Consider the following 284,334-nt stretch of genomic DNA (forward strand, 5'->3'; position numbering starts at 1 on the left):
GCCGCCGCGCATTGCATCAGGCGCGTGCGCGCCGCCGTCCCCGGCTGTTCCGTCGCTCCCTCTTCCTTTACGGCGCGCGCGCTCCCGAGGCGGAGCTGGCCCTGGGAGGTGTGTGTGTGCGCGCGCGCGCGCGCGCGGCGGCGAAGGGGGGGTGCGCGCTCCCGTGCCAGTCGCGTGGTCTCCGTGCTTCTCCATATTGCTGCAGCTGGAGGGGAGGCGCGGGAGGGGGAGCCGGTGTAGGGAGCCCCCCCCCCCTTGCTCCGGGCTGCGTGCGGCTGAGCGGGGCCCCGCCCGGCGGGGGGAGCGCGGCGGCCGGCCGGGGGCGCAGATGGCTACCGAGGTGGAGGCTCTCCTGCCCGGCAACCCCCTGCTGCCCGCCGAGGAGCACGGGCTGCTCATCAAGAAACCGCAGGAAGCGGGCCGGGAGAAGGGCGAGCCCCTCATGCCCCAGGGGGAGAAGGCCACGGCCGAGGAGGGCAGTGGGGGCGCCCCGGACAGCTGCGGCAAGGGAGGCGGCGTGGCGGGGGAGCAGCCGCGGCGGAGCGCGGCAGCCAGGCCCCCCAGTATCAAGCAGCAGAAGGAGGAGAGCAACAACCAGGAGAAGGAGAACCTGCTCCAGCAACGAGGAGGGGGCGAGAACCGGCTGCTGGGCGAGGCGGGGGGGAGCGGCGAGGAAGGCGGCGAGCAGGGAGGAGGGGCCGGGCGCAAGGAATTCATCGAGGCCCCCCCGCCCAAGGTGAACCCTTGGACTAAGAACGTCCCGGTGGCCGTGGTCACAGTCAACGGACAGTCCCCCCCAGGTGGGTCCGGGGATGCCGGTGGCGGTCCGCCCTGCCCCGGGGGAGGGGGCGGGAGCGGGAGCGGGAGACCTCCGCAATACAGTGACTCTGGGTTTTTTGTTATCCCCCCTCCCCAGCTGGCCCCCTGGTTGTTGGATCTCCCCCCTGCAGCGGGGTCCTGTCCCGATCAACCCCCGTAACAGCTCAGTAGAGACGGGTAGTAAGCGAGGGTGGGGTGCGAGGGGCAGACGCGCATGTGGGGCTGGCAGCCGCCGGAGGAAACCTGGCAAGGCCTCGGTGTCACCCCCGCCCGAGCAGGGCACCTGGAGCTGACTTTTTATGAAAGGCCTTTTCCCCCCTCCCGCACACGGGAAAATGCTCAGAGAGGGTCCGTCGTCCGCGCGGGTGTTGCGCGGGTTCGGATTAGATCACTTTCCTCCCCTCCCCCCATTCAGCTGTGCCCTGTGACCGCATTGTAAATGTTTAATGAGCGCATGGGGCATGGATCAGACGAAACAGACACCCCCTACCCGCAGCCCCGCTCGCTGCCTGCATCCGAGTGCAAAGTTTGCCCGGCTGCTCAGAATCGGGGGACTCGCTGAATGTAACCCGGCGTGGGGAGAACTGTGTGTGTCATGTGGCCTCGGCCATGGGGAGGGGGTCTGGTCTGATCGCACGCGGAGCCTTAATCCGAGCCCGGCGCCCCTCCGCGGGGGAAGGCGGAGGTCGGCTGGAGCAGGCGGCTGGGTGGTTTCTGGAGCGGTCCCGGCACTGGGGCAGGGGGAGGCTTGCAGCCCGTGGGAGCCATGAGGGCGCAGAGCATGTGTGCGCCGAGCGGGGGAGGGGGAGCTGCGCCCAGCCCAGCCGGAGCGGCTCGGCCATGCGGCTTCGGGGCGGAGGGGGAGGAGGAGGAGCAGCGGCGGGCGCCGCTTTCACGCCGCTGGTTCCACGCCGCTGCTGCTGCAACGTTCTAGGCCGCGGGCGAACGTTCCGCGGCCGCGGGCCGAGCTGGTTGTGCGGGGCAGGCTGCGCCCGGCGCGTCCTCCCCTTCCCGGCATTCCACTGCAGTAAAGACAACGTGGTTTCTTCTGCTGCGAGCATGTGATTGCCCCCGCCCCCGCCGCAGTTCGCCGCTGGGCCCTCGCCTCGGATCCCTTTTCGCGGCGCTGAGCGCCCCCTCGCCCGGCGGGTGGGGTCCCAGGCAGAAGCTGCACAGCCTCCCCAGGGGCTAGCCGAGCTGCGCAGGGCGCGGCGGCGAGGGGATCTGCCCATCCCCCACGCCCTGCCCTGCCCTGCCGCTAGTGTGCGTCTGAGCTGGAGCACCGCTGATCGGAGCACGCGGACTCCTTTTGGGGGCATCCCGCTTCACCCCACGTGTTCTCCGTTCCCCCAGCGTCCCTGCCCGCGTAGGAAAGGTATTCCTCCTCCCCACGTGTGCGTATTCCTCTGTGGCGTCATGCTCCTGGGCTCTTGACTCCTGTCTCCCTTGCTTCGCTGGCACAGTGACATGTAGGCCTCAGCCTTTCGTTTCTGTGCCGTTCCGTAGCTGGAAATAAGCTCGAGCCGGTAACCCTTTCTTCCCAGCATGGAACCATTGTGGAGGATTGGAACTGAGAAGACGATTTCAGAACAAACAACGCCCCCCCCCCTCGATTAAATCCCTGGCCCGAAGGAAATTCAGAGTTGCTTTCTAGTGATTGTGCATGCTGCAATATTGCTTCTATGGTGTAACTTCAGTCCCTCAACCCCCAAAAGTTACTGGGGGGGGCGTTCAGTTGTAGTTCATTAACAGCTGTCTTTTAAATTGTACATTCTTCCTCCCCCATTCTTTTTATGCCAAGATGGGAAATACTGAACATTTTATATTTTCTTGCAAGTTTTAATAGCTATGATCTCCTTCCGGGGGCAAATATAAACCTTTAGCTTGAAGGGAACCCATACCAGGAGCAAATTCTGAGCATTTTAAATGGATATCTTATTTCTGAGGGATTTTACTTTTTTCAGCCTTCCCTTATGAATTTTAAATTATCATTCCCAGTTATGACATCTGTTTTCGTGTGTGTGTGTGTGTGCGCGCGTGTGCGCGCGCACACCAGCATTTTGCAAAAGTTGGTTCCATCTAACATGATGAATCATCATAGTTATCGATCTGTGGAAGATGGACAGCTCTGCAGTATCTGCTTGGAATACGTTTTTTTTTTTTAAGTGTGGAAAAGCCTATAGGAAAAAACTCTCAGCAAAAAATCTCCATGAAGGCAAGATGTGCTGTAGTTCATGAAACCATGGAATGGCAAAAGAATGACTTGTCTAAGCAAAATTCTGAATATTTGCCACTCGCGTTTACATCTTGTTGTATGATCTAAAATAGATCTCATCACACCATCGTGCAGCAGTGGCTAATCATAAACTTTCTCGTTGGACTGTGTTATATAATAGGCATTCTTGAGAGATAAGCCAAAGCTTTAGTGCTTGTAGTGTTTTCCAAGTGCAGTACAATCATGTGATGTCAACAGAACAGAAAACACTTGATGTATTAATTTCTGTGCATATTCGCTAGCTAGTCCTTTGTGAATTACAGTATTTATCGTAAACTGTGAAGCTATAGACCTGCATACTTGTGGTCAGAATGGGTGAAGTATATACCCAAATTCTGCAGTAAATGTCTTTTACTTGCCTTCTCTTTTTTATGCATGAATATTTCAAGTTTTAAAGGGCAGCATGTTTTCATATTGATCCTGTTGAGGGGGAAGAGACATTTATCTTTGTCTCTGGAGAAAACAGAAATTACTTTTTAAGATCTTTAAGCACTTGAATAGCCATACTACTAAGCTTTTTTTCTGGAGAGGGGAAGGGGAGGCCCACAATTTATTTATGAGAAGATTTAGTCATTGAAGGGCAATAGTATTGTAGCAACCTCAAGTCTATTCCGTGCAGAGTATTTCCTTTTAGGTGTTAAATGGTGGAAATTGACTAGTAGTGTATTTTTTGGAGCTTGGCAGCCCTGCCTGTAATTCACACAATGCAGGCCTTGTCAATATTACTCCGCTTCTTTGCCTTTGGGGCATTGTCTTCTGCTGTCCACTAACTAACAGGAGAAAGTGTTTATTAAATAAACATAACTGTCATAAATTCCCCCAATGGAAATATATTCAATATGTCCTAGCATTTATAGGGTTCAGTCACACCTAGAAAAGTTCTTTAGTGGTGGTGGAGGGTTTCTTATGCTTGCTGAAAGTTACAAAGCTTGTATGCCCATGTCAGATGCACGCTGGTTAGGTCAAGTGTTACTGTGTATGCTTTGAACTAATGCTGTTCCAAGGCTATTGATTTTTTTTTTTTCTTTTGCACGTGTATTTTGTGCACAGTATACAGAAACTCAGATATTTCAGCAAAACAAATGAGCAGTCACGTAGCACTTTAAAGACCTAACAAAATAGTTAATTAGGTGATGAGCCTAGTTCATGGGACAGAGCCACTTCTTCGATCATGTCAACACTTACATTGTTAGGTCTCTAAATTGCTACATGACTGCTGTTTTGTTAGAATACAGACTAACACTGCTACTTCTCTGGTACTATTCAAATATTTGAGGCAGTTTAAAGTTATTTTTTAAGAAACCCAGAATGATTAAGAACTTACTGTGGAATTGCTTTCAAAGCCACTCTTGAGTTCTCTGAGTATAAAGTATCTAGACCTAATTCCTACCATCTAGACAGCATGGATGAGCCCTGTAGATCTCGGTTGAGCTCTGCAGAGGTTATGAGGTGCCCTACACGTGAATTGCATTTGCAGACTGAGGCCCTTAAATAGTAATAAAATGCATTAACTCATTTGTGCACACACCACAGGACAGAAGAGATTTAGAGGCACTAAATGCTCCTTAGGCAGAGACCTGTGCTCAGGATCCATGTTCAGACTAGTTCTTAGGAAAGTGAAGGACCCACAGCATTGGTTAGGCCATGTTGAGAGCAGATGTGTAAGCTGCACACAGTTCTGTTTGGCTGGTATTTAAATCCTGACTTGCAGTACAGCTACAATTCCAGTTCTGGGCAGTTTCCACACAGAGTTGGTAGTTGTCCCGTAGTGTGCAGTGACTTTGACTTTGAAAGGTATGTGAATGGGGCCTATGGCAGGATACTGTAAGGCAGGATTAATAGCGTGATCTCTGAAGGCGAACGACTGCCACTCCTACTGAGATGGCTTTTCAGGGCCTGTGCCATGCAACAAGAGTGAGTTCCGTGGCTGACTGATTAAATCTCTTTGGACTTCTAGTTAAGGGTCTTCCCCCTCTTTCCTAGATCAGCCGTTTGGTTTGGATCAGAAAGCATGAAAGGGTTGGAGAGAGCACAGAAGAAGTTGAGTTCTCTGACTCTATTTTATTGTATGCTCAAACTCTCCTCAGCTAGAAATTTGACAAGATGTACATTCAGATATTAAGAGGCCTTGAGAAGTACTTAATCTGGTTCCAGAAAGTTAGCAGAATGGTGATGTTTGGCAAATACAGGAAGACTTTTATATTTGGATGACTTCATAACTTACAGGAATTCTGCCATGACTGGTGATGGCTCCTTTTCTTTTTCTCCTTTATTATGGTTTGTAACCAGATCTAGAAATTGTAGCCCCTTTTGAACAAAGCTTACTGTAGGTGCAGGATGTTGCTGAATCCCCATCAATCAGCATTGACAACTATACGTTAGAGGTCATCCACGAGTTCGTTTACCTGGGGTCCACCATCACTGACACCCTGTCGTTGGACACTGAGCTAAATAGGAGGATCGGAAAAGCAGCCACAACTCTGTCCAGACTCAGCAAGAGAGTGTGGAATAACAACAAGCTGTACACTCACACCAAAATGCAAGTCTACAGAGCCTGCATCCTCAGCACCCTCCTTTATGGCAGCGAGACTTGGACCCTGTATGCCCACCAGGAGAAGAGGCTGAACCTCTTCCACTTGCGCCGCCTCAGGCGCATCCTTGGAATATCATGGAAGGACAGAGTGACCAACACCGCCGTCCTCGAGCAAGCTGGAATCCCAACCATGCACACCCTCTTCAGGCAGCGTCGACTCCGCTGGCTTGGTCACGTCCACAGGATGAATGATGGAAGGATTCCACAAGACATCCTGTATGGTGAGCTAGCCTCTGGCAAAAGACCTCCCGGACGCCCCCAGTTGCGCTACAAAGATGTCTGCAAGAGAGACCTCAGAGAGGTAGACATCGAGCTGGACAACTGGGAAGAACTAGCGGACGACCACAGCAGATGGAGGCAGGGGTTACACAAGGGCCTTCAGAAGGGCGAGATGAAGATCAGACAGCTAGCAGAGGAGAAGCGAGCGGACAGAAAGCACAATAAGGACTTGCCAGACACCCACTACATCTGCAAGAGATGCAACAAGGACTGTCACTCTCGTTGGGTCTTCATGGTCACAATAGACGCTGTAAATGAAGTCCTCAATTGAAACTTTAAAGGGCGCGATCCATAGTCTATGCAGACTGAAGGATGCCTACTACTACTGTAGGTGCACCTTTTTGGCTAAATAAAGCTAGTAGCATCTTTCACATAGGCAAGCCTACAATAATAGGGTGTATACAGAAAAAAGGAAAAAAATCTTCAGGAAAAAAGTTATACGTCACTTCTGGAAATACGTGGAATTGGTTTTTTTACTTGTTTGGTTTTTATTTTCTTCAAGTTTCTGTAATAAAAGCTTGATGTGCTGTATTTCCAGAGTATTTTTGCTTGGAGAAAAGGAATTATTTTACAGCCTCGCTTCAACATAGTTTTTCTGGTGGTGCCAAAAATGGCAGAGCTCTGTCTACACTAGCTCTTACGCGATTACTTGCACTGGTAGAAGCATGCTTTTGCTGGAAAGCCTGTGCTTGTGTGTAGCCTGCAGTGGTTTTTATTTTTTTTGCTTCAAATTTCTTATCTAATGTGGTTTCCAGCTCACTGTGTGGCATGTGCTCTTTTCTAGCTGATCTGGAAGGCTAAGTATAGCTTTCCAAAAGATAGTTCTGGGTTTTTTGTAGCAAGCTGCACGTTAACTGAGTCCTTGCTGGAAAGGGAATAAAATAATGTGTAGGTAAGCACCATTGAGGTTAACTTGCCTCAACTTTCTAGGGTGGGGGAAGAGTTAGGATGAACATACACTGTAATTATACTCCCTTTCATCCCTTCCTGACTGTCCATGGTGATGCGTCCCACAAATGTTTGGGGATAAGCCCTTGAAACTAGTCGCCACCAGAGAGATGAGAGACAAATGAGGAAAGTGCTTTGCCATTGGCACGGTTTTATTTAGATAGCTTTTTATTAGACTCAAGAAAGTTAGTCACTGTTGTGCCGAGTAGCCAGCACTTGGTAATCCAGCACACGCTGATGTCCCAAGTGTTGGGCAACTCTTCTGTCTTGGCATGTAGCTGTGTGTTACTATTGGCTTTATTGCAACAAAGTCCTAACATCACAGCAAGAGCTCTGTTCCCTTGATTTCAGCAATTCTGAAATGTCCTTTAGCCGTGATCCCACAACTCGGGTTTGAGTAACTTTTTTTTACATAAGGGGGCTGGAACTTACTGGCCTGAAAGGTTAAAGGGCATTTTCTCCTCCCCCTCCTATTCTGGACCTTTGCTCTGTTTTGTGATGTTTGTTTCAGGGAAGGTTGGGGAATGCTTTGTATTTAGTGAGGGGCGATTCATACTCCCTGGTTCTGGGAGTCATGAACTCTGATGAAACTTCAGATTTCCAGTGCTAAGGAAAGAATTCATGTGCTGCTTTTTAGCCTTTGCTGCAGACCCTTCCAGCTGTTTTTTGGCTTCACACCTGTGGTAGGTACGGCTTGTGAAACTGGTGATCATTAAGGCTGAGATTTGCAGTGGACACCTTAAATCCCACCCATCTTTATTTCTGTTAGCCGCATGTGAAAACTAATAGAGCTCAGACACACATGGAATGCTAAATGGGCAGAGAGATTGTTGGGTTACAGGGTTCTGCTGCCCCTTCTTTTTTTTAAGATATCTCATCTTTTTGGCATTCTGATGAGTAATGTGAAATTGTAGTTGAGGCCCGTAAAATGCACCCCTCCCTCCCCCGATAGGATGCAGTTTTAATGCCAAGTAGCTGAAATGCAAGGCAGCCTTTATTCAGTCTTTTTTTTGTTCATCATTCCATGTCTTTCTCTCTTCTCCAGCTCTGCCAGAACTTGCTAAGGGCCAATCAGACGTTTATACTTTTACAGCAAAAGATTTTTTTTTAAGGTCACGGGCAAGATATTTCTAGGTGTACATGACCCCCAGCCCACAGGGTGGTCAAACAGTGAAATAAATTGCCAAGGAAGTTTGTAGAATCTCCATCGCTGGAGATATTTAAGAAGAGGTTAGATAGATGTCTGCCGGGATGGTTTAAGACAGTACTTGGTCCTGCCATGAGGGCAGGGGCTGGACTTGATGGCCTCTCAAGGTCCCTTTGAATCCTAGTATTCTTTGATTCTGTGATCCACCCTGTTTGCAGACGTGGACTTTAGAAGGCCTGAACTTCAGTGGAAAAATTAAATCGGGTATTTGCATAGCTGCATTCAAGGATGGAAGATCTTACTGTGCTTTACAAACACGAACTGGAACATCGCAGCATCCCTATGGGACACGTATTAGTCCCATTTTACTGACAGGCAAACCGAGGCACAGCTACTATTTTGCTGAAGGCCATGCATTTAACCTCTGGGAGAAAAAGGTCTCCCAAATCTGTGCTTCTGTTGGTTTTTAACCTCCAGGCCTTAGTGAATCAGGATACCTGGGTTCTGATCCATTCCCAGCCCTGGCAGAGACTTCCTTTTGTGGCATTCATTTTAATATCATGGGCTTTCATGGCCCAGATGATTATGGCCTCTTGATGAGTACTTAATGATTACCCTGATTGCTCACGTATATGTTGGTTTCACTGTCAGCAGATCTAATTTAGTCTGGTAGGCACATGAGGATTTCTTGGATATGGAAAGTGTGCCATAAAATCATATTAGGTGAATCCACTGGGCAGGGTGAATGGTTTTTATAGATCTTCTGTAGCGAAAGTGTTGGGACATCTCATTGTCATGGTGAGATGTTGGATCCTGAAGCTACCAGGACCTTTCCTGTAATGTTAGCTGGCCTAAGGTAGAGCTGTGGGTGCCTTGTTGTATGTGTGGTCTTCTGCTCTGTCATGTATGCATCTGCATTTGCTACAGGTATCACTTCAGATCAGTGTTTTAGTCCCAATTTTGTGTTCTCAGAATCCAAGGATGTTAACTCCTGCAAAAGAACTGTGTAGAGCTTTGTGCCTGGTAAGCCTGTTTTCAACCGTAAATCCGGGACAGTTATCAAAATAATTGTGACTGACTAAAACTTGTGAGTCAGTGACTGCACAGCAGGTGAGCAACAGAAGCAGACAAGCAGGGTCCATAACAAGTTAGTGAGAGTCCACAAAGGTTTACTTAAAACAGCTGGTTGCATGCTTATCTCTAGTCAGAACACATAGAATCATAGAACACTAGGACCGGAAAGGGCCTTGAGAGGCCATTGAGTCCAGTTCCCTGCCCCGACGGCAGGATCGACCACTATCTACACCATCCCTGATAGACATCTATCTAATCTGTTCTTAAATATCTCCAGCGAGGGAGATTCCACAACCTCCCTTGGCAACTTATTCCAGTACTTGACCACCCTGACGGTTAGGAACTTTTTCCTAATGTCCAACCTAAACTTCCCTTGCTGCAGCTTTAGTCCATTGCCTCTTGTTCTCTCCTCAGAGGCCAAGAAGAACACGTTTTCTCCCTCCTCGTTATGACACCCTTTAAGATATCTGAAAACCGCTATCATGTCCCCCCTCAATCCTCTTTTCCAAGCTAAACAAGCCCAATTCTTTCAGCCTTTCTTCATAAGTCATGTTCTCCAGACCTTTTATCATTCTAGTTGCTCTTCTCTGGACCTTCTGTAATTTCTCCACATCTTTCTTGAATTGGGGTGCCCAGAACTGGACACAATATTCCAGCTGAGGCCTAACCAGCGCAGAGTAGAGCGGAAGAATGATTTCTCGTGTCTTGTTCACAACACACCTGCTAATGCATCCCAGAATCATGTTTGCTTTTTTTGCAACAGCATCACACTGTTGACTCATATTTAACTTGTGATCTACTAGAACCACTAGATCCCTTTCTGCTGTACTCCTTCCTAGACAGTCTTTTCCCAAATCGTATGTGTGAAACAGATTATTCCTTCCTAAGTGCAGCACCTTACATTGATCTTTATTAAACTTCATCCTGTTTACTTCAGACCATTTCTCCAATTTATCTAGATCATTCTGAATTATGACCCTATCCTCCAAGGTAGTTGCAACCCCTCCCAGCTTGGTATCATCTGCAAACTTAATAAGCGTACTTTCTATGCCAATATCCAAATCATTAATGAAGATATTGAACAGAACTGGTCCCAAAACAGACCCCTGCGGAACCCCACTTGTTATGGTTTTCCAGCAGGATTGAGCACCATTAACTACTACTCTCTGGGTACGATTAGCCAGCCAGTTATGCACCCACCTTATTGCAGCCCCATTTAAGTTGGACTTGCCTAGTTTGTCGATAAGAATATTATGCGAGACCGTATCAAATGCTTTACTAAAGTCTAGGTATACCACATCCACTGCTTCTCCCTTATCTACGAGTCTCATTATCGTGTCAAAAAAAGCTATCAGGTTGGAACTTGGGAGCGGAACTTGGCTGTTGTCAGTTAGCAAGCCTCCTTGCAGAGGGAGTCTTGGCTCTCAGAAGGTTTGGGTGTGTCAGGAGCCAGGTTGAAAAGCCATCCCAGCCTAGAGCAACTGTTTGGGATTAGCCTCTTGGAGAACTGGGTCTACAAGTGTGGAGAATGCACAGGCAATATGGCTTCCTGAGACTGAGGTATGCTTTTGGAGGCTGGTTTGATGGTGGCCATCTCTAGTGTCATAATGTTTCTAAACATGCGGTAAGCTTTCAGAGAACACCACTGCCATGTTTGTCTGCCATCTTAACTGGCAGGTTCCTCTCGATTTGCAAAGAGTGCATAATTTGCATTCAGAAGGGGTGACTTGTGGAGGACTGATATGTCCATTGGACTAGGTATGTGCCCCTTCCCAAGCTGAGGAATGTCCATTCTGGAGCCTGTAAGGCTGCTGCATGTCTGTTCCAAACCAGTTCTAAGCTCTTGAGACTTGTAATCCCTTTAAACTAAAAGGATCTATGCTTATGTAGCCAGTACTTCATTGTATTTTGGTTAGCGTCCATCATGTAGGGTAAGAACTCTTCATGCAGGGCTTAAGCAATGTTTGTTGGGTTAGTGGTATTACATTCCGCAAAGAGGGAGAAGGTGGATGAAAATTGGCGACCTTGGCCTCAGATCTGCATTTTTACTGTTTCCAGATTAGTAACTGATTAATGCATCTTTCTTCCAGAAATTCACTGCAGCAGGGATTTCCCCAAAGCTGTCTTGCATTGGAGTGCTGGGTGATCAGAGCATGGCAAGCAGCTGAGTGTATTTAAAATGCAGGTGACTTTCTGATCCCTGCTTGATGGGGTTCAACACTGGAAATGGGAGCAGCCACTATTGCAAGACCTCCCAGTGGCTTTGGGAAAAGACCCATTCCTATGTTAGTTCCTGTGCACTGCGATTTACCAGGAGGCAGCGTGATCTGATGTTGATGGTATCACCAGTTGCTGTGGTTAGACTGATTCAGTTGATTTAGAAACATGGTGGGGGAGGGTCCCTGGGCTTTTTTTAAAGCCTTTGGAGTGACTGTGCTTTGTGGATTGAACGCCAGCATTGCTAACTTTACATGCCCTTTTGGGTGCACAAGTTCGGGTCTGTTGATTTGTCCGTCGAAATACTAATCACACCATCTGCCTCAGATACTCTTCGTAGTCATGTGTGCCTACTTGCATTCCCAGCTTCTTGTCCTCTGGCTGTGTTGGCAGTGGAACGCTGCTAATGCAGTGGAGGTGGAAGATTTTTCCTGGGTGGGGAAAGCTGGGTTGCGGTCACTTTCTTATTCCCATAAGGGTGGAGGACATGGGGGAGGAATGTTTTGATCTGTTGCTTGATAGCTCTGTTGCCCGACTAGCCCAATGGAGGGGTGGCTGGCTCTGAAAAGAGCCCTGTGGAGGGGGAACAGGATGCTGACTGACTGCTAGGTACAGTTCTGGGGCTGTACACACACAGAAATGTGGACTCTCATGGCATCTGTAGAGGATGACTCTCATGCCGGTTTATAGACTGTTAATATGCTGAACTTCGGTTTGCCAGACAGGTATCTTGTGGTGAAAGCATCAGGCTTAGCTTACTGGGACTTGGAAGACAAAGGCCTGGCTCAAGGGTGCATTAAGAGCACGCTTTTTCTAGCTGAGTAGGGATGTGTACATCTTAGTCACTTCACAGTCTGCAGTGCGGTAGAATGGGACCATTGCAAAGGAATTGCTTATTACTTTATAAGCCGTGGTGGGACTCCTCCTTCCTGCCAAGCAGGAGAAAAAGACCCAGCAGATTCTCTTGTCTTCCCAGCTCACCGCCTTCCCAGTTGTACTTGAGTTCCATTTGAATCCAAAACCTGACAAGTACGTGTATGAATTTAACATGGGTTTAACACTTGCTGCATTAGGCTGTCATTTAATGCTGTTGGTTAAAACTTGGAGCTATGCTAAAATATCAGGTTCTTACAGTGCTTATTCAGCATCTTAAGAAACAAGAAGGCTAAAGGAGAAGAAAGTGTAGGGTTGTTGGTGATAGGAGAGGGCTACAGTTTGAACCTCTCTAATCTGGAACTCTCTCAACTGGTAATATCTGTAATCTGTCATGATTTTTTTATTAGCTGGACAACCACTTATCATGGGTATAGCCAAGTTTCCCATGGTCTCTAAGTTTTGTCTCCAGCCATCAGTTCTGGTGCTCAGTGTTCTGTGCCATTATTTACCCCAGATATCTTTTAAGAGCCCAGTAAGCAGTGGAAGTGTTGGTAGTGTGCTAGTCAATATTGCTCTCCCGTAGTCTGGCAAATTCTCTCGTTCGGCACTAGTCAGATCTTGAGGGTGCTGGATGAGACAGGTTTGACCTCCACTAAGTAGAGTTGGCTGTCATTGGGCCTTTGAAAAGGGAGCTGGGTGGAGTTTGGGGGGGGGCACCCAAGAATTTACTTGAGTAAAAGTGCAGTTGCTGTTCCTTCTGGATAGTCAAGTACAATAAAGATGTGACAACTGTACTTGTACTCAAGTAGTTGCCCAGAGGGGGCACTGGTGACTTGTACTAGAGCGCACTCCCTAAAACAGCTGCACTTTTACTCAAGTAACTTTTGGGGTACTTTTTTCACCATGGGTAGAGTTGGATTCTGCAAGGGGGCAAAATTTGCTAACAGCTGTGGGAAGTGAGTAGGATGTATGACTGTGATTCTTCACAAAACTGGCTAGTTCACTGTTTTTTGGTATTCATTTTTCTCCAGTCTTTCCACTGTCAGAATTCATCACACAGGGGTTTCTCATTCTAACTTATAAATACGAAACCTGCTAGTCAATATTGCAGAAGCGGGGATTACTGATTACCAAACATAAATTTGTTACACTAATCAGACTCTCTGCCACAAGGTGAAGTGGAAACCAAAGAAGTGATTCAGTGGAATGAAGTAACAAAAGCTGGTTTATAGTTGAGGTAAAATGCCAGTATTAAGTAGTGAGAGGAAGAGAGTTGTGCTCATCTCAAAATGCAGGAAACTCAGTTGTCTGAGATTCTTCAAGGTCAAATGGAACCTTCATTATGGAAGTGGAAGAACAGGAATGCTGAACTTGTTCTTGCAAGCAGGACACTTTTTATGGCACCTTTCTTGAAAAGAAGCCGTGATCTTCACGTCCCTGTGCCATGTCTTGCAGTTGCTCGTAAAACTCAGCTTATTTCAGAAGCAGTGTCTGCTCGCCTTTTCCTCCCCCAACAGGAAAAATATATAGTTTAAGAACTACTGAAAAGGAAAAACCTGAACTTGATCAGAAAGTTTCATATTTCTTCTTCTGTGATAATGTTGCTGTCAGTGTAGCATAAGATGAACAGTTTCAAGAAGTGGCTGAAGCACTTTGAACTCATCTGGAGTGGTACAACCTGGGAGACTCAAGTTGTGTGCAAGTTGGTGCAAGTGAAGAAATGGTGGAAAAATCAACCAAAAGCGTAATGGATGAATTTAGTGTAAGATGGTTAGTTGAATGTGAAAAGTGACCCAGTAGTGGCCACCATCAGTGTAGGGAAAAAGTCCTGCTTAAAGCTGTTTTTTTTGAGAGGGGGAAATGGCAGGATATTGTGCCCAAGTTGCCTTTTCTGACGAAAGGCAAGGAAAAGTTAGAACAGGGGTTTCTTTGCCATTTGCTTAGACAATGGAAAATACCGGCACTCTTCTCATCTGGAGTCATTCTAAGCTTCTCAGAAGACGGTGGTCCACGTTGTGTACACATTGAGAAATAATACGTAAAAGCTCTTAAATCATGTTGTGGTGGTCCAGAAATTGATTGAGTGAAAAGAGGACTGATGTGCCAGGTTCCCAACGCCCTTTGTTACACCGCTTGGCAAGATTGTGTATGTCTTCTACATTTGCAACACACAGCAATACCTGTTTTGATCTTTGCATTGACAGAAAGGAGGAAATTGATGCAAATGTTTTAAGCAAGGGGTTAAACTTACAAAAGCAATTTAAAAGCGGTTTCTGAGGGACACAACGGATTATAGGCTGATAACACTGCAGTTGCAGTCTCAGTGGAAATCTGGGTTGAGCTAATTAACGGTAATGGAACTGGAACTGCACAAGGACATAATGGAGAAATGAATTGGGGAAGACTGCTGAACTTGGCTTAAGGGTGGACCAGACACCGCACCCAAGAGGGAGGAGCGTGAGGCCTTGTCTTGACCTGATATTTAGGTCCATCTGGCCACATAGCTTCCCACCCCTGAGGGAAGTAGCTGAACTGACCGAAGCCCTGGAATTAATACTTACTATGCCAGTGATTTGTCGTCTTTCCGGAGTGGTAGTGGGTGAGATTGGCTACAGCAATGCGGAAAGCATCTTTGGTTGCTGTAACAAGTGTCTACGTTGTGGAGCGACAGTGGTGCAGCTGCAGTGCTCCTATAGCACTTGGGGTGCTGATAAAAACAGGTGCAAGTGATGGCTGCAGGTCGAGGTTACTCAGTTGCATTGCCTGCCTCAGAGTCCCTCATCTTTCCCACCCCCTTGTTATGTTGGAGAAGTAGGGAAGTGAGCCTTGGGATTTGTGGCTCCTGGGCTAAGATGCTGGCAGAGTGCTCTCTGCCAAGACATGTTCAGAAGCATGGTCTGTTGCTCTAGGTACCTTTGGGTGTATCAGACCATAGTGGGCCATGAGATGACCGCGGTACGTTGGTTTTCCGTAACTGATGGTGCTTGTGAACCCAGTCCTAAAACTTTATCTGAATTCTGGAAATCTAGTTATGGTGGTCTAAGATGGTTTGAAAGATCCCTTTCCCCGAGCGCCATTTTGATTACCCCAAACTTTGTTGGCTGTCTGTCTCCTTCTTGGCAAGCCTTCCTTTTGGCATCGGAGCGTGGGATAAATCTCGTAGAGTTATCAGCCACTGATTGAAAGCAGTTGTATTGTCCTAAACTGTTCCTTTTTATTTGGAATATTGGTGGAGGCATCTTAATTTCTCTGCCTTTTTAATATGCAGCAGTACAAGCAACATCTGTCTTTTTTAATGCAATGTTATTTGCCCTTAAGCAACCTTCTTCCGTATAGGAACTGCTACCTGCTGATCACCTGACTAGCTGCGTTTCCACCAATATTGCTGCTGGCTTATTGGTCATTAAAGGACAGAGGCAGGGAGCTGGGGCACCAGCTGCTCCATGGAAATGCTAAGCCTGTGTTACTTTTCTCTCCCTCTTTCCTCTAAGCTGCCTTGTATTTCTCCTGCAGGTTGTCAGTTCTTGTCTTGATGGGGGCACTCCAGCTTTGTGGTCTAGGCAGCAAAGTTTTAGTTCTTTTCCAGTTTGCCAGGTCTGAACTCCTCCCCCACTCCAGGGCCGATAACTCTGGGAACATCCGTGTCGGTGCTCTCCAGGGCAAGAGCTGATAAATGGCAGAAAGAAAAAGGAATTGTATTTGTACTGTTGCTTTCTCTGGGGCATATGCAGGAGACAGAATTACCTGTTTTGGAGGCACCTTTATTTTGTCATGCAGATGGACTCAAGGCAGCCCCTAGAATTCACTGGCAAATGTTATGTCTTTGTCTTGTTAGGGCAAAAGGTTTAAGCAGAACTTTTTCCTCATTAAGACTTCGTAACTCAGGCCTCCAACGGTTGAGGTACGTATAAGTGTTGGTAAAACTTATGCTGAACCGCTTGCCAGAATCACAGCCAGCCTCTAACCGATGTCTTATAGGGTGGCTTCCTTCTGGGGGCAGTTCTGCGTAGTTGACTAGCAGGGGCAGTAAGGGACAGTCTGCTCTTGAAAGTAAGTTCAGGTTAAGGTGGAGGGAGAATTTTAAAGCATGGTCACCTTTGTAGAATCCCAGTGAGTTAAGCTAAACAGGACTCTGAATAAAAGTGTACAGGTGGAGATGCTCCAGAAAGCTATTCCTGAATAACTTCCACGTGTAGACAAGCCCCTGTATGTGAGGTGACTTCCCTGCCGAGGCGTCTACTCCTGTTTTGAGTAACTCTTCTGTTTTGGACTGTTGAGCCGTGGACTAAAGGGTAGAGGTAGTTGCTGTGTAATGCAGGACTGAAACCACAAAGTCCTTTCTGCCCTGGGTTTGATCCATTTCTCTCCTACTGCATTTTCCACAGAAAACCAGAAACGGTACCCATGCACTGGCACAAAAACTCTTCTGCTGGCATGAACGACCATATGGGGCTTGAACATGGGGCTAACAGCGAGAGAGGGAGAATTAACTCTCCTGGGAGGCCAAGGAACAGACGGGGGATCCGGCAGTCCCCCGAAAGTGCTGACAGATGCGGAAGGAAAGGGGAGGGGTTTGGGAACAGCCAGGCGTTTGCGTGATTTTAACACTACTGTAGATGCTTCTTTCTTCAATGTCATCTTGATATCTGGTTCAAAATGGCACTCCAAGTTGAACCTCTTTAATGTCGAACTCTCTCTCATCCGGTAATCTACATAATCTGGTGCAATTTTAATTAACTGAACGTACACTTATCACGGCTGTGGCCAAGTTTTCCATGTTCTATAAAGTTTTCCAGTCACCAGTCCTGGCTCTCAGCATTCTGTGCTGTTGTTTAGCTGTAATTTACTCATAAGCAGTGGAAGTGTTGGTAATACCGCTAGACAACGTTGACCTCCTGCGATATGGCAAATTCTCTCGTCTGGCACTGGTCAGGTCTGGAGGGTGCTGGATTAGAGAAATTCAGTGTAACTGCATTGTGAAGATTGTCTTCATGGCCACAGTGAGTTGGAATGAAATCCAAATTTAAATGCACTTGGTTCTGCCAAAAGTGGTATGCATCCCACCTTGGCTAACTGCTTCCCACCACACCTTAGGATGCTGTCCCAGGGTGGAAGTGCCGTTCAGCAGAGGTTGGTTTTTCTCAGTTGTCATCTTTGTCTGCAAACTGTGGACAGGCATCTAGCGAGGACAGATTAACTGGGGGTTGTGCAGTGTTGTAACAAGGTAAAAGGTGTACGTGTGAAGTACTTAAACTCTCATCCTTGTGGCAGCTGACACCGGGATTGTGTGCAGGTCTCTTCCACATTTTCTTGTGATGCAGAGGCCACCTTCCTGTGTGCCTGTGTGAGTTGTTGCTGTGCTGATGTTCTAGCAGGTACTGGGTGCCATCAGGCGCCCGTGTTCCCTACTGGGGACGCCGAGGTGACATAAGGGGTATTTAACTTTCTGTCATCTGAGGTAGAAGGGTAACAGTGTCTCAGGGAGCCTGTGTCACGTGCGTGGATCCTAGCCTGTCTCTTCCCTTAGCTTCATTTGTGGCAGTGCCGATCAGGGTGACCGTTAAAGTCATGGATTGCAGTAATAACGAGGTGGTGTGTTCCTCTTGCGTCAGGCCTAATGAGCTTCTCTCCAGCTGCTCCCATCCCCCAGTGCCTCCCTCAGAGAAGTTGCATCTGTTAGAGAGTGAACATGGATTCCAGACAGAGGGAAAAGAGGTGGACAGACACCGGCCGAGTCAAGCCAATTCTGCCGTGCTCTTGCTCTGGCTCTTAGCTCTCTGCTAATGTGGATAGAAAACAGACCTGAAACAGGGTCTGAATTCAGCACCAAGCTGCTGACAGAGGATGAAGACAGCTCTAAACAAGCCAGCTGGTCAGCTTGCTTCTGCAGTAACTTTTTGTAACTCAGATCTGCAAGCTGGGTTGTGGTCTGGACTTAACTAGCGTTTCTGGATGCTGGAGAGCAGCAGGGGCAAAGGCCCCTTTTGACTCCATTGATTTTTGTATTTCTTTTTAAATGCCGGTTGCCCTAGGCTTGTGCATAAGCTTTTTCTATTCAGGGAAAAAAAGTAAAACCCCAAAACCTGCAGGCAACAATTGGGATTCAGTGTCTTCCCCTTGTTCTCTTTTTCCCCCCAACCTTCCAAATGGAGGTCGTCTTAGATCGAGTTTTAAAGCAGTCACATCAGCCCAGTCTGGTATCTCTGGCTCTGGGATATTTGTGGTGTGATTGACACTAATGGCTATAGGAGACACACGTTTATACATCAGTCCTGTGGGTGATATGTAGGTTTCCTTCCCCCACCCAAAGCTCTTGCTAGTTAGTGCCGACTTCTTGTCCCTGATAGTTAATCCCTAGTCTTATGAACTCCTCTGCTCTCCTACGTGCTTGGAAATCATAGGGGCATGCACGTGGATCTGCATCGGTTGCCATATAAAACCCTGGATATGATATTGGTTTTCTTGGTGTCCTTGCCCAATTTGTCAAGGCTTTTGCTATTAAAAAGGACTTTGTGATGCCTGTAAATCGGTGTATCTGAAACTTTTTGAGACCATGGAACACTACAAATGATGATAATTTTATGCGGAACACCTATGGGCGGGGGGGAATTGTCTGACTCAAAACAAAAAACTCAAACAGCAACATACACAGTAAAACCAAAATGAAGTAATTGAATCGGGTATCATGGCAATGAAGAAGTAACATTGAATTTGGTTGAAATAACAAAATATAGAGCATCGCTGTTTCCCCAGAAGCCCGCAGCAGACTGCGAGTTGCTCACAGAACACCAGTGTTCCGTGCAGCACAGTTTAAGAAACGCTGCTGCAAATGAAAGCCCATGTTTGTGTCTGTGTTGAGAGCTTCCAGTTTTGAATCCTTGCTGGAAAATCCAGTGCAGATGCATATGGAAGGGAAGGAAACAGGAGTCCTCAGAGCTGAGGCTTCCTTACTTTGCAGGCTTCAGGATATTTGCCACTTACTCCTTGCTTATTTGTCCTGGAGAGATGTGGAGTGGCACAAGGGTGGTGGTTGTGATTCCAGGCTTCTAGTTGTATCAAGGCAAAAAACAGTGGGCAGGGAGCCTGTCTGGGTGAAACCTCTGCATAAGCTCCTTGCGCGATGAGATTGATGTTAGAGACAATTCCAGGTTTTCATCTTTGTTGCTTCCTAGTTTTTAATCTGGCCTGGGGCGGGGTGGGGGAGTGGCACTGGGCTGGCAAGGGACTCTGACTCTCCCGGAAACCTTGGTTGGGAAATCTGTTAAGCGATCTCCTCAGAGAGCAGCCCCTGTTTCTGTCATTAACCTAGCAGCTATCTGTGTTGCTGCCCGTTTCCCCTTGTGGCACGTGTGGAAAAAGAAAGTCCTGCCTGATTTAGAGCCCTCTGGGTGCATCAGGTACTGTTCCTAATTGGCAGGCTAATTTCTAATCTTGTCAGTAGTGGTTGGAGGGAGGAACTGGGGAAGGTGCATCCCGAAGGGTATTTCCTGGCAGGCAGCCTTTGGCTTTGTAGATCTCAAGATTGCAGATGTCCTCCAAGCAAGTTTCTGTTCAGCTTTGAAAATAAACAAGTGCTGTCGGTGGATAGTTCTGTGGCTGGTCTTCCTCCTGCCTGCCGCAGAGCTGCTGCCTGCCTGTTCGAGATGTGGCTCTTATCCTGGGAAGCAGAGTTCAGGTCTGCCTCTTAGTCGCAGGTGAAAGGAGATGGATGTTCTCAGGCTTCCGACAGGCTGCTAATCCAGGGATGTTGAGGACTGGAAAATGATAGGTTGTTGCTTTGGCACAGTTCTGCCAGGGCGAAGGCAAGCAACATTTGCCTCTGGCCATTGCAAACATCCCTCATTTCGAAGAGGCGTACGTTTTTGGGCAGTTTCTGCCCCCCCGACCTGCTCATCTAGTCCTATATCAAGTAGGACTTAAATCGAGTGTCCGAAACAATGGCTAATACAGCTGATTCCTAGCAGGAGCTTCTCTTTCCAAGAGCAGCAGTGGGTCTCTGTCAGGCAGTTGCTGCACGATAAGCCATTGAGAGTGGTGGTGAGCCTGTGGATGGCCATGTTGGCTTATCTCGTTGGTTCAGTCTGTTTGGTCCCGCAACATCTAGTTCAGGAATCAGTTTTTCAGGCAATCTAGGAATTCAACTGAGCGCCTCATTGCAATGCGAGTGGGAATTGGGTAACCTGACACATGGTCATTTCTGAGCCATTTATACTCTCAATTATCACATTTACATGAGCACAATTAGTATACTTGTGTGCGCAGATGGAGTGCATTTTATACTTCATTTTTAACATTCTCTCTTCCGGGTGTTTTCTGGCAGGGGTAGGAAAAGATGCCTCCCTTGATCCTGGTTTTGTCAGTGTAGTTGGGTCATGAGTGTTCATTTAAATTCACCATGAGCCGCTTGTCTGCTGCCATGGGTAATATCTACAAAGAGCAGTAAATAGTACTTCTTTAATTGGTCAGTTATTCTACATACTAGGTCAGGCTGTCGTTACTCCTTTCTCTATCAAGGGTTTTGGTCCACTTTGGGTTAGCAGACTGTATTTAAAGACCCTGAGAGTATGGTTTAAAAGGCAGATTGCTTGAACCAAGGAAGTATTGGAAAGTTTTCTACAGATTCTGGGCTTCGAAGGCATGGCTTGGTCTACTGCCATGAATGCATTTTCATGCACACCTGGTAGGAACTTGATTTGGTGCCTGAGTTTGTCTTCCTGTCCTTTCCTCAGTGCTGAAGTCCCTGTGTGCCCACTCTCTGGGATGCGAGGGTATCCACCAAGGATCTCTTTGGCTCTACTCAATTGTGCATTGAGAAATCAGCTGATAGCTGGACCGGCATAGACCTCACCCCAGGGAGGAGGAACCTGAGCTGCCATGCAGATTTTGCTACTCATGAGGCCGATGATCCTGCAGCAGTAGCTATGGTTGACAAGGCTTGGAGTCCCCAGCTGGAATGGGGAACCAGCATACACACCTTTATCACTTGAGCTCTGCACTCCAGTGCAGACTGGCAGGGACAATATTGTCCTGACCCACTAGCAAGGGGGTTTTTAATCGAATGGTCCCAGCCCAATAAAGAAGCGGAGGGTTCTTCTCTCAGCTGCAGTCTGTTACCCAGGGTAGTGGGTGCTTGTGCTCACCTATGGGAGCTTGACCTATGTGCTTAAATACTGAAGCAAGATGAGTTGCAGAAGACGGTAGATAAATATGTAGCGTGTGTGTTAACGCTGGTGACCTGAAAGCTCTTCAGAGGATTTGTGTGGCTGCAGACTGGCCCCAGAGGCCGTGCATTTCCAGAACTTGTGGGGGGGAAAGGGGGTCTGAGGAGGCTTCCTTCACTTGCTCCCCATGCAGGAGGAGAGAAATTGCAAGGACATTTTCCTCTTCTCACTGCTGGCAGGTACAGAAGGGGCTTGTCCTCCCTACCTGTACTGGTAGAAGCCAGTTTAAAATGTGAGAAATGACCCTGGTCTCTAACCAGTGCTGTGTGTGTGTTGCAAATGCCTTTGCTTAACGCCTCCCACACACCTGTTTTCATATGAAAAGTTATTGAACAGTTGCAGCCAGAGTTCCAGCCAGTGACACATGGCCACCAGTTTTCATGGGGTAGAGCTAAGAAACGGCTTCCTCTGTTTGGGTTTGAAGAAAACTCAAGTAAATCCAAAACCTTCTAAATATCTAGCTGTATCCTGTGTTCCTTTTTCACAACTCCCTCCCCTAGCTGTAGCTCATTCTGGTGTGTATACACGAGACCAGCAGAACTGTTTGGGGACAAAAGACACTTCTAATTGTTGATTACAGCTGTAGGATGACTCAGCAATAACTTAAGACACTGATGTAGTGAAAGCTTGTGTGGGTGTCTTTTTAAAAAGAGGGGGAGAATTCATTTTATGATGTAATCTGTGTGTATTGCTGACACGTTCAAACGTGTTTTGTATAGGCTCATAAGGCTGGGATGAGCAAACTTTTTCAACTGGCCCCAGTTTTCTTCCCTGCAGTTAACAAGCCCTCCCCCCACCTGTCTACTGTAATCCAAACTGATGGAAACTTCTTTTCTGTTCATATTTTTAAAAAAAAAAAACAAAAAAAAACCTTCTGGCATATGTAAGGAAATAAATACGTGGCGTGCAAAAACTTCATTAATTGGTATAGAAATGTGAATACACAGACACAAAACCAGTAACATTTCAACAGATAGATGGGCCTGAGGCCAGCAGCAGATCGAGCTGTGCCCCAGAATGGAATTTCATCCCCTCCACCCCACACACACTTTAGGCATTCTGTCATAGAGGCCAGGCTGCCCCCTGGAAACAACTTCAGCATGGCAAATTTCAGCATCCAGATTGCGAGAAGCTTTCCATTTGAACAGGTTCTAATTTTGAGTATAGTTCAGTACATTAAATCTAAGAAATTGCATTTAAAGAACCCTGTGTTGTGCAGTTATCCACTTGTCCAACACAAGCATTACGCAATAACTAGATGTATAAATCTGTACGTTTGAGCTTGTCACTTCTTAAAAAGAAGAAAAAAAGTGAAATTCCCTAACTGGCTTGTTTGCAGGAAAAGCTTGCAATCTCTATGTGCACAAAATAACTATGCCGCTATTAATATTTGCAGATCTTTAGACAGAGTATGTGAAAGTGGAGGTCACCTGGCCCAGACTGCACATAGAGCAGAACTAGGACAAACATGACTGAATGTGGCTCAGGTCTGAAAGAGCTGTGAGGACTTACTAGTAAGAGATCAGGATAGGGAGACTGCTGAGAAAGCAAATTTGAAGAGTGAGGGTGCTTTCCATTTTTAGAACCAAGAGGTTGTACTCCTGAGAGCAAGCGGGGTGGGGCGGGGGAGGGTGTTTAAAACAGGGACACTCTTAATTCGTGCGTCTTCATGGCTGATCCATCATGGAGGCTTTGCATTTCAAGAGCTGCTCTATGCTTCAGCAGACTCTTGCTCCATCGTGGTATCTCTGGCAAGCAAAGACTGGTCTTGTGCTGGAAATATCAAATACAGCTACTGAAATATGATGTTGGCGAGAGGCTGATGTTAGGGTGGCCTTGTGATTAAGAATCAGGAATAAGGTTTGAGAGACCTGGTCAATTCCCACTTTAGCCACTGAGTTCCTATGTAATTTTGAACTTGTCACTTAATCCTTTTAATTTATCCAGGGCCTTCATTCTTCATCTGTAAAATGGGGATAATCATACTTTCCTGCCTCCTTGGGGAGGGAGGGGATAATATCCATTAATGATTGTGCGGTGCTCTGATACAGTGATGAGGGCCATGAAAGTACCCCAGGGTATTTAAAAATAGTTATTTTTATTTAACTCTCTTCGGTCTGTATAACATTTGGGATTAGTTTTATTATTGGCCTCATCAAAAGAGGAAAAGCTGTTTTTTTTTTGTTTTTTTTTCTCTCCTAGTGGTGGTGCAGCTAGGATTAGTGGCAGGGGGTATAACAGATCACACTAACACTTTACAAAAATGGTTCTTGGCAGTGAGATTTAAATCTCAGCTTTGTAGGGTCTCCTCCATCTGCCTCTGTCCACACCTCCAGCCCACTTTGGTTTGCTTTCAGAATATTATGTTCATGTGCTTCTGGGGATGGTAATCCTGTTGTTTTGTGTGTTCCGTATGCGGGATCTCTGGTCCGGATTTGGGATGTGAGGTACCACAACGTAAAGAATAATGCACCTGATAACATTAGGAAGAAACTTTATTTCCATAGGATTCTCGTCTAGGGCAGTAGTTCCCAATCTTTTCACTAGTGTGGACCCCAAATCACCCCCCACCCATTCACAGAACCCCCAATCTCCCTCCCCAAAGCATTCATGGACCCCCATCAAAGCCAGTTCTAGCTGCTGTGTGCACTTCATTTAAATGAAACTGGAAACAACATAGTTTTTCAGACAGCAGTTAACACTACTGAAGATATATAATTTAAAAATAAAAGATAGTAACTTTGCAATTTATTTAAAAACCTATTTTCTGTTGCCCTATTTATGCATCTTTTATTTTCATGGATCCCCTGCAATCCTGGGGGTCCACAGACTGGGAGCCACTGATTTAGGTTTCTTTGAAATTGTGCTAGCCCAAATCATTGCGGGCAGACAGATTAGCAGAGCTGCTCTGCTGGATGTTGCATTTTCTGCTCTAGTAGCTTGCAACAAGCCATAAATACAGACCGTGTAGTGTGAGTGTAGGAGAAGAGTACATATTTGTGGTAAGCGCAACCCATACATGCTTCTCAATAAAAACAACTTACCTGATATGATAGCATTGCCTAAAATGCAACCTGCTGTTCAGTATTGCTTTTTAAAAATAAGTAAATGAAGGAAAAGATTCATACAACAGCCCTAAAACTCTGCTAATTTTATGTCTGGCTGGGCAGCCAGTCTGGGCCTTAGGCAGATCCTCATTCAGAGAAGTACCTGAAGGTAGCAAGCAGCTATGCTTTCTCCTGGTGTTAAGCTTATCTTGAAAGCCTGATAGTTCTGGGAGTTTTGAAGCTAAGTTCATAAGGAACCTCTGGCTATGGGGAAAGGGTCTTCTTGGAAACTGCTTGCTATGTAGCAGCTTACTATTGGTGGAGTTCTTTATTTTATGTGTGTGGGTGTGGTGGATGGAATGGAGACAATGGGAATTTGGCTCAGACTGTCCCAATCTAACTTGCATTGCGGAAGTTAGCCTAGGGCAGCGGCAGGCAAAATACAGCCCTTTTAATCCAGCCTGCAGCTGGTCCCTAAGACTTGTGGGGGGAAGAGAACTTTTGGGTGCTGTTCCCACCCCCAGCAAAATCTCTTTGCTCTGATTGGCCAGAAACCTGCCAATGGGAGCTGAGAGATTTTGCTGGAGGTTGGGGGAGCCTGGGAAGCCCTCCCTCCACCTCCCAGAGAGCCACATGGGAACAGCTTGTAGGTCAGGGCTGCTGGAAGGCAAGGAGGCCTTCCTGAGTGCTGCCAGCCAGGAGCTGCCTAGGTAAGTGCCCCTGGGCCAGAGCCTCCTTTCTGGTCCCAACATCCACCCCAGACCCCACATCCCCTCCATAGGAAAGTGTGGCCCTTGAGCACTTTCCAAAATCTTGGAGTGGCCTCCCTCCCTCATCAGCAATTATTGCCCATCCCAGGTCTGGGGGATTAATTCCATAACAGCCACTAGCCACTGTCCCTTGGCACTAAATGTCTCTCTCAGATCTCTGGGTGTCTCCCTTCAAGGATAATTCTGTGTCCAGGAGTTCCTCGGTGCATGGGATTTGCATCCTGGTTTAGGCTGAGGAGGCCAGTCTGATTTGGCTAACAAGACTTTTGAACACTTTTTTTAATCAAGACCCATCATCCACATGGGTTTGGAACATGAGCCAAAATATTAAAATCACCACTGGATAGGCACAGCAGTGTGCTATGTCCCAGCATGTGTGTGCTTTTGGTAATATATGGGTTATGGAGACGTTCTGCCCTGTAGCTGGTGTCACCAGCACAATAGAGGTGGGCGGGTGGTGGTGCTGTATCCTGGTTGTTTAATAATAATGCCTGGAAATAAAGCTGCTCTGAAGTTCCAGGGGAAAATACTACTGGTGCTGGAGTTTTTTCTCTTTTGCTCAGTTCCAGGTGGTGCTTTATCTCTAGCTTTTGTCGTTTGTGGATGGAGCCTTCTGCATACCCACTAATACCTGTGCCTGAAATGAGTAGAATCCTTGAATTGAAATGGTCCCTCCTGAAATGTGAACCTCGTAGATCTAGGTTTGGTTTTTGGTACGTCTACGCTGCAGTTTAAAACCCCTGTGGCTCTGAATCTTCAAGCTCTGGTTAGCTGATTCACAGCTCGTGGGGCTAGGAACAGCAATATCAGCACTGGGTTCTGAGCCTTTGCCTTGAAACCTACCCTCCCTCCTGCAGCCTGAGCTCGAACACCTGTGCTGTATCTTCATAGCTCCATGAGTCTGAGTCGGATGACCTAGGCCAGCTGTGGTCATGCCGCAGGCCTCTTGTAGCAGTGTAGACGTGCCCTAGATGGCTGTGCTCTGGTACTTGAGCATTAGTGCACTGGTCCCCAAACAGTGAGGCGTCCCTCCATAAGGGGATGCAGAGGAATGTTTGTTCGTGCCCATGCTAGCCCCCATTCAGAGGGGGACCCACAGGTGGCACACTTCCTGCCCTGCTGCATCCTCGTGACCTTTCTGCCCGCACGCCCCTAATGCTTCAGTGCAGTAAGGAGGTGGGAGGAGGTCTCTCAAACCTATTTGGTTAGTGGTGACATGGTGCACCATTGCCTTAGTCCATCAGACCAAGAGAGGTGGGATTTTCTTACCCCATTGAGAGCATCATCGCAATCAGTAAATTTTGTTGGCCTTGTGCTCTGAAATTTGTGGAAGATGTGGACATGGGGGTGATGCTTTTCTTACAGGAAGGTTAGTGCATTCTTACTCATCCTTTGTAAAGTTTTGTCTTTATTTCAGCTCCTCCTTCAAATTCCTGTGCTTCTGGTAATAGATTGTAGTGCATGCTTGCAAGAGAGATGGGAAATGCACCAATATTGTTAGGTTTGAGAGCATTCTGGTTTCTAGTTAAATCATGGCAGTGAAACCCGGGAGAATGCCTACCCAAGAAGGAATGTCATTAGTGTTGCTGTAGTAGACTTTTTTTTTTATTTAAAAACAAAACCCTTAAGCTGGTCCCTGGTTTAGATTGCAAAAGCTGTAACAACTCTTAGGTGCCGCAGTGGGACTTGCTCAATACATGTTGCTATATTCATCAACAGGAGAAAGTCCTGGTGCTACTGCCTGTTACGTCCTGTAACTGCTGGCCTAATAATCAGTGTTTATCTTATTTTGGGAAGAGTGCCCCAGTCACCTCAGTGGCCTGGTTCAGGAAGATGCACTAATCTTTCAGGGGGCTCTCACTAGCTAGGTGAGATGTTAGCTGTTCCCCGTTCTTTCTCTTACTTTCGCCCCAAGCGCACTGAGCTCCAGGAGATGTTGATGATCCCGGGGCCAGTAACTGATGTTGGAGGAAGAAGCCAGGGGATCTTAACTGTCTTGTCTGGGTGGCCACGTCTGAGACCCTGCATTTTAGGCTGGAAGGGCCAAAGGGAATTAAGGTGTGCTTATGAATTTGGGTGAAGGGCTCTGTACAGTGCCATAAACTAAGTGATTTGGGTGACCTGAAATGCAGTATAGATCCCTGCTACCATCTGCATTGCTGAGCTGTATTCTTTGTCCTGCTCACAGAATTCTTGCTGCAAGATAAATAGGGTTGCGAAAGTTAGTCTTTACTGACACTTCTCAATAAAAAAGTATCTTAAGTGCATAGCCCAGCAGAAAATATTTCCTCAGTCGTAAACAAAGTAAGACAAGAGATCTTACTTCAAATCCCATGTAATGTGCATAAAACGTGCTCTAATGAGTGCAGCATAAAGCACATTATAACTTTACTGAAACAGCCAGCACCTGCAGGTCTGGAACTGCAGATGATGCAGCTTTTCAGAAAGCTTTAACTTTTTGAATCTTGGCCTCTTCTCTTGTTTGACCTCCCCGCCCCCCCCCATAATTACCCATGCTGCTGACCATTTAAGGATGCTGATGTTAAGTTTAAAACTTTATTTCTATCCATGGAAATTTTTAAAAATCAAAATCTACCAAGTGTGTAAGCTGCCTCTGTGGCATACGGTGATCGAAAAAACCTATGCCAGTTTTGTGTCGGGATGGTTCTTAGCAGCAATTAATAGAAACCTGCAACAAGCTTTGAAAGGTTTTGCCTTTTAGAAGAGCCTTAAGGTAGCCTCTCTATTTTGAGTGCCAGTGGCAAGAGGCCGTTGCTATGTTCACTGTAAAGCTGTGGTGGCCTACAAGTTCTGAACCTGTGAACTAACCACGTTATTCTAAAATACAATTATTGTTCAGGCCAACCAATCCCACTCATCCAGCCAAATAGCCATCTGTGGCTCATGTGTTGAAAACTACTACTTCTAAAGCACCCTGAAAGATGAGTAGTGGGTACCTTTGAAATATGGAGGTTTAAAAGGCCTGTTTAGAGAAGCTTTTTCCTTGACGCTGCGGGATCGGACCTTGTGGTGCGTTTATTAATAAAATCCATTCATTCCCTTTCCTTCCAACACTTACTAAAGAAACTTCGTAGCTTCTTAGTATCTTACACATTCCCCCCCCCCCCCCCCATTTTGTCATCCTTGCTGGCTGCATGCCAATCACTGCACCAGCTCGGAAGTGGAGGTGTTCCTGTTCCTCTGTCTTCCTGGAAAGTGACTGATGAGTCCCTTCAGGAAGGGCTCAGAGGCAAATACACGTTGGTTGCTCAGTGCACCCTTTCCTGCACGCAAGTTAACGCATTGTGTAGTAACTTCGGCTTTCTCAGGCCCCTCCCCGCCCTTAAACCACTTCTGTCCGCTGACGGGATTTTAGAGAAGCTGGAAACCCAAAGCTGTCTGTCGGTTGGAGAGACTGGAGAATGTCCCCGCTATATTTTTAGGGTGACTGGTAATGCCTGTCGAGAAAAAAATTCTGCCCCTCAGAGCCAGGAAGCAGTTGCACAACAGTGTGCCGATGGACTAACGGCTGAAGAATGAATAACTGAAGATCCTGGCTGAATGGGGATGTAGAGTTCCTTTGGCACTGATGCAGGTCACCCTGAATGGTAGCATGTAACATACAGTAAACCCCCACTTTACGTGATTTCGACATATGCTTTAATGATATTAACACATGTTGAAAACCTGGGCTCCAGCTGCCTGCTGTCCCCCAGCTGGGGGGAGCGGTGGGGGGGGGATGACATCCCACAGCTTCTCCCAACTGGGGGAAGCCAGGAGGATGCTGCTGCTGGGAGGAAGTAGCAGCGGTATCCCCTCAGCCCCAGGGGCACCTGGTCAGTTTCCTGGTTCCTGCAAGTGGGAGTGGGGACCCAGGTGCTGCTGTGCCTGGCTCCAGGCTCCCAGGGGCTTGGAGGAGGAGGGAGGGGTCCCCCTCCACTGACTTAGGTGAAATTTGAGATACGGGGGGTTGTGAGGAACACAACCCCCACATAACTCGGGGTCTTACTGTATTGATGTCAGTGCTCCATTGAACGGATTTGATGCATCACATTGTCCAGCCAACCTACCATGAGGCAACTGGGACTTTGAGTCACATCACAACCTGTATGGAAATTTCACCAGGCCTCTTCCATGAGCTTTTTCCAAAAGAGGTTTTTGAGTTCCACTGGAGCGCTAAGGCAGTGACTGCAGCAGGGTCAGCTGGCTGGCGAAGTATGACTACAATCTCACAGATTGCACTTGAGTTACATAGGCCTGTCTTCACTTAGGAGATAGCACCAGTGTAACTAAACTGGAGCAGACACATAGCTTTTCTGAAAGTTGTGCAAAGTGCCTTTTGAAAGCTGTTTAAACCTGTATGAGAGTTTGTTCACACGTCTGCACTGCTAGGATTAAAGTAATTTTAAAATGACTTTTGGTGCAGGTTTTCCATTGTAGACAAACTCATGGCCACTCTTGGAGTAAAACCTTTAATGTGCAGGGGACAAAAGAGACTGGTTCCCCAAAATCATTGTCTAGCCGGGCAGAGATGGGCCAATAGTTCTTTCCTGCTTCAATTTAAACATGGCTTTTCGTGAGTAACATGGGTTATTTTATGCACTACAAGTTGGAAATCAGTCCTTTGGAACCCGCCAAAAAAGGGCAGGAGTTTAAAGGGGTGGAGATACGACATGTTCGTAACGTGGCTGGGTAATAGGCTTGGACCTTTTTAAAATGCTCACTGGCCCCTTGGCCTAGCTATATTTATTTCTGGACAGGCGTCAAGGCATACTGCAAGTCCTGGGCCTTGGATGGGTGTACAATTGTTCAGTTCCAGATATGAGAGCGTGTGCTATTTTTGTGTAAGTGCGTATGCTTGCTGCACAGTCCAGTTTTGTCTTCAATTAGTGAAACTAGCGTGTCTACTAGTAAGTTATGATTGCAGCTGAGTCATGAATGTAGAAGATCCGGGACATGACTTTCAGCAAGTGACCACCTTTTGGTCCTTCCCCCTAAGTATGATTAGTGCTGGAGAAATAGGAACTTACACTGCAGGAGGGAGAGTTGAGACCCCTCTAAAAATGTCTCTGCTGGGGAGAATCCCACTTTACACCTTTTTATTTTATTTTATTGGCTGGTGATTGAACGTCGCAATCGCACCATCTAATTCGGTAAGTCCAGAGCTACAGAATTGACGGTTCCAGGAGCAGTTTGAACTGGCTGTGCTGCTCACACGGGGCGTGTTCTGTTTCTGTCCGACATGGGTCGGCTGTTAAGTATTTAACAGTAACAGTAGGGTGCTTTGGAACAAAGTTTTGTCAGCTTGCAAGTCCCCTGTTGCAGTGGTGGAGGAGGCCTGACGGCCATGAAAGGTATGGAATTTGTCCAGAGCACAGGGCTTGGCTGTGATATGACGACCTCTTAGCACACAGCTCCCGGGCACTGACGGCTCTGCTGTGTCCCATCAGCTGTGGCGGAATACTGGCGGAGAATACCCTCCTTGTGGTGTAAGGAGATTAATACTGTCCAGATCTGAGTCTTTCTTTGAAGCTTGCTCCTCGAAAGAGAAGGAATAGGATGGTCCCTTTGGCAGCAGCAGAGCTGGCTTTTATTGTTGGGCACCTTGGGCATCCTTGAGGTAATTCTCTAGCATGCAAATGGCATTTGCACAGCTCCCCAGACTTGCCATCTTTCGGTACTCTTACCTACTGGGAGAAGGTGCCAAACTGGCCCATGTCCGCACTAAGCGAGGAGTCTGACCGGGTAGTGGGCATGGCCAGGGCTCTGGCAGGAGTGAATTCTCTAGTACTGAGTGCTCTGTCACTGCAAGCCCCTTGTATGCTGGCATCTGGTGACCAATGCATTTTTGCCTACAATGGGATCACAGGTGAGGGAGTGGGTCACAGTAGTAGAGACCTGGGACCTTGGGTCGGGCGCTGAACTTCCTTGCCCTTTGCTTGTCCATTAGCCTTCTGTGCTTCGAACATGACCCACTGCAGGATTTCTTGCGGCAACCCATGTACTCTGAGTGCTGGGAAACGGGGGGGCTTAGCCTTTTGTAGCAGAAACCCCACCCTGGCTCCTGTCACTCATGTGCTGAGTCTCCCCGTCACAGAACCTAGCCTGGCTTGAGCTGATTAACTGTCCTGGTGGAGCGGCAGGATCTGGATGAGATGGTAGCTAGGCTCCCCTGACTCAGTGGTGTGTTGTGGGGGTGGTCTTGTCAGGTCATTGTTTTTAGAACTAAATATAGTTGACATAAGGAAAAGATTTTCAAGTCACATGACTGATTATCCTCTCCTGGCGAGCAGTCAGTGCTGGGATCTGGTGTCTGAAAGGGTAATAATTAACTGTTAACTAGCTTCGCGTTTGAAGTTGGCAGATGCTGGGCCTATCGACTTAGAGGCAAGGAAGGCAAGGCTAGAGGAGATGGTCTCCCCTCATCCCCCAGAGCAAGGAGGCAGAGTCCAGTGGGACAGATCCCCCCTGCCAACCCTTTGTTAATTGAAAATCTTTGTCAATTGGGTGTTGCTCCTCATGGCAAGGTGCCTGGGATGGCGTGGTCTTGTGCGCATGCCCTGTCCTTGGCTGGGGGTTTTCTGGCTAGCGCTGCTTGCTTGGGCTGTGAACTGTCAGCTGGGGGAAGATTTGACCCTTAGACTTTCCAGTGACTTTGCTCTCTGTGGGGTTCGCCTGCCTCTCTCTGCATTCCCTCCACGAGCCTTGCTGGTGTGTTGAAGGAAGAACACCACCCCCATGTGGGGGGAGGAGGTGGCGGCGAGGCTGACCCTTTTCAAGGTGGGATGATCTTCTGAAATCCCCCTCCCCCCCCAGTCTTGAGCTGTGCTGTGTGACCATGTCCTCATGGTTCCTCGCCTCCCTGAGTGACAGCTGAAAAAACACTTGGCTTTTCCCAGGAGCTGTCCTGCAGCCCCAGCCCGCCTCCTGATAGATGGCCACAGGTGGGAGGGCTAACGTGGCATTGAGGCGGCAGCACAGTGCTCTTCGAGGGGTGATGAGAACCAGGCAGCTTCTGCCTCGCCACGGCCTTCACTAACTGTTTCACCTGCTGGAGAGCTTTCCCAGGTACTTTCCCGTGCATTAGGCCATGGGCACAGGGTGGGGGGTGCGTATGTGTGTCTGTGTGTTCGCCTCACTTCCTTGACTGTCAGAGGAGCCAAGGTGGCTGTTGGCTGCTGCTGGAGCTTCTGTCCTTTATGCCCTAGAATTGTCCAGTTAGGCTCGGCCAGCAAGAACCCTCTGCTGGCCCCCTTCCAAAAGCTGTTACCGGGTGTGATGGGGTTCAGGGGGTCCCCCTGCGCTGCACCCCATCTGCTGGCAGGAGTGACTCTCACTCAGCAGGTACGACAGGAGGTTTATTAGGCAACAGATGCCCAGTTTCTCACAGAAGCGACAGTACAGCAGCCAGAGACAGTCCTTCCAACCCGTCTTGGGGAGAAGCCCCCGAGGGGTGCCCCTCTGGGGTGTAGCTTTCCCTCTGCTCCGGCTGGCTGCCTTCCAGCTCTTTTTTCTCTAACTGCCGGGGGGGCCCCCCCCATTCAAAACCCAGCTCGGCTCCTCCCTCCTCTTTGTTCAGGGCAGAGGTGTTACCTGCCAGTTGTAGCCCCAGGGTCATCCTTAACCACTGGGAGCTGCTGCTTGCCTCAGACATCCAGCCTGACTCACATGCACTCCCCCCACTCCATCACACTGGGATGTAGCGGTTTTAGAGTGACTGGGGTACACGTGGCTCCCTGGTTTGATACAGCCTGTCCTGAGCCAGTGACTCCCTTGGAGAGCCAGCAACAGCGTTGTCTTCAGTCCCACCCGGTGGGAAGCTTGCAGAGGACCAGCCATTGTAGCTGGTGTGAGCTTTCCTGCAGAAGGCGTTCTTATTTAAAACCAGTCGACCAACCCCGAAACCTTCCAGCCGGTGGCGTTTCTCTGATGCATCTTGCCCTGGGTGAGGGCGGAGCCGCAGGGATTGGCGCAGGCGAGACATGCGAAGGGCGTGTGCTGTGTGCACCTTGAGAAATAAGGTTTAGTGGGAATCCTCATTAGCGAAGAGCTTAGGTGTAGAAGGGGGAGATGGAGGAAGGGGGAATTTTGCTGGTTTCCCCCCACCTAGATTGCACAGAAAAAAAATAGTCGTCCCCTTCCCCCTCTTGCATGTGCACCGTCTACTTTGTAACAGTGCTGCTGGTATCACTGCTGCGGCAGGAGCCTGTCTGCATGTCCTGCTCTCAGCCCACCTAGTTAAGGGTTATAATGGGCCTGTGGTTGGACACGATAACTTTTTTTTTTCTAATACATATTTTGGAGCATAAGCTTTTGTGGGCAAAGACCCGCTTTGTCAGATGGACCCTCCTCTGGAGCCCCCACTCATGCATCTGATGAAGCAGGTCTTTGCCCACAAAAGCTCATGCTCCAAAATATGTAAGTCTATAAGGTGCCACAGGACTTCTTGTTGTTTTTGGCGATACAGACTGACTCAGCTACCTCTCAGATACTTAAAAGCAAGTTTACTGCCTCTTCAGTAAAATTGAGGTGGGCCCCCCTGCTCTTTAGCTTCCCACTGGAAAGCAGTTAAAAAATGAAATTGCACACTGGCTCAGAGCGCATTTACTACTTTGGCATTTGGGCAAGTTTTGGCTCATAATAGGAGATCAGACCTGTCTGTATAGTTGTGCTCTAATAATTAAGCTGGTTGCCTTTTTAGAAACCTCTGAGGCAGGCACTGTTACTGGCATTGTATAACACATGCATTGCCAAGCATGACAGATCCCTTGCCCCGATGAGGATATATGGGTGCTATTAGGTAACAAGTGAGCATATGATGTGTGCTTGGGACTCTTCTTTGTGCCCTCCTTTTCTCCATCTCCCTCTGCCACAAAATGCATTTTGTGATTTTGTGCATGTGATCCTTGTGCCTTATCCATAGGATGAATAGATATTGGGTGTGTGCGCGCAGGGGTTCTCTTTTACTGATCTGTTGAACTAGCTGTTGGTATTTCTTTGGGGGCCAGTTGTATGTTGATTGGAGATATACATACAGAAATATTTAGTGCACTTCAAAGTTAACAACTCGCATATGTGGCTCTGCATTGCAGATTAGGTAGAGGAAGAATTGTGGATCTAGCTGTGCCAATTTACCTGGTACCTCTAACGTTGCTTCAGCGCAGATTGAGGTCTGTGGGTAAGTGAGGTTGAATATTGTACATCCACGCACACAGATGCAGAGAGCTTTTCTCCTAGCTGTGCCCTATGTGTCCCCTCCTATGAGAAAGGTACCAGGAATGTGTGGTGACTGGTGTGAACAAGGAGCCTTAACGAAGGAGAAATCTGTGGCCCAAAGAGCTGAGGGTATGGAGGAGTTTTTAAAATGTTTTGAACTGAAAGAATCCTCATGTTTGTGTCACTCCATTACTGGATGGAAATAGTAATTAATTATCAATAGTTCAGAAAAGTAATGAATTATCAATAGTTCAGTATTCAATAAATATTTCTGGCTTGTGTTTTGGGAGGTTATATAGTTTTAAAATCAACAAGTCCTTAACTTGCATCCAAGAGTTATAAAAGACCTGGAGTAGAACTTGCTGGACCATTACTGTTAATTTTCAAGAAAAGTCGTGTAATACTGGGGAGCTTCCAGAAGTCTGGAAGGAATCTGAAGTTGTGCCAGTACTTAAAGCTTAAATGTGGTGATTTGGGTAATTTATAGGCCTTCCAGTTTGACACTGATCATTGGCCCAGGTAATGGAGCAGCTGATGTGGGACTTGACAGAGGATTAAAGGAGAGTGAAGTAATTAATGCCAGTCAGCATGGGTTTGTGGAAAATAGATCCTGTCAGATTAATTCAACAGGATCTTTTTTTATTGGGATTACAAGAGTCATACTGTTATAATATACTTAGATTTCTATAGAGCACTTAGCTTGGTGCTGCATGACATTTTGACTAAAAAAGTGCCTTAGAAAGCTATACAGATAACATGGCACACAGTAAATCAATTAAAAGCTGTCTTAGTCTGTTAGGTCCCAAAGGCCATGTCTACACTAGCCCCAAACTTCGAAATGGCCATTTCGAAGTTTACTAATGAAGGGCTGAAATGCATATTCAGCGCTTCATTAGCATGTGGATGGCCGCAGCACTTCGAAATTGACGCGCCGCGCGGCTCGTCCCAACGGGGCTCCTTTTCGAAAGGACCCCGCCTACTTCGAGGTCCCCTTATTCCCAACAGCTCATGGGAATAAGGGGACTTCGAAGTAGGCGGGGTCCTTTCGAAAAGGAGCCCCGTTGCGACGAGGCGCATCAATTTCGAAGTGCCACGGCCGCCCGCATGCTAATGAAGTGCTGAATATGCATTTCAGCGCTTCATTAGTCAACTTCGAAATGGCCATTTGCGTGGCCATTTCGAAGTTTGGGGCTAGTGTAGACGTAGCCAAAATGTTGAATGGGGAATTAACTGCCATATGGGTGTGTTTTTTGTTTTTTTTTTTTTTGTTCAAGTGGGGTCCTATAGGGGTGTATTCTTCAGCCCTGTGTCCACTTGACATTTTTTTTGATTTACGGATTTGGAAGAAAATGTAAAATCCTAGTTTGCCAATGATCAGTAATGAGGTGGGCAGGTCGTGGACACAGAGCAATCTGGATCATGTAATAATCTGGGCTCATGCAAACAATATGTGGCTTAACATGCCTAAATGTAAACGCCTACAACTCGGAGCAAAACGTAGGCTGTGCATGCGGGAGAGGAACTCGTTCAAGGAAATCGGTGACTGTGAACAAGAGCTGATTTTCGTGGTGGGTAGTCAACTGACTGAGAGTTCCCAGGGTAATGATGGCTCAGGCTTGACTGCATAAAGGGGACTCTCAGGCAGGAGAGTGGGTGTTGCTAAAGGGAGAGCAGCCTTATCCTTGGGTCTCCTGGCTGGCTGCTGTTTTTCCTTCTCTGAAGGAAAGTTGATTTTCTTTGGTGTTTGGGAGGGAAGTTTTCCCACTGCACATTGGTGTTTTCTGTATGCTGAGCACTTCAGAGGCCACTCAGGAGAGATACAGATGCTGCCCAGTTGATTAGCAGAGTGTTCACAGCCACCCACAGGGGGCAGTGTGTGTTTCTACTGGTGGTGCACATATTCATGTGCTTTGGTGCATTTAGCAAAATTTATTCTGCACATGGATGGAAGAGATTAGAGGGGATCCTGCTGCCTGCCCCGCATGGTGCTACCTGCTAAGCAAGGTCTTGGGGAAAGCCATTTGCATCCAAACAGGGGCGCTGTCCATTCCTAGCTGGACGCCTGGAGTGCTACAGGCAGTCGGGGGATGCAGCCTGGTGATAGCTGGCACTTTTTATCCCTCCTTCTCCTTCCCCCTTTCCAAGCACTGAACCACACTTCCAGCCAAATCACTGGCGGTAGCTCTGCCCTATCAGGCTTACTAGGCTTTCTGCAGCTCAGCTTGAGCATTTGCCTCCTTGGGTTGGGCACAAGTGAGAGAGTTGCTCACAAAAGAGAGGTCAGATGCTGACTGGGGAGGGGGACGGGTCCCTCCCATCTCGGGGTAGGCTGTAGGGTGGCCTGCACCACCATGGCCTGTGCAGAACAGCAGCTGTAGTGGCTCAGAGCAGTGGTCCTCATATCTAGCACTGGCCCCTGGGATACCAGCGAGGGATAGCTCAGTGGTTTAAGTATTGGCCTGCTAAACCCAAGGTTGTGAGCTCAATCCTTGAGAGGGCTGTTTAGGGATCTGGGACAAATAGATAAATCTGTCATGATAAATCTGATAGGCCCTGCTGTGAGGGCAGAGGACTGGATTTGATGACCTCTGAAGGTCTCTTCTAGTTCTATGAGCTCGGTGTAGCTCCATGTTTTGGTTTTGGTTTTAAAAGCTTCGGAGGGAATGCCTAGAACAAGGCGATTGTGAGTGATCTTTCCAGTCTCAGCTTCTGGCAGTTGGCTTCGGGGACACCCAGAGGATTGGCTCATGTCTCTCTCTTGGCTATAAACTATTGACAGATCTTTCCTCCTCCATGAATTTACCTAGTTCCTTTTCTGCCCCAATTTTGTATTTCTGGCCTTCACACTATGCCCTGGCAAAGAGTTTTGCAGGTTGATTTGTGCGTTGGGTGAAGACCTGCCTCCTTTTGTTTTCAACCTGCTGACTGTTAATGTTCCATTGAGTGACTGACCGAGTTCTTCTGTTCTGTGAAGGGTAAGTAAGACTGTCTTGTGTGTTTTCCACACCACTCGTGATTTTATCACACTCCTCTTAAGCCCTTTAGTCACCTCTTTAAAAAGACTGGGATTGTTCAGCTTAGAAATCGCGCGTTCTTCGAGAGTCCTTGTGGGTGCTCCACCTGAGGTGTCAGGCTCACCCTGGCGCCGCAAATCGGAGATCTTGATTGCTATTTTGGTAGGACCGTGCACGTGCAGCTCTTCTGCTCCTCTTCATGCTCTTTTCATCATGTGCGCGGTGCGGTTTGATCAAGTTCCTCTCAACCGCCGGCGGTTGCAGACGGAGCTTCCAGCTGCTCTCTCCTTGGCTTCAGTTCTTTGATTTTTTTTTTTTTTTTTCCTCCTCCTATTTCTTCCACAATTTGTAAAGTTATTTTAGTTCAAGTACTTTTATTGTTTAATTGACTGTTGAGCGTTGTTTTGAATCTGTTACCGGAGCAAAGACTCCTTATCTATTGACTTGCCAATCTGTTTAACACTTGTTAATATGCCTGGATTTAAGAAGTGTGCACGTTCTATGTCTCTCTCATTTTTGGCCCTCTTGTCTGTATTTCTAATGAGCATACCATAGATTCACATCATGGGTGTCCAACCTTTTGGCTTGCCTGGGTTGCATTGAGTGAAGAGGAGTTGTCTTGGGCCGCATATAAATTACATAATATAGTTAATGTATATAAATCACATAATAATGTTAAAAGTTTACGATCTTGTGGGGCCACACTACTAGCTGTCCAGGGCCGCATGCGGCCTGTGGGCCGTGGGTTGGACACGCCTGATTTACAAAGTGTCAGTGTGGTATTTTCCATCCTATCTATTTCCTCCTGATTCCTTAGTGTTATCTTTTGCCTGCCACTGTACATGGAGCACATGGTTTCAAAGAACTATCCTGTGACACCCAAGACCTTTTATTCTTAGTGGTAACAGCGAATTTACTTCCTATCATTTTGTAGGCATAGTTGGGATTGTTTTCTCCAGCATGCGTTACCGTGTGGTTATCAGCATTGAATTGCATTTGCTGTCTTGTTGCCTGGTCACACAACTTTTTGAGATCCCTTTTGAAATTTTTCACCATTGCTTTGGTCTTAATTACCTTGAGGTTTTTGTATCACTGACAGTCTTTGTAAGATCACTGTTTACTCCCCTTTTCCAGATTAAATGTTGAGTATGTTGAGAAGTCGTGGTCCTACTGCCAGTCCATAGGGGATTCCACAGTTTATTCCCTTTTCATTCTGGTAACTGACCAGTGATATCTAACTTTGGTTCCCATATTTCAAGTGGGTACTAAAGATCTTTCCTATTATTCCGTGGCTGTCCTTGTGAGTGACCTTGTCAACAGCTTTCTGAAACTCCAAGTACGTTGTATCCACTGGGTCATCATCATCCACATATTTGGTCCCCTCAGAGAATTGTAATCTCTTGATGAAGCATGATTTCCCTTTACAATAACCATGTTGACTCCCCATCCCAACAAGTTGTGTTAATCTGTGTATTTGATAATTCTGTTCTTTATAGTATCAGATAAATTGGTTGAAACTATAGCAGAGTTAAGCTTGCCATCTTGTAATTACCAGGATCCCCTCTGCTGCCTTTTTTATAAACTGGCATTACATTACCTATCCTCCAGTCATCTGCTCCAGAGGCTGATTTAGCCACTGGGTTAGGTACCACGGTTAACTGGTTCTGTACTTCGTGCAGTACCTGTGTGAGGTGAATAGGCAGCTTCATTCCCTGGACTGTCATACTTCATTTTCTGGGGATTTCAGACAGCAGAGTGCAGTCTGCTAGTGTAGATAGGCCAACCCACAGTTTTTTGTCAATGCAGCTTGTGGTTCCCATGAAACTAAGTTATGTTGCACTGGGGCAAATACCTGAAGCTTTGTGCAGCTGTACTAAGGGATTGCACTGGTGGCTGTACAAGGGACAAATTGGCATTTTAAGGTGGGTTTCAATTCTGGCTTTATGTGCTCAAAGAATTTTGTTAAACCTTGGGGCTCTGATCTCTGTTTTTGTTTTTGAACATGCAAAGCCTGTCAGGGCTGGGTGGGCAGTGGCCCCTCAAACTTAACAGATTTTTGGGGTTGACAGACACCCCTCTCCCCATTAATCTGTTAAATGAAGGGTTTACAGTAGATAGTTCAGGAACAAGCCACCTGTTGAGGAAGCGTTTCCTTCACACTCCCTCACCTCCCCCCCCCCCAGCACTTTGTGCTGTATTATGTCGGGGTGAGGCTGTCTAACACTTCCCATTATAAAGGATCCTTCAAGGAGCTCCTGCATCTCCACTGTCTGCAGCAGGCCTGCGGCATTCACAGGGGGAAGGCTCCTTGAACTGGCCTCTTTCTCCCGTTAAATTCTGTTCAGATTTGGCAGAGACAAACTGTTAAAAATCACTGTTTCCTTCCTTGGGAGGCTACCAGAAGGCCTGACCTCCTATGGCTGGGCTAAGCTTGCCGCTGCAGCAGCACCTTACAGTGCTGGGAGTTGCCAGAGTAACTGCAGGCTTTGGGGGAGGGGGTTGAGCCCCATAGATCCCCACACTCAGCATGTGACACTGGTGGCTCATCTGCAGAAGTAGGTACAAGGTACAGTAAGCCCTGAGGGGCGAAGGCGAGGAGCCAGGAAGTGGGGTAAGTCTGTCTGGTTTTAGAAATCTCATTGCATTGGTCTCATCAGAGGAGCCAAAGGGAGTTAGGTGTGTAAGGTGCCTTAACTCTTGTTGGAGTTCAGTGGGCTGTAAGAGCACCATGTATCCTGGGGGTCCTTTCTGGAGTGCCTAGTCCCAGCAGGAACCTTGGTGGTTAAAGCCCTCTTCGGCTCTCTGCGCTTTGCAGCTCATTACAACGTGCCATTCTCTAGCTGAGCGTCACTAGGGTCTGGCTAGCCTCCAGGGCTGAGTCTGCCTGCTTCAGAAGCTGTTGTGGGTGCTTGTGGCAGGAGAGGTGAGGCTGGCTAAAGCTCCTCCCTGATTTCCCCAAGGGGGTAATAAGCAACCCTGTCTGCGAGCAAGGATGTGAAAGTGTAACCAGTAAGGTTGGTGTTGATTGGTTTCCTTAACCATTAAACTTCCACCTGGGGTACTGGCACTGGGCGGGCTGCTGGGACCCCTGGCACACCAGGATTCCTGGGCACATGGGGCTGGCAGCTGGGACTCACAGGTGCAGGGGGCTGGCAGCTCATCCCAGATTCCCAGTTAAACCTTTAACCGTATCACCAACAGAAGTGTAACTGTTTGCTCAGTTATTGCTTTTCACATTGTTTACATGCACTGTTCTAGGCCAGGGATCTGCAACCTGTGGCTCTTTAACAACTTTTGTGGGTCCCAACACTATAATTGCAAAGTAAAAAATACCCTTCATGATTATTTTTGATAAATGGTAAACGTCTAGAAGCCCAACAATGAACAACTCATCCCTACACAGCGAGCGATAGGTGATCTCGAAACATTGGATAACTCCCCTGTTAATATGTGCAGTGCATTGGGGCGTGTGATACTATATCTGTTTTTGATCGTATTGCTAATAAAGTCTTAAATTTGGAAAGGAACCTTGCAGCATTCCTGCTGGGAAGGGCAGTGTACATTTTAAGAAAACTGAAATGAAATGTGAAGTAAAATTGGCAGAACTGAAGTGGCTTCAGGGGTGAAAATCAAGAAGATGATGATGGTACAAACACACACGACAACTGTGAGGAAATAGAACATGTAAAAAGTTTGAGTGTTGTGCAGAAACCTGTATCACATTTCAAATTGGGTGCGCTGTCCTTACAAATAGGAGTTGAAGTGTGGTTTGACATTATTCATTTAGGACCATCTCGTATTCACGTGCATTGCAGCTTTTGAATTGTTGAGTTTTTACCAAACTGGGGGGGAAAAACGGGAAAAAGGCTTTTCTTGTTCTGGTTGCCGACCCCTGTCCTAGCTTGAGCCTACTACGTGACCATTCCATTGTGCAATTTCTCTCCAAAGCCTGCTGCAAATGCTAATGAGCCTCTGATGAGCTGCGTTGGTGCATTGGCCTTGGTACCTGTTCCACTGGTTGTCATTGCACATGCAGGGAAAAGGCCGTAAAAAAAAACCATTCAGGAAAGCTAAAACAGTTGTCAGGTATTGTTCCCTGTAAGCTGAACTCTTGGGTGGCCATGCAGCAGGGGCTCAGGTGCTGCCCAGCTGGTTAGCAAAGCGCCCACAGCCGACAGCCTGTTTCTCTACTAGTGGTGCACATGACAAAATTTATTCCACCCATGGGTGGAAGAAAATTCGAGGGAGCCTTGGTGTAGAGTCCTCCCCCACCCAGCCCACTGAAATATCCTGCTGGCACACAGCAAGACCCAGAAGTGGTGGCGCTGTACTCTGATTGGAAATTCCCCAGCAGCAAGACAGCAGGGGTAGTAGAGAGCACCCCAGGTTGGAACTTGAGACCTGCTGTGATCTGGGGCCGACTCGTGTTCTGTCTGACCTTCCGTGTCTCTTCCCAGCTTTTCTCTTGTCTGCTTAAGCTGTAAGCTCTGCTGGGTGGGGATCATCTCGGGTAAGTTGGTTTTTTTTATGTGCAGCTCCTAGCGCTGTGGGTCCCTAGCACCTCTCTGCCCTCTGGGAGTGCCAGTAATAAACACTATGCAGGCTTAGAGCCATCCAGACCAGCACTGCCTGTGTACGCTGGCAAAGGAGTTGTGGTGTTGAGGTCAGAAGCAGCATTGGGGTCCCATGCTGTTTGAGTCAAGTCCATTTGGTGCAAATCGTGACATATGGAAAGCCACATTTCTGCTCCATGCTCACAAAGGAGCTGTTGTCACCAGAAGCATCCTGGCTCCTTAAATCAGGTTAGCAGTCGTGTTACTTCCTCCTTGGACCCCAGTACCTGTCCGCAGTCCAGGTGGGAGACCGTCAGTGCAGGTGTTTATCTGAAGTGACCTCCCCCACAAAGAGCACATGCTCCACCTTGTTGTTAGCCTTATCAACGACTGCGGTGTACCAGGTTTGGGAGGTTTCTGCAGAGCTGGTTGGGTGGGGTCTGTGGACTTGGTGGATATAATATTCTAGATACAATTGGAGATGCACATCTCCTAGAACTGGAAGGGACCTCAGGAGGTCATCTAGTTCAGTCCCCTGCCCTCTTGGCAGGACCAAGCACCATCCCTAACATCTATTTGCCTCAATCCCTAAAGGGCCTCCTCAGGGATCGAGCTCACAGCCCTGAGTTTTGCAGGCCAATACTCAAACCACTGAGCTATCCCTCCCCCTTTGTTTTTACTGTGCTGGTTTTTCGCCCCCTGTGCATACTGTAGCACAGTGAAGCTGGACATAGTGCAATTAATGTTTCTGGGTGGTTCTAGCTGTCACTGGACGTCTGACACATGCATGGAAAGGGCCCCATGAAGGGGAGCGAATCAGCCCTGGGTTTGGTTTGGAACGGACAAGTGGTTCTGTCGACAGGTCCGTTCAGACCATTAACAAAGTGAGGAGCTTCTTGTGCTGGTGCAGGGACTGCGCACAGACAAACCAGCAGCCTCTGTTCTCAGAAGTCAGCCAGGGGTGCGCTTAGCCCACAGTGAGAGGGGCGCGAGAGCGTGGCCAGCGCTAGGTTAAACGACTGGTGCTCTCTGCAGCCCTGTGCACACTGGCACCAGAACAACCAGGTGGGCAAAGCACAAATGAAGCTTCCTTTGATTCAGGCACAGCCTGGCCAGTGATCTGCCAGGCATGGCCCATGGGGCCTTTGCGTGCCAGCGGGGCCCTTCCTGCCCACACACATCTTCAGCAAGCGTTGTGGGAGGTCGTTCTCTGTGTGTGTGGCTTACAGCAGTTCCCGGCCTTTCCCAGGCAGGGACCCCTTTTGACAATTCAGGGTGACATGGTGACCCCAGGCAATTCAAAAATGGGATGTGGGGGAGGAGCAGGGCCGTAACTGCCCTCCCTGCTCCTCCAGCTTAAGCCCCACACTCAAGGGCTGCGGGGAGTTGCACTCAAAGGTTAGAGGGACGTGGAGAGGGGGTCACACAGGCTGGTGGAGTTGGGGGACTGGGAGGGTCACACTCAGAGGCTAGAGGTGCTGGGCGAGTCACCCTTGGGCTGAGGGAAGATAAAAATGAAAATTGATATCAGCTACATAGAACAGAAGGGGGCAAAAGAGGGGAAGGGTGCAGGTGGGGCAGAAATTACTTACTGCAAGCGTCTATTAAGTGACTTGGCTGGGATGACTACAAACGTCAAAGGTGGAGAAGCTGTCTTTGTGATGTGTAATTGCTTCACTATTGATAGAGAGAGAGCTGCTGGATGTGGCAGCTTTAAGGAGCTGCAAATGGCTCCTAAGAGCCACGTGCAACTTAGAGCTGCTGGCGACCCTTAACAAATCTAAGTGTGACCCATGTTTGGGTCCCAACCCATAGGTTGGGAATCCGTGGAAACTAGTATCAGTTTCTGGTGAACCCTTTGTGATAAGCTGAGCAAGTAGCCCAGCCATGACCAGCAGCTGTACGTTCTAGTTTACTTAAATGCCCTTTCCCGGTGCCATGTAGTCATCCTGGCTATTCCTAAAGGAGCAGGGCATCTGCTTGTACTGCAGCAGTAGCTTGTCCCTGTAGTGGCTCTCTGGCATCTGCATGCATGCATCAGTCATCGATGTGCATTTGGTTGGCTGGGTCATGCTCCCTCTGTCGGGAGGGTGCTCTTGGAGATCCACTGTTTGTCTCTCCTTTAGCGTATGGGACTCATACTCAGTCCCTTTGTCCGGAGGTGAAAATTAACTCCCTCCTCTCTATCGCCGCCCTGTGTATTCTCTCCATATCGATCGTAAAGGAACAGCACTCACAGCAAGGCTGTCTGTGGCACATCCAGCTTTTAAAGCATCCCCCAAACCTTGTTCCACTCGGCACCCGTGCATTTTCAGGGGTAGCATTCCCCTCATGCAGGGGAAGACCTAACAACCGGTTGAAATGATGGCTCTCAAGGCAGCCACGCTAGCAGAGCTCTTGGTCCCCCGTGCCGTGCTCGTTCCTTTAGACCATGCCCCCTCTCCCATTGGTTGGGGAGGAGCGGCTCTCCTAGCGCTGTCATCGACTGCAGGGGCCACCGGGCACAGCGATGAAATCGGTGCTGCAGGTTTGTCCTTCAGGGTCTTGTTGAGTTTGGGACACAGGACTGCAGCCTGGGAGAGTTGAGATCCAGGAAAGGGTCAGAGGGATGCCTGCTGGTACAGTGGCAGCAAGAGGGGATGGGGGCGGTGTTCCCTGCAAGCTGAGAGGTTTGGGCAACCGCCTAGGAAAGCTTCAGTTGCTGCCCAGCTGATTAGCAGAGTGTTCACCGACACCTGCAGTGGGCAGCATGTGTTTCTATTGGTGCACAGCCGCACGCCTTCATGCAAATATATTCCACCATGGATGGGGGGAAAAAGAGGGAACCACTGGATGGGAGTCCCTTCCCCTGGCGTACACACCCAGGTGAAATTGAATTCCCCCGTGCCATAGAACTTACTGACTGCGTTTGCGGCTGGGTTTTTTTGGAAGGGTTGAAGGTTCACAGCTGCTGTTGGAAGTTGACAGAGCTCCAGGTGCTCCAACCCCAGCCCTGGGTTTTGGCTGTATCTCTAGGTGCCTTCTGAAGCTATGTTTAGCGGCTGGCGTGGAGTGGAGAATTCAGGGGCTGTTTTGGAGAGAGTTGTGCTCCCGACTCTGAAGAAGGCCGAGCCTGCTGGTGAGCATGGCTGTGTCCAATGGGCCTGGCCCCTGCTGTCCGTGGGAGGACCTTGGGTGCGTGCCAGCTTCAGAGCCAGAGCAGCGCACTCACCTTGCAGGGGAGTCCCAGCCTGGAGACCTTTGAAGGGGGATCGAGAGGGAAAATGCTGCTTTGGTGCCTGTTGCTGTCTCTTCAGTGCTCCATGCGCTGCTCGGGGCCCTGGCTCCACTTAGGTGTGACCCACTTAGGGCCAGAAAAGGGACCGTTTGGATCACCTGGTCTGAGCTTGCAAGGAGCTTCCTGGGGTAACGAGACAGGCTGTTCTGCCATAGTCTGGCTCTCGCCATGTGGTCCTGGCTGGTTCTGCAGTTGTGTGGGGTGCTAATGGGACATCTTGTGCTCTGGCAGCTCCCCTCTTACTGCCTCTCCCCCCTTTTTTTTGCAGTAAAGCCACTGAGCCAGCCTTTTGGGGGTACCAGCTCCTGCCACCCCATCCCCGCAGAACCCTGCGCAGGTCTCTGGAGTGGTTGATGCTGAGAGGGGAGAAGATGGTTCCTCCTTCCCCTCTCTTGGGAGAGGTCGCTTGTGAGGAATGCGGGCGAGAGGTCTACTGGCTGTCTCCTTGTAGAGCAGGTTCTTTATGTTCCCCATGAACTGGGACTTTCTTGGGAGGCAGTTACGGTACTCGCAGGCTGGTAAAACCGCCACGGGGGGGTAGCTACGTTTTCTCATACTTGGGGCTCTGCCCTGGGCTCTTCTGGCCTGGAAGGGGTGGGGCACATTTGGAGCTCACCTGAATCCTGTTTCGTGGCACCTTTATGGACCAACAGGTTGTTTTGGAGCACAAGCTTACGTGGGTGAAGACCGTCAGGTGGCAAAGTGGGTCTTTGCCCACGAAAGCTTATGCTCCAAAATATCTGTTATCCTGTAAGGTGCCACAGGACTTACCATGGTTTTGGCCGGTACAGGCTAACATGGCTGCCCCTCGGATACGTGGATCCTGTGTGCACATCCCACCTCTGAGCCTCCCCCCCCGCGGCAGGTGCTTAGCAACCTTTTAAAACAACATCAGTGGGAGAAGGTGGGGGGGCGGGTAAATAGCCCACTTCTCCCTGGGAAATCTGCTTCAAAATTCCAGGAGTTAAGCTATTGTCTTAAGAACCAAAGAAAACACACCTACGTGATAGGGTCTCTGCATATGTGTAATTTGGATGTAAGTCCCATACAAGGGACCCACCCGTCTTTTAAACCTTCTCTGAACGCACTGAGCAGGCTGGCCTCAAACCTTGTGAAACCATTTCTCCACCAAAATCCCAGCCAAAAGGTTACCGTGGCGGCTGTGTGCGTCTGCTGGCCCCGGTATTGCTCAGAGGTGTTGAATTGTGTTCGACCCATTTAAAAAAAAAACAACCCTTCTTCGAGTACTGGGTCACTAGCTGTCCTCCGGGCAGAACAGCTAGTGCCTGGAAGGAGGCGCAGGAACAGTCCTAGGCACTTAGTACAGGAAAATGGAGTGAAACAAGGGACAGAGCTCGAGTGGAGCTGGATTTGAGCCCAGGTGTGTATGTTTTGGAGTGGCTGTGGGAAACCAGAACAGCTGGAGCTATAGCCCTGCTGCTCTTCTCACTCTTCCCCCACCCCACCCCTCCACTCTTCTGCAGCTTTATCGGGCATAAAAATCCAGGGCATCCTCTGGATGTTGAGGAGGGACAGGGCTCTCTCGCTGCTGGGGGAGTGGGGAGAGCCAAATGGAGGTGAGAAGAAAAGCTTTCAGTTCCCCTCTAGTCGCTTCTGTTTGCCATGCTTGCTTCGGTGCAGCTATTTGTCATTGTTATGCGAGTGCCTGGTGATGGCAGGAATCCCCAGTCCCTGCCCCAAAGAGTTTTCAGTCAAAATAGACAGGGTGGGAGAAAGGAAGCTGGCTGCAGTGTCCCCTGGCTACCCCACAGAAGCTGTTGTTCTAGGCCTGGTACAAAGGGATGGGTGGCGTGTTCTCACCAGATTACAGGGGCAATGCCAGATGGGGCTCAGAGGCATAGCGAAACTAAGTGAATCTCCCAAGGTGTCACAGGAGGGCTGTGCCACACCCAGGTCTGAGTCCCAACCAAGTGCCTGCTCCACAGGCCCATCTTTCCTCCCCTGTGCAGGCCTTTTAACCAGTGGTGACCACAGTTATTCTCCCAGTGCCCTGATGTCCGTGGCAGTGCTCACCCTGTCTCCCTTGAGCGAGGCTGCGTCCCTGTGCAGGCCAGTTCTGCAAGTGTCCTGTATTTGTAATACCAGGGTGTCCCTGTGCAGCTGAGGCATCTGTGGTGTTGCCGTTCGTTCTTTCACACCGCTCAGGGCAGAGCCTAGGCCCCACGTATGCAGCGTGGAAGGGTTATCGCAGGGCTTCTCAGGTCCGGAAACATCCGAGGTCCGACAGGGTCCTGGATGTTCCTGGACCAGAGAGCTCCTGCCCCTGGGAGTCTGGCAGCTGGGGGTGGGAAGCCTGGCTAGCTGGGGGACCAGTGGCAGAAGGGCCAGAACTGATCTCCCCTTACCGGGCAAACGCCCTCACTTGGGACTGGCGGAGTCTTGAGGGTGCTGAGCCCCCAGCTTTTGTGGAGCCACTCAAGCGGCAGTCCCCCGCAGAGCCGTTTCTCGTGGCAGATGCGCTGGGCGGCTATTTCGAAGCATGCAATCTTCATCTGCCTGCCCATGGCTAGTCCGGTGAATCCCTCTGCCCACCTGTTGGGGAGGGGGATGGAAGCCAGGGGGCCGGGGTAGGGGCTAGCGGAGGCAGCTGTTTGTTTAGCAGATGGCAGAACAGCCTCAGGTGCTCCTAGGCTCTGTGTGTCCAGCTGTTGTCGGGCAGAGGGTGTTGGTGCAGCTGCTGCCTCACGCTGAGACCACAGCTGCATCAGTGCGGTGACGAGCACAGGTACAGCAGACCAGGCAGCCAGAGCCATGTGTCTCATTCTGGCCTCTGCCCTTACGGCTCTGCAGGGGAAAGTGGAGCTCAGACAGCCGGTGCGGGCCCAGCTGCGTTCGCAGCTGGTTTTACGTCTGTGTCGCGCTTTGCAGAACAGGCCGAGCTGAGCTGCTGCTGCATGTTGAGGACGAGTCTGTGGCCGTGTCTGCGTTGCAGAAGCTCTCTTGCTGGGGAAGGTAGCTGCAGCAGGAGAGGTTCCCCGGCCTGTGGCACAGCCCGTCGTGGGCCACTCTGCAGCAGAGATCAGACCATGCCACCCCGGGGACACGCCGGCTAACCCAGAGAGCAAACTCTGTCGCTGTGGCCAAAGCTGTGGGGGTTGGCACGTGAAGGACAGAACCTGGCTTAATTCAGTTTGTACTGTCTGGTGAGCCTCGTGGTCACACAGGGTCCCCGGGCTCGATTGCTCAGGCGGGGCCTGGCGTGGACGCTTCAAACTCTGCAGGTTAGAAGCTAAGCCCAGGTCTAGGCTCGTCTTCTGCTGCAGGCGTGATCCGTGACCAACGAGATGGAAGCATCTCTGGCGGCGATGCAGCTGTGCTGACCTCCCCAGCTGAGTGCACTGGTACAAAGCCAGTGCAGCTGCGTCCACACGAGGAGCGCTTTGCTGGAGCATAAAACGCTCTGATTCCTGTTCCTTTCCTTCCTGTCGGCCAGGCCGGGCTGGATGTCATTCTGCCTTGTTGCTGGCCCTGGCGTTGACTCCCCCTGGAATATCCACTGGAGGTGTCTGTGTTTACCAGCCTTTCAAGGCAGTGGGGTGGGCGTTTTGTCCCTCCGTGCGAACATGAAGAGCCTCCACCGAGCCCCCTGCAGTAAAGCTGCTGTCTGCTTTGTGCACTCGCACTTCCTACACCCCACCCCCCTGCTGGCCCCTTGCCCCCTCCCCGAATTCCCAGCTGGCCTGGTCCACCTTCTGCCTGGGAATTCAGAGACCAGAGGACATTGCAGGTGGCCGACTGCTAGTGCCCCTTGTTCCTTCTCTGCCTCTTGCTGGAGCTGAGCCAGCTGGGGCAGCACTGGCTACCCTGTGAGTGAATAAAGGTGCGCCTGTGAGACGGACCCTAGCTGGGGTGCTGCAGGGAGAGGGCCTGTGGGGTAAAGGGGTGCTCAGAGCAGAGGGGAGCACTGTGCTGGACTGTAGCTGACGATGGCTGTCAAATGAGGCCTCGCCCTCCCTGCAGGAGGGGCTGGGTGAGGAGTACCTGGGGAAGAGGCGGGTGCCAGGACCTGGCCTGCTGGGGCTGGCGATCTTTCAGACGGTGTGCAGCAGGCCCCCGGCAGTGAAACAGGGGCTCTGTGGTTCAGGTGTGGGGTTGTTGAAGTGCGTCAAAGAGAAGGTTGGGCTCAGGAGAGAGCAGGAGGAGGAGAAGCACCCCTCTGCTGAGCCAGCAGAGAGCAGGCGAGCGCCTTCTGAGATCAGTCCCCAGAGGGGGCGGTGCACACAGCTCTGGCCACGTATGGGGTGGTGGGCGCTTAGCCTGGGGCAGCGGGACCTGGTGGAGTGTGTCCTGGCACTGGGCTAACAGGTCTGTACAGCTCTATGCAGTTGCAGCAGGACTCGGGCTTCAGCCCAGCGGTTTGGTGTCTCAAATCCAACTGATTGGTGTGGGGACGGAAGGGGAACTCGGGCAATGCGGCGTACGCCTCCAGCGCCGGGGGAAGAGGTGCCCATTGGGAAGAGCTGAGAGGGACCCCCAGGTTGGGAGGGAGATTCACCAATGTGAGCGTGTGCCGTGGGCATCTCTCTGCTTCCCGTTGGGTTGATGCTTTGTATTAATGCCTCTCTTACTTTCACAGAGCATACGACTCCGGCCAAGGTGGTGAGGGCGGCAACCCCCCGGCAGCGGAAAGGAAGCAAGGTATGTCTGCTGGGCCTGGATTACCTCATGGCTGGGCTCTCCCTGCTGCTTGTTCCTATTGCAGTAGCACCTAGCAGCCCAGCCAAGAGTAGCCCCCGCCCCCCCACTGCTGTCCATCAGTGTAAGGAGACACGGCCCCTGCTCCCTAGAGCTTATCACCTGAACCAGGGAGGTAGGCAAGCCTTGTGGGGGGAGTGATGTGTCCCATGTCACCTGAGAGCTCCATGACATCTGGGATTAGAACCCATGTCTTCTGGCTCCCAGGTCATGACTCTGACCACTTGATCACGCCACGTTGTGCCACTGGGGGGGGGGGGGGCAAGCTTGGCTCTGAGTAGTTCCTGGGTTTCTACTCCCAGGCAGCCAGGGACTAGGCCTCAGCCATGTCCCCTGCAGCTCTGCCTAGCCTCCACCTACCAGTTGCCACTGGAAGCTTTAGCAATGCCCAGCTCTGCAGAGGGCACCTTTATCCCAGCCACATGGGGCAGCTCGTTAGGACATTGACAAGCCTGTGCCACTCAGGGATTGTCAGTTCAGCAAGGCTCCTGGGGTTGCACCTGTCATCAGAGCATCTCCTAGGGCTCTGCTGCAGCTGAGCTGATCAGCACCCAGAGAGGAAGGGCTTGTGTCTTAATGCCACAACTTAAATGGGTGCCTTCTGCCTCCCTGCATGTTGGGGAACTAGGAGGGTTTACTGCTGCGGTGTCCTCGCAGGTCTCTGGCTCCATTGAGGACAACCCGAACGCTGCTGGTAGATGTCCTCAATCTGGTGGGTCCATTGTCCACAGCAGACCCCTTGAAGGCCTTCAAAGACATAGACCACATAAGGATCAAAGGTCCCTGGCCAGGTTCATAGCAAAGTGCAGTAACAGTGGTCAGTAGATGCTACTGGACCACAGCACTTAGGCACCTGCCACAATGGAATGATTCAGTCAGTGAGAATTTTCCCCTGCCCCCAGGTTAGACAGAGATGGTCACCCCAAGACACCACTTCATATACGGTTACAAACAAATCACAGCTCACCACTGGTGTAGCGGGTTGCCACCCTCAGACGTTGTCGGGTTCCACCCGTCACCCTGTGCCCTTGTAGTTGGATTAGATCTTCTCTCTCCATCATGCTGTCATTTTAGACTCTCTTCTGCACCAAGGTCTTTTTGGTGGGCTGGTGGTAGCATGTGATTGCACCCTGGGGCCGGTACCAATTGTTGTTCTGCACCCGAGACGATTGCCAATTGGTGTTCTGTACTCTCAACCCTGTGTGTGCCAAGTTGTGTTATCAACTGTGTGTGGCCTGCCTCCTGCTCGCATTTTAGCTTTGTGTTCTGTTAGCCATGTTTGCCCATTTTCACTAAGCCTCAGGCCAGGCCAGGCCTGTGCTGCGTGGGCTTAGCCCTTCGCTTGACTCCAGTTGGGTGCAATGTCTGTCTGCCTCCCAGGGATGGGCATGTGCCCGCCTCCGGGAGTGGCTGGATTGATGGCAGGACAGTGCATGGACGATACCTGACTCACGCCGTGCTTTCGCTTGCAGGCTGCGGTTTCTCTAACCCTCTTCCCTCTGTGCTTCTCTGGCACGATTGATGCTCATCTCCTGGGCTTGAGCCTGGCCTGTTGTTGGCACCGGGCAGTGCAGTGGCAGCAGCTCCTGGGCTGCTGCTGTTGTGTGTGTGCTAAGGCTGCAGCAAGCACCCTGTTGGGATGCTGCATAAGACACTGCATAACTGTGCTGCACTGGTAGAGGTGCAGTAGCCTCATTGAAACCGTGTGTTCCTGGCTACCTTGCAGAGCCCAGCCAGGTGCAGCCTTCAACACAGGGCGAGGGCCTTGTAAGTAGATCTCCGCTAGTACTCTTACGGTTGGCAGGGTCCCCTGTCCTTGTGCTAGGACAAGGCAAAGGCCGTGTGATCAATGAATTCTCACCCACCAGCATCACAGGGTTGGCCTGGACTGTCGTTGGGTGAGGCTCACCTTGCTCAGCCGTACAGGTTAAACCTCTCTAGCCCAGCAACATCTGTAGTCCGGCAGGATTTTCATTAGCCAGATGTCCACTTAACGTGGTTGTGGCCAAGCGTCTCATGGTCCTCTAAAGTTTGTTGACAGCTGCCAATCCTGGCTGCCAGCGTTCTGCGCTGTTATTCAGCTGTAATTGATGCCTGAGCATTTTCTAAGAGCCCAGGGGGGTCGCCCTGTTAGTCTGTCTTCGCAAAGCAAAGCAAGCAGTCCTGTCGCACCTTAAAGATGAACCATTCAATTTATTGGGTAATGAGGTTTTGTGGGAAAGACCCACTGCTTCAGATTATGGAGCAGAACTGAGAAATCAGCAAAATATAAAGCAAGGGGGTGCGGGAGAAGCAGAGGGGAGAGAAAAATGGGGAGAAGGGGCGAGGCACTTCTCGTTCAGAGGAGCTGCTGGACAATAATGACCTTCCGTGGTCTGGCAAATTCTCTCATTTGGCACCAGTCAGGTCCTGAGGGTGCCAGACTAGGGAGGTTCAACCTGTATCGGGTGTTTGGTCATGGCTGAAATTGGGGTGCTGGCCATGGTGAACAAGGGCTGAGAGACAGCAAGTGTCTGCTTCGCTTTCCCTCTCAATTCAGGTGACCGGACAGGAAGGCTACGGTCTACACTAGGCCCCCCTTTCTGAAGGGGCATGGTAATGAGCAAGTTGGGAAGATGCTGATGAGGCGATGCCATGAATATGCAGCGTCTCCTTAGCATAACAGCATCTGCTTATGATTGGAAAGTGCCGCTTTCGAATTGCGCTCTGCCTGTGTAGACAGGAGCTTTTTGAAAGGATCCCCTGGACCTTGAAAGCTCCTTCTTCCTATTTGGCTTTGGGAAGAAGGGTCTTTCAGAGTCCGGGGGGGTCCTTTCAAAGGGCCCCCGTCTACATGGGCGGCATGCAATTCAAAAGCGGCGCTTTCCAGTCGTGCGTGGCTACCATTATGCTAATAAAGCGCTGCATATTCATGTCAGTGCCTCATTAGCATCTTCCCAACTTGCTCATTGCCCTGTTCCTTCCGAAAGGAGAGGGCTAGTGTAGACGTGTCAGAAGCGTTGAAGAATTGGGACGGGAAAGGGGAGTAATAGGAACCCATATCCTGGCAAAATCCCAAACACTGGGGCTATCCCTATAGAATAAAGGCACCAGGTTACTGTAGCATCAAGGAGAGCGGGTCTAGTGCTGGAGGAGTCTCTCGTACCTCTGATTGTAGGTGTTCCTCCTTCCTCTTGCCTGTGGCCCAGCCTGTGAAGAGCAACACCCACCTGCTTGGGAGTGGGCTGTGCTCTGCAGAAAGCAGGAACAGGCTCTTGGAGCGACTGCTGTGGTGACAGGAGATGGTCCGCACTGCTGGGTGTGGTCGTCTCATCTCACAGGAGACCTGGCCCTGGGCGCTGGAAAAGGCCCAGACAACAAAAATGATTCGGGGTTTGCACCGGCTGCCGTGTGAGGAGAGGTTAATTAGCCTGGGACTTTTTGGCTTGGAAAAAGAGGCAACGAAGCGAGGACATGACAGAGCTATAAAACCACGACTGGCGTATGGAACGTAAATAAATGTGACTTGCTCCTTCCCAGAATGGGAGAACTAAGGGTCATCAAATCAGATGAGTAGGCAACAGATTTAAAACTAACAAAAGGAAGCATTTCTTCATGCAACGTGCAGTCAGCCTGTGGAACTCCTGGCCGGAGGAGGTTGTGAAGTCCAAGACTGTAACATGATTTAACAAAGAACCTGATAAATTCACGGAGGACAGGTCCACCAATGGCCGGGATGGGTAGGAATGGCGTCCCTCGCCTCTGCTGGCCAAAAGCCAGGACTGAGCAGCACTAGACGAGTCCCTGTTCTGTTCATTCCCGCTGGGCGCTTGGCATTGGCCGCTGCTAACTGGACCTTTGGTGTGACCCAGTGAGGCACTTCTGTTTTTACGATGCTCCTTTAAAACCAGCCAACCAATCCAAATCGTCCGTTGGCCAAGAGTGCAGACAATTGCCATGCGAGTGAAACAGCTGAACCCCTGGCGTGACTCCCCCTGAGCGCTCCAGGGAATCCCACGCATCCACGGTCCGCACCTCTTCAGCGTGCGGCTGTGCTTGCGCGTTCTTCTGGTCTGCTTCCCTGAGAGTTAATCCTTTTCCTCTGCTCATCTAGGAAGCAGCATCCAGGCCCTGCTCTTCTTCCCTACCAGCCCTTCTCACCCTGAGTATCAGATTTGGTCCTAGATCAAGTGGAGACACCAATAAACTGCAGAACTGGCTTGCGCACAAAACAGCTTGGCTGCAAACTCCAGCCCCAGAGGGGAGGCACACAAGTGGTGTGCTGAGTGGCCCTGCAGGCTGCTCTGGTGGATTGCATTGAAACGAGATGCCTGCTCTTCCCATCATTTTGAGCACAGAGCTGCGTGCTGCTGCCAGTTTGGGTAGCTGGCAGTACTTGGTTGCAATTGTGCTGTTACCAGGAGCGAGCCCTGCCGTCGTCTGCCGCCAGGTGGCAGGAGCTTTTAGAATGAAAGTGAGTACTGTGCTCCAGCTGAGTTGGCAGCACGGAGAGCCCTGGTGCTTTCTCTGCTCCTGTTTAAGGGCAAACAGGGCAGTGCTGAAACCCTGCGGAGCCCTGGGCTGACCTCCCCAGACGGCATCAGGATGATAGAGGAGTTCAGTTCCCAGCAGCTGATGGCGGGAATTGAGGGGATTCAGAGGCAATGGAATTGCCTAGGGTCTGGAGAGAGCCCGCAGCAGTGAGGGATGTGAAGAGTAGGCTGAGAAGCTGCCTTTTATATTTAAGTGGCTCTGTCCCTGCCGGGGCCTGAACTCGCCCTGTGTGGCGCTGAGCATGTGACAGTCGCCTGTCCAAGCGAAAAGGTCCAGCACTGTCAGCTGGAGCAGGCTTCACAGTCTGTCGGTGGCCAGCTCGCGCACACAAGGTACAGGGACTCGCCCAGCGTGGCTTGGAGTTGTTCTCCCACGAGGCAAGAATAAGGGGCTGTGCAGCTGTTCCGAAGGCAGAGTGTTTGAAAGCACTGGCCAGTCTTGTTCTGCGGTGCGTATAACTGGTCTGTGGAACTTGCAGCCCATGAGTTCACTTAGGTCAAGTGCTTAATAGGATTGTAACGAGGGTGACACTTTCCGTGGATAATAACGATCGCCAGCTCTCAGACAGGATTATGAGGGTTAAGTCCGAAGGCTTCAGGGCATAAACCAGCCTCTGAGACACAGACAGACACCCCTGCCCACCTCAGGTAGGCAGCAGTTTCCGCGTTGGGCCTGTCCCTCTTTAGTTGTCCATGAGGATGTTTCTTGGAGCTTTCTTTGAAGAATCTGGTACTGGATGCTGTTGGGTGGGGGCGGGGGGGGCGGGGAGGGCAAGTGAGAGGCTGCGGGTCTAGTCTGATGAGCTGGGCTAGGCCCGGTGCTCTGGAAGGCAAGGAGGGTTATTGGTTGTTGGCAGTTTACTGTGCTAATGAGATCTTTTGTTTTTTGCCTCTGAATATAGGTTGGAGACTTTGGTGATGCCACAAACTGGCCAACCCCTGGAGAAATAGCCCACAAGAGCATCCAGGTAAGAAGCGCAGCCCGGAGAACAAAAGGGTCTGTTGTGCAGCCACTTCTGAGCTCTCCCTGGTGAATGAGTGGTGTCCCCTGTTCCCAACAAAGGCAGAGAGCTCTAGACAAGTTGCCTGCCCAAGACCAAGATGCACTGGGGGCTTTTCCTCGGGGAGCGAGGTCTCTGCCCCAGTACCGCCGAGCTCTTCCTCTGTCACGTTTCAGTGCCTGTTTTCCCAGTAACACCCCAGATTATTCTGTCAGGTTTGGAAAAGTTACCTGCTAGCCACACTGGGAGAAGCCAGGCTGCTGCTGCTCCCTGGAATGCAAGGGGCGAACAGCTGTGTTCCGTTTGTGTGTCTGTCTTAACTGCCCTTCTCTGGGCAGACTTTCCAAATGGGTTTGTGAGCTGCTTTCTTTGTTCTTTGCTTTCCTTGATCTCCTAACAAGTTAGCGTGTATTTCCAGGTGCTGGTGTCGGGGTCTGTTTTCCTCTTGGCTTTCTCCCTCTCTTCCTCTTCTTCCTATTTTCTGCCACATCCTTCAGTCGCTGCTCTTCAGTCTCCACTCTGTCTGAAGCCTTTGTATACTTGACTCACCTTTTAATGGCTCCCCTCTGTCTCCCTTATGTGCCTCTCTTGGGTTCACTGGTCTTCAGAGTCTCTGGGGGACCAGAGAACTCAATGGCCTAAAAGGCCCCACTGCCCCCAGGCAAGTCAGGAAGCCAAACACCACCTCTGCTGTTGCTTAGATTCCTAAGAAGGTGATGCCTCTGGACCCGGCTTAGGGGAAGGGTCTGTCATTTGTAATCTCCTGCTGGTGGGTTCCTGAGTTGGAAGCCTGCTGTGGTTGCCGGAAAGGAGCAGCAATGGTCTCTCCTGAGTTTAGCCTTTCATAAAGACCTTTTACCCAAAGGAGTGTGCCAGTGTAGCAGCTCCTTGCTTTTCCCAGTAGCAGCGTGAACTCGGCCTGGCTATTGGCAGAGAGGGTCTGAATTGTTGCCCTGAAATTGACCAAACTCTTGTTCATTTCAGGCTGCTGCTCTTGAGCAAAGCTTTGAGCAGCATCCCAGGTGCTGAGGCTGGGGCAGACTCCCCCGGGGGACGTTGCATCACCTTTATGTGATAATGCTTAAAGGTGATTTTTGCAACTGTAAGGGCAAGAAATAAAGGGCAGAATCTGCCAGATTTGTTCCCTTTTACGTTTCTAGGCAGTTTTGCATTCCTCTTCTGGAGGCTGTCTTGTTTGGATGGGCAGAGAGGGAGGTTTAAAATCTCCAATGTCAGAATTGCAAACAAGGCACGAGCTGGGGTGTGTGGGTTAGGTTGGGTCAAAGATTGGGCACTTGGCAAGGAATACACTGTACAAAGTTTCCTCTTGCTTGTGTGGGCTGGGAGCGCTTTCATTTCTCCTGGGACGACACTAGGCTGCTCACAATACCCGAAATCAGCCCAATTAGTGACCTCTGGGCTGAACGCCGCTTTCTAAATCCAACCTCCCTCTGGTGACAAACGGGCCAGGCCCCTGCAGCCATCCCAAGCCAAGGGGGGCACAGAGCCGGTCGCCCGCAGCTTGTGTGGCTGGTCTGGTATTAGGATGGCAGCTTGAGGTGGAGGTGAGATGCATGGCTCCTGCAGCACCTCTCAGCCTGCATTTGTTCCCCTCAGCCTCTCGAATTAACCCTGGAGGTGAGACTGTTTTTCTTCCCGCATTCCACTGCTCTCAGAAACAGACTGAGACCTTGACAGGATGTAAGGCTGTGGGCTGGTTGCAAAGCCGGCCTTACCCAGCCTTCCTGTGGTGTGCTGGCCCAGCTTGCCCTCCTGCTGGGAGAAGGGCCGGCCCAGAGATCCCTGCAAAGCTTGCGGCCCTGTGCCAGGAAGGCTCGTGCTCTCCAGCATGCTCCATTGACATGAGCAAACCCCCGGCTGGCTCTATCCACGTATGTTCTTCCTGTGTTAGCGAGTGTTGGGTAGTACAGCGCATGGGAGAGCCCCTCTGCGCACGCGTCCTTTGAGGCAGGAAGGCCCTGAAGAATGTGAGCCCAGAGCGTTTAGCGGTGTTTGATTAGGGTGTGTCGGGCGGTGCCGGAGTTCAGGGTGTGGCCCTGTGGGCACTGCCTCTCTGCTCTAGCGCTGGGCGCTCCTGGTTGACTCTTTGGGGTGCTGGGTGTGGGCTCAGGTGGTGCCGGGAATAGCCTGCTGTGGTCCCGGGAGAAGAGGATTTCCTTTTAGGGATTCCCAGCACATCGGGCTCCTTTGCACTATGGTGCTATTCTGGGAGCCTGGACCCCCCTCTGACTCTTGGCCGCACCAAGTAGGACAGGGAAATTCATTACGCCGGCTCCCTGGAGGCAGGGGGGTAAAGTTTCCCGCAGTAGCAAGCCCAGGGCCAGGCGCCTGTTAACGCTGGCACACGCTAGGGCCGTGGCCCGTGCTGCTGCGGCCAACACGCAGGAGCTGCCAAAGCCCTATTTTTGGACATCTTCCTTTCAGCACTGTTCTCCTGGCTATGCAATAGCTGCTGTCTGTCAATGCCCTGTTGCTACCCAGCCTCTCCTTCCCCTCCGCCCTGGCGGTGAGACCTGGCAGCTCTGAGCTATGTGCCCTCCAATTCTTTCCATGCATGGGCAGAAAAAAAATGGTGCGCCACAGGTAGAACCACACGCTGCCGGCCGTGGGCGCTCTGCCAATAGCTGGGCAGCACCACGGTGTCCGCTGGGCAGCCGTCTTAGCACTCAGCTGACAGGAACGCTGCGCCTGAGCATCCCAAATGGGCCTTCCCTGTGCTTCTGGCTCCTCTCTCCTGCCTCTTGCTCTCCCTGGGGCAGTGCTAGAGCTGGGCTCCCACGTGTGCACTAAGGGAGACAGTGCAGCATGCAGAGCTCCGGGTAACGGGTAAGTCTTAGCTGTAAGCCTCTCCCGTTAGGGTAAGTGTTACGGGCTGGAGCAGCCCCCTTCCTGCCGCGGGCCGGGGCTCTCCAGCTGGGCTGGAGTTGCACTGATCACCCATTGGTTAATTGGTCAAACCGAGCATTTAACCAGTTCAGCAGTTACACGGGAGTTTACAGCCCTCGTTCCCAGGCTGGCAGCTGTCCTTCCTGCTGCCCCGCTCTGGGACGGGTTGGACGCAGCCCATGCACTGGTTCCCCCGAGCTCTGCCTAGTCCGCCCTGAGCCCGCTCCCGCCACCTTCTGCCTCACCTGCCTGGCTCTTGTCCTCCAGCAGCTGCCCAAGGCCCCGCCCCTCCGGAAGCTGCCCCCCAAGAAGGACATGAAAGAACAGGAGAAAGGGGACGGGAGCGACGGCAAAGAGAACCTGAGAACCAAATCGGACGAGTCCGGGGAGGAGAAGAACGGGGACGACGAGAACCAGAAGCTGGCGCAGAAGAAGAAAGGTGAGAATTGGGGTGGGGGTGGGGGCGCAATTCCAGGGCAGATCAGGGGAGGAGGGTGGGAGAAGGAGGAAATCAGCTGCTGTGAGGTGTGGGCCTTTGTCCTCTGCGCTGGCTGTCTCTAGGGCTGCATCTGAAATCCGTTCCCAGGCTGGTGCAGAACAAGCGGTGGTGCGCGCTGAGCAGGGAGCTGCTGTTTCGCCGTCCGCCCTGGCTGATTTTTGGGCTTCGGGGATGGATTTAGCGGGGATTGGCTTTTGGTCTGTGAGATGCTGAACAATCTGGCACTTGCCAGACTGGGACCTCTTCCTCCCTCCCACCCCACCCCTAGTCTGAGGGTCTTCGACCAGCACCCATTACTTGCGGGGGGGTTTCCCACGAGTGGCGCCCCTCCCCTCCGCTCCAGCTCTGGGTTCCGCTTGATCCAGCCCAGCCCAGCTCTGCTGGTGTCCGGGGAGGTTCTGTTCTTTCCTGCAGCTGCTGGGGACAGGGCATTTGGATCAGCTGGCAAGGGGGCTCTGCTGCTGAATGTCCCTGGGATGTTGGAGGCAGATGGAACCTGATCTAGGCTCCCTTGTACCTCCTGGAGAGCAGCCAAAGGAAGTGAGGGTTTGTCCCTGGCTCTGAGGGTGCCTGGCCACAAACTTGCCGTCCACCCTCCAGGAGTCTTGGCGGTGCGGTTGGCTCCATCTTGGAGCGGTTGGGGCAGCAAAGGCCGGCTGCTTGGGCACCTAACCCACTAGAGCAGCAGCACCGCGCGCTCGGCATAGCTGCTGCCCGTGCCGGCATGTGGGGTTCTCCCATCGGCACAGTCAGCCCACCTTCCCGAGGGAACCCTTCCAGCCACCTGGCGGTGGGGGCGAGGTCTCCAGAGCTCCGTCTCGGCCTGGGTTTTTTGCACACCAGAGAGTGCGTTCCTGAGGCAGACCAGCCCTCAGTCGCTGGCTGCTGCAGGGACCACCCCCAGGAGACCGCAGTGAGAGGGCACATGCCTGCTTCTCTGATGGCATCAGCAGCACTAGAAGATCAAGGGCCCAACGGTGCCACCCCCTCCTCCCCCAGGTACGGGGCCCCTGGGCTCAGTGGGCTCCTTAGACCCCTGGGAAGACCTGAACCCACCTCTGGATGGATGGGTTGGTCCCATCCAGCCTCTTCCCAGGCCCGGGGCTGGCAGAGCACTGAGACAGCGGTTGCGCCTGGCCCTAGGTGCTGGCCTTCCAGGGGAAGCCGGCTTTGCTCCAGGGCGCTGCAGGAAGTCCACCCCACAGTGGCAGGAGCAGTCTTGGTCTCCTTCCTCTGTGTGCCTGGCAGTTCTCTCTGCTGGGTGTGAGCTCTGCAAGCGTCTCCAGGGCTACGGGCAAGAGCCAAGCGCATGGGGTGAAAAGCGTCCAACTTGAAGGATATCGGCAAACCCCAGCCTGGCGCTGGAGCCGTGGCGCCAGTGTTCCCCGTAAGCTGAGCACATGGGTGGCCACCCAGGGGAGCTGCAGGTGCTGCCCAGAGCTCCCACAGCTGGCAGCACGTCTGCTGGTGGCGCGCATGTGCCTGGGTGCACACAACACAATTTATTTCACCCATGGAGGGAGAAATTAGAGGGGCACTGAGCAGCACCCTGGGTTAGTCTGGCCCAGAGCTCGCAGAGCCTGTGTGGAATAGAGCAGCCCTGGTCGCCCAGAGGGGAGCCATGCTCAGCCCTCCTGCGCTGGGGTTCCCGCCTTTGGAGGCAGTGGGCCAGCGGGAGCTGTGGGAACTGGGCTGGAGGCAGAGGCACGCTGGATTCTGCCCATGCTGGTTCATGCAGCTGGACCGAGGGCTGCGGGGGGGGTGGAAGCTGGTATTTACTCTCCCTCGGGAGGCCAGGTGACATCCAAATCCTGTCCCTCGTTCAGGCAATAAGCACAAGTGGGTGCCCCTGCAAATAGACTTGAAGGCGGAGGTGCCCCGGGACAAAGCAGCCTCTCGGAACAACCGGCAGAACGAACAGCACAGGCACCCGTCCAACAACCGCAGCGACCTGAAAGGTGGGTGCGCCGGGGGGAGCTGCTGCCACTGCCGTCCCAGCCAGCCTGCCGCATCCCCACAGCCGTCCGCGGGCGGGTGGCTGAGCGGTGCCGCGAAGGGGGCGTGTGGCACTCCAGCCGGACAGCGCCTGGACGCCATGAGCCGAATCCCTTCTCTGGGGGTACCTGCTGGAGGACAGAGCAGTGGGTGTGTGGGTGGAGCGTCCCTGGGGCAGGTGCAGCCCCGATCACCCCCGCTCAGGCCTCACTTCCTTCTGGTGCTCTCCCTGGCTCCTCCGCAGGTTGGCACCCGGATAACAAGCACGAGCGGAGCTGGCCTGACCACGACGAAACCTCCAGCGTGAAGAGCGAGGGAGGAGCAGTACGGGGAGCCTTCCGGGGCAGGGGCCGGGGCCGCGGCCGGGGCCGGGGCCGTGGAAGAGGAGGCACTCGCTGTATGTATAGTCCTGGGAGTGGCCGCATGCCATCGGCTGAGCTTGTGCGCGGGGCTCTCGTAAGGGGCCAGTGGCTCTGTCTGCAGCCTGTCTGGGGCTGGTTTGCTCTGCAGGGAGCAGGGGAGGGTTTGGGGTGATGGGGTTTGAGTGCTCACGGGAGCAGTCAGGCACATCCTATTCGCACCGTCCGGTGGCTTTAGCTGCCAGCGTTCAGTGCAGGCGAAGGCACGTAGCCTGGCAAATGGTGCAGGCCCAGCCAGCAATACTGTAACGCAGTCACGTAGGAAGGTAGCTGGTCTGCTGGTGAACGACCCGTGTTCGGAACAGGGCAGTCACAGGAATGGAGCCTGCGCAGGCAGGAAGCTGGGCCCTGTGTGCTGGGTAGCTGGGTGTTCTCCTGGCCAGGTGTTGGGCCTGCCGGTTCAGGGGCCGTAGGGTGATGCAGTGCTGGGGGGCGGCACTGTCAGAGGCAGCTTTGGGGGAGGAGGTGTTGGCCAGGGAAGCAGCATGGGCTGCGGTTGAGGAGCCCGGAGGGGGATCCGTAAGCCCTGCGTGGCCATCTCCAGTGGTGGTGTGGAACTGGCCTTGGCCTGGCTCCTGTTGCTGTAACACACAAGCACTTGGCAGTGTATCCACCCCCCTGTGGGAGGGGAGCTGAGGCCCAGGGAGGCTGTGACCATTCCTACTGGGAGCCTGGCAAAATAGGGACTTGAACCCAGTACTGACGAAACCCAGGCCAGCGCGTGCCCTCCCGTCCCCTCGGCAGGATCCGCTCTGAGCATGAGCCTTGGGGCTGACTTGGTGAGATTCCTCCCGCTGTCCTGGGGCCCTGAGACATGGGTGCCTGCTGGGCCGGGGGCTGCAGCAAACGGGGTGTGAAAGGAAAACCTGGTGGTGGGCCCCAGCTTAAAGAGCCAACCGCTGCGCATTGCGCTGTGGAGAGGGACTGCCCAGAACGGCTGTGGAGAGCGCCCCCTTGGGGTGCTCTAGTGTGAGCACAGTCACACCTGGCTCAGCTTGTCTTACGATGACAAGCCCTGGTTTTCCCCACTGCTGCTGTTTGCACCCACCTCCTGTGCATCCCCCTCCCCCGCCGGGGGAGGGAGAAGGTCAGGGATGCACTTGAGTTGCAGTCCCTGACTTCAGCCTTGTGCGCCCTGGGAAGAGAGGACGCCCGCGTGATGACCCGCTGCCTTGGCTGTGCCGCTGGCCAGGGCTCGGAAGGCTCCACGTTTTAGCCGATTCCGGAGGCTGAAGCAGGACAGGCAGGGGGTTTTGCAAGCTCCCCAGCTGCCCGGGTCCGTGACCCTTGCTCCTTGAGGAGGAGGCCGGTAGCAGCAGAAGCTGGCAACATCTCCACTCGAATCGCTGCAGTGTCAGAACGAGGGCTGCCCCACGCTGCTGTGAGCTGTAGGGGCCTGCGGGGTTCGGGGCCCTGTGCTGTGCAGCACCCCAGGAAGTTCACCAAGCGCCTGGGACATTGGATGTCACACGGGCCCCCAACTAAGCAGCTGCCTTTGTCCTGCTCTCAGCGCACTTCGACTACCAGTACGGCTACCGCAAGTTCGACGGCTCGGAGGGCTCACGCACCCAGAAGTACGCCAGTAACATCACCTACTACTTCGACAACATCAGCAGCACAGAGCTGTACAGCGTGGACCAGGAGCTGCTCAAGGACTACATCAAGCGGCAGATGTAAGGGCTGCCCCTAGGAGCCGGGGGTCCTCCAGCCGGCAGAGTTGGGGACTGAGCCCTTTGGCTGGAGTGGGACCTGGGGCAGCGGAGCTCTGAGGCCCCCTGAGGTGGGGCTTGTGGGGGAGAGGGAGAGGTGCCAGCAGCTTGAAAGGCGAAGCCCCATTTACCGGGGCGGCTCTGCCCCAGAGGCAGCACAGCCACGTTGTTGCATAGCCCAGCAGTCAGCACAGCGCACCTCTTGTCTGGGGGCTTTCCAGCAGCGGGCGGGGAGCTGCCTCCAGACCAGTGTTCAGTGCCCAACTTGCAGAGGTTTCGCCCTCCCTCCTGCCCCACAGAGAGTTTCGGGGGCTGCCCAGCGGATTAGCAGAGCGCCCACAGGGGGCAGCCTGTGTTGCTACTGGTGATGCACATCCACTCATGCCTCAGTGCACGTGACAAAACTTATTCCACCCCGGAGGGAAGAGATTAGAGGAAACCCTGCTCCAGACCTGGGCTCAGTCCCCTGGTCTCCAGCCTTCCCTTGAGCAAGGCACTAGACTGTCTGTACCGCAATTCCCTGCCATTGCGCTTTGTTTAGGCTCTGTGGGCAGGGACTCAGTGCCCCACGCCTTGTCTGACAGGATCCCCCTGGAGCTGGGGCCTTCAGGCACCCCAGGTCCAAGCAAGAGCGACCAGTCTGGCTGGGAGCTGGGCAGGTTGCGGGTGCATTGCTCTGGCTGTGGGGGGCAGCACAGTGGAGGGATGATGCCTTTCCTTGGGGAGACCCTAGAAGGGATGAGCCACTGCCTTCCCTGGGAGGGAGCATGCTTGGCCTCCGCTTCACTCAGTGCCCCTAGTGAGCGACTCCTGGGCTGGCCTCGTGGCTCTGGAGCCGGTCCTGGGCTCGCGGTGCCTCTCTCCCTCACAGCAGAGGCTGGAGCACCTGCGATCCCGGAGCAATGTGGTGATTGTCTCCTCTCTCCCGCGGGGTGTCGGCGCTCGGTGCAGAGAGTACTACTTCAGCATCGACAATCTGGAGCGGGATTTCTTCCTGCGGCGCAAGATGGACGCGGACGGCTTCCTGCCCATCACCTTGATTGCCAGCTTCCACCGGGTGCAGGCCCTCACTACAGACGTCAGCCTCATCATTAAGGTGAGGGCTCCTGCTGGGCTGGCCCTGGGAGGAGGCTTGTCCATGCGGCATGGCCCCACTCACGCTGCTCCCCCTGTCCAGACTGCCTGGGGCGCTGAGTGGTGAGGCCAAGCAGTGGGACTTCCTGCCTTGCCCCGCTGGGGGAAGCTCTGGGTAGATGAGCCTGTGGGAACCGGCCTCTCCCTCGCTGGCGTAGGCACCAAAGCTCTATCTCCACACAGGCAGCCGGAGCCTCCACCGTGGGGTTCCCGGCTGCTCTTTGAGGGGCATCCGTGAACTAACCCTGCTCTGTGGGCTGGGTCCCCAGGCCCTGAAAGACAGCAAAGTGGTGGAGATCGTGGACCAGAAGATCAGGAGAAAGGAGCAGCCAGAAAAATGGCCTCTCCCTGGCCCCCCCATGGCGGACTACACCCAGACAGACTTCTCTCAGCTCATCAACTGCCCCGAGTTCGTCCCCCGGCAGAGCTTCCAGAAGGAGACAGGTGAGAGGGGACCGGTGATGTTGGGGGGCGAGGGAGGAGCATGGCCGGGTGGCACCTGGAGAAACAGCCCAGGGTGGTGTCCATTGTGGTGACAGGAAAAGCCCTGTGGGACCAGGAGTCAGTGGTCAGGTCAGACTTGGAGAGAGGCATGGCCCAGGGCAGGAGTTTGCTGCTGTGGTGGTAAGAGCAGCATGTCCCGCTGGTCCCCTCTCTCCGACGCGTCCGTCCTGCACTGCGACAGGGCCTCTGAAACCTAGGCCCCGACTCTCTCTCGGAGGAGGCAGGCTGAGCACCTGGAACGGCCCCGTCCTGGTGAGCCAGCCAGTGGCTGGCAGGTGCTTGTGCAAACCCTGGCTTATGGCTGCCCAGGAGTGTGGAGTCCTGTGGAAAGCCAGTGTGTCACTGGCCAACCCGGGGGTACTTGGGAACAGGCTTCACGTTCTGACGTGCGAGGCCTTCAGGGCTCAGGTGCAGCTCTGCTGCCCTCTCAGCCACTCGCTCTTCCTTGCGGCCCTCTGGTCCCCTCCGCTGGCCGAGGGGGGCCTTGGGAGGAGGTGGGGCTGGGGAGAGGAAGCTGCTAGGGCTGGTGGGAGTTTGGAATAGGTGGTGGATGGCTTTCAGCAGTCTGCCCCCAGAGACCTGGGCTGTCCCAGGAAAAGCCCTACTGAGGATGGGGAGCCCCAGGCATGCCCTTGGGGCTGAGCTTTCGTAGGTTGCCTAAACTCAGTGGGGAGTGTTGGCCTCCGCTGGGCGGCTTGGAGAGGCTGAGATTTGCCTCTAGACATGACAGGCTGCGGCGCGTAGGCTGGGCACAAGACGCTCTCCTGCAGTGATAAGAGCATTGCCCTCCACCGCCCTCTCCTTGCTACGCGGCCTTTCCCGTCTCTGGGCTCAGGTCTGGCGCTGCGGCAGCTTCCTCTGGGAGCTTCCTTCAGGGTTTTGAGGACCAGACCCTGGAATGCCCCACGGGCACTTCCCTGTCCTGCATGGGCGGGTGGGTGTGCACAGTCGCGTTTCCGTCCTGGGCTTAAGAGACGTGTCTGTCCTGGGACGTGTCTAGAGTCTGCCCCCGGGTCTCCGCGTGCTGCCAGCCCCGTGCCCACCAAGACCGAGGCGGTCAGCAACCTGAAGACGATGCCCAAAGGCCTGTCAGCCAGCTTACCGGACTTGGATTCGGAGACGTGGATCGAAGTGAAGAAAAGGCCTCGGCCTTCCCCAGCCAGACCCAAGGTGCTCAGCAGCATGTGGCTCTGCCCCGGCAGGCTGTGGGAGGGGAGCTGAGCCCTGCCTGGGCAAGGGCCAGTCTCTGCTGGCAGTTGTGCGGCAGGGTCGGTACTGACCTGATTCCCATGGGCGGCTTCCAGGGCAGGATGAATTTGGGCATGCGCAGTAATGTGGAGGGGGTGTGCAATATGTCACCTTTGTACCAGTGCCCATAACAAAATCCAAGGGGGTGGGGATCCGGGGTTTGGAGTGTGGAGGATGGGCCCGGGGCTGGGGCAGAGGCATGGATGGCTCTGGCTAGTGGTGCAGGCCCAGATGGGGGCTGGAAATGAGGGATTTGAGGTATGGGAGGCAGAGGTGAGAAAAGTACCGAAAACATTACTTGAGTAAAAGTGTAGCTGCATTCACCTCTGGATACTTGAGTACAGTCTAGATGTGCGTGTGTACATTGTCTCAAGTAGCAGAGAGACAGCACTAACTTCAGCACGCACCCCCTTCCAAACAACTGCACCTTTTTTGGGGTCCTTTTTCTACCTTTGATGGGAGGCGTTCAGGGTTGGGGTTCGGGGGGCATACAGGCTCTGGGCTGGGGGCGGAGGGCTGTGGGGTGCAGGGGGGCATACAGGCTCTGGGCTGGGGGCGGAGGGCTGTGGGGTGCAGGGGGGCATACAGGCTCTGGGCTGGGGGCGGAGGGCTGTGGGGTGCGGGGGGGCATACAGGCTCTGGGCTGGGGGCGGAGGGCTGTGGGGTGCGGGGGGGCATACAGGCTCTGGGCTGGGGGCGGAGGGCTGTGGGGTGCGGGGGGGCATACAGGCTCTGGGCTGCGGGGGGGTACAGGCTCTGGGCTGGGGCTGAGGGCTGGGCAATTTAGGGTGCAGGAGGAATCTCAGGACTGGGAGGAGACTTGAGGTGGGGTGGGGTTGGGGCTTGGGGTTATCTGGGCAGTTCCCTGCTGGGCCCTCCAAGTAAGGCGGCCCCTTTCCTTTGGTCATGGCAGCTTCATGGCTTGGGGAAGAGGGTCTCTCCCTACTGCAGGCCTGAGTCCCTGCATGGGACTTAACAGGAATTTAGGCGGTTTCCTGTTTCTTGCCCTCACCCCGTTCCCCTGCGCACTCACAGCCCTGAGGGCACAGGAGCCCCTGACCGCCGGGAGTCACTCCTGGCCGAACACAGTTTCCACAGGGCTGTCAGCTTTGTGCAGCCTGGAGGGAAGCTGGAGCCTCTTCTCACAGCAGCCTGAAGCCTCCAGGCCAGCAAGGGCGCAGCGCACCAGGGGCTTGCTGGGACCGGGGTTGACTGCAGAGGGCAGAAATGTAGTGTTCTCCCCGGCTCCCGGGGCTTCCTCCCCCACAGCTCCCATCCTCTCCCGGCTGGCCCCAGCGCAGTCTGTCCCGGCTGGCCCCAGCGCAGTCTGCCTTCTCTTTTGCCTTTAGAAAGCGGAGGAGCTGAAGGCGCCCCCGAAGCAGAAGGACCAAGACGAACCCGAGGAGCTGGACTTCCTGTTCGACGAGGAGATGGAGCAGATGGATGGGCGGAAGAACACCTTCACCGACTGGTCGGACGAGGATTCGGACTATGAGATCGACGACCGGGACGTGAACAAGATCCTGATAGTGACGCAGACGCCCCCTTACCTGCGCCGGCACCCCGGGGGTGATCGCACGGGCAATCACACCTCCAGGGCGAAAATGAGCTCGGAGCTGGCCAAGGTCATCAACGACGGGCTGTATTACTACGAGCAGGACCTGTGGACAGAGCAGTTTGAGCCGGAGTACTCGCAGATCAAGGTGAGAGCCAGAACCCACGGCCCAGTGTGCCCCTGGCCAACCCAGCCCCTGGCTCCGTCCACTTGAGGAGCTGGCTTGTTTCAGTTGGATTTAATCCACTTCCTAACCAGCACGTGCGACCCTGCTGTGGAGTGCACTGGTTCACAATGGGCACAGCTGTGTGCAGGTGAGCCCTGGGACAGGAGTCCCGTGGAAGGCTTCCTGCCCACCAAACGGGAGCACATGGGAGTGACCCCAAGCTTGTCCTCCAGAGCCCCCCACTTAGCACTAGAGATGGGGAGAGTCCCCAAAAAGTTACTTGAGTAAATGTGCAGCTGCTGGGGTGGGGGGGTGCCTCAGTACAAGTGGCAGGGGTGTCTCTGGAAAATTACTTGAGTAGAAGTGCACAAATGCCACATCTTGGTTGTACTCAAGTATCCAGAAGTGAAGGTAGCTGCACTTTTAGTCAACTTTTCGGGTACTTGCTCCGCGGTGGTTTAGCGCTCTGTGGCTCCCTTGCACCTGGCCGTAGCACGACCCCTTGGAGGGACATGGCTTTTGTTAGAGCGATTGGTTGTAGTTGGCCGGGACCCCTTGCTGCCAGGTGAGCTGCCTGTCTGTCCCCCAAGACTCTGCCGTTTCCTTCCTGCTTCACCTCCGTTCTCACTGTGTCCTTTGGGCTGCTCCCCTGTCTGCGTGTGCTTCTCTGTTCACTCTGCTTCCTGTGCTTGACCTTGTCTGCCCATCGCTTTACTTTCTGATCACTCCCTCTTTCCCGTCCTCTTTGATCTTCCTCCTCGTACGCCAGCGACCTGCACTGTGGAGTCTGTTTCAGGCTCTGTAGAGCCTCTTACAATCTCTGGCAGAGTGGAACAGGCCCTGGGGGCTTGCCCACCCAGGGAGCTTTCTCAGCGTAGCCACCCCCAGCGGGTGAGTCGGCCGTAGCAGCGCCACTAACTTGCTCTGTGAGCGTGCTGTTTTGGAGTGAGTAGTCACTCTGGTTCTGCAGTGGTGCATCCTCGTGGGACTTTGTACGGGTAAAGCTGTAGCACAACTGTGCGTCTGGTGGACCTGTGCTGGGACGCTGACCTGTGTGGAGCTGTACAGCTTGAGTGCTGTGTAGTCACCTTGGGGAGGGTGTGGGAGAAGCTGTCAGCAGCTGAGTGGTAGAAGAAGGCTCCTGCTTCCTGGTCATACCCTTCCTCTTGCGGCTCTTCAGGGCCTGGTCAGCATCGTAACTAACTGAATTCTGACCTCGTGGGTTTGCCAGCCAGGCCTTTGCCCATCCTCCTGGCCCCTGGAACGAGCAAGACAATCTTGGGCAGCTGGAGCCTAAAAAATAAATATATGGCAATATACCTATTTCGTAGAGCTGGAAGGGACCCCAAGCACAGAACATTTGTTTGTTTTAAAATCTATCTGCCCCAGACCCCTAAACGGCCGCCTCAAGGACGAGGCTCACAACTGGGTTTAGAAGGTCAATGCTCAAACCACTGGGCCATCCCTCCCCCACCAAAGGAGGCCTCTTCCCTGACCAGGAACACTAGGGGCCTGGGTCCCTGCCTTAACCATCTGGCCACTGGGCAGAGTCCTTGCCTGAGCTCCCCACTGTTGCCCCCTCCTGCTGCGGGGGTGAGAAGCAGCCTGCCCTGCCAACCCCAGCCTTGCTACCCAGGCTGCTGATTGGCCTGGCACCCAGGAGCTCTGGGCCCTGGGAGTCTGACAGTAAGGCCGGCAGGTGGCAAAGGGAGAGGCGGCTCAGCGCCAAGGCAGGGACTGAGGGGAACAAGGTGCCAAGTGCTTCTCCGCTGTCTGAGGCGCCGCGACCCCTCACCAGTACAGGACTGCCCCACGTCCGGCTCGCCCCACAGACTGCAGTCCCTCTTGTCGGGCTCATTCCACCCCGTGTGGGGGCTGCGCTGTTGCCTCAGGGGGTGCCGGGTTCAACTGCCCCTTGTGCCAGTGTGTTGCAGTAGCTGCGTTTTTCGGGGGCCTGTTTGTGTCTCTGGTAAGGCACCGCCAGTCATAGTTCTCTTCACTGCCCCTGCCTGTCCCCTGTGCTCTGGGCAACCGATTGAGATGTTTCTCTTCCATCCAAGAAGCAGTAGAACCATTCACAGCACGGACGCTAATTGGGCTGGGAACACAGGAGCCAGGATCGGGGTGCCTCTGATTTTAGCTGTGTGGAATAAATTTTTGTGTGTATTGAGCCATGTGCGGATGTGCACCACCCTTTTAAACATGCTGCCGGCTGTGGGCCCTGTGCTAATCGGCTATGTAGCACCTGACTCTCTCCTGGGCAGCTGCCCAAGTGCTACAGGGAGCGCTGCCTTGTGCGTGCGGTCGGCAGGTCGCTGTTAGTGAGAGTTGAGTTCGCTGCCTAGGATAGTTATGTGCTTTGCTCTGGTCAGCCAATGGGGATTAAAATAGCAGGAGACGCAGGAGCTTGGCTTTGAACTTGCTAGGCCTTGGTTGTTACGCTCCTGCACGAAGTCGGCGTGAGTTAGGTCGCCGTACAGCCGCTGTGGTGGTTTGTGTCAGTACCGCCCTTGGCTGGGGATGCCCGTTGTCACCATTAGCACTTCCTGCATGGCTCATTTGGTGAGCACTGGCAGCTGGCGCCTCCCCTCTTGGGGCTGACTGCTCACAGGCACCGTCAGTCACCCAGCTTCACCCTAGCCCCATCACTCGTGGAGGTTGAGTGGGCCAGGGCCATGGGCGGGAGCCAGGCTGGAGCGTAGCCCCTGGCAGAGGTAGGCTCAGGGGAGCTGCCTTGTGTTGTCTGAACTCTAGTGCAGACCAGGCCTCAGCAATTCAAGGTCAGCCCAGGCTCCCTGAGGAGGTACAAGCCAGGTGATCATGCCTTGCGGCGGTCCGAACTCCCCCTTGGCTCAGGTGGGGTAGGAAACGATGTTCCCGGAGGGCCTTGGTCTGCTGCGTGAGTTCCGCAGCCCCCAGAGATGACCTCAGTGGGGTACGAGGCACTGCCCCGTGAGGGGGAGGTACAGCTGAGGGATGAACTGGAGCGTGAGGAGAGGCGCAGTGGGCCAGAGGAGTAGCTGTTTGGGAAGCAGTGGGCAGATTCACGTGGCAAGCGGAGTCCAGTGAGACACCTGGGTGCTGCCTTGGGAGCACTCGAAGTCTGGGGAGGTACCTAGAGAGTTGGGAGGGCAAAGAAGCTGGAGGCCGGTGGGGGAGGGAGGCTGTTCCCTGAGGGTCCTTGGAATCTGGGGCAGCTGAGTGGGTCTGGAGGTAACCAGGGCGGGGGGCATAATGGTGCCTATGTCTCTAGCACATCTGTGTTCATCCTCCCCTGAGCCCGTTAGTGTGTTCCCCATTGTCCTGAGGTTCTGCGCCCGTTCTCGTGGTGCTTGTGTCCAGAAGAGTAGCTGGGGTGGTGGCAGTGCTGGGGCGGCCGCGCCAGCTGAGAGTGAAAGGGGCCCGCAGACGCTGGCCTCACACATGCCACAAACTGCTCCAGGAGTGTGGCAGGAGAGTGGTTCATCCCTTCCCTGGTGCGGGGGGGTGCGTGCAGGGAGTGGGCACTTTGTGGCCGGTGGGAGGCCAGGGCTGCTCCTAGCACGAGGGGGTGGGTCCCCCTTTCAGAGCAAGTCCTGGAGCAGCTCCCATTCCCTCTGCCGGGGTCTCTGGGCTCTGGTTACCCACAGGGAGAGGGCAGCGGTGGGGGCTCGCCCAGTCCAGGCTGTGCTGGAAAGGGAGAGAACCACTCAGGTTGGGTTGGGCTGCTCAGGACCAGCACACAACCCCCAGGGGAGGCTTTCAGTGGGGGTGAGCCACCTGCCGTGGGCGGCTGCTGGGCTGGCTGCTCCATCCCCTTGATCTGTCTTCAAATGCAGCAAGAAGTTGAGAACTTCAAGAAAGTCAACATGATCAGCCGGGAGCAATTTGATACGCTGACCCCGGAGCCCCCTATCGATCCAAACCAGGAAGTTCCTCCTGGGCCTCCCAGGTTCCAGCAAGGTAAGAGCCGTCCGACAGGGAAGGTTGGGTAGCGGCTGGTGAGCCGTGCAGGGGGAGGGAAGCCGGGTGCCTTGCAGGGCTAGTGGTGCTTATTAGGGCCCATCTCCTGGCGAGAGGCTGGAACAGCCACCTTGGGGTGCTGCTGGGCTGGGGGTCAGGGTAAGGCCGTGGTCTAGTGAGATGTCACTACGATGGCATGAGGTGGGAAAAGTACCCCCAAAACTTAGTAGAGTAAAAGTGCAGCTGCTTTTCCTTCTGAATGCTTGAGTAAAAAGTAGGCCCATCCCACCTTGATTGTACTCAAGTAGTTTTCCTGGAGGACACCAGTGACTTGTACTTAAGGGCACCCCTTTGAGCTGCGTTTTTTACTCAGTAAGTTCTGTGTAGTTTTCCCACCTCTGCTGTAGGGGTGACTTGCCAGCCCTGCTGCCCGCAGACATCTGAACCTGAGGGGGCTGCACACCCCTGCCCCCATGCTAGTAGGCGCACCCCAGTCTGCAGCACAGATCATCTCTGTGAGCTACTCAGTGCCCCTGGTCTCTTCTCCCTGGCCCTGATCCCAAGGGCTTACCTCCCATCGTTGCCATCGGCGGGGCTGTGGCGTGAGCTGCAGGGAACGCCCCAGGCATTTGCTGGTCAAGGCGTGACTCAGCTGACCCAGTGAAGCGCCGAGAGGAGCAGCAGCCCAAATTCAGGGCATCACCTAGTTCCCCAGGAGCGGGTGAAGCACTGGGATGTGTTGCCGAGAGGGGTGGCGGATTCTCCATCCCTCAAGGTTCTTAAGTCCCAGCTTGACAAGGTTCTGGCTGTGGGTAGGGGGCTGGACTAGATGGCCTCCTGAGCTCCCTTCCCGCCCTGGGAGTCTGTGATGTAGGAAATGGACGGACGGGCTCTGCCCTGTGGGCAATGCTGCCTCACAGGAGGGGGTTGCACGGTCAGACCTCCTGGCTGTGTCTCTCCTGCAACTGATGTGAAAGAAGCTGTGGGGGGTCGGATGGCAGTGCAGCTCCAGTGGCCCTGGTTGGGGTAGATGGGATCTCTCTTTCCCCAGGGGTGTAGGGGATGGGTCATTGAGTGGGAAGGGATTTCTCCCTGGGCCCAGTGGGTGAGAAGCAGCCGCTCTGCGGCAGGAGACTGGCGAACACCCAGCTCCCGGCTCCCAAAACAGCAGGTGGTTTGCTGCCCCCACCCCCTGTGGTGCTCGCCAGTTTGCATGTGCAGCAGCTCTGGCTTAGTGGTAGCAGCCTTGTCCCTGGCACCTGGCCACCCTTGGTGACCGGTCAGAGCTGTGGGCTGCCCCTCCTGAGCCGTGGGTCAGAGCAGCCTGGGCAGCAGCTTACATGTCCCGAACAGGCTCTGGAGGGGCAGAGCTCCACCCGCCCTGCTGGGCAGGGCCCCCTTCCCTGCCTGGGTCTGAGCCGGTGTCTCCTTCCCTCAGTCCCTACCGACGCCTTGGCCAATAAGCTCTTTGGAGTGCCGGAGCCTTCGACCATCGCCCGGTCTCTGCCGACCACCGTGCCAGAATCGCCCAACTATCGCAGTGCCCGGACACCCCGCACCCCTCGCACGCCACAGCTGAAAGACCCCACGCAGACACCCCGCTTCTACCCAGTGGTGAAGGAGGGCAGGACGATAGATGCCAAGGTGAGCTGTCCCTGGACTGGGGCAGCGGGTTGTCGGCTCCCCAGGCGTCACCTGGAACTCCTGCGTCCCGTCTGGGATGGCTGCAGTGGGAGTCTGTCCCGGGGACGAACCTCTTACACCGCTCGCTCTTGCAGACGCCCCGGAAGAGGAAGACGCGGCACAGTTCAAACCCCCCGCTGGAATGCCACGTCGGCTGGGTGATGGACTCCCGGGAGCACCGGCCTCGCACGGCCTCCATCAGGTATGCCGAGGGCTGGGAGTGGGCAGGCAGCTGTTGGTGGGGTTTGAGGGCTCTCCCCTCCCCAGCACGCTCGTCCAGCGGAGCCACCCTCACAGTGGGGTCAGCCGCAGGGCTGAGGCTCCATTTACAAGGAGGGAGAGTCGTGCCCCTTCTGGGGGATGACGCTCGAGAGCGGTTGAATGTCTGTTTGGCGCTGAACCACCCCGTGGTTGTGGCGGGGCCCGGGATCACCAGGCCTGTGACCCTGCAGCTCTGAGTTGTGTCGGAATTCTGTAATGCCCTGGGCATGTGCTGGCTGGGAGGACCCTGGCTGAAGGAGTGTGCACCAGCCCCTCCCTCTGGCAGCCTCCACGTCAGGGTTCCCTCAAATTTTTTCCGTTCCAGGGTGGAATAAATGTTACGTGCACTAAGGCATGCACACCACCAGTATAAACATGTGGGTGGCTGCGGGCGCTCTGCTAATCAGCTGGGCAGCTGCCCAAGTGCTCAGCTCGCAGGGAATACTGCTTCATGTGCTCGGGTAGCAGGGACCTGCGGGCCTTTGTGCAGGTGGATGGAGTCTGGCCTTTGTCCTCGCTCAGCGGCAACCCTGTCTCCTGCAAGCCGTGCTCGGGCACGTGCCTGGCGCTGCCCGAGGCAGGAGAGGTGGGTTGACCGGCATGTCTTGTGCTCAGCTCCAGTCCCTCGGAGGGAACCCTGGCCGTCGGGAGCTACGGCTGCACCCCCCAGTCGCTGCCCAAGTTCCAGCATCCTTCCCACGAGCTGCTCAAGGAGAACGGCTTCACGCAACACGTGTATCACAAGTACCGTCGGCGCTGCCTTAATGGTGGGTGAGGGGAGGGCCCGCTGGGGCTGCTGGAGTTCTTGCTCTGCCTGGCAGAGGGTGGGGGCCATCCCTGGTGCAGCCACACGGGTTATTGTCACGGGCCGGGGCAGACAGGTCCTGCTGCTGGTGCAGAACCAGTGCAGGGTCCAGAGGTGCCTTGACCTGTATCGTAGCCTAAGGAGGGCACCAGGTAACGGGGAGCAGAGGGGACTGGCTGTAGGGAGCTTCCACCCGCTGGCAGCAGCAACGTGCACACAGCCTGTGGGAGGAAGGAGGAGAGGGGTCCGTGGAGCACAAGTCTGTCACAGCTCTGCCATGTCCTGGGTCTCTGTTTGCCAGTGCTGGGAACGGGCCAGAGGGAAGATCACGTGATGGCCTGTTCTGTGCATTCCCTGGGGGCACCTGGCATTGGCCACTGCCCAGAGACAGGGCACTGGGCTGGTGGACTTTCGGCCTGACCCAGCGTGGCTGTCGATGCCCCGGTTAGCTGAGCCGAAGGGTTCCACTGCCTCCTGAGTGGGCTCTCCCAGGCGACGGCCACCCACATAACGGCTTTTCTCCTCCTCCTCCCTCGCAGAGCGGAAACGGCTGGGCATCGGTCAGTCCCAGGAGATGAACACGCTCTTCCGGTTCTGGTCCTTTTTCCTCCGAGATCACTTCAACAAGAAAATGTATGAGGAGTTCAAGCAGCTGGCTCTGGAAGACGGGAAGGAGGGATACAGGTAGGGCAGTGGCTGCCTGGGGTACAGGCCCCTGGGCTGGGAGTTAGGGCAGGGAGGGGTGTTAGGCGGTGCAAGAGTGCGAGTGGGGCTGGGGAGCAATGCCAGCTGGCCCTAGAGCTGGGGGGGGGCGGGGGGTGACAGTGGGGTCACCCCAGGGTGCGACTGGCCTGGGGAAGGAACAGGGAGACACTTCCACCCTGACTCTCGCAGGACTGGGGTATTGGCTGTGGTGTGTCCTTGGAGAGCGTGTCAGGCCCTGCTCCGATTGCGCTGAGCTGCGTCCGTTCACGAGCAGGGCTGCGGTGGTGTTTTGCAGGTACGGCCTGGAGTGCCTTTTCAGATACTACAGCTACGGGCTGGAGAAGAAATTCCGGCCCGACATCTTCAAGGATTTCCAGGAGGAGACCATCAAGGATTACGAAGCTGGTAGGTGGTGCCTCCAGTTGCTCCTTGACTCTGATCTGCCAGCCCAGCTCTCTGAGGCGGGCTGTCCATGGGCTTCCTGTGGGAAGCCCAGCTGTGCTCCGTGTTTAATGGCAACCGGGTCATAGAGCTGGTTGTGTGGGGCAGAGCACATGGGAACCCCCAGCAGCTCCAGGACCACGTGGACATCTGGATGTCCAGGGCACGGAGGTGGCGAGGGGCTTGATGATGTTGGGGTGGTTTATGGAAATAGGCTCAACAGATTGAACCTCTCCAGTCCAGCGTGCTCTTGTCTGGCAACACCTGTAATTCAGCATGTTTTTAGTTAGCCAGATGACCACTTATTCTGGGTGCGGCCAAGTTTCCCACAGTCCCATAAAGTTTGTTTGCAGCCACCAGTCCTGGCTCTGTGTTCTGTGCTGCTGTTTAGCTGTACCTTATCCCTTAATGGCCACGTCTACACTAGCCCCAAATACATATTCAGCGCCTTGTTGCCATGCGGGTGGCTGCGGCACTTCGAAATTGACACGGCTCATCCAGACGGGGCTCCTTTTCGAAAGGACCCCGCCTACTTCGAAGTCCCCTTATTCCTATGAGCAGATAGGAATAAGGGGACTTCGAAGTAGGCGGGGTCTTTTCAAAAAGGAGCCCTGTAGGGACGAGCCGCGCGGCGGCGAGGAGCGTCACGTTTGAAGTGCCGCGGCTGGCCGCATGCTAATGAGGCGCTGAATATGTATTCAGCGCTTCATTAGTAAACTTCGAAATGTCCATTTGCATGGCCATTTTGACGTTTGGGGCTAGTGTAGACACGGCCTTGGTCTTGTAAAAGTTCAGTAAGCAGTGGAAATGTTAGTAATGTGCGAGACAATACTGACCTCCTGTGGTCTGGCAAATTCTCTGGTTCAGCACCAATTTGGCACTCTGGGGACCTGATTAGAGAGGTCCAACCTGGAGACTGTTCTCCAGATTCATCTTTCTTGTGGGTGCAGGTCCTCCAGCGTTTCTCTAAGGGCTCACAGGGAGCCGTTCCTCCAGCTGAGCCGCTCACACTTGGCACGCAGAGCTAGTCACTGCCACGTACACCTCGTCTCCCAGAAGAGAGTGAACCCAGCAGCAAGGTGCCATTTGTTTGGCTGTGCTGGGCTCCCAGCTCTGTAGGCCTAGGGAGCGATGGGCCAAGGTAGCCGCTGTGTGCGGAAAGCAGACAACTCCTCCTCTGCCAATTAACATCAAGATGGGCTCCTGGGGCCACACGGTTGCTGTGCCAGGCCCAAAGGCTCTATTGAGGTGTGCAGTGCCCAGGGGTTACAGCCCAGTCCCCTGCAGGACCTTGACAAAGGTCCGGTGCCTCTCTGCCCTGTGAGAGGCTGGCTGTCATGGCGCTCATGCCCCGCTGGACTGGGTGGAGCACGCTGGTCAGGCTCAGGGGGCCCCGACAGACATAGCTGACTGTAGCTTTCTCTTTCCCAACAGGGCAGCTCTATGGGCTGGAAAAGTTTTGGGCCTTCTTAAAATATTCCAAAGCTAAAAACCTGGACATCAATCGCAAGCTGCAAGAGTACCTCAGCAAGTTCCGGCGCCTCGAGGACTTCCGGGTGGACGTGAGTAGGCTCTGCGGCCGAGCGCGCGCTCTCTCTCCCTCTCTTCTTCGAGCAGCTCTGCTCCCGCCCCAATGCCTGGCTGCTTCTCCCAGGGCAGGGGCAGTGGGTGGCCGTTGAGTCAGAATCTGGCCCATTTTAGAGTTTCTGAATCAGGAACTAGTGACACCCAGGTGCAGCTGAAGAAAGCCCTTCCCCTTGGTTCCCGTGTCAAAGGGCCCCTGAATGCAGGACTTTTCCTCGGCCGCTCCCTCGCCATGGGAGCGAGAGTTTGTCTCCTGCCATGAGGTGCATGGGCGTTGCTTTGGCCTGTGTGCTGGGCTGGGGGTGGGTGAGGCCAGGGGAATGCCCCCCCAGCAGACTGAACGGGTCGAGGCAGGGTGGCGTTTTGACCCTACACCTCTGCACCATGAGTCAGTGGCTGTGGGAGCAGCGGTACAGGCGTGCAAGCCTCACGGGCAGGAGAGAGCATCTCAGATGAACTTTGGATTTGGGGTGGGGGTTGGGAGGTGGGGCAGGACAGGAGAGCAGCCAGCAGATAAGCCGTGGTTGGAGAGAGGGGGCCTTGCCTGGTACGGTGGAGCTCACCCTGCCCCGGCTGTCATGTGCTCGGGTCTCTGAGAGGTTGTTTTTGGAGCCTGGTTTGTTTAACCTCTGTACATGCTGGCCTGTTCTTCCCCCCCACGCTGAGGGTTCCAAGCATGTACCCTGTGAACCCCACGCCCCTGGGGGGCAGGTGAGCAGTTCTCCTCCCCATCGTGGCCGTAAGAAAACACAACACCTAGCTTGCTGGCTTTGATAGCCAGAGCCGCTCCCCACCCTGCCCTGCGCTGCTGGCCGGTATGGCTCAGAGTGTGGGCAGAGAGGGCGCAGAGAGCCTATATGCCTGTCTCCTACCACCCCGGGCAGGTGTGGGCAGTAACAGCTGAGGGGTTGGGGGTCCACTCCAAGATTTGGTAAGTGGTCAGGGGTCGCCCTTCTCTAGGGAGAGGATGTGGGGTCTGGCATGGAAGCTGGCTGCAGACGGGAGCTCGAGGTAGGACCCTGGGGTGTGGGAGAGGTGGTGGGGTCTGTGAAGGAGTTAAGGCGACAGGGCAGGGTTCCAGCAGGGTCTCCTGCACGGTCTCTCCTGGCTGTGACGGCAAGGCTTTGCAAAGTGCCGCCAGCCCCGGCAGAATCTCTCCGCTCCCATTGGCTGGTGTAGAGCTGGCACATTTTGCGGGGGTTGGTCGGGGAGAGCAGAGAGCCACCTTTCCAGAGCAGGGGCAGGCCACTGGCCAAAGGCTTGGCTGGCTGTATTCCCACCCGCCCCCGGCCAAAGGCAGGCAACACCCGGCCTGGACTGCAGCCTGTCTCGATCTGGACCTAAGAGGCTTGGGGCTCCCCCTCCCAAGCCCTGGCATCCGGCCCACGGTGTGGGGAGCGTGCAGAGCCCCAAGCCTTGTGGGCTGGCTTAGGTGGGCCCCAGGCCCTGGATCCAGATGGTGGACTCTGCTGCAGGCTGGGGAGCAGGAAGTGGCTCTGGGCTCCCCTGTCCATTGCTGCTCTTTTCCCCACTGTGTGGGCTGGGCAGCCTGCCTGGCGGCTTCCTACTGCTGCTCTGATTGGCCAGTCGGAGCAGTGGAGGGCGGTGCCTGGTGGCAGGCGGGAGTGGGGGCGGGAGCCAAGTGTGTCCAGAAGTGCTGCAAAGGTAAGTGCATCTCTCTTGCTCAGATCCTGTGCCCCCCTGCACCCCTCTCCTGCCCAGACTCTCCACCCACACCCCAAACCTTCCTCCCCCTAGACCCACACTTCTGCCCCCTGGCCCCATACAGGCAGTGAGCTGTTCTTGCTACTCACTTGTGTGTCTGCAAGTCAGGGGTCCCCCACACCTGGCCTCACGGGTGAGCCTCCGCGATGGGGTTGGGCCCATCTGCAGATGGTCGTGACTCGGCAGGAGGCAGACAGCTTGAGACACCGCTCCTTAGCCTGAGGAATGGGGCAGCAAATCGCTTGCCTCTGGGTTAGTGGGCCTGGAGCTCATGTGCCCCTGGACGTTTCTTCCCTCTGGCGCCCTACCGCAGCCAGTATGCAGCCCTCCCCCTGCAGGAGTGGGTGGGGAGGCTGGCCTAAATCTAACCCCTTGCCCCCCTGCTCCCCTTGTTTTCCGGGGTCCCAGGAGGGTTCTCGGAGCTGACAGTTCGGCTTCCCAGGTGACAGGCACAGAACACAGAAGGGAGAGGGGGACAGAGGCACGGCAGGGCTGTTCTGATGCCAAGGCCGTTTCTCTTTCAGCCGCCCATGGGCGAGGACGGCGGTCACAAGAGATTCCCGTCCACATCGGGAGGAGACGGGCGGAAGCGCTGCCCATCACAGTCTTCCACCAAACCGGTCAGCCAGTCCCCAGGCAGTCACGCCCAGGCCTCAGCCAGCCAGCCTGCGAGAGAGGATGCCGGGCACCTGAGCCGCCAGGCCCTTGCCACAGCGCCTGTGGCATCTCAAACACTGGGGGAGTAGCGAAGCTGGAGCTTCCACTTCCTGTGGGGGAAGGGTGGGGTGCTGGGGAGTTTTGACCGAGGGGGGGATGAACGGCGGCGGGGGGGACAGACAGGGACTTGAAACGGGGGTGTCCAAGAACAGGCTGCTGGGGAGACTTGGACGCACACCATCTCTTGTGGCTGGAGAGCAAGACGATCCCAATCCGGAAAGGATCCTTTGCTTGCTGTCTGTCACTGACTGGAGCCGGACCTTTCCCCGCCGCCCCCACTGTCATGTCTTAGCTTCTTTCTGGGTGGGTTGGGAAGGGGGAGATTTTTTTTTATTATATATATATCAAGTTTTAAATTATTGATAGAAGTTGGTCTGGATTTACCAAAATCGTTGCGCTGCGCACCCCTTTGGATCAGCTATGCAGCCCGCTTGGAAAGCGGGGAACTTGGGCACAGAGGCAGCCTGCATCTCCCTGCCTGCGGCTGACCTGCCAAACTGCCCACCTCCCTCACCTGGCTGACTCTCGCCCGGCGCTGCGTTTAGAAAGCAAAAGAAACCCAACCGAGACAGAAGGACTTGATTGTATTTGCCCCACCTCCTGCCCGCTCCGTTTCCCAAGGTGGGTTCCCCCACCACCCAGCTTATCCTTTTCCACGATGGACAATTGGAAGTCAACCAAAGGACCTTGACCAGGCATCACAATGGGCTCTGTCACCCCTTCTGGGCAAGGACAGCGAGGGCGGGAGCTGTGGGCTCGTGCGGGAACGCTGGCCGCCCTAGAATGCGCTTCCTCTCCTTCTACAGACGGCTTCCCCCGGCTTTCTTCCTTGACAATAATTGTTTAGAAAAAAACACACACACACACACACAACAAAAAAGTTGCCTTATTGTAGAGTAGGAGTTCTGCGACCTGCCTGGTTTCCTCATGTGGCCTCGGGGCGCGGCGTCTGCGGCTGAGAGCCCTCGGCTGAGCAGGGGAGCCCCTCCCCAACCTCCTCTTCGAGAGACTCCTGCAGGGAACAGCGGGCGCTCTCCTGGCGACCCAGATGCATCAACACCGATACCGTAGCTGCTTCCTGCTGCCCAGAGGGTTGTATGAACTTGTCGGCCGCCCGGTTCCCTGCCTGCGCTGTCGGCTCCGCTCCGGAGAAGAAGCGGTGCTGATGCAATTTAATTGAAGACTCGATAGCCGAAGTAATGTATATACTGTTGTAGTGTCCTTCCTGCTACAGCATCTGTATGTGCTATGCCTCCCCCAGCCTTTGCAGGCGCGCTGTCATTTCCTCTCTTCCACTGGCCCAGCACGCCGGGCAGTACAAGGTGGGGTTGTCCGTCTGGCTGGGAGGGAAGGAGCCACTCTTGGTGGCCAGACTGGCTGATGGCTCCTTGGGAAGGGGAGGCGCGGAGCTGAGAGACATGGGACTGCCCCAGAGCACGTCAATGCAGCTGAGGAAGTGGCTGCCTAACAGGTGGCCTTGTGTCAGGAGGTGGCTTCTGAAACACGGCATCTGTGCCGCTTCCCTGTCAGATGGGTTACCCCTCCTTTTTCTTTCATGAGGGTTTACTGCACCCTGCTCCACTGCCCGGGCGAGGCAAGCTGGGCACCCGTTGCCATGCCATGGGCTTAGCTGGTTCGACCTCCAAGGCATTGATCAGACTCACGGGTGCAACACGAGATGGCTTTGGGGAGCGACTCATCCCTCCAGCTTGTGCGTTGGGATTTTCCAGCATGCAGGCGGCGCCCGTCTGTGCCAGGGTGGGAGCTGGGGTCACGCGGGAGCCCAGAGAGATGACGCGCTGGAAGGAATAGCGGTGTGTCTTGCTTCCCAGCAGCAAAGCAGTGCCCAATTCAGGTTTGAAAGCGAGGGGGTCAGTTCCCAGGAGTGGGAGGAGCACGTACCTGGCTGGCAGCGTGCCCTGTCTCCGTGCACTGGAGGGTGGTGCTGTGCCTTGCCTGCACGCTGGGCTGGCTAGCTGTGGAGGACCTTGCTCGCCGAGTATGGGATAAAGTGTTCGCAGACGCTGCTACCTTGGCCTGCTCCTGCTCCTGGCAGTTCCCCCCACCCTCCAGCTTACTGCTGCCGCCATCAGCTTTTTAGTGCGTCTCGGAGCATCTGGCAGGCTAGGGGCCGGACGGTGCTGCTCCTCGTTCGGGGTGGTGCAGGCTCAGGCTCAGGCTCAGGCTCAGGCTCACCTGCTGTGTGGAACTGCGCTATGCAGCTACCTGAAGTGCATCAGTTCCCAGCCAAGCACATGATGGGTGAGCAGGGTGGGTCGGCCAGTGTGCTGCCTTTGCTGCTGGATATTGGCTTGGTTAGAAGTGTGTAGTGAGAGGTCCATAAGCTGCTCCATGCCCTGTCCAGTAAAAGCAACAACCAGCTTCTTGGAGCTGCTGCGTAAAGCACACTGCTTTGGGGGTGAGGGGGCTGAGACGCTGGGGGCTTGAAACCAACTTTGGGAGACCCTACAGCTGACCTGCTGCCAGTAGCTCGTGCCAAGCCAGGAAAGGGAGTGCCTAGTACTGTGTTCCCCCAAATCAAGCTGACCTGCTGATGGGGTCCATGTAAGGGCCTGATTTGAACACAGAGTCTTTGTTTTACTCTGCTGTCTGGGGTAGCGCCACAGTCTCTATCCGATCCACACGGGATCGGGCACCGGTGCTGATTTCAGCCTTGGCCTTGAATTTTCCTAGTCTTGTGAGCTGGAGCCACGCCCTGGATGTTGCAGGTGTGCTGGGCCTGGGGCGATGCAGCCACCTCTGTTATATGGGGGACGGGGGAGCAGTTCCTCTCTGTAACCAATATTCTGTCTGCTTCTTATCAGCTCAAATGGGGAATTGGGAAAAGTGGCCTTGCCTGGAGTGGTGGCTGGGAAACCAACAGGAGCCTTTGACTGGCAGATGGACCCAGAACGTTCAGAGCCAGAGATCCACTGCCGGATGGGCCGTTCAGCCTCTTGGTTTGGGCAACACCCTCTCCATTCCAGCCCAGAGCTGTGCGCCTCCCATTTGTCCTCGGCAGTGTGAATGAGGCCTGTCTGGGAAGCCCTCTGGCCAGGAGATGCTTGCCCAGAAGAGGGGTGCCACGGTGCAGGGCTGATGTGCTGTTCAACAGTAGCACGTTACGGACGGGGTCAGTTGTGAGCTGTTGGCATACTGCAGTGTGGTGCAGGGCCAGATACCTGGGGGAAGAAGGGGAGGTGGAAACGAACTTAAACTGCTGCATTGAATCCTGCAGGTGAACCTGAAAACAGCAACAAGGTCCAGTTTCACCCTCCGCAGTTTACAGCTCCCAGTGGGCAAACAGCGTATACCCTGTTCCAAAGAGGACCAGGGACAGGGGTGTGGGTCTCTGGCCCTGTTGTTCAGATTGGGGGGCTGCCTATACAGGGTTCTTGGCATGTGCTCACAGGCTGAGCGCCGCACAGCCATGGCTGAGGACTGGTTGAATGTTCGAGGACTGACTTTGGAGATGGGCCTGCCATGCCTTGTGGTGCAGGCTAGGGGGAAGTCCCCAGGTGCACCTTCTGGAAGCTCAGTGAGACCCACTTGTGCTGCATAGAATACCTCTCTAGCTAGAAGAGGGCATGCAGCCTTTGAGGATTGGAGAAACACATTTTCCTTTTAGAGAAGAGCAGATGGTTTGATGTTTGGAGTGGCCCATCCCCACTTTTTGGGGAGGAACTTAACTTCCCTTCTAAGGGATGGGCCATCTTGACCATCCCATCCCCTTAAGAAGGGGAAAATGGCATGCTTAGGCAGGGCTCAGATTTGCAATTTGCCGTTTCCGTGTCTGCTGTTGAGTTACTCCTCAGGAGCAGGAAGCCACATTCTGTCTCCCAGCTGGCGCAAGCAGAGGGGATCAGGCAAATGATCTGCCCCACAACCACCAGGAGGGGGTTCACTTAGCCTTGCCCTTCCAGATGGAAGAAGTGTCTGTTAAATCATGTGCATCTCCTCTTTCGTGGGCTCTTGCACGTTGGATGTCCTCGTACGTACAGCTAAGCTGTGGCAGGATCCAAAACACTGTGGTTAAGGGTTTGCACAGAGTGGGTGTTTTTTTTGTCCTTTAAAAAGAAAACATGTCTAGGTGCTGCTGCCGTCTGCTCCTCTTGAATTGTTCTCCTTCCTGTTGGTTATCTGTAATCGTTGGATTCTGTCCAGGTTCTGGTTTCACTCACTCTGCTTCTGATTTGGTTGACTGTACTGTAACAAGTGACATATTAACCTCAATACTCTGCCATACTTCTGTACATGTACAATACGACAATGCAGAGGGAGCCTTGTAGCTGTCAATGCTTTTCTGATACATCTTTTGTTTTATCAAGCAAAACCACAAATCTGTAAATGTAGCAAATTGTTCGCGACGCTCCTACGTCCTCTGTGCAGCTCTTCTCTGAGCGTTGGGATTTGTCAGTAGCTCGCTTTCTTTTGGAGTCCACGTTAGGCTCTTAAAGGAGAGGTTCGCAACACTTGATGTTAAGAACCTCACCGTGTTTTAGTTTTAACTTCCAATACCTACAATAGAGGCGAGTGGGGTTTTTGGAAAACAGTTTCATCTCTGACGTGGATTGGGTGGAGTGACTTTAAAAATATATATATATCCTAGCGGTAACGTTTCCAAGAGTAGTTTACATCTTCACTTTCTGAGGACACTTGAACATAGGACCGACGTATCTGTGACCAGCACACCCTATTGTTGGAAGCTCTCAGCGTGAAAGGTCAGGGGCTTATACCTAGTCATTTTGGTTTTTATAGTTGCTTTCATGTCAGAAGTCAGGTGCATTTCAGCTCACACCCCAAGCTCTCCACTTTTTTCCTCAGTGGTACATTCCAGCTTCTCGTCACCTCCAGAATACCGGCCTAAAATATAATAGGTTGGCTCATACCAATGATATCTCTAGGAAAGGGGCATCTTGGTTTCAGCCATTGGAGTCTTCCTGGCATAGTGTGTGGTGCCTGTGGGAAGGGGTGGCCAACCTCTCCTTTTCCAACCCAGCTTTGTTGGTCCCTGTGGAATGTACTATCGTTGGCCCTTGGAAATTGACACTGACCTTTAACTGGAAGTGGTTGGAGCTGGGAGGGATTTTCAGTGTTGGAGCTGCGCGGATAAATTACCTTTCAATAAAGAGCCAGTGTTTTGTTCTGGCTGAGTGATTGGGCATCTAGTCAAGAAGTTTGATCTTGGCTGCCCTTCCTAACTGGGCTTTGTGTCTCATCCCTGTACCCCCAAACTCTCTGCTCCCAAAAACAAAAGAGAAAAAGTGTTCTGCAACCTTCTTCAGCTGCATTTTATTGTAAGGACAAATTTAAAATGACTTATCAGACCACTCATCACGGGGGAGGGAAATCTCGTTAATGCAACCCACTGTATGTGATCCATCTTCTGTTGATAGTACATAATCTTGACTTGTGTGCTAGGATCATCGTCCCATTTGCAAGGAAAAAAGGAAAAACAACCACAACAAAAAAAATGTAAAATACTTGAATGAGAGGTTGTATTATAACATTAATATTATTCAGAGTATCTGCTTTCTAGGCTGATGTGATTCATTATTCTAGTAATGCTTTAGTCCTTTGTAATTTGTGGTAATTATGCTTTTTTCCTTTTTAATACAAAAAAAATGTATAAAAATAAAAACCTCAAAAGACAGTGTGGCACGGACTGTCCTGGCCCAGCGCCTTTCCTTACTTCCCTCTGTCGTGCTTTGGCATCTTAAGGGTCTGGGCTACAGATCATACACTTCTCATGTGGAGTAAATACTCCTGAAGGCGAGGCTGATGGCAACTGACAAAACTGCAGCTAGGTACTAGGTAAGTTCACTGCAGAAGAACTCTTGTAATGCTGCCCTTGCTGGCTCCTGTCTCAGGTCCCCCTCTAACTCTGCCACAGCACTCAGGCCTGACTTCCAGCTATCTACTGAGCAGGTAAGTTTGGTTGTCTTACTGGTGCAGTGGTTTTCTGGCAGGAGACAGTTTTTTCTTTCTGGGTTTTGATGCTTTCCCTACCAAACGTTTCAGAAGAACAGTGCTGTGGGGGAGTTAGCGCACCACAATGAAGCCCCTTTCTCCTGGCGTAACTTTATGCGAGCACTTTGCTCTTGGAAGTGAAGTGCTCACAAGGGGATGGAGCGAGCAGCCTGTTCTGGCTGAGCCAGTGAGACTCCAGCTCCATAGCCTCTCTCCTGGAAAAGCAACTTGTATTTTGGCTTCATTGTCCATATCGTTGAAGCAAACCTACCTAGTGGTCAGAGCTGTCCTATGCGGGGGTTGTTTCTGCCTGTTGCTCAGTGGCAATCAGTTATGGCTTGAAGCCCTTTTGTCCTAGGTGTGGGAAGCAACTGTACTGTGGGAGGTGGTGCTCTCCGGGCTGGTTGTGCCTGTGAAGTGGGTGCAACGGTCAAGTTGCCTGAGAGATGTTTCTGCGGGGTGCTCAGGCTGATTCACCCAGGCCCAGAGTGCTGGGATGAGGTGGGGCTGAGCTGCCTCAAAGCAGCGCTGTGCTCTTGAGTTCCCCATGCAGTCCTGGGCCTAAAAGGCTCATGAAAGCAGTAGCTTTAAAGCCAGGATCTGAATAGCAGCTGTTGCTGTGGGGCTGGAACGGAGCCTGTAAGGGGCAGTCTGTGCACAGCTTGATCCAGGGGACTAAAACCCTACGCTCCCCTCCAGAGGCTCCTCAGTGTTCGGGTTGTTGCCTGGGGCTGAGCTCTGCGCACCGGGCTGGTGGGGCTGAAGGAAAGCAAGTGCAAATAGCAGCAGCAGTAGCTCACATTTCTGCTTCATTACTGAGGAGAACAATATCCAGGTTCTCATTAGAAAATCATGGGGCATAATCATTGCGTGGGGAGTGAGTCCTAAGAGAGGTGGGTCACTTGATCTTGGGTGAGTCGGGAATACTCTCTGTGAGAGGCGTGAGGCTCAGCAGAAGAAAGTGCCTCTCGTAGGCTTTGGTTTGCTTGAACAGCGTGTCTGTTCCGTGCAGGTGGTCCAGCACCCCCAGGACTCCGTAGCACTGGTTGAACCTGGCAGATGAGCACAAAGGGAACACACCGGGTACTGCAGGTTACTGCTGAGAAGCACAGGAGGCCTTGCCAGATCTCTTCCTGCTGCTACCCCCCGCCCATCCTTGGCGTTCGGATCAGAGCCTTCGTGTCCAGCAAGGAAAGTTACAGGATTACACCTCTCCCAGCCATTGCTTTGCAGCTCAGGGAGGTCAGGAGGGGGTTTAGTCTAGAACCTGCAGCGTCAACTAGGGCTGTTCTCCATTTCCCAAGTACTGCAGGCTGCCTTTGCATCCATCCCTCTCCTTGAAGGGGGAAAGTGGGACTTGACACCAGACAGTCACCACTCCAAGGTAGGTGAGCTTGAGGTCCAGGAAGACCAGATGCCTGGGTGTACTAACTTAGCTTCCTTGGCCAGAGATGTTCTTGTGAGCTGGTCCTACAGCTCAGAGCCAAAACTTCCCATGTCCCTGCTGATCTGTGCCCCGGCATGCAGCACGACCAGTGCCCTACAGAGATGGGGATGAACAGCACTGGCTGGTCCTTGAGGTTTCGCGCTGGGCAATGATCTGTTGTCCCCATTCCTGCGGGAAAGGGCACCTGGTTCTTGCCTTATCAGGTTTTTCAGCCTGGGGAATGTCTAGTTTTGTCCTGTTATCTTTGGACACCAAAGGAATTAAGCAGGTGCTCAACAGAGCATTACCCTGGATGCCCTAGGTCGCTACTAGGACAGCCCAGGTTTCTCTGAGCCCTACACATTGTTTGCGCTGTCTAATCCAGCCAAGAAACTGAGCTTGGTCTTTGGTTTTCTGCTTTGTGCAGCCAGCTGAGCTGGAACACTGGCTACAACGGAAAGGGAAAGTCAATGTTTTGTGGGAAGGTCATATGGTAGGTTGGCGGCTGAGGGTAGGAAAGCAGGAATTGCCTGAGGGCCCTGTCCCTCAGCTCTGACTTCTCAGTGCTTCCTGTTTACAAAGGCTGGACACACCGCTGCCTTCCGGTGAACCAGACTGAGGTGGAGCGGATGGAGTCGCCAAGGAGTAGCGATTTAACTGGTGGCTGATGTGTGAGGATGAAACAGTCTCGCATGACTATTGCCTGTCTCCACCACAGATCGGGTGACCTAGCTGACTGAGTGTGCCGGGAGGGGAAGCTGTACATACAGCACATGAGGACCTTACTTGAGGTGGTGGAAGTCGTGGAACTCCGGTGACGGGAGGAAAGGCAGGTGATAGCCACAGTGTGAGATGGATGTAGCCAGAATAGCAAGGCACAGCCATAGCATGATGGAAGCGACATGGGATCCCAGGATTATCGGACCCACCAGTATAGGCAACATGTTGGAAAACTGGAATTCAGACACAAGTCTCACCTCATTAGCACGTACACCCAAACCTCCCATTCCTAAGGCCACAGCCAGCGGCTCTTGTTGCTTGTGTATAATGGGAGCTCCTGGAACACAGGGTTAAAATGGAATCGTGGGAGCTTAGGCTCTTTGGAGGTGTAATATGAAGTTAGCTCATGCTGCCCTGGGAGTGTTCTGCCAATGCACCTACAAGATTGCTGGGGGAAGGAGGTGACAGAGGCCATCTCCCACTGTAACTCTAGTTGCTTTAACATCTCAACAACCTCTCTGGTTAAGCTGCTTACCCTGGCATGGGTGTTTCTGTCTCAGAGAGTTCACAGTGAAGCTGCCCAGCTTTGGTCACTTGGACCTGCCCTAGTCTAGGGAGGCCCCATTGTGTTCTGCTGAGCCTGCAGGAGGCCCCGGCCCTCAAAGGATTGTCTGACCATAATTGTACCTGGCTGAAAGAAGAGCTTCCAGTCCCAGAGCAAAGAGCCACTTCATCTCCCAATGGGAAGGGTCTGATGTGCAGCTACTTGCCTCCTTTCCCAGATTTCCTCACCCAGTGGAAGTGCAAAGCCCAGAACAGGGGCTCAGGTTTACTTGCCAGGCTGCTGGGCAGTTACCCCAAGAATGCTCGCTTACCACGTGCTCAACTGGATGAGCATAGAGGGAGACCACGCCAACGGGGGCTGTCCATTCATGGTGCTTCTTGTGTATGCGTTTGTACAGAAGTGGGTGGTGAACAAGCCTGCATAGAGAACCAGAATTAAGTTTTCAAGCCCAATCAACTCTGAGCATGTTGTCACTCTGGGCGCTACTGTTCTAGCGTAGCGGTTTTAGAGCAGCAGAGGGCCCTAGCGAATTGAAGATTGGCGCTAGAGGGCAGGACTCACGAGTCAAGGCAGAACCAGAATGTGTCCTCTGGCAATTCCCAACTGCTTTATTTGCTGTTGAACTACCTCACAAAAAGGCAGGATGGTTGTGGATTTTGTGTGTGGGCTTTCTCTGCAGTGGTCACACTCGGGAGGCCTGGAGAGTCAGTAGTTGGGCCTCATTGTGCCAGGCATTGTACCATGTATAGGAGATCATGGTCCTTGCCCAGAGAGTTCACAATCTTGTTGATCTCCAAAGACACCATAGGTTCTCCATGGATGCCCTTTGGCAGGTCTAGTTCCTCCTGTCGGCTAAGGTTACAGCCCCTTTCCCCAGCTTAGGTGCTTTAGATCCCAGCTTACATATAAAATCAACTTTTTTCCTCCCCTTAGCTCTGGGCTAGTCCATCTTAATTCTCTCACTTCCATAATCTCTGGCTAAACGTGTCCCTGGTAGCATTACACAACCAGGAGCTCCTACGGGAAAAGCAGGTGCCACTGCTTGGCCATGGTCAGTGGAGGTGTATTTCTGGAGGCACCACCCTAAATCAGAACAAAACCATTCTCCTTTCCGAAGGAGCTCAGAGGAAGAAGCTGCCACAGGACAGGCTAGTTTCTCGCATCTGTTCTCTTGCCCAGCTCACCGGTGTGAATAGTAGAAGAGAATTTCCTCCAACAGGATGGAAAAGGACAGCTCCAGGAGGAACCAGTGAAAGGTGGGAAGTTCCTTGCTGCAGGGCTGCCCCTGCCACTTCATGAGAGGGAGCATGAGAATCGCCATCGGGAGAGAGAGGAAAACCTGATTAAACAGCACTGTGCAAACAGCCTGCTGCAGCTTCGCGGTATCCACCTGCAAGAGAGGAGCCACAGCTAAGGCTCAGCACAGAGTGATGCAACTCTGGACTGAGGGGAGAAGGAACTTTACCAGTGTCAGGTCAGTTTTGGACAGTTTCACAAGGGGCCAAATAAAAGCTGATCTGCCTGAAGTTCAGCCCCGTCATTGCTTGTGCCCCAGCAGCCTCGTGGCTCCCTTTGCCGTGGGAAAAGCTCTGCCCTGCGGGTGAGGGGCAGGACTGATAGATGGGTGCTTTCCATACCATGCAGCGACTCAACCTTTGTTGTCTGAGCAGAGTACTTCCCCATGCCAGTCTGAGCAGCTCCAAGGCTGGAATTCAACATGAGCACAGCTTATGGCTCATGCTGCTGTATTACGGGATGTTTTACAAGGAGTCAGCGACCTCTCTGGAAAGCCTCACCTTTCGGCGGCAGCAGCTAGGGACGCCTGTTGACAACCACCACCCCGGGTGTGTTGCTCCAGCTTGCTTTAAGGAGGGACAGTAAAAAAGGCCAGGGGCTTTTCTGAGGATTGATGAGATCCCAAATCATCTGTCTAGCTTTCCCTGCTCCTGCCCGCTCCTCTGTGGCATGCAGCTGAATGGCTGCAGCCAAAACTTCCTGTTCTTCGAGTGTCCCCGTGGGTGCTCCACAATAGGTGTCGGGCTCGCCCGGCGCCGCAGATCAGAAACTTTCCAGCAGTTTCTCCTGGATTGCGCATGCGCCGGCGCGTGCCGCTCCCTTGCGCATCCCCGGCCATGTGCGCGATCTGGTCCCCGCCAGTTCCTTCTCAGCCGCCATCGGCTGCAGACGGAATCTGCTCAGGCTACAGCCAGAGTCAGCTTAGTTGGAGTTTTTTCGTGTAAATTGTTGGTTCTTTTCTTGCACAAAAAAAGAAAGAAAGAAAGAAAAAGAAGAAAGGACAAAAAAAATATATATATAGAGAGAGAGGAGTGGAGAAGATGCGGGGACATGAAGGCCAGTAGGCCTCCTGCTGCGGCGGGCTGGGGTCCGCGAAAGGGGAACAGGCACGAATCTAGTGCTAAGTACCCTATTAACAGCTCAAAAGACTCACCGCGATGTCCTCTTCAGGATTCAAAAAGTGTGAGTCCTGCCGTGAAACTATGCCGGCCTCCGATGGGCATAGTCAATGCATTAGGTGCCTGGGGGAATCACACGTTACCCAGAAGTGTTCCCATTGTGCTAAGCTCACAGCCAGGGCCAGGAAAGACAGAGAAATGTGGCTGAAAATGCTGTTGTTTGATAAGGCTCTCCAGCCCGACGTGCCGGAGAGGCCTCAACCGGAGGGACCCCCTGGGCTCCATAAAAGGAATGCGGCTCCCCTCACCCCCTCGGTGCAGAAACGGAGGAAGCTCTCTCCAGCCTGATCCCTGCCGGCGGTCACAGCGAGCGGGACGGGCGTAGCACACAGCCTCCAGCCGCAGATCCAAACAAGCGGCAGCGCAGCAGCGCACGTGGCAGAGGCAGAGTCTCCGATTACTAAACAGCCGGCACGCGCAGCACTCAGAGCGGCAGCCAGGCAAGCGCCGGAACCAGCGGCACTGCCACAGGCGGCACTGGCCCCTGCGGCGCCAGCAGTGCAGGGCCAACAGGCACGTAGCCTACAGGCACCGGAGGACGTTATCCACGCAGCACCACAGCTGAGCGGGCTGAGCGCGGCGCCGACAGTGGGGCCAAGATCCCCAGCACGGGAGGGGGCGGTGCCAACCCCGCAGGGGAGGGAAAAGGCGAGAGCAAAGACCCAGCACCGCAGCCCCTCTCCGGACAGGGCTGCAATGCTACTGTCAACAAGCCCTTCCCTTATGCTGCGCACGCCACCCAGAAGATCTGGGTCTCTTCCAGCCTATCCAGAGCCGCCGCCTCCGTTCCTCCAACCAGCGTCACCATGGCTTGGGCCATCTTCGCCGTTTCTGGGATTGGATCCCTTGGAGTACTATCACAAACCAGTTTCACCACTGTCTGAATCATCGTGGAGATCTCGCTCTCCCAGACATCGGGGGTACGCACCCCGAGAGTGGTCCAGGTCTCTATCCCCGGACCCGTGCCCGTGCTGCCATGGTCGCTCTTACCATGCTGGACACAGACACCCCAGACATACACCATGGGGCAGGTCCCCCCCCCGGCCATCCAATACCCCCGTGGACACTCCAGGCCAGGGACAGAAACACAGCTGTCTCAAGGGGAGTTAATTTTGGAACCCCGAGACTTTCCTTCGCAAGCCTCTAGTGAGCGGGTGTACCATCGACCGCAGGAACCTGAGAGTTCGAGGGAGGCTTACCCTAGTGGTTCTTCCTTGTCCTCCCCCGACGAGGCTACGGCCCCCGGGGATGTTGCTCCCCCGGACGACCTCAAACAGTTTCAGGAGCTGTTTAAAAGGGTGGCTTTCACGCAAGGCATCCAAACAGCAGAGGTACAGGAGAATCATCACAAACTCCTGAAAAATCTGAGACCCCCGGCTTCATCCAAAATCGCTATCCCGCTCAACGAAGCCATCATGGAGTCAGCCACCACTATATGGCAGACCCCGGCTTCCACTCCACCTATAAACAAGAGAGCGGATAAGAAATACTTCGTCCCGGCGAAGGGCATGGAGTTCCTCTTTAGTCACCCACAACCAAATTCATTGGTGGTAGAATCATCTCAGCAGAGATCAAAGACTTCTCAGTACAAATCGGGGGGTTCAGACAAAGATGCCAAGAAGCTAGAGCTGTTTGGCAGAAAGGTATATTCCTCCTCCACCCTGCTGTTGAGAGTGGCAAATTATGCAGCACATCTAGCAAACCATAATTTTGACAATTACTCCAGGCTTACTTCTCTCATGGATTCGCTTCCGGAAGATAAGAAGCCGGTGTTGAAGGCGATTGTGCAAGAGGGCTACGCGGCTTCGAGAACAGGAGTTTAGATCGCCCTGGACGTAGCAGATACGGCGGCACGCTCAACGGTTACAGCAGTGGTCATGCGCAGAGAATCCTGGCTTCAGACATCGGGTATCCCGAGGGATCTGCAGGCGAAGATTGTTGATCTCCCCTTTGACACGCAGAAGTTGTTTGCAGATTCAACTGATTTCGGTCCTTCACTGCAGTAAGGACTCCAGAGCTACACTTAGAACCCTGGGCATTTATACCCCTCCATATAGGAAGAAAAAGTATTACCCTCAGCAAAGACGATACCCGTACCAACCACAGCATGCTCGGTACCAACGGGGCTACGACCAAGGGCAACATCAACAGCAGCAACAGTATAGAACTCCCAGGCGACGTTCTCAACAAAGCCGCGCATCCTCGGGGCAGGCCCAAAGGCAACAAGTTTGACAGGCAGGTCGAGGGCTGCACTATCACTACCATCGCGCAATGCCATCCCCAGCTAATGTTCCATCACCGCCTCCTACCGTTTCACCCCCAATGGCAAAAGATCACCGCAGACAAATGGGTACTGGAGATCATAGCCACGGGTTACGCGATCCCCTTCCAGTCGCTCCCACCGCCGAAACCTCTGCCCAGGCCCCACCTCAGGGACACTTCCCACAAGGCAAGACTCAAACAGGAGGTGGACCATCTTATGTTCATAGGGGCGGTGGAAAGAGTGCCGGAGCGATTCCAGGGGAAAGGATTTTATTCACGCTACTTCCTCACAGAGAAGAAAACAGGAGGCTGGAGGCCCATCTTAGATCTCTGGGGCCTCAGCCGGTACTTGCGCAAACAGCGTTTTCGGATGATCACAGTTGCCTCTATACTCACGGCACTGGACAATGGAGATTGGTTTGCAGCCCTCGACTTACAAGATGCATATTTTCATATAACGATCAACCCGGCACACAGACGCTTCCTCTGTTTTATGGTCGGCAAGGAGCATTTCCAGTACAAGGTTCTTCCGTTCGGCCTCTCCTCGGCCCCCAGAGTCTTTACCAAAACTCTGGCAGTGGTGTCAGCCTACCTGCACAGACAGGGGGTATTTATATTCCCATACCTGGACGACTGCCTATTGAAAGGGGCCTCGAAGGCAGAGTTACTACGCATGATACGCGTAACAGCAGACACCATTTTCTTCGCTGGGCCTGGTCATCAACCTCGCAAAGTCAAAGACCGACCCCACACAAGACAGAGTTTATAGGGGCACGTATAAACTCTATTACAGCAAGGGTCTATCTACCCGACACCCGCTTTCGCGCCATCAGTTTGCTGGTGCAAGTCATTACATACAGCCCCACGGTGCCGGTCTTAACGTGCTTGCAGCTGCTAGGCCACATGGCGGCAGCAACGTTTGTGGTGCAGAACACCAGATTGCATATGTGCAGCCTGCAACATTGGCTGACGAGCGTCTACAAGCCGGCATCCCACACAGTCCACAGGGTGGTGTCGCCCACGACAGAGGTGCGCAGATCCCTGCAGTGGTGGGTAAACCCCAAGAACATGCTAACAGGGGTACCCTTCCACCAACCACAAATCTCTATTTTTCTTACTACCGACGCTTCCCACGTAGGATGGGGAGCGCACATCGGCAACAAGGTGACGCAAGGACTACGGTCCCCTACGGAACAGTCATTGCACATAAATATACTGGAGCTCAGAGCAGTGTTCAATGCCTGCAAACGCTTTCGAGACCACATACAAGGCAAAGTAGTCGGAATCAATACAGACAATACCTCCACCATGTTTTATATAAATCAACAAGGAGGAGCTCGATCCCGTGCCCTATGTGCGGAAGCAGTCCAGCTGTGGAACTGGTGCATCGCCAACAATATAACGTTGAAAGCCTCGTATTTGCCGGGCGCTCACAACGTGAAGGCAGACCAGCTGAGCAGGTGCTTTGCACTCATGCATGAATGGCAGATCCGCTCCGATCTGCTACGACCAGTCTTTCACACTTGGGGGTTTCCTCAGATAGATCTGTTTGCCACTCAGCACAAGAAGCGCCCCCAGTACTGCTCCAGGGCAGGATTGGGGCGGAGGTCCCTGGGGGACGCATTCGCAATTTCATGGAAGGGCCCCCTACTTTACGCGTTTTCCCCCCACAGTGCTCATCCACAAGGTCTTGCAGAAAGCCAGAAGGGAGAGAGCCCGCATGATTCTAGTAGTCCCAACGTGGGATCGACAGCAATGGCTCCCCTTGCTTCTGCACATGTCGGACCGCCCACCTCTCCCCCTTCTGGTGGTGCCGGACCTACTCACGCAGGCCCAGGGGTCCATAGTGCACCCGCACCCTCAAGGCCTGTGCCTACAAGCATGGCTAATCCATGGCTCAGCTCCCTAGAAAGCACATGTACGGAGGGAGTACAACAAGTCCTGGAGAGCAGCCGAAGGACCTCCACCAGGAAGACCTACAAACAGAAATGGACTCGATTCAGTGCCTGGTGTTCCGCCACGCAGTTAGCTCCCCTTGACGTTCCTATACCTGTAATACTAGAATACTTACTGGACCTCAAGAGGGGCGGGCTTTCCCTATCCTTGCTAAAGGTCCACCTCGCTGCTATATCTGCTTTTTGGCATGAAGAGGAAGGGCCCACGGTGTTTGCTCATCCCATTTTTACCAGGTTCCTGAAGGGGCTGGTAAACCTGTACCCCCCTCGGAAACCGCTTCCACCATCGTGGAACTTGGACCTGGTGCTCAGCGCGCTAACGGGCTCACTGTTTGAACCCTTAGCCACAGTTCCCCTACGTCTCCTTACGATAAAAACAACCTTCCTCCTTGCAATTACGTCAGCTCGCAGGGTCAGTGAGCTCGCAGCAGTTATGGCAACGCCGCCCTGCACAGTATTCTCAAAGGAGGCGGTAACTTTACGGCTGCACCCAGCCTTTGTTCTGAAAGTTTCTTCAGAGTTCCACCTTAACGAATCCGTAGTTTCACCCTCGTTTTACCCGAAGCCTCACAGCTCCAGCAAGGAGGCACGCCTACATCTCCTGGACGTGAGGAGGGCGTTGGCCTTCTACATAGACAGAACTAAGTCCTTCCGGAAAACGGACAGACTTCTAGTCTCTCTCGCTCCCAGGTCAAAAGGAGAGGGTCTCTCTTCACAGAGAATCTCGAAGCACATTGTGTCCTGTATAAAAATGTGCTACAAACTTCGAAAGACTCCTTTTGCTGGCCCCGCCTAGGGCTCACTCCACCAGGGCGGTGGTGGTATCAACAGCCTTTTTCAAGGGCATCGCATTAAAAGACATCTGTAGAGCGGCGACCTGGTCATCCTATGACACCTTCGCCAAGCACTATGCCCTACATCGGGTATTCCAAGAGGATACCTGCCTCTCGACAGCAGTCCTTTCGGGGGCAAGCTGCGCACAAACCGATTTACCCACCCCCTTACTTGGGTTACTGCTGGGTAGTCACCTATTGTGGAGCACCCACGGGGACACTCGATGAAGAAAGAGAAGTTACTCACCGTAGTAACGATGGTTCTTCGAGATGTGTCCCCGTGGGTGCTCTACCACCCGCCCATCCTCCCCGCTTCGGATCTCTGTCTAGTGTTTTTCAGGAGCATCTGAGGCGGTTGGTCAAGGAACCGGCGGGGACCGGATCGCATACATGGCCGGGGATGTGCAAGGGAGCGGCGCGCGCCGGCGCATGCGCGATCCAGGAGAAACTGCTGGAAAGTTTCCGATCTGCGGCGCCGGGCGAACCCGACTCCTATTGTGGAGCACCCACGGGGACACATCTCGAAGAACCATCGTTACTACGGTGAGTAACTTCTCTTTCTACATTTTTTAAGAGCTCTCAATAGGCAGCTTGTCATGAGCTGGGCCCAGCGGTCCGAGTCTAGTGGTACAGATACGTCTCCTCTTGCCTGCACAAAAGCTGTAACATCATTTAACCTGTGGCCCTAAGAAAGGGATTAGGACTGTTACTGCCCCTAAAAGCGATTTCCTTGACTTAATTCCCTACGCCCTATTGACTGCTGCAGCCAGGGCTGGGTGCACAGCCTGGTTATGCAACTATGTGAGTGAATCGCTTTAAGTAGCGGTTCTCAACCAGGGATATTCAGGTGGGGGTGCACCTGATTCATCAAGATCCTTGCCTTTTTTTCTAACAGGTTACATGAAGAGTTCTAGCAAAGTCACGACAAACAAATTTGAAACAGACAAACTAACTGTGAGCTTATTTTTCGGTACTAGTGGGCTGGGCCACTTGTGTATCTTGGTTTTTTTTGTGAGGTGAAACTTGGGGGGTACATAGGAAATCAGGCTTCTGAAAGGGGTACGGTAGTCTGGAAAGAGGGAGACCCAAAGTGCGGCCTCACTGCGCTGCAGCAACTGAAGTGACACGGACAGAACACTTAGCCCATGCAAAAAGAAAACTTCAAAGTGTGATCCGAATAACATCCAGCGGCTGTTTGCTTGGGCCTGGCAGGGCCCTGAGCTGTGAAACTTGTTCCCCCCCGCACCCTTTACAAAACTGGGGCCTTTGCCCTGCAGTCTGACAGCACGAGCTTAGTTAATTTTTTTTTCACTGCTGCTCCATGTAGCAATCAACTCCTGCTGCCATATGCGCTTGCCTCTTTCGTGTTCAGGTTGAACCTCTAATCCAGAACACTCTCGTCTGGTAACATCCGTAATCCAGCCTGATTTTAGTTCGCTGGGTGATCACTCACAATGGGTGTGGCCAAGTTTCCTGTGGTCCCATAAGGTTTGTTTCCAGCAACCAGTCCTGGCTCTCCAGTGTTGTGTGCTGTTATTTAGCTGTAATTTACCCTCCAATGTCTTCTAAGAGCCCACTCAGCAGTGGAAGTGTTGGTAATGCTGCTAGACAATATTGACCTCCTGTGGTCCAGTGAATTCTCTCTCCTGGCACCCGTCAGGTTCTGAGGGTGCCAGATTTGAGAAATTCAACCTGGAGTGAAAAATCCTGGTGCACTGGTGCACTGATGCCTGTCAAAGGTAAAGGAGTTATTTAGCCTTGCTCTGTGCTTAACATTTACACCCCAATAGTACTGGTTAGGGGGGTGGAGGAAAAATGTGTGTCCCACCACTGTGGACAAAACCCCTAGTGTTGACTTTACTTCTGTTGCCTTATCTCATGTTTGTGAGCATGTTTTTGTGCTTATGGGCTGGTACACTTGTCAGTGCAGGCTCTTTCTCTGACAGCAGACTAAGCCAGCCAAGCTCTGCTGTCCTGGGCTCTGTCAGGTAGGCACAGCCTTAAGCTGTGCCTGTCTAGGAACACACTAGTAGCATACCGCAGTGAAGATGCAGCCTCTGCTGCTGGAAGTTCTACTGGTGGTGTGGGACCACAGTTTTTCCAAGCAACATTAGCTAGGGACAGAAGTTTTCTTCTGTGACCCCAGTGCTCACAGCTGGTCACCATGGTGATGTTGGTTGGGGATTTCCATCCTCCTAAATGCTGCTGAGTTGACTTCCCATACTTGAGTACTACAGCAAGGCAGCCCTACCCTCTGCTGTCCATGCAGCCGGGTTAATGGTGGAGTGCTTCTGTCTACTCTGGTGCAGCTGCTCAGGGAGGTGGATTACCTGCAGCAACAGGAAAGCCCCTTTCAGTGCTAGAGGAATCCATTTACTACAGCTCATGCTTCCCCCTGCCTCCAGGACAACTGTGGGAGCACACGCAGACTTGCGGCTCTAGCCTCTGGCTGGAACTATGGAGACTCAGGATGCATTCCTGCTGTTTCAGTGCCTTTTGCTGCTCAGCTAGAAAGCAGCTGCTGCCGCCTAGGCCTGAAGAAGGGATTAGACTTAGCTCCACTCCCCTCATTAGCACCCTCACCTGCTATTCACCAAAGAGAGCCAGTCTCCCCAGGAGGAGAGACGTCTAACTCAGGCTTGGTGCACTGTAATAATGTTCCTGCTGTGACGCTACTGCTCCCTGCCTTCTGCTGGGTGGCACTCAGGCCCAGAGGCCTTGCCCAAAGGGGCATGGTCTGTACCAGGGCTGGGAACTGCCTGCAGAGGGCCTGAGTCCCAAGTCATGCCCTGCCCATGGGACCATCCAGCACCTGTATGTTTTCAGGCCGTGTTGAAGTCTTGGCTTGATTCTACTTTACCAGTCCCTAGCGTGGAAGAGGTGGTGGGGGGAAGGAGAATGACAGCTCTGTCCTGCCCTCTTGCCCCAAGAATACAAAAGCGTTATTCACCCGGCTTGGCAGGCACGGTGCAAAATACTTACAGGGTCATTTTTGCCCAATTGAATCCGGTAACGAGTAATGAAACTGGGCTTTCCAGTCACATCTGCAACCATCAGGAATCCGTTGAAGCTCCAGAAAACAACGCCAGGAATCAAGGCCGTGCCTAGGGCAGAGGAAGAGGGAAGGGCAGAAGCTGCTCAGTGAAGGCAAGCCCTTGTGTATCAGAAATCGTTTAGAATACAGCAGGGGCCAGTGTTCGCTGAGGCAGGTTTGGGATCAGTGTACCCTGCAAGCTGAGCACTTGGGCACCAGCCCAGGAGCGATTCAGGTGCCACCCAGTCAATGAGCAGAGCGCCCCCAGGGGGCAGTATATTTCTAGTGGTGGTGCACATCTGCACTGCCTTGGTGCACACAAAACTTATTTGGCCCTGAATGGAGAAAAGTAAAGGGAGTGCAGGGTGGGGATGGGGATGAGACACTGGGGGGTGCCATGGGGAGAGAGAACCCCTCTCCTGATCTCCCTCCCCCAGCAGACCTGAGTTCCTAAGCAGCTGGACAGCTTAAAGGGAACGTGGGTACCTGGAGGGTACTAGCAGAGATCCACGCTCTGTTGGGCTGGGCCGTGGTTTGCCCCACAGCACTTACACTCTTAGGTACGGTAGGCATCCTTCAGTCTGCATAGACTATGGATCGCGCCCTTTAAAGTTTCACTTGAGGACTTCATTTACAGCGTCTGTTGTGACTATAAAGACCCACACGAGAGTGACAGTCCTTGCTGCATCTCTTGCAGATGTAGTGGGTATCTGGCAAGTCCTTATTGATTGACTTTTTTTTTTTTTCCCCTAAGAGAAAAAAATCTCTTAGGTACGGACAGAGGTGGGAAAAGTACCAGAAAATTTACTTGAGTAAAAGTGCAGCTGCTTTCACTTCTGGATACTTGAGTAAAAGTACATGTGTAACACCCTCTCCTATCTTGATTGTACTCAAGTAGTTTTCCAGAGGGACAGTGGAGACTTGTACTTATGTACCACCCCCCCACAGCAGCTGCACTTTTACTCAAGTAACTTTTTGGGCACTGTTTCCGCCTGTGGGTGCAGGTACAGACTGGGCTGAAAGGGTAGGGGTGAGGAGAGAGGGCTCTGACTACACTAATACAAGCCTGCTCTCAGGAACAGGAGCAGTGTGTACTAGGCACCTTGTCCCCATTGCCAAGCCGTCATCACAAGGCCGCAGCCATCACTGCAGGAGAAAAAACTGGCCACAGTGCAGATAGCACCACAGCTAGATTAGGACTAAAGGGCGTAGCTTTACTAGCAAGCCAGTTTTGTCCTTTTCGCAATAACTACCTAGATGTGGGCTAAGGTGTAATGTCCCTTTAGCCCACAGTGGCAGGTGGAATCCTTACACGGGGCTTAGATGTGGTTACAGAGGTTTGGAAAGGGTGGTCTCCACGTGGTGGCTGGACCTTGAGCAGCGGGAACGCACAGCAGGGGTCTGGAGGCAGTGCACACCTTTGGTACACACAGAGCTCCTGAAGAGCCATAATCTAGCTTTCCTGGAGCCAAGTTTTGTCATTCAGAGCAACTCACCTAGAAGGAAAATTGCCCACTCGTTTCCTCCAAGCAGCTGGTAGACTTTCTCCCACTGGGCCTGCCAGAAGTCACCTGAAGCCCCCCAGAACTTCTGCAAGTGCCTGGGGAGACAGACTCAAGAATTACACACAGGGTTGAGCGCTGCATTACAAAACTCATGTTTGTCTCATCCCCCCCACCCAGTAAACTGTTGCTTCTCAAGCCAGCCTAAGAGTGGAGCGGGTCTTACCAGGTGACAGAGTTCCTGAATGCAGCAAACATGAACAGTCCGGGACCGAGTATGAGGGCAGTGGTCTTCACGGAATCCCAGAGCTTCCCCTCCTGAGAGCAGGGAAGAGCACAAAGAGATGAACCAGTCCTAGGATCCCATCAGCACTCAACAAAACAGAGCTGAACAAAATTGTTCTCCACCCTGTCAGCAGATGCTGCAAGTGTTGGGCCGTGACTGTCTCAAACTGGATGTCACAGCTGTCTGGTAAATACAAGCTTAGACGTAATCTGGGTAGCAATAGCATAATCAGTGTGCGATTGCCTCCCTTCTCTTGTATAATGGGGCATTGCGATGAGCAGATAAACCCGTCGCACTTTCACGAGGCTTGCAGCAATGCCACAGGACGGGGGCTGCCAAGAGATGTTTAATCCCTTACACCTGGATGAACACAGGTGTATGGTAACCACCCAGAGGTCCCCACAGCAGCCTTCTGTGCTTTGGACTAGACATCCACCTCTCTGTGGCTCCTGCTCCAGAATGCTGAAGAAATGGCTGGGATTTAGATCCTTTGCATTGAAGCCTCCCAAGAGACGTGGTGGCAGCTCTTTAAAGTCTGAGGCCTTGGAGGTGTTTGCAGCTGTGAGTAGAAATTGATTGCACCTGATGTTTTCTTTGATGCAATCTTGTTTGTTACTGTACAATTCTGTTTCTGGGCACACAGCAGGAACCAGAGCAAAAGGAGCAGTTGCTTTGCTTAAAGGCATAAGCTTTTTGCTCTGCCTACATCCCTTACCCTGAGCCTTGCTCAAGGCTTCTCCTAGGACCATGCCCCCACATGGCTTTCCTGCAGGCTGCCTTTCTGTGTCTGGTGTGTGGCTGTGCCCTATTTTTTTTTTCTTTCCCTGCCCCAGTACTTCGTAGAACCCTCCCTTCATCTGATGCTAATTTCCAGGCAGACTTCATTATGCCTTGTTTAGGTATGGCCTTAACCTGCCTTTTACACTGTATCATAACATGAATGAAAACAAAAAAAAGCAACAATGTAGCACTTTAAAGACTAACAAAATAATTTATGAGGGGATGAGCTTTCGTGGGACAGCCCCACTTCTTCAGATCAAACTCATCACCTCATAAGTTATTTTGTTAGCCTTTAAAGTGCTACACGACTGCATTTTTTGCTTTGATAGATTAGACTAACACCACTGTCTCTCTGTCACTATAAAATGTAACATATCAGAGTGGCAGCTGTGTTAGTCTGTATCTTTGAGAACAACAAGAAGTCCTGTGGCACCTTATAGACTAACATAGTTTGGAGCATACGCTTTTGTGGGCAGAGACTCACGCATCTGATGAAGTGGGTCTTTGCCCATGAAAGCTTATGCTGCAAAAGATCTGTTAGTCTATAAGGTGCACCAGGACTTCTTGTTCTTTATAAAATGAATGGAACACTTAAACCTATCAATTTCAATGAGGTTTTAACTAACTCATACCAAGGTTTAACCCAGCTCTGTATGGTATCGAACTTCAGTGCTCAGAATGTCCTGAGTGGCTTGGGAGAAGAGCCTTTTAAAGAAATGCTGCTGTGAGTTTTCAAAATTTCAGAACCATAAAACCTATCAAAAATCAATGCCATTGGCTCTCAGATCTCATCTCAGAAGCAAAGTAGAGGTTGGTGGGAACAAGCTTGATCTGGAGAGGAATTTGGTTTGTTTGTGGTTGTGGGTTTGTAACACCCGTGTCTGATTCTGATCTGAGAATTTTGAGGGTTAGTAACTCTGTTAATCCAGTGGAGCATTTCCTACAAATGTATACTTGAAAGCATTGGTGATAGCTACATTCTGCAGCATTACCTCAACCTCATTAAACACCACACACGGTTCAGACAATGGTTATGATACCTAATACAAATTTAGAGTATTCTAACATGATGGCAATGTGGCTTTGGGGTGGACATAAGATGGGATTTACACATCACATGGCTGAAAAACTCCATTGAAGCCAGCCTTGGTGAAGGTGCTGAAATGAGTGCAGTGCTGGGCAGGCATTGGGCAAGGCAGAACAATAGCTGTCTTTTCTGTGTGCCTTCCAGCCACTGGTCTCAAAAATACTTTCAACACAACACTGACCAGCACACGGTTACACAGACACCCTCCCAACAGCACAAGAAGAATAACTCCACGTGAACTCCTCCTGAGGGTAGAAATAACAGTCTGGACCTATACATAGAATGCTTCCACTGATGCGCACAGGCAGAAATTGTGGAGAAACAGGATCGTTTGCCTCACAACCTCAGTTGTGTGGAACGCAATGCCATCCACAGCCTCAGAAACAACTCTGACATTATAATCAAAGAGGCAGATAAGGGAGGAGCTACTGTCATCATGAACAGGTCTGACTACCAGAAGGAGGCTTCCAGACAACTCTCCAATACCAGATTTTACAGGCTGCTTTCCTCAGATCCCACCGAGGAATACACTAAAACTACACCGTCTGCTCAGGTCACTCCCTACACAAGCACAAGAACAGATTTATACCAACACACCTCTAGAGCCCCGACCGGGGCTATTCTACCTACTACCCAAGATCCACAAACCTGGAAATCCTGGACGCCCCATCATCTCGGGCATTGGCACTGTCACTGAAGGACTGTCTGGATATGTGGAGACTCTCCTCAGACCCTATGCCACCAGCACTCCAGCTATCTCCGAGACACCACTGACTTCCTGAGAAAACTGCAATACATCGATGACCTACCAGAAAACACTATCCTAGCTACCATGGATGTAGAGGCTCTCTATACCAACATCCCACACAAAGATGGAATAAATGCTGTCCGGAACAGTATCCCTGATGATGCTACAGCACATCTGATGGCTGAGCTCTGTAACTTTATTCTCACACACAACTATTTCAGATCTGGCGACGATATATACCTTCAAATCAGCGGCACAGCTGTGGATACCCGCATGGCCCCTCAATATGCCAATATTTTCATGGCTGACCTGGAACAGTGCTTCCTTTAGCTCTTGTCCACTAACACCCCATCTCTACTTACGTTATATTGATGACATCTTCATTATCTGGACCCATGGGAAGGAGACTCTGGAGGAATTCCACCGGGACTTCAACAACTTTCACCCCAACCTCGACCTCAGCCTGGAACAGTCCACACAGGAGATCCACTTCCTGGACACCACAGTGCTGATACATGATGGCCACATCAATACCACCCTGTACCGTAAACCCACTGACAGCTATGCCTATCTTCATGCCTCCAGCTTCCATCCCAGACACACCACACGATCCATCGTCTACCGCTAAGTACTAAGATATAACCGCATTTGCTCCAACCCCTCCGACAGAAACAAACACCTACAGGATCTCTACCAAGGATTCTTGAAACTGCAATACCTAGCTGAGGAAGTGAAAAGATAGATCAACAGAGCCAGACGTGTGCCACGAAGCCTCTTACTACAGGACAAGCCCAAGAGAGAAACCAACAGAACACCACTAGCTATCACCTACAGTCCTCAGCTAAAACCTCTACAGCACATCATCAGGGATTTGCAACCCATCCTGGACAATGATCCCCCACTTTCACAGGCCTTGGGAGGCAGACCAGTCCTTGCCCACAGACAACCTGCCAACCTGAAGCAAATCCTAACCAGCAACTATACACCGCACCACAATCACTCTAACTCAGGGACCCATCCATGCAACAAACCTCATTGCTAGCTCTGCCCACATATCTACACCAGCAACACCATTACAGGACCTAACCAGATCAGCCACACCATCATGGGTTCATTCAGCTGCACATCTACCACTATAATTTATGCCATCATGTGGCAGCAATGCCCCTCTGCTATATACATCAGACAAACTGGACAGTCTATGCAAAAGAATAAATGCACACAAATCAGATATCAGAAATGGCAATATACAAAAACCCATAGGAGAGCACTTCAATCTCCCAGGCCACACAGTAGCAGACTTAAAAGTAGCTATCCTACAGCAAAAAAATTTCAGCACCAGACTCTAAAGAGAAATTGCTGAGCTACAATTCATCTGCAAATTCGACACCCTCAGCTCTGGCTTAAACAAAGACTGTGAATGGCTGGCTAAATACAAAAGCAGCTTCCCCTCCCTTGGTGTTCACACCTCCAGATCAGCTGCTGGTAGTATGCCTCACCCTTCCTGACTGAGCTAACCTTGTTATCCCCACCCTTGCTCTGGCTTATTTATACCTGGCCCTGCAGATTTCCATGACCAGCATCTGATGAAGTGAGTCTGTGCTCATGAAAGCTCATGCTCAAAACTTTTCTGTTAGTCTATAAGGTGCCACAGGACCCTTTGTTACTGTTTACAGATCGACTAACAAGGCTACCCCTCCGATACTTGGTCTCAAAAAGTTCCCTATGCTAAAGGGAGGGATAGCTCAGTGGTTTGAGCATTGGCCTGCTAAACTCAGAGGTGTGAGTATGATCCTTGAGGAAGCCATTTAGGGCTCTGGGACAAATAGGTTTAAAAAAAATCCGTGAGAGCTGGAGCTTAGCCCTGCTACAAGGGCAGAGACTGGACTTGATGGCCTCCTGAGGTCCCTTCCAGCTCCACAAGGTTTCTCACAAAGTTGTTTTTTTTATACTATATAAATTGAATAAAAACACTGCACAGGATGAGCATAGAGCTGACTCTCCCAAGATTTTTTGTTCCTTTCGGCGCTCTCAGCAGCAGGTTATTCCTTCCACTAAGTTCTCTAATGCTTTGCCCTGGCCCGTGGTAAGTAACTCAACCCATATGGCCTCTGGCAGGGAGGAGACTGCTCAACTGGCATCACTAAAAGTTGAGGAAGCTTCATGGCCCCCAGTCTCCATAAGCTACCCTATCCATTTCAGTTGAGCGGGCAGCTTTGGGTCTTTACCGGCTTCGGTCGTGCATCCCCCGTGGAATACGCAGCATCACCCTTCATCTGAAACAAGAAATGACATGAGTGAATGGGAAGTTGTAAAGGCAACAGGCATGAGGAAGAAAAAGGGAGGGGAGAGCATCCCAAAGGAAGCTTACACCCATTACGATACAGCTCTCACTCCCTGGACAGCCTGTGAGTGTGCTGTGTTCAGTGACGGCCCCCAGGTCTTTGGGACAAAAACCATCTGTACCATAGATAAATCAACAAGAGGAGGGATTAAAACTACAGCTCACCCTGTGCCCTTAAATCACAGTCCTTAGGCTGGGCACCAAACACTGGCAACACGATAAGGGAATTTTTCCCTTTTAGGTCATTACTTTGGATTCAGCCCAGGGGGAACCACTAGAAATCATTACCACCTGTTGGGCAGGTGTCAGCATTGTACTGGGCCCTGGCTCCCACCAACCCCCTTGCTGACAGGCTCAGCAAAGAGGTCACGGACTGAACAGAGCAAGAGAACAGGCACACACTTGCTTCAAGGGGACAGGTGCTGGTGCACGTGCAGTGTCAACTGCAGACTTAATCTGGGGCATTTTCATTTCCTGGGCTGGCCAGCAATAAATACACTCACGCAAACTATCCCTTACCATTGGTCTCACCCCTTCCTCAGTGTTCGGATATATGACACCAAATACGCAGAACAAATGAGCTAGATTCTGCCTTTGGTTAACTCCTGTCCCCCCCCTCCCCAGGTGTAATACATGGCGGGGGGAAAAGGCCAGAATTTGACTTCTGGTGCTCTTAGCACTAAGCCGTGTAGCCAAGTAAAAGGCCTTATCCTTTACTTTACTCCCATGAGCCTGCGAAAGCTTATGATCCAATAAATCTGTTAGTTAATCAGGTGCCACAGGACTCCTCATTACTGTGGATACAGACTAACAGGGCTACTCCTCTGATTCTTTACTTGGTCTTCTGATCAACCTTCCATTCCTTACTATGGAAGAACCCCACCACTAGAGTCACATCCACAGGAATTTTGCTGGGCCTGCAAGATTAAGGTCTTAGTGCGCAGTATCCCTCTAGACCACGTTCATCAAAATACCAGCACAAGCCCCCTAACAAAGAAGATTCTCAGAGCTGCCATGCGCCCCCAGCTCCTACTGACGTCAGTGGGATTTATTGGTGCTCAGCAGTGCCCCATTGCTTTCTGTTTACAATGCAAGAATGGATGCCCATGGAGAGTGGGGCAGGGCCTCAAGAAAAGTTTGCAGTCAGGTCAGCGTTAACTGTAGCGTAGTAGAGTTCTGTAGCCCTCAGTTCAGTTCAGTCTTGTCTAGCTCTGGTCATCCCAGTCCCATTAGCATAAACTGGAGCAATTCCTGCACCCCAGAGAGGGGTATGGCGTGTACGTACATTGTCTGCTGGACTGCGCCATGATATGCTGACTCCTTTATGGTAGAAACACACAGGATACATACTATCCAGAGAGCACAAAGCCCTGACAAAAGACATAATTTGAAAGGTGGTAGTTGTGCTTTACCTTTATGATGCTAATATTCCCAAGGGTGGGAGCTGCTTTTGTAGAGCGTCTGGGTAAAGGAACACGCTGCCAAGCACAGAAAGCAACATGTTAGCTTGGGGACAACATTTCAGTTTTGAAATTGTAAAACTTAAATTAGTTATTTTGGGCACTCTTAAAGGCTGTTGATATTTCAGCTCCGTGGGCGCATGTCAGACCCAAGTCTCTGTCGTGGGCTCTGTTCACTGAGGGGTCTGTTCACCCCCAGCTGCCAATGCCTTCAGTGGGGTCTGTAAGTGCTCAGCACTGCTGAAATCCATCCCTAAATAGCTTATCCAGTGACTGTGGTGGTGGGCGCAGAACCCAGCAATTCTAGCTATAAGAACTCTTATACAGAGCACAAGAGCAGGTGCTATCTGTGCGCAGTACTGACAAACCTTGGAACAGCCTTTTTAAAACGTAGCCTTGCAAATGGAAAGAGCTAGCTCTGACCCACCCGAGCAGCTGAAAGATGCACCCTAAGAGGCTGCTGCTTCGATTTAAACTAGTGTCTGTTCTCGTTTACTATCTTCTGCCCCCTGAACGCACTCAAACTCCCAGTTCCCTGGCCATCGTGTGCTAACCTTCCAATGTGTAAAATCTGCCACATGCTGCTTGTTTGCAGCACAGCAACAGTTTGCACGCTAGAACCCTTCTGCAAAAAGGAAATGACTTATGAGTCTAGGGTTCTGATAATCACACTAAACCAAGGGCTGGCAACCCCCAGCATCGGTGCCACTTGGCACCTGAGCTGGTTTTCAGCTGTGCGAGGCAGGTCAGCCCTACTCCTTCTCCCACGAGCAGCCGAGAGTTTGCTCAAAGTCATGCTGCCTGTGGATTAACAAAAGACCACCTGGCGCTACCGACCACCACCTTACCGGTAAAGTGCTGCCTCTTAGTTTATTTATTAATGACGCTGTTGTAAGTAGGTGTATTAGTGCCTTTAGAAAGTCTCACCAGCACTCAGACCATACATGAAAGGCAAATTTCAGCACTCTGCCTCAGAAAGGTTGCTGACCCCCCTGTACTACATGGTTACCACCTGAGCTGAGTACGCAGAAAGACCCTGCTGGCTGGAGAGTGTAAGTATCTTCATGGCAGGGTAAAGTTATCTGATTTTGCAAAAGGCCTTTTGCCCTCTGTAATGTACTTAATTACTCTGTAATGCACTCACGCTGTTATGCCCCAGCCAAATATAACCCCTTTATCTCGGCGCTGTTATCTAGCTATGCAGCTGCACGCACTGTCTGGAGAGAAACAGCTTGTACCGCAAAGTGCTTAGTCCTAAATAAGCAATTGCTGTTTGAAACATAACTTCTCTGTGCTGTTGATACAAGGATAGGGACAAATCCCTTTTGAAATGGGTACTCAGTAGAAAATATGACCTGAACCTGTGCTAGTGAGACAGTGTAGTATTAGTCCATTAGACATCTGTGACTGACTAGAGTCTTTCCTGCACCGGGGATGAGTTCCCAGATAGGCAGGTGTGAAAAAAGGACAGCCTCCTGGCTCAGCCCTGACGCACAACAGCCTGCTGCATGGCTGGGGCTTAAGAGAGTCTTTTTTTCTGACTCTTGGCGTGTTGTCACCAACAAGACAGAAGGCCGGGAGGGTTGTTTGCTGGCTTTGAGGAGACGGCAGCAGGATTGTCCAGCTTGGAGAACTGTGAAAATACCCACCAAGATACCTCATGGCCAGCATTCCCCGTAAGCTGAGTGCTTGGGCGGCTGCCCCGGAAAGGGTCAGGCACTGCCTAGCTGAGGAGTAGAGTGCCCACAGCCACAGCATATTTCTATGGTGGTGCACATATGCACATGCCTTGGTGCTCCTAACAATATTTATTCTGCTCATGGATGTTCAAAATTAGAGAGAACCCTGCTCAAGGCCAGGTCCCTTTCTTAACTGTAACCAAATTACAGCGTTCCTCTTGGACTTGACATTGGCTGTGACAGCTATTTTTACATTTAAAGGCAAAAGCCAAATTTAGCTGGAACCTGCCTATTTGGTGAGGTGGGAGTAGTCCAATAGTTAAGTCAGTGGATGCTGAATTTACACTGGCATATAAACCAGATAGTAGTCAAATAACCACTAGCCCTCCTAGCCGAGGGCCGAGCCCCCAGAGTCTGACATGAAATGAGCAGCCAGGAAATGCTGTTGGGTTTTTCTTTGCTTGTTTGTTTGTTTTTAAATCTGCCTTTTCAAGCAGTTTTCAAGCATTTGCTAAGCAGGCCTAGGCCAGCCAGGAGCACCAGGACCTAAGGGCCTGAAGAAAACCACTGGCAGAGCCAGGGCTTAAATCCACATACACCTCATAGAGCTGAAAGGGACGTCAGCAGGTCTTCCAGTCCAGTCCCCTGTCCTCTTGTCAGCAGCAAGCACCATCCCTGACAGATTTTTTTTTAATCTATTTGCCCCAGACCCCTGAATTGCTACCTCAAGGATTGAGCTCACAACCTTGGGTTTAGCAAATTGAGCTAGGGCTGCGTGGAGCACAGCTCTGGTAAAGAGCTGCAAACATGCAGGGCAAAACCCCCTAACGCCACCACCTTGCTGCAGGGCAGAAGCCCTGCGCTCCCCACACCCCCATAGTCTTTTAGGTAGCGAGTGGGGTGGAGGGGTTCTGGGAAATACACGATGAGAAGTCAAGACCTGGACATGGCCGTGTCTAATGATCACAGGCTACGCTTTGGGGAAAAAAACAGAAAATAATTATTTTTGCCAGATGGGGTTGGCTTTCTACAACAGCCCTGTATGGGCCCCACCCATTTGCCCAGAATTTAGCAGGCCAGCTAGTGAGGGAGGCCCATGTGCCAGTGTAATGTCTTAAAAGTGAGACGTCAGCATTACAAAATCGGCAGGTACAATTCTCTCCAGGCACATGCACCCCCATAGGACATTCCTGGCCTGGCATCACAGCAGGTGTCTTGGCAGCAGCATGATGGGCTTGGTTTTTCCTCCTAGGCTGCGATTTTCGGGTTCACATACTGCGCCATCGCTGGATGTATGTGTCTGAGCAGCTGCTTGCCCAGCTCAGCCAAGCCCTCTAAGTCTCACCTCACACCCATTCTGGAACCTAGCTCACTTCCACGCCACTTGCACTGGCTGGGGGAGGAAGCAGACAAGGTGGGGTAAGGGTGAGATCGGCCCACGCCCTCCACATACTCCCCATGAACGTCATCATCCTGAGTCAACGTTGCAGGTCAAGGGCCCAGGCCTGATCAGCAGCTTCACTTCATTTTACAAGTCCTTTCCACGAGTGCCCGGAAGGCAAAGGGCAGCTGCTATCAGTGAGCTGACCTCAGCAGTTCCCACAGCATTAGCTGGCCAGGTGTAACCCCACTGCAGTGAAACCCACAGCAAACTCAAGCCAAGGCTTACTCTGTTGCACGCTTCCTGGTCTCAACACAGCGTGCAGAGCCAATACTTAGCCCCTCCTGACAGAGCTGACGCATTTTCTCCATGCAGCGCTGGTCTGGGCACTGTACACCATAGGCTGCACTGCCACAGCAAAAAGCCCCCAGCTTGGGGGCACTGTCCAGGTCACACGCTTTAGCCGAAAGGAACTGTGTTTGTGAGAAGTGCTAGGGAGGAGACTTGCTGCCATGAGGCAGTTGTGTTGGGAGAAAGGTTTTGGTAAATTTCTCTAGTGTAGACAGTGCCAGAGGAGAGACCCCAACAGCCCCATACTGGCCTCACATATCACAGCCCTGCCACCTGCTCTCTCAGCTAGACGTGGGTAAAACCCAAGACAAGTAATAAGTAGCCCAGGAAATTACTCCAGGAGAGTTGTTAGGCTGGACATTCCTAGCCCCTGAATCTGGATTTGTGACACCAATACAATCAGAACAAAGAAAAGTCACATAGGTGGACGGTGGAGCCAGTCTGTTTAGATGGAGAGAGCAGCAGCGAGGCACAGAGCCTAGCACCACAGGTTCAGCAGCTCTGACCTCTGTGTGCAACTTGCATCCAACAGCTGGCAGGGGAAGTGGTCTGGAGCACTGGAAAAGGTCAATGCTGTGAGGGGTTTGGGGAGCTAATGTGCATAAGGGATCATTTATGTGTTGTTCATTAAGCTACTGCAGCAAGGGAGGTGTAGGTTGGATATGAGGAAAAAATGTCCTAACTGTCAGGGTAGTTAAGTACTGGAATAAATTGTCTAGGGTGGTTGTAGAATCTCCATCACTGGAGATATTTAAGAACAAGTTGGATAAATAGCTAACAAGGATGAGCCAGATGGTGCTTGGTCCTGCTGTGAGGGCAGCGTCTGGACTTGATGACTGCTTGAGGGCCCTTCCAGTTCTCATAATCTATGATTCCCTCAAAACAAACAACCCCCCCGCCTCTCCTCCCCTGCACACCACTTGCACTGCCTGAGCATCAGTCCCACCTGGGCACAGAGCCCCTGAGTAGCATTTGCACAGCAAAAGGAAAAGCTACTCCTGCTGCTGGAGGTGGCCAGGACAGAGAAAAGGGTGTGTGGGGGTGCAGGTCCCATCTGTCATTTGGATTGTCCACTGTCAGTCAGACACGAAGATGCCAATGCAGGGACGGCTCTGAGGGAGAGCAAGACGGATTGTATCAGCCTTATTTCATTTAGCTTAAGTTTTGCCTAGCTACACTGGGGGACACACAAGGCACTCCTGCACATTCAGTGCTGTGCCTTTGACACACGTACATCCTGGGCTAAATAAGCAGAGCCCAGTGGCACTGATGGCTCAGCTTGGGAGACCAGCGGGCTCTACCCAGCAGAACCGGCTCTCTTAACCTAACGGTCAACTCTCCAGCTGTTGAGGCTCCCTCTGCTTAGCACAGATGGAACTGCTACTTTTCCTAGGACACGCTTGAAGAGTAGATTCTTGGAATAATCCCACCTCCAGCTTCAACCCACTTTGTGACTTTTCTCCCATCACACCCATACTTGCAACAGAATCGCTCTGAACTGCAGCAGATGGTACTCTTGCCCAGCCACTGGGCAGAGACCCAACATTGAAATCATGCCTGACAAAAAAAGAGATTCCCAGCTGGCTTTAGATGTGGGGGTGACCAGACTGGAATGCCAAGTTCTGGTGTGCAGGAAAGCCTTAAGCCACTAGTTAATTTGGGCAGAGAGAAACAGTCTGCAAGACAGCCGGGACTTAGTCCCTTATGTCTGCAGCCAGCTGGCTTTTCATCCTTGCATAGCTTGAACACAGTGACCTAGACGCAGGCCTGGAGAGAGTCCATGCATCTACCAGCAACGATGATCTATAACCTGTATTTATGGAGTAGTTTGAGGGCCTCCACCAGCTGGGTGTCATGCTGCATCAGCTTGTTCTCCAGTTTGTTCTTTGTGCACCCTGTGATCTCACTCAGCTAGGCAGTCGGGATATAGCTCTGCAGGCAAGCTGCAGGAGCAGCCATCACGGTCTTGATCGCATGCAGAAGGTCACAAGGAAATACTGGAAGATACCCTTCGCACAGGACATCCAGGTCATGCTCCTCTGGCACTTAGTCTTGCTTCACTGGCACCCAAACTGCCACTTCTTGTTGATATTCTTCTCCTGGGACTTCCATACAGCACCAGGGTGATCTTCATGACACTGCTCAGCATCATGCAGGTGGGGATGAAGAGGGAGGCCATAAAGCTCTGGCAGGGCTGGCACAGTTCAGGGACACCGGCCAGCAAAACTTTTAAAACTTACAGCATCACTGACGCTTTTTCAAAGAACATTATCAGTTTGATTCCCTCCAGCCCCAAACTTAATGTTACCAACCTAGAGTCCAACCTGAAGCTGATCAGGTGCACCCTTCTAATTACACTGAAAGTGTGCAATTCATCTCTCTTTGCCAACCTCAACTGCAGACCCAGCAGCTGCTGGCAGGTGCAGAAGCTGAATGACAACTGTGGCAAAGGACTCGCTCTAAGACACAGTTCCTTTTCTGGAGCCCTCTCTCCTGACCCCTCAGTATGGGCTCAGAGGCAGGTGAAGGAACAACAGTCTTGCCTGGCAGAAGAGACAACTAGTATCTGTGACATCACAAGATGCAGCTATAGATCAACTAACTTGAGGAACCTCTTAAGTGAGAAAACACCTGAGAAGGTGCTCAGTGGCCACCCTCCCTCAAAGGCTAAGCACAGCACTCACATGTGGCTCTGCCACTGCCCGAACAGGATGCCAGATATGCTCCCCCCTCTGAAAAGGCTGCAAGTTTCTTTTTAAAGACCTGCATTCATACATACAAGTTGTAGGTCTCTTAATGGAGATACCATCCCTAGAGTTTCTATCAAGTACCTCTAAACCACTGTACCACAAGTGTCTGTTGCTCCCTCTTCGCTCACCTCCGGCAGGCTGTAGCCTAGAAGAGGGCCCTGGGTGGCTGGTCAAAGCCTGATCCAGAACTCAGTCCCCTGCCTTTCACTGCTGCTGTCGGTCTCTTTATCACAGCCTCCAGCAAAGGAGGAGGAAGGGAGGTGTGTCTACAAGCGAGCAGCTGATTGTCCCTCCCAGGCAGGTCATGTGAAGCCAGGAGTAGGTCATTACTGGTGCTGGCAAATGTTCCGCCCTTTTGCTCAGATATGTTTGCGAACGAGAGAGACAGAGAGAGACTGTGTGTGTGTGTGTGTGAGAGAGAGAGAGAGAGAGAGAGATTGCAAGGAACGTATTCTTCAAAGTTTATTCTTGTTTTAAAATAATGTCTCTACATCCTTAATATCTTTCCCTTTTGTTTTCATCAGTTACACATAAATCACTGTGTAGATGGATCAGTGCAATTCAACGTCAAAAATGGGACCAGGCAGAATTATTGGGCAATGCTATTGAACGCTTCGCTCCCTGCGCATGTGTGACTGTTCGCTTACACTACATAAACAAAACTAGAGAGCAGTGACTTAAAACAACCATAATATGATACTGGTCCTGTGTGGAAAAGATTACCTTGGGGTTTCTTTGTGCTTAGCAATGGTATTTACATGTAGTGACGTCTGTAGGGAACATGAGAGCCACTGGGTAGCGGAAGGCTGGTAAGAAGTAACTTGTGGCAACTTTTAATATGCAGGGGCGGGCCCGGAACATGCAACTTATTCCCACAGATAGGATGCCAACTGATCTAAGCTCTAGGAGAGGGGATGTTACCCATCACCACTTTCTGGATTTAGTATCTGAGGAAGAAACAGTGATACAGCAAAACACTTCCAATTAGCCCTGCTAGGTCTGCAAGACATCTTGGTTAGTGATAGCAAGTACTGGACAGAGCCACAAGTATGAGAAGCAAAAACGCCCTGTATTCTGTGGCTAAGACCCTGTATTCATAACCACACAGACTACTTCATCAAATCATGTTCTGGGAGAGGGCCAGATCTTCAAATTCCATTCTTACATTCCCCCCAGATGGGTACCTCAGCCACGTGCTGTGACTTTATGCAGAGCTAAGCTACAGTTGTAGCTCCGTAACATTTTCTCCTAACACTGAGGGCTCTGTGGTGGGGACAGGCAACTTCCTTTTTGTTGTTTTCTGTAGCCTCATAGACACAAGGAGCAGCGATGATGCTTTTCATAGGCAGAAACATAGCACAGAGACTGGAAATACACAGACTGAGTGAGGGCACAGTCACGGAGATGAATTTCATTATGACTTGTTCTTGTGGTGGGAGGGTTATCCTGCACGCAGGAAAAAGTAGGTGAAATGCCATTGGACTCTCACCAAAATCCACAGATGCTGGTGTTTTCCTTTAACTGTAACTTAAAGTAAAATGGATTGGTTCTGAATAGTAACTCTCCCAACAGAGGACTAGAATGATGGTGGAGAGGGTTGGTAATGGCCTACATAAGGGCTTTTCATTTTCCGAGTTGCTAGTTTGAATCCAATCCAGGTTGCCTGTAACCAAAAGCATCCCCTATTTCTTGGCTATTCATTACATGAAATTAGCTTGGTTCCCAGTGGATGGGTATCTATACTACAAAAACTCACCATAACTACTGAAAAACCTGACCACAGCTAAGAAATTATGTGAATGAAAAGATCAGTTGCCTCACAAACTTGCAGTGGTTTAATACACAGATACACTCAGTACTGCTTCAAATACCTGTTATGTAAGAGCCTTGTCGTGTGGGGGAATTCTATGGCCTTGCACACATGCAGAGTTCATGCCTCTGCAGATTTTTTTTTCTCCACGGAAAATATAACCCAATTACGCGTTGCCCACCAAGTGCTGCTGTGGTGCCAAAGCATAGGACAGACGGTTCACAGGCTAGGAAGAAGGAAAGGCTATGATCCTCAAAACAGTCTGCTCATGGGGGCAGGGGAGGCCATAGGAGAGCTGGGGATAGAGCAGTGCACACAGGGCTAGGAGGGGCATAACCTAGACTAGGATTCAGAAGCACTAGTTGCGGGAGCGGCTGGGGAGAGCACGGAATGGGAGACGCACAGACAAATGGGGATAGGGTGGACAGAAAGCTGGCTGAATGGGAGTACAGGGATGCTTGGGGATGGGGTGTGTACAGGGACACAAGAGGATGAGGGAGGAGAGGTGGCTGAGGGAGAGCACAGAGATACAGGAGGATGGGCAAATGTGTCTAACTGAACTGGTGAAGCGAGGAGTCAGCCAGGGTCTGCATGGAGGAGACTCCCCAACAATCTTCCCCCCACCCAAAAAAAAAAAAAAAAAGCCCTCCCAAGTTCGTTCCTAGGCTCCTTCCCAAAAATTACTTCTTCCTTCAGTCTTGCATTACCCCTCATTACCCCAAGTCCATGCAATGCTTCTGAGTGATGTGGGAAGTACATTTCTGTATTGTAGTTTACATGAATTGTTGCTCAAAGCTCTTTATTAAGATACCTAGTCTAGAATCTATTTGTCAATAAGTAAATAAATAAATAAATCCTGAATCTTCTCGTTTGTATGAGAGAGGTAGCTGTGTTAGTCTGTATCTTCGAGAACAACAAAAAGTCCTGTGGCACTTATAGACTAACAGATATTTTGGAGCATAAGCTTTCATGGACAAAGGCTTGCTTCATCAGATGCATGAGTCTGTAAGGTTACAGACATACTTGCTGACCGGTATTTTGAAAAAAACAAACAAGCAAAAAACAAGATAACTGAAACCAGTGTGATTATGTTGCTATTTTGATAAATAAAATATACAAGATTTAAAAATATTGTGCACAGAGTTTTTAATATTTGGAGTAGAATCCCCCGTACATAAAGGATATAATGTATAATTCATGCAACTTAAAGGCTATATACTGCAGCTGGGAAAGCAAACAGGGAATAAAAGCAACTAATCTGGAAAGATAAGCTTTGTATTCTTAATAACCTCAAAGATAAAGTTCAATAACTGCTGAGTTACAAGAGCTCCATTTCTCTGCTTGAGATAGACACTGAAAATGTGCTGACATGGAAGAGGTCACTTACTGGCAAATGATAGTTAAATAAATTACTTCCATAGTGCTTGAACAGAGGTCTGTGTGAAGGGTTCAATCTTAGAAACTAACTTTGCTTTTAGAGGTGGGTGCTTTTGAAGAGGTCTGTTGGGGGGCACTTTGTCAGTCTGGGGGAGGCTACTTTCAGCCTGTTTATTATACACATCATTCATATTCTAGTTAATGAATGTTATCTACCATTGGTATCTTTACCATTGTAATGGTCTGCTTGTTATGAACATAGGAACATAATTACATTATCATGAATTACAGCATATTAAAATTATTGAAATCACATGCTGACTTCATTAACATCCCAGTTTAAAGATATTATTATTTGCTGTAGCTTCTAGGATGAAATTGCCAGCAATCTTATTTACATCTAATTCCCTGATATTGTTTTGGTGCCTGTTAAGGACAGCAATGTTATTCAGCTATGCCTATCTCATTGATGACTGGAGAAAATTTTTAAGTCTTCTGAAGCTAGAAAATTAATTCAGGATGAAATAGGCACAGTGAGGATTCTCATTTGCAGTACTCTGCTGCAAATGACTCCAAGATCTCTTTGTCGATGGGTAACAGCTAAATTAGGCACTGTCATTTTTTATTATACAGTTGGGATTATATTTTGCCATGTGCATTATTTTTCATTTAAGATTGAATTTCATCTGCCACTTACTGCCAACTCACATGATTTAATGAGATACCGTTGTAATGCTTTGCAGTCTGTTTCGGACTTACCCATCTTGAGTAATTTTTATCATCTGAAATTTTGCCACCTGTTTACCTCTTTTGCAAATAATCTGAATATGTTGAACACCACTGGGAAGAAGGGTCAAAGAATTTGGAGTGCAAGTGGTGCTCTCATCCATCCTTCCTGTTGAAGGGAAAGGGCTAGGTAGGGACCGTCAAACTCAGGAAGTAAATGCATGGCTATGCAGGTGGTGTCAGAGAGAGGGCTTTGGATTCTTTGATCGTGGGACACTGGTCTGGGCACAAGGATTACTGGGAACAGATGGGGTTCACCTAACCAAGGAGCATTTTTGCAAGTAAGCTTGCAAACGTAGTGAGCAGAGCTTTAAACTAGGTTTGCTGCGGGATGGTGACCAAAACCCTGAGGGGAGAAAGGAACTTGGATGCCAGGAAGAAATGCAAAGAGGAATGTACAACAAAAGTGGACTCCTGGTTTGAGTGGAGAGGGCAGGGAGATCGCTAGTTACCTAAGGTGTTTGTACACCAATGCTGGAAGCCTGGGTAACAAGCAGGAGGAATTAGAAGCCCTGGCCTAGTCCAAGAACTATGACTTGATTGGGATAACAGAGACTTGGTGGGATGATTCGCACGACTGAAGCGCTGTCATGAAATGGTATAAACTGTTCAGGAAGAACAGGCAAGAGAGAAAAGGAGGAAGAGTTGCACTGTATGTAAGAGAGCACTATGATTGCTCAGAACTCCAGTACATAGAGGGAGGAAAGCCTGTTGAGAATCTATGGGTCAAGCTTCGTGGTATAGGCAGCACTGGAGATGTGGTGGTTGGTGTCTGCTACAGGCTGCCAAATCAGGATGATGAGGTAGATGAGGCTTTTTTTGGACAACTGAGAGAAGTTTCCGGATTGCGGGCTTTGTTATCATGGGGGACTTTAATTACCATGACATCCGTTGGGAGACTGATACGGCAGTACACAAGCAGTCCAGGAAGTTTCTGGAGAATGTTTAGGATCACTTCTTGGTGCAAGTGCTGAAGGACCCGACCAGAGGTCGTGCGCGGCTCGACCTGCTGCTTACAAACAGGGAGGAACTAATAGGGAAGGTACAGGTGGGGGACAACCTGGGAAGCAGTGATCACGAGATGGTAGACTTCAGGATCCTGACCAAAGGAAGGAAAGAGAGCAGTAAATTATACACCTTGGACTTCAGAAAAGCAGACTTTGACTCCTTTAGGAACCTGATGGGCAGAATCCCCTGGGATGCTACCATGAAGGGAAAAGGAGTCCAGGAAAACTGGCAGTGTTTTAAGGAAGCCCTATTGAAGGTGCAGAAAGAAACCATCCCGATGCATAGCAAGAGAAGTAAATATGGTAGGAGACCAGACTGGCTTACTGGGGAAATCCTTGGAAAACTTAGGCAAAAAAAGGGAGCTTACAAAAAGTGGAAACTTGGACCGATGTCTAGGGAGGAATATAAATGTATAGCTCGAGAACGTAGGGCAGTTATCAGGAAGGCGAAAGCACAACTGGAATTACGACTTGTGAGGAATGTGAAAGCTAACAAGAAAAGTTTCTACAGGCATGTTAGCAAGAAGGTGATCAGAGAGGGCATGGGGCCCCCACTGGATGAGGGAGGTAACCCAGTGACAGATGATGTAGGGAAAGCTGAAGTACTTAATGCTTTCTTTGCCTCTGTCTTCAGGGACAAGGACAGTTCCCAGACTAATGCAATAAGTGATGCACTGTGGGATGAAGGTGGACAGCCTTGGTGGAGAAAGAACAGGTTAGGAGTTATCTAAAAAACCTAAATGTACATAAATCCATGGGCCCGGACCTAATTCATCTGAGGGTTCTGAGGGAGTTGGCGTATGTCACTGACAAGCCCTTGGCCATTATCTTTGAAAAGTCAGGAGAGATCCCGGATGATTGGAAAAAGGCAAATGTAGTGCCCATCTTTAAAAAAGGGAAGAAGGATGATCCAGGGAACTATAGGCCGGTCAGTCTTACATCAGTCCCTGGAAAAAGCATGGAAGGGGTCCTCAAGGAAGACATTTTGAGGCACTTGGAGGAGGGGAAAGTGATCAGGAATAGTCAGCATGGATTCATGAAGGGCAAGTCATGCCTGACCAATCTGATTAGTTGCTATGATGAGATAACTGGCTCTGTGGATAGGGGAAAATCAATGGATGTGATTTATCTGGACTTTAGCAAAGCTTTTGATACGGTCTCCCACAATATTCTTGTCAGCAAGTTAAAGGAATGTGGATTGGATAAATGGACAGTAAGATGGATAGAAAGCTGGCTAGACGGTTGGACCCAGCGGGTAGTGAACAACGGCTTGATGTCGGGATGGCGGTCGGTTTCTAGTGGAGTGCCCCAAGGTTCGGTTCTGGGTCCTGTTCTGTTCAACATATTTATCAATGATCTAGATGAGGGGTTGGATTTGCACCCTCAGCAAGTTTGCAGATAATACTAAGCTAGGGGGAGAGGTAGATACGCTGGAGGGTAGGGATAGGGTCCAGAGTGGCTTAGACAAATTGGAAGACTGGGCCGCAAGAAATCTGATGAGGTTCAATAAGGACAAGTGCAGAGTCCTGCCCTTGGGCCAGAAGAATCCCAAGCATTGTTACAGGCTGGGGTCCTACTGGCTCAGTAGTAGTTCTGCAGAAAAGGACCTGGGAGTTGCAGTGGACGAGAAGCTGAACATGAGTCAACAGCGTGCTGTTGTAGCCAAGAAGGCTAATGGCATATCAAGAGGGGTGTTACCAGTAGATCCAGAGAAGTGATTATTCCTCTTTATTTGACTTTGGTGAGGCCGCAGCTGGAGTAGTGTGTCCAGTTCTGGGCCCCCAATTATAGGAAGGATGTGGATACACTGGGGAGGGTCCAGTGGAGGGCAACCAAAATAATTAGGGGGCTGGAGCATATGACCTATGAAGATAGGTTGACGGAATTCGGACTGTTTAGTCTGCAGAAGAGAAGACAGATGGGGGACTTCATAACAGCCTTCAGCTTACTGAAGGGAGGTTGCAGAGGCTGGACAGAGGCTGTTCACAGTGGTCAGATGGCAGAACACAGAGCAATGGTCTCAAGTTGCAGTTGGGAAGGTCCAGGTTGAACATTAGGAACAATTTGTTCACTAGGAGGGTGGTGAAGCACTGGAACGGTCTCCCCAGGGGAGTAATGGAGTCTCCATCCCTGGAGGTGTTTAAGTCTCAGCTCGACAAAGCCCTGGCTGGGCTGATCTGATGGGGTTGGTCCTGCCTGGGGCAGAGAGCTGGACTCGATGGCTTTTTTAGGTCTCTTCCAGCTCTATTGTTCTACGATTCTATGAATGCAAAACCCCCCTGGAGCTGTGGGGGTGGCGGCCCAGGCTAGCGGCAAGCAGGCCGCCACCCCAAGGGACAAGCGCTGTCGGGGTAGAGGTGGGGCCAGGCACCCCAGGGTCCCCTCTGGGATATGCAGGGGTGGGGGCGGGAGTCCTGCCACACGCAGGGCCTGGGATGTGTGGGGGTGGGGCTTGGCATCGCCGGTCCCCGGCAGCGGTCCCTCTGTGTGGGGGCTTGCGGGGGGAAGCAGCCTCCCTCCAGGCCGGTCGGGGACTTGGCTCCAGGCACCGGTCTGCCCCCACCGCCCGGCCATGGGCGCGCCACCTCCACGGGCACAGCCCACCCACCGGCCGCGAGCTAGAGGCCGCGGCCGTTAACAGTTGCAAGGGGTGGGGGTGGGGGTGGGGGGTCGGGGCAGCGGCCGTTGCGTCTTTGCGCCTGCGCACTTCGAAGAAGACGCTCGGATCCCTCGTTCTCGCCGCCTCTCGCAACCGAGCCGATCGCTTGACGCAACAGTCGGGCGCACGCGCAGTCATGCGGCGCTGGCGTCCGCCCTTCCCACCGTCGCCTCAACTCTCGCGAGAGCTGGGGAAAGGCCGGAAATCCTGACGCGGTCAGGCTGGAGCGTGGCTGCGCAGTAGCGGTCCGCTGGCGTGCCCGAGTGGGGGAGGGAAGGAGCAGACGAGCAGAGGCCTAGTGATAGGCTAGAGCGGCCAGCGGGAATTGGCGGCTCAGGCCCTGCTTCCCCCTCCCCGCCCCAGCTCTCGGTGTCCGGGTGGCTTTGAGGAGACGGGCACTGGTGGAGAAAGCAGGTGCCGTGGGGGGAGGCCCCCTTGTGCACCCCCGGTGGGAGCTGAGGCTGAGGGGGCCGGGAGAGGACGGTGGGGGCTGGATAGGGAGGAGGAGGTCCTGTCGAAGGGGGACTGTGAGGCTGAAAGGGGGAGGGGCCTGGGCGAGCTGTGAGGATGAAGGGGGTCGGAGCTGGGGGACTGTAAGGCTGAAGTGGGGAGAGGGTCTGGGGGAAGGTGGCGTGTGAGGCTGAAGAGAGGTAGGAAAGGCTGCGTTAGGGAGCAGAGCCCCTCAGCCCCTATGACTATTGATGGGCGCAGTTGGGGGATGGGCATGGGGGGAGGGAAAGGTGCCCCGGAGTTATTTTGTGTGCTTTTTTACTTCTGTTATGAGAAACGGGACTTCCTTTTCCCGAAAGAATGTGGACTGTCATTGTCCTGTGGCCTCATGTAGCCACTCTTCTTAAAGTGGATTTATCAGCCCCCTTGGGAGACAGTCCTGGGTAAAGAGCATTTTCTGCTTGCTGTTGGATAATTTGTTGGAGACCTTGTTTCCTTCCCAGATCACAAGTGTGCCCTGTTTCTCAGGAACAACAAGTAGCATCCTGACAGTAAACACAGTGCCTTGATTGATGGCAGATTTGCATTGCAAGCAGTAGATGCAGTGTCTCATTCCTAAGCTGCTCACACATCCTTGGAGACTTGGCTGAGACTCCCAACAGGTATGACATTTATGTGGAGACCCACCCACTCATAACTAGGCATGGATGGTATCTCCTCTTTTAGTGGCTGCCAAAAAGTTGGTAACATCATTTCAAGGTTGTGTGTTTCTTCTTCTGTGTGTCATGGCACATAGAAGGAATTCTGGGAAAACTAGACTTAGTAAAAGCCAAAAAGCCTACATGGATTACATTAAACTTAAGTTTAATTCCTTGACACACAAAACAATATTGATCAGCATCTGCTTTCATAAAGTTTTTGATGGACTGTTGAGCTTCACTGCAGTTCTTATAACTCCAGATGCCTTGCATATTTTAACATGGTTTTATCTTGGTGCTTGTCGACATCAGGTTTTCATACTGCTTTAAATACCAGTACAATCCCTTAATGGAAATGCAGTTATACCAATGTATGTAGTCCCATAACTGTGTGAGAATAACTTTTACTGTTAAAACTGTCCACACCAGTAGTTGTATTGATGTAACTATATCAGCATAAAATCACACTCTTTACTGGATTAAACTTCTGCAAAATCTTTGTAGAACAGTCCCATGGGAATTGAAACAGAGAGGTCATGCATCTTACATTAACAGTGTAGGAGGGAGTTATTTACTGTAACTTTCTAGTTCTAATAGAACTACACTGTTGCAAAAGCCATGCAAAATTTAACATATTAGTTCCTCTTAAGCCTGGATAGGCCTTACACTTGTAGTGCAGACTTCAGAAAAGAGGGAGACTGACTTGTATCAGTTGCACATAGTAATCCTGTATGTCTTCTACCAATTTAAAACAGAAGTTTTGCTTTTTTCTTTTTACTACGTATTTCAAGAAAGTTCTAAAAATAGGAAAGAATTTAGTTTTACAACTCAGCTGAAGCTGACCCCACCCCAATTAGGAACATGTCATTCTGACTCACTGTCATTGGGTTCTGATTTGTTGAGCTTTATTAATGAAAAGTAGTGTGTTTGCTTCTAGTGCACTGTGCCAATTAGGTTCTATACTGCCCTACTTACTATTCAACTTTGACATCAGGTGCATCTACTCCAATTCCTGCAAGATGCCAGCAGCACTTGTGGAGAACAGTCAGGTTATCTGTGAAGTATGGGCAAACAATCTGGAAGAAGAGATGAGGAAAATTCGAGAAATAGTTCTCAGCTACAGCTACATTGCAATGGTAAATATGCTATACTTCAGTGATCACCTGCCTGACTAACCTGAGCAATTTCAGTGTGGGTAACTTGACCACTTGCATATAAATGTAAGCAGTGCTTTTTTGTGCTGGTACTTGCTGTTATGCAGTACCAGCCCGGGCCATAGGATTGGCTGGGGGTGTGCAGCAGGAAGCCAACTGAGTACTGGCTCTGTGTGTGGGGTTTTTTTTTTTAAAAACATAAAAGGTACTCAATAGAAGTATATTGCAAGGTCAGTTGAAGATGTTTAGTAAGTGGAAGAACAGTTGGAAAGCAGCTTGTCATTTAAAACTTTTCTTGATACATAGTCTTCGAATATCTTGCCTTGAGTTTGTGCAGCATCTGTCTGAAATCACATAAGCGTATGATGAGGTTTGAGGCCACATTGAGCAGCTGAGATCTATTAATGGTTAACGTGTTGGAACGTGATATTTTGTTCACATATCAGAGTTTAAAAATATTTAAGATGCTTAGTTGATTATAAGCTGCTTAATGTAGGTAGCATATTTTTCTTTTGAATGGCCAGCTCACATGGGCTTCCTACTGATACATGGCAACAGGCACACAAGTCACAACTTGTTAGCTAATAGGATTACTCTCCTGTTGTAATGGCAAAGCACTGCTTCCTTATAGCAGGGGAGGGCAACCTTTTTTTGGGTTGGTGGCCATTCACCCTCAGAAAAGTCATTTGGAGACTACACATAAGTGAAAAACTCCAGTCCCATAGAAGTGAGTGGGGGGGAGGAAGAGGAGAACAAAGCTCAGGGCTTACCCAAATGGTCAGATGAACTCTTCTGGGGACCCAGGGCTAGTAGATTTTGTTTGGACCTCATCAGGCTCTGGAGTGGGGCCAAAATTGATGGGTTCAGTGTATGGGGGGGGAGTTACTGGGGTGTAGGGTCTGGATGGGAGGATAGTGAAGGAGTGTGGTAGGGTGAGGGTCTGGAAGAGCAGGGACGGTTCAGGAGCTGGGGGCAGGTGTCTTCATGTGGCTCTGTACGTGGCAGGGAACTGCTACCTGCAGGCACCACCACATGCCATTCCCATTGGCTGTGCTTGCCAGCCAATAGGAGTGATGGGGAGTGTTTCACTGCAGTGTGCAGATCCACTTCCACTCCCTCCAGGTAGAGCTCAGAGGCTGGATGTGGCCTATGACTTGCCTTCATCAGGGTTCAGGGTTCTCCCTTACCCTCCCTGTAGCTGAAAGGGAGGTTGGGATGTGGAAGACAGTCAAATAAGATTGACTTTTTCTCTTGTATACACTTGCATTTCCTGTTAAATTAGAGTACAGAAAATGCATGAGCATATCTGTGGGCGTTTAGCCCACAAATCTGAAACAATAGAGAACACAAGTATTACTGAACATAAGTTGATTTTCATATATTTTCTCCATTATTAAAGTTCCTCTTTACATTTTGCTGTTGGACATGTTCCTTGTAATTTTAGGGCACTTGAGTGTTGTCTAGTAGCAATGTCTCCTAGAAGCAGTGATGATCCACCACATGAGAGGTTGTACACAAATAACCACTGAGCTGACTTTTATAGTGTTCTTAGGATAACACATGGTCAACAGATAGATTTTCATAGTTATTAGGTTGGTAAAGAATTTATTTCAGGAGGGGTAAAAATGTCTTTATATGCAACAACATTATAAATAGAATAAAAGGGCACCAGTGATAAGTAAATAGTTGGAGCCCTGCATGGGTACAAAATTTGCATCAGCATCTGCAAAAATCAGCTCGAGGTATAAAACATGTCAGTTGATTTGCAGGGTTCTGTGAATAGTAGCAGGAGCTAACAAACTAATGCCACAGAGAGATTCTTTTTTAAACTGAGGCCTGTGGATGAAATAGAAATTTTCTAAAATTGTGGTTTCTCTTAGCATTCTCTAAACTTTCTGTTCACTTAATCTAGTTTCATTCTAATTGTTTAAGGGCATGACTTTTCCATCAGGTATTCCAGTTATGAAATATAATTGGTGAATTAGCACTTTGACTTTAAAACAGTGAGCAGACTTCCCTTCCCATTGGGAAGTAGAAATAAAATGGCAACTCTGCCTGAGAAGCACCAAAACCTTTCTGAGAGGAGTATTTATTTTTTTGTGCTTTTTTTAAAGAGATGGTTAAATTGGTAGCAATAAAGTAAAAACAACTTGAAGTCCTATGGCATGTTATAGACTAACAGATATATTGGAGCATAAGTTTTTGTGGGCAAAGACAAACCTGCACTTGATGAAGTGGGTCTTTGCCCACGAAATCTTATGCTCCAAAAAATCTGTTTAGTCTGTAAGGTGCCCCGGGACTTTTCATTGTTTTTGCAGATACATGCTAACACAGCTACTCCTCTGATACTTAGCAATAAAGTGTATGTGGTGTACAGTGCTGGTTTCAAAAACAGCAAAACAAGAAAAATGCTTAATTAGGAAACAAGTGGAAACCTATTGAGTGTTTGTTTCCTGAATATGTCTTCTAGTTCTCCTGACTTCCAAACCAACCAACCTCTCAAAAAATGCTTATTAGGAAAGGGACACATTGTTATTGTTGCATCAAGTCAATGTCTTGTATTACCATTCCATAGCAAGAGTTTTGTTATGGACAGGAATGGCTGTAAAATTCTGAGATTAAATCCTTGCAATGAACAACTTGGTTGTGGGCATTCTGTGATTTATCAGCTACTTCATCCACAATATTTAAGTGTGGGAGTGTATAGCTGATGAAAAATACCCCATTTTGGTAATACAGGAGTTAGGAGAGTACTTGGATAATGTGTGATGATATCGAAGTGGATCTTTGCCCAGGAAAGCTTATGCACCAAAATATCTGTTAGTCTGCAAGGTGTCACGGGACAGCTACCACTCCTGTCACTTTGAGTATGTGTGCCCACATAAGTAAGTGTTCTCTTCTTCAGTCTCTGTTGTCCAGGTTGTGTGTTCATGTTACTCTCCTAAGATCTCTAGTGTGCTGAAAAATCTACCTTCTTTACCTCCTTCATACAAATGTTTGCCCTTTGTTTAATGTGTGGAGTTATTTCCACTTCTTATAAAAGCGCTAAGTCTTAAGGGAAGGCAAAAAATCTTGTCTGGAGCTATCACTGTAGGGTTGGGATGGTTGATTTATGGGGAAATTTTCTTCATCTTACTCCATCATACTATATGAATTTTTACTTTGGTTCTAAATATTGTAAGATTGTCTATGTTAGTATTCCTTCCTGTCCACTGTGCTGTGTCTGTATTGATAAGGGGGCCAGGTATAGTTTTAGTGGCTGCTGTATACTAATAATGTGTATCAAATAGCATCGACAGAAATCTGATAAAGCAAATGCTAATGGCAGGGAGGGGAAAGTAGTTTAGTACTGAGAGCTGCTAGTATCAAGGCTTAACTTTTTTCATGCTCCTTGCCTAGGATACAGAGTTTCCAGGAGTTGTAGTGAGGCCAATTGGTGAATTCCGCAGCTCCATAGACTATCAGTATCAGCTTCTTCGGTGTAATGTTGATCTCTTGAAAATCATCCAGCTGGGCCTAACTTTTACGAATGAGAAGGGAGAATATCCTTCTGGGATCAATACCTGGCAGTTTAACTTCAAATTCAACCTTACGTAAGTCTTCTGAGTCAGAAAACTGTCTACTACTTCCCACTGTTTTTATAATTCTACTTGGTGATGTGTTTCAGCATGTCCACTCCCAGCAAGTGAGGGAGCATCAGGAAAATTCAGATCTCAGTACAAACATACTAAGCTGTGAGCCTTTTTGACACTGTGGGAAAAATGATGTTACACTTCTGAAAATCAGAGCCTTGTTTAAAATATTGCTCTTGATCTCAGCTTTGTAACATGTTGTTTGCCTAATGTTACTTCCACATAGTTTAGGCCCAAACCTTGAAGTACCGTAAATTTGTTATGTAGAACCTGAAGGACTCTACCATGTTAGGATTTTCTTCAAACTCCATCTCTCTTATCTGGAAATAATAGTTCTGCTACCTTCTTGTTCAGCAACGCTTAAAATTTATACCTTTTTCCTAGAGCTGTGGAGAAGTGCAAGCTATGACCTAATCCAAGAAATACAGTAGGGTCTCAACATTCATGAACTTAATGTTCACAAATTCAATTATTTGTGAGCGTCTGCTTTCCCTGGAGAGCCTGGGCAGGAGTGCCAGCAGCCACCGCCGCTTCCCGCAGGGGTCCTGGGCAGGAGTGCTGGCTGCTGGGCTCCAAGAGGGAGCCATGTTCACAAAACTCAGCATTCGTGAGGGTTCTCAACATGGAACCCTTGCGAATATTGAGACCCTACCGTATTAACCAAACTCCATTAATCTTGTCAAATGGAACAGAGTAGTGGTTCTCAACCTTTTCCAAATCATGTCTCCATTTTAGAAATAAGTTTGAGAATCCTTTCACATCTAGGCATAATAAAAGGGTGTGTGTGCATGGTAGAACTGGCTGGAAATCATGTGACAGTACTTTTGTTAGAAAAGGGCAATTTGTCAAAGGCTAAACATTTTACAGAAATACCTCAATTTTAACAAAATTTTATTTGGAACAAACCGGAAAAAGTCTTTCAGAGATGTCAAAAGGTATGTTTGTCAATTTCAGAATGGACTGTTTGGTGGGTTTTTTGAACCTGCCTTTTATTTTGATATTAACGCTTTTTAAAAATTAAAAATGTCAATACAAATTGAGGTTTCATTTTTTCAGAAACTTCAAAAATCTTTTCTCATCCTGTTTCAGCATGGCAAAAAATTAACTTGTAAAACAGAAAATCCTGTTCCTGCCAAGCTCTATGTAATACATCCCATCTCCCTATTCCTGGTCCTGTGTAAAAAGCCACAGATTAGGCAATAATTCGGTGTGAGGGAAAAATACAGCTGGATTTCTTGCATGGCATTGGAGATGAGGGAAAGTAATATGTGCAATGGCCTTTAACAACTTTGCTGACTGTATTTGAGCCACATCTCCTCACTGCTATGACAAAAAATCTGTTTTGCTTTTGCTAGCAGAAACTGTGAGCCAAGACAGTAAATGTCGGTTATTGTGGCTTGCACATCTTCATGGGAGTTAATAACCAAGTTACAGTTGCAGAATTGCTATTGTTGGGGATACACAATCCAGAAAAATTTTAGGGTGAGGTTGCAGCACAAGTAGTTCAGAGAACACTTACCTGTGATCTGTATTGATCTTCACTGAAGAGTCACCATACTAGTGTTTTTAAATCTAAGTTTTCAGAGAATCCTTCTTTTCAGCTGTGAATCAGCACATCTAATACAAAGGTCCCTTTTTCTTTTAGGGAGGACATGTACTCACAGGATTCCATAGACCTCCTTGCAAACTCTGGGCTGCAGTTCCAGAAGCATGAAGATGAAGGGATTGATACTTTACACTTTGCAGAGCTGCTCATGACCTCAGGGGTGGTCCTATGTGACAATGTGAAATGGCTGTCATTTCACAGGTTGGTGTGAGAGGAATTGAGACAATGGAAGCAGCAAAATGGATAGTTTTGTTGGTTCACACCCACCTTTGATATTTGTGAATTAAACACAGAATTTTAAGGAGATAAGTATATCTCTCTACTTTTAGCCATGTGAAGTACAAACTGTTCCTATTTTCATTATGTGGTATTGGAATTTCCTTTACCCTAAAGTTGATTGTAGTCAGTACTGGCAAACTTTGGACCTTTAAAAATTTCCCTTTTGAAAGTAGGAGTGATTAATAAAAAACTTGAAGTAAAAGAATAAGAAACAGATTATTAAACTCTTAACTCATGTCCATTGAAAACTGAAGGTTTTTCCTCTCACCCTACCAGGTTGATGGTTTTTTTTCCTGTTATGGACATCATTAATACATATGTTTTCTGGAGGGAAGAAGAGATTTATGTAGGGGTTGTGTTATCCCTCTTGTAGTTGACCTCCTGAAATACTTAAGTGCACAATCACTTTTCTCATCTGTTGCTTGCCCAAGTGACCCTCCTGATGATGAGTATAAGTTATGGGACCCCAGACTTTATGCCTTCTCATTTTATCTGTTACACATTGCTCAAACCACTGAGGCCCAGTTTACAGTAGGAAAAATGGCATTTTCTTCCAACAACATAGCTGTTTTGTATGTTTATCTTATTGTACAATCCTAGCATAGACAAAACAAGTGGTGGGACATCCTACCTTGATGTGTAGTTGGTTGAGGTGAACCTGTGTTCTCACTTAGGGGAACTCAGTGAAACTTTATAAGCTTAAGTGTTAACATGAATGATACACAGTAGAGAGCCTTTGCTGTGAGGAAGGGGATGCTGCTTTTGGTTGTGGCTGCTACTGACTTACCAAATTTTACACAATTCTCTCAGTGGATATGACTTTGGCTATATGGTGAAACTTTTGACGGATTCCAGGCTTCCAGAGGAGGAACATGAGTTCTTTCACATCTTGAACCTTTTCTTCCCATCCATATATGATGTCAAATACCTAATGAAGAGCTGTAAAAACCTTAAGGTACTTTGTTCTTGTCAGTAAATGTGTTTAAAAACGTATTGCAATTTGCTTTGTTATAACATTCTGTACATAGGTGTCTAAGAGGACAAGAGGGGTTGGTTGGATGTAAGTAACATTTTAAAATTGGGCAGTGATGGATGGTTCCTTGGCTGTAGCTTTATGTAGCCCTGTAATGGCATTACAGTAGACCCCTGACTTGCCTGCGAATTACATTCCTGAGGAACTAGGGAGCCGCCGGGGCTGAGAAATCCCAGGGTACTGGGGATGGGACAGGAGTTGGTGGAGTGCAGTGCTCTGCCAGCTCCAGCCCCACAGAGCTGCTGGTGGGGAATCCCAGAGTTCAGGGGCTGGAGCTGGTGGAGCACTGCACTCTGCCAGCTCCCACCCCCGCTTAACACCTGGGGATTCCCTGGCGGTTCCTTGTGGCTGGAGCTGCCGCTGGGATCCCCCCATAACTCTCGTTAAAATGAGAAATGCGCAACGTGAATTGGTGTGTCTTGGGGGTCTACTGTATGTACGTGTGCCAAAGGGTTTGTTCTGCCTTCTCGGCTCTTGACTAATCCCATTAGGGAACAATTCACAGGATAATTATTTCTGAAGCCTGCTGAGATTGGGCATACTTGTCCTCTTTCTGGAAAGACATGGATCAGCATTTTCCTTTTAAATGAATTACTGCATGACTTGGATAACTGCTGAAAGCTGAAATCTGTTCAACTTCCAAGCATTGTGTGGATTACCAGTTCTAGAGCATTTTGCTTCCGTAGAGCTGAATTGTTGCCTTCAATATGTCAGCTAATTACTAGACTGCTGAAGTTCCCAGTGTGGCCTTACACAAGTATTTCAGCTCTCTCTGCCTCAGTTCCCTTGTCTGCAAAATGGGAAGAATGTATACCTACTTTCCATCTGAATGGAGATTGCATTTAAGTTTTGCAAAGTGCTTTGAAGATGAATAGTCTCATAGGAGCTTAATATTAATCTCTTTAAGTTGTTGAACTGCAAATTCAGGCATTCCTGTGCTCAGATGACTTAGCATTTGTCACTCAGTTCAGGTTATGTCTTTTGTGTGTTAATCAATATTGGCATGTTAACTGTGATTAACCTTCACGTCTAGAGGAAGCATGGTATGGGAGGGGAGAGATATTCCAGGTCATTGAATTCGGGTATTTTCCTTTCATTATAGGGAGGCCTTCAGGAAGTTGCAGACCAGCTGGATTTGCAGCGAATTGGACGACAGCATCAGGCAGGATCAGACTCTTTGCTCACAGGAATGGCATTCTTCCGAATGAAAGAGGTATCCCTGAGTCCCTCCTTCCAACACCAAAATGAGGGAAGAGGGGATATAACTTATGGCCTGACACATTTCTCTCCCCTGCATGCACTGCCTAACACTTTCACTTTTGGATCCTTATTGTCAGCCCTTTAGACCTTAGACTAGTGGTCATGAGACTTGGTGGTATTGGCAAATATTTCTTCTCCACCCATTGTCTCCTCGTGTGTAGATTGTCCACTCTACTTGAGAAATGGGTGCATTTAAACAGAGCTGTATTTGGATCAAAGGCACTATATGAAATGGAGAAATATTGTTTTCCACCTACAGTTGTTCTTTGAGGACACGATTGATGATGCAAAGTACTGTGGACGGCTGTATGGCCTTGGCACAGGAGTGGCACAGAAACAGAATGAGGATGTGGATGCAGCCCAAGAGAAGATGAGCATCCTGGCTATTATTAACAACTTGCAGCAGTGATAACTGGGTACCACTTGGCCAGATATGAGTCCCATAGTGGCAACTGTAGTCCTAAATTGTTTCCAGCAATCTCTCTCATGTAAATGACATCCAATGGTATGCATTTGTCATGAGGACTAGATATTTGTTAGACAAAAGATGCTCCTCATTTTGAACTTAGAGGGAAGTTGACTGAGTTTATAACAATGCCAGCATTGATGGTTTGCCATCTTTTTAGTACAAACGAGAGGAGAGAAGAGAGACAATGTATTATACCTCTGTTTTCTTCCTTTTAAAGTGTACTGAATCTGCAAGGAAGACTTTATTCCAGAAAGTTCAGCAGAATTGAGGTTCTGAAATGTGCTTGTGTCTCTGATTCCATTGGCATTTGCAGATTGTGCTTTAAGAAGCTTATTTTAAATTTTTTTGTTGGCTGTATGGGTGACACCAGCTCCTCAGCCTTTGCTTGTTTTTATCTTCATGTATTCTGTAGAAGGGGCCCACTTGTTCATGACAGAGTTTTGGGACAAAATAATGTAAGAAAAGCTTTCCCTGCCATAAAAACATTTAAATAGATCTGTCATGGCAACTGCCAGGCATTGTGTATTTGGAGCTTCATAGCTCCTAATTCTGTATAGTTTCCCACTTTCTTAGAACTGTTGTGCCAGAGAGGAATATCATGCCTGTAAGACTAATCTTACTTCTTGCAGGTATCAATACAATAAACTGTTCTTCAATAGTTTAAAATGGCCTAGGAGTTTGCCTTTTTTCTAAAAGAGACTTGTAACAGTTCAGAACAAAACACTTTGACTTCAGCTACTTGATATTACCTGACAAAGTCGAAGATTTTTACCCTTTTCATTGTAGCATGTACAAGCTTAATAAGTGGATAAATGTGTAAAGTGGTTCTTGTTTTATATTTTAGTGATTTAGCAGCCTGGCAGAGTAATTGGGTTTCTCTCCTATAGACGCAATATCCTAAGAATTGACCTAAAAAAATTAGACATTCTATAACAACATGTTTTTGAACAGATTGGAAATAAGTTTAAAATCCCAAAAACTTCCCCAAAGCAAATTAAAACGAGTTGCATTTTAACAAGCTTGTAACAATCTTCATTTTTTTGCAATGATTAAAATGTTACACTAGTATTTAAAGTGTGTAAATACTGTTTTTAATTTTGTAAAATAAAGGTTTTTTTAACCAGATACAGCTTTTGGTTTATTTAATTCTAACGCTGACATTATTGACCTTGCAGCAGCAGTACATCATGGGAGCAACTAAATCTCTATTCATAGATGGGGAAAGCACTAAGCAGACCAAATAATAATGCACCTGTGCTTCATCCAACATTGATGGATCGTTTTGTATTGCCCAGTACCAGGTCTGGGATACTCATTAACCAGCTCCAGGAGGATGGTTTGTACCTTGGGAGGGATTATCTTTGCTGTAATGAATGTGGGAGGCTTCTGTTGCTCAGAAAAGAGAACAAATGCATGATTAGAAGGTAGCTGTACCCAGCCCTAAGTAGCTGAGTGGGAGCCTGATAAATGGCAGCAGTGAAAGTCACTTGAGTAAAAGTACTGCTACTTTTGAAAACAAGTAAGTAAAAGTGAAAAGTATCCTTCTGGAAAACTACTTGAGTAAAGGTACAAATGTTGTTATCCAAGTACCCAGAAATAAAAAAGCTGTCATATGATGATCTATGGTTAACTGAGTTATCATAGGGAACTGTGGATGCATAAATATTTACATGAAAAATAACATGCATACACATTGGTGTGTTTGGGTGGGTGTGTCTGTCTTAGAATAATAGAACACTAGAACTGGAAGGGACCTCAAGAGGTCAGTACCAAGCACCCTTTCCATCATCCCTGTTAGATATCTATCCAACATGTTCTTAAATATCTCCAATGATGGAGATTCTACAACCATGGTAGGCAATTTATTCCAGTAATTACCTCAGCAGTTAAGAAATTTTTCCCAGTGAACTTCCCTTGCTGCTATTAAAGCCCCATGCTGCTTGTTCTATCATCAGAGGCTAAGAAGAAGAATTTATTTCCTCCTTCCTTGTAATACCCTTTTAGGTACTTGAAAGTTGATATCATGTGCCCTCTCAGCCTTTGCTTTTCAAAACTAAACAAATCCAGGTTTTTTTTAATTTTCCCATGTGGGTCATATTTTTTAGACATTTAGTTGTTTTTTTTTCTGAACCCTTTCAAATTTTTCCATATCTTTCCTAAAATGAGGTACTCAGAGTGGAAGAATTACTTCTCATGTCTGGGCCCACAACACTCCTTTTACTGCATCCCAGAGTCATGGTTTGGCTTTTTGCAACAGTGTCACACTGACTCATACACAGCTTGTGGTCCATGATGATCCTTGGATCCCTTTCTGCAGTATTCCAGCCTAGGAGTTCTTTCCTATTTTGTATATGTGAAACTGATTGGTCCTGCTGAAGTCAAGTACTTAGAATTTGTTCTTATCCAAGTATTTTCCTCCCATCTCTTGTCCAGTTTGCCCAGGTCATTTTGAATTCTGGCCCTATCCTCAAAAACACTTGCAATCCCTCACACTTTGGTATCAGCTGCAAACTTGATAAGCCTACTGTGCCATTTTGTAAATCATTGATGAAGATATTGAAGAGCACCTGGGGCAAAACTGAGTTGTTTGTCCCTTCCACCCTGATTGAACCATTAATAATTACTCTGAATAGTTAACTGCTTATGCACCCACAGATGTATTATATACTATAGGCACATGTACTATATATATTTATACTTGAAATCTGAAATTTAAGTATAGTCATGGCCAAATAAGTCAAATTACAGACATTTCAGATTACTGGGTGGTGAGATGGGAGTGGGGCTGTTTCAGTCCACACTATACCCAGGACCACTGAGGACAGGGACTGCTCTGGCCCAGCTGGAGTATCATGCACCACAGCACACCAATGCCTGAGCTACTGCAGATGGCTGGGGTTGGGGGGGCATTACTCTGGCCCCAATGGCAAATCCTCCACCCACAGGAGTGCTGCAGGCAAGGATGTGTTGGTCCCTTGTATGACACCACCCCCCCGCAAAAAAAAACAACCCAATTTAATCAGTTAACTGGTGAAACTCAGCATGTAAGCAGGTTAACCAATTAAATGGGATTTTTCCTTCCCTAATCTGGGTGTGTGGTAGGGTGCTGGAGCAGGCTTGGGCAGGAGGGGAAATATCTGGGCAGGTGCAGGAGTAAACTGGGCAGTGGGGTGTGTTTGGCCAGAGGGAAGGGTGCAGGAGCAAAGGAGAATTCAGGAGCTGGGTAGGGAGGGATGGAGCTGCTAGGGCCGGCCATGAGGCCCTTACCTTGCTCTGTGCTCCCAGCTATTCCCAGGTACCACCTTCCACTGTTCCTATTGGCCAAAAATCTATCCAATAGAAGCAGTGTGGACACCCTCCCATAAGCAGTTCCCAGCACTGTTTCCTCAGCCAGGGGAGGAGAGTTAGGTCCACCACCTCTGCCCTGTACACTGGCTCCAGCCTCCTTCCCCCACCCTGCAAATACCTTTTTTTGAATGAAAAGGTGGTGAAGCAGCCACCTTTTAAAAGCTACATCATCAGCAGGGCCATTGTGCTTGTTGATGGGCAAAAGCACAGCTGCATCCAATCATCATGCTTTTTCTTTAAAGAACATAACCAATCAGAATGCTGGCTTGTGCAGGGGTTAGTGAAGCATGATGAAAGTAGCAAGTAACTGAGGGCTTCTGGACATGGCCATGGAGTAAAAAAGTACAATATTTTCTTTGACTTTTACTCATTGTTTTTAAAGTATCAAAAAAAGCTACTTCAGTACAAATACTGGATAAATATAGTTGTAGTGTAAATATTTCTACTTAGTTATGTTCCACCTTTTGTTAATGGCAGCTAAGGTAGTTTGGCTTTAGGGTTGGCTGCAGCTTCCTTGAAGCGTGGCTTATTCCTGCCTCAGCAGAAGGTGAAGGGGACTTCTTTATGGAGCAACAGACAATTTATGGAATGAATGTTCCTCAACAGTTATCTTTTCCTTAGCATAACGAATATGCTTCTGTTTCTCTGTTCTGCCAAAGCAGCTTTAATGTTCTATTAAACTTTCTTACTTTACATTTAAGTCAAGCTCATAGGCTGGACCTGAACAAGTTGTATATTCCCTATGCTCAAGCTTCACTGATTTTGAATTTCCTTACCCCTCTAGCTGCACAATCCATCTCTCTGAACACTCACTGGTCTCAGTTATGGACGTTACATGAGCTGCATGTGACACTTAGGCTACGTCTACACGTGAAGCCTACATCGAAGTAGCCTATTTCGATGTGGCGACATCGAAATAGGCTATTTCGATGAATAACGTCTACACATCCTCCAGGGCTGGCAACGTCGATGTTCAACATCGACGTTGCGCAGCACCACATCGAAATAGGCGCTGCGAGGGAACGTCTACACGCCACAGTAGCACACATCGAAATAAGGGTGCCAGGCACAGCTGCAGACAGGATCACAGGGCGGACTCAACAGCCAGCCGCTCCCTTAAAGGGCCCCTCCCAGACACACTTGCACTAAACAGCACAAGATACACAGAGCCGACAACGAGTTGCAGACCCTGTGCATGCAGCATGAATCCCCCGCTGCAGCAGCAGCCAGAAGCCCTGGGCTAAAGGCTGCTGCCCACGGTGACCATAGAGCCCCACACGGGCTGGAGAGACAGAGTCTCTCAACCCCCCAGCTGATGGCTGCCATGGAGGACCCCACAATTTCGACGTTGCGGGACGCGGATTGTCTACACGGTCCCTATTTCAACGTTGAACGTCGAAGTAGGGTGCTATTCCGATCCCCTCATGAGGTTAGCGACTTCGACGTCTCGCCGCCTAATGTCGAAGTTAACTTCGAAATAGCACCCGACGTGTGTAGCCGCGACGGGCGCTATTTCGAAGTTAGTGCCGCTACTTCGAAGTAGCGTGCACGTGTAGACACAGCCCTACTCAGCTTGCTTTTTGTGAGAGTGGAAATCCAGGCTTCCAGGGAAGAACTGACATTTCAGATTAAAACAAGCAAAGCCTTATGTGAATCCGGAGGCTAGCTGTACATGAAATATTAGGGGTCAACAGTTGCTTAGCTCAGCTCTATTACACAAGCAAAAGGCCTTGATTTTTACATCTCCCCTGAACTACTGTTACGGCCAAATATACCACTAGTATAGCCAAAAAAAAATGTTCCTCTTCAAAAACCATTCACAAAAGGTTGCTACTTCTTCTAAGATGAACATGAAGAGACCTCATATAGTCATGAAAACTTCTTGTTTGACAGAACAGGACCTAAAGTAGCATGTGGTGCACTGTGAATAAAACCGGTCACCTAAAAACTAGTCTCTGGCTCCTTTCTCCCCAGCCACTTTTCCTACTGAATTCAACGTTCAAAAATGTAAGATTTTTATTTAAAGAGAAAGCAAAACAGTATTTAAATACACAAAAAAGTCATGTGTTCAAGACTAAGTAGTAAGTTGCTTACAGTTAAATCAAATTATTTCTTTTTAATTAGACAGCAACTATCTTTTTACTGCCAAAATGTTGAATGTAGCAGTCTGGTTTGATTACAACTGTATGTAAATTCAGAGGATTCTCTTCAATAATTTCTCTTCCCCAATTTTTTTTTCAAATCTAATTTAGACAAGATGGTGTGTATATTAAAAACAAAGGGCCAAAGTGTTCCATTTTCACAAAGAGTTTCAATTATGGAGCTGTGAGTGGCCATTAGTAACTGACACATAGTGAAAGTCTGTATCTAAACTTAATTTTCAGGAAGCCATTTTCTAGAACAAAGCATCCTCCAAAATATGGTAACCACAGACAGCCCTTCTCTTGAAAACACACAGTACAGCCCTGACTTGGCATAGCTGCTGGGAGCTCAGACTGACCAGGCTTGAAAAGAATTTCATGTTAAGAACCTCCTGCGGATTTTTTCATAAATTTCAGCTTTGTCGTATTTCCTAACCAGGTCCAAAGCCTGTTGCTGAAGTTCTGGATTCAGCGCTGTGGGGCACTGGGATCCTATGTGAAGTATCACAAAGCCACACTCCAGCACATCTGGGAAAGGGAAGACCTGCAAAGAGAACCACAGATGTTATCTGCTCTTTAAACAGGGTAGAACTAGCATGTAAAGTAATTCAGGGACAGGGAAACCATCTGTAGAAATATGCTGGCCCTGGCACAAAATGCAGAAGAGCCCCAGGAAAGCAAATCAGCAGGTCATTTGCTGCAATTTTATGCACTCTGCTTTCTAGTACAGGATGCATGCTTAGCCAAGTTTGTTTCTCCCTCCTCGTGGTCGTGTTCAGTATCAGAATGGCTGCTCTATATATTTACTAAAGGATAGGGGACGAGGATGATTTGAAGAGTGCTGGTTTTTTAATATTACATTGTCTTAAGTCATCTCGGATTTCAGCTGTCATTATTGCTGAGCTAGTAAAAACTGTTTATTTACACAGGCTGAATTGCCTTACAGCTGCAAACCTCTCAATACTTCTGTATAGACTTCTGTGTAGTGCTGGAGAGGAGCTGCCGGTTATGGTACATACAGGGCAAAAGTTGGAGAGAGGTCATCAAGGCTGTGGTTAGGTTAAGAGATTGTAGTCCAGAATCCCCCTGTTAGCATTCTCTGAAATGCTACCACTTAGACAGGCAGAACTGCAGGGTTTCAGTGCAAGAATGAGATGATGTTTGGAGGAGGGATTTAGGTTGATTAGGAACTGAGGAATCTCTTAGGAACGGCAATCTAGATGGAAAAGCTCCAATTAAACAGTACGAGAGCTCTGGCATGTAACATTCAAAAGGTCAGAGGAGGCTTTTAAATGAAGGAATAGAGGGAAACCTCACAGGTGTGGAAGACAGCCATCCCTTGGGGAAGGATGTAATAAAGGGGATACTTTGTATCTTAGAAAAGCAGAGGATTGAAGTTGCTAAAAGTACAGGTAGGTGCTGAAGAGAGAGGTTAGACGTAAGTCCCACTCAGTAACATCAGATTAAGGCAGACAACTAAAAACTGACAAATTTTATAAGTGCTTGTCTACTTATGAAGACTGATGAACTCAAATTATTTGTATTAAAATGAAGATATTGATCTAACAGGCACACCAGAAATTTGGTAGACTGATGACAGTTACTAAGTAGTACCAAGGTACCAAATACACAAGAATGAGAGAAGGTTGTTCTGGTGGTGGAGTGGCACTATATGTGAAAGAAAGTCAAATATAAAAATTTTAAATGAATCAAGCAATAACAGAGAATCTCTATGGATAGAAATTCCTTGGTTGAATAGTAAGAGCATACCAGCAGGAATATACTGCCAACCACCTGATCAAGGTGGTGATATTGACTGGAACAGGTCACTTAAGGATAGGAAGCAGTGATGGAAGTTTCTAGATACCTTTAAAGACTGCTTTTCAGAGCAGCTAATCCTGGAAAGGCAATTTTTGGTTCATTCTTAAGTAGTGCACAGAATCTGGTCCAAGAGGTGAATACAGTTGAGCTGTTCAATAACAGTGACCATAGTGTCATTAAATGCAACATCCTCACAGAGGAAAATACTAAAAAACCCACCGGAATAGCATTTTACTTCGAAAAGGTAAACTGCAAAATGAGGTGGCTAGTTAAAAAGAAATTAGCAGAAACAGTCACTAGAGTGAAATGTCTGTAAACTGTATGGAAACTTTTAAAGAACACTACAATGGAGGTTCAATCTACATGTATACCCCAAATAAAAACAAAAACAAGTCCAAAAATGCCACCATAGACAAAACTGAATGAAAGAGGAAGTTAAGAGACAAAACATTTTTTAAAAACTGGAAATCAAATCCTACTGAAGAAAATAGCAACAAACTCTGGTAAGTCAACTGCACAAGTATAATAAGGCAGGCCAAAAAGAACCTAAGAATAATCAGCAAAACCAAAAAAACCATGCAGTTAGTTTTGTAACTACATCAGAAGCAGGCAGCCCCCCAAACAATGACTCCACTGGACAACTGAGATGCTAAAGGAGCACCCGAGGAAGACTAGGCTATTGCAGAAAATCTAAGTGAATTATCTGCATCTGTCTTCACTGCAGAGGATATGAGGGGAGAGTCGCACACCTGCATCAGTTTTTTAGGTGAGAAATCTGGTACAGAGTGAGATATCAATAGAGGTAGTCCCAGACCAAACTGATAGAGCAAAAGCAGTAGAACCAGGATCAGATGGTATTCACTTAATCAGATCTCAAAGCAGTTGCAGAACTACTATCACTTAAATCAGCCTCTAACAGGATAGCTAATGTAGTGCTGATTTTTAATAAAAGCTCCAAAGGCAATCTGGATAATTACAGGCCGGTAAGCCTAACCAAGCAAATCGGTTGAAACTATAGAAGAGAACAGAATTATCAGACATGTGGGTGAACACAGTGTCAGCACAGCTTTTGTAACGAGAAATCAGGCCTCACCAGTCTATTAGAATTCTTTGAGGATATCAACAAATGTGGACAAAGATGATCCAGTGGCTACCTGGACTTTCCAAAAGCCTTCGACATGGTCCATCCTCAAAGGCTCAAACAAAATAAGGAGTCACGGGATGAGAGGAACAAAAAAGCAGTCCAGTAGCACTTTAAAGACTAACAAAATTATTTATTAGGTGATGAGCTTTCATGGGACAGACCCACTTCTTCAGATTATAGCCATGAGAAGAAGTTTTCCTCAATGGATCAGAAACTGGTTAAAATATAGGAAACAATGGGCGGGAATAATTACCAGTTCTCACAATGGAGAAAAAGTAAATCATGTCCCTCAAAGGATCTGTACTAGGACCAGCACTGTCCAATGGGCTCAGAAATAATCTGGAAAAAGGGGTAAACAGCACATAACATAAGAACATACGAATGGACATACTGGGTCAGACCAAAGGTCCATCTAGCCCAGTATCCTGTCTACCGACAGTAGCCAGTGCCCCAGAGGAGGTGAACTGAAGACAATGGTCAAACGATTTGTCTCCTGCCATCCATCTCCCGCCTTCAACAAAAGGCTAGGCACCATACCTTACCCCTTGCTAATAGCCATCTATGGACCTAACCTCCAAATATTTATCGAGCTCTTTTTTAAACTTTGTTAGAGTCCTGGCCTTCACAGCATCCTCTGGTAAGGAGTTCCACAGGTTGACTGTGCGCTGTGTGAAGAAAAACTCACTCTTATTAGTTTTGAACCTGCTACCCATTAATTTCATTTGGTGTCCTCTAGTTCTTATATTATGGGAACAAGTAAATAACTCTTCTGTATTCACTTTCTCCACACCATTCATGATTTTATATACCTCTATCATATCGCCCCTCAGTCTCCTCTTTTCTAGACTGAAAAGTCCGTCTCTCTCTAGCCTCTCCTCATATGGGACCTGTTCCAAACCCTTAATCATTTTAGTTGCCCTTTTCTGAACCTTTTCCAAAACACCAATATATCTTTTCTGAGGTGAGGAGACCACATCTGCACACAGTACTCAAGATGTGGGCGTACCATAGTTTTATAAAGGGGAAGTAAGATATTCTTTGTCTTATTTTCTATCCCTTTTTTAATTATTCCTAACATCCTATTTGCTTTACTGACTGCTGCTGCACACTGCGTGGATGTTTTCAGAGAACACATATTCCAAGATCCCTTTCCTGATCTGTTGTAGCTAAATTTGCCCCATCATATTGTATGTATAATTGGGGTTATTCTTCCTAATGTGCATTACCTTACACTTACCCACATTAAATTTCATTTGCCATTTTGCTGCCCAATCACTCAGTTTGCTGAGATCTTTTTGAAGTTCTTCACAGTCTGCTTTGGTTTTGACTATCCTGAACAGTTCGGTGTCATCTACAAACTTTGCCACCTCACTGCTTACCCCTTTTCTCTAGATAATTGATGAATAAGTGAGGTAGCAAAGTACAGACAAAACAAAATTACTTAAGGTAGGTTAAGTCCAAAACAGACTTAAAAAGGGATTTCACAAAACTGGTGACAAAACAGAAGTTAACATTAAGTTGCTTAATAAAAAGTAATGCACAGTGGAACACAATCTCAACTATACATACAAAATCAGCATTTACCACTCAAGAAAGGTATCTTGGAGTCATGGGGGATAGAGCTCTGAAAACATCCAATGTGCAATGGCAGTTAAAGAAAGCTAATGGAAGAACTAGGGATGTGAAATCCCATTTAATTAGTTAACTGGTTTTGAATGTTTACCCGATTTACATGTTAACTAATTAAATGGTGGGAAGGGAGGGGAAGTTGATCCAGCCCAGCTGGGCTGGAGTTTCCCTGCCTGCAGAGCAGTCTGGCCTGCCACAGACCAGGTCTACTCCAGCAGTGCTGGAGTGCTCCTCCACCCCCTGGATGGAGCTGGTGGGCCCCATGGAGCTGTAGAACCTTCCACCCACAGCAGGCAGGGGGCTGCTCCAGCCCATATTGGTTAACTGTTAACAATGCTGGGGAGAACCATTAGGAAGGGAATGGATAATAAGACCAAAAAAAAAAAAAAATCTCAAACAAGTAAAAAACATTAATGCCTCTACATAAATTCATGGCACATCCAACACCCTGAATTCTGCACCTGGTACTGATCACTGCAACTGAAAATAGATATAAGAATTGGGAAAAGCACAGAGGGTGACAACAAAAATGACGAGGGGTATGGAATGGCTTCCATATGAGGAAAGATTAAAAAGACTGGGACTGTTCAACTTAAAGAGACACAAATAAGAGGGACATGATAGAGGTTTTAAAATTAGGAATGGTATGGAGAAAATGAATAAAGAAGGGTATTTACTATATCATGTAACATAAGAGCCAGGACTCACCCAATGAAGTCAACAGGAAGCATATTTAAAACAAAAACTTCTTCATACAGCACCTCGTCAACCTCTGGAACTCCTTGCCAGGGGATGTTGTGAAGGCCAGAAGTATAAAAGAATGATGTATGTCCATGGAGAGCTGGTCCATCAAAACCCATTAGCCAACATGGTCAGGACACAACTCTATGTTCAGGGTGTCCCTAAACATCTAAATGCCTCTGAAACATCTGGGACAGGCTACTGGGCTGGATGGACCACTGGTCTGACCCAGTATGGCTGGTCTTATGTTTTTATATACTCACCATAACTACTAAGAAATATCTTAAAAGTACATGAAAGATTCATACTGGAGTGTGGTTCAAAGGTCTACCTAGTGTGAAGATCCACAAAGTGCTGCTAACCGCACTGAAATCATATTTGAGGAGGAAATTATATCACAAACAGCCTCCAACACCTCACCCCTCAAGGGAAGCTACTCATGCTGTGTGGCTCACAGAACTTTTCTGAGGTTTACTGTGAACAGTCTAACCAAGAAGATTGCTATAACTTAACTCTCTCAATGTGTTTGTATTGCGACTAGAACAATGGCAAGCTGCCACGTGTCTATCATTCATTTTTGGACACCAGCGATGTGGTTTCTTCTGTCCAGACATTACAGGGTACTTGCCTCTTTAAAGTGGCATAAACAAGTTTATCCAGGCCAAAACCAGCAATGTTCCTCTCTTCCTACACCAGGCAGCAGTGACGAAACAATTGAGCAAGCCTAAATCTAGACCGCTGCTTTCTGGTGCAGAGACTTAACTTGCAGAACTGGAGAATGGAATAATAGCATAGCACTTTGGCCAAGAAACTGCCTTATTAGCAAGTATCAAATGCTGTCATCTTATTGACATGTTCTACCCTGTCTTAAACCTTACCTTTAAAGTCTCTGGAAATTCTGCTAATTTCTGGTTTGCCTCTGTAAGCCGTTTCATTAGCTCAGGCAGGGAAACCGGTTCCTTTGCTGCTACTTTACTGTCAAGAGAATAAAACATACATGACAATAATTGCTTCATGTACAACACATGAATATCAAAGGCTAAACAAATCCTACACCGAGAGAGAGAGAAATTCTTCTATCCAGAACACCCTTTCCATTCTCCTGCCCTCTTAAGGCATGGCTCACCTGAGCCGTGTCAACACGTGCACGCTACTTCGAAGTAGTGGCACTAACTTCGAAATAGCGCCCGTCACGGCTACACGCGCCAGGCGCTATTTCGAAGTTAACTTCGACATTAGGCGGCGAGACGTCGAAGTCGCTAACCCCATGAGGGGATAGGAATAGCGCCCTACTTCGACGTTCAACGTCGAAGTAGGGACCGTGTAGTCGTTGCGCGTCCCGCAACTTCGAAATAGCGGGGTCCACCATGGCGACCATCAGCTGAGGGGTTGAGAGACGCTCTATGGTCACCGTGGGCAGCAGCCCTTAGCCCAGGGCTTCTGGCTGCTGCTGCTGCAGCTGGGGATCCATGCTGCAGGCACAGGGTCTGCAACCAGTTGTCAGCTCTGTGTATCTTGTGTTGTTTAGTGCAACTGTGTCTGGGAGGGGCCCTTTAAGGGAGCGGCTTGCTGTTGAGTCCGCCCTGTGACCCTGTCTGCAGCTGTGCCTGGCACTCTTATTTCGATGTGTGCTACTTTGGCGTGTAGACGTTCCCTCGCAGCGCCTATTTCGATGTGGTGCCGCGCAACGTCGAAGTTGAACATCGACCTTGCCAGCCCTGGAGGATGTGTAGACGTTATTCATCGAAATAAGCTATTTCGATGTAGGCTTCACGTGTAGACGTAGCCCTGGACAGCATTAAGGCCTTTTGTATTTTAAGGGCATTTACTCATCTACAGTAAGCTTAGGAGCATGGCAGTTCAGTTTAGAGTTTTCCAACAATCCTTTGCCATCAGACCTGAATTTTATTTAAGATTTTTTAACTGGCCTATGAATAGCATTGGGGATTTTAGCTTCTCAGGAATCGTACAGTGAGTGGCCTAAGCTGGAGGCTACAGCAGCTGTAAATTGAGAAAGCAGAATCTGATCTCCCTCTGCACCTTGCTGGTTTGAAACCTACCAATGGCTCTGGTTGCTTGGTGGTCCCATCCTGTCCGGTTCAATCTCAGATCCCACATGTATCTTGCTTTCCTGCATCCCATCTTTTATGGTTTCCTGGAGGTTGTTCCTCTGGTGCTGGCGGATCATGTCTGCCAAAGTCTGCTGGACCTCAGATATGTCCTTCTGGGTGTTCTGCAAGGCAGCATGCTCTTCAGAAAGGAGCACTTTACAGCCATTCAGCTTCAGCTGCCTCTCTCCCAAATCACTTAAGCTACCTGTCAACATGTTTTCTGTCCTAGCATTATTATGGTTTGCACTTGGGAGGTTTTCTTCCACCTCGGCTGCAGTATGATTAACAGTTTCTTCAGGGCAAGAGTTAGCTGTAAGGTCACTCTGGTCAACAGCTGTCCGTTCACTAGGACAGAGCACGGAATGCAGCACAGCCTGTACCAAAACAAGGGAATCCTTGGGTAGGTTCCACCACAGATCATACAGCAAGGCATAAGCCACAAAGCCTTCTAAACTTCCGCAAGCCGCCATGCTCTGAATGTTTGTGCTGTCCAGATTGCCTCTCAGGTAATCACAGCCTGGAAAGGGAGGAGAAAAAGACCTGTATTAAAGGGGTTTCTCCAAAATAACACAAAGAACTGCCCAATGCACCTATTCTGCAAAGCTAGACAGGATCCTCGCTACACTCCTTCCCACAAACCCTGCTGCTTCTGTCCCTGCTCTGCTCCTTTACCTGAAGCAACCTCTCCTGAGCAAAGTGAGCCTGGGGGTTACCAGCACTGGGGGAGACCTGGCACAGGGCTACACCAGGGGTGAGCCCCCCCACCACACACTCACTACAGCAGTGGGAAGCGGAGCACGGTGGGACTAGGATGCTCTGCTTCCTGCTGTTCTGGTGAAGCAAAGCGCAGTGAGAGGGTGACAGAGTCAAGCAGCCTCCCAGCTCACTCCAGCTCCCGACGCTGTGGTAAGGTGTGGGGATGGGGAGGGCCCTTGCCAGACCCCAGGAAATCCTTGGGCTCTGTCCAAATAGTTGAGTTAGCTGCTGCAGGGCCTGGGGTGGCTGTCCAAACCATCCCATGGATAGTACAGCTCTGGGAATGCCATAGCAGAACACTCCTGGGGCCATTTAGCCTGTCTTCTCACTCCAGCTGTATGAGATTCTTTAGAGGAAGATGTAAGTAACATTGAAGAGGACCATTATGGAATAACTTGGTCTTGAAGTTTCTTCCTAACCCAGGGCAGTCAGTGGTTGATTTACTCTTGAAGCAGGAAAGTCTCCCTCTTTTAGCCTAGCCTTTATAGATGTTTTGATGAGAAAGTAGAACTCAAAATAACGAGACAAAGATTGAGCAAGGCTAAGAGGGGACTGGACTTTGTGGAGATCCCGCCTGAAGGGCTGCTCACAATGGGATGCTCCCCATCTGTTAACATCCAGCAAAATGAAGGAGGAGCAGTTTACCTTTGGGAACGACGAGACTGCAGATCTCTTGCATAAGAGTGAAGTTCCCGGCATCATAGCTGCGTGTCACAGCTCCAAGAATAGCTTTCACAGCCTCATCCCACGAAGATGTTTCATGGCTTAGTGCTGCTAGGGTCAGATCGTGGGAGATATGGAACAGGAGCTACAGGAAGCAGCAAAGTCATTGTTAAGAGTTTTGTTGCAAACCAAGAAAGAATACTGGAGGATAAGGGAAGCAGAATGTAGCCATATACAAGGCTTGCAGGTTGTCTTCATTGTGAAAGGAACCTAGAAGAGTCCCTCAAAACACCTTTCTTAACCTGAGCCAACCTTAACATATGCCCCACTTAATTCTACAATTTACATATCTTCTTTCAGCTGTGGTCAAAGCACTTTAAGGTGGCAAGTAGACTGGGTTTTGCACGGGCAAGCAGCCCTGTATTTTACAGCTTTGGAAACACTAGTGCAGAAAGGGTAAGTAACTTATCCAAGATCACACAGCAAGTCTGGAGCAGAGCTGGACACCAAACTCAGATCTCCTGGGCGCCAATCTAGTACCTTAATCCTAGAGAAGCCTCGCACTTCTAGCACCTCCTTTACACACAATCTTAAACCATAAATGTGGCCATAGGAACAAACCCAGTCTGCAACCAAGCCTCACAATTTGGACAATACCTTTCAGTTCTGACCCTTACCACCCATTATGTGACTTTCTGTCCTGAGCTAGGTTACATAGTTGCCAACAATACTCTTATCCTAGTCCCAAAACTCCTCTTTAAGTTTAAAGTTTGAATGCAGATCACCTCTAGTGAACAGTTAGTGCTGTTGTCATCCCGGCCAACAGTTAAAGTTGTGTTTGTATTACAGTAGAACCCTTATTTTCCCTGTTGCAGATTAAAGCCGTGTCTACACGTGCATGCTACTTCGAAGTAGCGGCACTAACTTCGAAATAGCGCCTGTCACGGCTACACGCGCCGGGCGCTATTTCGAAGTTAACTTCGACATTAGGCGGCGAGACGTCGAAGTCGCTAACCCCATGAGGGGATAGGAATAGCGCCCTACTTCGACGTCCAACGTCGAAGTAGGGACCGTGTAGTCGTTGCGCGTCCCGCAACTTCGAAATAGCGGGGTCCGCCATGGCGACCATCAGCTGAGGGGTTGAGAGACGCTCTCTCTCGAGCCCCTGCGGGGCTCTATGGTCACCGTAGGCAGCAGCCCTTAGCCCAGGGCTTTTGGCTGCTGCTGCGGCAGCTGGGGATCCATGCTGCAGACACAGGGTCTGCAACCAGTTGTCGGCTCTGTGTATTTTGTGTTGTTTAGTGCAACTGTGTCTGGGAGGGGCCCTTTAAGGGAGCGGCTTGCTGTTGAGTCCGCCCTGTGACCCTGTCTGCAGCTGTGCCTGGCACCCTTATTTCAATGTGTGCTACTTTGGCATGTAGATGTTCCCTCGCAGCGCCTATTTCGATGTGGTGCCGCGCAACGTCGAAGTTGAACATCGACGTTGCCAGCCCTGGAGGACGTGTAGACGTTATTCATCGAAATAGGCTATTTCGATGTAGGCTTCACGTGTAGACGTAGCCTAAGAAGTTCTTAACAATCAAACACTTAATAAAACTGAGTAACTCAACTTTACAGTATGTCTGCTGTGTATGGTGCAGTAAGAGGCACTGCTTCACTTTCTTCTTGCCCTTCACACCAAAGAAACAAAGGCAACAGAGGGTACAGATTTGTTTTTCAAGGCCATTGCTTTTATATGATTCTTTCCCCCACCCCACGCTGGAAAAAGTGGCTCAGAGCGGCTGGATCATAAGCTCAGTGTTTGTGAAATCAAGGTTGTATTCTACTAGCTCACGCTGTCCCCACTCAGAGGGCTAGTACATACTGATCCTAGATAAATTACCTGTTTGGGATGGGTGTTGCTCGTGGCAGGAGGATACTCAATACTGTGCAGCTGCTCAAACACATTCCTGGCTCCTTCAGCTGTATTCACACCAAACACACTCCGCCACACCTCGCTCACCAGCTCCAGGAAAGAGCCCTGGTTCCTCACAGCCCAGTTATGATAACAGGGCAGAAAGCTGCTTTTCCGTTCAGTGGGATTCCTTTCGCTAAGGCATTTACACAGCAATTCATTAAGGCAGAAAACTAGTCGTTGTCCCTGCAGGCAAAATGGAAGAGTGCTGAGCTATTACAGAATTGGAAGGTAACAGAAAAACCTTAAATCATATGAGAACAGATCGCCCAAGCCTGGCAAGTAAGTTCAGCGAAAACATGTTTCACAAGCTCCATGCTTCAGGCATAGCTGCTGTGGGATGGTATTTACATGATCCTAAGGGTGCCATTCTGGCCTATGGATGGCCCTCCTGCAGAACTCAGGCTACAGAATTTCACCCATGAGCTCCTGTATCAAGCCTTGTTTGAGCTAATGTGTATCTAACAGAAAGATACTGTGGTATCCACTAAGGTAGAATGACCCCACTGCAGCACCTAATCATAGCTATATATTTAGAAAGAGTTACATAGGACAATTTAACAATGACAACTTAAAAAAAAACAAAAAACCAAAAACATTCTCCCAGGGTCCACTTCTCTCCCTTCCTGTGTTTGGATTGTGCTCCCACTCCTGCAGGTTAGGACATATTAACGCAATTACCTGTCCACCTTAAAGGTGTAAATCACTCATGACAGAGATCCTTTGCTTACATCTGCAAAGTGTCACACACAGCGAGTGCTTTAGAAACAAACCTCAAGCAAACAATTTTTGATCGGAAAGAATCCCAGAAGGAATGTTCAGGATTATGGCAATACTTATATGCTGTTACACAGGGCGAGTGGTTGCTAAGTGGGGTCTGTATCTGGAAGGAGCCTACTGCTATCATAAACAGCAAACTCACCATTAAGCTTTCCTGTTTTTGAAGAACTTCCTGTGCTCCCACCCAATTCCTGACAGACAGAAACTCCTGAGCACATCTGAAAGAAAATGATGTTGCCAGATCCTTTTCTCCAACTATGTGAGCTAGCTCCGCAGCCGTTTTAAGGGATGCTATGTCCCCTTTTTTTGCCAGAACTTTAACTGCATCATAGGGAGAGGCAGCCCCCAGGTAACTGAAGAGAGAGATGAAAACTAATTAGCAGCAGGTTAGCGTACATGTGTCATTTTCCCACTAGGTGTTGCAACAACCCCAGCCTGCACTGCAGGAGCAGCCTCTTTCCCACTTCATTCAGAGAACTGTTGTCATCTCTCTTTTTGAAAAGGCCTGTGACAAACAAGTAGTGGCTGAACTGGTGCAGGACTCCAAGGGAAAACCTGAAGTCAACGTCACCTGTAGATCTCTGTGTACTTCCAAGTGAAATGATGGATGGCATGCACACCAGGCATCATTTACATGGGAAATAACAGATTCCGTGGGAGGGAATTTAGACCTGCCCATTCCTATTTAGATAATACTTAGGGTGCTCAGACAGTAGGATAATGGAGTCTGTGTAAATACCCGAAAAGAGTTACAGTCATGAGAAATCATGGCCTGAGACACACTGGATTTATGGCTCATTACAACCATCTAACCCACTAACCATCTCTTTTGTCATATGACTGAGAAGTTATTAAATGGCCACTCCAGTTTGAATAATCTCATGCGTTAACTTCTTACGCTAAACAATCTGTTCTACCTTGTATTTAGCTGGAACACTCCTCGGTACCTTCCCCTGACCAGAAGAGCTCAGTGGAGCCTGAAAGCATCTTTTCACCAACAGAAGTTGGTCCAATTTTAAGATGGGGGCCTCCCCAATTCAACAGTCAGTTTCTCAAAAAATCTCAGCCATTATGTTAAGAAGAGCCTCTCATGGAGGCACTAGGAATGTTCTTCCTTTGTCCTATAGGCTCAGTGTTGTTCCCTTCCTGCCAGCACTTACCATTTGGCTGCTGTGGAATAATGACCATCCTTCTCCAATAATGCTGCCCAATTAGTGTAGAGATCCTTCAGGACTGGATCTTCTGGACGCAACCTGGCCTTGGCAATTACAATTGCTTCCCTGAAGCACAAAGGAGAAACTTGTTTGAGAATCCTGTTGAAAATATTACCTGGTTGCACACAAAAGACCACACACTTAGACCCATTCCTTCCACCACAGCAGTCTCCCTGGGGTTTCAAAAGGACACTGGTACAAGTATTTCAGGCCCAAGATTTAGGATAGAATTACTCACTAATTGAACTAATAGTTTGGTCCAGTTATGGGATTCCACTTTCACCGCAAATGACCTGATGCCCCTGAGAAAAATCAAAATCTGCTAACACACTTGGCTCGCTATGCAACACGGTGTGTCTAGGGAGAAAATGTATTTAAAATATGTACAGTAAACCTTGACTTAAGTGCTGGTTGCATTCCTATGCAACAGTGCCCAAGTCAAATTTTGCACTAGTTGAAGGGGGGTCAGAACCCCTGCCTGCTCCAACAGGAAGCCTGGTGCTCCACCTGCGGCTTCAGCCTCTGGCTCCCCCATGGGGGGAGAAGCCACATCACCACAGCTGTCGGTCCCCTGGCTCCCCCAGCTGGGGGAGTCAGGGGACAGACTGGTGGGATTTCTCAGCTTCCCCCAGCTGGGGGAGCAGGGTGGGCAGACAGCCACGGCAGCAAGGCTTCTCCCCGGCTTCTCCCAGCTGAGGGAAGCCAGGGGCTGGAGCAGAGCCAGTGGAGGAGTTGCACTCTGACCAGCCCCGAGGAACCCCAAGAGCACGTTTGCATATTTATGGAATGATGCGCAGCTAGGGTTTCCCTCCTATTTTGACTCACGTTAACCCAAGTTAAGCGCAAGTTGTAACTGCATATATGGTGGTTTACTGTATCATCAGCAGTAATGCTTATATTTACATTTACTTTCATTTCACTGCACGCTTTTTAGTTTTTAAAAAGGGATACCAATTTGAAATGCAGTAAATTGAAGTAATGAGTTAGCAGCTGTTGCATTGATAACTTGTCTCTGAATTCCCCTGCCCTCTAACATATGATAGTTTTGTCTATTTCTCCATTTTGCAAAATGTTTTCTCAGTCAATGTGCCAAAGACTGACAAATTCACAAAACAGAAATTAATATATATTTTCTCTAATTTCTTTCAGTTATAGTGATCTTAGGAATTACCTGTACAAGCAATAGTTAAATAAGTACAGACAGGAATCTGATTTTTAAGTTGATTAGTTCCTTTTACATACTCCTCTGCAGCACCTGAGAGTCAGATAGCACCAGGCTAGTACATCAGAGCCAAGAAGTGAAAGCAATGAATCAGACCCCTGCATTTACATTAGAAACAGTCAAAATGTTCCAGTGTAGTGACCTGTAAAAATTATTTGTTTTCAGCAGTTCCAGAGCCTCATACACTTTGTGAATGGAGAGGAGATGGGAGGCAGCCTTGACATATTGTTCTTGAAAACACAGCTGTTTTGCAAAAGCTTCTACTGTCCACACCCAGGCCCGATAGCCAGCTGCAATACAAAAAGTAGCACAGCCAAAGACAAGGAGTTACACTTAGGAAGGATTCCCTGTAAAACTGACTTCTGAAACGTGTGACTTCTACACATACCCCATTTTCTGTCTTAGTATGGCTCACTGTGCTGAATGGAGTCATTTATGCAGTGGGACAGGGAAAAGGTTTGGAAGTGACCAAGGGACTAGAGTACCAGGATCAGAACATAGAAGTTTATTTAAGCAAAAATCAAGTGACTGAAAGGACCATCCCATGTCAGAGGAGTATTTGTTTCTGTTCTGAGACGTCAATGATAGCCGTGTTTGGGAACCCAAAAGGAATCACTAGTTGTTCTTCTCTCCTCCTTCAACCCCAGAGGTGGTCTATGGGGATGCCTATCTGTTTCGTATCCAGGTATTATTAGCAATAGTGTTTCAGACAAGACTTGCTTCAGGTCCTGCACAGCCATCACTAAGATACCCTTAACAGCTTACCCCATTTGCTTGCATGGTCGCAGAACAAACATACCCATGGGTGAGATTGCTACCAGCTGGTCCGTCAGCTCGCCCCGCTCAGCAGCTGACTGGAGAATGCCCTTCATGTCTCCCTTCCACAACATGAGCTGCTGAAACAACTCTGAGTGCCCATTCTCCAAGTGGTTTTTTCCTGTTTGAAACAAACATACCCCTTGGTCGGCTCCCAGCTTGAGTGTACTAGAGTCACATGCCCAAAGAAAGTGAGTTCAGCGCTCAAGGGGTGCATTTTAGCAAGCACAGTGCCTTCATCCAGGCATTGTGTCTGTCCTGCTACTGCTCCTGCACCCTCATCTCAATGGGTGTTAAACTCACAAATTAAACAAGACTCATGTTTCTCTCCCTATGGAGAGGATAATGGAAACATGCAGACATAATTCAAACTAGATTCATTACTCCACATACCTTCCACCTCCATCATCCTGTACAGTGTAGCTCTATCTGTAAACATCCCCAGATGAACATGATCCTGAGTGCCTTGTGCCAAACCCTCATTTGGGCCTACCAGAAAAAAGGAGAGAGAATGTGGGCATGAAATCTATATGACAACCAGGGAATGGAGAAAGAGATCTTTAAATCCATTGTATAACTACATTCCACTTTACTTTTAAAAATATCTACGTAGCAGAAAGCTTCTGTTTCCTGTTGTGTATGGGAGAATCAGTTAGATATTTTGTACACACCACTTTTAGATCTGATATAAAGGACCATAAGATTGCAGTAAGCATATTTATCCAACTGTAAGTTCAGTTAGTACTTTTCTTTATGTCCTTTGCTTCTAAAGAAATCACTGAAGGAACACAGACATGTTCTCATACCCCAAGGAATAACCAAAATATATTAAAATCTGGAATATACCACAGACTAGACTGCTAAGAGGGAAAGCCAAAGTAAGGATTTTTCATGCCTATAGGCCTAAAGTTTTATCCCACTTGCTCTGTTTAGACCCCAGAACAGAACATGCTTGGTACCGGTCAGGGTATTCCGATCCCCCAGTTCCAAACAGCTGCCATAATGACAGGACAAGGAAGTATTACAGGAAAGGTAAAACAAGATTTGTTCACTCATGCCTATGTAATGGCTGATTTTCACAAGACAACATACCTAACGTCAATCTCTGAAAGCCATGTGTAGGTGCCTGGACAGGGATCCAGAAGCCCTGTTTTAGGTACATACTTGTGAAAAATCTTAGCCAAAACGCCTCTGGGGTGGTGTGAAGGAGATGCCTTAGCTCAATAGGAAGACAAAACTGCAGCTCTCAGTGCAACTTGTTTTCTGTACCTTTGGATCTTAGACACGTAGCTAGTATCAAGCAGTCTTGATGCAATTCATCTTTTGACCTCTGGTCCATAGATGTGCTGATAGGAAGAATAGCTCGAGGTTTTCTCCTCTTCGCAGAAGCATCAGGGACTGAAATGAAGTTAGTCACATTTTAGTCCCTGTTGCACATTTCCATCACTAGCCATTAAACATGGCTCACCCTCCCACAAAAAGAAACAAAACACACAATACATTGTAAGAGATGGAAACTTATGGTGCTATAGATGCTATGTCTGTTTAAGAGTTATAGGCATCTCTGTTAAGGTAATTCTCCCTTATGACTATGGATCACTATGCAAAAACCATAAGCTTTTCTAACTTACGGTTTATAGTGAAGATAGCAGCTGTAAGTACTTAGACATTCATATGCCACTCAAAACAGTCATTTTTTCCTGCTTGGCAGATTGGTTAAATCAAAAATAGTTTGAACTAACATGATAAAAACAGTTCCTAAAAGCTCTCTCTCTCAGACACTACTTAGCTCATGTATCATTACTATGGGAAGCTTCTCTCAATGTGTGGTGGCTGTCTGGTCCCTTAAACAAAACCTGTGCCATGACATTTGTGCATGAAATGTACTAACCTGGTTTCTCTTTAGGGTGATCCCTTCTCACAGGAGTGGTTTTATGGTTCGTGAAAGATTTTGGCAGGTCAGACACAGAACACGTCCTTTGGACCTCCTTGGAAACTGTAAGATGAAATGAAGGAAAGAAACAAGCAGCTATGGACAAATCCAAGACATTAAAAGATGCAGTCAAGGTTTAAGAGCAGTCAGTGTCTGGCTGAACATTTTTGTTTCCAGTACAAGTTTAACTTTTTGTACTTTGAAGGATTTACTGAAATCAGTGATTTTGAGAAATTATGCTAGAAGTTTGGCCAAAGGATGAACCAGCACCTGCCTAATTCCAGAGTCACTGGGAAAGGGCAGGAATGTGGCATAAAGTCATCCCCCTATTTATCAGCAGTACCAGGCAGGTCCAAGAATCTGGTCCATGACAATGATCTCAATTTAGAACTCCAGACTACTAAGCCTCTTAATTAAGAGAATCTTGGGACTGCTAATTACCTTCCAGACAGATCTTATCAGAAAACTCCTGCGATTCCTTCTCCACCTCATGGTCTGAGATTCCATTTTCATCTAATAAACTGTCAACAATCTCTCCTCCATTCACTGTGTTGCTCACATCCTGCTTTGCTGGAACCTTGCCCATTGGCTTTTTCTTCTTCTTAGCTTTGGGTTTGAGTTGTAAGCTCCTTTTTTTCTCCAGGTCTATGCTCTTTTTGCCTAGAAAAGATTGCAATAATTATGTCTATGGGAGAGAGCAATCTGCCCAGATACTAGCATATCACCTCTGGAAAGCAGAATTCCCATTTTGGCTACAACACTGGAGGTCTCATCTAATACTCAGCCTGAGGTTCTGCCTAACCACTAAAGGACAGTGTTGAATTTAGAGCTAACATTACCACGATTTAATTGCTGCTATTTCTGCAACCCACATCTGCCGCACCCCACCCCCCGGACAGAATCCTCTGTTCAGATATACTAACCTTGAGGGGGCCGGGTGTACTCCTGCTTTGAAGGTAGCCATTTATGAACACAAAAATCATCTGCTCCTGTATAAACTGAATCTGGATCCACTGGTGACCACTGAATGCACAGCAGCCGACCCCGGTGCCCTCGATAATTAAACAGAGGATCCTCCTTCAGAACATCCCACACCTGAAAACAAAAGTTTTTTTCATAGAAACCAAACAGCTAAACAAGTCTCGTAGTCCTCTAATGTTCTGCATTATCTTCATCCACCTCCAGCACCTTTACATTGAGAGGTCTCTAAAGCAGTGTACTGTAGTCTGTTTCAAGAACCAGTAACCCAAATCCAATATGTACACACAGATGCTGAATAGTCCCTTTTGTTGCAACAGATAACAACTGTACAGTTATGTAACATCTTTCATCCTGAAGATTCCAAAAGAGCCAATGAAGTAAGCCTGCGGATCTGTTCACCATTACTGAAATGCAGTCAGTCACTTAGAATTAACAGAGCAATTGCTAAGCACTGCCCAGAAACACTGTACCTCAAAATATCCATTAACAGATATGAAAAGACTCCCTGAATAAACCCTTGAGTTGAGTTCTCTAGTGGGATTAAATGACTGAGTTTAATGATTCAAAACACACTCATCTAATGAGTTTCAGTGTAAAAACTTATACAACCTTCAGACGACTGGATGGCAAATTCAGAGACCTCATTTGTTAGAGATATCACTCTCTTTCTCTAAGCAAAGCTTTGCAGATTTGAAACTGGATGGGCTGTCTACGCTACCTCCCTACTTTGAGGGGAGCACAGTAAGTAGGGTGTTGGCAGTTTATTAATGAAATACTGCAGTGCATATGCAGCACTTCATTAAGCAAATCCTGCCCCCCCCCCCCCCGCAACTCAAGTGTTAAACTGTGAAGTGCTGGCTCGCGTGTAGCCACGGTTCACCCTCTGGTACTTCAAAGTGCCCAGGGGACTTCGAAGTTGCCCAGGTACTTCGAAGTACTGGCGGGTAAGCTGCGGCTACACACGAGCTGGCACTTCAAAGTTTAACACTTTGGAAATGCCAAGGGGAAAGGGCGGCGGGGGGTGGGGAATTTGCTTAATGAAGTGCTGCATATACACAGCAGCACTTCATTAATAAACTCCCAACACCCTACTTACCATCCTCCCTTTGAAGTAGGGAGGTAGTGTACACAGCTGATGTGTTTTGAAATTTACATACAAAGCTTCTGTCATACACAATGCAAACTCACATACTGTGTAGATGAGCTTTCATGAGATAGCCATGGTCTGAAGAAGTGGGCCTATGATCTGAAGGACTGGCTCTATCCCACGAAAGCTCACCACCTAATAAATTATTTTTTTAGTCTGTAAAGTGCTACTGGACTGCTTCATTGTTTTGATAGTATATAGACTAACAGGGCTATCTCTCCGTTACCATGTAGACGATCAGACTACATGGCAAACATATTTAAAAAAAAATTATTTGAAACCCCATTACCTTGCTGCCAGGCAAGGAATCTGTCTGTTGAAAGATGTAATCACCTATGTCTAAATCAGAATGTGTGTGTTGGCGTTTTCTCTACAAACCCAAAAATTTAGTGAATACGAGATTATGTTCAAATATGGTACTCTAAAATAGGAATATCTGTAAGCAAAATTTTTGTTCGTCACATGGGCACTTAAAATTTTTTAGTTGATCTTTAAGCCATTGTGATGGTTATTTTCTTATTGCAGAATTGACACAGCGTGAATACTTTCTGAAGAGTTAGCTGTGCAGTACTGGTCAATAAGACGACAGTGCTGAGTTCTCATTTCCACTGCATAACTTCTACAAAGCTGGTTTGGAACTATCCAATGAACATTTTTTCCCCACTGGAAAGTGCAATTCCCATTTAGTTAATTAACATTTCTCATGACAAAAACAAACAGGTCTTGCCAGAAATGTTTGAAAATTTAAACATAATATTTCATTTGGGGTTGACAGAAACAAAAAAAAAAAAATTGGTTTAACTTTGACATTTAACATGAATTGACAGCAGTCTCCCCTCTGGCTGAACTGCCATGATGCATTATGGGAGATATACTTCAGCCAGGCAGTGCACCAAAGATGAGCTAAGTGCATAAGGCATTGGAACTATAATTCCCCAAAAGACACAACAGCAGCTCACGAAAACAAGATTAATATTGATTCAAGCCAAACATAAATGTTTCAGTTTGGTTTAACATATTGAACTGAAATATTCTGATTGTGGAGTATTGAATTTTCTAGTTTCTACATTTCCCAGCCAGCATCATTAGAACTCTTCACTTCATTAAAAATTTTGGTATTTTCACTTTTTGTCTCAGCTTACAAAGAATACAAAATGTTAAAATATCGGTATTTCTTGTGGAATGGAAATTCCAATTGTCAATCAGTTCTATTCTTTCCTCAATGTTCAGTGCAGTTCTCTGCATTTTCATTTTACACAAATATTTCAGTGCCAGACACATAGTCAGGAAGTCCCTACTATCTTTACTGTTTCACTTTCTCCTGCAGCGAAACACAAACATACTGTGTTTACACTTAAATTCCTCTTTCGAAAGGAGGCATGCAAATAAGGGAAATCAAAATGCAAATGACATGCACATTTACATATCCGGTGCCTCATTTGCGTATTGTTTCAAAAGAACATGCAAATGAGGTACCAGATACATAAATCTGTGCCTCATTTGCATTTTCCATTTCTTTCATTTGCACGCCTCTTTCGAAAGAGGAATGCGATTATGGACACAGGCACTGAGTCAGACCAATGGTTCCTTTAACTCAGTATCCAACAGTTTTTGGTGCCTGATGCTCTAGAGAAAACAGAAAAAAACCCCAACAAGTAGCAAGTGATTCATTCCCTATCATCCAGTCCGAGTTCCTCACAATCATAAGTTAGGGATGTCCAGACTGCAGGTTTGCATCCAGGACCATATCTTAGCCAACAGCCATTGATGGACCTATCCCCAATGAATATATTTAATTCTCTTTTGAACCCCCTTTAAGTTTTATTCTTCACAACATCCTCTGGCAACAAAGTCCACAGGTTGACTCTGAACCGTGTGAAGAAATACTTAATGTTTGTTTCAAACCTGCAACCTATTAGTTTTTTTTCATTGGGTGACCACGGTCTGTGTGTTATGGGAAGGGGTAAATAACGCTTCCATATTTACTCTCTCCACAACATTCACCTCTGGTGCTGCTAAAGAAGCAAAGGAGTCTATCAATTCACCATTTTACCCTGCAGACTCCTGCATTCCCACCAGCTACACTTACAGTAATGGCATCATCTCATTCTGTAAAAGCAGGAGGTGGCTACAGTTTGGAAATGGATATTGATAAAAATAATTGGGGAAAAAATCATGCTGTTCTTTTAGGCAGATTTCTATTACAGAGAAATTTTCAATTTTACTATTTATCTGGCAAAGCAGTCATTCCTACATCCTCTGTTGTCAACTCTGTTTAAAAAAAAATTGCAATGGAAGGACGATTTAAAGGCAAAAGAAATGTAGTAATACATGCCCCCCAACCATACCTGTGCTGTGCCATCATAGCAAGCAGATGCTAATCTCCCCTCATGGTGTGGGCTCCAAGCCAGACTGGTGATTTTAGCTGTGTGCCCCACCAGAGTACGAAAGGGCTCTGTTATCGTCACAGGAGTTTTTGAAGAGCTCTCTGAAAACAAGCAATGGAGGTCAGACAAGGCTGGGAGGACAAGTTGCTCCAATGGAACAGAACTTGTCATATTAGGCCACATTAGCAGTTGGCAAGGAACCCTGGGGCATTCCTTTCTCTGTCTGAGCAAAACAGTAGACTAAACTGCACATATATATGTAGGTGGACTGTTGCACGTGCACTTGTACCCTGTGTACTGAAAGCGTGGTTTATTGTGTCCAACCATGCAATTTATACCTTATGCAGCATGCCATCTTATTAGCTAGTTTTATTTATTTATTATTTATTCTTACCTCAGTCAAGAGTTTTGAGAAAGGGTGCACACAAAGGACTTTTCTAAGCAAAATAAAGTTGCCTACCATTGCTTGCATCTGTAATATATGATCACACTAAATCACTTGTTCCCCTCTTTGGGATTCTCTGCATATCGCATCTGAAGTTTTTCCTCACACTACATACACATTGAAAATTCACAGCACTGTGAAATATGCAAACTCTTTTTAAGCTGACATTTTACAATTTGATATTTCTCTACACCTCCCACCCCCCCACATTTCAAGACATGAGCAACAGGCAACTTTTTCTGACAACTGAAACAAGCGAGCCCTCCTACTATCAGAAGAGTGTACTGCTTCACATTGGAGCCTTGTTGCTAACTCCCTAATTCTGCTCTTTGGATAGGACACCCCATGAGATATAAGATGCTTCTCTACATCCAGGGGTTGTGCATGCAACCCTTGTCAACAGTTCCAAGCCCTGCTGTTTGGGGAAGCCAACATAGGAATGGTACCCAAAACAATTATTTTTCAAAGGGTGAGGAAAAGGACGAAAACAATCAACCCTGAAGAGCCAAGATGTGAAACACAGTAACAAAGCCCCCCAAGAGTGTAAGGAAAACAAAATACTGAATTGGGAGGTGGGGGGGAAATCACTTCCTGTAATATCCGAAAGTATCAGCTCCGGCAGTTACCTATGACACTCTTTAGGTTATGCACATAAATGATGGCATTGATCGAGCCTGATGCTACCATGTAACTCAGCTCTGGCTGGGTCCCGTGCTCATGATGCCAGCGAATAGCATTAATCAATTTGTGATGTTGCTGGATAGTGCAGAGCAGTTTCAAGTTAGGAGCCTGAAATATTTCAATTGATCTGAAATTAAAAAAAATAACAACACACCTGAGAATTTTACAGGTTAGTGAAAACTGGGATTTGCTAAAGGATATCTGTCTGAACCCTAACCCGAGTATTCTGTTTTATTATTGCACATTAACAGGGTATAATGAAAAAATGTGGGTTGCAGTGGTTCAAGAAATTGATGAGATTTTCACCTCCATAAAGTTGGTTGAAATCCTGTTTTACCTCACAGGTAAAAAAATAGGCATCTTAAGTTTTATTGGTCACTTGTAGACAACAGCAGCATGATGAGTTATGTGCACTCATGAAAGGCCCAAGTCTGTGATGGTTAAGATTACCACCAGTCAGGACTGAGGTGCATTGGCAATGCCATGTTGTAAGTACCCATCTCCGGGAAAACTGTTCATTGACATGAGAACAAGAAATTCCTCCTCCCTCAAACACCCTGACAGGGCTGAAGGTCAGATAAATCGGAACAGTCATTATGCTAATTCTAGATGAATTCCCTTGATCAGCTGTTGACTGCATATGACATTAGCATTAACCTAGATTTTAAAGAAAACATACCCATCTTCATTACCGAGAGCCAAGATTTTGCCATCTGGTTTCCAGCTGATCTCAGTGCGTGCAGGTAATTTGTGCTAACAAAAGAAAATGTACCAAAGGGTGGGGAACAAAAAAAACAAAAAACTGTTAGCAGTAACTACTGCAAACTTTAAACACTTTCCTTTCATAAATGCAAGAGAATTAAAGCAGTAAACAGACTAGGAGTTTGCAATTAGAAAAAGACAAAGTGTGTAAAAAGACTGACTGAATTCCAGAGCACATTGTGTAACCAGAGGCTATGTCTACATTAGACAAAGAAGTCGACCACTGATACACAATTTTAGCTACATCAATTGCATAACTAAAATTTATCTGTGGTCGACTTCCATGTTTGTCCACAGGGCAGAAAGTTGACCTTTCTTATTCCTTGCCTCTCACAAGGAGTGCAGGGATCGACATGCGTGAAATGAAACCCTGGAAGATAAACCCTGAGTGGGTCAATCTTCCACTGTAGTGTGGCTCTAGAGATGCATGGGTGAGTGATTACAAAACAAATTCTATTTACAGCAGGACTAACTACAGTAGGAAAGGGTAACTTGGGGTTATAAAAACCTCAGAGGAATTTTCTCTGGGAGCCCATGGGATCTGGGCACCTAACCCCATTGAAAGTCACAGCCTTTGTGAACAAACTCATAACTTCTATTTTGAACTGATGAAGAATTTACCTATCTACAATTCATCCCACCCTTACCTACATCATTGGCAATTTTCAATGTAAGACACTTGTTGTTAGACATGGATTTCCCTTATTTTATCTCTGAGGATTTTGGTCAGAAACACTCAACCAGAACCTCAAAATGACGTGTGTCGCCAAAGCTCAAAGCAGTCAATGGAGCTCTGCTGATTTCTATTCGGGTGGACTAGCCCACTGTGTTTAATTCTTTGATTTGCCAAGGCATGATTAACCAATCTTCTTCCCAAGTCTGATCACAGCTTACTGTGCTCCAGCTGCAGAACAGTTTGAGATGGACTTCTCCGTAGCACTTAGTAACTTTCTACCAACAGCATTTCACTACTTAATTTTTTTTTTGAATGAACTGCACCCAAAGGTAATGATCTAATATGTGCAACATTCTGGGTTTAGGACTAGGAGCACGTTGAGTTCTCAGGTGGCTGACCTATATTCATTCTTTATGTGATCTCACCTAAGATTTTCAGATGTTAAAACCCTAATTGCCATTTGCGCCTCTGCAAACCTTTTCCTCAGTGTACAAGGAAGTCGAATGCAAAAATGAGACGTAGGTGTGGCCTGAGTACGGGACCTAGAATTAAAACCTTCTGGTTTTAACCCCAGTGCTGGGCTTCAATTGTTTTGCCTTTGTTTCCTCACCTGTAGAATGGTGCCAAGGATACCTGTGTGCTAGCTTCACAGGGGCATTGGGATATTAATTAAAAACCACAAGTGCTTTGAAGATGAAAAGAGCTATAAGAACAAGCATTAGTTTTACAGCAAGCCCAGAACTTCTCTGAAAATAAGATACATTTAATTTCAGATGAATGTTCTCAGGTAAATAAACTACAAAAATCAGAAAAGCAATTGGTGTCAGCTTTATTGCCAGAGAACTGCAGTTTTACCTTAATAAAAACACTCCTTCAAGGAGAAAATATGTATTTAGCTGCTTTAAATGTCTCTGAAGTACATGTAGGAAGATTGAAGATTTCAGATGCTTTATTTCATTTGCTATAGGCTCATTAGCATGACAGAAATGGAAAATCAGAAGGAACGAATGTTACCATGCAAGTCATTTGTATTCTATGACCCATAAAAAAAATTATGCTCACCTTGACTGAGTTAGTGTCTCGGATGACTTTATTGATGTCATTTGCTTCTTCGCTAAGCTTCCAAGGGTTGTGTTGTAAGACAATACCTTCTCCTGCGCAGCTGTACAATGTTACAGAGGGCCTGTCACCATCACCTCCTGTACAACACACATAAAAGCTAAATACAACCTTGTCCTACACAAGCCTCAATGCTCCCAGCAAAAACACAACCTCTGATTTACAGAGTCACATGTGGTTTGGTAGTAAGAGACTCTCCAGCTACAAACCATTAAAAGGGCCACCTTTAATACTAAAAGTACCCTCCTTCTAACACACTGACTGTCCCTGGGTATCTACTTGCTGGCTCTGAGAAAAATTAGGAGCTTATTTGATGAATATCAACTCAGTTGTTCTTCCAGCTCAGGTGATTCAAGTTGGCAGGAACAGGTCCCAGATTTGATCCTCAATAACAACTGCAGAGTCTATGTGCATATGCCACTATTGGTTCATTCTTGAGAATTAATCCATTAAAAAGTCTCCAACATACCCAATGTACACCCACTCAGCAGGAGGACTGACGTACTATCTCCACAGTAGCCACATCCTCTGCAAGTATAAAGACTATTCCTTTGCTATAGTATTGTTCCAAAACTCACCAAAAGAGAGCGGGGGAGTCGGAGGTCCCCAGGCTAACGTGTATACAGTCTTCTTGTGATAGGAGCTGGAGATCTGAGGCGGCTTATTTTTGATGCTGGACAGGGAGAGGAGCAGGGAAAAGCAAAACAAATCAGATGCCAGAGAGGTGGACTGAACATCCCCAGAGACCTCTCTGATACACAGAAAGCTCAAAGCCCAATGGCCATGGGTGAAAATTGAGAAGCACCAATTCAATAGGCCAAAAACCAGAAAGGCACGCACAGCACAGCTCACAATTGCATCCTCTGGTATGCTACTTGCTACAGTCAAAATTATAGCAGGACTTTTCTATGAGTCAAAAAATTAGCACTCTCATAGCTCCCTGGAAAGTTCTTCTGGCTGAAATTTGCTATGCCGGAGCTCCACAGTTATGTAATATTTGGTTGGGCTATTGGAGCTACTCTGCAAAGCAGATGGACACCCCCCAAATCCAGCAAATGATGACCTCTGGCTACATGCAATTTAATCCTCCTCTCTGAGCAACAGGCTGCCTAACCAAAAGGACACAGCATCAGAGAAGAATGGCAATGTAAGTAAAGTGGGTAAGGCGCTGACAGTGATGCTGGTGATCTTTGCTTAATGCTTTTGAATGAATGCAATGGAAAATCATTAGAAGCATCAGAATAAGAAGTTAAAGTGTCACATCAAACTGCCATGTACTTAAGGTTTCATTATTCCCATTATTAAAGTTTTTTCATCAAAACACCATCAACATGAAAACAAGTTTCGTACTTGCTGGAGTAGGTGTCGTACACGCCAACCTTTCCATCATCTGTTCCAAAGGCTAAGCAGCCTTCTTTAGATGGATGCCAGGATAACTGCATGAAAAACAGTAATAAAAAGGTCAACCAACCAACCATCCATACAGGCACATAGCTAATTCTGATTGCCAGTGCAATTTTGCCAGGGATTAACTAAGGGCGGGGGGGAGGAAACTTGAAATTGGTAAACTAGTATTGTCCTTAGTAGGTAAGCCCCTTGCTACAAAGCCCACCAGCTAGACACTTCAGTTGATCCACTGTTTAGAATATTCAAGGCTTCATCACCAGTTATTGTGGGTCAAAAGAAACAGAACCGGAGGCGTGGCAAAAGCAGTTTCTACTGAAAACAGCTACCATCATCTTGTTATGAGTGACTAACACTTGCACAGAGCAGGTACCTTTTACTAAGATATGGTTGAACTATACATGCTATCACATGTGCCTTCAAAGCAGAATGACAAAGGAAAACCTGGAGACAGAACTGGAAGATGAGAATGGGAAAAACTGGCCAGAAATATTATGCTATATAAATGGACCTTCGACTGTTTTTCCCTACATGTCACACAGGCAAACTGTGCCTGCATCAGAGTCAGGAATTCTGTGCTGCCTGCAAATGAGTCCAATACATGTGAGAACATCAACAATATACTCACCTTAGGTGAGTATTAACTGGATAAAACACTTTCCAGACGGGAGGCATAAATGAGTAAGTGTGACAGATATGGGCAATTTAGGACAATCAACTTGAAAGACCATATTACATTGATTATTATTATTGTGGGCCAAGATTGTATGTAACCTCTTGTTGGGCAATGTGACAGATGAGACACCTGGGAGTTCAAAAGCCTACACTGAAAATGAAACAGATAAATATGGACTTTTGGGATAGTAAGTGTGAAGCAGATTTCCTGAGGATTCACCATGGAGATATTAACGAAAATTCCGCAACTCGGGTTATGCAAAAATCCAGTCTTTTGAAGCTATAACCCAAGAAGAGGGGCATTATCTGCTGATTAGCTGCTACAGGCCAAGAAATATATAAAGAAGTGGCTGATCTGCCCTGCCTCTGCCCTGGTTCTCGATTTAAGATACTTGAACTCATAACCATGGAGCAAACCCATTGGTGGGTTTTGATGGACTAACACCTACCAGAACCTGAGGTTAAGACCAAACCAAACCAAACCAAACCAAACCATATAATTGGAGATACACATCTGCTAGAACTGGAAGGGACCTTGTGAGGCCATCTAGTCTAGGCCCCTACCCTCTTGGCAGGACCAAGCACCATCTCTGACATCTATTTGCCCCAATCCCTAAATGGCCACCTCAGCAATTGAACTCACAACCCTGGGTTTAGCAGGCCAATACTCAAACCACTGTGCTATTTCCCAGGTTGTAGCTAAGGATAACCTCTTGCAAGCTTTCTAGCCCCACACACACACAGGTCCTTTTATTGTTGAAATATGTTTCTCTGTAACAGCTTTTACCTTGCCAATAAACATGCTCAATTGCGGGATAGCTAATAACTGCAGGCCACATAATGGTCAGAACGCTCAGGAACAAACAAAAGCCTACATACTACTCTTTCTGTGCTGTCTAGCTTACTAGGGATAACACAATGGAGGCAGGGAGCTAGGCAGCCTTAAAATCCCTGATCAGGAGGAAATAAGATGTGGGTCTCTGCTCGAGAGAGGTGGTAGGTCAGGCCAGGAAGTGTAAAGCAGGTGTCCTTGCTGGACCGCGCACGGAGACTATCGGTGCAACTCCCCATCAGTGACAAACAGTAAAGCACAAAACGCAAGAGAAAAGTGAACGGGAAATCTACTCACAGCTGTGACCTTGGACTTGATGCCCTGCCAGAATGTTTTCACATCGTAAGTATTGCTCATAGACAATGTGTTCCACACTCGGATCATGCTGTCCCCAACACCTATGGCAAGACAGCCTGTGTCCACAGGGGAGAAGGCCAGGCTATAAACAAAGCCCCCGAGAGAGGGCAGAGTCCAACAGCAATCTAATGTTGTCAGGTCCCAGCACTTTACCTGGAGAAAGTTGGGAAACAAAACAGTGAAGGTGTAGTAACATAATGGCAATGAAAAGAACATGAGCAAGACATGCTGAAAAGATTAAATTCCAGACTTGATAAAGAATGTCTGGTTTCCCCGCCCAAGGATCACACAACATATGCACATCTCTGTATCATGTGGGAGAACGGCACACTCATTAAAAGGTAAGAGAGGAAGCCGTGCTAGTTTGTACACTATCAAAACAAAAGTAGCACTTTAAAGACTAGCAAAATAGTTTATTAGGTGAGCTTTCGTGGGACAGACCCACTTCTTCAGACCGTAGCCAGACCAGAACAGACTCAATATTTAAGGCACAGAGAACCAAAAACAGTAAGCAAGGAGGACAAATCAGAAAAAGATAATCAAGGTGAGCAAATCAGAGAGTGGAGGGGTGGGGGGTCAAGAATTAGATTGAGCCAAGTATGCAGATGAGCCCCTATAGTGACTCAGAAATTTCCCATCACGATTTAAACCATGTGTTAATGTGCTGAATTTGAATATAAAAGCCAGCTTGGCTGTTTCCCTTTCCAGAATGGTGCGATAATTCTTCTTCAGTAACACACATACCTTGAGGTCATTGACAGAATGCCCCATTCCATTAAAATGTTGACTAACTGGTTTGTGGATCTGGAGTGTTTTGATGTCTGTTTTGTACCCATTGACCCCTTGTCTAAGGGAGTTAGAAGTCTGTCCAATATACAAAGCATCTGGGCATCGTTGGCACATGGCGGCACATATGATGTTAGTAGAGGAGCATGAGAAAGTGGCCGTGATTCTGAGAGTAACCTGGTTAGGTCCAGTGATGGTATTTCCAAGGAAGATATGTGGACAAAGCTGGCAGCGGGCTTTGTTGCAGGGAAAGGTTCCAGGACTGGTATTCCTGGGGTATAGACTGTGGCTGTTAGTGAGGATCCTCATGAGGTTGGGAGGTTGTCTGTAGGAGAGAACAAGCATGTCACCCAGGGCCTTCTGGAATGTGGCATCCTGATTAAGGATAGGCTGTAGGTCTTTAATAATTCGTTGCAGTGGTCTGAGTTGGGGGCTGTAGGTGATGACCAGTGGTGTTCTGTTCTTGGCTTTTTTGGGCCAATCTTGGAATAGCTGGTCTCTGGGTGTTCGTCTGGCCCTGTCGATTTTTTTACTTCTCCTGGTGGGTAATTCAGGTTTATGAATATTTGGTAAAGTTCTTGTAGTTTTTGGTCTCTGTCAGTTGGATCAGAGCAAATGTGATTGTACCTAAGAGCTTGACTGTAAACAATGGATCTAGTCACGTGTGCAGGATGGAAACTAGAAGGGTGTAGATAAGTATAGCGATCAGTAGGTTTTCGGTACAGTGTGGTACCAAATCGTGATGGGAACTTTCTGAGTCACTATAGGGGCTCATCTGCATACTTGGCTCAATCTACTTCTTGACCCTCCCCCCAACCCCTCCACTCTCTGATTTGCTCACCTTGATTATCTTTTTCTGATTTGTCCTCCTTGCTTACTGTTTTTGGTTCTCTGTGCCTTAAATATTGAATCTGTTCTGGTCTGGCTACGGTCTGAAGAAGTGGGTCTGTCCCACGAAAGCTCACCTAATAAACCATTTTGCTAGTCTTTGAAGTGCTACTTGACTGCTTTTTGTTTCATTAAAAGGTGAGTAGGCCACATGGATAAATTCACTCATTGTATGGTCCTTCTCCAAAAATTATTTTAACTCCTTTAAGAAAGGCGCACATCAAAACTGCATTTTAAAATGACCTAGGCTTGATAAGCCACATATTACAGAACTAACATATGTGAATTTAACAGGGAAACCGGGTTTTGGTAAAACAAAGAGAGCAATATATTAGTTAAACCCGTGAACCCCAAGTGGAGCATACGTCATACACAAGGCTCCTCCACCTGGTTCTATCTTGGGCAATGGTTACTTAATAAAAAGAAATGGACATGTGTCACTGTTAAACATTTCTCCCTCAAGCCCAGAAGAGGGAAAGTTGTTGTAATAAAAGTCCAAGTTCATAAATCAATATATACAACCTGCTCCAGCTCAGCCAATTCTCAGGAGCAGAATTTGGGATATTTGGGTTTAGCTTAAGTGAATGGCCTCAGATATTGCTGTACTACGGCAAGAGGAGAAGTTGTTCTTACATCCCTGTCCATCGAAATGGAAAGCAGAAGCTGTCTCTCATGTGCCCGCACTGAACACAAATTGAACACAATCCTTGTGTGATTTTGCCCTTCTGAAGATGATCCCAGAAGCGTCCACTTGCGTTTCCCAGATTGGCTCAAATCCCACAGCAGCAGTTCTCCTCTGTGAAAGAAAAAGTGCACACTCTATTTTCCCTCTGCACAAGGAAGAGCTGTATACACACATATACACCTACCAACTCATGTCAAATCAAAGTCAGGGTGGGTCATATGGCTTTCTCCCTCAGGGATGTGATGGACAAACACCTTCAGTATCATTAACAGTGATATATAGAGTAAGATCCTTGGACAAGTCCCTGGAAATGGACGTTGCAGTCTTATAAAAGTTAACCCCATGCAATAAAGCTAAAATCCTGTCCCTGTACTAATTCCAATATCAGAGGTGTCTTTTTAACCCCAGCACAGAGGGGGCAGGGTTTCCTACTCAATGCTTTTTTCTGGCTAGTAACTAGAACATTCAAATCTGTAGAACATGTCCTAGCTAGTAAATTCTGCTCACCCAAAGCAGCTGGATACAATCTCTGTAGGATGGCCACAAGGCCAGTGAACAGTAAGCCAAATGCGCTCTTTAACAGCAGGGTCAGCACCTCCACTTCTTCTCTTCAATGTGGGCAACTTCAAGGTGATCATCCCTACAGAACCAAGAGATCAGTTAGAACCTGGCCACTCTGCACAAGACAGTCCTATGAGAAGCTGATGGTCAGATGATAACATGAAGCCTCAGACTAATGCCTCAAGTGCATTCCCATGGGTCCTTTCAACTAGTTTTTAAACAATTTCACAGCATGCCAGTGTTCACCCTGTTGCTTTCAAAATCTACAATGTACTGTGAGGGGTCATCAGAAAGGAGTCCTCCGCACTTCAGATTTAATTCTTGGAATCCCTCAACGATGGTCAGAGCCACCATTCCCGAGAACTGGTCAATACTTTGCTTCCAGTAAAACCGGTTCTGTGGTGTGGTGAAGGGTCTCCCTTCCACCTCTTGCTCCAGCCTAGGGAAGTAAGTATCTAGGCTGGCAATAAAAAGTGGGGATTTGGCACACTAGCAGTGCAGCATATTATAGCAAAATGGGGCCCTCACAATATTGGAACATCTGGACACTATTAACATGTATATTTATTCCTCATACACTGACATTACACTCATCCCTCACTATACAAGCACCATTGGTTCTCAACTTTCTGCTCATAGGCGAAAACTCGTAAGAGGGACATTAAATTACCATTAAAATACATGTAAAAGTATCTGATTGGTTCCTAGTGCTCCAAACTCAACGAAGGAGTGGCAGCAGGTGGCACTGCTTTGGAAAGTTAAGTGAAACTTGGGTTTGGCCGGGGGAGGGGGTGTTGTTTGGAGAGGGTTAAAGGCTGGGGGCAGTTTGGGGCCATGAGTGGGAGAGAAGGTTAAAACCTGAAGGCAGCTCCAGTGGAGGAGGTGGTGGCTTGTTCCTCCCAGCTACAGCAGAAGTGGGGCAGGGGGTGAAGCAGGCAGGGAGGTTCGGAAGGGTACAGGGTGGGTGTTGAGAGCGGGTTGGTGGGGGGATGCATGGGAAGCTGTGGGCTGGGGGGTGCACAGGAGGGCAGGGGGAGTGCTGGGATCAGGCGGGAGGAACTGAGCATCTCCTGCCCCCTGGCCAGGGACCCTGGGATGGGCTTAGCTCCAGCCACGGGGCTGCGGGTCTCCCCGTGCCCCAGCCAGGGACCCCGCGGCCGGCTAGTATGAGCGGGGAGAAGTTCACTCGGATAGTGAACAGTCACAAGTATATGCATTGCTTGTTTTAGTGAGTACTTGTTAAATGAGGGATGAGTGTATTTCTACTAGAAAGATCCAATGGACTTACCTCTGCCTTTAGCACAACTCCAGATTCGGATGGTCTGATCTTTGCTTCCTGAGGCCAGGTAGCAGCCTTTTATTACAGCTGCCTCCTGCACTGGGTCTCCATCTGGAACGTCAGCTTCTTCCAAGGGAAACATTAAAAATAGTATTGAAAGAAGAGCTCAGCATTTGAAAAAACTGTATAGCACTGTAAATATTCATAAATGCAAACACATTGCTCTGTAGTCAGATAAACTCTTTTCAACTCTTTGTCTGCCTTAGATGAGCTAGCGCATTTGTATTAATTCATAAAGAACATATCTGGCTACTAGTGCATAGCCATATGAATGACAACATACTTTGAAAGCACCTAACCATTTATTTACCTTGAAGCTCTTCCTGCCGACTGAACAACACGTCTTCACCAGGCACAGGACACCATGCCAGAGAGTGAATTTCATCATCATGGCCTCTTAGTCTATGAATAACTTCTCTTTTCCTGCTAATGTCGATTATAACCACCATGCCATCCTTATAGCTAAAAAAGAACATTTAAATTCATGTAGAGAAGCTTGGGTTCCCAAATAAACACACAGAGCCAGCCTCTTAGGTCAGGGTCAGCAACCTGCAGCTCTGAAGGCACATGCAGCTCTTTGAGGAGTCAGCTGCGGCTCTGAGTGCTGCCACCACTGAATACTCTTGCTGCTCCAAGTCCTGTTGCCATCCAGGCAACTGCAATGATGGCAGGGGAGGAGGAGGAGGAGCAGCCCTTGCTGAGGAAGCAGTGATAGGGTGGGGGAAGCCAGGCTGGGTAAAAACCTCACCCCTGTTCACTTCAAACTTCAATATAGAGATACTTATCTCATAGAGCCGGAAGAAACCTTCAGAGGTCATCGAGTCCAGTCCCCTGCCCAAAGCAGGACCTATCACAAGCCCTGACATTTTTTTTCCACGCCTATTTGCCCCAGATCCCTAAATGGCCCCCTCAGGCACTGAGCTCACAACCCTGGGTTTAGCAGGCCAATGCTCAAACCACTGAGCTATTGTTCCTGCTACCCACTGCTCTGGGCCTGACACTGCACCTGGCCATTTCTGCTCTTCCCCGCTCCCCCAGGGCCCACTTTCTCCACCGCTCCTCCCTGGATCCACCCCCAAAACGGCACATCCAGCAGCCCAAACCTCTCCCCAAGGTGCAGGGAGCTGAGCTGCACTGTGGCAGGCCTCCAAGCCCAGCTCCAGTGGACCACACGTGTGGAGTTGCCAATGGGGCGTGCGGCTGCTACTGCCCATAGAGGCACTCTCGCACTAGCAGCCAGGGCAGGGCTGGGAGCAGCTGCGCAGAACATGGCAGCCATACCACCTGGGCCCCAATGCTCCCATTGGTGTAGGCCAGGAGGGCAGCAGTGTCAGCAGCACTGCTCAGGATGCACAGCCCCTGCAGGAGCGCAGGGCCTGGCTCCTTCCCAGCAGGGAGCAGGGTTGTGAGCACCAGGCACCCTACCACCTGCTGCACACCCAGTACAGCCCAGCTGGGACCCAACAGGTTGCTACCTCCAGGACAGAGCCTGGGACTGCACATGCAGCATCCCTGGCAGCCAGCACCTCTGCTCTACTGGCAGCTGGCGTGAGCTGGCAGCCTGGGCAGGCCCATGCTCGGTCCCAAGACAACGCAGCAGTGCCAGCTCCTGAGGATGCGGCTGCCCCTGCCCAGGCCAGGCAGGAGCTTTTCTGTGGTAAGATTCCCAGCGCTAACACCCCCAGGAGGCTGGGAATGAGCTCGTGCGATAGCAGTTTCTGATCCTTGTCCCCCACCTCTAGAGCAGGAGGCAGAAGTGCTTCCGGCTGGCCCTCTGGGAAGGTTAAGCCTTCTGAGAGGGGTTAAGCCTGGGGATGGGGGCAGGTTTGTGCGAAGAGGAGGTAAAGCTTGGGGATGGGGAGGGGGTTTACAGGACGTAGAGTAAAGCTTGGGGATAGAGGGAATGGATTTGGGGCTGAGGTGGGTAGAGCCTGGGAATGGGGGTAGGGCGGGGGTTTGTGCGTGCAGCATGGATGGTTGATGAGAACGTTGCTCCTCCTACTTAAGAGCCTATCCCCAGGTGCAGCACTTTCCTTGTCCTCATTTGCTCTCCAGCCCAGAGTGAAAAATAAACTTTCTAACTGGTACAGATCATTGTGTGTGCTGTTCTGGAGGGGTTACAGAAAGCACGGTTTGAAGTTATTTGTTAAGGACCGTCTCTTAGTCACATGCATTGCGGCTCTTAAGGTACTGATTTTGTAACCAAATTTGAAAAAAAAGGCTCTTCTCAGTATTTTGCTGGCAGACCCTGTCTTGGGGGTGTAAACCAGCACATCTCCACTAATTTCAAAGCAGCCGGCCCATAGGCTGATCATGCTGTAACACTGAAACATCAAATGCTAGCTCATGCCAAGTCTAGAGCATCACTGAACACTGACAAATGCAAAGAATCTATTTTACAATCACACATGCATCTCTGGCTAGAGCCACACTACAGTTGAAGGGCAACCTGCTCAGAGGTCAACTTTATAGCATGGGATACAGCATACTTGCATTGTAAACCTCCATAACTGTGCAACTCACTGAAGATGAATGCAAGCATTAATGTAAAATAATCTTCGTGGATACAAGATGCCCCATTCAAGACAAATAAGGCATTATGTAGCATCAACAGCCTTGTCACAAATCATTGGTAGTTAGCATGAGTGAGTAGTGTGAATAGCTGGTATGAATGAATGGACAGTAAGTGGGCTGAAGAGAGGCCAGCCTGAGCCAGTGCCCCAGTGGATTATGGACTTGTTTACCAGTTTAAGAACAAAACTGTGTGTGCTGAGAAAAGCAAAATTTACACAAAAGAAGACCAGTGTCCAGATTAAAAAAAAAAAAACATTAACAAGGAAAAAAACAAACACCAAGACACTCTGTTGCTCATCAGCGGTGACTGAGGAAAGCAGAATTGGAGCGATGTAACCAAGATATTCCAAAATTGGTCATGGGAAAGCACCCCACCAGGATTGAGAGGTATGACCAATGAACTGAATGTCACTCCCTCTAGACTGCCTCCGACCAAGATAAATAGTAAATTTGCCACACAAGTCCGAGTCCATCAGTTCGACATAATGGGGTGACATGAACATCGGACTCTCACCTCAATCAGCTAACCATCATTACCTGGGGTCTGGCCAGCCTGAGGATGAGTGTGTGTAAATGGGTTTATGAGTGTGTTTGTACTTAATTAGGTTAAGAATTAGAATGTTAAATTGAGATAAAAATTAGACCATTAACCATTTAACCTACACATTACTTTTGATATGCTTTCTAATGGTTAACTATTCAACTTAAACATGGTGTTAAAAATGTTACCATAGGTGCATGCAATAAAATAATTTTTGCTGGGGAAATTAATCATTCTCTGACTTCTTATCTCGGACGTGCTGCCAGCCTGACCAACTGTGCGGGAGTGCCTGTTTTGTGACAGGCTGACACCTTACTGATTGCATGCTCATGCTCCCCAGGAAGGAGAGACCAGTGCATGAACTCATCACAGCAGCTTGAATTCTGGATTGAAGGGGATTAAAAATCCCTGAGAAGGAGAAACTGGGATTTTTATCCTGTCTAGACATTAGAGGCACAGAGTCTTAAAAGCACTAATAGTTCTCCATGTTTCATGGTATGAGTCAGTTCTAAAGGATATACAGAATATGTATGACTTTAATATCACTTTTCAAAATTTAATACTAATTCATATGCATGTTTCCTGTTTTAACTTTGTAAACAACATATTTCTTTTCTTAGTTACTAATTTTCCGGTTACCTTATTACAGTCCTTCCACCTTCCTAGGGTTCAGAAGCCAAACTCCAGCCTAAGGCCAAACCACACAACCCAACAGCATCACCCCAAGCCTGTAGATCTGGGCTCTGAGACTTACTGCAGCTTACAGTGTAGATGTACTATAAATGGCATTTGGGGATTGTCAGAGGCCACTGTGTCATACACCAGGTCAGTAAATTATTTAAAAAAAAAAAAAAAAAAACAGTAACAAAAAAATCCTTTAATTCAGGGGTGAGCCTCCTTGGGGGAGTGCGCAGGTTGGAAATTTCAAAAGTGGGGGGCAGCACAATTAGCTGCTACATTTCAGCCTTGGCCATCTCACTAAATGTTGAAATATGTTACTGTTTCTGTGTATGTGCAATCACATTACATACCAGTTTCTACAGTTTTTACATTCTACAGACTTATTTTCTTACATGTGCTGAAAGGGTTTTTTTTCATATGAATGTAACCAAGATTTCCATCAGTTTGGATTACATTAAACAAGTGGCGGGGGAGGGTCCTAATAATTGCAAGGACAAAAAGTGGGGCCCAACGTAAAAGGTCTGCTCAACTTCAAGGCATATTGGTTAAATCCCCAATCTACTGAAAATTCTGAAAGAATAAACTTAAGACTGTCTTACAGGCAAAACACACAGTATCTACCATGCAAAATAAAAGGGAGTCACAATGTAAACAGTACTTACCCAATGGCCACCAAGTTCTCATGATGCGGGGAACAAGTTAAACAAAATATTGTTCTGGGCTCTGGGAAGAACTGCTGGCTGTCATTTCTGTTATGCCAATAACAAATGACTACCCCTTTCTCATCACCAGACACAACCAAATCTTTTACATGGGATGACCAATGCAACGCTGAGATCGTATTCTGAAAAAACAGAATGCAAGCTGATAAAAAGGGGCCCAGCAAAGCCATGTCTCTAGGCTTGTTTAATTGACCTTTTGTTGAAAGGAATAATTTATAACCACACAGTAGCAGGAAGCACATGGATAAGTCTGTTTCATCATGTAGAAGGTAGCTCAAGCATGTAGACCAGTTTGCAGGCTGCGATCTGCACACCTCTCAGGATTTAGAGATTATGTCTAAGATTTTCAAAAAGGTCCATACCTCCATTTAAAAAAAATTTAGGGGTTCACAAACTAAAAAAGGTTCAACTGCACAGACATCAAATACTGTGCACAACACTGTGAGAGGACGATACTTTCATGAAACTACCACCATAACCCACTGTTGGCTTCACAAATGTGTTTTTGACAGACCCCAAGGAAAAGCTCTACGTATTGAAGTAGAAGGGCACACTGAATGAGACCCTGTAATGACCAATTCTGGCTCTAGTTGTTTAATATCTTTATCAATGATTTAGACCAGGGCAGCCAACACGTAGCCCACAAGCCAGAATCTGGCCATGGAGCCTTTTCATCTGGCCCTCAGAGCCAGCAGCAGCGCCATTTTGAAAGCTGGCTGTGGGGCGAGTGTTCAGCAACCTGTGGCTCTTTAAGGAGTCATTTGCAGCTCTGGACGCTGCCGCAGCTAACTCCTCCTCCAGCTCCCTGCCCTGCTATGCTGAAATAATGGGACTCAGTTTAATTGGTTTAACGACTGGCAGAAGGGATCCAGCCGTTAAACCAATTGAATTCAGTCCCATTATTTCAGTGTGGCAGGGCAGGAAGGTGCCCACCCCGTACGTGGGGAAAGGCAGTAGGAGGGCCGGGAGGAGCCACACAGATGAGGAGGTGGCAGCTCCCCTCAGCTGGGAGGGCACAGTTTGGGGCTGAGAGAGGTTAAGCCTGGGGGCAGTTTGAAATACTTGTGTCACTGTTTTACAATATAAAATATTAATTGAACAATGATGCTAGACAAATATGCATGTGTAGAAAATTAGACCCACCCATGTTATTGCAAATTACTTTGATATTTTATGCAGTTATGCCTGGAGGTGAGGTGGGGGGAAGGCAGTGTGGAGCTGAGAGAGGTTCAGCCTGGGGATGGCGGGGGCACTTTGGGGCTGAGAAGGGTTAAGCCTGGGGGGGTGGGTTTTGGACTATTTTGTGTTTGGCCCCCGGAACATGCAGAAAATTGTCCTGTGCCCCCCAGCCCCGATGAAAAAAGGTTGGCCACTCCTGATATAGACAATAGCATTGAGAGTACACTTGTCTTTACCTAAGAAAAGATTTTGGAACCTTAGAGTTATTTTTTCCACGTGCACCACTGATTGGCTACTGTACCTGATGCAGCATATGCTCAGTCACGACAGTCAGAGTCTGCGTATCCCAGATTTTCACAGCTCCATCATCAGAACTGCTGGCACAGAAGTTGCTCTGACCAGGATAGCGACAAAACGTGAAACCAGAAACCCTCTCAGTATGGCCTACGAGTTCCCCTAGGATTGCAAAAGCAAAAGGACTTACACAAAACAAGGTCTGTTTTCTGTACACAAATGCTTCTCTAAATCTAGACGAAAATATTTTCAATATAGCATCTAAATGTCACAAAAGGCAAAACTTGCCCCCCTTGCAACGTTCACTGCTGCAGCTGCAAAAGCTGCTGAAAGCAGACTGATCATTGAGAACACTGCAACAAAAATCCCCCTTCTTTTGGGGATATCAGATGTGGGGAGGTTTTTCAAGCCCAGTTCACATCCCATGTGCTTTAAAACAGGAGTGCGCAAAGTGTGTGTGTGTGGGGGGCCCCCTCAGGGAGCATAAATTTCATAAGGGGGGGGCACAGCACGATTGGCTGATGAGTCTCAGGCTCACCCACCTCATTAAAATTGTTGAAATGTTACTGCTTTTATGTATGTGTACTTACGTTTACACACCAATTAATAAAGCTTTCATGTACTACATCACCAGTTGCCAAACTCTGTTCCAGTGAAACACTGGTGTTTGAGAGCTGTGGCAAAGTGTTCCGCCATTAAAACTGAGTAATGGCAGTCTCTTCCTCATTCTTGGGGAAAAAAGTAAATTTTGGGATGTTTTAGCTGTCATCCCTGCTATGCTTGTTTTGCTAGTGTTTTGTTTCATTATTATTTGTTGAGTTGCACTTACCATACCACAATTTAATTAATATTACGATGAGATATTTTTCATTACTAATTTTCCACAGTGAGTATGATGATGTAAAAAAGATAAAGTGTTCCGCAGAGAGACCCATGAAACCAAGTGTTCCACGACCACAAAAAGTTTGGGAACTGCTGTGCTACATACTTACTTTCTTACACATGCTGCAAGGTTGTTTTTTTTTTCCCCTTCACATGAACATAACCAAAATTTCCATCTGTTTAGATTACATTGGACAGATTGGGAGATGAAGAGGGAGCTGCTAACTGCAGGGACAAAACATGGGGCTCACCTTAAAAAGTGTGTTCACCCCAGCTTTAAAACACCCCAATTATGCCTATCTCAAATTAAAACCAAACACTGGTCCCTGCCAGCTGACTCTCCAGCTTGTGAGGCTCAGTCTGTGGAACTATTTCATTCAGGTACAGATTCAGGGCTTGGCCCATAGCACCCCACGTGTGGGACCCTTACCAGATAAGTCCATGGCTGTGGCCACACTTGGCCAAAACTTCGAACTGCCTATGCTAATGGCCAAATCGAAGCATACTAATGAGGTGCTGAACTGAATATTCAGCAGCTCATTAGCATTCACATGCTGCCGGCTGCGGCGCTTCGAAAGTGCCACTTTCGAACGCACACGGCTCAAGGCGGCTATGCGGGGTCCTTCTCTAAAGGACCCCGCATGTTTCGAAATCCCCTTATTCCACTTTTGAAGCGCTGCAGCTGGTGGCATGTGAATTCTCATGAGGCGCTGAGGGAGTATTCTTCGATTTGGCCATTTTGAAGTTTTGGCCAAGTGTGGCCATAGTCCACGAGTGGACAGACACGCTCGCTCCACAATAAAACCAGAGTCAGCAAAGCAGGCCCAAGTCACCCTTACTCCGCAAGAGGCGCAGCCTCGCGAAGAGCCAGGCCAGGCCAGGCCAGGCCGAAATACGCACAGCCTAAGGCAACCGAAGGTAAGGCTCACGCGGAGGTAAAGACGGAAAGAAGCCCTTGGGGCGCATGCACTGCACAGCCGCCCTGTCTCCACTTGCCACGGCCCCGGGCTCCCCAAGGAGAGGGAGGAAGCGGGGAGAGCGGCTCTGGTCAGAGCCTCAGGGAACGGCGGGGAAAGGGATAAATTCCCCACCCCCAGCTGAGGTGTTCCAGGGTCTCGCTCTCAGCCCCCCGGGAGCTGTGTTCGTGCCCCAAGGGGCCCCCGGTGTGACGGGGCAGGGAGGAGTCGGGGCCCCCACGGGTCCCTCAGGGGTTACCGTGGAAGGCGGGCGCGGCACCGATCTCCAGCAGATAGACGCTGGTCCGCGCCCCGAAGCCGAACAGGCGCCCGGCCCCGCAGACGTCGCTGCAGCGGCTGCAGTACCAATTGGGGGAAGCGGGCAGGACTCGCTCCGCCGCCATGTCCCTCAGCGGCGGGGCCCGGCCGCACTCAGCCGCTTCAAGTAGCCGCGCCCGCCGCCGCCGCCGCCGCCGCCAGAGGAGCCGTTACCAGGTGCTGCCGCAAAGCGCCACGAGCACGCTGTCGGAACACAACCCTTGACCTCCCAGCGCACGGCAGGCTGGAGGCGCTGCGCAGGCGTGGAACGCGGCTGCCGTAAAGCGAGGTGGAGGCGATGGTGGCGCAGGTGGCTGCGGGAGCTGGTGAGCCTGGGGGGATGTGAGGGGTGGAGGAGGGGGTTGTCTGTCGTTTCCTCTCTCACTTCCGGTTTCGCCGTCGCAGGGGCTGCCTGGGTGCGGACCTTCCTCAACTGGGCTCAGCCGCAGAAGTGAGTATGACCCCCCGCCCCCTTCCCTCGCACCTCCGGGCGGTCTGCGCCTTGAGGGGTATTTGGGGCGGCGGGGGCCGGTGTATTGCCAAAAAAGGTTCCCCGTCGGAATTAGCCGCTGGTATGGCATTAGGACACACAAGCACGCCAGACAGGGGGAGCTAGTTCTGAGGTTGGGGGTTCACCTCTCAGACTTGACTCTCCAACAACCTCCCCTTGGTTCTGGAGACAGTCCTCCTGTGCGATGCCCCACGTTTACACACACTATATCTGCACATACAGGGTGGGCAGCACTTACAAACACCTGTTTCTTGGTACAGCACCACCACCATTCACACCCTCTGGGGACACTCAGTACCACCAGCATCTGCATACACACACGCACACCTTGGACACAGCACTACCACTACCTCCACACACAGTTTTGGCCCTGCCCAACACACCGCCTTCCACATTACTATCTTGGCTCTGCACCCAGTGCTGTCAGCACACTCACCCACCTCCTGCCCTTCTCTGTTTCCTTTGCAGCCCCACTACTGTCTGCCACGAGCAGCTGTTAGAGGCACAGGCCCAGTTGAGACAGAAGAGATGTAGGGTATGATAGGTCCACCACATACATCCTTCCCAACACCCCCCCTTCCCACCAGGGAGCCCGGCAGGAAGCAGATATACCCCACCCCCACAAGCCAGCATAAGTAGCGTGTTGTTGTTACCGTAATTGTTACTTATGTATTTTCCATTTTTCTACGGACTGACTACTATGAATATAAGAGGGGGCACAACTATATATTCTTGCCTCAGGTGCAAAATTAGCTTATTAGGGCACTGTGATTGTCACAGAACCTACTGCTGTAGATAGCAAGAAGAATTTTTATCCTGTAATAAAAGTGAGTTTGTTCTGCTCTGAACACATCCGCACAGAACTCTCCTCTGAAGTAAAGATTCTGGTCAATTTCCCTCTGTGCAGAAGCCCTGGGTGTCATCTCTCCACTGGTCAAGTGAATTAGCTGTATGTGCTTAAACAGCTATACACACCTCTACATGTATGCACTGCTGCTGACCCAGGGAGAGGTAGTTTGACACAATAACATTTGAAGCTTTTTTTTTGGGTACTGTACTGTACTCTACTGTTATATTTGCAATCTAAGGGATAGGAAGTTGTCATTTTGTGATGCACACCTATGACAGATAACATACACTGTGCTCTCTCTCTACTCTCACCCCTAAAAATTACTTATTTACTGTTTCTTCTGTGCCTTAAATCTCAAAGAAGTCATTCACTCTTGAAAGTGTAGGATCATTCTTCGTATATGGAGAACCCTGGCTGGTCCTGGTCTTTGTGTAGGCAGCACTATGTATCTTTGGGGTTCTCAAGCTGGTTGATTGTATAAGCACTAAAGTCACAGTAAAATATGCATCAGAACAGAGAGAATGATGATGACTTGAGGTGAGGAAGGGGGCAGACAGCAGAATATAAGTTCCAAAGAAGTAAAGACAGCATTTTTATACGCACTAAAAAGCTAACCTGGTAAACTCCCACTCTCTCACACACACTGCCAACACTCCTCATTCCCGGTATGAACAAATGACCCTTGGACAGCAAGTGGCACCTGGCATGTCTTGGACTAGTGGTTCCCCAACTTTTTGGTAATACGGCACACTTCAATGAGACAAACAATTTCATGGCATGCCGTCTTTTTTTACCTGAAGCTATTGGTGATAGATGTTGCCCCTTCCTGCCAGCCCATTGCAGCATGGACACTGCATTTAAACTGCATCCCATTGCCAACAGGATCCCTCCCTCCACCCTTGCCAGAGCAGTGATGGGGGAGAGTACCCTGCCTGCCCATTCATACCTGACAGCAGCATTTCAGATGCTACCTGGCACAAACAGGTGCAGCGTTTTCCCTTGCGATGGCTCTGCAAAGAGCCACTGGTTGGGGGGGCAGGGTAAACTGATGAACCTTGAGCCAGTTGGCTCTCAGTCAAGACTATAAAGCAGAGACTTCACTTTACTTTGTATGTGGTCTCAGTGCATCCGGGATTACATTTGTAAAGGAACGAGACCCCCAGGGTTACAAGGAAGGGAGTGCAAAGCAGGGAATTCCAGGGAGAACTCAGGCAATTGAACTGGTAAGAACTGAGAAGAGACTTTTGAGCTTAGGTGAGAACTGGTAACAGACTGTTGTGGGCAGCTCCCAGCACCCATGTCGGCTGAGGCTGGCGAGAGAGACAAAGTTTTAGTGCACCTGTAGCTTTAAGAGCAAACAGACAGCTAGAGAGACTTGTGTGGGACCGAGAGGGGCAATAAAACTCCCCTCTTTGTCACCCCATCTGGGCTGTGCCCACCAAGTGGGGACTCACGGCTCTGGGGAGCTGTTACCCCCTTTGGTCTCTTTGTGGGGTGAGGGGGAACTGCAACCCCCCCCCCCCCATGGCTGCCAACATCTTCACAGAATCATAGGACTGGAAGGGACCTCAGGAGGTCATCTAGTCCAGCCCCCTTCTTCAAGCAGGATCAAACCCTACTAAGTCATCCCAGCCAGGACTTTGTCCAGCCGGGAGTTAAAAACCTCAAGGGATGGAGAATCCACCACCTCTCTAGGCAACGCATTCCAATGCTTCACCACCCGCCTGGTGAAGAAGTTTTTCCTAATATCTAACCTACACCTTTCCCTCGTCAACTTCTGACCATTACTCCTTGTTCTGCCATCTGACACCACTGAGAACAATTTCTCACCCTCCTCTTTAGAGCTCCCCTTCAGGAAGTGGAAGGCTGCTATTAAATCACCTCTGAGTCTTCTCTTCCCGTGGCTGCAAGCATCTTCCCTCAGCTCCTGTCCTCGCACCTCCCGCCTGGTTTCCCCCGCCTCCAGCCCATGCTCGGCTACATCCTGCAGGTCACTGATCCCCCAGTTTGGTTTGTTTGTCCTCCTGCTCACACCCTGCCCCACTGCGCTGTGCCGCTGGAACACTTTGTCATTTGTGTAAAAACAGGGCTGCAAGATTGGAAGCCCGCTAAGTGTAAAAGTAAGGGCAGCAGCTACACTTACTGAGCATGCCCAGTACACCCGAGGTTACAAAATCTGACAGGTAGCCTTTTTTTGGCGTTGCATTGTCACTAGCAATTGCAGGTTATACCACAGTAATACTAATCCTGCAACTTTTCCTTGCAACAAATGCCTCTGCCAACTTTGTCCTCATATTCTGGGGATACTCTGTACTTTTAAATGTCAGTTTGTATTGGAAATGAAATTGATCTGAATAAGTGGGTCTGTCCTGTGAAAGCTCATCACTGAATAAATCACTCTGGTACTCTTTAATGTACTACATTTCTGTTGTTTTGTTTTGTTGGAGTACAGACTAACACAGCTACCCCTCTATTACTATACTTCTCAGGTGTCATTTTTCACTCTATCAGTGTTAACTCGAACTTTGGGTGGTTATATGAATTACAAATGTTTGATTTTCTTCAGACAAAGGTGGAAGTAGTGTCTTGCAAATGTCTAGTGTCAAAGAAAGTATTCTCTTGAGAAAATGGGTTTCTCATGTATAACAGAATATTACAATTCAAGCAGTTGGACAAGAGCTTTTAAAGGAGTATTTTCTTATGAAACTTGCTTTCTGTGACTCTTTGGACAAAACCTTTTCTAGTTATGCATCAACTTTCAAATTTGGATAGTGCTTATAGAGTTTGTCATAAATAGTTTTTTCAGCTGTAACTGCTTAAGTATTCTACTAATGGAGCCTATGTTAATTTTGCTTATGATCCTCGAATAGACTTGAAAAACAATTCTGATTACAGTGCTACATGACAATAACTTATCAAAACAAAAAAGCAGTCATGTAGCATTTTAAAGACTAACAAAATAATTTATTAGGTGATAAGCTTTTGTGGGACAGACTCGCTTCTTCAGGGTCTGTCCTATGAAAGCTCATCAGCTAATAAATCATTTTGTTAGTCTTTGAAGTACTACATGACTGCTTTTTTGTTTGTATAGAATACAGACTTACAGGGCTATTTCTCTGTTACTATGACAATAACTTGAGTTACTGACAGTTCTGGGGGTATCATCCAGAGATCTAGATACTGTTTATCTCAAAGAATGAGGAGGTTGTGGAATCTCCATCTCTGGAGATATTTAAGAACAGGTTAAATAAATGTCTATCAGGGATGGTCTAGACAGTATTTGGTCCTGCCATGAGGGGTGGGAGCTGGACTCGATGGTCCTCCAGGTCCCTTCCAGTCCTAGCATTCTATGATAAACGTGTTGATTAAAACATTTGCCTAAAACAGCATATTAATTGGTCACAGTCTAAAAGTAATCTAATCTTTTGTGCTTCCTTTGTTATTCCTGCTTTTAGGTTTTCATTTTTTATTCCCATTGTATACTGCAGACTCAAGTTCACCCTCAATATTCAACAGGGATGGCTAGTCTGTTGTTTGGCCAGTAGGGGACACCTTCTAACTTAAAAATATGTTTCGTTTTGCCTTGTGAACCATGTGAGAGAATTTGGCTTTAGTGCATTTTGAAAGTAATTTAGATAGTGCTTTTTTCCTAGAGAAAAAGGTGGCGGAACTCAAGCCCCAAACCAGCCCCTGGCCACTTAACTATCTTCCAGGGGGCCCAAACTGCCCTGCACAGGGCCTGAGCTGCCCCCTGGCAGCTTAACCCACCCACCCCTCCCTTGCATGGGGCCCAAGCTGCCCACCCCCTGGCTTAACACCCCACCCCCCGCAAAAACCAGGATTCAATTACTGGCTTGCACAAGAGCTCTACTGCTGCTCCTTCCCGGCCAGGGCAGCCCCCAGCAACTTGCTGGGCCGAAAAACTAGCAATCGGTGTAGTTGGCTTAACAGCCAGATGCCTCCTGCCAGCCATTAAACCAATTAAAGGGAGTGCTTGTCTTTCAGCACAGCAGGCAGGGCAGGGAGCTAGAAGAGTGAGGGATGGGAGCTGCCCCATCCAGCAGGGTTCCAGAATGGCAGGTCCAGGAGAAAAAGGGTGGCGGAACACAGTTCCACTCCATTCAGCTGGGGAAAAAAGCCCTGAATTTAGCTTTTGTTTCATAATTCAGTAAGTGGCATACTTGCTACCGTCATAAGTAAATTTATACTCTTTGGTTAGTATTCTGTTAAAAAGGGCAAAAATTTATTAGTGCTTATAAGAACATAAGAATGGCCATACTTTGTCAGACCAAAGGTCCATCCAGCCCAGTGTCCTGTCTGCCGACAGTGGCCAGTGCCAGGTGCCCCAGAGGAGGTGAACCGAAGACAATGATCAAGTGATTTGTCTCCTGCCACCTGTCTCCAGCCTTTGACTAAAGGCTAGGGGCACCATGCTTTACCCTTGGCTAATAGCCATTTATGGACCTAACCTCCAAACATTTATCAAGCTCTTTTTTAAACTCTGTTAGAGTGCTGGCCTTCACAGCCTCCTCCAGCAAGGTGTTCCACAGGTTGACTGTGCACTGTGTGAAGAAAAATTTTTTTTGTTAGTTTTGAACCTACTACCCATTAATCTCATTTGGCGTCCTCTAGTTCTTATATTATGGGAACAAGTAAATAACTTTTCTGTATTCACTTTCTCCACACCATTCATGATTGTATATCGCCCCTCAGTCTCCTCTTTACCAGACTGAAAAGTCCCAGTCTCTCTAGCCTCTCCTCATATGGGACCCTTTCCAAACCCTTAATCATTTTAGTTGCCCTTTTCTGAACTTTTTCTAACGCCAGTATATCTTTTCTGAGGTAAGGAGACCACATCTGCACACAGTACTCAAGATGTGGGCGTACCGTAGTTTTATAAAGGGGAAGTAAGATATTCTTCGTCTTATTTTCTATCCCTTTTTTAATAATTCCTGACATCCTATTTGCTTTACTGACTGCTGCTGCACACTGCGTGGATGTTTTCTGAGAAATATCCACTATGATTCCAAGATCCCTTTCCTGATCTGTTGTATCTAAATTAGCCCCCATCATATTGTATGTATAATTGGGGTTATTTTTCCCAATGTGCATTACCTTACACTTACCCACTTACCTGCAAATTTTGCCGCCTCACTGGTTACCCCTTTCTCTAGATCATTGATGAACAAGTTGAACAGGATTGGTCCCAGGACTGACGCTTGGGGAACACCACTAGTTACCCCCCTCCATTGCTCCGAAGACAATAGCACAAAATCAGTAATTGGTTCAAGAATCAGTTAAGTTGCAGAAGTTATTGTCCCTTCCCAAATAATAGGATTCTTTCAGGTCAGTTCAGTTTTATATGTAGGGACAAATGACTGGGTTAAATCTTTAAATCTGGAATAAGGTGTGCTGGTTGTATTATTGGCCAGGAGTGAAGTACTGTGGCAGCATTGATGGGCACTTAATTTTGAAATAGTTGTACAGGAAGGTTCACTGCTTGCCCCAATGAGTCCCAAATTTCTTTTATGCAGAGGAGAAATCCCCTTGGCATAGTGTTAAATCTCTTATAACCTCCTTTTGCCAATTGCCGATGTTAAATACACCAAGTTTACCAAACTTACGATTTTCTTTTCTGTTTAAACTCATCTGGTACATTTGATGTTTCAGTGACTTTCCTTACAGTCAGTGTTTGTTAGTTATCTGGATAGGTAGAGCTTTGCATATCTGTGGATATCTGCTTTATATCCATATCTGTGGATGTGGATGCAGCTATCCATGGGCATTTGCAAAAATAAGCAATTTTACATTGGGGCAGGGCTCTGTGGATTGGCTCCCATTGCACAGGTCCAGCACCAAAAGGATGAAAAAATTGTGCTTTGCAGGTTACTAGCGTCTTGCAGTATTTTTCCTCTGTCAAATATCCACACAAACACAACTCGAGGGAACATTGGGAAATGGGAGAAGAAGAACAGAAAAGTTTATCCTCCACAGCTACCAGGAGAACCTCGAAGACCAGCAGTAAGTATTCACCTGTGAACTCTCTATATGCTTATGGGTAGCAGAGAGGCAGCAGTATGATTGATAGCAACTTTCTCTGGCTAATAGCATAAGGTAAATCGCCTGATAACTAGTTAGCAGACTATATCCAAGAGTTGGGTCTTTTTCACATTTTATTTGTAACTCTGAGGAAAGGAGGTTAAATTAATGTTCAAATTTAGGTATGGAAAAGTGCTCCTGAATCCTCCTGGTTCAGTTTGAACATCACCTGTTTAGTATGATGGCTCAAATAATGTGTTTTGTGTAATTAAAAGCTACAAGTTAAATAAGACTGGTAGTGCTGATCATTCTGCAAAATTAAATGCTGAGCATTCAGCTGACTGAAGAAAGCAACAGGAGAATCCTTTCTCCGTTTTCTTCCTCTGCTGCCTAGTCAAGACCATGTGGAAAAAATTGCTCAGTTATGTGTGTATTGGGTCAAAGTCACTTAGTAGATAAATAGAATAATGTTTTATCAAGTTGAGTTCATATAGTAAGGTAATTTTTCAAGATTTGAAATTATTTGTGATTACCATCTTACCCTGTTTCTCTTGTCCACTTAAAAGCTGAAAATTGTACTTAGCTGTGCTACCACTAGAATTTTTTTCTATGAATTTTATGTGTAACTAGATTAGGTAAATTAAACATTAAAGCTGGGTCTACACATGCCCCTTCCTTTCGAAAGGGGCATGTTAATGAGCAGGTTCAAAAGATGCTAATGAGGCGCTGCAATGAATATGCATCACCTCATTAGCATAATACTGGCTGCAGCGATTCAAAAGTGCCGCTTTTCGAATCGCACGCCGCCCGTGGAGACGGGACCTTCTGAAAGGACACCCCACCCCCACCCCCGGGTTTTTGAAAACCAGGGGGGTCCTTTTGGAAGGTCCCATCTCCACGGGCAGCATGTGATTCAAAAAGCCACACTTTTGAATTGCTGCAGCCAGCAAGGCTGGCATTATGCTAATGAGGTGCTGCATATTCATTGCAGCACCTCATTAGGATCTTTTGAACCCGCTCATTAACATGCCCCTTTAGAAAGGAAGGGGCACATGTAGACCCAGCCTAAAAGATAAAGCACTTGAAAAAGGAGTAATGCTACCTTTTGAAGCCTCAGAATTAGTAGCCTGGACTGAAGTGTATGGGGAAAGTTAGGAAAGTACACTTTAAGATTCTTCTAAATGTTCCTCTTGGAATTAAAAACTATAGTCCTGAATTTTTTGAAGGACTTCTTCACCCTAAAATAATGAATTTAGTGTCAAGTGTTTGGATAGTTGACATTTGCATACTAAACACACACACATACATGCACAATTTTAAAAACATGTTTTTTTCACATGGGTCATGAACATTTATGATCTTAAACCGTAAGAATATGTGCAATGAGTAATGAATGAAACTTTATATCATGTGAGTATTAAAATACATATTTTCTTAAGAATAGCTTTTGAAAAATCAGCGTGAATGTTAACTTATACTTTGTTTTCACCTCCTGGTGCAGCAGTGGTGCTCACATCATCTTTGGAGACAGCTTTTCCTATCACTGATTGAGAGGCCATGCTGGCTCTGAAGGTTTAATTAAATTCATCATGGCACCAGGGTAGTTTCTTATACTGTAGTAGCACAAGGGATGAGCTTGCCTTCGTGTTGTAAGATTTGTTTTTATTCCTGAGACATTATGAACATTTCATCTTTTCATTTTTACACCCATATCATCTGTATTACATCTTTAAAAAAATCTTATTTTCCCTAGGAAATATTCCACTGTCGAAGGGAGATAAAATATAGTAAGGACAAGATGTGGTATTTGGCAAAAATGGTAAGAGCAGATTCTGACTTTATGCAATGTATTTGGGGTAGGAGAGTGCTTGAAGGGTATACATATGATAGCAATATGGTGCCTTGCCTAGGAGAGTAATGTGCCAAATAATCACTGCTCGCCAGTGGATGCTAATGGGATCGCCACATCCTTCCCTTATGGGAAATTGTATGATAATTGGCCAATAAGACTTCTGTACTAGAGGCTTTATTGTGTGGTGGATGGCAATAGAGGGTGGGGAGGCTGAAATCTTTGAAATTTAAATACAATATCAGCATTGTTTGTGGCACTGCAGTCTTAAATAACATTTTTCTCCCTTTTGTTTGGAAGGGCTTAATTTCCTCTTAATTTTTCCTTATTCCAGGTAAAAGGAATGTCAATTGATCAGGCTCTTGCTCAGCTGGAATTCAACAACAAGAAGGGGGCAAAGGTGATCAAAGAGGTATATTGTACAATTCCTTACCACTTCAGTGCCTAAACAGGTTTAAAGAAAGCCATACCTATCATCGGAGTGCCCAGAAACTTTTTGCATTAGATCGCCTGGAATATTTTAATGTTGAATTTCTTGGTGGTAATAATTACTTTCGTCTGCTGTGAGTTGTTGAAGCATTACTGACTTCTGCATGCATATTTTAATTACTGTTTTAGGACTTATTGAAGTTCTCTGCACATAATATCCAGGCTTCAAAAACATTTATACTCTTGTATCTAAACTTACACCTTTAACATGTTTTGAAGATATAAATTATAGGGTACAAGAAGGGAGAACAGCTGAGTCTTGATTGTTATTGTCTTTATGTTGCAAATGTCATGGGCCTCAAATCTGGTGACCCTTTAGTGTATAAATGGAGGCATCTGTTTTCAGTTCAAAAATAAGAGTAATTCATGCCCCTTTTCACCTTGAAATAGTGAATGGCAGTGATTAATTCTGCACAACTTCAGGAATCGCATTTCTAGTCTAAAGTGCGTCACCATTCAAAAATATGGACATCAGAACTGCTACATTAGATCAACCCATGGTCCATGTTGTCAAATATCTTTTCTTCAGACAGTGGTCAATGCCAGGGTCTTCAGAGGGAATGAACTGAATAGGGCAATTTTCCTATGGTCCACCCCTGTCATCCACTCCCTACTTCTAGCATTTAAAGACTTAGGACACCCAGAGCAGGGGTTATATCTCAGCTCTATCAGTGGCTCTTGGTCAGGATGGTCAATCTTCCATCGTTTTGACCTTCACAACATCTTCTGACAACTGTTTCCACAGGCTGATTGAGCATTGTGTGAAGAAATTCTTCCTTTTGGTTTTTTAATCTGCTGACTATTAATTTTGTTAGGCAGCTCTTTGTTCTTATATGAAAAAATAAAAAAGAGGCTTAAAAATCCCTAGATACTTAAGTGCAAAAATAAATCAAATCCTTATTTCCATTGAGCCAAAAATGGTCACCATCAGTTTGTGCCCCAAATTTAACATCCCTCTAATTGTTTAGATACACAAATATACTTAAAGTACACAATATTGTATGTCTTAGTGTTTTTTTTTCCAGAGCCCAGATTTTTAAACATTGCCGCCTCTTTTGAAACTCAGATGTGGATTCCTAAATCCCTTTGGCTTTGCAACGCTGAGTGGTGTAATGGCTAAGAAGATTTAAAACATTGGTTCCCAAACTTTTCAGCATCATGCCCATGCTTTGGATTTTTGAGAAACCCTCATGCCCCCCCCACCTATTCTTTACCATCATCCAACCCCCCTTCTAACAAAAAATTCAATTTGTGATTTTAAAATAAACATAAAATCTTGATATAAAAATGTTGTTTAAAATTAAAAATAAGCACAAAAGTTTTTTGGCCTAAAAATTTAATAAAAATGTAATTTAACATCAGAAACAGAAGAAAAAAGAATTTAATGTGAAAGATGATGCTGCATTTTCTTCATAAGTTGGGAAATCCTGGGAGACGGACTATGGACCATCCAGGCTAATGGCACAGGCCCCATTGTGTGGGTGCTTGGCACAACCCGAGCCCCAGCGCTCCCGTGGCCAGCCACCCACCCGAGCCCCAGCGCTCCCGCGGCCAGCCGTCCAAGCCGCAGGCCAGCTGCCTTAGCCACCCACCCAAGCCCCCACGCTGCTGGGGCCAGATGCCCTAGCTGCCCTTCTGAGCCCTAGCTGCTGGGGTCAGCCACCCAAGCCTCTGTGCTTCCGGGGCCAGCTGCCCAATCTGCCTGCTCGAGCCGAGCCCCTCCCCTCCCCTCCCCTCCCCCAAAGCCAGGCAGCACCAGCCCTTCAGCTAACCCCATCCTCCTCCTCCCCCTGCAACCCACGTTCACTCACCTTTGCAGGAGATAGATAGCTCCACACTGGCCTTTGCCAGCTGCCTCCTTTTTTTTAGTGGCTCCTCTGGGTCATCCACGTGAAATGGCAGGGGCCAAGAGCTGGAAGCAAGGGCCAGCTCTTTCTTGGGGTGGGGGAAATGACAAGGGGGGCTGGGTCACCTTGCGCCCCCCCCCCCCCCCCAAATTTCTTCACATCCTCAAGTTTGGGAAAACATGATTTAAAAAGCTTTAGTTCTTAGTGGTTTGGGGTTATGAGTTCTTAGTGACTTAGTGATACCACAGTTGGTAAGACTAAAAAGAATCTTATCCCATATGGGCTACGTCTACACGTGAAGCCTACATCGAAGTAGCCTATTTCGATGTGGCGACATCGAAATAGGCTATTTCGATGAATAATGTCTACGCGTCCTCCAGGGCTGGCAACGTCGATGTTCCACTTCGACGTTGCGCAGCACCACATCGAAATAGGCGCTGCGAGGGAACGTCTACACGCCAAAGTAGCACACATGGAAATAAGGGTGCCAGGCACAGCTGCAGACAGGGTCACAGGGCGGACTCAACAGCAAGCCGCTCCCTTAAAGGGCCCCTCCCAGACACAGTTGCACTAAACAACACAAGATCCACAGAGCCGACAACTGGTTGCAGACCCTGTGCATGCAGCATGGATCCCCAGCTGCAGCAGCAGCAGCCAGAAGTCCTGGGCTGAGGGCTGCTGCACACGGTGACCATAGAGCCCCACAGGGGCTGGAGAGAGAGCGTGTCTCAACCCCTCAGCTGATGGCTGCCATGGCGGACCCCGCTATTTCAAAGTTGCGGGACGCGCAATGACTACACGGTCCCTACTTCGACGTTGAACGTCGAAGTAGGGCGCTATTCCTATCCCCTCATGGGGTTAGCGGCTTCAACGTCTCGCCGCCTAACGTCGATGTTAACATCGAAATAGCGCCCAACACGTGTAGCCGTGACGGGCACTATTTCAAAGTTAGTGCCGCTACTTCGAAGTAGCGTGCACGTGTAGACACGGCTCTGGATATATGAGGTACCTGGAAGGCAGACAGTGTTTAAGAGTTGTAATTGGGCCAGAGGTGTTTAAACATAGCCATGTAGTGTATTGCTGCTGTAGTGACCGTAAACTGTTCACAGAGTTCTGAGGAGAATAGTTCAGCATGTTCCCAGCATGCCAAGAGAGGGATTGGCTGTATCCCTGTGAAGATGTATTAAACAGATGAAGCGGACTCCTAAAGAGTACAGCTTCTTGTTTTAGAAACAGGAGACTGTCCCACTCCTGAGTAAGAGCACGTGGATTTCCAATATTCAGGGCCTATCCTAAAGCCGGACCCTTGTGGGATATATATACATCAGGGGTGTGCCAGCTGGGAGGGCACGACACTTTGTAAGGTGGGGGCACAGCACGATTGGGCCTCCTCCCTCAGCTTCTGCTGCGTTGCCAGCCCTCTGTCACCCTGTTAGAGGGCTGGTGATGCAGTGGAAGTTGTGGGGGACCAGGGGAGCTGATGGTGTTGGGCCAATCAGGGAGAGGAGGTGGGGGCACCTGTGGCGCCTGCCCCACTGCTGGCCTGAGGCTGGTTCCTGATAGCGTGGGCTGGTTTGGCTGGGAGGTGTCCTCGCTCTCAGGCTCCCCCGGTGGCACTACAGCTGGTGCAGCCTCCTAGCGCTTTCCCCATCCCCCAGGAGGAGCCGCTGCTCACCCAGCACCTGAGCTCACTCAGCGTGCGCCCTCACCTGTCCCTTCCTGTGACTCCCCTGCAGGTTGGGGAGAAGCAGGGGGCCCAGCTAACTGCAGGGCCAAAGGAGGGGGGAGGTGTGGCATAAAAAGTTTGCTCACCCTGTTTTACGTCATGCTACAGTGAGGGTTGTTGCTAACGTGATTGTTACTAGTAGCAGTATTAGCATGCACGGTGAGAAAGTATCCCATGCAGCAATCTTTAATTTTTAATTTCCAACCTTTATTGCTCAATTTCATATTGAAATTTGCCCTTCAACTCAAATACTACTGTGTTTAATTTGCCAGAATTGAACCTGCATCCAACATGCAGGAAAAGCTCTTCTGAGCTTTATAGAGTACAGGTTAAATTCATCACTGGTATAAGCATGTACAACTCTTCTGATACCGGTGGAGCTGACCCTTTCCACCAGTGGTGAGTTTAGCCCTGCATCTGTACCTAGGTCACAACTACACCACAGACCAGGCCTTCCATTTAATAGGTCCACTTGCTAATAGTCTCATCCTTTTTAGAATCTATTTCCATAATTAATATAAATATAGAAATAATTACAGGTATCTTTATTGACATGAGAAATTAAAGCAATGCCATTTCTCATTTGGGTTTTTTCTTTTTATTTTTTTTTCGCTGTAGGTTCTTCTAGAAGCGCAGGATATGGCAGTGAAAAAATACAACATAGAATTCAAATCAAATCTATACATAGGTAAAATATTTATTTTTATTTTTACTGCAGAAAAATGTCTCTATACCATGACCTGAGGTGCTTTTGTCCCCAGTAAGGGTTTCTTGATGTCAAAATGCTCTGGGATGGTTGCTGTCGGTAGCTATTAACTACACCTTATGGAGCACATCATTGGCTGTTGGACTGGCTCCGCCTCCTGGTCATTCTGAGGATTAGCTGGAGGCTGATGTCTCTGTCGTCTGCGCTCTGTCACTTCTTCTCCACAGTCCTCCTGCAACCCTTCTCACAGCGTCAGGAACTGCAACTTGGCTCTCTGCCTTTGTCATTATCTCTCCCCCATCTCCTTCCCTTCTGACGAAGTTGAATTCTTCAGCCAGCCTGTTTCCCAGTGGCGACAGCAGTCAGTTGTCCTGGGGGCAGAAGGGGAGGAGGGGACCGTCCATCCCTGCTCAGAGACCTTCTGAACTGCAGGCATCGTGTTCCTTTCCCTTTGTCACTACATGTCCTTGGGCCATTTCCTTATGGCCACAGTACCCTCCTCAGTCTCAGCAGCCTGCCTGGAGCTCATTCTCTCTCGCCGGAGTTCCTGCCTGCTGTACCCCAACCAAGGTGCTACAGTGGTGGCCCCCAAACTGTAGGCTGCGTCTCCCTAAGGGGGGGATGAAAAGGAACATCTGGGGGGGCCTAGTGGGCCCAGGCCTGTTCCCAGGGAGCGTAGGTAGGGAGCACCACCTAGCCCTCTATTGTTCTTGGTTCTGCCATAGCCGCAATCCTAGCTGCCAAGACACTAGAAGTCTGCAATAACCTTCTTCTGTCTCTGGATGGAGGCAGGCAGGGCCACTGTTGGCACCTGGAGGAGCACTCAGGGCTGGCTCTGGCAAGATACCAGCAGCTCCCACTCCATCCCTGGAGCATGGCTCCCCAGGAGGTGCTGACTGTGTAAGGCTGGGGTGTGATTGAAAAGGTTTGGGGATCACTGTGCCTCAGGGTTGCAGCTTACTCCAGAATCAGTCCTCCCTCCTCAAGCTTCAGGCTGATACAGCCCTTGTGGTTTGGGGCCTGCTGAGCCCAGATTAGTTTCTTCTTCTGCAGCCTAACTTGGGTTCTGTTAACCCCTTACAAGCTAGCCTGGGGCCAACACCATCACCACTATAAATTCTATTCATTAGCAAAATGCTAATGTTAATACCCAGAGAACCTCTGTACTCTGTACCTTCCCGAAGCAACTAAGAAATAGGTAATCAAGCCGTGAGTCAGTATTTGCAGTTACAAATCCTTTCCACAGCAGTTGACACCATTTTTAGTAAAGGGACCTACATCCATCAAAACACCAGATAGACCCTCTTCCAGATATCTGCAAATGGACAGTGTCATTTAGAGGAAGATAATTGACTTTGGAAAGTATTAAATGATGGCAAATAGGAAAAAATAACCCCTCAGTCTTATTGTTTCATGGCAGACAGCTAACTTTGACAATCCTGTATGAATAGGGATCGGGTTTCCATTCTTCTGTGGTATTAATGCTAACACCTATGTCTGTAATCATTAGATCATTAGAAATATAGATAGTTGGGTTTGTGATGACCGGGAGAACCGTATGGTGACTTGCCTGCATGGTGCGAAGGTTGCGGATCTCTTGAGGCATCTAGACAGACTTATGGGCAGTGCTGGGGAGGAGCTTGTGGTCGTGGTACATGTCGGTACCAATGACATAGGGAAGGGTAGAAGAGATGTTCTGGAGGCCAAATGTAGGTTACTAGGAAAGAGACCGAAATCCAGAACATCTATGGTGGCATTCTCTGAAATGCTTCCAGTTCCACGCGCAGGGCCAGATAGACAGGCAGAACTTCAGAGTCTCAATGCGTGGATGAGACGATGTTGTAGGGAAGAGGGGTTTAGATTTATTAGGAACTGGGGACACTTTTGGGGTAGGGGGAGCCTATACAGGAATGATGGGCTCCACCTAAATCAAGGTGGATCCAGACTGCTGGCATTAAACATTAAAAAGGTTGTAGAGCAGCTTTTAAACTAAAAGGCGGGGGAAAGCCGATTGGTGCCGGGGAGCACCTGGATCGGACAGAGACTTCTCTTACACGAGGCTCCATAGATAGGGATTCCCTAGAAGTTAGTCAGATAGGGAACGTGGGAAATAATGTATGGGCAAGATCAGATGTGAAACAATCGCATATAAAAAAATGCAACGCGTGTGTGAAAGGCGGACATATAAATAGTGGTAGTGTTTTAAAGTGCTTTTGCACAAATGCTAGGAGTCTGTCTAATAAGATGGGTGAACTGGAGTACCTCATGTCAAAGGAGGAAGTTGACATAATAGGCATCACAGAAACATGGTGGAATGAGGACAATCAGTGGGACACTTTCATACCGGGATATAAATTATATCAGAAAGACAGAACAGGTCGTGCGGGTGGCGGAGTGGTACTATACGTGAAGGATAATATAGAATCAAATGAAGCAAAAATCCTAAAGGAATCAAAATGTTCCATAGAATCATTATGGATAACAATTCATTATGGCATTAGGAATATATTACCAACCACCTAACCAGGACAGTGATAGTGATGCTGAAATGTTAAGGGAGATTAGAGAGGCTATCAAAATAAAAAACACAGTAATAGGAAATTTCAATTATCCCCATATTGATTGGGTACATGTCACCTCAGGACGGGATTCAGAGATTAAATTTCTTGATGCCTTAAATGACTGCTTCTTGGAGCAGCTAGTACAGGAACCCACAAGGGGAGAGTCAATTCTCGATCTAGTCCTGACTGGAACGCAGGATCTGGTCCAAGAGGTAACTGTTACTGGACCGCTTGGAAATAGTGACCACAGTATAATAACTTTTAATATTCCTGTGTTGGGAAGAACACCGCAGTGGTCAAACACTCCGGCATTTAATTTCAAAAAGGGGAATTACACTAAAATGAGGAAGCTACTTAAACAGAAACTAAAAGGTAAAGTAACTAAACTGAAATCCCTGGAAGCTGCATGGAAACTGTTTAAAGACACCATACTAGAGGCCCAACTTAAATGTATACCCCAAATAATAAAACACAGTAAGAGACCTAACAAAGAACCACCATGGCTTAACAGCCATGTTAAAAAGGCAGTGAGAGAGAAAAGGGCAGCTTTTAAAAAGTGGAAGTCAGATCCTAGTGAGGAAAATAGAAAGGAACACAAACACTCCCAAATTAAGTGTCATAATGTAGTAAGAAAAGCCAAAAAAGATTTTGAGGAACAGCTAGCCAAAAATTCAAAAAATGATAGTAAAATGTTTTTTAAATACATTAGAAGCAGGAAGTCCTCTAAAAAAGCAGTGGGGCCCTTGGAGGATAAAGATATAAAAGGAGCGATCAAGGAAGACAGTGCCATTGCAGAGCGATTAAATGATTTCTTTGTTTCAGTCTTCACGGCTGAGGATGTTAGAGGTTCCGAAATCTGAGCCAGCCCTTTTAGGTGACAAATCTGGAGTTAATTGATAAGCTGAATAGTAACAAGTCTCCAGGACCAGACGGTATTCACTCAAGGGTTCTGAAAGAACTCAAATGTGAAATTGCGGAGTTATTAACAGTGGTTTGTAACCTATCCTTTAAATCCGCTTCGGTACCCAATGACTGGAAGACGGCCAATATAACGCCAATAGTTTAAAAAGGCTCTAGAGGAGACCCTGGCAATTATAGACCGATAAGTCTAACATCAGTACCAGGCAAATTAGTAGAAACAATAGTAAAGAATAAAATTGCAAGGCACGTAGAAGAGCACGAATTGTTGGGCAAAAGTCAGCATGGTTTCTGCAGAGGGAAGTTGTGTCTAACTCATCTATTAGAATTCTTTGAAGGGGTTAATAAACATGCGGACAAGGGGCACTCAGTGGACATAATGTACCTAGATTTCCAGAAAGACTTTGACACGGTCCCACACCAAAGGCTTTTATGTAAATTAGGCGGTCATGGGATAGGAGGAAAGATCCTTTCATGGATCGGGAATTGGTTAAAAGACAGAAAACAAAGGGTTGGAATAAATGGTAAATTTTCACAATGGAGGGGGGTAACTAGTGGTGTTCCCCAGGGGTCAGTCCTGGGACCGATCCTGTTCAACTTGTTCATCAATGATCTAGAAAATGAGGTAAGCAGTGAGGTGGCCAAGTTTGCAGATGACACCAAGTTGTTCAGGACAGTCAAAACCAAAAGGGATTGTGAAGAACTACAAAAAGATCTCAGCAAACTGAGTGATTGGGCAGCAAAATGGCAAATGAAATTTTAATGTGGGTAAGTGTAAGGTAATGCACATTGGAAAAAAATAACCCAAATTACATGTACAACATGATGGGCTCAAATTTAGCTACAACAGATCAGGAAAGGGATCTTGGAGTTATAGTGGATAGTTCTCTGAAGACATCCACTCAGTGTGCAGCGGCAGTTAGTAAAGCAAATAGGATGTTAGGAATTATTAAAAAAGGGATAGATAATAAGACAAAAGATATCATACTTCCCCTATATAAAACTATGGTACGCCCACATCTTGAGTACTGCGTGCAGATGTGGTCTCCTCACCTCAAAAAAGATATATTGGCATTAGAAAAGGTTCAGAAAAGGGCAACTAAGATGATTAGGGGTTTGGAACGGGTCCCATATGGGGAGAGGCTAGAGAGACTGGGACTTTTCAGTCTGGAAAAGAGGTGATTGAGGGGCGATATGATAGAGGTATATAAAATCGTGAATGGTGTGGAGAAAGTGAATATAGAAAAATTATTTACCTTTTCCCATAATACAAGAAGTGGGGGACACCAAATGAAATTGGTGGGTAGTAGATTCAAAACTAATAAAAGGAAATTTTTCTTCACACAGCGCACGGTCAACCTGTGGAACTCCTTGCTGGAGGAGGCTGTGAAGGCCAGGACTCTCTTAGGGTTTAAAAAAGAGCTCGATAAATTTTTGCAGGTTAGGTCCATAAATGGCTATTAGCCAGGGGTAAAGTATGGTGCCCTAGCCTTCAGTACAGGGGCAGGGGATGGATGGCAGGAGATAAATCACTTGATCATTGTCTTCTGTTCTCCTTCTCTGGGGCACCTGGCATTGGCCACTGTCGGCAGACGGGATACTGGGCTGGATGGACCTTTGGTCTGAGCAAGTATGGCCATTCTTATGTTAATCCACCCAACAAAATAATTTTAACATGCCTTAGAAGCATCTCTTTCAACAGCCGGCACGTTATTACAATCAGGCGCACATCTTAAGACTTCTTGTGGAACACACTTCCCCTACATAGTCACATAGCAGGCCTGGGGCAACTACAGCAAGGGCTTTCATGGTTAAGTACTAGGAAATCATTTATGTACTCTTAGTTGTTTTTAAGGCAAACATTTTTATTTCATTATCTGTCCAACTCTTTATGCTATCACTGCCTCTGGTCCAGTCCCTTCTCTTCCTCATTCCTTTCTGCTGCTTGGTCTCTGTGTCCTATGCACGTGCTGTCTAGTCAGTTGGTACCCTTTTCTCCCGGGACATTCTGCACAGGCTTGTGCATACAAAATAATCCAGAAAAATTCAGTTGTCCTCTGAAGAGTTATTGCATTAAATAGGATTTCACAGTGTGAAATAGCAAGATTTTTATCCTGCTTTAAGTGCAAATCCGATCAGCTGTGGAGTGGTAATAATGCCTTTAACAAGACACTGACCTTCAAAACTTACCAATAATGGTGTCATATGTATAGCAACGTGAGAGGTTTTTCTGTGTGCAACTTCTAGGTGTCACATTTTCAAGTGTCTACCCCTTCCAATAGCATGTAATATACATTTAGATGTGAAATACTAGTCAACGGTTCTCTTACTTTACTGAAGCAGAACTTCTGTCAATCTCCCATAAGAGTAAAAAAAATAAAATGAAGTGCTTTTAGATCTAGCTTTACATTCAATCTTCTCATTGTTTTCTATAGCATTTCTGCCATTACCTGCTATGACATGATCAGTCCTTTGTAAAGTTAATTTCTCTTTTGAACTTAGAATGATGAAAATGTAGTGGAATTGGCTTTTAAGAAGGGGAAAATAACATGTCACTTCATAATATTTCTGTCAGCTTAAGGGGAAAGTTTGGGAGAAAGTGATTGAGCTGATCACTGAATTACACCTTCTTGGGGGAGGTTTTAGGAAAGGGGTCTTGTAATGTTAAAGATTTAAGGGAAGCACTTAGCTGAAATGTTTATTAAAGCAATATTAATAGGCAAGGTTAGTTGCTTTAAATCTGTTCCACCCTAGTTTCTTTATTGCCCACTGGCACTGGTCCTGCTTACTGTTCACTCACTTATATTCTTTCTGTGCTATCAGAGGAAAAAATAGTCTACAGCCAAGTAAGTCCAGAATGAGATAAAAACACAGATGCTTTAGGACGGTGGTGTCCAAAAGTGATTAGAGGCTTCACCACAGTCACCCCCACCCAGGCACTTGCGCACATGCACACCCCCCACCCCTCATTACTTACTGAGGCTGCCCTGGAGTGCAGCTGCAGCCTCCCTGGAATGCTGCCTGAGCTGCCATGGAGCGTGGCTGCAGCTGCACCACAGCAGCCAAATGCACGTGAGGTGGGGGGCACAGAGCGGTGGGAGGGTGCCCCACATCACCATATTTTGCAGCCCTGTGCACCGCATATGGTGAACAGGAAGCATATTGAACAAAGCTGCTCTAGAGCAAATCCTGAAGCTGTGACCTTTGTACAAGCCTCTAGCCAGCTGTAGCAAATAGCATGTTCTATTTGAGACCGTGCAGTTTGTTTGCAGAATTTGGTGGGTCCCTTTTGGCAAAACTGGTACTCTGGAGCCAAGGTGTTAAAAAGCTGAGAGGAATTTAAGCAAAATTGGAAGTTGTTGTTAGGGCATGTTGTGTGGGATTAAATTGCTGCCAAGCCATGTGTTGGAATAGGGCAGAGCTGTGATGCAATGTAAAATACCAGAAGTAAAAAGCACTAAGTGTTGGACCAAATGGCAAAGTAGTCAGAATCTTACAAATGACATGTTAGAAACCGAGCACTCTGTAGCTGACAGAGCTGTCCACATCTGCTGTAGCTCTTGGGGACATCTGCAACTGTCACAACGGAATTACTTACTTTCTAATGTCTGGGTTTATTGCTTTGTGGCTACTGCATTACACTGCTAGCCAAGATCTGTTCCCTGAGCAACTCTTAGTTGTCAAGCTGGGGATGCTGTAGAGGGAAAGTCATCAGATCTTCCTCATGTCACTCTTAAGTGACCTGAGTTGGAAAGGAGATAAGAGTTCCACCCAGATTTTCAAGGTCAGGAATGGTCAATGATTTAGATAATGGCATAGAGAATACACTCCCGAGCTGGCAGATGATACCACGCTGGCAGGGGTTGCAAGGTCTTTGAAAGCTTTGATTAAAATTCAGTAGGAGCTGGACAAACTGGGAAAAGGGTCTGAAGAAGATGGGATGTAATTGAGTAAAGGCAAAAGCAAAGTACTCAGCATTCAGAAATGCGTGTACATGGAATGTGGAATGACTGCTCAGAAAGGAGTACCATGGAAAGGGATCTGGGGGTGCATAGTGCATGAAAAGCTAACAGTAAGTCAACAGTGCAACACTTATAAAATAGTAAAGTTCATTCTGAGATGCATTAGCAATAATGTTGTAAGCAAGAGATGAGAAGATTTTTTTTTTTCCCCCTCTATTCCCATTGAATAGGCCTCACTTGGAGAATTACTTCCAGTTCTAGGAGCCACATTTCAGGAAACATGGGCATATAAAAAGTTCAGAGAAGAGTAACAAAATGAGTAAGGGTTGACCTATTAGGGAAGATTGGGGAAAAAAACTGGTTTGTGTAATGTGGAGGAGAAAAGACTTAAGTGGGACATGAGAGGATCTTTTCATATGCATAAGATTGTTACAAGGAGGAAGGAAAAAAATTGTCCTATCTAACCTCTGAGGACAGGATAAGTAGCAATGGGCTTAAATTGCAGGAAGGGCAGTTCAGGTCAGATGTTGGGACATACTTCCTACATGTCAAGGTGATTAAGCTGTGGAATAAATTGCCTATCAAGGTTGGGGAATCTTTGCCATTGAAGACTCTTAAGAGCAGGTCAGACAAACACCTGTTAGGGAGGGTCTAGCTCTAGATCATAGTTAGGCTATGTCTACACTAAAGATAAATTCAGATTTATTGACATTGATTTTATTATGCTAGTTTTTTTAAAATTAGATTTTGAGTATCCTCCCTTCTCACAGGCTCCCAACAAATTCAACACATTGCTTCCACACTGAAATCATCAAATATCGACTGTTGCAGCAGTGCATCGTGGGAACCTATCCCACGGTTCCCTCAGTCCTGCATTCTGAGCTGGAAGCCAGGTGCAGCAGAGCTGTCAGTTTCCTCAGTCCCTGCAGCCTGGGGGACCTGGGAGACTGACAGCTCAGCAGCCCTGGTCAATTTCCTGGCTCTGACAAAGCTGGGGATGGGAGACTGACAGCACAGCAGCTCTGGTCAGTTTCCCAGCTCCCGCTGGTAGTGGGTAGCTGCGAGCCAGGTGCAGTGCATAGCTTTGTGGGACACATACTGGACACTTGTGGAGCCTAATAAAGTCAAATTAAGAACATGGTGCTTCCACACTAGCTTTTGAGATTTTAAATTCAAAATTAATTCTATATCTGTTGGTTAACATTGACATTTTGTTACTGATATTAGGCCAGATTAAATCAAGCTAATGACATTTACAGTGAATACAGTGACGTTTTAATGTTGAGCTTACATCTTTAAATTCGATTTTTATCTCGTAGTGTAGACACAGCCTTTGTCTAGTGCAGGAAACTGGATTAGATGTCTTCTTGAGGTCCCTTCCAGTCCTACAGTTCTGAGAGTGCAAGGTTGAGTGTTCAGATAATGAAAATTTCTGGTAAATACAGTGAGTGCTATGGGGTGAAGGAAATGTGGCAAAATGGAATTTGTCTCCACTAAGAATGGAGGAGAAAGGAATCTGTTACTCTAATAGTTACTGCAAAGAAATTGGAGTGCATGCTAAAGGGACGCTGTAAAACATGATAGGCCCAAAATTTGCTTCTTTTGTTGTTTTTCATTCACTTTGTCCACAGTGAGGAAATTACGTGTGCATGCTTTTTATAACCAGTATTAGTGGCCTTAAAGAATTCTCTGTGATTAGCTACCCTCTTACAATTTGTTATGCGTGCTATAAAATGAGGAAAAAAAATTCTGAAGGGAAAGGTATTCAAGAGTACTTCTGAAAATGCCCTGCCAATGTCCAGATAAAATGTTCAGTAGCCAGTTTGCTGTGGTACTCTTCACCACCCCCTGCTTTTTTTTTTTCCCCTCCTCCTAGCTGACTCCTTTTCTGGAAAAGGCCACTATCTGAAACGGATCCGCTACCATGGCCGAGGCATGTTTGGCATCATGGAAAAAGTTAAATGCCATTACTTCGTGAAACTGGTAGAAGGCCCACCTCCCCCTCCAGAAGCACCTCAGACTGGATTTGACCAAGCTAAAGAATATGTGCAGCAGCTCCGAAACAGAACCATTATTCATACACTATGACGCTCTAATCCAGCTGTGTATATCTTCTTCGGGTTTGAAAATGTGTAAATAAAAATAAGATTTTTAGCCAGTTTGCATTGTTCAGTTCTCAGTTTGCTGTTGGCTTATATGAGATCCACTGCATGATGCAAGGAAATCACAAGCTTATTTTTGCTACTTAATTGTAGCACCATATGTATGTAACACTTGGAAAGGCAGGAGTATTTCTTCTGAGAAATTTACTGTCACATAGTGACACTTCAAGTTTGTTTTCAGTATCTGTCTTACCAGTTTTTGTCATCCTCTGAATTGCCAACTCTGTTCTCTGAATCATACTGAAAATGGAAGAATTGAGTCAGGAAATTCAATTGTCCTTAAATTATCCACTAGTGCCTTGTATAGTAGCTATTTTTGGGTCTCATACTGTGAGTACATCTTCATGGGTGCAAGAAACTGCTGGTGCAGATCTGGTTGTGGGCTCAGGCCTTTCATTAGTAAAATGTACGGAAAGTGTTTATCTGGCAAAGGTACAAGGAAATGACTGAAGTGTAGAGATGGAGGCAAGCGAGGTCAAATTTCAGTCTCAGATATTCCATTTTATTACCTTTAGTTAGTGTGTGAAGCTGACCTGTCTTAGCAGCTTCCGACACACAAGGGCTACCGAAAATAGCATCAAGTATGCAACTTAAATGTGAGGCTGGTTTGTGGACTGATACGTGTCCCTTGCTCAAATGCATCTTGGAAAATTCCAAAAGCACGGCTTTAAGATTTTTGCTGTGATCCTTGTCTCTTCTGTATTGGAAAGTTATGCTCCTGTATTTAATGAGTTCCATTAAATCTCCAAAAAAGACTAGGATAGAGGGAATGTTGAAATTCTTAATCCAGGAGTTCTCTGTCGGTGAATTGCAGTCATTAGTACCCTGGATAGTGGTACATCATACACCATGTAGAAAGAAGGCATGTGATTTTTAGAGTCTGTTTCAGATCAACTGCCACTGAGCAGAATATTAACTCAGATTTCAGCGGAGTTTTAAATTGAGTCAGTAGGTGGCACTGTGTGTTTGTGAGTGGTAGGATGACACTGAAAATGTGTAAAGTGAAAAGCTCATTCTTGGCCCTTAAGATGGTATTAACTGTCTGATACATGCACAGAATTCCAGCTGATTTCATCAGAAGCTTTGTTTTGGTATCAAGAGTATATAATGGAACACAGCTTTTACGTGCTTTGTTGATCACTAGGAGGAAACTAGTTTTTCTGTACCATCCTAGTAAATAGTGTCTTTGCAAGACTTGGGTGTGTGTTGTCATACTGAGGCAATGGAATGCTCTGACCTTAATGGGGGATGGTTCGTTATATTGTATGATTCATAGGGTAGCCATGTTATAAAACTCCCCCTTGCTGCTGTTGTGTCTCACTGCTATCTTTGAGTGAAATAAACTTCACAATCTGGTTTATAGATGAGGATCCCTCCTCACTACCAGGCAACAGAAGTTTCTCACTTTGTGTATTTGGTCTTTCGTGTTCAAAACAGAATGAACTTCATAGTCATAGAACAATAGAGGTGGAAGAGACCTAAAAAAGCCATTGAGTCCAGCCCCCTGCTCTAAGCAGGACCAAACCCATCAGATTAGCCCAGTCAGGGCTTTGTCGAGGCGAGACTTAAACACCTCTAGGGATGGAGACTCCACTACTTCCCTGGTAGACCATTCCAATGCTTCACCACCCTCCTAGTGAAAAAGTTTTTCCTAATGTTCAACGTGGACCTTCTTAGCCACAACTGTTCCGTGTTCTGCCATCCGTGACCACTGTGAACAGCCTCTCTCCAGCCTCTTTGCAACCTATGGAGTTTAAGGGGCATTACCTTAACAGGTGCGAGGGCTGTGGAGAAGGATCTGTAGCATGCTATATTCGCAGGCTTTGAGACCTTTCTTTCCCATTTGGAAGCTACCCACTGCATTTAATGGAAGAGACGTTACAGTTCTTATATTGCACTCATCACACTAGTCTTCCCCTGTCTGGCGTAAATTTTTATAACAATTAGATGACACCGATCACTCTAAGGACTCGTGAAAACTGCACCTGTTTATGTGACTCTTGGATAGGCTTGGCTATTTCAAGTAAAGCATAGCGTCCTACCTTGCCATAAGATGGTGTATGCAGCATCCGTCTTGGTTGCTAAAACAATCACCCCATTACTACTTCAGGAAGTCGATATGTGTCCTGAAGAAACAGGAAATGTAGTCCCAAGCCCATACCATCACTGACTGCTTGTTTGTCCACTGGTTAATGCTATTTTACGTTTATGCAATGGAAACAGTGTACCCATGGTGGGAGCCACTTGCCTTGTGGTCGGGTATGGTACAGCAAGGCCTTTCCCCACCCCTTCCTCTTTAAGCTGTGAACTTTATTTCATGACTCTTTAGGAGCTGAGCCACACAACCAAAAATAGACAAACCCCTTCCCAGGTAGAAAAAAGTTCATCGCTCTGCCTCTCCGTCAGCGAGGCTTCCCAGCAGCGCCTTATTCTCTTTTTCAGGGCTTAGATCACTTTGTTAGTTGGGTCAGTGGAAGGGAGACTACTCACTGGTTTGGGTCCCAGCTTAGGGACCCTCCATGTGCTGCTTCCTTCAGTTTGCTGTGGCCGTTCCCTGGGCATTTTCCTATGTAATCCTTTTCTCTCCACTCCGACCTCAATGCTGAGGTTCTCAAATTCTTCCTTCTCTGAATTCAAGTATTACCAAAACCTATCTCTGGTTCTCTTGCACACCTGCAAGCAGCAGCAAGTCCCCTTCCAGGCTCTGGTCCCAGTCCAGAAGTGATCTCTTCATGCCCAGCAGCTCCTCTTATCTGAGCATGCTGCATTCTGATTGCTTCCACAAGTTCCCTCTAGGCATACCTGGAGGACCTAATTCTACTGCTCTTTTCAGGGTGGCGTTTAGAAGGATTGCAGTGCCTCCCACGTGGCATGCACCTGGCCCTTTGAGGCCCCATCACAATATCACCTGTATGAATCCATTGTTTTTCAGGAGTGGTGCAACTGAAATAGAAAAGGTACCTTCCTCTGCAAATCCCTGATGCACATTGGCGAAACTCTTCCTCAGGGTTACTACATGCCACTAGCAGCAGCTGCAGTTAACAATCCAGGTGAAGTGAAGAAACTCCTGCTGTGTCATATTGAATCTTTTATATGGCAAATTATCACACTCAGTTGACCCAATCTGTTTGGGGGTCACTTTTGTCTGGAGAGGGAAGACCATTAAACTACAACATGCACACATTCAAATTAAATTGTCGTTTAAGCACAGTAATGTATCTGCTCCCAGGTATTCTTTCAAATGTGCTGTCTCTCTTGCACACTAAATATTGTCCTTAGCTTGCCCTTCAGATGTACACCTAACTGCCGTGCGAGGTTGTTTCCTTTTATGAATGTCATTGCTTTACTTAAAAGCAATCTGCAAACAGCGGGGCAATGGGTTTATATTCTTTTCAGCTTTTTTTATAACACATGATAGCCCGAATGCTTAAAATGAGCCCTCCTTTTTCATTTCCCCTTAGAAATACTGTTTGTGCTTGGCCTGGAATGCTTCTTGATAAATGGGAAACTATTAAAATGGTGAAATTGCAAAAAGCAAGTTTGATGTACAGAAAGGTAGGAATTTCAAGTCCTGGTTTAAAACAGTTAGGTTGGGGCATTGGTATCAGGAACTAAACATTTTGGTTGAACGTCTTCATTAGTCAGTGTTCCCATCCTTTTAATTAAGGCGTGGGCTTCTCCCAACACACTTGATTTGAAACATGCAACAGATGCAAGAAAGAACAGTTTGTCATTCTTATTTCTCTCCTTAATGACAGGGAAGCCATGAAAGAGATTTTCTTCCTTGCTTATTTCTATCAGAAAGAAGCGTGAGCCCAATATCCTAAACATCCTTCACAGGCTACCGTTCATTTCCATGGTATCTCTTTCCCTTGTCAGCAGGTCATTCTGCTCTCAGCCAATCATTGCAATGTTGACTGTGCTCCCTTGATGCATCTGTCCACCTTAGAGTGTGATATATGGGATAATTTGAGGGAAAGAATGAGTCTGGAATGGCTCACTAGTGAATTGGTTTTGTTAACTTGGTGCATAAGAGCTTTAACACAGGAGTTAGCCTGAATCAGCTGTGAATAATTTGCTTCATCTGTAATGGTACAAAGTTTTATGCTGTCAAATGCTATATAGAATTTGACAGCATAAAACGTTTGTGTGTGTGTGTGTGTATAAATATACATATGCACATGCACATACACACTTCTTAAATTTTCCGCTGTGCTCTTTCACAGTCTTTAAGGTGGGTTTCAGTTAGGATTTCGAAACTGGTCGAAAATCCTGAATTTAAGTACTGTCGGAAGCCTTTAGTGGAAAGTGATCAATGATAGTGACCTCCAATTAAATAATACTCTCGAGAGGAATGCTGCATTGGGATCAATGCACGGGCTTTTGCTTACTGTATTAATAAAACATGGACAATGTAAAATTGTGTCCATCCATTGATACAGAAATTGGAGAGGGACCTGGAGAGCTTAGAGCTATGTTCAGTGACATGATTTAAAGGAAGGAAATTTGAAGCAGAACAAACCCTTCACTTAGATCTCTGTCTAATAAGGAAAGCTAGCAAAGCATCCTGAGGGTTTCTGGTATTTTGGGGGGGAGGCGGGAGGGAAGAAGCGGGAGTTGTCTGCCCTTCAGTGAAGCTTAACGCTTCCCAGAGTATATTCAATTTTAGCCCAACATCTGTTCCTCTAGATGAGCAGCCTTTTAGTTTTTGGTGGTCTTCGTGATGAGCTCTCTAAAATGACCTTGGGGAGTTCTAAATGTTTTGGATGCAAGGTCAGGGAATTGGGCCGCTCTTCTGAAAGGCGGAAGGCAAAGTAACTTGAAGGTGAAGAATGATAAAACACGACTGTGCCCCCCTCATGGTGGGCACTGCCGTTTTTGGTCCTGGCTGTATGAGACACGCTGCCACAGATCTACTCTTTACTGAGTTTGGCAAGCCTGCTGCCCCGCCGATGCTCTTGTTTTACACAGCAGCTAGAGATGTTGTTTGTGCACAGGATGGAGAAGGTGCACATGGCAGATCTAGCTGTGGGATGAGGTGGTGCTATGAAAACGTTGCCTTTGGCTGCTCTAGGGATTAGTTGCTCACTGCCTTTAGTCAGTATTCGTGGACATTGTTCTGCTGGAGTGTAGTAGTTTGTTAGCGTAAATCAGTCCTTTCTAGCTAATCAGGAGACCAGAGGCAGCTAGGAGGGTCCTGGTGTTTAATCCTTATGAGTTGTACAATGTTGTCAAGGTTTCATTAAGTATTGGGTCTTGCTACTGCTGCGTTCTCTTGCAATATGGGAATGTCAAGGCTGTTTGCCACTCTGACACTGAGTGCAGAAGGTAGGGGCCCGTAAGAGGCCTTAGAATTACTTTACCTCTACAGGCTTCTGCTTAAAACCTTCCCAAGGTCTCGGTTTCCTTGACCTTTGGAGGTAGCTACCACCATCCTTTAATACCCAGGAAGACACACATGAGATGTCTCCCTGTTGAATAACCCCAAGCTCTTAATTCTCCCCCTCCTTAGGAGAGAGATTGAAATAAAGAGGCAGAAATTAAGCTGCAATCTGATAGTTGACCTTTCAGTCTTAGGCATATATATATACACAAACCCCTCTCTAGGACCCAGGAATCAGATCATTGCCTTAAAACAGGTGATTTCATTAAATCAAAAGTAAGTATGTGATAAAGCATACTTGGTTGAGAAGTATTACAGAGCAACTAGGAAAAAAAGTAGATTAAAACACTGAGAATTACAGTTTAAAAGATGCACTATGGGGCGATGGGGGTGGAGCTATCAGCCAGCCTGAAGTCCTGCACCAAACCTAAAATAAGAAAATGACCTGATCGCATCTGACTTAACATTTTTCTACTTACATGTTTGTATGCTCAGATTTATTTTGAGGCCTAGATGTTTACTGAAATCCTCCAAGCCTGGTTTAGACTTAAACCATTTCTTTGTCTCACCTTTGGCCACACAACAGACTCAGCAAATAACTGCTTCAGTTAAAAAATTCTGCTTTCTTTCCATTAGTTCACCTGGCTGCTTGCCAACAGATAACTTACCATCTTTACAGGCATTCATTCATGACAGGGGAGCTAATACCAATGATCATGGTTGCAGTGGCCTGCACTGACTCACTGCCTGACTTTGGTCACCCTCTAAGAATCTGAATATTTCAGTTTCATCCACCTATACAAGGTACGCAATCTTCTGTACGTCATAAGAATGACCTGGTAAGTTTTGCGAAGCACTTAAAGATCCTTGGAGTAAAGGCTTGGCCCTGTTGCGAGAGCAGACAACTGGACTCCATGACCTCTCGAGGTCCCTTCCAGTTCCAGTGTTCTAAGGTTCTGCGAAGATGGGAGAAAAATAGATAGTGATGCTTGGTTTCTGCCAACCCATATGCAAAGCAGCCAGCAGGGATGATGAGAGAGTCTCGTGTCAGAGGTCTGCACCCTGCAGCTCCAGAGCCGCATGCGGCTCTTTGAGGACTTCTTTGTGGCTCCCAATGCTATAGTTGCAAAGTTGGTTGTTTGTTTTTAAAACCCTCCTGATTATTTTAGATCAATGGTCAATGGTTGATATCTAAATAGCGAACGATCTGTGATCTTGAAACTTTGGATAATTCCCCCTAGCATCCTCCAGCAAGGGAGGGTATGGGAGTGGAAGTCAGGAGGACAGTGCTACAAACACATATGTCAAGTGTGAGGAAATAGAATATGTAAAAAGTTTGTGAATGTCAAGCATTAATCATGTATCTAATTACAAATCATTGTGTGCGCTGTTCTTAAAACGGGTTACAAAAAGCATGGTTTGATATTACTAAGGGCTATCTTGAATTCACATGCGTTGAAGCTCTTGAATTACTGATTTTTTTTTTTTTTTTTAACCAAATTCAGAAAAAAAAAAAGTTCTTCTTGCTCTTTTGGTTGCCGATCCTTGTCCTATGTGAACAGAACTCTATCTTTTCAATAGAACTAAGGATAAGGCTAACATCCTTGATGAACAACAGAAATGAAGTGTCATATCCTTTACCATATGTTCTAGAGATCTTGCTGAAAATACTCCTATAATTCTGACTCTGTAGAGAACAGGTCATTGATTGCTGCATGGCATCTAGCCAGCTGCACATAGAATCATAGAACACTAGAACTGAAAGGGACCTCGAGGTCATGGAGTCCAGTTCCCTGCCCTTTTGGCAGGACCAAACACCATCTACATGTCTATGTCATCCCCGATAGGTGTCTGTCTAATCTGCTCTTAAATATTTGCAGTGACGGAGATTCCACAACTTCCCTAGGTTGCTGGCCTTTGCTAATAATCCAAGAATGTGGATCATGTAGCTTTAGGGTCGAGTGGTTCTGGTGAGAATTGTTTTTATACACGTGGAATACTTGCTCAACTTCATTTAAAGTTCAGCAAAAAGTAAATGCATTTGGTCAATAAGGTTCTGATTCACCCCTCCTGTTCCATTGACTTCCATAGAGTTCCCTGGGTAGTACCAGTGTGAGAGTAGTCACAGGAGTTGAATTTTTAATGGACCGTTCTACTCTGGCAGACACAATCCGTCTTACAGAATGGGCCCAGAACTGTCAACTTCGGCGCCAGATGCAGCTCCTCTTCAGCGTTTTGAGCGTTGACTTGAGATCCTGCATTCCAGCAGTGATTCTTCTTTTCAGTGCAATAATGAGGGTCACTGCTAAATAATTAGGTGGCTTGAATTAGCTTCCTTTTAATGGGAGAGTACAAAACAGTGTTCTGCCCTGGTTTATTAATAAACACCATAGACTAGCCAACAGCAGAATTAAGGCATTTGTACACATTACTAAACTAAAATTGCATCAGTATGAGCAACTAATAAGGGCTGAAATGTGTCTGTGTATTACTTATTGATTATCGCCTGGAGAAGAAGGCAAACAAAAGGCCTTACTGCGTACTGTCCATGTAAACCAAAAAAAAAAAAAAAAAAAAAGCTTTAGTTAGATGAAAACAGAATTGGCTGCAAGATGGACTACACCTAGCCATTAAAGGGTTTACTCATAATTAACTATGTTAAATATCTCCAGTTCTTGGGCCCCCTCCTTTTTTTTTTCCACTTTCAAAATTCCCAATGGTGTATTAAGATGAACATAGTAGTTAGTAAATTTTCCCCTGTGTATTTTACAAGCTCAAGGTTATGGGCTAGAACAAGTACTGTCATGCCATAAATCAGGTATAATGAAACAGCTTGTGAGCCAGCACAGGCGAGTCCTCCTTCCCTCATGCTGTGCAAATCCTAAAACTCTTAAGGTGGAGTCAGCATGAAGACTGCTGAAACCACTAAGGATGAAGGGCCTGTGTCTGCCAGCCCCACTGTCTTGAAGTAGAACTTTATCCCCTGGGTGGCTGTGAGGTACAGTTCACAGTGCTTAAGGGTGGCAGAATCTACCCAAGTGCCACTCTTAGCCCTACACGATGGTCACATCAGAACATCTCAAATCTGTAATGTATTGTGATGGGGTGGACTAAGCCCTGATGCCCCTTACAGGAGGTCAGAGGCCTTGCCACACCCTGTCCCAGTGAGAAGCAGGAAAGAAGTCATCCAGACAGGATAGAATGCTGTCTGCGCAGCAGCCAATCAGGACCCTGCAGACTGCTATAAAAGAAGCTGTTGGTCTGGGACCTGGCAGTTCTTCGCAGGAGCTTGACCCAGGTAGGTCTATATACTGACTGGGAGACCAGAAGCACGATGGACAACTCTGAGCGTGAGCTAAACTTACACCTGAATGAGACCCAGGTCTGGTAGCTGAAGGTTGGCTGCAAGCCTAATGCAAGAGCTGATAGCACTGTGGATGGTGCTAGTCAGATCCTAGCCTCAGAACCTTGAACGTGGCCAGACAAGGCAGCATCCAAGGGAGGTGACCCAAGGAGCGAAGAAAGTGCCAGACTACTAGGCAAGGATCTTACGCAGCACCCCTTGGCCACCGAGGGGTGTTCACAAGTGAGTGGCCTCTGTTGCATGTATGTATCTATGTGACTTCTCTGTGAGGTATGCCTGGGCTATTGTCCCCATTGTACAGATGTGTGACTGAGGCACAAGGAGAGGAAATGGCTTACCCATGGTCGCAAAGATGGTATATGGCAGAGCAGGGATTGCACATGGGTATGCCAAGTCCTATCTTTAGCCACCGTGCAATCCTTTAAGCCCAAACTAAGCGGCTTGCCATTATAAGAGCTAGACTTTGCCTCTGTTTCTTACATTGACTGAACTTTACTCAGAGAGCAGCTCCGCTGAGATGAGTGCCGTGAACAGTCAGGGGTTTGCAGCTCAGTCCTAATGCCGTAGCAGCTGTTGTAATGACCAGCCAGATTTCCTTCTCGTGAACAGGGTGACCATTTGTCCCACATTGGGTGGGACGGTCCTGTATATTTTAAAAGGGACTCTGTCCCATACTTGGGCCATCCCCTGCCTCACCTTTTCCTCCAGCAGCTGCGCAGACACAGCTGCTGGCGGGAGTCACTTCCCAGAGCCTCAGGGAATCGTGGGCAGCTGCTGCTTTGCCAGGGCTTGGGGAGCACGGGGGTCTGCTGCTCCCCAGGGCTCCCATGGATTGCCGGCAGCTGCTGCTTCCCTGGGGCTCCAGGGGATTGCCAGCAGCTGCCACTTCCTTGGGGGTCCCGGGGATTGCCTGTGGCTTTTGCCTCCTTCCCAGCTCCCCAGGGCTTGGAGGAGCCGCCCCTCCCACCATATCTCCTCTCCTATATTTGGGACAGGAAGATATGTTCACTCTACTCATGAATAACATAAAAAGTTTTAATTCTCATGTTCCCTACCATGTGGTTGTTTGCGTGTTTGGAAATCAGAGGTTAAGTGTTTTGCAGGATGATGAAAATCATCTCTTTAAGGAACTTTTTCACCTTTAGATGGATAATAGTGCCCTGCCGAATCCATCCTGAAGTTGGGACTTTCTTTGCACCTGAAAATCAGTATAGGTTGAACCTCTCTAATATTGTATAGCAGCATTACCAACAATTCCATTGCTCACTAGGCTCCTAGAAGACATTTAGGGGTAAATTACAGCTGAGTAACAGTACAAAACATGGAGAGCCAGGGCTGGTCGCTGCAAACAAATTTTACAGGACCACAGGAAACTTGGCCACACCCATGATAGGTGGTCATCTAGCTAACTAAAATCATGCTGGATTACAGATGTTGCCAGATGAGAGTGTTCTGGATTAGAGAGGTTGAACCTGTATATACAAAGACAATTTGAGAGTAAGATGACTTTTCTCCAACTGACACTAAAGAAGCTACGGTGTGGACAAATTGGAGACAGTCCAGAGAAGAGCAACAAAAATTAATAAAAGGCTAAAAAATGTGAACTGTGAGGAAAGATTTAAAAATTGTTTGTTTAAATTGGAGAAGAGAAAACTGAGAAGAGACATAACAGTTTTCAAGTACATAAAAAGCTGTTACTGGGAGGAGGGTGACAATTGTGCTCATTAACCTCAGAGGGTAGGACATGAAGCAATGGACTTAAATTGTAGCAAGGGCAATTTAGGCTGGACAGTAGGGAAAGCTTCCCAAGTATCAGAGTAGTTAAGCACTGAGTGCAGTTGTGAAATCTTCAGCACTGGAGGTTGTAAAGAACGGGGTATTCCAACATCTGTCAGGAACAGTCTAGTTATCACGTAGTCCTGTCTGGTATGCAGGGTACTAGACTATATTCCCTCTCAAGGTTCCTTCCAATTCTATACTTCTGTGATTCCCTGGTGATTTTATACTGCTGAGAATCTAGGCCAAAGTATTTGAGTCCAGGCTTTTTGCTGTCAAACTGTTGGTCCTCTATTTTTTCAACTAATTTTAAATAAACTTTAAAAACTACTGGTCAGAAATCTGTGTGAAGTAGATTAATATGCTTATCTCTTGTTTGTCCAGTGGAGAAACTGAGGCAAGGAAAGTGAGAGATTTGCCCAAATTCAGTGAGAGAACCCATGGAAGAGCCAGTAGAATTGAAGAGTTCCTGCTTTTGTAGGATTACTCTAGAACAGAGCTAGAATGTGCTATGGTATACTCTAGAACATGGATCTGCCCCGTCCCTACCATTTTGGACAGCTTCTAAAGTGGGAAAGGGTTTTCTTGGCAGTTCTATTGCCGATACAGCTAAAAACTCAGGCTGCTAGATGAGCACAGATCCACAGATTTGAAGGCCACGAGTAACCACTAGGTCATCCACTCTGATGTTCGGCATAATACATACAGGCCATGGAATTCCATACAGTTACCCAAGAGCCTGTAGTTGTCTATAGCAAATCCTTCCAGATGAGCATCCAGGCTTGATTGGAAGAGGTGAAGAATCCACCACTACTGTTGGTTATTTGTTCCAATGGTTCATCAACCTCGCTGTTTAAAACCCCCTGTCTTAATTCGTATTTTAATTTCTCTGGCTTTACCTTTAAACTGTTGCTTTTCATTACTCTTTCTCACTCAAGGTAAAAAGTCTGTGTGGGCCTTATATTTTCTCCCTGTGGCAGTATTAATATACAACAGATCTGCTCTAGTTTGAGCAAGCTAACCCTCTGTCATTCTTTAAATGGAGTTTGCAGAACTATTATTACTGTTACCGCTATTGTAATACTATGCAGTCCATATCATAGTCTACCTGTAGCCAGTCTGCAGCCTGGATAGAAAACTCCCTGTCTGTGTGGCTCGGGAAAGCTGTGCCAGAACACCACTAATAGCAACCATGTTTTAAAGATATCTGTGGCTAACAGTTTCCCTCTTAATAAAGTCAGGGCCCAGATAAATGTGCAGCAGTTTGCACAGGGAAAACATGGCAGCTTCTTGAACACTTTTCTCACATTGACTGAAACTTGCGAAAGTAAAGATGGTTCCATCCTATGCAAAACAGCAGCATACATGGGGCTTGTGGCACTCTTAGCAGGGAGGCGTGTTTGCCAAAGATTATTTCTAAAGACAATGAGGTCTGGGAATAGGACTAGTGGAAAGGACAGAGCTCAACCCAGCTATATCGTGGTTGAGTGTGTGAAGGGAGAGTGTCTGGCATGACTGTCCTCATCTCAGCTGAATCTGAGCTGCTGAATGATTCAAGCCTGAGCTATTGGTTTGCATTGCTGCAGTTGTCTGCTTTTGTCTTTAGTGTGTTACATGTACAATTGGGGAGTTCCTACCTCTGCCCCTCAGTTTTTACACTTCTGCACTATTTGCTCTCATTTTGCAGAGGATATGTGTGTTGTTGGGGGCCTGGGCTAGCTGCTTTTGCAGAGATGGAGGGTTTTGAACCAATTATTTAGTTTGTTTTATCCCTATTTGTTCTTAGGTTGGGTATTTATTTCTTTGGGGTTCTTTTGTAGCTGAGCTGGGAACACATTTCTTTTTGCAATGTTAAGAGAGCTTTATATTTTAACAGGTATTTGTTGTATCTATCACATTCTGGATTTATGCATTGGATAGTCTTAATCTCCCTGCAGTGCATGTAATCTTTCTATGTCCTGATCTCGCATTCTGGGATTTTATTCATTTAGCAGTTAGGCTTTTCAATCAGATAGTGATTAGGGCTGGATCCTGAGCTACGCTGACTGTGTGTGACTCTATAAGAAGTTGGAGATGCTCAGCAGCTTGCAGAAGGAACATGGCACCTTACAGGCTTGGGCCCTAAAAAGATTGGTCTGCATACAAATCATCCACATACGCGAGCATGTGGCGCACCTCCTTCCAAGCTCGATCAGAGCCTTCACCAAGTATTACTGATAGAGATTTCCCTCTGGTAAATTGGATTGATCCATAAGTGAGGCGTTGAAAACAAAGAAACAACACAAATGTTCCCTTGAGCTGGATTAACCCCCTTTGTGGCGGGGGGAGGGGCTGTGATCTGAGGCTTGTTTGAGCTTTGTGTCTATCCCCAGCCCTCGGAGGAAAGGCAGCTTTATTTTGCAGGATTCCTCAAACAAGTGCTGGTTGTTGATATAATTTTCTTTACTATGGAAAATTTTAGAGCAGAACAAAGGAAGTTTGTGAGTTTTCAGTTTCAGTTCTGATTTTGTAAAGACAAACTGATAGCAATTGTGTTTGCAGCTTATGTCTACAGCTCATGCTCACCTCTCAACATCTGCTTAGTTTTCAAGCAGTTTAAATCCCTTTGCCTGAAGCAGCGCTATAAACGTCTGCATCGTAGTAGACCGATGCATAAATTCTGTTTCACGTATTTCACCTTCAAGCTGAAATCCAGCAGCATCCCACAGTGGATAGTTCCTTTGGGACCACTACTGTTTTGGTGGACTAATATAATCCCTAGCCTTGGCAGCATGAAAATTTTGTGGCAGTTTTGTAGGCAGACAGCTGCTTACTAATGGTCTCCATGCCAGGTCTTACCTCTTCTTTCCTTGGCTCCAGACAAGAGCACATTTCCATTTGACTGAGAATTGCCAGAGGAGGTTGTGAAGACCAGAATTTTGACAGGTTTCAAAAAAGAACTAGATAAATTCATGGATGGTAGGTGCATCAATGGCTATTAAGCAGGATGCATAGGACTGGTGTCCCTAGTCTATCAGAGGCTGGAAATGGATGATGGGAGAGAGATCTCTTTGATGATTATCTGTTCTGTTCACTCCCTGTGGGGCATCTGGCATTGGCCACTGTCAGAAGACAGGATACTGGGCTAGATAGACCTTTTGTCTGATCCAGAATGGCCGTTCTTATGTTAATTTGGTCTTCTAGGACAGCAGACTAGATGGATTCTGGCTTCCAAATGCAATAACAGAATGGTACAGCCGGCATTTTTGCGTTGTCAGCACTATGGTAATCACATTCCTCCTTTTGGTTTCCTCGTTACCCAAGCTTCAATTGCAGGTCCTGTTCACCTCTAAAATTACCTTAAATGTGGATGCATTGCTGCTCTGATTACATCCAACCAGAGAGACACGCCATTCAATGGCTCTCTTCCAACAAAGGAAATAGAAGAGCATCTGCTGCCAGAGTATTTCCAACAATTTGCGACTCTGCATCTAGTCAGTCAGGTGCTAGGCCCCTGCACAAAAGGTCAGTATTCTTTTGCTAACTCAATTCCACAGCCGGCCCAAGCAGATGCTGTTAGCTTCAGCTGAAGCATACAAGAAGTCTGTGTAGGGAGAAGGGGTTTAGATTTATTAGAAACTGGGGAAACGTTTGGAAAAGGGGAAAATCTATACAGGAAGGTCGGGCTCCACCTAAACCAAAATGGAACCAGACTACTGGCACTTAAAATTAAAAAGCTCATAGACCAGTTTGTAAACCAAGAGCTTGGAGAAGCACAAGAAGTGTGGAAGAGCATGTGGTTTGGTCAGAGAGATTTCTGAGGGGAGGTTCTATTAATGAAGGTTTTTTATGCCCCAGTAAAGAGAAGAGTATGGAAAATAATAAAATACGTACAGGACCTGATCAAAAACAGTCAAATGAAGAAGGGTCCCTTTCAACTACATCATGTAATGACAGACAGCTAAAAAGTGACAAGTTTTTAAAGCACTTATATGCCAGTGCTAGAAATCTAAATAATAAGATAGGTGAACTAGAAGCTTGTCTGATATTAAACGACAATATTGATATAATTAGCATCACAGAAACTTGGTAGAATGATGATAATCAATGGGACACAGTAATAACTGGGTACATTTTACATCAGGACAGAAAAGTCATGCTGGTTGGAGAATGTGAAAGAATATGTGAAAGAAAGCAGACTCGAATGAGATAAAAATCTTAAATGAAACAAACTTACCATAGACTCTCTATAAATAGTATTTCCATGTTTTAATAAGAATATAGCAGTAGGGGTTTGTTACCGACGACGTGACCAGGAGAATGATAGTGACTGTGAAATGTTCAGGAAGAGTAGAGGCTGTTAAAATAAAGAATAATAATGAAGTATTTCAACTATCCCCATGTTGACTGGGTACATGTCACCTCAGGATGCAGAGATAAAATTCCTTGATTCCCAAACCTGAGCCATTCTTTTGAGGTGACAAATCTGAGAAACTATGCCAGATTGAGGTATCATTAGAGGAGATTTCATAACAAATTGATAAATTAAATACTAATAAATCACCAGGACCAGATGGCATTCTCCCAAGAGTTCTGTAGGAACTTAAACGTGAAATTGCAGAACCACTCATAGTGCTCTGTAACTTATCATTTAAATCAGCTTATGTACCAAATGACTGGAAGACAGCTAATGTGATTTAAAAAGGGCTCCCGAGGTGATCCTGGCACTTACAGAACAGTCAGCCTGACCTCAGTACTGGGCAAACTGGTTGAAACAGTATTGTCAGACATATGGATGAACATAATTGGTTGGGGAAGTCAACATGTTTTTTTAAAGGGAAATCATGCCTCACCAGTCTTCTAGAATTCTTTGAGGGGGTGAACATGCATGTGGACAAGGGGGACTCAGTGGATATGGTATACTTAGATTTTCAGAAAACATTCAATAAAGTCCTTCACCGGAGGGTCTTAAGCAAAGTTGGCTGCCATGGGATAAGAGGGAAGGTCTTCTTATAGATAGGACACATAGGAGTGGTATAAATGATTCAGAATTTAGAATGGAAAGAGGTAAATAGTGGTGTTCCCCCTGGGGCTCCATGCTGGGGCTAGTCTTAGTCAACATACTGATACATGATCTGGAAAAAGGGCTAAACCATGAGGTGGCAAATTTTTCAGAAAATACAAAACAGCTCAAGATAGTTAAGTCACCAGAAGACTGTGAAGAGCTAAAAAAAATGTTTTCTCAAAACTGGGTGACTGGGCAACAAAACGGCAAATAAAACTTAATGTTGATAAATGCAAGGTAAGGCATATTAGAAAAAATGATCCCAATTATATGTATAAAATGGTGGTGTCTAAATTAGCTGTTACCACTCAAGAGTGAGATCTCAGCATCATTGTGGATAGGTCTCTGACAACATCCACTAATATGCAGTGGCAGTCAAAAAGCAAACAGAATGTTGGGAATCCTTATGAAAGGGATAGATAATAAGGTAGAAAAATGTTGCCTGTGTATAAATCCGTGTTACAACCACATCTTGAATGCTGCATGCAGATGTGATGACCACATCTCTGAAAGATATATGGGAATTGGAAAAGGTTCAGAAGAGGGCAACAACAATTAGGGGTATGGAATGGCTTCCATATAAGGAGAGTTTTATAAGACTTTGGTTTTTCATCTTGGAAAAGAGATGGCTGAGACCACTGCCAGAAGATGGGATACGGGGCTAGATGGCCTTTGATCTGAGCCAATATGGCCATTCTTATGTGCCTCTGACATAGGATAGGGAAAGACCTGCAAAGTGCAAGTTTAGGAATGGCTAACCCCAGGAGGAAGTTTAGGACTATGTTATTTTTTGGTTAATGAAAAGGCGTATTCCAGGAAGGGGTAAGTATGGAGCAGCCTCATAGCATGTGTAAGAAACAAAGTGGGAATGCAACTTGGTTGTAGGTATATTCTTGATTCAATGACTAGACATTTAGCTGCAATTTTCTAAACAGGAGAAGCCTGGTTAAAAACACAAAGAACTCTAAAGAGAGACTCTCTTTCATCCAAATCCATGGAGGGCGTGCGTGTGTCTATTTGGTGCCTGCTGGAGGTGACAGGTAGGTGTGTTGTGCTGTGTAGCCTAGAGGGAAGCACACTGTTTTTGAACAGGAGCCCTTTTGGAAACACTTCCTGGCTTCTCCAGCAGAGTGCTCTGAAATATGCCTTCTTAGACCATGACGGCGGCTCTCTGCAAGCCTTGTGAAACCATGACACCACACAGACATAATTCCCTAGACTCCATGTGACTTGACTCAGATAATCCATCCTCCCTTTGCTTGGTAGTGAGAGGGGTAAAACTTCCTAACTGATGACTGTCCTGCAGCTCTGCAGTGCTGTCAGCTATGGCATCCGACATAGTACTTTCGTCCCGTGACAGTGATGAAGTGGTTATTAAATGCAATAGAAATCATTCAGGCCCCTTTTCATTAAAAGTTTCATTCTTATCTCTGGCTCCCAACATTCCTAGGAACAGAAGTGCCTAGAATTACACAACTCCTACATTTAAAAAAAAAAAATCCTACATTACCAAGAATTTTACACACACAAACGCACACGCACCCTCACATTTACTCTCTTTAAATAACAGATTAACACATCATCTGCTAAATCTTAATCTTGAAAGCCTGCAGGAGCAAACGGTATATAAATTTCAATCTTTTGGGTGTTCACCATGGAGCAAAAGCACTGAGGGTTCAAGCAATGATCAACCCATTTCACTGAGTGCATGCTGGAGAAAGAGTGGGAAAATGTGAGAAGCCCTTCCATTATCCAGCTCATTTGAATTTGAACATAAAGTATTTATTTAAATCAACTGAAACACATTAAAAACTTGATGGTTTCTCTTTGCCCCAGAAGTACACTACTGATAAGAAAGGAATTAAAAATACAAGGATTTCAAATAGCAGAAATGCTGTATATTTCAAACAAAACTGGTCTTTTTTATGTATGGTGTTTTGGACTAAAAAGAAATTAAATGCACATAAAATTATTACTGTAAATGGTGGAAACATCAAAGTTTGGCATCAAAGTTAACTGAAAGCACTTGGAATTCTGTTGGTTTGATCTGTGTATAAATAAACTTTAAAGAAAGCAGGACCTCTTTGCACAGTCACTGCTGGGGAGAAAGTCCCCACCCACCAAGAAAACTCCTAAATTAGGCTGTATCATTCAAATAAAGTCATTAGTTGGCAACTGAACCTAGGGACTTACAATGGAAATGCAGAGGTAACCTTAACTCTAGTTGTGGCAACCTCTCCAGCTAGAATGAAAACGGACTGTTATTTGGAACAGTAGTTAGGAAGGGAATGCCACCCTCTTCTGTCTTATCCTCCAAGTGCAGAGAGAGCCTCGGTCTTTTGTTTCATTGCACTTGTTACACTGGAATTAAATCTTTTATCTCAGGGAGGTTGGTTGTCTTGGGAGAAAGCACATCAGAACCCTGCAGAGCAAGAAGGCTGTGCCTGTGGTGATGATGGGAATTGTGGGAGTTCTCTACAAGACTGCCTCTGGGCCATCAGTGGGGGGAAGAGCTCTTTGAACATTCAGCTTCAAACTCTGTAGCTGCGTCTACACGAGCCGGCTACTTCGAAGTAGCCGCACCAACTTCGAAATGGCGCCCACCACGTCTACACGTGGCAAGCGCTATTTCGAAGTTGAAATCGATGTAAGGCGGCGAGACGTCGAAGTCGCTATCCCCATCAGGAGATGGGACTAGCGCCCTACTTCGACGTTGAACGTCGAAGTAGGGCACGTGTAGCCGATCCGCGTCCCGCAACATCGAAAAAGCGGGGTCCGCCATGGCGGCCATCAGCTGAGGGGTTGAGAGACGCTCTCTCCAGCCCCTGAGCTCTATGGTCGCCACGTGCAGTGGCCCCTGAAAGCTCCCCGCCCCCTGCGTTCCCGTGCAGGCAGCTGAGAGCGCGTGCAGGTGGCAGCACTGCCACGCGGCCAGCCTACAGACCCACAGCAGCCCCATTTCACCACTCCTGCAGTGATGGCCGCTAGGCAGCCCCCCAAGTGCCCCCAGGGCACCCCCCCCACGGGGAGCCAGGGCTCCCAGGCAGCCAGACAGCCTGGGAAGAGGTAGTGGGGCCCCTCCTGGACGGAGGCCGAGATCTGGGACCTGCTGGGGCTCTGGAGCGAGGAGGAGGTGCTCCAGGTAATGGGGAGCAAGAGGTGGAACGTGGATGCATTCGCTCAGCTGGCCGAGGGCCTGGCTGCCCGTGGTCACCCTGCCTGCACTCCTGACCACGTCAGGAGTAAGGTTAAGGAGCTGCGGCAGGGTTATGCCTGGGTCCGGGATGCGGCCAGCCGATCTGGGGCCGCCCCCGCCACTTGCCCCTTTTACAGGGAGCTCAGGTCCATCCTGCATCCCCGGTACATCTCCTCCCCGCCGGCCACTCTTGACACCTCGGCCGATGAGCCCCAGCAGGCCCCGGAGACGGAGTCCGCCCCGTAAGCAAGCCCCGCACCCCAGGGGCCCCCTCAGGAGCCCACCTCTGGGATGTCAGAGGAGGAGGAGGGGGAATCCTCCTCCAGCGACGGGGGGCTGCGGATTGCTATCCTGTCCCGGAGCTCCAGCAGGGCGTCTGCCCAGAGGTTGTCCCCCGACCGTGGGAGCGGACCATCAGGTATGTACCCCCCCAGTGCACACCCCTGGGGTTAAGGGGCGGGGACAACAGACATGACCAGGGCCCTCCACATGCCCAGATGACTATGGCCCCAAAGACAGCAGTGGCATGTCCCTCAGAAGAGTGCATCAGCCCCAGCCCCCCAGCAGGACAGCGTCATGCCCCATCCCTGGGGATGTGGGGAGCGGAACCTAGGGTCCCCCCTGGGTGGGGGGGGACACGCAGCAGCAGCAGCATCTCCCGGGGATGGGGATGGCAAACCAGCAGCACAGGGGTGGGGGGGACAAGCGCCACGGGTTGGGGCCCACACTAATGGCTGTCTCCACTCTTCTTCCCCCCTGTGTTCCACAGCTGCACCATTGGAGGGCCCGGAGAGCACTGGTGTGGTGTCCGTGGTCCCAGAGAGCCCACTGGGGCCATCCCAGCAGGCCAGCCCCACGGCGGAGCACCGACCAGCCCCAGGATGGGGCTGACGGCGGAGCCACCACCAACAAAGGACGGCCGCGGACCCCCAGCTGCTCGCGACCCTCCGGCATCAGCTGGAGGTGTCGGAGCGGCACCTGCGAGTGGAGGAGCGGTGGCTGGAGCTCCAGGAATGAGCACTGGCCTGGCGCCAGGAGGCATGGGGGGCCGTCATGCACACATTCAAGCACATAGCGGAATACCTGGCCCCCCACGCCGCTCTGCCCGCCACTCCTTCCGCCGCTCCACCCACCGCTCCAACCGCCGTCCGCCACCCTCGGGCCTGCCGCCGAGGGGGACCTGGGGCCCGCAGACACCCGCCAGCTGTACCTGCTGGTTCGCCCGGCCCCCACCCAGCCTCGGCCAGGGCTCAGGCCGAGGCGAGGGTCGCACCCTCCAACCCCGGGCACCGGACAGTAGAGGGGTGTGGGGCCGAGGATGTGGCCCCCCCCATTATATTTGTATATAGTTTGTGTTGGACCCCTGTTGTGTTATGGTACCTGCCCCCCTATGTAAATAGTTCCCCCCTTTTGTTCTATTATATATATATATTGTATTAATAATAAGACATTTCACTATTTTCGTTTCAAAAAACAGGTCCATTTATTTGCAAGAGAAGTGGGGGGGGTGTGCTCTTGGGTGCTCTGTGGTGTGGGCGTGGGGGCAGGGAGTGTTGTGGAGGATGGGGGGGTGCAGTGGGGGGCCTGCCAGCGTTCACCCCGCGGCCTGGTCGAAATGGGCCCGCAGGGCCTCCCGGACCCGGATCCCCTTGGGGTCCACCTGGCGACTGGGGGCAGCGGGTGGCTGCACATCGGCCCTGCCAGCCTCCACAGCCCAGCCCTGGAAGAATGCCTCCCTCTTCCTCTCAACCAGGTTGTGGAGTGCGCTGCACGCACCCACAACCTGGGGGATGTTGGTGGGGCCTGCATCCAGGCTGGTGAGGAGACACCTCCAGCGCCCTTTGAGGTGGCCAAAAGTGCGCTCGACCACCTGGCGCGCATGGTTCAAGCGCGTGTTGAACTGCTCCTGGCTGGCTGTGAGATGGGCCATGTAAGGGTGCATGAGCCAGGGCTGGAGGGGGTACGCCGCGTCTGCGATGACGCAGAGGGGCATGGTGGTGTCCCCCGCAGGGATCTCCTGCTGGGGGATGTAGGTCCCCGCCTCCAGCCGGCGGCACAGGCCCGAATTTCTGAATACCTGGGCATCGTGGGTGCTGCCAGGCCAGCCAACATAAATGTCCAGAAAGTGGTCCCGGCTGTCCACCAAGGCCTGGAGGACCACCGAATGGTAGCCCTTCCTGTTGAGGAAGCATCCTCCGGTGTGCTCCGGGGCACAGATGGGGATATGGGTCCCATCCAGAGCCCCAAAGCAATTTGGGAAGCCCAGGCTGGCAAACCCCACAATGGCAGCATCTGGGTCCCCAAGCCGCACGAGCCTGTGGAGGAGCAGGGCATTGATTGCACGGACGACCTGCAGGGGAAGGACATGAGAGAGCACCAGTGAGGGGTGTGCAGGGTGTGTCTGGCCCTCCATGCCATGGCTCCCCGCTCCCAGGGCTCCCCCCACCCCGGGTCCTCTTACCTCCATGAGGACAGCCCCGACGGTGGCCTTGCCCACGCCAAACTGCTGCCCCATGGATCGGTGGCTGTCTGGAGTGGCCAGCTTCCAGACAGCGATGCTGACCCGTTTCTCGACCATGAGGGCACGTTGCATGGCGGTGTCCTGGTGCCATAAGGCAGGGGTGAGCCACTGGCAGAGTGGCAGGAGATAAATCACTTGATCATTGTCTTCTGTTCTCCTTCTCTGGGGCACCTGGCATTGGCCACCGTCGGCAGATGGGATGCTGGGCTGGATGGACCTTTGTTCTGACCCAGTATGGCCATTCTTATGTTCTTATGTTCACCCAAAGCCCTCTCTAGTCCCCTCCTCTCCATCATTTGCTCTCTCTTATTCTCTCACACTGGGTTGAGACAGGAGGTCCAGGCTCTGGGGTGGGAATGAGGGATCTGGGTGTGGGAAGGAATGAAAGTACAAGCTCTGGGAGGGAATTTGGGTGCAGGAAGAGGTGGAGAAGAGGCTTCTGGCTCAGGGAGGGGACTCCAGGCTGGAGAGTGTTGGAGTTGGGTGGAGTGTTGTGGTGCTGAGTAAACCACAGGCTTGTGGATATAAGGGTGCACGAGTTCAGGCTGGCGTGTATGAGGGGCTCAGGGCAGGGGGGTTGGGAGTATGATGGGCTCAGGACACAGATTTGCAGTGTGTGGATTGTACAGTAATGTTGTGGCAGAAGACTGGGGATGTGAGAGGCTCAGGACAGGAGGTTCCAGTGTATGATAGGCTCAGGATTGAGGTATATGTGGGGATGCAGCGGTGTTATGATGGGGGCATGGCCCCATTGGGGGCTTGTTGTCCAGGTTTCGTTTCGAAATAAAATACATCCAACACAAACATTTCAGCATTGACTTTATTTATGGGAGGGGCAGGGAACCTGTTTTGGGTCAGGGGTCACTGACCCACAGAAAAATGTCAGGGTGCTCGTGGGGGCAGGGGCAGGGGCGGGGGATAGGGTACTCATGGGGGTCTGGGGGAGGGGAGGGGGGGGGAGAGCTCGGCTGGTACCTGGGGGTCCCGCAGCTGTCCTCCAAGTCTGGGGTCTCAGGAAGCGTGTGCTCTGCTTCCTCTCCCGAAACAGCCAGTGCATCTCCTGAATAGCCAGGTCTGTTGCCCACCAGCCACTTCCTTCCACCTGCTGCCTTCCTGCATGGAGGGTGGGGCGAAGGGTGGGGAAGAAGTCCTGGATCCGCAACAGCTCCAACTGCTCAGGCAGCCAGCAGGCAACAGAGCCAGCTTTTCAGGAAACACAGCAGCAGCTTGGGGAGGGGAAGCAGCGCACATGGTTGCTGAGATGCCGGCTCTGGTGTGCAGCTGCGGGGCTCTGGAAGGCGGTGCTACCTCCATTTTTAGTGGTGGAAATCAAGCTTCAACCCCACCCCACTGCACCAGAACTCAAGCACCAAACTGCCGCCAGGCTTCGCCTCCCCCCAGCAACCCAGCCCCACTTGTAGCTGTAAATCAATGCTCCCTCCCAGAAGCAGGCACCCCCAGTCCCCCTCTAACCCCATTCCCTTCCCCCAAAGCCAAGCACTGCCAGCCCCCACTCTAACCCCACCTTCCTCCCCTCCCCTAGAGCAAGGCACCCTCAGCCCACCCCCTGACCCAGTGGTGTCCAAACACACTTGCACAGACCCCCACATGACACCCCCCCCAGCCAAGCACCACCTGGCACCTACCCCCACCCCCCAAACTGCCAGTGACTCAATGGAGCTGAGCTGTCCTGGGCCATGCGCCAACTGCCGGAGCCTTAGTGCCCGGCCCCCAGCCCTGGGGCCCCCTGACACCCTGCTGGACCTTGACCCCTGCAGAGCCAACACCAGACCAGCCATGGGCTCTAAAGGCTGGTTTCAGTCCCATACTGGACATGGCCCTGGCCACATGGTCACCAGCTCAGCCCCGACTGGGCTGCTGGCATGGCCCAGGCCCTGCAGAGACCAGCTGCAGCCCTGGCCAAGGTGCTGGACACTGTGCTGGTCCTGTCCCAGCCCAGAGGCCAACTATGGACAGGCCAGGCTAATGTCAGAGCCCCTGTCTTGCGGGTGCGTGGTGCAGTCCCAGCTGGCCAACTGCCTGAGCCCCGTGCCAGCCACTCACCCAAGGCATGAGCTGCTGGGGCCAGCTGCCCACCCAGTAGCCACCCGAGCCCATGCGCTGCTGGGGCCAGCTGCTCACCTGACAGCCGCCCAAGCCCCACACTGCCGCAGCCAGCTGCCCAAGCCCCTGTGAACCACTCGCCCGAGCCCCTCCTGAGCTGTGGGCCAGCCTGAGCCGCCTGCGCTGCCAGGACCAGCCACCCGAGCCCCCATAAGCCACCTCGCCTGAGTCCCTCCCCTCCACCAAAGCCAGGTTTCCCCAGTTTCTATGTGTTACCCTTGCTATGTGTTTGTATAGCACCTAGCATAATGGGGCCCTGAGCTCAGCTGGGGCCTCTAGGCATCTGTTGCAATGCAGAGAATAATCATGGTTAATACTCAGGGTTAAGACTCACGTTGACATCACAGGGAGCTTTGCCTGAGTAAGGACTAGGTAATAAGAGAAGGCCAAATTGTGGGTTGGCTTGCAAGGCTGAGCACAGGGCTGTAAGGCCAGCTTGCAGATAGGAGTGTGGCAGGGTGACCAGCACCCAAAGGTCTGCTACATACCCACCTTGGGTGAGTGGAGTGGAGCGGAGTCGAGTGGGTGTGATGAGGCAGGGAGCGGATTCTGCCTCCGTAGTACACCAGCTAGCCTAGTCCTGCTGGGGGGACAGCCCAGTGCCAGACCTGCAAGATGATTCCTCCTTGGAGTAGGGGGAAACCAGGAGGCTGATGTTGCTTCTCAGAGCTGCAGACTGCCTGCTGAGATGCTTGTGGGGCCACCTGGCAAGTGGCTGGGCCTTGCTTGGGGCTCATGGCAGAATAACAGCTGAGCTCTGAGCAGCGTAAGGAATGCCAAGTTTGGTCCAGGCTGAAAGGCAGTGACACTGCCAAAAGTTTGCTGGGGCATCCGGATGAGCTCGCCTGATCATTTTCCTCAGGTGATGTAAGCCAGGATTTAGAAATGGGTCTTTTGTAGTAGAAAGTTAATGTGCATCAGAATGTTCCCGCTAACTTTTCCATCCATGGGCAGAATACATTTTGTGAAGTGCACCGAGGCACATATGGATGTACACCACCAATGGAAACACCTGCTGCCCACTGTGGGTGGCTGTTGGTGCTCTGCTAATCAGCTGGGCAGCACCTGAATCTCTCCTGGGCAGCCACCCAAGCCCTTTGCTTACCGGGAACACCTCTCTGCGCCCCCACAAATGTATTTATTATATTAAAATGACTGGATTTATTTTTTCTACCAGCTCTACCATTCTCTGCACTTTCCATTTAGTGGGATTGTAAAGCTTCCTGAGAGAGGATGGCATAAAAGGGGCTATAGAAATGGAAGAGATCTCTGTACTGCAAATAAAATCTATTTCCAATAACTCAGGATTGAGTTCAATCTGTTAGGGAAGAACTCCCCTTTCAAGTATGAGATTACCTGGGAAATTCACATTTGCGTTTCACGGACAACAGGTGTATGCAAGAGGTTTGGAGAGTGTTATCGACATCTTGAACATGTTCTTGGTTGCCTGAAAGAGAGAGACTCTATAGAGGTGCAATAAATCTCTTTAGTAGTTTAATAGACTTTGGGAACAATCTCATTTCAATGCCCCCTTCATTTTATAATGGAATCCAGGCAGAGCTGGTTGCTGTGTAAAAGCTTTTTCATCATATGAATTAAGGATTTATCTCAACAGCCTATTCAGTCCAATTAAAACCAGTGTCTTCTGCTAAGGCCAGTGCAGAGGGAACAGTGGTGAATGATTTGATGAAAATCAGACAAACAGTAAAAGCGAGAGGAGGGTGTTGTATTATTCATGCATATTCTTAGAGGTAATGATTGTAATTCCTCCTAAAAACCATCTGCTCTTAGAGGAAACGATTCTAAGTACTTGTTTATCAAACTTGCCGTAACTGCAGCCTAGCATAAATTATTGAGTGCAGGAGGGTTTTTTTTTTATGACAGTTTTCTGTGAGAAATAAAATAAAAAACGGCCATTCAGCAGAGAGGGGGATGCAGCAACTGGACTCTGGATCAATTTCATTCTACTTTTTCCCACCCAAGGGTGGCTTACATTTTGTTCTTTGCACCAAGGCATGTGCAGATGTGCAGCACCAATAGAAACACAGGCTGCCGGCTGAGGGTGCTCTGCTTATCAGCTGGGCAGCAGCTGAATCGCTCCTGGGTGGCCGCCCAAGCGCTCAGCTTACAGGGAACACTGCTCTGGATCTAAGATTGTGACTAGCTAATGAAAACTGTGAGTTGTGTAATTGCGAGGCCTGTTGCCTGCAGGGGTGGGGTCTCTATGAAGGAAGGCGTGGCAGTGGGAGGGAGGGACAGCAAGGTCTAAATATATGAAGTGACAAGAAGGAAGGAAGGGTTAATAATATGGGGACAGGGCTGGGACATTGGTGGGGAGTTGTATCTCTCTCCGTATTTGTAGCACGTCACCATTATGTGTTATAACAACGAATTTGTGTCTGGGATTTCAGGGTGCACTAGGAAGGGGCCAGTGGAGAGCAGCAAGGAGGAAAGGGGAAATCCAGAGCAGATAGACCAGATTCAGCTTTGTGCATGGATAATAGTCTAATAATAGTGGAGAAATTAGATGTGGAGAAATTAGAGAGGGTCCAGAAAAGAGCAACAAGAATGATTAAAGGTCTAGAGAATGTGACCTATGAAGAAAGGCTGAAAGAATTGGGCTTGTTTAGGTTGGAAAAGAGAAGACTGAGGGGTGACATGATAGCAGTTTTCAGGTATCTAAAATGGAGTCATAAGGAGGAGGGAGAAAACTTGTTCTTTTTGGCCTTTGAGGATAGAACAAGAGGCAATGGACTCAAACTGCAGCAAGGGAGGTTTAGATTGGACATTAGGAAAAAGTTCCTAACTGTCAGGGTCAAACACTGGAATAAATTGCCAAGGGAAGTTGTGGAATCTCCATCTCTGGAGATATTTAAGAACAGGTTAGATAGATGTCTGTCAGGGATGGTTTAGACAGTACTTGGTCCTGCCATTAGGGTAGGGGGCTGGACTTGATGGCCTCTCGAGGTCCCTTCCAGTCCTAGTGTTCTATGATTCTATGATTCTGACCAAGTAAAAAGGTGACAAGAAAATAGATAAGGCGCACGTGACAGTTTAGTGTGTGTCAGCTATGACGTAATACACGTCAGGTTCTTTTGATTTGTCTTTTCAGTTCTGAGTCTTTTCACATTTGCACTCCTTTCTCCTCAGCCATGTGGCTTGGATACTCACCTTTCACAAAGACAAGACAGTGCACTGAGCTTCCAGGCCTGGGCGAAGGAAAAAAATCACGAAAGTAGTGCAAGCGTTGCAATAAAACCATAATTCCCCAGCGTGACTTTCTCTCCAGCATTGCTGGGTTCAGAAACAGGACAGAAGAGGCCCAGAAGTAACATGAATATTCCCTGGCTCCACTCTGATCTCTTTCTTGCAGTCGGTGAATTTAGGAGAAGGCCCTGAACCAGCAATGCACTTAAGTATGTGTGTACCTGTAAGCACAAATAATCCTCCTGACTTCAGCGGGACAACTCCGGTCCTTAAAATAAAGCACCTTCCTGGGTTAGAGCTTTTATGAATGTTATTGCTGCATCCACCAGCCTTTTCCCTTTCTGCTGGATGGAACCTAGATTTCTGTAATTGAAGAGGAGGTATAACAACCCTTCCGAACCTCTGTCAGGTACATCCAGGGGCCTGTGCACAGGCACTGACTCTGTGGGTGCTCCAGCGTTCAAACTCCCACTGAAAGAAGAAATTGGGGTTGCTCAGCACCCCCAGGGCCAGTTTAATCTTTCGTGTGGCATAGTGCCCAGACTCTGTCCATGCCACCATTTCGCCTGCCCTCTGCCTTAGGCTCTGTCCTTGCTTGGCCTCTTCCCTGCAAACCCTTGGTCCTTTTACCTGAGGCTCAGCCTCTGCTTGGGCTCTTTTCTGGAGCCCCACTCACCACTTGCTGAGAAGGAGGGAGAAGAGAGGACCACTGACCCTCAAAAACATTGTAGTGTGGTGAGCACCCTGCTCTGGGAGGACAAAGGGTTAAATCCAGCCCTGGAAGAGGGCTGAGGCTATGGAGCCCGCGGCTGAGGCAATTAGCTGCCAGTTAAGGCCCAGCTGGGTCTGTATAAATAGGGGCTCTGGCAGAGGAGAAGAGAAGACTCTTGCTCCAGTTGTGGAGTAGGAGGGGGCCTATTTTCTGAGGAAGTTACGGTGGCTTCCTGAGATAGAGTAGTGCTGGGATAAGATAGGTAGAGCTGGGGAAGCTCTGGTCTGATCTCATTCCCCAGCTCTAGGGCTTGAGACAAGGCCTGAGGGTACTAGGGCTGCAGGGAGGCAGCCCGGGCTGCAGGTCCACGCCCCATTTGCCAGTGATGAGTGGCTGTTTCACATCACAGTTTACCCCTGAGGTAAGGGGCTAAGATGATGACTGGCAGTGGGTCACTGAGGCAAGGTGGGTATTGGAGCTTGGTGGGCCCTGACTGTGAAGCACTGCCATGGAGCAGAACCTTGATAAAATGTGGTGAAGAACAAACAGATGACAGCAGGTGAGCACCATCTCCTGGCTCATGCAGCTGATGAAGCGGGTCTTTGCCCACAAAAACTTATGCTCCAAAATATCTGTTAGTCTGTAAGGTGCCACAGGACTTCTTGTTGTTTTCGAAGCTACAGACTAACACAGCTACCTTGCTGATACTTCTCTCCTGGCAGCGTCTCAGAGACTGGAGTGAGCTCATTCCGGCTGACCAGCAGGAAGCACAACAGTGGTGAGTCATGTCTGGTTACAAATGTTGTCGGCATCTGCATTCATCCTGAATGCTCATGATGTACCTGAGAACATGTAGGCTATCTTGACCCATGTCCACTTGAGTAGCTGGCTTTCCTTGAAGTCCTCTGGTAGAAAAATGTCTGTGTATTGTTGTTGTGTTTCTGGTTCCTTCCCCGCTATCTCCCACGTTTATAATTGAATCCATCTCAGAAGTAATAACTTGTCTTCTACAAATCAAAGGACAAAATAACTCTTCATTGTTATCTGGCAGTCACTTGCCTTGTAGGCCATGTAACAGGAGGCTTTTAGTGCAGTGGGCCAAAAGAAACAAGGAACCTGCCATTGTACTGACTAGTACAATTCCCTGACCAAAAATTGTGGAAAAGGGAAATGTCTGTCTATTTTTATCTTCTCTGAAATCATTAACAGATGCACTGGGAATTCTACAGCTCAGAAAACAAACAACATTTCAGGGCTGAATATCATTCTTGCAACATCTCTGCTTAGAGAGAGCTGTAGAGCTCCAGTAATTCCATCTGGGTTTTACTTTTTCCCCTGCTGATTCTCATTTTGGAACATGGTCAGGTCCTGAGAGTTTGGCTTTTGCGTAATTGAAGCACCAGATCATATTAAATCGAGAGCTAATGGTGATGACTTCTTCTTCCAGTCTGAGTTATCAATTATGAATTAGCAGGCAATCAACGATCAAAGGGATTCTGTTTTCTCAATTGAGTTTGAGGATTTTTGGAATTGGAACAGATGAAATGTTGCTAATGAGTCATTTCAGGAGGGAAGAGACAGGACCCTGGTGCCTTTGGCATACAGCACTGGGCCTGACTGCTCCGCAGAGTGTGTTAGTGTGTCTGCATAATGTACATGTGTGTTCCCTCCAATCTAGGCATGACAAATCGAGGTGGGGAATGAGCATTGTGAAGTAGTCTTATGCACAGTGGCCCTCCGGACACCTTGGAATAAGAAGTCAAGGAGCTGGAGCCGGCCCGGCCTCTTAGAACCTGTAACGCAATAACAAACCATGTTAGTTAACACTGCAATTGGTCAGCGTGCAGTACTTGACTGAGCAGCGCTGAGGTTGTGGGCTCAAGCCTCACCTTGACTGGATTTTAATGGGTGTGACGTTCTATGCCCAGCTGTCCTCTTGACCACCTTAAAAGAGTGGTGTCCAAAAGGAATGTAAGGGAGTGCCACAGAATTCTCCTGTCCCCTCAAGCCACGTGCCCCCCCGAGCCAGGCAGACAACCCCCTCCCACCCAATCACTCACAGAAGCTGCACTGCATGACCTGTGCTGGAGCACAGCTGGAGCCTGCTGGGGCAGGAGGAGGTGCCTCTGCTCTGCTGCCACAAGCTCGTCCCACGACGTGGTGAGGCGCATGCCTGGAGCAGCCAGAGGGGGTGCCTCACGTGCAGGGCTGTCACCACACTGTGCTGCTCTGTTCGCCACGTGTGGTGAATGGGGAGCATGTTGGACGCCGCCGCCTTAAATAATAAACCGGGGAGCCGGAGCCGGAGCCGGCCCTGCCTCTTAGAACCTGTAAATAACAGTTAAAATGACAAGAAAATGCACAAGACCCTGACATGGGACTTTGCTGTGAGGAAGGTTATCCTGCCGCTTCCCCCGGAGAGGACAAAGTCAGCGTCATGTTTTGTTGTGCCCGTATTGTGAGAGGACAGCTGCTGCATGCCGTTTTGTGACTGACTTGGCAAGCTCTGCTTTCGAGCAAGGCAGCCAGCACCGTGCTCCGCAGGTTAGCCCTCGGCGCAGCAGTTAGAAACTTGAAATGGGCCTCTGGGCCCCTCACTTCCAAACAGTGGCCTCAGCCGCATGCACAGGCTGCGGTTCCATTGGCTTCTGCGCACCGCTCCTGTGCGTCAGGTCAGGCACGGGCTGAGGATGCCCCTGAGTTGGGCTGAAGTGCCCACATGCACAGCTGGGCATCCACATCTACAGGTCGTACCCTTTGGCCCAGATCCCTGACTGAACTGTAGCAGGTTTGAGTCTGCGATGGAATTATTTTTGAAATATTATATAGGTCCTTGTTAGTGAGACAGTATAACTAGGGGGGAAGGGGACAATTGCGCAGTGGCCTGGCGATTCACAGGGGCATGTGACTTCTGTGTCAGTGGTGGCCGCTGGAGTCCATATGCCTTTAAATCACCACCAGCATGCTGCTCTGTGTACTACGAGGGCTGGGGGGGAGTGTGTCATCCTCCAGACGTCATGGAGGGCTGGCAGCCCCAGGCCCTGTCCCTTGTGCCCGAGGCCCCAGGGGCCTGTGGAAGCTGTTAGTGCCCCTGAGTGTAACTGTATTCCAGTAAGTGGAATAATATTTCCCTACCTGTCTTTCTTTAAGTCAAGCCCGGCGGTCTCCAGGAAGAAGACAAGAACTCCTGGAGAAGAACTTCGCAGGAGAGTCTCAGAAGAGATCATGGAAAGCAGTTGGCCTCAAGGATTTTAGTTTGTGCCTCCATTGATGTGACAAACCTCGTGCCAGTGCTGGGATTCTGCCATGCAAAGGTAAATGGCTAACATTTGCTGGATTCTATGAAAGGGGGTGGTCAAAAGACAGAGCAGGAGACATCCTGAAGCAGCAGGAGCTGGTTTGTGAATCAAGATTGCAGATCAGCTCTGGGCAACCTGTAGCCTGAGGGCTGCTTATGGCCCATGGGGGTTCTGTTTGTGTCCCGCAAGACATTTTGTTTACCATTTCCCACATGCAAGATTGCTGGATTCCACTGGTTTCCATCTTCCTATTTTTCCTACTGGTATTACTAACATCCACTTCTTCTTAACTGTTTTATTTCTTGGAATCTTTTCATCTGCAGATGTAACAATGGATTCTTTTAATAATTCCTACTGTCTGTTAATATCAGTTAGGTCTCTTAAGGTGCTGAATCTATTTTTGACTGCTAAAGCAAGTCGATCTTGAACGTCTCTATCTGTTTGGAGCAATTTCAGATCAAGCTTGATGTTTCTTACAACATTTTGAATGTTCTTTAATTTTACTCTCAATTTGTGTACCACCGGGACATGAACGCTATAGCAATGGGCACCTGGCATTGTTTTAGCCAATAAGAGAGAATTTCTAAACATTTTACTTATAAGAATAAAATTGATTTGGTTCTTCATGTTCTCTCCTGGACTTTTGCACACCCATAGTTTCCTTAGATGTTGCTTGAACCATGTTTCCTACAATCAAATAATGAATTCTAGCCCATCCTACCAGTCTTTCACCTCTCTCGTTTCTTGAACCTCGACCATGAGGTCCTGTTTATGTCTTCTGTTCGTTCACAACTAACCTTAGCATTAAAGTCTCCCTGAACAATTAGAACATCACCCGATTTACTGTAAGCTTTGGCTTGTTCGAGTTCTTCATAAAATCTGTCTGTCTTCCTCAGTGCTGTCCGCAGTTGGAGCGTAGACCTGGGTTATATTCACATTGAAGGGCTTGCTTTCAAGTTTAACTGACAAGACCCTGTCAGATACTGTCCAATAACCCTTTAATCTATTTGCTTTATTTTGAATTTAAGATGATTCCCACATCCCTTTCATGTTTCTCTCCTCCTGAATAGGGTATTTTGTACTTATCCAATGTAAAAATTTCAGCTCCCTTACATCTCACTTCAGAGTTCCATGACATCTACCTTTAGTCTTTTCATTTCTTACTTGATGTTCTCCAATATCCCACTTGCCAGCAGAGTTGTCACATTCCAAGTAGCAATCTTTGATGTTGTTGTTGTTGTATTTTTGTTTTTGGTTTGCTAACAGTCGCTTGATGACGGTCTGGTGTCACCTGTAGCACATGACACACCCTACCGAACGAGGTTGTTTTGCAACAGCCCTTTGTCGTTCTAATTAAATAGACAGTGGTTTTGGTTCATGATGTGCTTGGGAATGATACAATGGTGGTTTCCCCCTTGCCTTCCATCTGTTATCTTTGGCTGTCTCCGTTAGCCTTTGGTACTCCCGTACCTTCCTGCAAGGCAGCAGGTCGAGCTGCGCTTTGTCTGGCCTCTACTGTCAGACCTGACTGGCATGGGTGTCCCTGCCAGGAGTTAAACTCCCGCTGGCATAGCTCACTGGGACTCACAAGCCCTTTCACCACGCCAAGGTAGCAACTCATGAGAGAAAGAAGTGGATGGCCTGAGGAAGTTTTGCAACTCATGGAAGAAAGAAGAGTAAAGAAAGATCTTTTGAATATGAAAAGTTGAACAAAAATAAAACTAAAATGTGCAGCTGCAAAGGAGAACTGGTTAAATGAACAGCAACATGGAAGTGATACAAAAGAAATGCATACATGAATCCAGGAGGTAACAGGAAGGAAAACATGTTCATCTGGCTGTCTGAAGTTGCAGGATGGTAGTATAATGGAAAAGGATAACATTTTGGAAAGGTGATCAGAATACATTTCAGAACTCAGAGAGTGGAAAAGTTAAGTCCCTCTAAGAATGCAGATGGTCCACCTCTACTCAAGGAAGAAGTAAGGAAAGATTTGAAATGCATGGAAAGAGGAGAAGCGCCTGGTCTGGACAAACTCACAAGTGAAATGTGTGAAGCCTTAGACTTTGGTATTGACACAATTATGAAACTCTTAAATGATATTTACAGTACAGGGCACATCCCAGAAGACTAATCAAGATCTGTTTTATTGCCTTGCCGAAGAAACCACGTGCAGCTGAATGTGAACAGCATAGGACAATCAGACTCATGAGTCACGTGACCCAAATTCTTCTGAAGATTATTGTGAACTGGATTCAAAATCAAATAGTCTGATCTCTGAACAATGTACCTCTGTCTTTCATAAAGCCACTGGTAAGGCAATCTACATTTTAAGGTCATTAATCGAAAGAGCACTGAAGTTCAAAAAGACATATTTGTGTTTCATCAACTCTGAGAAAGCGTTTGACAGAGTGAAACATGTTGGAAGAACTGGATATAGATCGGAAGAATTTGAGAAATTAAAAGCATCTACTGGGAACAGACAGCAGGGTCAGAAAAAACCTTAGATGTGTGAAAATAAAATGAGGAGTGAGACAAGGTTGTGTTCTTTCACATAATCTCTTTAACTTGTACAGTGAAAGAATAATGCGCAAAATAGGTCTGCCAGGATTAAACATTGGAGGATGTAACATCAACAACCTGAGAGATGCAGATGATACAGTTTTAATAGCAGAAAGTGAAAAAGTTCTTCAGGAACAGGTTAACAAAGGTTAACAATAAAGAAAGAGAGCTGAAGGGACTCAAGCTGAACATCTCAAAGATGGGGTAATGGTTATTACAAATATGAAGGTACTGCCAACATGTGAGGTACTAGCAAATGGAACAGTTCTTCAAGTGACTAAATTCAAGTACTTAGGATCCTATATCACATCCGATGGTAGGTGTTTAACTGAAGTGAAATGCAGAATGGCTCAAGTGAAAGCAACACTTCAGAAAATGAGAAGCATTCTCACAACCAGACCTTTATCATGGGCGATGAGGAAAAGAGTGCTGTTATGTTTATGCAGTCCTCATGTGCGGATGCGAATCATGGACTATCAGTAAACAAATTGAGAAGTACATCGAAGCCACAGAAATGTGGTTTTTAAGAAGGATGTTGTGCATCTCACAGACAGCCTAAAGGACGAATGAGTCTGTCTTAAGTGAAGCCAACGGCAAAAGAACACTGTTAAACAGGGTAAGAACAAGGCAGGCAAACTTATAGGCCATATAATTAGAAAGTCTACACTTGAAAAATTTAGTGACAACGGGAAAGTATAATGGAAAGCGAGGACAAGGTCGACAACGTGAGAAAATATTGGATAGTATCACTTCATGGTTGCATAGCCACGGTACTGTGGAGATGCTCCAGAATACTTGTAATAGACAGGGGAGGAGGGCCATGATCACCTACGCTAATCAGCATGGCACAAATGAACAAATGAATTCCTAACATGATGCACATGTAAAGCAAGGGCATGGGAAGTGTGGTGAGAGCTTCACTGACTGTCAGAGCTCCGCATCCCATCAAAGCGCTGCACAGTTTAGTCAGCATGCCCTTCTGATTTGCTATGTGCAGTTAGCAAAATGACCCTATTCCAGGAGGCAGTCTTGCTTACAACAATCTTGCAAGTCACTGAGATGAAGGAGGGCAACTCATGAAGCCCTCTCACTAGCCTAGGTTTCCCATTGCTGGTGCAGATTATGCCAGTCATACCCAGAGGTCTTGGGGAGCGGCGGTTGTCAGACGTTTTGTTCTAACAGAATCCAGCTATAGAAGATGGTTAGAGAACTGGTAAGCTGGACCTGTGTAGATGATGTATTATTTTCAGACCTCTTCTCATAAATGTTTTGGCTGTAAACATGCCTCTGCTTTAAGAAGACTGTCTGACTGTGTACCACTGGTCATAGGTCCTAGAAGGAAGAATTTCAGGTGCTGAACTCTAGTTGGATGTGCTGTGGTAATCATGGCTAGTTCCAGTAGACTGAAATGCAGGGCCAGGTCTCCGGGAGAGCTTTGTGAGTCCACTCTGAGGCCAGGTCTACACTAGACCAAAAAATCATTCTAAGATGCACACTTCCACCTAAGACAATTGCATAGCTGGAATTGACATTGAAAACTTTTTTTTTTTTTGCCTGGCTGCCCACCCAGCAGGAGATTGATGGGAGAAACTCCCCCATTGACCTCCCTTACTCCTCCATGAGAACAAGGAGCCCCAGGGCGACTAGAAATTTGATGGTTCGATTTTAGCGCTATCCCCACTAGGTGCACTAAATCAAACCCTGGAAGATTGACCCTGAAGAAGTCTGTCTTCTGGTAAGTGCAGACATATTGAGGAAGTGACAGCTGTGATTTTGGTGGGCTCAGCTGAGACCAGGTGAGATCAGACATGCAGTTAGCCCCATATTTGTGACACTGAATAAGTTCTCCTTAAAATACTTTCACTACTCTGTCCTGCCATTGTTATGAATAGAGACAGAAATCTGTCTAACACATTCACCATAGTGTCTGGATTTCTGAAAGCAGTGATCTTATTTCACTAAGGCAGAAAATAGACCATTATGGCAAAAAAATAAAATCAAACTTTTTGCCTCAAAACAAGCCATTTTAATAGGAGTTTAAATGAATTCCAAGCTCATTGTTACTTGTTGTTTGGCTCATGCCTCATAATAATCTCTGTGAAATTAATGTGAACCTATTATGAAATTATAATGGAACAATTATGGCAATAATGAATTTATTATCACTACTGCTGGTAGGAAGAATATTGAAGCAAGCTCTAATGACCTGACTCCTTGCAGTCCTTTATTAACATGTCTATAGCTGAAAAATTGCTCCAGCTTTACACTAAAGATGGGCTGAACCACAACCCTAGACCCAAATTTTCAAATGTGTGCGACATTTTGATCTTCTGCAGACTTGTGTTCTAATTCACTTTGGCTACTTTTGGTCAGTTACTGAACTTTATTGGTCCATGGAAACAAGTTAAATCTGAAGATAAAAGTCATAGAGCTGTTTGAAAACGGCAAAGGGCTTTTCCCAAATATTTTTGAAAATGTCTAAAAATGGTTCACTCTGTAGGCTTTGAAGCAGCATCACTTTCATCTGTTTTTAATTTCAAAATCTGAGATTTAATTTTTGCCCTTTTCCTCCTTTTTCCCTGTTTTCCCAGGTTGGGGGGGGGGGGTGGGGAGGAGAAGGAAGGGAAGAACGGAAAACCAGAAGCTTTTCATCTTGGGGTTTCCTCAGTGACAAAAGAGAACATTTTGAAGTTACGTAACTTCTTAATGAAAATTTGAGGTTTTGAAAAGACCAATTTTGATTTAAAAAAAAAAATAAGTTTTTTGCTCAGAAAATTTCTGCCAGCTCTCTCAAAATGTGTTGCATCCTCTTTTGGCATGAACTCGCTTTCAGTTACAGGAGGAGGTGTTCCAAAAGCCAACAATCAGTTTTATGGATTTCCACATTTCCAAACTCTGAATTTCAGGAAATGGTATTGAATTAAATGAGGATGACCAAATCCCTGCACTGGTGTTGGGGTTGGGGGGGGCCTTTGTGAGTCAGAGCTCTTTATGGATGTATGGATCTGAAACCAGAATTGAAGGGCTTATATCTACTGCAGGGTGCCTCAACCCTGCAACAGTCGATTCACCAGCAGACCCACTAAAATGACTGCTGATCACTCCTGTTGACTCTGACACTCCAGCAGAACAAGATGAGGAAGGGGAGTGAATGAGAGGTTTTTTCTATTGGCCACTTACAGAATGGACCCCACAGTAAATAGGTCTAAGCTACGTTGATTTGAGTTATGCTACTAACGTAACTCAAATTGTGCAGCTTAACTGGACTTGCCCTTGTAATGTATACCTGCCCTAAACAAAGATATCGATATGGCAGGTGACACCAGGTGGTGCTATTACACATAGTCTTCCATGTTCTTTTGCTTAGCAGATGAGCAAGTTTTGACTGTTTGGGAGACATGCTGGATTGTTAAGGGTTATACAAGGTTTGTGTGTGAGCAGCAGGTGAGTTTGTTTTCTGCCTTTGGCTCTGATTAGAATCCATTCTTGAGGCAGAGAGGTGCACCCAGAGAATCCGGCACTGGTGCTGGGCTGAGATCACTGGGGAAGTGATTGCCCTGCAAGGCCTTTGACATCTGCTACTGCTTGGCAAAAGAGCAACACTGGTGTCTGAAAGGACACCAGAGTTAGACAAAGGAGCGAGTGAAAAATTCAGGTTGAAAGCAGTTAATTTATTCTATTTCTTTGACATGTTTGGTTTCTCGCGCATTCTTTATTCAGAGGTTTTCGTGCCACTGTTTCTTGAAGCCACTGACTGGTGCTTTCTGCTGAGTTTATCTAGGAAATGTTTGTCCTGAGCAACTACAGGAGGTCAGAACTCATTCCCAGTCAACGCACAAGTGCACCGGCTGGAAAATATTATTCCAACGTTCTCTTTTTTTCTTGCCTGGGGGTCATTACTTGTATTTGGTTTCTCTAGCTCCTTCCATCAGGACTTTTATCTTTTATTTGGTAACTTGGAAAAAAGAGTGGGAAAACAACAAAGGCGCATGCCCCAAACACAGCATTTTATAGAACAATAATGACATAAAGAGGGTATTTATTTTCAGAAGAAAACAAAAAACAAAGCCCCTCCCCCACCGTTAGATTCAATGTAGCTGCAAAGAGTCAATGATCCCTCATGAGCAGCTTTGAGCCAAATTCATTCTTAATGCAGTTCCTTTGTCTTCAGACTATAGAATTGTCACTTTAGTCATTTTTCACATAATCACTTTGAGGGAACTGAAATCTTTCTTAAGAAAAATTCATCTCTTCCATATTTCATCTGGAAATGAGTACTTACTGGTGCACTGAAAATGGTAACTATAATAGCTTTCACAGTGCTGCCTTGCTCCTCATCTGAGTTCAGTTTGTGCCAGGGATGAATTTTGCACTTTTTTTCTCTTTAACAGGCGAGTTAGCTTTCTGAGGTTTTTTCTGAATTTCTCATCTCAGGGTCCATACTAATCAGGAACAAACTTTTGTCAGTTGGATGTTTCAGTCTAAAGAGATCACTTGCCTGCTGCTTATTCTCCCCACCCAATGTTGCTCAAGGGCCCGATCCATTGAGATGCCATACTGTTCATGGCTTTCAAATGGCACTTGTTTGGGTGGTTTGTGGGAGTTCTGAGCAGTGCCATGCTACCATCCCCAGAAATGTCACTGGAAGTGGTAGGTCTACTCCCTGGCTATGTAGACCTTCACCCCTGTCAATGGCATACTTTTCACTTAGGTCTTGCTTAATATTGTCCATCCATCTTCTTGGCTGGACTCCATAAGTAGACATTTTTGGAAAGATGCCAACCGGTCAGTCACTCAGATATTTTTTTTGATGCTACTAGCTCTTTCCTTCCACTGCGGCTGTTTAGAGTAGATGTGAGGAATGCTGGCCTGCCACCTGCCTTAGATGAATAGTGGGAAGTATAGCAAGACAGGAATCTTACTTTGGGGTGGGAGAGCTTGGAGGTACCAGAATTCTTACAAAGCTATCCAGGCCGCTCTGTTAGCGAAACTGTGCAGCAGAGGGAAATGGGGGGGAAAAAAAAAATCTCTCTTCCTTCTTGTTTCCTGCTTCCTCATCTGGGAGGCAGGGACTCAGCCAAGCCCCAGGCCACATCTATGCTAGCGCTTACTTTGGAGACACATTTCAGGCAGTGGGGCAGTGGGATGGGGTGTGCTCCCTGGCCTTACGTTTTGAAAGGCGGGGCTGTTTCAAAAGGCTCAGCCGCGCATTTACACGTAACGTGCAATTTCAAAATAGCCTGGGGCTTATTTCGAAAACCCTCATTTCGCAAGGTAATTTGGAAAGAGAACATGTGTAGATGCTCCACTGGCTGCTCTTTTGAAAGAGAAGGTCTGCCATGGTGCTGGCCAGCCAGCACCCAGACTCCCTCCCCAGCACAAGTGGGGATCTATGCTCCACACTGCTGGCCACGTTTAAAGACTCAGGGACCCAGAAACCCCTAGGCAGGAAGCTGAGTGTGCACTGGCAGCAGACAGCACAAGCTCCCACCAGCCCATGGGTCCCCGAGCCCCAGCAGAGCATTAATGATCAGGAGCCCCATGCCCACCAGGGACCTCCACCCCATCCGAGAGGTCCCAGCAGAGCAGCTGGGGGCAGAAAGAGGGTCCCCTCCTGGCGTGAGGCTGAGATTAAAGACCTGTTGGCACTCTGGAGGGATGAGGGGCTGCTGTTCCACCCAGGTGAGGGGTTTTGCAGTGCAGCAGCCTTCAACCACCTGTCCACTGGCTGATGGCCTGAGGCCACTCTGCCCTCCCCCGAGAACAGGTGCAGAGGAAGGTGAAGGAGATGCAGCAGGCCTATTGCTGGCCTTACGATGCAGCCAGCTGCTCGGGGGCAGGGGCCACCACCTGCCCCCACTATGGGAGCTCCACTGCCTCCTGGGGGCCAAGGAGACAGCCCTGCTGGACACTGCCAGTCCTGAGCCAGATCCCAAGAGTGAGCCCCAGGAGGTGCTGGGAACCGCTGCAGGCAGCAGCCCCCATCCCTGATGGACACAGAAACTGAGGCCCCAAGCAATGACGGGCTCTCAGTGATGAGGGCCCTCATCATTGCACTGCCCTCTGAGCCATCCAGCTGGGTCCCCTTCACCTGAGCCTCCCCAAGCTCTTGGAGGGGCACACAGGTAGGTCCCAAGTGTTTCAGATGCCCCAGTACGTGGGGAAGGGGTTCCACCTCTGCCACAGCTGGCAGCAGGCCATTCACACGGATGGCAGCACTAGTCAGGCCTTCCCAGCCGGCTGCGCTCCCTGGCGGGGGCCGCACATGGCACTCAGTACCCGCCCCTGGGGATAGGAGCACAGGCTGCATGCCCAGGGGGAGGCAGGGAGACTGCCACCTGTGTGTGCCCCACTCCTGTGGCAACCCCTAGCACTCCACATCCCACAAGGCCCCTGTGGCAACAGACAGGCAGGGTTGCGGGGGCGGGGCTCCTAGCACCAAGGCATGGTACTGATGGCCCATCTCCCTGTCCCCTTCTGTCTCCACAGCTCCACCGTTCATGGGTAGGTTGAGCCCCATGTATGGGTCATGGAGCCCCCCAGTGTGGGGGGAATGAAGGGGCTGAAACTGCACCCCAATCAGCAGCCAGGTGGGGTTAGTGATGGGCCATGCAGTGGCATCACTGTGGGGAGGAGGATGATGTTGCTGACACTGCCCATACCACCGCCCTGTGGGACATGACCACTGTTGTGCGGCGGTGGCTGGCGATCCAGCGGGTGACCTGGGATCAGGAGGGGGCCAGTCTGGACACACTCACCCAGGCTGTGATCACCCATCTGACCCAAGTTCATGATCCCTTGCTACCCACCCCCCAGTTGCCTCTCCATGGTCCCCAAGGCCTTGCAGCCCTGCTCCCACCCCATCTCACCACAGCCTCCTGACTGGTGCTGGCCCAGTGATTCACAGCCAGTGTAACCCAGGCTGAGCCAGCCTCCCTTTCTGTCTCTACCTCCCCTCCCTCCCCATACCTCTTTGGGAGCCTGAGCCTGCACCACCGTTCCTGCATCCCTATCTCCCCATACTCTCAGCCCTGACAGGGACCCTGGACCTGGGGCGGTTGGGGCTCCTGTGGCCAGCATAGGTCCCGGCCCTTGACCCTGGTGGAGTAGTAAAGCCCCCCCCCCAGCCGACCTCCAAATTCTGTTGCCCCCACCCCAGGACCCCATTTGTCTGGAATATTTTGAATTTTGACCCTATCCTCCAAAGCAGTTGCAACCCCTCCTAGCTTGGTATCATCCGCAAACTTAATAAGCGTTCTGTCTATGCCAATATCTAAATTGTCAATGAAGATATTGAACAGAACCAGTCCCGATACAGATCCCTGTGGAACCCCACTTGTTATACCTTTCCAGCAGGATTGAGAACCATTAATAACTACTCTCTGAGTACGGTTATCCAGCCAGTTTTGCACCCACCTTATAGTAGCCCCATCTACGTTGTAGTTGCCTAGTTTATTGGTAAGAATATCAGGCGAGACCATACCAAATGCCTTACTAAAGTCTAGGTATACCACATCCACTGCTTCTTCCTTATCCACAAGGCTTGTTATCCTATCAGAGAAAGCTATCAGATTGGTTTGACGTGATTTGTTCTTTGCAAACCCATGCTGGCTGTTCCCTATCAGCTTACCACCTTCCAAGAGTTTGCAGATGATTTCCTTAATTACTTGTTCCATTATCTTTCCTGGCACAGAAGTTAAACTGACCCATCTGTAGTTTCCTACATTGTTCTTATTCCCCTTTTTATAGATGAGCACTACATGTGCCTTTTTCCAGTCTTCTGGAATTTCTCCTGTCTCCCATGATTTTCCAAAGATGATAGATAAAGGCTCAGATACCTCCTCCATCAGCTCCTTGTGTATTTTAGGATGCATTTCATCAGGCCCTGGTGACTTGCAGACATCCAACTTTCCTAAGTGACTTATGAAGGAAGGCTGAAAGAACTGTGCTTGTTTAGTTTGGAAAAAAGAAGATTAAGGGGGTACATGATAGTGGTTTTCAGGTATCTAAAAGGTTGTCATAACGAGGAAGGAGAAAACTTGTTCTTCTTGGCCTCTGATGACAGAACAAGAAGCAATGGGCTTAAACTGCAGCAAGAGAGGTTTAGGTTGGACATTAGGAAAAAGTTCCAAACTGTCAGGGTGGTCAGACACTGGAATAAATTGCCTGGGAGGTTGTGGAATCTCCGTCTCTGGAGATATTTAAGAACAGATTAGATAAGTGTGTATCAGGGATGGTCTAGCCAGTACTTGGTCCTGCCATGAGGGCAGGGGGCTGGACATGATGACCTCTCAAGGTCCCTTCCAGTCCTAGTGTTCTATGATTTCAGTAAATGGTTTATTTGTCACTACTCCTGTGTCCCAGGTGTATGGTGAGGGGGTGGTGGGGTACAAGAGTGGAGAATGGGGTTCATGGTGAGGGAGAAGTGAAGGAAGGGTGTGCAGGAGAAGAGGTGTCATGACGGGTATGAGCCGTGGGAGTGTCACGGGCCCCCAGTCAAAGGCCTTCTGTAGGGCCTCTCTGACCTGCACTCTGTCCTGCAGCACCTGGTGGCATGGGCTGGCAGACAGCTGCTTGAAGCCCTGGCCAGCCTCAGCAGCTCACCCATGCATAGAGAGCTCATGCTTCACCTCCACAATATTGTGGAGGGCGCAGCTTGCCCTACTCACCACCAGCACACTGGGGAGGCTGATCTCCAGCCTTGTGAAACGGGCCGAACGCCTGCTTGACCATGTTGCAAGCCTGGTTGAGGCACTCATTAAAAATGTCCTGGGTGGGCTTGGTATGTCCATGAGCCATGGGTGCAGCGGGTATGTGGCATTGGCAGGATGCTGGGGGGCATGGTGGTGTCCCTGATCGAGAGCTCCTGTGGGGCGAAGTAGGTTGCATCCTGTGGCCAAGCCATGAATTCTGAAAGAGGCGGGCATCATGAGTTTGCCCAGACAAACCTACGCACACATCTATGAACTGCCTCTTGGCGCCCACAAGGGCCTGTAGCACCATGGAGTGGTAACCTTTGTGGTTTATGAAGGCGCTTGCACTGTGCTCTGGGGCCTGGATGGCAACATGGTTCCCATCCAGAGCACTGAACAGTTGGAGAAGCCCAGCTCCTGGAACCCCAGGAGGGAGGCAGCGAGGTCCCTGATGCAGATGACCCAGTGAAGTAGGATGTGGTTGATCACCCGGGTGACCTGCATGGGATGGAGGGACAACACACCTCTTAGTGCATTGTGGGGTGCTCCATGGGTCCCCGTCCTGGTTCGTCCTGGTTCCCCCTTGCCCAGGACCTCCTGTCTCCGTGGTGGGTGTGTGACCTGAGCATGATGTTCTTCTGTGAGGATATCCCCTGTGGTAGCCTTGCCCACCCCAAACTGGCGGCCAGCCGACTGGTGGCTGTCTGGGGTTGTGATGGCAACTCTCTTTTCCAGGAGCAGTGTGGGCTGCATCCAGGTGTTGTGGTGCTGGAGGGCTGGGGCGAGCCAGCGGCACAGCTCCAGGAACGTCCCTTTACTCATGCAGAAGTTCTGGAACCACTGGTCTTTGTCCCAGTCCTCCAGTATCAGCCAGTCCCACCACTCACTGCTGGTGGGGTAGCCCCACAGGTGCCACAGGACTTGGGTGGGGGGGCATAGGCATGACCCCATGAGGGCTGCCTTTACAGGGGCAGCCATGAGGTTGGCCCCCCGGAGCCACTGGAGGATGGAGACTAGCACCATGACCAGCCTGGCCTCGAGGACTATGGCATCAGGGAGCTGCTCAGGGTCTATGGTGTGCCCCAGAGCGTCTCCTCCAATTGCTTGGTGTCTGCGGTGCACTGGAAGGCAAGCAAGCCTTTGGTGTGTGCAGGCCCATGGGGGCGGGGAGAGGCCCTTTAATGGAGTGGCAGGCTGCAGCCCCAGGAAGGGCTTGTCTGCCATGCGACCCTGTCCATGGCATGTCTAGACCCCGCCTTTGGAAAGAGCGCTCTGGGCTGTGCAGACGTGCTCTTTTGAAAGATGGGGGCCAGTTTTTCAAATGAGTGAGTTGTGATCGCGATCTGCTCTTCGTGCGTGCACGCACGATTTGGGAAGGTGCGTTTCGAAATCGCGCTGTCGTGTGGCTGTAGCCACAGTGTGCCATGGATCCATCTCACCAGAATTAGCCTGAGAATGCCATAGCCACCAAACAGCCCCTCTGCGGCTCACTTACACCTCTTCCGCTGAATCGGAAAGACCCACTTCTCTCCAACGTGGGTGTTGTTTGGGCAGTAGAAGACTCTTTGCAATTGTCCTGAAACCACTGCTAGAAATAGAATAACTCCTTTAGTGTAATATTAGCAATGAGTCCTGGAGAGCATGTAAGCAAGTGATGGTGTGTCTTCCTTGGAGCTGCTGGCCAGCTCTTTTGAGGATGCGGGGGGCAAAAATATGACGGCAAGTCAGCAGAGGTGGGAGGGCTGGTTCAGTGGTTTGAGCAGTGGTCTGCTAAACCCCCAGGTGCGGGTTCAATCTTTGAGGTGGCTATTTAGGTGTCTGGGGCAAATAGATTTAAAAAAATCTGTTAGGTATGGAGCTTACCCTTGTGAAGAGGGCAGGGGACTAGACTCAATGACTTCACAAGGTCCTTTCCTGTTCTATAAGATGTGCATTTCATATATGTTGTTATAATTATAGGAAGGTGTGAGAGAACCTATTATCTTTACCTTATTTAGTGCCTCCATAAGCTATAATTACTCGTGTAAATATGAAGGAGTTGGACTTCTTAAGACACTTGGGGTTTGATTTCTACAATGAATTTGTGGCCTAAACCCCTTTTCTTCTGCAGTGTGTGACTGCCTCGCAATGGAAGTGCACAGAGAGGTGGGATTTCCAGTCTCCCATGCACATAGGGGCATGCTGGCCACCCCATTGGCACACACTGGGGGTTGAGGCCAGCAATCGGGGCAGTGTGATGGGGTGTGCTCCACGGCCCTACAAGAGCTCAGTGGGGCCAGGAGAGCCTAATCAGCCAATTAGGCCTCAAATGGGGTAGGGGGAGAACAAAAGCTGAGGATGAAGGCAACTAAACAGAGTGCTCACCTGCGAGGGAGGGGTGGGACTTCACCAAAAGCCAGGAAATGGGACATAGGTTTGAGAAGGGAGGCAAATGGACTTTGATTTGTGAAACAGAAAATGTATTAATTTAGCAGAATCAGTCATGGGACGGGTCAATGTTTTACCCTTTGGGGCAGTAGAAGTTTATTCTTCTACTGGGTTTATCCCTTCTCAGCTGCTCACGTCCCAAAGACTCACTTGACTGCCAGGGACGTGATCTGGTACACAGAAAATTAATTCTTTTTATAGCACAATTGTTCTTTCCCAAGCCCCCATTACAAGGGAAGCTCAACTGGCTTACACATACCAGTGTGCGCTCTTACCAGGACCACCTACCCTCTAATTTAATCTTCGGGCACTTTACAAAGCCGGCACAACAGAGCCAAACTTCTGTTCAACCTTTACAAATCCAATAGGAATTACACAGGGCTCTGAATAAGGCAAGTGCTATCAGTTTGTCACTCATGGTCGCTGACTGGTCACTCTTCTTCCCTTGGGTTTCATGTCTTCTGGTCAGATCAGTATAGCTGTCATCAATAAAAGCAAACTGTCCACTATGAGCACTCCATGTTAAACGTGAGCTGGGAAAGAACTGACAGTAAAAGTCATGGGTGACACCTGGAGTTTTACACTGAGAGATTATGTTCGGTAAAGCATGAAGTCTCACATGATTGTCATAAGCTTCCTTTGCTGACACATAAGGTACTTACCCATGATTCCATTTTGTAAGCCAAATTCTCAGCTGCTGTAAATAGGTACAATTCTACCACCATCCAGGAAGCTACACTCTGTTACACCAGCTGAGCAGCAGACTCTCATCTCAGAAAAGGATTTGTTCTCAGAGACACAACACGACCAATGGTGTTCCAGTTCCCTAGAATTTCTTTAGGGAAAAGTCTGGTAGAATGTAATAGGGATGAAATGTAGAAGATTTAATAGCAGTTGACTAGGTTGCTGTAGAAACTACAAACTCTGCCGAACTTAATATGAAGTAACCGTTCTATAATTTTTTAATCTATTCATTGGAATTCTAAAGTTGGGACAGAATTCTCAGTGAATTGTGCTTGGCAGGGTGGATTCAAAGGTAAGTACTGAACAGGAAGTCTTTCTCAATTATATTGTGAAGTTCTGTTTCATATGGGATTCCTAAATTCACACGTGTCTGTAATCTTCCCTGGCTAAGTCATCCCCTCTTCATACGGGAAATGATGCAACCCAGCCTTTGTGTCTCTGTCCAGTTGGGAAAGAAGGAGGCCTTTTGCCTTTGTGCCATTCACACTAGATACAGGTTGAACCTTTCTCGGCCAGCACCCTCAAGACCTGACTGGTGCTTGATGAGAGAATTTGCCAGACCATAGGAGGTCAATACTGTCTAGCCGCATTGCCAATTCTTCCGCTGCTTACTGGGCTTTTAGAAGACATTTAGGGGTAAATTGCAGCTAAATAATAGCACAGAACACTGCCAGCCAGGCCTGGTGGCTGGAAGCAAACTTTATGGGAGCAGAGGAAACTTGGACACACCCATGATAAGGGATCATCCAGCCAACTAAAAGTTATGCCGGATTATGGATGTTGCTGGACAAGAGAGTGCCAGATTAGAGAGATTTAACCTGTAGTCTCTTTACCAGTGTAAACGATCCCTGGGTTAGAGCTCAGTGAAATCTTAGTGTCTGGTAGCTAGGAGTTGCATTTGACCCTTGAAGATGGAGCTGAGACTTTGAGAAGCACCTTTACTGCCTTTTTCTTGCCTTGCGAACTCTGGGGCCAACCCCAGGCTTTTGTGAAGTGTAAGAAGTGTAAGAATTCAGTGTCATTTTCACCTGGCTTCAAAACACTGAAAAGGCACAAGGTACGAGGGAGTGGCAGGTTTCAGTTTTCATTATGGCTGGTAACTGGATCCCAAGGCCCCTTGCCCTTCCCCACCTCTTCCCTCCAAGCCCTGCCCGCTTCTCTGCCTTTTCTGGCCCTTGTCTGCCCCTGCTCCACCTCTTCCCCCACACTAAAACAAGCCACTGGCGTTTGTCAAATGCACCTGGACACACAAACCAAAACCAGGACTGTCCAGGTAAAAACCAGACAGGTGACGACCCTAGTTGTGCTATTGCCTCAAGGCTCAACTGAAATGAGGGTCCTTTAGTGCTAGGAGCTGCATGTACACATAAGCTGTGTCTACACGTGCACGCTACTTCGAAGTAGCGGCGCCAACTTCGAAATAGCGCCCGTCACGGCTACACGTGTTGGGCACTATTTCGAAGTTGAAATCGACGTTAGGCGGTGAGACGTCGAAGTTGCTAACCCCATGAGGGGATCGGAATAGCGCCCTACTTCGAAGTTGAACGTCGAAGTAGGGCACGTGTAGACGATCTGCGTCCCGCAACTTCGAAATAGCGGGGTCCGCCATGGTGGCCATCAGCTGAGGGGTTGAGAGACGCTCTCTCTCGAGCCCCTCCGGGGCTCTATGGTCACCGTGGGCAGCAGCCCTTAGCCCAGGGCTTCTAGCTGCTGCTGCTGCAGCTGGGGATCCATGCTGCAGGCACAGAGTCTGCAACCAGTTGTCGGCTCTGTGGATCTTGTGTTGTTTAATGCAACTGTGTCTGGGAGGGGCCCTTTAAGAGAGCGGCTTGCTGTTGAGTCCGCCCTGTGACCCTGTCTGCAGCTGTGCCCGGCACCCTTATTTCGATGTGTGCTACTTTGGCGTGTAGACGTTCCCGCGCAGCGCCTATTTCGATGTGGTGCTGCGCAACGTCGATGTTGAACGTCGACGTTACCAGCCCTGGAGGACGTGTAGACGTTATTCATCGAAATAGACTATTTCGATGTCGCTACATCAAAATAGGCTACTTCAAAGTAGGCTTCACGTTTAGACGTAGCTATAGTGAGCAACAGTTGTGGGCCTGCAGAGCTTACGGTGTAATGCTACAAGACAGCTGGAGGGTGGGAGAAAAGTGTCAGAATCTCCCTTTTGAGGGTGGGAGGCTGAGTGCACAGAAATCCAAGGTCAGATCTTTCTGAAGAGCTCAGTATGTTTTGAATTGAACTCGCTGGAAAATCTGTCCCTAAGGGATTTGCCCAAGGGCACACAAGAAGCCTGGGGCAGAGCAGAAGCTGAACCCAGAACTTCTGAGCGCCAGTCCAATCCCGAGTCTGTTCTCCTTCTCCTTTCCAGTAACGGAAGGTACTTGACTGAACACCGCAACCTAAGCATGCACAGCCAGTACCACACCAGCACAACCACGGCCGCATGCTGCCCTGCAGTCTCCTACATGCAGCTTTCAAAATCTTTGTGAGAGGCAGCAGGTAGGCAGAGAATCTTTCCACGTGCTTTCGATGTTCTTGCACATTTAGGGGAACTTCAGCCTGATTTCTAAAGGAAGTAAATTGGCTGTAACACTCACTGAGGGACAATAATAATGTGAGCCCATAGTACAAGTCTGTGCTCACTTTCATGACAGTCCCTCCACTCTACAGGGACGGCGCAGAAATCTAGACTCTGACTGTGGTTATTGAGTTTTGTCAACAAAACTGGTGGAACATCCACACACAAAATGTGTTTTGTTGACAAAACTCAGCCCTTTTGCTGGAAGTGTTCTTCCTCTCAGGCATGGGGCATAATGCTGCTGTTGACAGATTCTGTTGACAAAAATGCTGCATGGACACTCTGGGGGGGCCTTCTCTCAACAGACAGGGCATCCAGAACAATGGGCAGCCCTGGCTGCTGTGCTTCTGGGCGCTTGTTTCTCCAAGAGAGCAGCCGGGCAGTCTGGCTGCTCTGTCAGCAGAGCGGTGCACTCTTCTGATGGGCCTCACTCTGTCATCAGAAGTTTTGTCAGGAAGTCTCTTCTCATGGTGACTTCTGTTGACAAATCACTGCAGTGTAACCGTAGCCCCAGGGTGTCTGGTTGCCTTCTTGAGGCCTTTTATTAAAAGAGTTGGTTTTTCACAGCAAAAGTAAAGAAACCAGAATTCTCCAAAAGTTTAAATCACTTCCAGCTCCCAGTGTCACAAAAGGCCACCCCCATAAGTTGACTTGATTAATCTGGACTTTATCATTCCATACATCACAAAGGGAAAGGACAGAAATCACTAACCGCACATGACCCTATCTGTGGGAGGATCAGGCAGCAGCTGTCTGTGAAACTAAGCATTTTCCATCAAAAATTAATTAAATTAGCTCAGATTCCATCAATAATAGAGCTGGATCCCCATGCACCTCCCAGGAGAAGCCAGCTCTAAATGGATTGCACCAGGAGACTGTTTGTGGAAATTAGATAATTATTAGTTTAATTCAGTTATCAGATTAATTTTACAGCCTCAGAAAATGGTAAACATGGGAGAAGGAGCTGACGTGTCGACTGTGACGTGCTTTGGATACTCTGAGACCAGCCCACAGGAGATTGGCAAGAAGGGCTACATTTGGCATTGTTCAGTTTAAACAAATGGTCTGAGTCAACAGCAGCTGATATTTTCCTCCCCTTTTTATTAGATTCTCAATGGGCTCTTATATCACCCCCAGCACCATAGGATGGATCTCAGCACCTCCCAGGAGTGCCCTGAGCCCCTTGACTCACATCGGTCACATGCGGTTAGTTCTTTTGCTGCAGTGGACGGGTTTGTTTCGGAAGGATGATTATTCTTTTAGTGTTCTGGATTGATACGAGAGAGAGCTGGCCGCGGATGTGTGCATAGCTCTTGGGGTGGGAGGTTTGTTATGGGTCTTTTGTTCTTGGGGGAGTTCATGTCACTGCCTCGGACCAGATTTTGGGCCCCACAGTATAAAAAGGATGTGGATTTGCTGGAGCAGGTTCAGTGGAGGGCAACAAAAATGATGAAGGGGCTGGAGCACAAGCCCAATGAGGCTAGGCTGAGGGATTTGGGCTTGTTTAGTTTACAGAAGAGAAGACTGAGGGGTGATTTAATAGCAGCCTTCAACTTCCTGAAGGGGAGCTCTAAAAAGGAGGGTGAGAAACTGTTCTCAGTGGTGTCAGATGGCAGAACAAGGAGTAATGGTCTGAAGTTGAAGAGGGAGAAGTGTAGGTTAGATATTAGGAAAAACTACTTCACCAGGAGGGTGGTGAAGCACTGGAATTCGTTGCCTAGAGAGGTGGTGGATTCTCCATCCCTCAAGGTTTTTAAGTCCCAGCTGGACAAGGTCCTGGCTGAGATGACTTAGTGGGGGTTGGTCCTGCTTTAGGCAGGGTCTGGACTAGATGACCTCCTGAGGTCCCTTCCAGCCCTGTGATTCTGTGAAAGATCTAGCTCCTGCACCAGTGAGAAGCAATGGAGGGAGCTCATTGGGAGGAAGATCAGCTGTGAAGGAAGAGGTGGGACCTATAAAAAGCCCAGGATTTGGAGGGTCTGTAGCTGCTCATTGGTGGGGAAGGGTGTAAGAGGGTAAGGAAGAGGTTCAGGGAAAGGCAGTAAGTTCTAGAAGGGGACCAGACCTTGGCTGCTGGCAGGGCTGGCAACAGATTTTTCCAGCCTTGGGCAGTGTGGTGGTGGGCTGGGATCTGGAAGGGCTGGGATCTAGCCTTTCCCACCAGCCCTTGGTGCCACCTGGACCATGCTCTGCAGGGCTCCAATGGTGATTTAAGGGCTTAGAGCCCAGCCTACAGAACTTTGGTGGTAGTGCCCAGAGTCCTGAGTATGTTTAAATTGCCAGGCCCTGGGGCAGCTGCCTCCTTCTCCCTCCCTGCTGTCATGTCACTGGCTTGGGCTGCTGATTAGAGGATCACTGAGCTGGAACCTCAAGAGGGTGGGCCAGGTTCCCTTGTGAGTCCTGGGGCTGTGGTACCATGTGGCAGTGTGTGGGAAGACTGATACTCCCTGAAGGAGAAAACACACACAGTGAGCTGGCCAGAGGCCCAAAATATAAAGAGGCAGAAGCAGCAGCTTGCAGCTCAAGAGAGGGAATGCAGAGTAAAAGTGGCGGGGGGAGGAAGGATTGTGTGCATGGGAAACATGTTGACTTCACAAAGCTAATCCCCCAAATATGCAGAAGGTGCCATGCCAGGGGTGAGCAATATCCCCTCTGATTTTTTTTTTCTGTCTTTGTGTAGAATAAATTTTATGGGCAGGAAGGCATGTGTGGATGCACACCACCCATATCAACATATGCTGTCAGCTTCTTCTGGCTGTTGGAGTTCTGCTCAACAGCTGGGCAGCATTTGTATTTCTGCCGGGTGGTCATGTGAAGGCACAGCTTAGAGCAGGGTTTCCCAACCTCTGGGTTGGGACCCAAACATGGATGGTGATTACATTTCAAAAGGGTCACTGGCTGGGCTGGGCAGCTCCACAGGTGGCTATTAAGAAACCATTCACACTCCTTAAGTGGTTCTCAACTTCTTAGGTGGGTTAACAGCCATCAGGCAATTAAGCCAATCAATTACATTGAGAACCATTTCAGCTGCAGGGCAGAGAACTGCATGCCTGAGAAGCAGTGCCCAGCCTAGCTCAGGTGAGGTGGGGGCCTGAGTTTGAGGTTGGGAAGGAGGGCAAAGCTGATCAGCTCTCTTGCTTCCAGCCTCTGCAGGAGAGAGGGTTCTTGCAGCTGGTGCTGCTGGTTGGAGCCTCTGTCTCAGCTGGCTTCTAGCTGCGGGGGTCATGGGTCCCATGGCTGGTTCTGCCCCAGTCAGCTTCCAGTCATTGGGGTCAGGGGTCTCCACCCTCCGGCATCAGCTGGCTTCCAGCTGCGGAAGATCTGGGTCTCCCACTGCCCAGCCCCAGCCGGAGTTCCCCTGGTTGGCTCTGCTGACCAGGGCAGTGCCACAGCCGGCTTCCAGAAGGAGGGATGGGGGGTTCCCGTTGCTGGCTGGGTCTCTGCACCCCAGCTGGCTTCCAGCTGGGGGGGGCTGTGCCTCCCCTAGCTCCCTCCAACCTGTGAGTGACTCCTAGCGCCTGAGCATGGCTCCCCTGGCCCCCTGCAGCCCCTGAGTGTGACTCCCCTAGCCCCTGACTGAGACATCCTTAGCCCCCTCCAGCCAGTGAGTGACTCCCCTAGCCCCCTGCAGCCCCTGAATGACTCCTAGCCCCTCAACATGCCTCCCGAGCCCCCTCCAGACCCTGAATGTGACTCCCCTAGCTTGAGTGTGTGACTCCCAAAGCCCCTGATTGTGGGGTGTAAGCCAGGGGGAACAGTGTCCTTCCATCATCGCAGCTCTGACTAACTCTAGTTGATGTAGTATTGTATTAATCTATTTCCCCTTTTCTATGAAATAACTCTTTTGAATATATAAACATAACGGGACATGTTTATATTCTTGTATCAGGTGCAGAATTAGCTAGTTACGGCTCTGCTCTCCCTCCTGCACTCTCTCCCACGTGTTTTTTGAATTGCCTGGGCTCACCAAGTCTTCCTGAATTGTCCAAATGGGTCCTCATATGGAAAAGGTTTGGAACCACTGGTTTAGAGGGAACACTAGTGAGGAGTTGAGTTGTTGTTCCAGTAAGATCCACTGTAGAACTTGGCTTTCGAAATGGTAGAGGCCTTCTTTGTCTAGGTGATAGTGATACCAAGCACCTCATTCTGCTTTCCAGACACGCAAGGCTAGCTTAACGCATGCCTGCCGTGTTTCAGGGCTAAGTCACCATTGGTGTAACTCCAGCTGAATTCACCACCATTCCACCACGGACAGACTTGAGCCCCTAATGCCACTTTTTTTACCCACCTCAGTATGTCTCCTTATGTTTGTCAAAAAGAAGGTGCATGTAAACTGCTTTTATTACCAGAAGGAGAAGGCAACGAAACCAGGTTTCTTGGATGCACTAATTCCATTGTATGAAGAGCATGTTGTTTTAATTAATGATATGAAAGCAAAATTAGCATGATTATGTGAAAGGTGCTGTAAATCATCCTGATCCACCTCACTGAACAAAGAGCATTTAGTTACTCCAGAGTTGTTAAAGATTTTTATCTACTCAAGTGAAAATTCAATTAGCACAACTTGGGCCTCATATAAAACTAAGGATTCTGACTGTAGGGGAAAAAAAAATCCTGCCTGTGTGTGCACACTACCTTGTGCCAGTTTGATAAATTACTGTAATTAACTGTATCCCACACGAGCTAAACAAAATTTACAGAACTGTTGTTCAGAAGGAATCTCTTCTCTCTTATGGAGATTACTCTAATTTCTACATTATATTGCTCCAAGCATCATTTTAAAAATCTGGGTGAGAAACTAACAAACAAATCCAGATGATTCTAACACCTATTATTTTACTTCTTCCTCTCTGTGCAATGGAAACAGCCACAGCACTTAAATATGTTTCAATTAAACAACCTGAATTTAATTTAACTCAGGAGACATTATTAGCAATAGGTAAACCAGAAGAGAAAAAGCTCTCTCTCTATTTCATGCTTATGTGCCCGCCGAAAGAGACAAGGGTACAACACAATATAAACAGACCTTGTCAACTCTGGCTCTCCCCTTGACTGAGACGCCCTCTTTAAGCCCTCCTCTGAACCCCACCACCACTCATGCATCTGATGAAGTGGGTCTTTGCCCACAAAAGCTTATGCTCCAAAATATCTATTAGTCTATAAGGTGCCACAGGACTTCTTGTTAAACCCAGAAAGGGACCATTTCCCTCTTGTGATTCTCGGCTTCTGAAATGTCCTAAGAACAGCTGATTTTGTGACCCTTGTGTCCTTTAGGGTTGAAAACTTGTAAGCTTTCAGTGAGGCTAAGTCTATGCTGCGGAGTTTTCAGAAATAACTTTTATGTCAATGTTCTAACATCGAAATAAGTTATTTCTGAAAAGAGGGTTCACACTGCAAGAGTATTTCAAAAATGAGCATTCAGACTAGACAGCCCACTTTGAAATAAGAGCAATGATGGAATGCCTTCTTAGAGGCCACTTAAGTGGTAATTAACTCTGCTTAGTACACACTGAGTCAATATTGAAAGTGAAAGGGAGGGTGGCGCGTGTGTGTGTGTGAGAGAGAGAGAGAGTCATTAATTTTGGTGGCGTTACCATTTCAAATTAAATGCTCTGTTATTTCAGAATAACAAGCTTTGCGGTACCGATGCAAGGGGCTTTTCCCAGAAAAAAGCGTTATTACACAACCTCGCCCCACAGGGTAGACAAGCCGTAAATGCAAATTTGGAGTCCGTTTCAACCAGTCTGTGTCATGCTCCTTCAACACCCTTTCCCTTGCTCTCAGGGATCAAGAAAGATTTGGTGATGTGAATCCATGTATGTGAAATTAGGGACGGTGTTTGCTGGACCAGATCCCTATGCATGAAACACATCAAGTTTTGCATCTCTCCACCCCTGACATTGCTGAGCACGGGGTCCTGGCTGATTCAGAGGGAAGAACACTAGGTACTGAATCACTGGCACCGTTTTTATGCAGCCCCTAGCTGTTTATTGGAGGTACCCCAAGTACATAATGACCAGGCATGATCCTACTTTCATTGCAGCCCAAGTTTTATGGCCAAGCACAAAAAGTTCTAGGGCCACCTCAGCTGGAATAAAATGAGCATTACTCCAGCGGAAGTCACTGGACTAGTGCCATTTTTGCTCAGCTGAGCATCTGGCTAATTGGCTGTGGCCGCACTAGCCCCTCCTTTTGGAAGGGCTATGGTAATGTGGCACTTTGGAATATGCTAATGAGGTGCTGCCATGAATATGCCGGTTTTGAAACGCACGCCGCCCGTGTAGCTGGGGGCTTTTCAAACTGACCCCCTGATTTCGAAAGCCCCTTCTTCCCAGAACCAGATGGGAAGAAGGGGCTTCTGAAATCGGGGCCGTTTTGAAAGGCCCCTGGCTACAGGGGCGGTGTGCATTTCGAAGCGCAAGTGGCTGCCATTATGCTAACGAGGCTCTGCATATTCATGGCAGTGCCTCATTAGCATATTCTGAAGTGCCACATTACAATAGCCCTTCCAAAACGAGGGGTTAGATGGCCATGGCTTTTATGTTTAAAGTAAAACTTGGGCCCATTTCAGTGTTCATCAAAGGGAGAAGAGGGGTACAACTGGCTGGAGAGACAGGGAAGGCGAGTATAAGCTTGAAATGGGGCGAGGATGATAAACATTTTAAGCAGCTGTCATTGTAATTTACGCTAAGTGAAAATGCTTACCCAGAACGAGAGTAAAAAATTGTGGCTGTGCAGCTAAACGTTACATTTGGGGATGTTAACTGGGACAGATGGGGAAGGGAATTCTTTCCCTTATATTTTTAAAACAATGGTTGGCTGGGGCATTGTTTTATTGCTGTCTCAGGCGCTATTGTTCCTGAGGTTGTTCCAGTGGAAGTTCCCCTTTCTGTCTCATCAACCTTCTTTCCCTTCTCATGATGCTGGTCTGTGAGCTCTGCTGTGCTTTTGCTAGTCTGTGAACATAAAGATTTATCTGTCACGTTTCCTCTTCCCTTCCCTCTTACTAAATGGTTGCTTGCTCTTGGAGCTGTCAGCTGGAAGGCACTGATGGTGTTACTGGTGACCAGTCTGTCTATACTAAATAGTGACAGAGAGAGAGACATGTTAGTCTGTATTCTATCAAAACAACAAAGCAGTCAAGTAGCACTTTAAAGACTAACAAAATAACTTATTAGTTGATGAGCTTTCGTGGGACAGAGCCACTTCTTCAGATCATAGCCATACCACGTACTGAGTCTTCTGGTATGGCTACAATCTGGAGAAGTGGGTCTGTCCCATGAAAGCTCATCAACTAATAAGTTATTTTGTTAGTCTTTAAAGTGCTACTTGACTGCTTTGTTGTTTTAAAAGGCAGAACATAGTTACACTTAGTTCCAGATTAGCACCACAGTTTCATATTGGGCAGGTGAATAAGGGTCACTGGTATTTTCACTTGATTTCTGAGTCCTCTAAGGCTATGTATATATATAAAATTGGAAATGCATATCTCCCAGAGCCAGCAGGGACCTCTGGAGGTCATCTAGTCCAGTCCCCTGCCCTCTTGGTAGGAACCAGCACCATCCCTAGTATCTATTTGCCCTAATCAGTCTCCTCAAGGATTGAGCTCACAACCCTGGGTTTAGCAGGCCACTGAAGCCACTGAACTATCGCTCCCCCTGTCTACACTATCCTAAAAATTCAATTTTATTGATTCAGTTTTGCAATGCTGGGTTTTATAAATCCAAAACTGAGTACCCTCACCTCCCTCACAAAGTCCCCACAAAACCTGAAGCTGCACCAAGGATTGTGGAGCTCCAATAAACTCAGAATTTATGTGTTGTACTAGATTCTGTTTGCTACCAGATTCCTTAGAACTACCTAAAAATGGTTAGCCCATACCCATGCATCTTCTCTGGCAGGCCTTGCTTAGGCAAAGTGAATGAGAATTTTGCCTGAACAAGTTTTGTAGAATAGAGATGCTAATCTATTAGTTTTATCATTTCATTAATCAGGGGCCACCGTTGGACTTTATGGAATGGTTGAAGGCAATGTTCCCTCCAATTTCTTCCATCCATGTGCAGAATAAATTTTCTTATGTGCAGCACCAATAGAAACCCACGTTGCTGGCTCTGGGCACTCTGCTAATCGTCTCGGTGGCATTGGATGCTCTCCTGGGTGGCTGCCTGTGCTCTCAGCTTACAGGGAACACTGGCTGAAGGCCCCAACCCCAAACTCAGTCTGCCTTTAAATATTACAGTACTGAGAGGAATCTCTTCCGGGGTTTTTGGACATTAATTGGAATAAAATTCCCAACGTTAGTGTTCCAGTGAGCTGGGTGCTTGTGCGGCTGTTCAGGAAAGATTCAAATGTCACCCAGATGATTAGCAAAGCGCCCACAGGGAGGGTTGTTTTACAATAGTGCTATGGAGCAGAAATAGGGCTCATTTCGAAATAGGGCTGCCATGTGGACATAACTCCAGAGGCCAGCAGTGGAGCCCAGATCTCCTGGTGCCCAGGCTAGTGTCATTTCCATTAGGCCATGCTGCTTCTGCCTAGGATCTGGGTGGGGGGTGCACTAGGTGCCATCTCCATGACTATGGCTGCTCTGGTTAGGGGCCTCTATGGTTAGGAAGTATCTAGACCTAACCAAGGGGCTTCCAACCATAGAGACTAGCGTGTAGTCCCTTATTCACCCATGGCTATAAGCTGGGAACTCTGTCTAGAGTGACATTGGCTAGCAAAGAGCAAGAAGCCTGAGCTAGGGGCCAGCAGCCCAGCCACAAAATCCTTCAGCTGATGGCCAGAAATGATTAGACTCTCCTCTTGCACAGAACAAGTAGCCAGCCCTCCACTTGGCCCAGTAGGCATCCTTCAGTCTGCACAGACTATGGATCGTGCCCTTTAAAGTTTCAATTGAAGACTTCATTTACAGCGTCTATTGTGACTATGAAGACCCACACGAGAGTGACAGTCCTTGCTGCATCTCTTGCAGATGTAGTGGGTGTCTGGCAAGTCCTTATTGTGCTTTCTGTGCGCTCGCTTCTCCTCTGCTAGCTGTCTGATCTTCATCTCGCCCTTCTGAAGGCCCTTGTGTAACCCCTGCCTCCATCTGCCGCGGTCGTCTGCTAGTTCTTCCCAGTTGTCCAGCTCGATGTCTACCTCTCTGAGGTCTCTCTTGCAGACATCTTTGTAACGCAACTGGGGGCGTCCGGGGGGTCTTTTGCCAGAGGCTAGCTCACCATACATGATGTCTTTTGGAATCCTTCCATCGTTCATCCTGTGGACGTGGCCAAGCCAGCGGAGCCAACGCTGCCTGAGGAGGGTGTGCATGGTTGGGATTCCAGTTTGCTCGAGGACGGCTGTGTTGGTAACTCTGTCCTTCCATGATATTCCAAGGATGCCCCTGAGGCAGTGCAAGTGGAAGACTTTCAGCCTCTCTTCCTGGCGGGCATACAGGGTCCAAGTCTCGCTGCCATAAAGGAGGGTGCTGAGGATGCAGGCTCTGTAGACTTGCATTTTGGTGTGAGTGTACAGCTTGTTGTTATTCCACACTCTCTTGCTGAGTCTGGACAGAGTTGTGGCCGCTTTTCCGATCCTCCTATTTAGCTCAGTGTCCAACGACAGGGTGTCAGTGATGGTGGACCCGAGGTAAACGAACTCGTGGACAACCTCTAACGTATAGTTGTCAATGCTGACTGATGGGGATTCAGCAACATCTTGACCAAGTACATTTGTCTTCTTTAGGCTGATGGTAAGCCCAAAGTCCTTGCACGCTTTGGAGAACCGATCCAGCAGTTTTTGAAGCTGGTCTTCTGTGTGAGACACTACAGCAGCATCGTCTGCGAACAGCATGTCTCTGATGAGGACTTCTCGCACCTTAGTCTTAGCTCTCAGCCTTGCAAGGTTAAACAGTTTCCCATCAGATCTTGTGTGCAGCAAGATGCCCTCTGTTGAAGATCCAAAGGCATGCTTCAGGAGGAGTGCGAAGAAGATCCCGAACAATGTCAGAGCAAGCACGCATCCTTGTTTGACGCCGCTCCTGATTCTGAAAGCATCCGATAATGCGCCGTCATATTGGATGGTTCCTCTCATGTTTTCGTGGAACGACTGGATCATCTTGAGTAACCGTGGAGGACAGCCTATCTTGTGGAGCAGTTTGAACAGACCATCCCTGCTGACCAAGTCAAAAGTCTTGGTCAAGTCGATGAAGGCTATGTAGAGTGGCTTTCTCTGCTCCCTGCACTTCTCCTGCAGCTGCCTTAGAGAGAAGACCATGTCAACAGTAGACCTCTCTGCACGGAATCTGCACTGCGATTCGGGGTACACCCTCTCAGCAATCTTCTGGAGTCTGCCAAGGATGACGCGAGCGAACAGTTTACCAGTGACGCTTAGGAGGGAGATTCCACGGTAGTTGTTGCAGTCGCTTCTGTCTCCTTTGTTCTTATACAATGTTGCAATGTTAGCGTCACGCATATCCTGTGGAACCTCACCCTCTTTCCAGCACAGGCACAGCAGCTCATGCAGGGGTTCCAGGAGTGTGTCCGTGGCACATTTGATTACCTCTGGCGGTATACCATCCTGACCAGGGGCCCTTCCTGCTGCAATGCTGTCGATGGCTCTCTTCAGTTCATCCACAGTCGGTTCTTGATCCAGTTCGTCCATTACTGGTAGGAGCTCGATGGCATTGAGGGCTGCGTCAACCACAACGTTCTCGCGTGAGTACAGCTCGGAGTAGTGCTCGACCCAGTGCTCCATCTGTTTGGCTTTGTCAGCGATGACTTCACCAGATTTGGATTTCAGAGGTGCCATCTTGTTCTGGGTGGGTCCTAATGCCTTCTTCATACCCTCGTACATTCCTCTGAGATTACCGAAGTCGGCACAGGTCTGGATGCTGCTGCATAACTGGAGCCAGTGGTTGTTGGCACAGCTCCTGGCTGTCTGCTGTACTGTTCTTCTGGCCTCTCTAAGTGCTTGCTGGGTACTCTGGCTCGGTGAGCGTTTGTACTCCAGGAGTGCAGCGTGCTTCTTTTCAATGACTGGAATCATCTCATCAGAGTTAGCTTCGAACCAGTCGTTCGTGTTTCTAGCTCTTCTTCCAAACACTGACAAGGCCGTGTTGTAAACTGTATCCCTCAGATGTTGCCATTTGGATGTCGCATCGATGCCCCCATGGCCGCTGCGCAGATTTTCCTGGAGGGTCTCTCTGAACTTTTCAGCTTTCTCCGAGTTTGCCGTCTTTCTGGCGTCAATGCGGGGCCTTCCAGCAGGTTTAGAGCAGTACAGCTTCTTGGGTCTCAGCTTGAGCTTGGAGCAAACTAGCGATTGTTCTGTATCGCAGTCAGCACTATGATAGCTGCGTGTCAGAAGGACGTTTTTGAAGTTGTTACGCCTAGTGATGACCACGTCTAGTTGATGCCAGTGCTTCGAGCGTGGGTGTCTCCACGACACTCTGTGCTGTGGCTTCGTTCGGAAGAATGTGTTTGTGATGCACAGATTGTGGTACGTGCACAGTTCAAGGAGACGTTGTCCATTGTCATTCATTTTTCCCACACCAAAGTGTCCTAAGCAGGAAGGCCATGAGGCCCAATCAGCTCCAACTCTTGCATTGAAGTCACCCAAGATGTACAGTTGTTCACGAGCAGGTATTTGCGCTACAGCGCCAGGGGTTGCCTTCGAAGGTGGGAGGGATCCTCGCATCTCACTGGACAGTCACCGCCCGCCTCAAGCTGGGCAGCCCCCAGCCAATAGGGTACTGTCCCGCCACAGTTCACCTGCCTCGCTGGGTGCGTGAGGCTTAAGGTTCCTGAACCTGACAAGTGACTGAAATTTGGGCACCAGGTGAACCAATAAGAAAATCAACAAGAAATGAGAAACATCAACAATTCAAGCTTGCTTGCTGGAATGTGCAGACCATGCTGACCGGCTTGACTGAAGATCTTCAGGCCATCAGTGACACCCGCAAGACCGCTGTCATCAATGAGGAGCTGAAGAGGCTCCGAGTTGATATCGCTGCACTGCAAGAGACGTGACTTGCAGATTCGGGATCTCTAAAGGAAAAGGACTACACCTTTTTCTGGCAGGGTAAAGCCCAAGAAGAACCCAGAGAGCATGGTGTTGGCTTCACTGTCAGAAACACCCTTCTACAAATGGTTGATTTAGTCATGGGCGGATCAGAAAGACTTCTTCGGATCACGCTTCAAACGTGCGCTGGTCCTGTCCACCAGATCAATGCTTATGCCCCAACCCTGTACGCCACACCAGAAGTAAAAGACAAGTTCTATGACGTGCTTAGTGCTGCTGTAGCGCAAATACTTGCTCGTGAACTTGGCCCAGAAGAAGGAATAACCATAGGCAGAGCCTTGGATACCAGACGAGGAAGATACTGGACCGGGGTGGGCAATAATTTTTGGATGGGGGGCCTACTCCAAGAATTTGGAAAGTGGTTGAGGGCCGCACTCTGCCAGGATATAAATGGAGGAGGTGTGGGGTCTTGGATGGAGGTTGGTGCAAAAGGGAGCTTGGGGGCAAGGGATTGGGGTGCAGGAGGGGGATGTGAGATCTGGGAGGGAGTTTGTGCGTAGGAGGTGGTTGTGACCTGGGGCAGGGGACTGGGGTGCAGGGGTTTGGGTTGTGACCTGGGTTAGGGAATTAGGGTGCAGGATCTTGGAGGGGGTAGAGGTACAGAACAAGGGGCAGAGGATTTGGGTAATGTGGGGTTGGGGGAAAGGGTCTGGGGTGCCAGAGGCAGGCTCTGGCTGGGAGACTTACCTAAACAGCTCCTGGACAGCAGCCCAGCTGATTTCACAGGGCCACAGCAGGGGCCATGTGCGTCTAGGAGCCTGAAGGGAGAGGGAAGGTGTTTCAGATGAAAAGTTCCCATTGGCCAGAAACCAGCCAGTGGGATTGTGCTGGGGGGCAGTACTTGAAGCCTCTCCCCCCTCCTCACACCTTGCAGCTGTTGAAAGAAGCAGTGCGGGGGACGGGGTGGGGCAGGCAGGGAGCCTACCTGAGGCTCCCTGCAGCATCCACAAGCCAGATTCAGCCCATGGGCCATATTTTTCCTGTCCCGCTTCCTCATTCCGTACTGCCCCCGGTCAGGTGTAAGTTCCACTAAGCATCTGCTCGCTCTCACTTGTACGAGCAAGGCAACGTGTCTTTGACAAACATGCAAGGTAGCACAATTGCCTAGCAATCCTAGACTTCTGAATCATTCCCTGGCACACATCCTAAATGTTGCTTTGAGCACGTGTAACCCACACCCTTCTTGGGTGCTGGTCACTGTCCCATGGAGTGACACCTGGACCCCCTGACACAGAGAGAGAATGAGTCTCCTCTACAGCCTTAACTGCGAGCCCAGCTAGCTTTTAGCGCAAGCTGTAGAGGCTTCTGCATTCCCTCTCAGCAGTCACTCGATTACAAGTAGGATGTCTTCCTGTCCCCCTCCTAGTTGTGAGTCCATTTACCAGCCCAGTTCTGATGCCACAGGTCTCATCACAGAAGGGGCAGGTGTTGGTAGCTCTTGGAGGGGCACAGGGCAGTTTTTGCTGCTCTTTTCTCCTCCACCTGTTCTCATCTGTGCTGTGATGGGACCTCTCAAGTTGTGCTACCCCTCCTGCTCCTGCACTAATCTCCATTGGTCCCAGGTTGAAGTCCACCTGTGGGCAGTTACGCATGCTAGGCTGGATCTGCCTTTGCTGTGCAGGTAGCAGAGTGAAGCTATTTGCAGATCAGGGGTGATGCAGAAAGACGATGGCAACTTTTCAAACAAACTCACTCCTGCATCATGGGACAGACCACTGGCCAGAGATCCTGAGCCAGAGCTGTCATTGCAGCCCTGCCTTAAGAAGGGAATGGGAGCTGGCTGAGCAAACCCAGGCCTGATGGCTGGCAGCTGTGAGCCCTGGAGCAGAGGGGTTATATATAGGACAGCTGGGCATGCAGGAAAGGGAGGAGACAAGCCAGTATGCGGAATGTTCTGTTTGGCCCTACCTGTAATCAGAGGAGTTACTGTGGTTCACTGTATAAAGAAGGTGGTGGGACTTCACACAGAATAAGAGCCTGGGTACCTGGAACTGGAGTGGTCCCTGCTGAGTTTGTGGACAGAACTTGGGCCTGGGAGAATTAGAGGCCCATCTGCAATAGGTTAGAAGTCAAACATTGCAGGAAAGGGCACAGACCCCTGTGAATGATGTATAATGGAGCCTGACTACAAATAAAAGCAAAATTGATCAGTCTGGTTACAGCTGCATTCAGAGAATGGCAAAAGCAGACCACCAGCATCAAGAGTAAAATGTGAGCTGGATTTAAAAACAAAACCCTTTCAGTTTGATTAAGCAAACGTGGTTTGTGTTTGTGCTTTTCCTTTTGTATTAACTTGGCAGCTCTTGATAACTTGTCATTATTTGTACCTGCTTAAAGTGAGCATAAGACATGATTATAATGCTCTGATAGCATTTCACACCTGCTTTGCACAGATGTGAACGACTCCAGAAGGGGCACTACAGGGCAGACTCAGCCCGTTCAGCAACATAATACATGGGAAACTTACAACAGCTGAGTTGTATACCTGTTCCATCGCTATTCCTTATATTAACTGGGTGTCTTTTGTGAGATCTTAGCACATGACCAGTTTTTTAAAAAATTGCTTTTTCTCTGTTCCCTGAAGCATGTTAAGTCAGGTTCTTTCTTTGTTAACTTGGTAACTGAGAATATATAAATTGACCAAATGGACATTTGTTTTCCTAAATATGACTTTTAATCTGCTCGTACCCCTTTGTAATGCCGACAGCAGGTTCAATCCCTGGTACCGGTGACCCAGGTCTGTCAGTGTTGCACCTTTAACAAAGTTCTTTTGATTCTAGCAAAACTGTTGGTTTCAGAGAGATCTCAGAAATCCTGCCGAGCTGGGAATGAGATGGAATTGCTTCAAGGAGGCTTAGGTTAGACTTTAGGAGAAACTTCCTAATTGTCAGGTTGCTTAAGTATGGGAGTAAATAGTCTGGGAAAATTGTGGAATCTCCACCACTGGAGAATTTTAAGTTACACAAACACCTGTCATGGATGGCCTAATAATCATTAGCCCTGTTATGAGAGCAGGAGACTGGATGGGATGACCTCTCGAAGTCCCTTCCTGCTCCATGATTCTAGAATGGAGGATGGGGATGGGGGTTGGTATTTAGTTATTTATATGTGACATGCAGAAATTGGAAAGGACACTTTTGAGACAAGAAAATATGCAGCAAACTACCCTGGTTTTGCCCAGCTCAGGGCTCTGCTGGAGCCAGACCTTCAAAAATATGAACGCAAACCCTGCTTTGTACCTCTGTTTGCATGGGTGGTTTCCAACCTTTTCAGTAACAATGGGACAATTCCACACCATGCCCACTTTTTTCCAACTGAATCAATTGCTAATAAACATCACATTTACTCTGGTTACAGCCTCACTAGAGAGGTCTGCAACACAGCAGTGCATACACCAAGCTAAACAAGAACCAAAGGCATTAGTGTTTCAAATCCACCACAGAATACACCATCTTAGCCACCGAGCAGACACGTCTTCAAAATCCGCCCTGCACCATGCTACAGATGTTGAGTACCCACTGAAAGCAGGCTCCCCCGTTCCCCACCAGCCTGACAGAGCCAGCACGCCGTATTTAAACTTTATCCCAGCTCCAAAAGTCTCGCTCCCTCCCACTCTCCCCTTGCCACAGCAGCAGCTGGGGAGCAGCATTTCAGCTGTCTCCTGGCATGAACAGGGTCCTGCAGGATCTACATTTACCTCTCACAGGGGCTCTACAAAGAGACACAGCGAGGGGAAACTGATGAAGTTTCATGGCCCACCAGCTGGGATGTGGCCAAGCCAAGGGTGTGCAAAACAGAGCATGGTCCTCAGCTGTAGAACACTGGCAGAGACAAAGCAGGGCTGTTTCCCACAGCTTGACCATACAGTGTCGAGGCCTTGACTGTTGTGTGTGCTGCTATAGGTTCAAACCCCCATAATGGCCAGTATAAAAGGGTTTAAGGTTCATTGCTTGCAAATTCTTTGGAAGCGGTGCCCATAGAGATGGAGAGTGAAGGGAAGCTTCTTGGCACCTTCCACCTGCTTTCCTCCTCTTGTTGGTGCTTCTGGAAATCAATTATTTATGAAATAGTTTTCATTTCCCACCCACCCACACACACACACTCTGTTTTCCCAGCTAACATTCTCTCATCTAATTTTATGGGCTGACAGGGTGCTGTGGAATTTGTTTGGCAAGTCACTTTCTGTTTTCCAAAATTAATTAGAGAGGGATGTATTTAAGTGGCTGTGGAAGCCAACAATAAAACATTATGTTCTCATTAGCTGAAATAACACTGTTGCAATGGTTTAGATTAGGCGAGAGGCAACTATGTAAATGAGATGTGAAAGTTGCAAGAGGAAACTTTCACCGTGGCCTTGTTGCAGAGGGAATGGAGAGTTGGGCAGGCAGCTGTTGGCATGATGCCCTCGTGAAACAGGGCATCTTTCTCAGCCAGCTTTGCATTGCGCATCAAGAAGGGGTCTCTGTCAGTGTTCACTCTTTTTCCATCCATGGGCAGAGTAAGTTTTATGCCCACCGTGGCATGTGCAGATGTGCACCACAATAGAAACACATTCTGCTGGCTGTAAATCAGCTGGGCAGCGTCTGAATCTTTCCTGGGTGACGGCCCAAGTGCTCAACTTACAGGAAACGCTGGTCCCGCACGAGTCACGGTATAGCCGGGGTTTATGAGCAGTGTTTATGAGCTGGGCTCCAGAGCACTGAGAAGTCAGAGTGGCAGGCTGGTGTAATTTTTGGTGGTGTCCAAAATGATTCCAACTTCCGCCCCCTTGTAAGTTGATCTTAATTTTGTTTTTAAATAACATAAACCATGGACTGGAAAGAGTCCCTCCCCTTCCCCCCCAAGTGCACAACCCCAGGGATCCCTACACCCAGGTCACTTCCCCACCTGGGCTGGGATGAGGCATCAGCAGCTGTGTTCTCATCCTGTTCCTTGTGTACCCCTGGGTGGCTGGAGGGGAAGGAGCAGCCATCCTGTGTTGGAGCGAGCAGTGATGCCGGCTGCTTTGGGCACCCAGCTGGGTTGGTTTCCCCACGCGGTTGCAGGAGTTGCAAGGGGTAGGAGTGAAGGGGCACAGGAGCGAGGTGCAGGGGTTGAGGGAAGGAGAGTATGGGGGAGCCTATGGGAGATAAGGGACAAGGGGGGGGCACCAAAATGCAAATTTGCCCAGGCTGCCATTTTCCTTAAGGCCAGTCCTGTGCAAGACACTCACACAAGAAACCTCCTCAAGCAGCTGGTTGAGTGCAAGGCCAATCCTCTCCCCTTGCACTACAGGAACCCGCTCCTGAGAGGGGCTGGGATTGGGGGGGCTGCCTATCATGTCACATCTTCCTGCCACAGAGGCAGGGAAGCCAGGATTCCCCTCCTGGGAGCCTGCTGCCTCGTGCACTGATCTTTGGCAGGTCCTTTGCAGCTCTGCATGAAGCAACTTTCACATGTGAGAGACCTGGCTGTCTGCTGATTGCTGGTGCAGAGCACCCGGCTGTGAGCATTCATGGGGCTGGGGCACCGGCTGCCCATAGAACTGGTGGCCTGCGTTGAGGAGGTTGGGCAAAGAACACGTCTCATGGCTTTCTTTGCTACCAGTGTTGCCCTGGCACCAGAGCCATTGCTTCTACTGTGTAAGGAAAGATGTAGCTGCCATGTTACAGAACTGTGCCCCCACTGCATACCATGGGATTTTGTTCCAGGAGGGCCCCCTGCAAGGCCATATTCAGGCAGGGGCAGCCTGGGACTGGCACAGGGCCTTAGAAGTCACCACTGCTTGCGTTCTTTGTCTTGTTGTAGGATGACATATTCTCTGTGGTGTGGTCCCAGAGCTGCACTGAAGCCCAAGGGGAAGGATTCCTTCATCTACCCAGGAGCCAGCCAGCCAGCTGAACTTCCATTAGCATGGGGATTTACCCCTTATAAACCATAGCCATTGCCAGCCTGGGATATATTGTTGAATCTGCAAAATGTCCAGCACGCCTGGCTTGTTAATTGTTAGACTAACCAATTGTGAGGTTTTTTTTTGTTTTTGTTTTGTTTTTTTAAAATTGAGCATTTATTAGAGGCAATAAAAAGGCAACAAGTTAAATGACTGGAAGGAAGGATTGCAGTGTCACAATGGGCTGGAGAACTTTACATAGCTTGAAAGAGGTTCTCCAGTTTAGTTCATTTTCCTTTCTCTGGAGGAAGAACTGGACTGGAGACATAATCCAGCTATCACAAGTGGGAAGATATAATCCAGCTATCACAAGTGGGAAGACATAATCCATTGGAGAGGAGTGAGACCCATGGAGATCAGACCTGTGTTCACCGAATAGAAAATAGGCAAGGTGATAAGTTTCATCGGAGATACACAGCTGGAGTGAGCATTCAGTACATGGCTGGGTTCAGAAAGACTTAAAAAGCAGGAGTCATGGGGTAGATGTATGTCTTATGCAAATCACTGCAGAGGAATGTAGCGAACAGAAATGGCATCAAGGACAGAAAATACATGACATGGGAGACAGTGAAGAGGGAGACAGTGAAAACCACAAATCAGAGCAGAAGATGGCTCTGGAGTTATAGCGGGTAACAATTCCTCTTTCCTGCAGAGTATTCTGGACTGAAGGAGTTCTTTGAAAATTCTTGTTAAACAATGGGTCTCTTCAAAGTTGCTGTAATCAATGGGATTCTTTCCACTGACTTTATTGAGTTGGATTGGGCCTGGAGGGCCAGATTCTGATCTCTTCATGCATGCTGGGCTGTAGCTTACTCCATTCGGGGAGTGCTCCAGTTGATATCAGTGGACTGTGAGCAATAAGGTACAATTCAGTGGGGGTGAGGGTATCAGAGTCTGGCATGCAATATATCAATCTCTCTCTGTTTAACCGAATGCTGCCCCTTCTGGTGGGATCAGCACACATCAGCTGCACAGTAGAGCTCAGGCCAGGAAGTTTAAATTGGAGAAAGAATCTGGACAAGTTGAATGTAATTACCAAACTGGAATTTGACTAGGATCCTGATGCCAACCCACCTTCTCTGGAAAGTCCCACGCGACTTTTTGTAACACTCACCACGGGGCTTCATATGCTACCTATATTACAGTAGTGTCAGGGCATTGGCTGGTAAGGGTTGCAGAGCTGCGTGACAAATTGAAATCTGAGTGCCACACCTAGGTTTTCCTCTTTCTTGAAATTTCTGACCCTATCAAACTCTCTGCTGCTTAACTGCTGAGGTTTCAGTGCTTGGAGGGTAGAATGTAAATCAGGAAAAGGTTCTGGCGGCATAGCTAATTGTAGATGGACCACAAGAAGATTAGTAGCAGTGGATCTGAGAAGAAGCTGTGGCCCAGGGTAAATAGGAGAATAGTGCAAAATATGCTTTAAAACCTGTGGGGGAAAAATAAGTTCTGGACAGAGGCATGCACTGGAGCCTGGTACCTGATCTGTGCATTCCAGAAGATAGACTGGGCTAGAAAAATGGCGTGCTGTTGTGGATTCCTTACTCTAGAAAGAATATTAAAGCTAAAAGAAGGGCAGGAGGGCTGACTCAGAGGTGAACACGTGAGGCCTGTATCCTCTGCCAAAGCAGTGATGCCAGGGTATGTTCCCTGAGCTCCGCACATTTCTGATGGGAATAAAAATGAAAGATGTTCCTAGGCTGTTTGAACTGGTATCAAATACATGAACTAGAGGGCATGGACTAGGGCAAACTGAAAGATTCATGCCTGAACTTGTGTCTGGGGATTGCACACTCCAGTACAAGAAATTGACTAACTGAAGGCATCCATATATGAAACTCAAATACAGCCAAATTTGTAAGGGGTCTTGCATCTTCCATCCTAAAGATTTTCAGTGACTCCTCGAAAGGTCTCCTATGCAGCTGCTGAAGTGTGAGACTGGATAAAATAAACCATAGGATCGGTCAAATGGCTGATATTTTATGTTGTTCGTTACTTGTATTTGTATTTTGTGTATTTGGTACTAGATGGGTTTTGGTATAATTAAGATATTGTTTAGTGCATATAATGTTTTTCACCTGTTCTGGTTCCTTCGATGGGATATACCTTTGTATGTAAATTTGTCATGTTTGTTGTTGCATTTGAAATGATTTATCTATTTCTTTTTTTCTTTTTTTTCTTTTTTTCTTTTTTGCTAGGGACTCGTCAAAAGGCCGGTATTTTATAGTGTCTGTTATCTGTATCTGTGTTTTGTGTATCTGGTACTAGATGGGTTTTGGTATAATTGTTAAGATATTGTTTATTGTACTTAATGTTTTATAACCTGTTCTGGTTCCTTAGATGGGACAAACCTTTGAAAATGTAAACTTGTTATGCTTTTTGTTGCATTTGAAACATTTTCTGAATAAAATTCATTTTATCTATTCTGTTTTATCTGTTCAAAATGTAGAGAGACCAGAAGCTTTTCTACTCGCCAATTGATGTAATAAAAACCTTAGACTGGGTTATAATAGATCAATGGGCAGAAAGCAGGCACGACTATTGAAGGTGATGCATAAAAAGGGCAATTTTTCACATACCTTTGCAGTTTCACATGGATTTCCCCCATCCTTTAGTCAAGTACTTTATACACGTCTATGAAGCATTTTGGAATTTTTCAGGATGAAAAGTGCTCATTCGTTGTGGTTGGGGCCATGCCTCTGCTTTCCCATAGCTTGGGTGGAACCAGGGCTTAATGAGACACAGCTGATTTCTGTCCCATCAAGAATGAGTTTGGTAGTGGTGCTCAGTTGAGGGAGAGACCATTCTGAGGTATGGTGAAGGTTGTGTCTGCCCCATGCTAAAACCAGGAAGTAAAACAGCATTCAGTTTATGATCCACCAGAGCACTTGCCTTTCCTAAGGCCGCTCACATGCTAAATCAGAATTCACTGAAGTTTACTGAACCTCTGAGAGGTCTGGTTTGAATATGTGTCAGTTCTTATTTCATTCACACCTATTGACCCTTCCCCACCTATTTCCTTGTGTCTGTCTTCATTGCATCTCTGTGCTTTCTGTCTAAGGAGTTTCCCCAAAAAGTGCTGTTCCTCTTAGGCTGTGTATACTAAAAGCATTTGTCTGCAGAAGTTACTGTCGGCAGAGATGTTCCGACAAAACTTCTGTCGACAGATTGTGTCCACACATAAAAGTGGAGCATCTTTTGATCTGCTCTGTCGACAGAAGGGCCCCTGGAGAGTCTACACAGCTCTTTTTGTTGACCATTTCTGTCAATAAAATGCATTTTGTGTGTCAGTGCTCCAAGTTTTCATGTCAAAACCTCAGTTTTGGCCACAAAACTCTAGTATAGACGTAGCCTTAGTGTTTGACAAAAGGTAAGGCATTTGTCCTTTTGCCTAGCAATGTGGTAAGACAGTGGCAAATCCACTGCCAGTCATTTGCATTCAGAGTGGACCACTTCATTAAGAATTTCATTATGATGGTAATGTTTAAAGTTTCCGGGGAAAAAATGAGGTTTGGGGTTGTTCAATTATATCATTAAAGTAAGAGAATGAGGGGGAGATTGCAAGTGGCTTGCATAATGTGGGCAGGTTTAAGAGTGAAACTTGTAAATAAATCTGAAGCTTTGGGTTTTTTGTTTTTGTGTTGCTTGTCTTGAATGGATCTGCCTCCTGCTAGTGATGTGGGGAGGAGTAAGGAACATGTCAGATGGGCAGTCAACGGGCTTTGACAGTAGAAGGCATTTGTAGGCAGGGTGCATTTATTTGAATTCAAGTAACAAGCTGCAGCTGACCTGGTAAAACAGAGTGCTTCTGGAAAACCAGTCTGCCATGCAAATTATGCCAGTGGGACCACTGGGAATAATACTTCACATCGACACAGATTAAGAGTATTTCCGATGCTTTATTTAGCGCACAGCACTAGGTTACAATGATGTTTATGCCAGGATGTGGCAAACTCACTGTGATTTGTTCCCTGTGTTATTATGTCTTTGATCCTCCCTGGTGCAGAGCTTCACTGCAGCTGGCACCCTTTTCCAGGGCAAAAGGTCAGCTGTTCTCATGTATACTCATGGACTTAACTGAATACCAATCAAATGATTACTAAGTGGTGAGGAGGGTGCATTCTGTTCATTTGTAGGATGATTGTCAACAGAGTTTTAATTAGTACTTCTAGTATGAAATCAAATATAAAAGATGTTATTTCTCTAGTCCTGAGCTCAAGAGAATGGGAGCCCATTAAGGGGCTTTGTCTGTACAATGCAACTCCAGTTGAGCAGAACACCAGTTAGCATAAAACAAGTTAACCATGATTCTGTCTTCCTCTCTGCAGTCACAGTTTTATACCTGCTCAGTGCCAACTCGCTAAGCTCAGTTGGCTTCCAGCACTTTCCCTGTGCTGTGCTGCAAGCTTCTGAGAAGCTATAGACCAGGCTTCATGCTCGAACAATCTGCTGGTATCCCTTGCTGTGAACAGCCAGGTGTCCAGTTGAGTTTGGCATTTGACAAGTTGTTTGGATCCTCAAGACACTGTTGTGCCCTTTTCTGCTAGGGGTTATCAGCTCCATTTGGCTCTTCCAGCAACAGTGAATCTTCTCAACCTTATTTTGATACTAGTGCTGAAACAGAAGATAAAAAGTTAATTTATTAGGCTGAATTACCAACAGGAGCTTCAGCAATGAAACACCTTTTTGAAAGAACCTGACCTGGGCATACTGCATCAATAAATCATGTGTTCTATGCGTCTCAGTTTTAGTACCTTATATATTTCAATCCCAGTGGATAACCATTTCATATGAGTCCCTATGCTTTATGTCCAGGAAAATAAAAGTCCCATACTTGCATATTTGATCTACACAAAATAAGTATCATATCTGTCTGGGGACTCTTGCTGGATGCACTTTACTTTATTGTGTATTTTATTCATGATTTAACAGCCTGTTGAAAGTTGTCCAGTGCACTAATATTTCATCGGGGCAAATAATTCATACTGATTCATTTATTCAGCACTGTTTGCCTCTCCCAGCTTGTGAATGGCTAGTAAATGGATCACAGTTTCCTCAAATCATTCATTGCTCTAAATTATTTAATTTTGGCAAATAAATCTTGGCTCATGAACTAGATGTGAGCATTTCAGTGTCCATTTTTAATGCTGAAAAATGTAAATCAGCTTGGATGAAACATTCAGGTCACATGGTATATTTCTGTTTCTTGACTACAGGCACATAAAGGGGTTGAATCTTGTCATTTTTCCTATCTTTCTGTTCCCAAAAGCATTTGCAATATCATTTTTTGAGATGGGGGTGTGCAGAACTGAACATAACATGCAAGGCGAGCACACCATGTGGAGGGGAGGGGAAAAGTCAGGCATCAATGCATTATGACAGCTTGAGTAGATCTCTTTTAAAATACAAATTAATACTTTGCTTTTTTACCACTTCTGTGCGCTTTCCCGACATTTTCATTGCATTTTCAAGAACAATGCCTAGATCTTTCCCACATGTATAATATGTAATATTCTCTATTACACTTGTAGATCCCATATTTCCCTTCTGCCCAAGAAGTATTTGATTTGGACCCAGTAACTAATGGACAAATTATTGGAAGTCCCATGAGAGTAGTAGTGGGTCAAAGTATAAATTTGTAACACCCATTATGCTGAACAAAGGGTGGGTGTAACGTGCAATTCAGTAACTAAAGTATCTATTTTATACTTTGGATGGCTAGGAATTAACTTTTCTTTTTCTGTATGTTACTCTGTGCTTCATCTCACTGCTGTTTGTACAATAATGCTTTTCAAATGTTGTCTATTGAAAGGCATATTATTCTCTTCTTGAGTTTGCTAATGGAGACCGCCCTTGAGTTTTCAGGGGTGAATTATTGACTGCTTCTGGACTAGCACTCTTTGACTGGTACAGTTGTGCAGAGTTCCGTGATGGACTTGGGAGAAGGTGTCTTTGAGGAACAACACTGAGACATTAAATGAGCCTTTGTCAACAAAAGTTTGCTTGCATTATCTGGTATTCATGGCCCTGATTCAGAACAGAATTTAAGCATGTATTTAGTTTTGTCCCCTGAAGTTAATGGGATTGAAGCTAAAAGCATGCCTGGGTGATCAGTTGAAAGAGAGTCTAAGTCATATCACCTACCATCAGTCATTGCCCTGCCTAGGTCTAGGCATACATGTTGGAAAGTTATTTGCAAACATACATTGGGTGCAACCCCACAGCCCATCTGAGTCACTGTGTGACCATTTGTACCAAGAAGAAATGCCATAGGAACGTGTTGGGAACACACGTGTGAATATTCATGGCATCAGCCTGAAGGCTTTTAGGGGTCAGTCAAGAAGGAGCAGGCTGGGTTAGGTCTCTGCAGCTGGCAGGGAATTTCCCAAGATGCCATCAAGCAGCGTCAGATTAAGTGTAAACCCCACTTATCTGTTGATAGAAGCCCAGCTGGCAGGGGACAAGGACCCAAGAGAACTAAAAGTACAGATCCATGAAAAGAGGGCATGAGTAACCTCTTCCCCAGCCCATGCTGGGACGCTTCTCTCTCCTTCCCTGGAGGTCCTTGCTTCCCCAGTCTTGTGCAGGAAAGTAGAAACAGCACCATGGGACACAAATGGCCAACTGCATGGCTTAAACATTGGAACAAGACTGTCTCTGTCTGCCACTTCCCACTTGTAGGTAAGGTGGTTTTGCAACCCCTGCCTCATCTTCTCCTCTTGGCCCCTCTGTAAACACAGAGAGGGGCTCTTGCAAGTCCGTCTTGAGGCGGGAGATGGGGGCGGGGTTGGTGGGCTGGTTTTATTAGCACAAAGCTCCAAAATGCGCAAAACGAGTTATCCACCAACGGAAAGATGAGCACAGCCTGCCTTCACGGAGACACTAGCTCTTCCTCTGCATGGCCGGAGACACTAGCTCTTCCTCTGCATGGCAGGAGACGTGAGGCCTGGCCAGCATCCTTTGCCTACTCCCCAAAAGGAAACAAAAATTCCAGCTGGGGCACTTTGCCCGTTCTTCTTGGGTCACTGCAGGAGATGCTTTCCTCTGGCAGCTTCTGTTAGCCGATGGCCAAGGATGTTTGGTGAGGTGCCAGCTATGCCCGTTTTACACCATCCGTGACTTTAACCGCTAGAGCTCAGAGCCCCTTCGCAGTGGGCAGTCAACACTGACTGACAGGTGCCCCAATGGCAGCACTAAGAGCCTTTCCACACCCGTGACTTTAACTGCTAGAGCTCAGAGCCCCTTCGCAGTGGGCAGTCAGGATTGACTGACAGGCGCCCCAAGAGTTTGCCCCGTGGAGGTGGCACAACTCAACACTAGGCTCTTAGTACTCTCACCTAACGGCCAGGCTTTATAGCCAAAACGGCTGAGGTTCTTTAATTGTGTTGGCTGCTTTACAGTAACCCAGAGAAACAAGTCAGGCTTATGCACAAACGGTTACCAAAATTTATTAAACTAGATTCTAATCATGTGTTTACAAAATTGCTAGTGCCTACTTATTTAAATGTATAGATGTTACACACACAAACAAGTTACAAAACTGAAGCCACGATCCCAAAGAGAGAAAACAAAGTGTAGAGCTCTATTTCAGAATATGTGTACACTAAAGATAGGAGATGAGGTGTGGGTGCTTCTTACCCTCCTTGCATCTCTCGATTCCAGCGGTGCCAAGCCAGGATCGGTCACTCAATTCCGCGGAAAGACGAATAAGGGACAAGGCTTAGGGACCCTTTTAGCTGCAGAAGCCTTGGGAGGCTGTCACTTATCTGACCAGGAGATAGATAGTGAAAAGCACTCAAAAATCATGGTGCTGTAGGTCCCATACTTATACCTCTGTACTCCTTTATTCTCCTTCTCCTTTCTTATGCCAGATAGGGGCTGGTCTGTCTGGGTGACGCCAGCTCTCGCAAGAGTAGTTTACACTTGCAAGGGAGAGAAACAATAAGTTTCGACTACTGGACATTCCTTTTATTAGGGTAAATATTTTCCCACCTAGGATGTGGGTGTGTGTGCATCACGCTATTTAGTAGGGGCTAAGAGCCATGTCTGTCACAGCTTCCCTGTCTGCTGTGAGCCTAATCGTTGTATATGTTCCCAGAGGCACATTGTAGCAGCACACCTGTGCTTTCTCACAGCTTCAAGGGCTGTGCTGGAATTTATGTTAAGTGCCCTGTTGTTTTGGCTCCCTTGTTTTCCCAGCAATGCTGGTCTGAGAGGGGGCTGGCTGTCTGGCTACAGCTTCACATGGCGTTTCCTACCCTTTGACGTCTCCTTCACCAGAGGCCTGGCTTAGTCACGTGTCTGCCTGTCACATGACGTGCTGCATTCTCTCCACTTTAGGAGGTGTATCAGCTGTGCCAAGTGGGCTGAGCTCTATCTACCTCCCTTTGGAAGACCCTGTGATAGTCGCATGCCCTGAAACTCACCAACATTAAAGAGGTGCATGGCTTTTAACTGAGCTTCAGATTTATTATCATCCCACCTTTCTATAGCAGGTGTAACATCTACAGCCTGTTGTTGCATGCTCACCCAGGTGTAACAAAGCTGCAAGAAACCCCACCTTTAAATACCCCTGGGGAAAAAACACTTAAGGTGTGCTTCGGGCAAAAATGGTTACTACCAGTTGATCTGGTTGATAACAACTTTAACTGGGCTTAAACTGAGCTAAGGTTCCACTGTGAAAGGATTCTTAGCTATGCAACTGCTATTAAAATCAGAATTGAAGAATTCTCTCCCATGCAACCCTTTGAATGTGTCTAAACCATTTTCTAGCTCACTTGTCTGTTTGGTTAGGTTTGTTTAAATGCAAGCAAAATGTGCTATTTACACCCTTGAGAGGCAACGTGTTTATAGGAATGAGTGGATTTTTAGGACCATTTTGAGCAATCCCCATGCAGTATGACAGAAGGGAATGGTATTATTTGGGAGATTCAGAGTGAGTGTATGTCAGTTTAACTATCCCTGCCTGAGACAATTTCAAGTAAATAATTTTGTAATTGTAAAAATAGCATGAACTCAAACGTGGGATTAAGAACTACTGGACAGTTCCTGTTCCACCATCTTGGCATTTGTGGACCAAGTGTGAATGAATTTTACTTCCCAGAAAGCAGGCTAGGCAAGTAGCATGAAAGATATTTGCTGCTTCTGTGCTGCAGCTGAGAACAGGCCTGATGGTGAATATAACCAGGCAGCAAATAAAACATTTTAAAAATGTATGTGAGACCAGCTACATGTGGGACCCATTTTTCATCTTGAGCGTGTTCCATATTTGAAGTGAGTTTATTTTATTTAAAATGTTTTTACCCCACCACTCTATTTATTTAAAATATTCGAGGTGGCTTACAAAATTTTACAAACAATATAAAAATTAAAAACACAAACCCCCCAAATAGGCACAAAGCCTACTAAAATATCTCAAGAGGAGGGACTCTCTCTCTCTCTAACACTAATAAAAGCATGAATAAAAAGGGTGGCTTTAGCCTGATGTCGAAACAATGCTAACGTTGGCACCATGAGAGGTTACCTGAGAAGAGACCTCTACAGCCTAGGAGCAAAAGCTGAGAAGTCCCTGCTCCACCTAGATGTTAATCTTATCTCCCTAAATTGGGGAACACTGAGCAGAGGCTCGCCAGTTGGGAGTTTTAAAGGGAGAAACCTGAATTTTTATTATTTTATTTTATTTTGGCAGCAAGATTGGAAAACACCAATGATTAATCCTTACACAAGGGACATCTCTCTCTGGATTTCTCTTCCGCAGTTACTGGTTACATGTGAACTTCTGCAAAGATCTGGGTGTGGCTGACAGCCAGAGGGACGCAGATGAACCCCCCCCCAAAAGGAATCTACTCTGGGATGGAGGCGACAGTTGTTCCAAGGTCAGGTTGTCTCTTTAGAAACAGATTGTTGCCTTCATCTCATTTTAATACTCCTGCAGAAAGAGACACTCCTTTGGCTGATATTTATGGATCAGTTCTACAGTCATTTTAATTATGTACAACATATTGATGTGTGCTTCACTGATCATAATTGAAACTTTGACCTGTTTTTATTTTTGTCATGTGGATGCCATCTCTTAAGCACTGCTCTGGGAGATGATTTACAGGGAGAAGTATTTTAAGTGAGAAGACAGCCATAAACAACATGGGTTTGGTCATCAGAAGCTAAAATATGCTCTTTGGCCAAAGGTGTAAGATGACAATGGTGGCACAGAGGGATGTCACGCATGCCAGGAGATGGTATAGATTTAAGTTGCTTGCTGTGCAGAGGGGACTTAAGAGGAGCTAGAAACTAGAAACCCTGCAAACAACCTGGCTGATTCTGCTGTGTCACCCTTAAAGTCTGTTAGCTGTTGTCTCTCCCTCAATCTGCCCCTGTTTGAGAGTAGTTCCCTGCCCTGCCTGGATTCTGGTTGCTTCCTAGCTAAGAGGACAGGTCCAAAAGAGGCATGGAAAGTGCCATGTATACCCACAGCCCAACCCTCTGCACCATATCACTGGTAAAGCGGTGGCCTTGGAGTGTCTTTCTCCCATCACATTAAAGATTCAAGAACCAGCAAAATCCATTTCTAGTGAAACAAGGAAATACGGGTCCATGGCAGCTCACAAACGGCCGTGCTGCCTGCCTGTCTCTCATCTCAAAAGCACCTCCAGGGAATGTCTGGCATGATTTAATTTTCTTAATGTCTTGTCATGCTGTTACGTCACACTATCATTTGCTTGCAGGCGTGTCAAAAGAGGAGTCCTGGGGGCCCTCTGCCAGGTTGGGCTCTGTGGCACTTGTCACCCGTTAATGTTAGGTGGTTATCGAGGGAGAAGGCATGGGTGTCTGACAAAGAAGATGACACCTCTGTTTTGTTGAGAAGGCTCTTTTCCTGTCAGAGCGTTGCCCAGCAATGTTTATTACAGATAGAATACAAGTATCGGAGAAGTCGCCATGTTAGTCTGTAGCTTCGAGAGCAACAAGAAGTCTAGTGGCACCTTATGGACTAACAGATATTTTGGCGCATAAGCTTTCATGGGCAAAGACCCACTTCATCAGGTGCATGAGCAGGGGGAGGTGGTTTCAGAGGGGTATTTAAAGAGTGGGGTCCCAGTAAGAGGGAGGGCCAGACCTGACAAGGTCTATTCAGCAAGGTGGAAATGCCCATTATCAACAGTACTTATCAAAAGAGTTAAAAACAAGTCAGATCAGACATGGGGATCTGTCTGTTTTTTCTCTCTTTTGATACATACTATTGATAATGGGCCATTTCCGCCTTGCTGAATAGACCTTGTCAGCTCTGGCCCCCCCTCTTACTGGGACCCCACTCTTTAAATACCCCTCTGAACCCCTCCCCTCCCTGCCATTCATGCATCTGATGAAGCAGGTCTTTGCCCACGAAAGCTTATGCTCCAAAATATATGTTAGTCTATAGCTACGTCTACACTGGGATGCTATATCGAAATAGCTTATTTCGATGTAGCGAAATCGAAATAAGCTATTTTGACGAATAGTATCTACACATCCTCCACGGCTGGTGCCGTCGACGTTCAACGTCAATGTTGGACAGCACTACATCGAAATAGGTGCTGCAGGGGAGCGTGTACACACAAAAGCGGCCCAAATTGAAATAAGGGTGCCAGGAACAGCTGCAGACAGGGTCACAGGGCGGACTAGCACTTCCGGGGCAACAGCAAGCCGCTCCCTTAAAGGGCCCCTCCCAGACGCAGTCAGCCTGCACAGCACGTGGTCTGCAGAGCCACAAGCACGCACACGCCATGAAGCACCATGGACCCCAGTAGCAGCAGCAGCAGCAGCAGCAGCCAGAGGGCCACACACCCACCCCTGGAGGACCAGTGGCTGCCCTGCTCAGTGCCATGCAGGAGGCAGCTGACCATCTTTTATTTGAGGACGATAAGCTGCCCCCAGGGGATGAGGAAGCAGCCCCAGACCTTGCTGCCCTCCCAGACCCTGACCCCCACCCACCCCCCCGGCCGCACCGCCGCTGGCTGTGGAGATACCCCACGAGCACTGGTGGGAGCGGCTGGTGCTCGGTGAGTGGGACAACGACCGCTGGCTCCGGAACTTCCAAATGATCCGGCAGACATTCCTGGAGCTCTGCCAGTGGCTCACCCCTGCCTTACGGCACCATGCGACGTGCCCTCACTGTAGAGAAACGGGTCGGCATCTCTGTCTGGAAGCTGGCCACTCCAGACAGCTACTGATCCATAGGGCAGCAGTTTGGCGTGGGCAAGGCCACCTTCGGGGCTGTCCTCATGGAAGTAAGAGGACCCGGGGGGGGGGGAGCCCTGGGGGGACGGGGGGAAAGCCCTGGGGGGAGGGCCAGATACACCCTGCACACCCCTCACTGGTGCTCTCTCATGTCCTTCCCCTGCAGGTCGTCCATGCAATCAATGCCCTGTTCCTCCACAGGCTCATGCAGCTTGGGGACCCGGATGCTGCCATCGCGGGCTTCGCCAGCCTGGGCTTCCCAAATTGCTTTGGGGCTCTAGATGGGACCCATATCCATATCAGGACGCTTCCTGAATAGGAAGGGATACCATTCCATGGTCCTCCAGGCCTTGGTGGACAGCCGGGGCCGCCTCTTGGACATTTACGTTGGCTGGCCTGGCAGCACCCACGACACGCGGGTGTTCAGAACTTCAGGCCTGTGCCGCCGGCTGGAGACGGGTACCTACATCCGCCAGCAGGAGATCCCTGTGGGGGACACCACCATGCCCCTCTGCATCTTCGCAGACGCGGTGTACCCCCTCTGGCCCTGGCTCATGCACCCCTACACGGGCCATGTCACAGCCAGCCAGGAGCGGTTCAACACACACTTGAACCATGCGCGCCAGGTGGTCGAGCGCACTTTTGGCCACCTCAAAGGGCGCTGGAGGTGTCTCCTCACCTGCCTGGATGCAGGGCTCACCAACATCCCCAGGTTGTGGGAGTGTGCAGCGCACTCCACAACCTGGTGGAGAGCAAGGGAGAAGCCTTCTTCCATGGCTGGGCTGTGGAGGCTGGCAGGGCCGACGTCCGACCACCTGCTGCCCCCATTCGCCAGGTCAACCCTGAGGGGATCTGGGTCCGGGAGGCCCTGCGGGCCCATTCTGAGCAGGCTGCGGGGTGAACACTAGCAGGGCCAGCTGCAGGTGAGCCTCCCACTTCACCCCCCCCATTCCTCTACAACACTCCCTGCCCCCATGCCCACACCACAGAGAACCCGAGAGCACCCCCCCACACACTTCTGTGCAATAAATGGTTTTTTTTTTTAAACAAAACTGTGCTATCTGTATTAATTATGAAAAGAAGAAGGGGGGAACTATGTACATGGGGGGCAGTTACTAAACAGGGGTAGAATAAAACTATTTGCAAGGATGGGGGGAATATGTCCAAAGAAGGGGGACCTTGGGGGGCAACATCCTCGGCCACGCACCCCCTATTGTCCTGCGCCTGGTGTGGGGGGGGCACAACCCACGTCTCGGCCGGAGGGCCTGTCGAGGCTGGGTGGGGGCCAGGAGAACTGGCAGATAGGGCCGTGCAGTGTCCGGAGGCCCATGGTCCCCCTCGGTGGCAGGCCCCAGGACGGCGGATGGTGGAAGGACAGCAGGCGGAGTGGCGGGTGGAGCGGCGGGCGGAATGGCGGGGGGGGCCAAGTGCCACACGATGTCCTTGAAGGTGCTCATGAAGGCCCCCCAAGCCTCCTGGTGCCAGGCCAGCGCTCACTCCTGGAGAGGGAGCCACTGCTCCTCCATCTTCAGGCGCCGCTCAGACACCTCCAGCTGATGCCGGAGGGTGGCGAGCATCTGGGGGTCCGTAGATGCCTGCAGATGGCTCCGCCGCTGTCAGGCTCGTCCTGGGGCTGGTCCGTGCTCCACCAAGGGGCTGGCCTACTGGCATGGCCCCGGTGGGCTGTCCGGGACCACAGACACCACGCCGGGGCTCTCCAGGCCCTCCGATGGTGCAGCTGCAAAACAGGGGGGAAGAAGAGTGGAGACAGCCATTAGTGTGGGCCCTGACCCGTGGCCTTTGTCCCCCCACCCCTCTGCTGCTGGTTCCCCATCTCCGTCCCCCGGAGATGCTGCTGCTGCTGCTGGGTGTCCATCCACTCCCACGGGGGACCCTAGGTTCCACTCCCCCCATCCCCAGAGATGGGGCATGGCGCTGTCCTGCTGGGGGGCAGGGGCTGATGGACTCTTCTGAGGGACATGCCACTGCTGTCCTCGGGGCCATGGTCATCTGTGTGTGTGGAGGGCCCTGGTCATGTCTCTTGTCCCTGCCCCTTAACCCCGGGGGTGTGCACCAGGGGGGTACATACCTGACGGTCCACTCCCACAGTTGGGGGACACCCATCGGGCGGATGGCCTGCTGGAGCTGCAGGAGAGGAGGGCAATTTGGAGCCCCCCGTCGCTGGAGGACTCCTCCTCCTCCTCCGGTGTCCCGGGGTGGGCTCCTGGGGTGGCATCTGGGGTGCAGGGCTGGCCTCCGGGGCAGACTCCATGTCCAGGGCCTGCTGGGGCTCATCGCCCGAGGTGTCAAGGGTGGCTGGGGGGGGAGGAGGTGTACCGGGGGCCCAGGATGGACCTGAGCTCCCTGTGAAAGGGGCAAGCGGCGGGGTCGGGGCCTCAGATCGGCTAGCTGTGTGCCGGGCCCGGGCATAACCCTGTTGCAGCTCCTTTACCTTACTCCTGATGTGGTCAGGAGTGTGGGCAGGGTGACCCCGGGCAGCCAGGCCCTCAGCTAGCGGAGCGAACGCATCCGCATTCCGCCTCTTGCTTCCCATTGCCTGGAGCACCTCCTCCTCGCCCCAGAGCTTCAGCAGGTCCCGGATCTTGGCCTCCATCCAGGAGGGGCCCCGCTGCCTCTTCCCCCTCTGTCGGGCAGGCTGGGAGCCCTGGGTCCCCTTGAGGGGGGGTGTCCTGTGGGCGCTTGGGGGGCTGGCTAGATGCCACGGGTGCTGGATGTTGGGCTGGGGCTGGTGAGGATGTGCAGGCTGGGCACGTGGCAGTGCTGCTGCCTGCACGTGCTCTCAGCCTCCTGCGCAGGAACTCAGGGGGCGAGGAGCTTTAAGGGGCTGCTGCACATGGCGACCATAGAGCTCAGGGGCTGGAGAGGGCGTCTCTCAACCCCTCAGCTGATGGCCGCCATGGAGGACCCCGCTATTTCGATGTTGTGGGATGCAGATCGTCTATACGTGCCCTACTTCGACGTTCAACGTCAAAGTAGGGCACTATTCCCATCTCCTGATGAGGATAGTGACTTCAACGTCTCACCACCTTACGTGGATTTCAACTTTGAAATAGCGCTTGGCACGTGTAGACGCAGCGGGCGTTATTTTGAAGTTGGCATAGCTATTTTGAAATAGCCGGCTAGTGTGGACGTGGCTTATAAGGTGCCCCAAGCCTTCTTGTTGTTTTGAGATAGAATACAGTAAGTCAGGAAGTGTTACATAGAGAGAGATGCTGTCTCATGGAAAAGGGATTCAAAAAGTAACTTTTTCCACTAACTTCCTCCTGGGTTCCCCTAGTAACCACTGGGAAATGGCATAGGAGTGTTGGAGAAGCCAGCTGGACAGCTGGTCTGGATAGATTTTGTTGCTCCGGAATGCAAAGCCTATATGGTGACCTGGTTAGAAGGCTGAGTGGCAGAGGCTGACCTGGTTGGAAGGCTGAGTTGTGAAGAGAGAAGGAGTGGGTCATTGCTTGAGTAACTAAAAGATGAGGGCACCAGACATGGTGATATCTGATCCCCAGAGCAGTCATAAGGGGGCACCCCCTGAAACGCACGATCCCTATCACAGTTTACTATAATCTGCCTTTCATCTTGGCTCAGGTGAACTTTAGAAAAGTCCCCCTCTCCAACCATGCGTACTCCTTTCCACGACTCCTAGCTAAGCCCTTCCCATTCCCCTGCCTGCTCTTGGGCTCAGGTGTCCACTGTCTGCTTTGGCCAGCTGCCCTTTGAATTGTAACTGTGTCCCAGAGGTCTGCCCCCCTGAACTCTTTATGACCTGACATTTTGGCAAAGCAAAACTGTGCTGGTTTCACTCACTACTTGTATGTGGCCAGCAAATATGGATTGTAGCCCATTAGCAGTGTTGCAGTAAGTTTCTAGCATCAATCAAACTGTAGCATTGAATCTCTAGGGAAACAAATGCTTGAATATTAGGGACTAGACATAGGGTTATGCTATTGCCCAGGATGATCATGGTGATAGTGAAATGCTCAGGGAGATGAGAGAGGCTACAAAAATAGAAAACTAAATAATAATATTGAGGTATCTCAATTAGCCTCTGACCGGAACATGTTACCTACAGATGGGCTGTAGAGATTGAAATTTCTAGAAGCCATTAATGACAATTAAAAAACGTTAATGACTGCTTCTTCAAGTATCTAATTCTGAAACCCACAAGGGTAGAGGGAGTTGTGATTTAATTCTACATGGTACACAAGATCCAGTCCAAATGGTGAATTTAACTCACCCATTCAGTATTAGCAACCCTAATGTAATTATATTTGATGTTCATGGGGTGGGGTTGAGTGGGAGGGAGATGCCAGAGAAATGCTATGTTGCTAGACTGAACTTCAAAAATTGGAACTGCACAAAATATGAAGAATCCATTTGAATGGAAATTAACAGGAACCATCACAAGAGTGAAATGCCTGCAAGCTGCATGAAGTATTCAAAAAAAATCAAACTCAAACTGAAAGTATAACTGAAATAAAATAGTAAGTAAATAATTTAAAAAACATAGACAGACCAAAAAAAGTGTTGCGATGGCTAAAGTTACAGAGTAAAAGAGTTGATTAAGTCAGCTCCTACTGAGGAATGTGGAAAGGGGCATACACTCTAGCAAGTCAAATTTGAAAGTATAATGAACTTGTCTGTTTTTCCTCTAGCCTGGTCCCACAGGTGTTGCCAGACAGAACCCCCCCGCCCCTTGGATCACAAGAGAGAGACAGAGCAATCTTTGATGCCTCGGAGGCACAGATGTGCTGCCTCATCATGACCCTGAACAACAGACAGAAACCAGATAACAAAGGCAAACGTGCTAGCTGATGACCGGGGCCTCAGGCTGCCCTTGGCTGGTAGCAGCAATTGATACGCCTACACACCATCCCAGGAGAGAAATCTCACGCCCATAAGAAAAGAATGTCTAGTTATCTTCACCTCACAGGTGTAAAGTAAGCCTCTGTAACACCTCTGTGAGAACTGGTGTCACAAAGAAGATCCAACACGATTGGCATCTTTAGATAAGGAAGAGTGTACGTGACCCAAGGGGTCTAAAGAGGGGTCTGGCAGCCCACTGTAATTGAGCTCCAATTACCTATACCTACCGGTCAGGAAGGTCTTTGCCTCCTGAGGTCCCAGGGGACGCCCTCCTCGTACTTCTTCTTCCCAAGGGATTGAGTGAAAGACGCTGGCCACGCCAAAGTCGGGTAACGCAGGGGTGAGAATTATACCTGCTATGTGTTTCTTTTGTGCACATTCAATAATAGCTCTGGAAGCTAAATTACTTCGTTATATGTAAGTTTCTTGTAACCAAAGAAGTGAAGCAATAG

At 48.5% G+C, this 284,334-nt stretch overlaps 5 protein-coding genes and 1 long non-coding RNA gene across 16 annotated transcripts; 4 read left to right on the top strand and 2 right to left on the bottom strand.

The window, feature by feature from the left end:
- The first annotated feature begins 213 nt into the window (after positions 1 to 213).
- On the top strand, positions 214 to 79,634 carry LARP1 (La ribonucleoprotein 1, translational regulator). 5 transcript variants are annotated; one of them, XM_075009760.1, is made up of 19 exons: positions 214 to 800; positions 49,924 to 49,985; positions 55,477 to 55,542; positions 58,750 to 58,921; positions 60,808 to 60,939; positions 61,221 to 61,373; positions 62,906 to 63,068; positions 64,056 to 64,200; positions 64,508 to 64,682; positions 65,743 to 65,912; positions 67,340 to 67,693; positions 71,530 to 71,653; positions 73,092 to 73,297; positions 73,432 to 73,538; positions 74,213 to 74,364; positions 74,942 to 75,086; positions 75,403 to 75,512; positions 76,983 to 77,110; positions 79,382 to 79,634. In XM_075009760.1, the coding sequence occupies exons 1-19, from the start codon at positions 329 to 331 to the stop codon at positions 79,601 to 79,603; spliced, it is 3,258 nt and encodes a 1,085-aa protein (XP_074865861.1). In that variant the 5' UTR covers positions 214 to 328; the 3' UTR covers positions 79,604 to 79,634. The 5 variants fall into 5 exon arrangements, with proteins under 5 accessions (XP_074865861.1, XP_074865862.1, XP_074865866.1 ...); XM_075009761.1 differs by having other exon boundaries at positions 58,753 to 58,921; XM_075009765.1 differs by lacking the exon at positions 214 to 800 and adding an exon at positions 1,926 to 2,194.
- A 3,926-nt stretch (positions 79,635 to 83,560) lies between these two features.
- FAXDC2 (fatty acid hydroxylase domain containing 2) lies at positions 83,561 to 113,500 on the bottom strand. Of its 4 annotated transcripts, none has more exons than XM_075009767.1 (10): positions 113,263 to 113,499; positions 106,973 to 107,038; positions 105,445 to 105,492; positions 100,542 to 100,633; positions 100,310 to 100,413; positions 98,762 to 98,883; positions 89,440 to 89,645; positions 88,566 to 88,671; positions 87,757 to 87,923; positions 83,561 to 86,596 (listed from the first exon to the last, which is right to left on the bottom strand). In XM_075009767.1, the coding sequence occupies exons 3-10, from the start codon at positions 105,490 to 105,492 to the stop codon at positions 86,443 to 86,445; spliced, it is 999 nt and encodes a 332-aa protein (XP_074865868.1). In that variant the 5' UTR covers positions 106,973 to 107,038; positions 113,263 to 113,499; the 3' UTR covers positions 83,561 to 86,442. The 4 variants fall into 4 exon arrangements, with proteins under 4 accessions (XP_074865868.1, XP_074865867.1, XP_074865869.1 ...); XM_075009766.1 differs by having other exon boundaries at positions 113,310 to 113,498; XM_075009768.1 differs by lacking the exon at positions 106,973 to 107,038 and having other exon boundaries at positions 113,310 to 113,500.
- A 7,549-nt stretch (positions 113,501 to 121,049) lies between these two features.
- Positions 121,050 to 132,526, top strand: CNOT8 (CCR4-NOT transcription complex subunit 8). Of its 3 annotated transcripts, none has more exons than XM_075009301.1 (8): positions 121,050 to 121,234; positions 121,774 to 121,932; positions 122,963 to 123,104; positions 126,522 to 126,715; positions 128,400 to 128,561; positions 129,450 to 129,594; positions 130,775 to 130,885; positions 131,192 to 132,526. In XM_075009301.1, the coding sequence occupies exons 3-8, from the start codon at positions 122,988 to 122,990 to the stop codon at positions 131,339 to 131,341; spliced, it is 879 nt and encodes a 292-aa protein (XP_074865402.1). In that variant the 5' UTR covers positions 121,050 to 121,234; positions 121,774 to 121,932; positions 122,963 to 122,987; the 3' UTR covers positions 131,342 to 132,526. The 3 variants fall into 3 exon arrangements, with proteins under 3 accessions (XP_074865402.1, XP_074865403.1, XP_074865404.1); XM_075009302.1 differs by having other exon boundaries at positions 121,799 to 121,932; XM_075009303.1 differs by lacking the exon at positions 121,050 to 121,234 and having other exon boundaries at positions 121,720 to 121,932.
- A 136-nt stretch (positions 132,527 to 132,662) lies between these two features.
- GEMIN5 (gem nuclear organelle associated protein 5) lies at positions 132,663 to 177,696 on the bottom strand. The gene is made up of 28 exons (XM_075009300.1): positions 177,488 to 177,696; positions 175,398 to 175,552; positions 173,858 to 174,039; positions 169,710 to 169,861; positions 169,349 to 169,465; positions 168,007 to 168,139; positions 167,448 to 167,610; positions 165,081 to 165,293; positions 163,223 to 163,308; positions 162,451 to 162,545; positions 161,816 to 161,952; positions 159,995 to 160,068; positions 159,261 to 159,442; positions 158,151 to 158,290; positions 154,598 to 154,769; positions 154,116 to 154,334; positions 153,633 to 153,737; positions 153,011 to 153,139; positions 152,135 to 152,230; positions 151,725 to 151,862; positions 151,068 to 151,215; positions 149,650 to 149,769; positions 148,632 to 148,842; positions 147,638 to 147,895; positions 145,738 to 145,900; positions 144,286 to 144,853; positions 143,104 to 143,200; positions 132,663 to 137,434 (listed from the first exon to the last, which is right to left on the bottom strand). Exons 1-28 carry the CDS (start codon positions 177,630 to 177,632, stop codon positions 137,267 to 137,269), a joined length of 4,566 nt encoding a protein of 1,521 aa, XP_074865401.1. The 5' UTR covers positions 177,633 to 177,696; the 3' UTR covers positions 132,663 to 137,266.
- A 119-nt stretch (positions 177,697 to 177,815) lies between these two features.
- On the top strand, positions 177,816 to 202,561 carry MRPL22 (mitochondrial ribosomal protein L22). 2 transcript variants are annotated; one of them, XM_075009531.1, is made up of 7 exons: positions 177,816 to 177,872; positions 177,952 to 177,997; positions 184,793 to 184,928; positions 186,700 to 186,765; positions 187,130 to 187,207; positions 191,476 to 191,545; positions 200,881 to 202,561. In XM_075009531.1, exons 1-7 carry the CDS (start codon positions 177,845 to 177,847, stop codon positions 201,090 to 201,092), a joined length of 636 nt encoding a protein of 211 aa, XP_074865632.1. In that variant the 5' UTR covers positions 177,816 to 177,844; the 3' UTR covers positions 201,093 to 202,561. The 2 variants fall into 2 exon arrangements, with proteins under 2 accessions (XP_074865632.1, XP_074865633.1); XM_075009532.1 differs by lacking the exon at positions 177,952 to 177,997 and having other exon boundaries at positions 177,831 to 177,872.
- Positions 202,562 to 228,938: 26,377 nt separating this feature from the next.
- Positions 228,939 to 230,342, top strand: LOC142021070 (uncharacterized). Its single transcript, XR_012647591.1, has 3 exons — positions 228,939 to 229,052; positions 229,171 to 229,271; positions 230,172 to 230,342. It is a non-coding gene; the product is annotated as an uncharacterized LOC142021070 (long non-coding RNA).
- Positions 230,343 to 284,334: the final 53,992 nt, after the last annotated feature.

This window comes from Carettochelys insculpta, chromosome 15 (assembly GCF_033958435.1).
Source record: "Carettochelys insculpta isolate YL-2023 chromosome 15, ASM3395843v1, whole genome shotgun sequence".
NCBI lineage: Eukaryota > Metazoa > Chordata > Testudines > Carettochelyidae > Carettochelys > Carettochelys insculpta.

What these genes read in the sequence shown, in the direction of transcription:
- LARP1 (XM_075009760.1), top strand. Translation starts at nt 329, where the DNA reads ATGGCTACCGAGGTGGAGGCTCTCCTGCCCGGCAACCCCCTGCTGCCC. An exon ending in GGCAGCGGAAAGGAAGCAAG is followed by an intron (nt 49,986 to 55,476) that starts GTATGTCTGCTG and finishes CTCTGAATATAG; the next exon opens with GTTGGAGACTTTGGTGATGC. An exon ending in GCAGGACGATAGATGCCAAG is followed by an intron (nt 73,298 to 73,431) that starts GTGAGCTGTCCC and finishes TCGCTCTTGCAG; the next exon opens with ACGCCCCGGAAGAGGAAGAC.
- FAXDC2 (XM_075009768.1), bottom strand. Translation starts at nt 105,492, where the DNA reads ATGAAGGGTGATGCTGCGTATTCCACGGGGGATGCACGACCGAAGCCG. An exon ending in TTCAGGAACTCTGTCACCTG is followed by an intron (nt 100,414 to 100,541) that starts GTAAGACCCGCT and finishes CTGTCTCCCCAG; the next exon opens with GCACTTGCAGAAGTTCTGGG. An exon ending in CTCTTCTACTATTCACACCG is followed by an intron (nt 88,672 to 89,439) that starts GTGAGCTGGGCA and finishes TTCTCTATGCAG; the next exon opens with GCTTGTTCACCACCCACTTC.
- CNOT8 (XM_075009301.1), top strand. Translation starts at nt 122,988, where the DNA reads ATGCCAGCAGCACTTGTGGAGAACAGTCAGGTTATCTGTGAAGTATGG. An exon ending in AACTTCAAATTCAACCTTAC is followed by an intron (nt 126,716 to 128,399) that starts GTAAGTCTTCTG and finishes TTTTTCTTTTAG; the next exon opens with GGAGGACATGTACTCACAGG. An exon ending in AGAGCTGTAAAAACCTTAAG is followed by an intron (nt 129,595 to 130,774) that starts GTACTTTGTTCT and finishes CTTTCATTATAG; the next exon opens with GGAGGCCTTCAGGAAGTTGC.
- GEMIN5 (XM_075009300.1), bottom strand. Translation starts at nt 177,632, where the DNA reads ATGGCGGCGGAGCGAGTCCTGCCCGCTTCCCCCAATTGGTACTGCAGC. An exon ending in GACTCCCCCGCTCTCTTTTG is followed by an intron (nt 161,953 to 162,450) that starts GTGAGTTTTGGA and finishes TGTGTTGTACAG; the next exon opens with GAGGTGATGGTGACAGGCCC. An exon ending in GCAACACCCATCCCAAACAG is followed by an intron (nt 145,901 to 147,637) that starts GTAATTTATCTA and finishes TGCTTCCTGTAG; the next exon opens with CTCCTGTTCCATATCTCCCA.
- MRPL22 (XM_075009531.1), top strand. Translation starts at nt 177,845, where the DNA reads ATGGTGGCGCAGGTGGCTGCGGGAGCTG. An exon ending in TGTGGTATTTGGCAAAAATG is followed by an intron (nt 186,766 to 187,129) that starts GTAAGAGCAGAT and finishes TCCTTATTCCAG; the next exon opens with GTAAAAGGAATGTCAATTGA. An exon ending in GGGCAAAGGTGATCAAAGAG is followed by an intron (nt 187,208 to 191,475) that starts GTATATTGTACA and finishes TTTTCGCTGTAG; the next exon opens with GTTCTTCTAGAAGCGCAGGA.